The sequence below is a fragment of the Eleutherodactylus coqui genome, chromosome 2 (genome assembly GCF_035609145.1).
Source record: "Eleutherodactylus coqui strain aEleCoq1 chromosome 2, aEleCoq1.hap1, whole genome shotgun sequence".
In the NCBI taxonomy this organism is placed as follows: domain Eukaryota; kingdom Metazoa; phylum Chordata; class Amphibia; order Anura; family Eleutherodactylidae; genus Eleutherodactylus; species Eleutherodactylus coqui.
The window spans coordinates 305,274,779-305,509,972 of NC_089838.1; the positions used below are offsets into that span (position 1 = coordinate 305,274,779).

Consider the following 235,194-nt stretch of genomic DNA (forward strand, 5'->3'; position numbering starts at 1 on the left):
TGCTCTCCTGGGGGCAGGCCAAAAGTCCCCTTTTAGTGCAGATAACAGTCCTCGCTTAGTGCTAGTCACCACCTCCCATAGCAATTACAGCATATAATCCCCATAACAGCTACAGTTCTTCTCATAAGGGCCAGTGGTAACCCCCTATTAATGAGAACACCCAAGATCCTTTGTTAATATCATTTAAGGGGTAAATACCCAGATGTCGTCCTGCTGTTACAAGTGCTAGGCATCAGTTGAAAATACAGTGCAGTAGTTCCTGCAATTACTTGACTTATTACAAGTTTTGGCATTTCTCTTGTGCCCAATGACCCAAGCTTGTCCATATTTCTGGCAGCTTATGTTCTCTAACCTCAACTTGTAACTTTGCTTGCCACTGACTTTTATCCCAACTTTTCCCTTATTCTTTTTGTTCCTCGCTCTGTTCTTGTTCCTCTCTCCACATCTACTATAGGGACTACATCAAGTGCCACAACCTATGAGGCCTATGTAGCAGATATGATAACTCCATGAAAGGGTTAAAGAAGAAAATCAGATGTTGATTAGGTTGAATTCATATTTGCATTATTTCTATCAGAGGTTTTTAGATTTAGACGTCAAGGTTGGTTTAGTTTCCGGCTGTATTCCAGCTGTGGAAAATTTGGGTTCCCAAAAGAAACCTGATTTAAAAACTGTGAAATCCATCACTCAAGTGTAAAAGGCCCCTGTGCAATTGTGTTTTGCTCTAATTGTACTTTTGCATGGATTATTATCTTTAAATTTTGCTTTGACAAGGCCAGCTGCATATTTGCATATTTTATACCATATGTATCTGGTACAGTTTGCAGCCGTGGTCACCAGCTTACCTATCCTGGCAGTCACTTATTTATATCTGCCCAGCCTCCAGAAGATACCCTGCCCCTGCTACTGTGTCTGCCTGGTCCCTTTCTACAGACATGCCCAGATTCTTCAGCTGTCGCCTCTAGACGTCCACTACTCTTTTTTTTTTTTGCATCCGTTTTTATTGATAATTTTTAATATATGACAGACATGTAATACATGAAAGCAATACAAAACAACTCGGTCAGATGAAAAGGGACTACTAGTTCAACATGTCAGGTCGAAGCCAAGTAGTCCTGCTACTAAACTTAACAGTGAACTTGTTAAACATGGTTGGTGTGACTCACAGACAAGACATACAGGTTGGGGGGAGGAAGAGAGGGGGGAGGGAGGGGGATAGCTAATGGGTTCATACAGTAAGCAAAATCCTATAGGTTAGCGCTTCTGATCAGTGCGCGAGTAACGCCAGGCTGGGGTGCTCGGTCTCCGCCTCGTCCCACCTCCAAGCACAGACTGGGCGTAACCACCTCGTGCGTCTCTCCCGGACAAGACAATGATAGGACTACAGCTCAAGGCGCAATCTACACCAAGGGCCCTATAGTTCCAGGAATTTGTCATGGTTACCTTTGGACCAGCTAGAGAGTTCCTCCAAGTTGCAGGACAAATCCCTTCTATCTCTCCATTGAGATATTGAGGGAGGTAGTTTTTGCATCCATAAAGAGGGGATAAGTGCCTTTGCTGCGTCAATTGCCTGTGCCAATAGTTTCTGCTTTAAAGGGTGAAAGCACTCAGATGGTCTCCATAGAAAGATAATCTCCGGGGTCAGTGTAAAATTACGTGCTAGCTTCCTAAGATTTCTCTCCACTTCGTGCCAGAAGGGCATCAAGATCTGGCATTCCCACCAAATGTGTAAGTAAGAGCCTGTGCCCGTCCCACATCTCCAGCATTTATTGCATGCAGTTAGTTTGTGGTCAGAGAGCCACTGAGGTGTCCTGTACCATCTAACAAGTAGTTTGTAATGGGCCTACTGTGAAAGAATGCATTGAGACAGGCCATATGCCAACTTCAAGATTAATTGGATGTCAGAGGGAGATAAAGTGATATGTAGTTCCTTCTCTCAAGAGGAGAGGAATGCGGGCTTTGAAGTTAGAGAGGGTGAAATAAAGTGCTTCCAAAGGAAAGCTATTTTCCTGTGGTTAGGTCTGTTCTCATCCACTGTTTTCTCAAAAGCAGTGAGAGGTCTTATGGAAGGATGTGTCTTAAGAAAGTCCCCAATTATTCCTCTTACGTACGCTAAATGTAAGAATGACATAGGCTGGTCGGGCAGAAGGGAACGCACAGTTTCACTCGGGCCCAGGTGAGCCATAGCCTGTAACTCCCTAATGGGTCTGTTCTTGAATTTAGCCCAAATCTTACTGATGCATGGGTCTGAAGGCGTCCCCATAAGGCTAGGCAGCATGCGCAGGGGAACGATCGGGGAGGGCGTTGCAGCCAACGTCTCCCTTCGTAGATCCCAAGTCTCGCACGGCCCCCGCAGGAGGGGGTTGAATTTCTTATTTCTGTAGAGATTTTTCCTAGGGAACCACAGATCCTCTGCCAGGGAAGCTCTCGCCGACTAAGTGCTGCAGTAGTGGGTCTCTTGTAGGAGTGGTCAACTCCAGCCAGTAGCTGAGGTGAGATGCTAAGTAGAAATCGTGGATGCAAGGCAGGCCAACCCCTCCTTCTTCTCTTCTCTTCTCCGTATCATAAGGCTATACGCTAACCTTGGTCTTTTCAATCTCCATATGAAATTAGTGAATAATGAGCGAAGAATATGGAAGAAAATGGGGGGAAGATAGATAGACGTCCACTAATCTGTCCAAGCATTATAGATTTTTCTAGCGACTTTGTTCGCATTACAGGCCAAAATCCATGAGTCTGAGTCCGGCCATCTTACCCTCCAGTGATATATCAGCTCTTATACGATTCAGGACTTTTTTGTTTGTTACTCTCACCATCCAGGTCATATGCAGCAGCTTTCGCCAGCACCATTGCTCAAACACATCAATCCTCCTTCTATCAGCTTTTTCGCAGTCCATCTTTCACATCCATACATGGCTATAGGGCAAACGGTGGTTTCCACTATCCTGCATTTAGTTGCTGTATTGATATCCCTACTTTTCCGGATTTTGTCCATGTTTAGGATTGTGTTTCACCCCAATGCTATCCTACATTTTATCTCTGGCATAGATTCTCCAGCCTGGTCAATTTTTGAGCCAAGGAAGATGAAGTCTTGCACCCATTCCATGACCTCATAGTCGATTTTGATTTGAATTTGGTAATTTTTTTGCAGTTGTCATCATTTTAGTCTTCTTTAAATTCAGGTAGAGGCCCATTTTTTCACTTTCAGTTGGGGGGTCGTCTTATACGCCCCGTCGCCTTATACGCCGGTATATACGGTATATATTTTTATTGTAACACATTTCTGGATGAATTGCAGGGAAGGGCTTATATATTTAAGCCCTTCCCGACAATTCATCCCGCGATCGCCGGCAGCCTATTGCTTTCAGTGGAACCTGCTGTATTGCCGGCTCCATAGAATTCAATGGGCAAACATCGTTCTTCTCTGCCACAGCTGTTACAGCTGTGGCAGAGAAGAATGATTTGTCTTCTATATGTTCTCAATGGGGTTGGCGCTGCTGCTGCCGGCCCCATTGAGCGCATATAGAGAAGAGAACAGGAATCGCAGATCGCACATAGGTGCGATCTGCGATTTCTATGGCCTAAGAAGGACCGTTGGGGTTCTTGAAGCCTAAAATCACTCCTAACGCTCTCCCTATAGCAGCTCCAGCATCAACAGCACTTTCCCTGAACTATGTCAGAATGCATCTGTGGCGAGCCGCGGGCGGGCAGATTTTAATACTCGGGTGACACCTAATCTCGCCAGCCACTCACTGCAGGGGGGTGATATAGGGCTTGAACGTCGCAGGGGGAAGTTGTAATGCCTTCCCTGTCTTTCTATTGGCCAGAAAAGCGCGCAAATTTCTCAGGGAAGAAAATGAAAGTGACTCGAACATCGCGTAGTGCTCGTCTCGAGTAACGAGCATCTCGAACACCCTAATACTCGAACAAGTATCAAGCTCGGACGAGTATGCTCACTCATCTCTAGTAAGCACCAATTTTCAGCACAGGATATTGCTAACTTTTTTTGTTTTAGCTAGAGTTTTCCTCAAAGCCATCATAGTCTATAATAAAATACATATTGTACAATTAAATAATACGCAAAGCCTGAACCTCTAGAGTATTATTAGCAGGTTTCTCAATCTGAGCCTTTAATATTCCCAAGGATCCCCCTATACCCAACAGCAATATCATTAAATGCTGTATCTAACGACGAAATAAAAGGCAGATATTCGCTCTTAAAATCTTTGTGCTGCAAGTCTGTCATCATATTGTGCTTGTCTGTCTGCAAACCATAAGCATATCTGTGCGGTCCATACAAAAGTCCATCTCTCATATACAGGAGAAATGAAAGGTTTATGTTTTTTATTTCTTGGCTTTTCTATTAACTTTTCTTTCTTCTTCTTTTTTGTGTTACATTTTCACAGTAGATGTTGCTACTAGTAGTGTGTACTTTGTGAAATATGAAGAAGACAAAGACTTGACTGTTCTGTACATTGTTAATCAGCGGGCGTGCTCCTTGGAGTTATGCTAGTACACAGACTGAAATGGAAATACCAGGTTTAGGAAAATCATTAGATGGCAAAGTTCGGTTTTTGAACTCTGATAGAGATGATAGAGACAATGGGTAGACAATCACTGGTGTTTTGTAGTAGTGTATGGGGTAATGTATTGGGAAGAAGTTTATCTTTGAGAATCACCAGCATAGAGATGATACTGAAAGTCAATCCTGCAGTCAGTTTTTTTCAAGAGAGACGGTATAGATAGAAAAGAGTAGAGAACTAAGGACTGAAGCCTAAAGAATCCCAACAGCAGGAAGAAGAGGAGAAGAAACTGAGCCAACAAATGGTACACTGAATAAGCAGTCAAATAGGTGGAAAAGCAGGAGAGAGCAGTGTCTTGAAGGCCAAAATAATGCAGGGGTTGATGGACAATGGTGTTAAGCATTGCAGAGAGATACAGAAGAACCAATAGAGAGTAGATTACATTTGAGTTAGCCATTAGACTATAATAAGCAAGGTAACATGACTTTATGACTGTATCACATAATGTATAAGGTTGTGGTCCAAGATTTTAGCATCCTAAGATAATGATAGTTGATACATGTCTTTGTTATTTCTATAGAAGCACCCTGACTAAAACCATACAGTTTGATCATTGGGTCAAATTTATGTCCCTCATCTGTCCGGTAAATCATGACAACACATCCAAACAGTTCAGTGGAGTTCTTCATTGTTGGATTTTTGGATGCTCCTAATGCACATGTTCCTCTGTTCTTCTTCTTCCTCTTGGTGTACATGCTAACAATCGTTGGAAATCTGATCCTCATCCTGCTGATAATTTCTAATTCGAAACTAAAAACACCAATGTACTTCTTCTTATGTAACCTCTCTGCTCTTGACATTGTCTATACCTCCGTCACATGTCCGAAGTTAATTAACATATTTGTCACAAACAATGGGAGAATTTCCTATGTGGGGTGTATAATTCAGCTCTTCTTTTTTATGGCTTTTTGGAACACTGAGTATTTTTTACTAACAGTGATGTCTTATGACCGCTACGTGGCTATTTGTAAACCCTTACATTATACTGTCATTATGAACTGGAAAGTGTGTATCAGTACTGCTGCAGGGACCTGGATCGGAGGGATGTTGGGGTCCATCTCAGGAACCACTGTCACTGCTTTGGCAACTTTTCATCTCTCCAATAAACTCAATCACTTTTATTGTGATATTAAAGCATTGGAAAAGCTTGCTATGGGTGATTCTACAAGTATACGGAATGCAATATTTGCTCATGGTCTAATCTTTGTAATGTCTTCTTTCATCTTCATCTTAATAACATATATTTATATTATATCCTCAATTTTAAAGATCCGTTCTCGGAAAGGGAAGTCTAAGGCTTTCTCCACCTGTGCTTCTCATCTGACTGTTGTCAGCTTCTTCTATGTTTTAATATTTGACCTGTACTTTAGACCCAAAGCGAGCATTTCACTAAATGAGGTCAAGGGGTTAACCGTCTTCATAGTGTACATAATTCCTTTACTTAACCCCATCATATATAGTTTCCGGAACAAAGACGTGAAAAATGCACTGAAAAGTGTAATCAAAAAGAAAATGAGTGGATGATGTTCCGTAACAGGGTACCTAAATAGTGAAGGCTCATTAGCTTTCTGAATGAAATGTAAAGCTATGCACAGGGCTATAGCTGGGGTGACGAGGATATTTAGATAATCAGCACCCGATTGATATCTCATGATCCTGTAAACACAGATTGTCTGGCACTTTAGACTCCTCCCTTAGGTAGACGACCCTCGAAGGGGTTGTCCAATATTAGAAAACAGAAATTTCATTATATTTTAGAAACAGTTTTACTCTTGTCCATCAGCTCATTGTCTTTGATAAACGTGTATTTCCCTGTAACACCATTGTTAGGTTAAACTGCGTTCTATTACAGTGTATTGAGGATTGCCTATAGCCATAGTGGTGTTCTCTATGAAACACAAATTAACATTGGTAAATGAGTGAGTTGTCTGGTAACAGTGTTGAATGAGTTCTGTTTAGTTAAAGGGGTTGTCCCGCGGCAGCCAGTGGGTCTATACACTTCTGTATGGCCATAATAATGCACTTTGTAATGTACATTGTGCATTAATTATGAGCCATACAGAAGTTATAAAAAGTTTTATACTTACCTGCTCCGTTGCTGGCATCCTCGTCTCCATGGTGCCGACTAATTTTCACCCTCCGATGGCCAAATTAGCCGCGCTTGCGCAGTCCGGGTCTTCTCCTGTTCTCTATGGGGCTCCGTGTAGCTCCGCCCCGTCACGTGCCGATTCCAGCCAATCAGGAGGCTGGAATCGGCAATGGACCGCACAGAAGCCCTGCGGTCCATGGAGACAGAGGATCCCGGCGGCCATCTTCAGCAGGTAAGTATGAAGACGCCGGACCGCCGGGATTCAGGTAAGCGCTGTGCGGGTTGTTTTTTTAACCCCTGCATCGGGGTTGTCTCGCGCCGAACGGGGGGGGGGTTAAAAAAAAAAAAAACCCGTTTCGGCGCGGGACAACCCCTTTAAATCATTTCAGTTTTAGAAACATTTGTGTGAGCCATTGCTATGTAAACTGATTTGAATCCCTAGAGAAAGACCTTCAATCATACTATCACAGTTCCTGGATTCACTAAGAACGAATACAGCAATTGTTTAGCTTATGCATCGGAAGGACTTGGAAATGTTGTTATAACAGCAGGCCCCTGGGTGACATCAGGGCCTTCCATTAGGTGTGAGGAAAAGCATTTACCTTCACCCTGGTCGACAACATGCTCCACCAACTGTGGAGAGGGACCACTCTCCTTCCAGTGAGTCAACGCAGGTACAATCACTCAAGTCTTACTACCAAGGCCATGATGGTAATAATAAACTATCACATGGCAGGCGTTTCCACTGTTGTAGTACGGAAGGGACCTCTAGGCTAAGATGGGCCTCTTCTTTTTTCCAGGTTTTTCCTGTTGGGCAATGCAAATAATCTCCTAAGACAGTCCCAAGTCTTCACTCTGGACATAACTCCATTCAGCATTTATTTTTCCTAATACTATGTAAGGTCCGCTACGCATGTATGCCGCTCTCATGCGGTTCCGGGCAGCTGGAAACATTGCTCTGCTCTCCGTGTATTGATGGATCCTACATTTTTGTTTTCATCCAGGACTGAGAGTGTTAACAAGTTCTCTGGTTCTCAGCTCACCTGTGGGGTTAAGTAGGCATTACTCCTCTATTTAAGCTGGCCTGTGGCACTTCCACTTTGCCTCAGAATTGGTGTGTGTTAAGTCCGGACACCCAGCTTTCTCAGGTCTCTTACTTCTGTGTGCTCAGTCTGATCTGTACCTTGTAAGTCTCCTTCAGCCTCCCTGTGTAGGCTTCCTGTATTTCTTTCTGTGTGTTTGTTTTCTGTCAGTTCCCATTCCTGTTTATGGTTTGTCCCTGTCCTTTCTTACATCTGTGTGCTCCTCTGTCTGCTGCCAGTTCCTATGTTTACTACCCCATTAGGGATAGTTAGACCCAAGGTTCCAACGTAGGGCTGCTCTTATCGGGGCGATCGGCTTGCTTATAGGTAGGAATCTTCCATTCCCTCTGCAGCCAAGGGTCAGTCACTCCTTTCCTGGCATCAGTTCCCCTATCTGAGAAGTCAACTACCAACCACACCAGGTCCTGTCTAGGCTTGGTTGGTTGGTTCAGTGGATCCACGCTCACACATCCATAACAGTATTCTGAGGCCATGGATCCCGCTGATCTCTTTGGTGAGGCAATTTCAGAATTGCGTCAGGAATTGGCTCAACAGCATGATCGCCAGGAATAGATCCTGTTACATTTACACAATCTGAGTGCCCTCTTGAGCTCCATTTCTATTGATGCAGCAGTATCGCAGTATTCCTCAGCAGATGTAATCCCAGCTCTGTCCTCACAGTCAATCTCTGCAGCTGGTTCAAGACTGTCATTATCTGCCCCTCCCCGCTATGATGGAGTTCCTGGACTAAGCCATAGGTTTCTTAACCAGTGCTCGCCGAACTTTGAGCTGTTATCTCATCTGTTCCCCTCTGAGCTTTAATTATATAGCATCTATCCGGGCAGGCATTGACCTGTTTGAACTCTCTCTGGGATCGAGGTGATCCTGTGGATAATGACCTAAATATATTTGTAGAGTCATTCCGGTGGGTGTTTGATCAGCCTGGTCGTTCTACTTCAGCTGCCTCTTCCCTGCTGTGCCTACGTCAGGGAAATCTCACTGTATGGCAATACGCCATTACGTTTAGAACCCTGGCTTCGCAGTTGGATTGGAATATTGAGGTCATGGTAGCCACATTCTGGGAGGGCCTGAGGGGACGTATCAAAGATGAGCTGGCAGGCAACGATATTTCGATTTCCCTGGATGCCTTGAATTCCCTGTCCAAGAGAAATGATTCTTGGTCCCAGGATTTTGGTCCCTCCCACTACTTTCTCGGTGGATGACCCTGAGCCCATGCAAGTTGATCAGATTAAGCTAACTGAGGAGGAGCGCATGCACAGAAGCTCCCAGGAACTGTGCATGTACTGTGGAGCTCCAGGTCATCGGATCAGTACCTGTCCTTGTAACTTGGGAGAACTCTCGAGCATAGGGTCTGTATTAATAGCTACACTAGGTATAAATCAGTCCTTGCCAATATTGAGTCAGTTACTCCTTCCCTGGCATCAGTTCCTCTATCTGAGGATTCAGCTGCCAACCACACCAAGTCCTGTCTAGGCTTGGTTGGTTGGTTGGTCCAGCGGATCCACACTCCTAAATCCATAACATACTGCCATCAGTGGTTAGGCTTCTTCTCCTGACTTGGCCGCTACTGTAGAAGGGAACTACTGAAAGTTGGATGTCTCTTCATCCTCTAACCGATCATCTTCTAGCGTAACTTGTGACAAGCATCCATATTTATTTTATATGTCTTTGATCGGTATCAGATAATAAAATTGTACTTTGCCAGCCCAGGCTATCCAACTCTGTTTCAGAGCTTCCAGTTAATCTCTGTCCAGATGTGCTAGTGAGTTGTTGTTAATCCAGACTTGTATCTCAGCCTCAGTCAATTACTCTGAGGGACAGATAAGACAATCTGTCACAAAGACTGGGATCATCAAATGTCTTTCTAGCGCTTGAGTTCAACACATCACAGATCAGTTTGACAGATTACTGGTAGGGGCTGGTGAGGATCCAGCAGTCATGGTACACATTGGCAGCAATGACAAAGTAAGAGGTAGGTGGAAGGTCCTTAAATCAATTTCAGGAAACTAGGATGTCGGCTTAGGGCAAGTACCTCCAAAATAATATTTTCTACCTAAATACTACCTATACCACAAGCGACACAAGAAAGGCAGGGGTAGAATAGAGAGGTAAACAAGTGGCTCCAGAGTTGGTGTAGGAAGAAGGGGTTTGGGTTCTTGGAGAATTCAGCTGACTTTGGTTATCTACCATAAGGATATGTTGCATTTCAATAGGGAGGGTGCAGCTGTGATGAGAGGAGAAGATGGCCAGAGTGTTTAAACTAGGGACTGGGGTGGGGGGCATTGCAAGCAGAAAGATATAGGGGAAGATAGTGCAGACAGTGACCTGGTAATAAGTAATGGAAATAGGGATAGAGTGGTGGGAGGGGTTAGTACAGTTAGAACTGACAGAATAGTTAATAGGGATACACTCAGAGATGCCCTTTATATTATCGATTGGGATAATGTCCTTAAAAGTAAACGTGCAGACAATAAATGGGAAATGTTGAAAAAAATCTTAAATACTCACTGCGAGGGGTTAATACCTTACAGGAATAAAAGGATTAGGAGTATGAGAAATCGAATGTGGCTTAATAAAGAGGAAAGGAGGCAATAAACAGAAAAAAAGAAAGTGATTTAACTACAAAAACAAGAAGGCTGCTAGGAAGTACTAGAAACCTATAGGTAAAAAATATATTTTGCAATAAGCAGATAAAAGCAGCAAATATGGAGACAGAGAGACTTATTGTCAAGGGGATGAAAACTAACCCTAAACTGTTCTTCAATTACACAAACAGTAAGAAAAAAAATACTAAAACTGTTGGCCCTATAATAAATATTGTAGGAAAAATTGTAGAGGGTGATAACGAGAAAGCAAATCCATTAAATTGTTTTTCTTCGGTATATTCACATGTCAAATGTGATGCAGAGTGATAGCCTAAACTCTCCACACAATGTGACCAGTCTACCCCTGGAAGAAGTGCAGAGTCGCCTTAAAAAGGTTAAAATAGACAAGTTGTTGGGTCCCGATGGCATGTACATGGGCAAGGGAAATACATGTCACCATTACACACTAAATGGGAAACCACTGGGCAAAACTGACATGGAAAGGGATTAGAGGATTTTAGTTTACTATAAGCTTTGCTGGAGCAACCAAGACAAATATGATCATGGGGTGCATAAAAAGAGGTGTATGGGCACATAACGAGAACATTGCTTTTTCTCTTTACAAGTCACTGGTCAAACCAAACATGGAAGATTATGTAGAGTTTTGGGCAGCAGACGAAGGATGTATCAGAATTTCATCGGGTGCAAAGGTGGGCAACTGAAGTAATAAATTGAATGGGCGGACTGCAATACCCAATAGAGATTATCAATACTGGGGTTATTTAGTTTAGAAAAAAGACTGCTGAAGGGCGACCTAATAACTATGTATAAATATATAACTGGTCAGTACGGAGTTCTCTCCCATCATCTATTTATACCCAGGATGGTAAGAAGGGGCCATCCTTTATGTCTGGAGGAAGAAAGGTTTCTACACTGACTTAGAAGGTAGTTCTTTAATGTAAGAGCAGTGAGACTATGGAACTCTCTGCCTGAGGATGTGATGATGTCAAACTCGATAAAAGAGGTTGGGAGGGGCTATGATACCTTTCTTGAGCATTATAAGATTACATGCTATAATCACTAATTATTTCAAAGGGGTCCGTGTTCCAGGGATTATTCTGATTGCCAGATTGAAGTCATGAAATATTTTTTTTCCCCTTTAATGTAGAAAATTGGCTTCCACCTCATTGGACTTTTCTGGTTTTTCTTTGGATCAACATTAAAGAGGTAATAGGCGAAACTGGATGGACATATGTCTTTTTTAGGCCTAACATACTATGTTACTATGTAAATTTTCAGTCATTGCCTATAATAAGGCAAGCAGTTTCTTATGATGAATAATTAACTGATCAAATTACAAAATATCAATAAATGTAAAGCCAATCAGAGCGATGCTTTAAACCTCCAGGATGGCGGCTGTCTAAAACTTTTGTCATGTCACACCCAAAGAAGGTATCACACCAAAGCGCATTGTCCTAACTGACTTGATTCACTAAATGAGTCCAGTATTCCAGCAATGCCATGAATCCTCTTGTTTCTCCATTTTGAAGAAGCTATTTTTATTTCCAGTGTATCTACAATAAAAAAAATCACTACTTTGTAAATACATTATTCTTTGATAAAGTGCACCTGGTGCAAAATTTGCAGACAGAAGGAGCAGAGCATGGCAAACATGGACAGACAATCACTGGTATTTTCTAGTAGTGAATTGGTGATGTCTTAGAAAGAGCTATTTAAATGGGGGTCATCAGCATGGAGATGGTGCTGATTGCCAAATCGGCTGATATGTTGTACAAAAGTGGCTGTGCAAATAAAAAAAGGACCTACAGTAGGAGCAAATCCTAAAGAACTCCAACTGTAGGGGGGCATCGGAAGCTGTAGAGCCGGTAAATAATACACTGAATAAGCAGTCAAAGAGGTAGGAAGAAAATGAGGAAAGAGCAGTAGGCTTTCAATAGAGTGGAGTATACTGAGTAGGTGTTGGTGATCTACTGTGTCAAAAGCTTCAGCTATTCCCAGAAGAATCAAAAGAAAGTAGTTTGGACATGTAATCGTTCATGTCCCACTTGTATTTGCTCTAGTACTGCCTACTGGCCGTTGACGCTGCTGTTGGTATACAGTAAGACGGGCTGGTTGAAATCAGCATATGCCAGTATAGAAGCGGTGGTCAGAGCTTCTTCCAATGCTCAGAATTCTTTTTCTTGAGATTCACCTTATGAGATGGATAGATTTTTCTGTACACCAGCTGTTCCAATTAATAGATCATTCAGGTGGCTTGCAAATTGTGAAAAGTCTATAAATAGAGATGAGCGAACGTACTCGTCCGAGCTTGATACTCGCTCGAGTATTAGCGTGTTTGAGATGCTCGTTACTAGAGGCGAGCACCACGCGATGTTCGAGTTACTTTCACTTTCATCTCTGAGACGTTAGCGCGCTTTTCTGGCCAATAGAAAGACTGGGAAGGCATTACAACTTCCCCCTGCGACGTTCAAGCCCTATACCACCCCCCTGCAGTGAGTGGCTGGCGAGATCAGGTGTCACCCGAGTATATAAATCGGCCCCTCCCGCGGCTCGCCACAGATGCATTCTGACAGAGATCAGGGACAGTGCTGCTGGTGCCAGAGCTGCTATAGGGAGAGTGTTAGGATTGATTTTAGGCTTCAAGAACCCCAACGGTCCTTCTTAGGGCCACATCTGACCGTGTGCAGTACTGTTGAGGCTGCTTTTTGCAGTGTTGCACTTTTTTTTTTTTTTTGTATATCGGCCGTGCAGAGCATTGCGTCCAGAGCATTGCATCCTGCAGTAATTTTACATAGTCCAGGGCCACTACTGGTGGTGAGGCAGGGACAGTGAAAGACATATACAGTCTATATAGGCAGTGGGCTTTTCCAAAAAAATCTATTTGGGCTGCCTGTGACCGTCCTGACTGTACTGCGTCTCTGCTGGGGGTAGTTGTCCTAATTCATACGCAGCCAGCTAAGTGTTACAGCAGGCTTGCGCGAAATTCTTTCCTGGCTCTGCGTTGCCTCTTACATCACCGCTGTCATCCTGTCCAGAGTGAAACAGTCTGCAGTAATTTTACATAGTCCAGGGCCAGTAGTGGTGGTGAGGCAGGGACAGTGAAAGACATATACAGTCTATATAGGCAGTGGGCTTTTCCCAAAAAATCTGGGAAAAAAAATCTAAACGTGCAGATAGCCAAATTTATCAGCCTGGAGATGCTGCCGTATAGGGTTGTGGAAACGGAGGCTTTCAAAGGTATGATGGTGGCGGCGGCCCCGCGCTACTCAGTTCCCAGTCACCACTACTTTTCCTGATGTGCCGTCCCAGCCCTGCACGACCACATCTCCCGCAACATTGTACGCGCCCTCACCAATGTGGTTACTGCCAAGGTCCACTTAACAACGGACACGTGGACAAGCACAGGCGGGCAGGGCCACTATATCTCCCTGACGGCACATTGGGTGAATTTAGTGGAGGCTGGGACAGAGTCAGAGCCTGGGACCGCTCACGTCCTACCCACCACCAGAATTGCGGGCCCCAGCTCGGTGGTGGTATCTGCGGCGGTGTATGCTTCCTCCACTAAACCACCCTCCTCCTCCTACGCAACCTCTGTCTTGCAATCAAGATGTGTCAGCAGCAGCACGTCGCCAGCAGTCGGTGTCGCGCGGCACGGCAGCACAGCGGTGGGCAAGCGTCAGCAGGCTGTGCTGAAACTACTCAGCTTAGGAGAGGAGGCACACGGCCCACGAACTGCTGCAGGGTCTGACAGAGCAGACCGACCGCTGGCTTGCGCCGCTGAGCCTCCAACCGGGCATGGTCGTGTGTGACAATGGCCGTAACCTGGTGGCGGCCCGTTGCACCCCGGAAAACCCTCGCTCAGCATAAACCCTCGGGATGCCTTCAAAAGCCTCAATAGAGGCACCAGTAAGCTTTTTACAGCGTTGGACGCTACTAAAATGCTTCCCCTCCCTTTTTCTTTTCCAGCTCCCATAGGAGACTATAGGAGCAGCTGCCATATATCGAGCAAAAGATAGTTCAAGAACTATCTTGTTAGCCACCAGACATACATTGGCATGTATTTTGTTCGCATATGTTCTATTTTTTATGGTGCAACATTTTTACGCACTGTATATTCACCCGTGTGAACAAATGCATTGGAAACCAATGTGTCAGATGGTTGCACACATTCCTTTTTTTTTTATCTTCCTCTTGGTCTACATGCTAACAATTATTGGAAATCTCATCCTCTTCCTTCTGATAATTGCTAGTCCAGCACTAAAATCACCAATGTACTTCTTATGTAACCTCTCCACTCTTGACATTGTCTACACCTCCGTCACCTGTCCTAAGTTATTTGTCTCAAACAGTGGGAGCATTTCCTATGTGGGGTGTATGGTTCATCTCTTCTTTTGTGTTGCTTTTTGGAACACTGAGTATTTTTTACTAACTGCGATGTCTTATGACCGCTACGTGGCTATTTGTAAACCCTTACATTATACTATCATTATGAACCGGAGACTGTGTATCATTAGTGTCACAGGGACCTAAGATTGTGAAAGGAAGTCTAAAAAGTCCCTGTGCAATTGTGTTGGTCTAATTATGCTTTTGTGTGGATTAGGTTTTTTATATTTTGACAAGACCAGTTACATATTTTTTACCATATGTATCTGTTACAGATCACAGCCGCAGTCACCACCTTACCTCTCCTGGCTGTCATTTGTGCATTCTTGCCCTATCACAAGAAGATAGTAACATAGTATGTTAGGCTGAATGAAGATAATGTCCATCTAGTTCAGCCTGTTTCAATCCCTTCCTTGTTGGTCCAGAGGAAGGTAATTCCTTCCTGACTCCATAGTGGCAGCCAGAATAATCCCTGGATCAACATTTCAGATCATCAACCTCACTGGTCACCTAAGGTCTATATTCTGTAATATCATAGCGCTCTAGAAAGACATCTAGTCCCCTCTTAAACTCCTCTATGGATTTTGCCATCACCACATTCTCTTGCAGAGAGTTCCACAGTCTCACCGCTCTTACAGTAAAGAACCCTCTTCTGTGTTGGTAATGAAACCTGCTTTCTTCTAGACGTAGAGGATGCCCTCTTGTTACCGACGCAGTCCTGGGTATAAACAGATCCTGGGAGAGATCCTTGTATTGTCCCCTCATGTATTTATACATAGTTATTTGATCACCCCTTAGCCGTATTTTTTTCAAGGATAAATAATTCCAACTTTGATAACCTCTCTGGGTATTCCAGTCCTCTCATTCTGTTTATTAGTTTAGTTGCCCTTCTTTGAAGCCTCTCAAGCGCTGCAACATCTTTCCTGAACATTGGTGTCCAGAACTGTACACAGTATTCCATGTGAGGCCTGACAAGTGCCTTATATAATGGAAAAATAATCTTCTGCAGCAGCTGACTGGCATTGGTTGCTCCAGATAACTCTACAATCCACTAGTACTCCCAGGTCTTTTTCCATCTCACTTTTCCCTAGCAGTACCCCATTTAGTGTATATTGGTGACATCCGTTTTTCCTGCCCATGTGCATAACCTTACATTTATCAACATTGAACTTCATTTGCCATTTTTCTGCCCAAGCCCCCAGTTTATCTAGGTCCATTTATAGCCGTACATTGTGCTCCATTGTATTAATTGTCTTGTTTAATTTTGTATCATCTGCAACTATTGATATTTTACTATGCAGCCCCTCTATCAGGTTAGTGATAAATATATTGAACAGAATGGGGCCTAATACTGAATCCTGTGGCACCCCACTAGCAATAGTGGCCCAATCAGAGTTCGATCCATTTATTACTACCCTCTATTTTCTATCTCTGACCCATTTCTTTACCCAGATACACACATTTTCACCTAGACCGAGCTGTCTCATTTTATATATCAGCCTATTGTGCGGCACGGTGTTAAATTCTTTTGAGAAATCCAGATATACGAGATCAATAGACTCTCCCAGGCCCAGCCTAGAACTTACTTCATCATAGAAGCTGATCAAATTGATCGACCCCTCATGAATCCATGCTGCTGAGGGGTTATATTATTGTTTTCCTTGTGGTATTGTAGGATGGCATCTCTCATAAACCACTCAAATATTTTTCCAATTATTGAAGTGAAACCAGGCTCCCTTTTGGACCCCTGTTTGTATATTGGAACCACATTGGCAATGCGCCAATCCAGTGGTACAACCCCGGTCTCTATAGTGTCCATATATATAAGAAATAGCGGTCTGGCTATCATGACACTTAGTTCCCTTAGAACCCATGGGTGCATTCCATCTGGGTCCAGTGATTTAGCGATTTTATTTCTTTTTAACCAGTTTTGCACTTTCTCCTATGTTAGGCATGCAATATTTAGCGGGGGGGGGGGGGGGGGGGTTGTTTTCTTCCCCTGCATCTCGTGTGACATTTCTTTTTCATTCGAGAATACACTTGATAAGAACCTATTTAATAGATTTGCCTTCCCTCCATCGTCTTTTATGATTTCTCCTGCATTATTTGTTAAAGGGCCAGTGCTATCAGTGCAAATCCGTTTACTGTTTATATAAATGAAGAATAGTTTAGGGTTATTTTTGCTCCCTTTGGCAATCAATCTTTCTGCCTCCTCCTTAGCAATTTTGATCTTTTCTTTACATATTATGTTTTGTTCCCTGTTTGAATTTAATGCTTCTTCGCTACCTTCTGGTTTTAGTAGGTTAAATGCTTTCTTTTTTTAGTTTATTGCCCCTCTTATAGTTTTGTCGAGCCACATTGGTTTTCTTCTACTTGTAGTTCTTTTATTTTTAAGAGTATGAACTGCTGACATGAGACAATTAGGATGTTTTTAAATTTCTCCCATTTGTTGTCTGTGCTTTTATTTTTGAGGACGCTGTCCCAATTAATGTTACCGATAGTAGTTCTAAGCTGATCAAATTTCGCTTTACTAAAGTTTAGTTTTTTTTGTCGCTCCCTGATAGGGCTTTTTATTGAATGACAGCTGTAAATTAATTATATTCTGGTCACCATTTCCCAAGTGTCCCTCAACCTGCACCCCCATGATTCGGTCCGGTTAATACTAAGTCCAGAGTGGCCCTCCCTCTAGTTGGCTCCCACACAAGTTGGGAAAGGTAGTTGTCTTTAATTGTTCTCAAGGATTTATCACCCTTGTGAGATTTGCAGGTTTCGTCTTTCCATATTATATCCAGATAATTAAAGTCCCCCAGAATAATTACTTTGCTGCGGTTTGACACCTCTTCTATCTGCCTTAATAGTAAGGTTTCAGTTTCTTTTGTTGCTTTTGGTGGCCTATAGAAAACCCCTATCAGGATTTTGTTATTTTTTTTCTCCCTGTACTTCTACCCACAGAGATTTCATGCTTTTATCTACTGCAGCTATATCTTCTCGTAGCCTCGACATTAGGTAGGATTTAACATACAGACACACCCCTCCCCCTTTCTGTTCCCCATGGCCTCATCTGAAGAGATTGTAACCTTGTAAATTCAGCACCCAATCACACTTATCATCAAGCCAAGTTTCCGTTATTCCCACTATGTTGTAATTTTCATCAGTCCTTCTCCCTTCAAGCTCACCCACCTTACCAATCAGACTTCTTGCATTCATTGCCATACAATTAATACAGTTGTTGTTGATCTTTATATTCATTTTGCTACTAATGGTACTATTAGCTATTCTAGCAGTTCTAACTGTACTATCCCACGCCCTGCTCTACCTCCATTCCCATTACTTGGTCCCAGGTTGCAATCTACACTGCCTCCTCCCCCCCTGTTTCTCCTTTTTCCCTCTACCCAGTCCCTTGTTTGAACACTCCTCCAGCCTTCTAGCCATCTTCTCCCTCAGCACAGCTGCACCCTCACCATTAAGATGCAACACGGTTCTACGTTAGAGTCTGTAGCCGACAGAAAAATCAGTCCAGTTCTCCAAGAACTTAAACCCCTCCTTCTTACACCAACTCTGGAGCTACTTGTTTACCTCCCTAAGATCTAGCTGCCTTTCTAGTGTGGCACGTGGTGCAGGCTGTATTTCCGCAAAAACTACCTTGGAGTTCCTTGCCCTAAGCTTGGATCCTAGATCCGTGAAATTGTTTTTGAGGGCCCTCTATTGACCTCTAATTCGTTCATTGGTGCCAATGTGCACCATGACCTCTGAATCCTCACCAGCCCCTCCCAGTAATCTGTCAACCCAATCCGCGATGTTTCGAACTCGAGCACCAGGAAGACAACACATTGTTCGAAGATCCCGGTCTTTGTGGCAGATTGCCCTATCTATCCCCCTTATAATTGAGTCCCCCACCACTAGGACCTGTCTAGCCTGCCCTACGCTCCCCGTCTCCTGTAATGCATCCCACTCATCTGCCAACTTTGCAAACTTGTTGGGCTGTGCCAATTGTGCAAAACTAGCTGGTTCTCTTCCCTTTACCCCTTCTAACTGTCACCCAGCTAGCTGCCTGCTCCCCCTGCTCTACCAAACTACTATCTGCCCCCGCCTCTACCTCAGCAAGTGCCTGCTCAGTGAGCAGTAAACTCCTTTCCATGTTGCCAATGGCTCCAGCGTCTGCGTTGTCCCCGTCTGCAGATATGCCCATGCTCTTAAAAGGCCAATGCGCAAACCCTTCTCCTACCAATCACGTGGTACCCCTGGCTCTACATCGTCTCCCTATGAATAGGGCCTGACTTTGCAGTCTTTTGGTCCTGCTCAGGGTGCTATACAAGTGTTTTTTGACCCAGACTTTCTGACTATGCCTCTGTTCACAAGCTCAAGCACTGTACCTTAGTTTATAGTGACATCAGCTGCCAAATTACTGGAACTATTTCCAGCGTTACAGCCTGGCAACTCTACAGAGATGCCCATATCTGAACTGGCATGATTAAAGGGTGAAGACTGGGATTCATTAAGTGTTGCCTCCAGATTTAAGTCAAACGAGCGTGTGGCACAGTCGATCTATATCCACTGTTTCGTCACATTATTATGTCACATGCATCTCAGGAAATGCTGTGCTTTCACCAGTTTGGAACTGGGGGGTTATTGGTTGGGAACTCAATGATGTGGAGTGAGCTATACATGAGAGCACAGGGTTGTAACCATGCCACATGCACTCATATAAGCAACAATGCACCATAAAAGGGGTGGTTTCCCACCAGTAATATTCCAAATTAAAAAGTAGAATTCAGCAGTGCAGAACTCTTAAAACAAGCTATTTATTTCATATGGTTAAAATCGGGAGCCCAGTACATCCACGAAAGACACTTATGAAAACTTGATTATTGGAAACATTAGCCCCATTTTGGGCCAGACACTATAAACTTTTTAGTTTTACTAATTAACCCATTTACGCTTCATTTAATACATACCGTATATTGTGTATATACGGTAAAAACATAACAATTGAAGCAATTATGAATCACATATGGTAATCAAGTAGAGATGGGAATTCTAGCCCTTTATGATAAGAAGTGAACAGAATAGCAAAAAAGGCAACCCCTCCTCTCCTGTCTGCTGCTCTGCCCTCCACAAAGTCAGATTACAGTGCAGAGATGGGAAGAAGGCAGAACAGCTCGCGCAACCTGCTGTTCAACCCCCATATAAATACATTAAAAGAACTACTTCCGATTCAGTAACAGGATTCAACTAGCATCATTCTATCATTCAGATAAAGGAGCTGGCTCATAGAGTCTGCTTATACATGAACAACCCATCACTATTCTGAAGAGCAAGAGTGTATAGATCTGGTTACCAGCACTGGTGTGACAAAGTTGGCCTCTGGTCGAAACTGAAACCACTGCAACCTCTATAGCTACACTAGTGGCATAGCAAGATCAGATGGTACGAGGTGCAAAAAAAAATTTTTAGTCACAGCCGGGGACATACCTAAAGGCTCAGGGGGCCAGGTGCAAAAGTTCAGGTCGCCCACCCACCCCCCACCCCCTACCATTGCTTCCACCCCCCTTCCCCCCCGTACCTATACCTAGATCATGCTGCATGTGTGATCTGCCCCTTGGTGTAATATTTCCAAACATGATGCATTTCCTGCACTACATGAAAATTTGTTTGTAGCCCGGCAGGCCATTCTCAGGCACACACCGCTTTTTACCACTAATAGCACGGTGTCCCAAGTGCCGTACTAACCGTGGTACAACACTCCCATTGATTTTAATGCGGTTACTCAAACCTGCGCTCCAAACGTGTCCCTAACACCGCAATTTTTGAGAGCTGTCTGTTCTATTTTTGCATTTTCATGGTTTTTAACACACGTCATCATCGTAACGATGGGGCGCATTAAAAAGCACTGTCAAATGCTGTAACCTGAGTTAAAAACGCTGCTCAAAATTCTGTTAAAAATCCCACGATTTCAAGCTGCGTTTTCTGAACACGTGTGTGAGAGCGGCCTTAGGGGGGTTCATGTTTTTGTTGTACTTTAAAACCACAAATAGGAAAAACCCATAAAAAACCTAAAACACGTATGTTATTAAGAAGCTGCAAACACAATTAAAAACTGCATGTGGTTTTGATGCGTTTTTTAATTGTGTGTAAAGGGTGACATTATATGCAGTAAATCCAGGGAGATGTATAACTTATATCAGCCCATATGACTGCCTCCCTCCTCCTCCCCCCTGCTCTTCTCTTCTTCCTGTCAGGCTGGCCACTCTGGCTGCCACATGATCGGTGCAGAGCTGCAGACAGAGCGGCCAGCCTTTAATGCATTGAATGTGCATATGTGTATGGTGTGGGGCAGCCTCAGGGCCCCTTAAGTGCAGGGGCTAGGTCGCCACTACGACCTCAGCAAGCCCTGACGGTATGCCTATGGTCACAGCCTTGGCCTGATATTGTGCTCACCCAATGTAGCCTTAAATTGTTGCAAATCCTCTCATAAAACAATTTGCCACTAAGGAGCCTAGGAGAGGTAAGTGACAACTCTAATGGAAGCTGTAGTGGCCGCCATTACAGTAGTCAACTAGCTTTATTGGCATTTTTAGGATGTCAGGGTAACATATATTGGATGGACCTCTCCCTCAGAAGACAGGCCGTTATATATTCGCCTGCACTAAACTGCTCTCACTGCACACTGCTCATCTCCACAGCTCTGCACTATGTATGACAGTGCTGTCACTGGTCACCATGGAGACACTGCATCCTGACCTTGCTGCTCCGAGTCTCTAGGGTGATGGGACCATGTGATGCTGCAAGGCTGCTTCCTGATTAGTCAGAGCACTTAGTATAATGAAGAGTGCACTTGAAGCACTACCATATCACCCCCCCCCCCCCCCTGCCCCCGGGTTGGGCAGTTAGCTATTCAGAGCCAGGCAAGAGGATCCAAAGCCAAGTCCTCAGAAGTAGAAGGAGAAAGCCAGGCAGCATATATTGGTGCAAAGCAGAAGAGCTTTATATTCTCCCATAACATACAGAAAGCTACGTTTCAACCTCCATGGTCTTTTTCAAGCTTGAGCATTTTTTGCAAAAAGTATTATAAACGTGAAAAATAAATAAAATATTATTTTTTTCCCTAAATGTCACTATCATGATAGTTTTCTTTGTTTCAAGCAGGCAAAATTTGGAAGACACCTCAAGTTTTATAGCATTAGTTCTGTTTTATCAATAAGCCCCTTTGTAGCCCCAATTTTTGGCATTCCTAAATCTTAGATAAAAGTAATAATGTAAAACTGTGTGGTATGTCCGAAGACAGGGGTGATTACGGAGGCTGGTTGGGATGGGCACATGAGGCAATAAAACCGGGCATCCCTCCTCCTCCCATGCTTGCTGCAAACTCAACACTTTTGGGGGGGGGGGTATTTCTTGACCTCAGTGGAACGGATGGGGAGTAGAAAGTGACACTCTGTGAACCTTTGCACTTCCTCAAACTCTTAAGCTTGCTGAGGTATGGCGGTCTCATACAGAAGGCACTCAACAAGCTGCTCCTGGAACTGCAGGAAGGTGAGCGTTCTCATGAATTACATGTAGCGATCTGAATAATGCCGGGCTCACGCGGCCGTATGTGGAATCCGCTTGCGGAGGCCGCAGCGGATCCCAGCTGTAAACCCAGCCGTGGCCCTGCATACGGCCGCATAATGTACTGTGCAGAACTGCGTACTCACGCACACGTCATGTGCAGTACACAGTTCTTTGCTTCTTTGCTTATATTTCCTGCACTGTCACTTAGCGATGATGCCAGTACCTGCACTCCATATGCACAATGAGCTCTATGTTGCGGATATTCGCAGTAAAATAGAACATGCTGCGTTCTGTTTTCTGTAATTGTATTACATAATTCTGACCTGCTAGTGTGACCAGAATTGTGTACTCAAATGCACGTATTACCGTGGATCAAACGCATGCAGAATCCACAATTTCTACCTCGTTGTCTGAGACTGACCGAAGGTAGATCGCTACCTTTTTATATAATTGGATAATGGTTATTATGTGGCTGGGCTCCAAGTCCTCCTGTGACCGCTCCAGGCTCTCGGCTACCAGAGGTAGCCAAGAACAAGAAGATTTTAACTTTCCCAGGACCTCCCCGTTTTCTCCACATGTGTCTGCCATTTTTCCTGTGGACACATGCGCAGAAGTTGGGGAAGGTCCATGGAGTAGGATCGCATCGGGGGACAAATGAAGTGGCCTTGGAAAAGAAGTTTCATCTCCCCTCACAGATTGCATCCGTGAGGGGAAATTTAACCTCAACTTTTAAAAAAACTTTTACATGATCTCCATTATTTGATAACGGTGATCACATGCCCAGGGAACGCTCATCGTCATCACTTGATCACTGCTCCAAGCTCTCAGCTACTTTTAGTAGCCAGGAGCAAGGTTTTTTTGAATTTTCCAGGCCCTACCCAGCTTCTGCGTTTGCATCCACCATTTTGCCAATGAGCACATGCGCAGAAGCCGGATAAAGATCCTGTCAGGGACATCGCCGGAGGCCTTAGGTAAGTACAGTTATAGGAAAAATCAATGGTTTTCCTCTAGACTCCACTGTCTGCTCTAAATTAATTATAATGAGAAGTAGCATGCATGTAAGGTCACTGAGTCTGACGCCATGTTGGTCAACCATCAGTACACTTCAGGTTCATTATTAACATCAAGATACAGATAGAGCGGAAATGACACAGTAATACAAATACATGCCCCCAACATCATAACAGCTCATGATTGGCTTAGTATGTAATGATTAAACATATGTTAACACCTTAAGGTGTATGTTGCTAATGAGCACGTGATTTCTAATAAACAGAACTAGAATAGCCCTGTTAATATCCATGCCTGGACCAAGGAATCCAACGGAGGAGGTAAGGAGCAGCCCCCCCTTATGAGAGGTGGGCATCCCAGGTCTTTCTTGTGAGAAACACATCTGGAGAGCAGTGCTAAGTCCTGGAAACCGTGGGGGGAGATACCGCACAAGAATCCAACACACACCAGTGTACAATTTAACTGCTACCATTTAATTGCTAGCTAATTACTAGGAAGGTAGATATATTAGTATATAAGGTGAAACTTTAACTTTTTCTTTTCTTTTACATGGATGATGGCAATCACATGACCAGGGACCGCATACCGTGGCCCCACGTAAAATTTCCAGGCTCTCAACTGCCTTTGGTACCCAGAAGCAGGGACATTTTAAATTCCCTGGGCAATTCTCGGCTTCTGCGCATGTGTCTGCGATTTTGCCAACGGGTGCATGCGCAGAAGACAGGGAAGGGTCCATGGATAAAGATCCCATCGAGGGACTAATCCACAGGCCTTAGGTAAGTAATTAAATTTCCCCTCATGGATACGATCCATGAAGGGAGATGAAACTAACTTTTTTTTTACTTTACATGATCGCTGTTAAGCTTAGCTCCCCATGCAGTACCTTTACTCACTTACAGTTCCTGCAGTCTCTTCTGTTGTGCAGCAGGAAATTGTCCTTCTATATTGCTGACATCAACTCACTAGAAAGTTCCCATGGAGCATGCTCCATTCAGTTTAAAACAATTATCTGGGTGCTCCATTGTAAAGCTTAGTACACCTTATAGAGGAGCCTCTTGCACAATATTGGAATCCACTTGCTTGGTGTTCCACATAATTCTCAAAAGTCTTTAAAAAACACAAAATTCAAAGAATGCATTCAAATGTGTTGCATGCAAATTTAATTGTGAGTTATGCATTGCAAATGGTGAAATCCCCTGCAAAAATAAGAGCATTTCCGCAAAAATCAAGCAATTTCTTGTTTTTTATTGTACAATATCTAAAAACAGGGACTGAAAATACCATAACTCTGACATTTATTCTTATGGATGCAGTAATATTGAAGACCATTTCTGGCTTTCATCCTTAATCTACATTGTATTTCCTGCCTCTGCATTACTACTAGTCTCAGTAGAACACTAGGTGGTGAATATCTAGTATCCACAATTGCTGTTCGTGTTCAAAGATTTTACTGTATACCTCTACAGTATACTCCGAGTGGTCCTTTTATTACAGACACCGGGTCTTTCACGATTGAAGCTTTCATGTGGGTGCTACGAGTGACACTGGACAACCTAAAACGAGAAATCTCCACCGCAGTGGAATCAATAATAGAGGATGTTCCTAGACAGAACAGAACTACTGACTCAACATCTGCCATGTCACCCATAGCACCCACATGGCAGATGTACATAAAAAAAGGTGCATAAAAAACCTGTAGAGTTCTATCTTTACATGTCATTCTGGCTGCTGTATGTCAATTTATGTATGAATAAATCAGGATTTTTGAACCATGTTTTTGAAGTACCTTGTAAGTCAAATAGTGAAGATTTTTCCTAAATCAAAGAAAAACATGTGGGATTAATTCCCTGAATGAGGGCTAATTGGGCAATAGCACATAAGAGATGTTTACTCTATAGGAAGTCACTGAAGACACATATCCCAAAAGCCACATAAATGAGGGGACCTAATTAGTAGTGAGTGTTCTATTGGGAGATGTATCTTATTATTCTTTAGGTGAGTAACTATATAAATGTGTAATGGAACCCTACATTTTTAAAAGACAATGGGAATTTCTCTTGTAAATGTATCAGGACATTCACACAGGAACTTCATAAAAGGGTAAGAGGATCTGGTGAGAACTCCCAACAACTTCAGATGAACTTGAGTGCAAATTCGAAACTGATAGAGAGCAAATGATATGATTGTAGACTTGCAGCTTTCAACCCATGAAGACATGCTTAATAGTGGCTTCATATTGTCATCATAGAGTCTGGTTATTGTAGTTCCAGAAGTATATATGAGTAAGTCAGGATAATATTAGGAACATGAACATAACAGTAGTGCCAACCTTATAATCTATGTGGTTAAATTTATTATCCCTTCCTCCCGCATGTTGAATCCAAGGGAGGCAAAAAAAAACTCCAATGATGTAAGAAGGGAATTTTCCTCATTTAAGAGAAAAATAATATTTTTTGGTATTGGGTTGTATAATGGTATAATGCCTTTGCATCACCGCTTATTGAAAAGTAGATTCCCTATAAGTCAACATACAACTTTTTAACAGGCTGTAATCAAAACCAAAGTCTTCTCCAGACACCTATCTGTAGATAGCTGTTTCAGTATTCTTACCCCTCAATAGTGCAAACTAGGGTGGTGATTATCTGAATGAGAGTCTTGCAGTAAGGCTCAAGAGGAGTATTGTTTCTCCTTGTGGAGAACACCAAGTTGGCATGAGGAGAATGGCAAATACAGTAAGTCTCTTCATGGCAACTTTGTGCTCTCCATAAGGACAAATGCAAACACAGTATTAAGCAAAATGATGAGTCCTTGGGTTGTTGATGTTGATATAAGGAAGAAACAGGGGAAACAAACAAGATGTCCTGGATGTTAGTGTATAGGGAATGTAGTAGAGAGAATCATGGGCAGAGTAAAAATGGAACTAGGAGTCTTCAAGTCTCTCCATATTAAGTTTAGGATTTGCATCCATCTCACTGTTGAGGTATTCTTTTTACAGCTCTTTTGGTGAGAACTGCCTCTTCACACAGTCTGGATCTTCCTGTACTTGATCAAATTAACAGTTTTAGCCTGGCTATCTGTGCTTACTTTGGCCAAGGGCCAATTGCCTTGGCTTTCACAGTTTTTTGGGGATTCTTCATGTCCTCCAGGCACCTATCTTCTCTCTACTTCTCTACTGTCCAACTTCCTCTTTCAGGAACATCACAATAAGATCCTGTATATCACCTTGATATTGTATATTTTCTGTGTCTTTCTATATCCAGATATCTTGCATCTTGATGTTACAGAATAGAACCAACACAGTCAAATTTTTCATCGTTGGGTTCTCTGATGTCCCAGATTTACAAATTCCACTCTTTTTGTTTTTTCTATTGGTCTACTTGATGACAATAATGGGGAACATGATCCTGATTCTTCTGATATCTTGCAGTCCTACACTAAACACCCCAATGTACTTCTTCTTATGTAACCTCTCAGCTCTGGACATTGTGTACACAACAGTCACCTCTCCCAAATTGATCTATATATGTGCAACCAACGATGGAAGCATTACCTTTACAGGGTGTGTCATACAACTCTTCTTTTTTGTTGCCTTTTGGAATACTGAATATTTCCTGTTGACTGCGATGTCTTATGACCGGTATGTGGCCGTCTGTAAACCACTACATTATACAATGATTATGAACCAGAGATTGTGTACAATCACTGCCGTAGGAACTTGGGTAGGTGGAATGCTGGGTGCAATCGCATCAACCATTGTCGTATCCATAGCAACTTATAGTCCATCCAATGAACTTAATCATTTCTATTGTGATATTAAAGCACTGGAAAAAGCAGCAATCAGTGATACTACAAGTATACAGACCGTGATTCTAGTTCAAGGAACTCTACTGGTAATGACTGCTTTTGTGCTCACACTGATTTCGTATATCTACATCATTTCCACAATTTTGAAGATTCAGTCTAAAATGGGGAAATACAAGGCCTTCTCTACCTGTGCTTCTCACTTATCGGTTGTCAGCTGTTTCTATATTTTAATATTTGACCTGTATTTTAGACCCAAATCAGCCATATCTCTAAATCAGGGCAAAGTGCTGACTGTCCTGTATGCATACATCATTCCTTTGTTGAACCCTGTAGTATATAGTTTCAGGAATAAAGATGTGAAGGAAGCGTTTAAGAAATTATATAAAAATAATGAGGGCCGTGTATAGGAAGTGTTACTTTCATTTCTCAAAACTAGATTGACCCGATATTTGCTTCGTGAACATAAAATGTTTGGAAAAATGGTTGTTGGGAACACCTAAATCTGCTTGGTGAGGGGATTATTCAGAGGGTCACTTAGTATTTGGAGCAGATAGCTAATATAAAGAAGCTTACAGGTGTCACTCTGTCTGTGTCTGTCTCTATATCTGTCTGTCTGTCTCTGTATCTGACTGTCTGAGCAACACTTCACTCTCTCTAGGGGCACTGTTGCCTGAAGCACAGCAGCACCAACAGAGAGAGAGAGAGTTTATTTCTCTCTATCTCTATCTCTGTGTGTCTCTATCGATCAATCTCTGTGTCTCTCTCTATTTATCTCTGTGTCTCTCTTTCTCTCTATATCTCTCTGTGTCTCTCTCTATCTATCTCTCTACCACTCTCTCGATGGAAGAGGAGCCATCACAATAAAGACCAGTGAGTGTCGGCAGTGTAGTATATACACCTCCCTCCGCTCCGGCTGCGCTCTGGCCCGGAGGTTAGACAGGGGCTTCCCAGGCACCCCGAACAGCCCCCATACACTGGCTGTGTAGCCGGAGCTCCTCGTTCCCACGCCATAGGTCAGACGGGGGCCACACACACAGGGTGCAATGCTGACAAAGGAGATGTTCTAGCCGCCCAAGCACTGCCGCTGCCTGCACACTGACGGGTGCATTAGATAGGTGGGCGGCACACAAACCCAGACAGCTGAGCCTCCACTTCGACTGATCCCCGACAGCCGAGCCTCTGCTTCAACTGTTCCCCAACAGCTGAGGCTCCGCTACTAATGTTCCTTGTCCATTGCTGCCTTAGCAATGCTTCACTTTCTCTAGCAGTGAAGCACAGCAGCATGCCCATAGACTTAACATTATAATTTTCAACGCTCCTGACAACTCAATAAATCAATCTCAAGTTTTATGATTTTATGGCAATGATGAGGATGTCATAAATCTAATGACACCAAAATCACCCACCAAAGGTCGCGCAAAGGGGTCAAAGTGTGGTGCAAGAAAAAGCCTGTAGGCTTTTTTTTATATTAGATTCTATATAGATTCATGCATTTTAGCCTAGTTTTTGCTAAATAAAGGGTGTTGTTACCTAATTTTAAGACCTTCTAAGGACCAGTTGTTTTTTTATGTCCTGATATGTAAAATCATTGAATTCACAGAGAATATATTTAGTTTTTCTCATGGCTGTATATCACCAGCAGGGGCATAGCTAATGGTTCATATGCCCTGGTGCAAAGGTTCAACTTGTATTTGGGCCATCCGCCTGACTTGTCCAAGCCTCAATGCACAGGTTTCCTATCCAAATAAATATATACATATACAGTATATACATCAGTGTAAGACAACTTTTATAACATGATGGCTCAGGTACTATGGCTCAGCTCTAGTATACCTCTAAATCAGGGATATCAAACTCATTTTTCCCAAATAATGTCCATATACCAGCTCTAAATAGTGATTGCAGTGCAGTTACCTCCTGTGATTATAGGTGATGTTTCATGGGCTCAGATCATAGGAGGAATTCTTACAACCATGACTTGTCTCCATACACTTTCCTTCATCCTTCCACTACCTCCAATGCTCCTCTCAGTGTCACCTACACAGCACTAGTGTCCCATTTGCTCCCCAGGGGCAGACTGGTCATACAACCTGCTGGGAAAATTCCTGGTGGGCCAGTTGGATCATGGTGCATGTGGAGGGTAAGAATTTTCATTTAGCTTCTGGTGAAATGTAAAAAAAAAAAAGTTATACTCATCTGTTGTGTAGCTCCTCCTGCTCCCGCCAGCCTCTGTGGTCTGCACTGTTCACATGCTGAATTCTGGGTACAGCAATCATATGACACATCCCATGATCACTCTACCAGAACTTAGTGGGTGAATAGTCTGAAGCCCGGGAGAGGGAGGAGCAACACAGCAGGTGAATATAACTTTTTTTCTTAGTATATATAACAGTACTGAGTTAATGGGGACTATGAATGGCAACACTGAGGGGCACCATTACTGAGTAGGGACCTATATGGGCATTACTAGTGGAGACCCATAAGGGTCAATATTAGTGAGCGTGAGCCTATATGGGGCATTATTACTGATTTGAGACAGTGAGACTTGTGAGACAGATGATTAGTGAGTGCAGATCTATATGGAGCATCAATACTGAGTGGCAGCCTATGAGGGGGATTATCATTTAGCAAGGGGTTATGTGGGGCACTATTACTGATTGGAACCTATCATATAAAATTAACTAGGTTGTTAATGCAAATAAATCTATTTGCTATACTATATATTTCTGGGGTCCAATTTGGTTAGAAGTATATACGTGCGTGGAAATAATTTATCAAACCACACACAACTTGATGTGATCAAAGTTATCCATTTATTCATTGACAGGCAGCAGTTTTTATAGGGGCACATGCTTCGATTACAATAATTAAAATCTATTATAATTAATTTACTACCATTGGTCAATAAAACATAAACATAATATGCAAAATAAGAAATTGAACATCTAAAAGTCATCTTTCATCCCCCCCCCCCCCCCCCAGCAACCTGAGTACTCATTTTACCAATGGAAGACTGAGTTAACCTAGGGCCATTTTCTGCCCTACCACTCTGCACTACACGAGGCTCTCCGAGAAGATCTGTGTGGACTTGTAAGAAGACAACGAAACACTGCTTCAGCATTCTAGATAGGTTTACCCAATGATTCAACAAAAAACAGCAAAAATTTCCACTATGCTACAAAACGTATAAAACTGAATGTGATTCTAAAAGTGTACCTCAGGTCAGTGCTTACCTTCAAGCCAGTCCGCCCATTGCAGCAAGTGCCATCATCTCCAGCCTCCTTGGATATGTCCCAGGAAAAGGAGTGGTTTTTTTTCCTGATTACCAATATTGGTCATCAATGCATAACCTGTTCTGCTCGCTTATTTCCATGACATTCTGAACAAACAAAAACTCAAACCTTGCATTAGCAATTGGTTTATTACCAGATGCAATTTAGTTCTGTGGGATCTAGTGATTAAAAATACAGAGTATATTCAGGCTGCTCAGTGGTTACTGTTCCCATTTCCTCCCCCCTTTGAATTCTTACAAAAAAATATAGCATGATTCAACATAGCTACTTTTATGGTCCTGACCTGTAGTAAAGCATGAATTATTAAGGGTCTTTTCTCAACCAATTAAATACAATTCGCCCATGTGATACTCATCCACAGAGTCCACTCCCAAAGTTCAGGGAAATCACCTTTCTCTCAGGCCTTTTAAGTAGTTGAATCCAAACTGTTTCAGCAGCATATGGAGGCCTATTCTAATGAAGACAATGTCTTCCACCCATTTCCAAAACATTTAGGGGGCACGCAAAGGAAAATAAATGGGCAGTTGAGCCATAGCTGCAAGTAGGTGTTATCATCCTGTAATTGTTAAAATGGCTGCCTCTTGTGCGGGACTCGGGTTGTATCTAGGTGTGCAAGGAAGAACAGCTCCTCTTTTTTGTAATCAAGACTGGTGGGATTGAAATCTTTCCAATTCCTGTCTTGATGGTTGCCCATATCATTTATGGGACCTGAGTACCAGACCCATTGGACACAAAGCTGGCCCTTTCCAACAGAAGTGATCCAACACTTATTAGCGAATATTGCTTACTGCTCCCCACTGCCACGTTCTCCCCATTTCCAGGCACTACTGCACACAGAGTTGTGCGAGGATCCCATATATGACCAGCAGTCCCAATGGTCGAGAAGAACTGTGAACAAGGAGTACCAAGGAAGTTGTTCAGTTATGGGCCACTGATGGCTCACCCTCAGGATAGGCCAACAGTGGCTGTTCACTGGGCCGCTTCACTCTTTAATTCTGCCAGATTGCAATGGCCCAGTATGGGACTGCAAGCCAAATTCTTATTAACAGAAATGAAAGAAACTAAAATTATGCTATATGGCTCATCAGTTCTTAATTGTGTCCCTACCATTGAGTAACATTATATTACTGGTATCAATTGATGAAAATAGCTAGCTCTGACATTTGAACGTATACTGCAATGTTTATTAAGAAAAAACTATCGGAATGATCTCTACTCTTATAAATCTATAAAAAAATAATTTTATGTGTCATTCCAGACATGTCTGATAATCCAGCATTTACAGACCACACCAGCAAACCTTCCAATGGTCTGTGTAAGTGGATCACAACCTCCATAGGCACCGCAATGGCTACTATTAAACTTGTCACATACTTGTATTACCCCTGAGATCAAGACAACCTGGAAAATAGAAAATCAGCAGATAACTTTGTAGACATTTTCTTTTATCATGCTACTTCTAACAAACAAAATAACTGTTCACCATCCACCTTAGAATCAGGTCTACAATACTTTCAGGTGAGAATAGAAAAATATGTAGCACATCTGCAGTGCTGCTGACTAGGAATTGCGTTAGAATCTTAGGCATGAAGGAGACAATTCTGCAATCATAATTGATATCTGCCTTAGATATGAGAGTTTCCAAAAATTCCCCGCTAGTTTCACTGCCCTTATTATAATTGCATCTAAAATTTGTTGTGTGAACATAGTTTTACTATACAGGTACATTAAAATTAAAAATTAAGATAGAACATTTGTTGCTTGGTATGAACAGATTATAGCTGGTAGCAGGGCTGACAGCAGTTGGGCAACCCATAGGCAGCTTATTGTCTGGGGGAGCTTTCTAACTAAAAGGAATTTTTCAAGTGAACTATATTCAATACTGTAAAATGAAAAATGCTGAAAATTAAAGGAGATGTCCCGCGCCGAAACGGGTTTTTTTTTTTTTAAACCCCCCCCCCGTTCGGCGCGAGACAACCCCGATGCAGGGGTTAAAAAACCCACCCGCACAGCGCTTACCTGAATCCCGGCGGTCCGGCGTCTTCATACTCACCTGCTGAAGATGGCCGCCGGGATCCTCTGCCTTCGTGGACCGCAGCTCTTCTGTGCGGTCCACTGCCGATTCCAGCCTCCTGATTGGCTGGAATCGGCACGTGACGGGGCGGAGCTACACGGAGCCCCATAGAGAAGAGGAGAAGACCCGGACTGCGCAAGCGCGGCTAATTTGGCCATCGGAGGCCGAAAATTAGTCGGCACCATGGAGACGAGGACGCTAGCAACGGAGCAGGTAAGTATAAAACTTTTTATAACTTCTGTATGGCTCATAATTAATGCACAATGTACATTACAAAGTGCATTATTATGGCCATACAGAAGTGTATAACCCCACTTGCTGCCTCGGGACATCTCCTTTAAATACATATACTTCATTTATCAATTTAGAGTGTTGAAAATTCTATTGTGTCATTAACCAAAATCTGATTCCCCATGAATACATCAGAAAATAACATTACCATATCCAAACCAACACTGTATCAGGGATAGAGAAATAGAAGCAATGCTTCCAGGAGAGAGATACTGTACCATATGACAGCACACGGAGTGCATAGCTGCAAGGGCTCATTAATAAGCTTAATTAGCACACATTCCCCCCCCCCCCTTTCCAAATTTTAGCAGAAAGAATGTAGCTGAATTTGGAACTAGGGAAATATTTGAATTGGGAGGGTTTCCTTCACTTAAAGGTGGATAAGCTATAAAAGGGTAATACAATCCACAAACATCTATCCAAATTGTAAATGTGATATCCTTTAAGCAATATCATTATTAATCTGATTCTGCTTGCAATGGCCTCATCAGATGTGTCAAGTGCAAGAATTTCCACCCAGCTTTTCCTGAGATACTGTTAATTAAACCCAGCTTTTCCTGCCAGCCCAAGATTTGGTTTTCAGCATTCAGTATCTCAGAGCCTTTGATTCTCACCCCCTCCTTTGCTGAGGAGAGGGCTGAACCACTGTGTACCCATACCTTCTCTAGCTCCACCTCTTTGAACTTGGCCAATTGCCTGATTCTCTCATTTGAAATTTGCCATCTCCACATTCACATCACAGACAAGTCTTTTATCACGTTCTTGTATCTTTCCTATTCAACTTTCTTTTTGCCTTTTACACACACTTTCTTGCTTAAACCATTTAATTCACATTCTCCATTTTCTTTCCTTTCTCCCGACCAGCTGTCCACCATTTCATTTTCACAAAATCATCCATAGAATGTGCTTTTTTCTTCAACTACTGCAATATCTCCCCCTATGCTGATGCCTCAGTAAATGACATCCTTTATATGGAAAAGACAGTCTAACCATGTGTATCAAGCACCTGTCAGCTCCATCAGTGTGCACACAACCAAAACACCGCACAGCTCCAAAACCACAATTAATTTTAAAAAAAGCCCTGCAATTCACCCAATTCACACTGCACAATCTTTCATTCTCTGCAAGCAAACAGTTCTTAGTTTTCACAGAGACGCAAGTTACATGCTTCTCACCCCTCCTCTTCTGCGACCTTCAGCACATAACATGCCTCCCTTATCTCTCTTTCTAACGTTTTACACATAATTGCTATTTCAGCACTGCTACATACTTCAAATATTGCAAAAGATATTAGAGAGCAGACAATCTTTAAACAATTTCAATATTAGTTATTAGCAATAAAAAAGGTATATCCCTAAGTGCCTAAGTAGCAATATGAATGGGATATGAGAAAACACACATTATACAAAAAGTTATTAATAGTTATTAACAGCATAATTGCATGGAATTGTTAATACATTCCATGACTCAACAGGTCCTTCTAATATGCATCTCTACTCCGCAATTGTAACAAATCAAAGTGCTACTGCTCTTCTCTATGCATTTTTGCTTTCCTCTTTTAGCCATTTCAGTAAAAATGGTTGTCATTCAACCATCCTGTATGTTCAACAATACATTTTTCCAGAGTTTCTGATTGCATTTTTGCTCTTCTTCACTCCCCTACTGTAGGTTTGATGGTCTTTGGCCATGTTCAAGGCTATTACATAGTATACCACCAATAGCGTACCTAAGGTTTATCTCTCATATGATACAGGTCCTGGCTTGAAACCACTTGACACACCAACACAAGCACTTACAGTTTCATCTCCTGCTCACAATTTTAGAGAAACCCCTGGAGCTGGCTTATTTCCACCACTCATGGCACAGATCTGTATTATAGAAAGGACCCCTCTCCTAAAAGTCTGTAGAGCTCTCCATAAGTTGGCAAAATTGCTCAATGCACAACTTATGCTATTGTCTGTAGTATCATAACAATAGAGATGAGCGAGCACCAAAATGCTCGGGTGCTCGTTACTCGGGACGAAATTTTCGCAATGCTCGAGGGTTCGTTTCGAATAACGAACCCCATTGAAGTCAATGGGCGACCCGAGCATTTTTGTATTTTGCCGATGCTCGCTAAGGTTTCCATGTGTGAAAATCTGGGCAATTCAAGAAAGTGATGGGAACGACACAGCAACGGATAGGGCAGGCGAGGGGCTACATGTTGGGCTGCATCTCAAGTTCACAGGTCCCACTATTAAGCCACAATACCGGCAAGAGTGCCCCCCCCCTCCCAACAACTTTTACTTCTGAAAAGCCCTCATTAGCATGGCATACCTTAGCTAAGCACCACACTACCTACAACAAAGCACAATCACTGCCTGCATGACACTCTGCTGCCACTTCTCCTGGGTTACATGCTGCCCAACCCCCCTCCCCCCTGCACGACGCAGTGTCCACAGCGCACACCAAACTGTCCCTGCGCAGCCTTCAGCTGCCCTCATGCCACACCACCCTCATGTCTATTTATAAGTGCGTCTGCCATGAGGAGGAACTGCAGGCACACACTGCAGAGGGTTGGCACGGCTAGGCAGCGACCCTCTTTAAAAGTGGTGGGGCGATAGCCCACAATGCTGTACAGAAGCAATGAGAAATATAATCCTGTGCCACCGCCATCAGGAGCTGCACACGTGGGCATAGCAATGGGGAACCTATGTGCCACACACTATTCATTCTGTCAAGGTGTCTGCATGCCCCAGTCAGACTGGTAATATGTACCTTAACAGTAACCGCGTTGGTGGTAATGTGGTGGTGACTGTGGACCTAGTAGCGCGGTTTTATTTAGTTGGTTTTCAGAATGTGGCCAGGATTAAGTGGGCCGTGGCGGGGGATGTTTTTGAGGCACTACGTGTCCTCTCCACGTGTCCGTGGTTATATGCACCTTAACAGTAACCGCGTTGGTGGGAAATGGCCTCGCCGCCATCATGTCTTTGGGAAGCCTCTGTTTCCACACCCCAGAGACATACCATTAGCAGCGGTATAGGCAGAGCCCATAATTCGTAACATTTCAGCCGTAGCATTAGGACAGGCCCCACTAACATATCACTAGCAGCATTATAGGGGGAGCACAGTATTAGTTCCATTTCAGTAATAGTAGCACTCAAGACAGGCCCCAGTAACAATTCCGAAGCAGTAGTATAGTGGGAACGCAGTCTTCGTTCCATTTCAGTACTAGTAGCACTCAAGACAGGCACCAGTAACAATTACGAAGCAGCAGTATAGTGGGAGCGCAGTCTTCGTTCCATTTCAGTAATAGTAGCACTCAAGACAGGCCCCAGTAACAATTCCGAAGCAGCAGTATAGGAGGAGCATAGTCTAAGTTCCATTTAAGTAATAGTAGCAGCCTACACAGGCCCCAGGAACAATTCCGAAGCAGCAGTATAGTGGGAGCGCAGTCTTAGTTCCATTTCAGTAGCTGCAGTATAGCCAAGACCCAAGTTACATTTATGTAGCTAAAGTGTAGGCCAACCCCACACACCTTTCTGTACCATGAGTGCAGGTGAAGAACATAGAAATTGCTATGATTACACTGTAGGTGAGGGCCCAAAAAAATTGGTGTACCAACAGTACTAATGTACCTCAGTAAAAATTGGCCATGCCCAACCAAGATGGCAGGTGAAACCCATTAATCGCTTTGGTTAATGTGGCTTAAGTGGTAACTAGGCCTGGAGGCAGCCCAGTTTAACAAAAAATTGTTTCAAGTTAAAGTTCCAACGCTTTTAAGAGCATTGAAACGTATAAAAAATTTTTAGAAAAATTATATGAGTGAGCCTTGTGGCCCTAAGAAAAATTGCCCGTTCAGCGTGATTACGTGAGGTTTCAGGAGGAGGAGCAAGAGGAGGAGGAGGAATATTATACACAGATTGATGAAGCAGAAATGTCCCCGTTTTGGATGGTGAGAGAGAACGTAGCTTCCATCCGCGGGTGCAGCCTACGTATTGCTTAGGTATCGCTGCTGTCCGCTGGTGGAGAAGAGAAGTCTGGGGAAATCCAGGCTTTGTTCATCTTGATGAGTGTTAGCCTGTCGGCACTGTCGGTTGACAGGCGGGTACGCTTATCTGTGATGATTCCCCCAGCCGCACTAAACACCCTCTCCGACAAGACGCTAGCCGCAAGACAAGCAAGCACCTCCAGGGCATACAGCGCTAGTTCAGGACACGTGTCCAGCTTCGACACCCAGTAGTTGTAGGTGGCAGAGGCGTCACGGAGGACGGTCGTGCGATCGGCTACGTACTCCCTCACCATCCTTTTACAGTGCTCCCGCCGACTCAGCCTTGACTGGGGAGCGGTGACACAGTCTTGCTGGGGAGCCATAAAGCTGTCCAGGCCCTTAAAGACTGTTGCACTGCCTGGGCTGTACATGCTGCTCGATCTCCGCACCTCCCCTGCTACCTGGCCCTCGGAACTGCGCCTTCTGCCACTAGCGCTGTCGGATGGGAATTTTACCATCAGCTTGTCCGCCAGGGTCCTGTGGTATAGCAACACTCTCGAACCTCTTTCCTCTTCGGGAATGAGAGTGGGAAGGTTCTCCTTATACCGTGGGTCGAGCAGTGTGTACACCCAGTAATCCGTTGTGGCCAGAATGCGTGTAACGCGAGGGTCACGAGAAAGGCATCCTAACATGAAGTCAGCCATGTGTGCCAGGGTACCTGTACGCAACACATGGCTGTCTTCACTAGGAAGATCACTTTCAGGATCCTCCTCCTCCTCCTCCTCCTCAGGCCATACACGCTGAAAGGATGACAGGCAAGCAGCAGGGGCACCGTCAGCAGTGGGCCAAGCTGTCTCTTCCCCCTCCTCCTCATCCTCCTCATGCTCCTCCTCCTCCTCCTGAATGCGCTGAGATATAGACAGGAGGGTGCTCTGACTATCCAGCGACATACTGTCTTCCCCCGCCTCCGTTTCCGAACGCAAAGCATCTGCCTTTATGCTTTGCAGGGAACTTCTCAAGATGCATAGCAGAGGAATGGTGACGCTAATGATTGCAGCATCGCCGCTCACCACCTGGGTAGACTGCTCAAAGTTTCCAAGGACCTGGTAGATGTCTGCCAACCAGGCCCACTCTTCAGAAAATATTTGAGGAGGCTGACTCCAACTGCGCCGCCCATGTTGGAGTTGGTATTCCACTATAGCTCTACGCTGCTCATAGAGCCTGGCCAACATGTGGAGCGTAGAGTTCCACCGTGTGGGCACGTCGCACAGCAGTCAGTGCACTGGCAGATTAAAGCGATTTTGCAGGGTGCGCAGGGTGGCAGCGTGCTGCTGCTGCTGACACATCTTGATTGCGAGACAGAGGTTGCGGAGGAGGAGGAGGGTGGTTTAGTGGAGGAAGCATACACCGCCGCAGATACCAGCACCGAGCTGGGGCCCGCAATTCTGGGGGTGGGTAGGACGTGAGCGGTCCCAGGCTCTGACTCGGTCCCAGCCTCCACTAAATTCACCCAATGTGCCGTCAGGGAGATGTAGTGGCCCTGGCCGCCTGTGCTTGTTCACGTGTCCGTTGTTAAGTGGACCTTGGCAGTAACCGCGTTGGTGAGGGCGCGTACAATGTTGCGGGAGACGTGGTCGTGCAGGGCTGGGACGGCACATCGGGAAAAGTAGTGGCGACTGGGAACTGAGTAGCGCGGGGCCGCCGCCTCCATCATACTTTTGAAGGACTCCGTTTCCACAACCCTATACGGCAGCATCTCAAGGCTGATAAATTTGGCTATGTGGACGGTTAACGCTTGAGCGTGCGGGTGCGTGGCGGCGTACTTGCGCTTGCGCTCCAACAGTTCTGCTAGCGACGGCTGGACGGTGCGCTGACAGACACTGGTGGATGGGGCCGAGGACAGCGGAGGTGAGGGTGTGGGTGCAGGCCATGAGACAGTAGTGCCTGTGTCCTGAGAGGGGGGTTGTATCTCAGTGGCAGGTTGGGGCACAGGGGGAGAGGCAGCGGTGCAAACCGGAGGCGGTGAACGGCCTTCGTCCCACCTTGTGGGGTACTTGGCCATCATATGTCTGCGCATGCTGGTGGTGGTGAGGCTGTTGGTGGTGGCTCCCCGGCTGATCTTGGCGCGACAAAGGTTGCACACCACTGTTCATCGGTCGTCAGGCGTCTCTGTGAAAAACTGCCAGACCTTAGAGCACCTCGGCCTCTGCAGGGTGGCATGGCGCGAGGGTGCGCTTTGGGAAACAGTTGGTGGATTATTCGGTCTGGCCCTGCCTCTACCCCTGGCCACCGCACTGCCTCTTGCAACCTGCCCTGCTGCTGCCCTTGCCTCCCCCTCTGAAGACCTGTCCTGAGTAGGCGTTGCAAACCAGGTGGGGTCAGTCACCTCATCGTCCTGCTGCTCTTCCTCCGAATCCTCTGTGCGCTCCTCCCTCGGACTTACTGCCCTCACTACTACCTGACTGCAAGACAACTGTGTCTCATCGTCATCGTCCTCCTCACCCACAGAAAGTTCTTGAGACAGTTGGCGGAAGTCCCCAGCCTCATCCCCCGGACCCCGGGCACCTTGCAATGGTTGTGCATCAGTGACGATAAACTCCTCTGGTGGGAGAGGAACCACTGCTGCCCAATCTGAGCAGGGGCCCGAGAACAGTTCCTGGGAGTCTTCCCGCTGCTGAGCATGTGTCTTTGGAGTGGAGTGAGGAGGCTGGGAGGAAGGAGGAGCAGCAGACAGAGGATTCGGATTTGCAGCAGTGGACGGCGCAGAACTGTGGGTGGACGATAGGTTGCTCGAAGCACTTTCTGCCATCCATGAAAGGACCTGCTCACACTGCTCATTTTCTAATAAAGGTCTCCCGCGTGGACCCATGAATTGTGCGATGAATGTGGGGACGCCAGAAACGTGCCTCTCTCCTAATCGCGCAGCAGTCGGCTGCAATACACCTGGATCAGGAGCTCGGCCTGTGCCCACACCCTGACTTGGGCCTCCGCGTCCTCGGCCGCGTCCACGTCCTCTAGGCCTAGCCCTACCCCTCAGCATGCTGTATTACCAGTGATTTGATTTCCCAGGCAGGAAATAAATTGGCGCAAGCCTGCAGGCCAAATATACTTTTTTCCCTTTTTTTAAAAAGGAAAGGCCCACTGCGTCTATTCAATGAATAATAAGTTTAATAACTGTGTTGTGCCCCTGCAAATGTGTCACAGAACTTTAGTGTTGCAGAGTTATTAACTATGGCAGAGCAAGGAATTTCACAGGCAGGAAAGAAAGTGGCGCAAGCCTGCTGTAAAACGTAGCTGGCTGCATCTGATTTTTTTACGTTCTCCACGCAGCACACGCGTACCCAGAGCCCTTAGGAGTGTCAGAGGCAGGCCAAATATACTTTTTTCCCTTTTTTTAAAAAGGAAAGGCCCACTGCGTCTATTCAATGAATAATAAGTTTAATAACTGTGTTGTGCCCCTGCAAATGTGTCACAGAACTTTAGTGTTGCAGAGTTATTAACTATGGCAGAGCAAGGAATTTCACAGGCAGGAAAGAAAGTGGCGCAAGCCTGCTGTAAAACGTAGCTGGCTGCATCTGATTTTTTTATGTTCTCCACGCAGCACACGCGTACCCAGAGCCCTTAGGAGTGTCAGAGGCAGGCCAAATATACTTTTTTCCCTTTTTTTAAAAAGGAAAGGCCCACTGCGTCTATTCAATGAATAATAACTGTGTTGTGCCCCTGCAAATGTGTCACAGAACTTTAGTGTTGCAGAGTTATTAACTATGGCAGAGCAGGTATTTCCCAGGCAGGAAAGAAATTGGCGCAAGCCTGCAGTCAACCATAGCTGGCTGCGTCTGATTATTTTTACGTACTCCACGCAGCACACACGTACCCAGAGCCCTTAGGACTGACAGAGGCAGGCCAAATATAATTTTTTCACTTTTTTTTAAAAGGAAAGGCCCACTGCGTCTATTCAATGAATAATAACTGTGTTGTGCCCCTGCAAATGTGTCACAGAACTGCAGTGTTGCAGAGTTATTAACTATGGCAGAGCAGGTATTTCCCAGGCAGGAAAGAAATTGGCGCAAGCCTGCAGGCCAAATATACTTTTTTCCCTTTTTTTAAAAAGGAAAGGCCCACTGCGTCTATTCAATGAATAATAAGTTTAATAACTGTGTTGTGCCCCTGCAAATGTGTCACAGAACTTTAGTGTTGCAGAGTTATTAACTATGGCAGAGCAAGGAATTTCACAGGCAGGAAAGAAAGTGGCGCAAGCCTGCTGTAAAACGTAGCTGGCTGCATCTGATTTTTTTACGTTCTCCACGCAGCACACACGTACCCAGAGCCCTTAGGAGTGTCAGAGGCAGGCCAAATATACTTTTTTCCCTTTTTTTAAAAAGGAAAGGCCCACTGCGTCTATTCAATGAATAATAACTGTGTTGTGCCCCTGCAAATGTGTCACAGAACTTTAGTGTTGCAGAGTTATTAACTAGAGCAGAGCAAGGGATTTCACAGGCAGGAAAGAAAGTGGCGCAAGCCTGCTGTAAAACGTAGCTGGCTGCGTCTGATTTTTTTACGTTCTCCACGCAGCACACACGTACCCAGAGCCCTGAGGAGTGTCAGAGGCAGGCCAAATATACTTTTTTCCCTTTTTTTTAAAAGGAAAGGCCCACTGCGTCTATTCAATGAATAATAACTGTGTTGTGGCCCTGCCTACACAATTCTGTCCCTGTAGTATCAATGCAGGGTGCAATGCTCTGCACAGCCGATTTTGAGAAAAAAAAAATGCAACACAGCTAACAGCAGCCTGCACAGTACTCCACACGGTTAAATGTGGCCCTAGAAAGGACCGTTGGGGTTCTTGAAGCCTACACTCACTCCTAACACTCTCCCTGCCTAACCACCACTTCTGTCCCTAATGCAGGGTGCAATGCTCTGCACAGCCGATTTTGAAAAAAAAAAATATATATCCACTGCTAACAGCAGCCTGCACACAGGTAGATGTGGCCCTAAGAAGGACCGTTGGGGTTCTTGAAGCCTACACTCACTACAAACACTCTCCCTACAGCAACTCCAATACAACTGGACTTTCCCTCAGCTAACTCACAAGGCATCTGAGGCGAGCCGCGGGAGGGGCCGATTTTTATACTCGGGTGACATCTGATCTCCCCAGCCACTCACAGCAGGGGGGTGGTATAGGGCTGGAACAACACAGGAGGAAGTTGTAATGCCTTCCTTGTCTTTCAATTGGCCAGAAAAGCGCGCTAACGTCTCAGAGATGAAAGTGAAAGTAACCCGAACACCGCGTGGTGCTCGTTACGAGTAACGAGCATCCCGAACACGCTAATATTCGCCCGAGCATCAAGCTCGGACGAGTACGTTCGCTCATCTCTACATAACAACAAGGTACCTTATCATGGGTGAAATACTCAAACAACATTGCTAAGTGCTTCTATTGTTCTGCTTAAATCTCAGATTCTATGGTCAATACCGAAGGATACACACTTGGTAGAGCAGAGGAAAACAATCTGAACACTTCACTTTAAAAACTATGCCAAATTAAGATATTCTCTGTCTATATCAACAAGAGTGTGAAGAAACCCTTTCTTTGGATAGATACAATATTTAAAATATTTAAATTTGCCAAATTTAATTATCATCTATAGTGTTAAATCTTAACAATTGTCCTTAAATTTATAACATAGTAACTATGCATTAGACATCCACTGCCTTCTCAGGAATGTCAGTCAGAGGTTGAAGAAGAGGAGTGGAGTGAAGACCCACGCATTCCAAAGACACCAGTGTAAGACATAGTGTATAAGATAGCTTCAGTACTTTCACTTTAGATTCACTCACTTTGCTACTGTAGCACAATCACAATCTAATCTCAGGGCAATAAAATCATGCACATTTATTGTACTCACGTCACAATTGTCTGGACAGAATCCACATACAGATTCCAAACTTACCCAAAAGCATATCAATCTTTGCATGGATCAAGCATGACAGGTGCCCTGCATCTTCCAGCTCAGATGGTCAATCACAACCTCAGGGAAAAATAGACACTTTGTAAGAAATCATACTTTTTGTAGAGCCTGCTCTGTCTGCATATTCCTGGGAGAGTGACAGTTAATGAATTCTTCAATGGGGTCTAAAGTAAATCCAAAGCCATGCCATTGTTGGGCACCAAAATGTTAGTGCAAATAAATCTATTTGCTATACAATATATATTGGGCCCAGATATAACTTTGTCAAACCACACACGACTTGATGTGATCAAAGTTATCTATTTATTGATTGACGGGTAGCAGTTTTTATAGGGGCACAGGCTTCGATTACAATAATTCAAATCCATTATAACTCATTTATCACCATTCGTCAAAGAAATATAAACACAATATGAGTATGTATGATAAGGAATTTAACATCTAAAATGCCAAACAAATGCAGAACAGATGCAGAAGAATCATACGTGATTAACTCCTTAGAACACAAAAGTACAGTAATTCTAAACAATACGTTGTTTACAGAGAATATTATATAACATATGTGAACAGCTAGGAAGATGTCATCTCGACCTGCTGACCAGTTTGAATGCTACAGCCATCTGCTGTAGCTCTGGTCTCGGTTCTTCACTTGTTGAGTAACTATTTAATATTTAAAAATCCTCAAGAAAGGGTGCAAATGAATATGATGAAAAGAAGCATATAAGATGGCTACCTGTTCATGAAATAGCTACGCATAGGATAGAACATGGAGTCATATTTATTTGACTAACTATGCAGTTGGTAGTGTGTGTATTTTCAATTATTCTTTCTTGTCTGGACTTTGCCTTAAGCTGCTTTTGCCATGAAAATCACACAAATATGAACCCTTATTGTTTTGAATAGGATCGTATACATAAGGGATTCTCAACTGCATTGCATCGCATTGCAGGAAAAAATTGTGTCATGTCCTATCTTTGGGCGTTCCCTTGGAAAACATCAACCATTTTCTTCAAAGGGATAGGAAAACATATCACATGGCATGTGGTGTGCATGCAAGTGCAATGGAGGATGGCATCCGCAGGTAGATTGCACATGTATGAACGTGATATCAGGCCGAGTTTCACAGCTCAATATCGTGATCAACCGTGTGTAGGAAGCCTTAGTCTAACAGTGGGCCCTACTATCTTAAGGACCCAGTCACAAGTGGGATCACTGCAACCCCAATAGCTATGACACTGATCACCAGAGCTAGATTGGCCACATGGAAATTCTAGCAAATGCCAAATGGGCTAGTGGCCATAGTGGGTCACCTACTCTTCTCTTATGCTGTGACTTCTGCCCTGTATCTCCACCTCTTCTCTAAGCTAGCACTTAGTCACTGTAATATATTTCCTCCTGAGCAGCGCCCAGAGCGTTCCCTGACTTGCAGCCATTGCACAAAACACAACAGATTGTAACTATGGCTATGACCATGATGTTGCTGGCTGCAGTGCTAGGATGACATCAATCTGCGTGTACTAGGTTCAGTAGCGACAAGCTACTTACAAGTTCCAGACCTACCTCCACACCTTCTTCCTATCATGTTGCAATTTCTTACTGCTCCCTGCTGTATTTGAGGATGACTTCAAAAGTGACCACTAACACTCTTCACCCTCAATAACAGTATAGTGAAGGAATTATGTCTCATAGCTGCTCAGAAACTACAACTTCCTGCATTCTCTTAACCCAACAAGCTGGACGAGGCCTGCACCCTCTGAGTGTTTTATAAGGGGTGGCTGAGGAGCCATATCATGGTGGCGATGAGTGCACCACTCTCTATGTAATCTTGCACACAAATGAAGGAACACAACAGGATATGGATGACTAATGGAATTAGGTGAACGTGACACCAGTGCCTGACTTAAGCACACCATTTACTGTTGAATGTGACAGTCTGCAAGAATATTAAAACAGTAGAACTTGTATATACACAGTTTAAACCTTTAGACATGGATAAAAAAAGCCCTGGGGAGGCAGAATCTGAGATAAGGGAAAGCTATAAAGAGACTGACAAGGACTGAAAACCACTATCAACCCAACTAACAGTGAACTGCCAGCCTGAAACACAAGCTAAAATTCTCCATTACTCACTCATGGGACCATCTGCAGGATGTCTAGTCTCAGCAGGCTGCAATGCTCTGCCTGTTTTGGCTGTTTGGTGGAAGCAGGGATGGAAGGCATGGCTTGGAAGGATTTTAGGTCTTGAAGACAAGCCCAGGCTTCTCTCAGCATAGTGGGTGATTGATCAGCTGCACACAGGGTTTCTTGAAATTGGAAGTAAGTTTCTCTAGTTACAAGACAGGGGAATAAGAGACAGTAACATGGCTTCACCAGGTTGCCAACATTCCTCCCCCCCCTTCGCCCCCGCGTTTCTCCCTCTCTGCCTTGAGGTCTCTCCACTTCCTTGTTTCTCAACACTTTTATAATTAGCTAGTGCAACACAGATCTGGGGAGAGAAAAAAACTTTACTCCACTCAGGGCTCTTGTTTCAGCTGGGCTGTGGTTAGCTCTGCCACTCAACTAATCAGGAAACTCCACCCCTCGACTAATCAGGGAGCTTCTTTCTTCTGCTGTGTCACATGATCCACAGGTCCTTCAGCTACATACAGAGAATCTCCCAGATCCTAGTTAAATTAACTATTTGGTTCCCTATTCTGGCCCCATCTTCTTATTAAACAAAATCAATCATCACTATCCTTTGCTAAATGAGCTGTAGTTAAGATAGTTTCTCTTGACTTGAGTTAAGTACTTTTATACTGCAGTGCCACACTTCGGGTCACTACATGTTTACACCACAGGGAAGAAGACATTAACATGAACTGACATTTACAGCATGGTGATGGAGCAAATGGGTCAGTGTGCTTTCAAACGCCAGGGCTGAATTTCAGTTCCAGTCTGGCCCTGCATTTCACAGATGAGAGCACTTTTTTAAATGTGTTAATGCTTTAAAAAGAATGTGTCAGCAGAAAAATGAAATATTTAAATTTTTTTTATTGTAAACATCTTTTTTTAAGTTTTTTTTATTATTGTATCCAGAATAAAAAATAGAAATATCCCAGTTTTAACACAAACCACAATAAGTCAACATTTCCTATAGATAACCTTTCAGCTTTTCTTTGCAGACTGATTGAGGTTCATCTGAGTCATCCCATTATCAGATAGTTAGATGTAGATGTAGCAAATACCCCTAGTTAAAGGGGTATTCCTATCTTGGCAAATTATCACCCATCTAAAGGATAAGGTATAGCTTGCAAATTGGTAGGGGTTCAATCACTGGGATCATCACCAATCCAGAAAAATCTTTCCTGGTGAGTCCCAAAATTTTGGCAGTGGTGGTCATGCATATTCATTCCATGTGGACCACCAGACATAGTCAAGTTCAAGTGCTCAGCAATCTCTAGCAGTCCCATTGAAGTAAATAGGACTGATTGCCGAGCGTGTGAATGTGGCTATTTCTAGCAAGTCCCATTGAAGTGAATGGCATGGTGACATGCATTCACTGCCACCGCTGTCAATATTCAGGAGTACAGTGAGGTAATTTCTCTAGATTTGTGGTGGTTTTAGTGGTTAGACCCCCACTTGTTAAGTTGTTCCCTATACTCCTTAACTTGACTGCCACATTCTGATAACTTGATTTTAGTGCTGTAGTATATTGTAGTTGAATTTTTATAATGCATTAAATATCAAGTTACCTTTGCTGCATCTCTAGGTATGTAGTATGATATTGAATATCAAATGGGTACTGTTAGAGGCCTAGGTTTTGGCAAGATGGCAGCACTATGCACAAAGATAAGGTTTCTCTTGTAGCTCCCTGCCACCTCTAGTCTTCTTAGAGATTGTTTTACATGAATTTGCATCACTCCTATTGATAATTTTTGGTACCTCCCTTTAAGAGGACCTGTTATGTCCTCATAATAGTAAGGCCATCTGCATAACCTTGCAGCCACAGCCACACTGACACCAATAATGTTTTCTCTTTGTTTATACTCACTTCCTTTCCCCTATTTACTACTTTCTTAGATTTAAATCTTGGCTCAATGAATGTGTCAAGTGGATGGTTCTAGCTACTAATTGTCAATGGGTAATGTCAGACTTGAATGCCAGTGAACAATGAGGACCACCCCATTCTTGCAGCCCCAACCTGACTCAGCTATAGCCCTTTCCATGATTAAAGTATCAAACAACTCAACCAAATTTGGCTTCACACAAAGCTGCTTTCGATGACAGTCAATGCAGACTCAGAGAGCTAACCTTTCACTCACTCCAGCCTCCATTCCACTGATAATATCACAATGGACAAGCGCCTTTGTCTGCCAGTTCACCACCACACTGACGTTGGACAATCTGAGGGTAAACTGTTGCATACAGTAGTTGATCTACATTGCATTTCCAGATTTTGTATGACTACAAGTTTCAGTAACAGGGTAAGCTGTGCAAAATCAGTGTCCAACACCTGCCCAATGTGCTTGGCAGGATTGAAATGTCCCAAATGGGACCCCTCCTCTCTGCGATAAGATCTTGGGATACTGTTCAGGTGTCATAGCAGCCAGTGCCCTTCTGAAGGCCCCCAAGACTGCCATAAATGTTTGTCTATTAAGACATGCCATATGCCTGTAAAAGTACAGTATAATGCAATACTATAGTAAATCAGAATACTGTATAAGCAATCAAATGATCGCAAGTTCAAGTCCCCTATAGGGACTAAAAATAACTTGAATAAAGATTTTAAATACTATTAAAATATCAAAAGTTTTTTTTTTTTTTTTAAAAACCATCATAGCAGCAAAAAATAAGGAATTTAAAATATGCCAGCAAAAGTCCAATTCGTTAAAATAACACATTAATCTTACAAGGTGAATGCTGTCAGAAAACAAATACACAATTTCAAAATTTAGCTTTTTTTTGGCCATCCCATCTAAAAGTAAAAAATTTATAAAAAGTTGTATTCTCCCAAAAAATGTACCAATAAAAACTTCAGGTCACCTGGCACAAAAGTTATGGCGACAGAAAGCATATTTATATATTTAAAGTATTTAAATTTGGTATCAGCGTAATTGTGCCGACCCGCAGAATAAATATAACAGCATTTTTACGATGAAAACAAAACCTCAAATAAGGGCTCAATTTCTGGGGGTGTGGGGGAGGGTTTATTTCACCCCATTTAGAAAATGTTGAAAAGTTTTCCAATATATTAAAATGATTTTTTGAGAGTAGTGAGGAAAAATTAAAACGCAAAAAACTATTAGGGCTGCAGAGAGAAGGGGTTAAAGGTTTTACTATATATCTAGAGTATATATTAATTTCTCTTTGCTGAGCTAGCAAGAAAAGAAGCAAGAGTGTTTTGTCTGCTTTGGTCATTCAAAGCAGCATCAACATTAAATGGAGAGGAAACTTTTACCAATTGTTTCAGATGTTTCCCGCAAATCATAAATGTGTCACATACCCAGGATATTTTCCTGTGTCAATGAAGAACATCTCATGGGAATAAATCCCTCTTCATACCGCAATGAAAATATACAGATCATTAATTAAATGAGGGCTAACTGGGCAGTACACAGAAGAAACATATCCCAGAAGCCCTATAAATGAGGGGAGCTAATTAGTAATGATTACTCTATTGGGAAGGCATGTGTTACTATACTGCAGCCAAGAAATTGTATAAATATGTTTAATGAAGCTCTATCTATAAGACAGGTTTGTCTTTTTTGAAGGTCATGAACATCTATCTTGTAGACTTGTAGCATTCATACTATGATGGCATATTGATGGTGACTTCACAGTTTTGACATGATTGCTTTAGTTTTAGAAGGATATCTAGGTAAGCCACATAAATGCAGAATACAATGCCTAGTGTAATAGGACAAATGCAAACACAGAACAAACTAGATCTATCAGAACTCAGAGTCCAGTTAAGTGCAATATACAATATATGAAGAAAGGCTCATGGATGACTTTAGGCCAAGCTATAAGCTTTTATGAAGAGATCGGTCTTCCCCTCACAAAAGTCGCCCATCTTCTATGTATTCTGAATGCAGCAGTCAGGCTCATCTTTCTGTCCAGCTGCAACAACGATGCTTCCACCTTGTACCAGTCACTACACTGATGGCTCCACCCTGTACCAGTCACTACACTGATGGCCCCACCCTGTACCGATCACTACACTGATGGCCCCACCCTGTACCAGTCACTACACTGATGGCCCCACCCTGTACCAGTCACTACACTGATGGCCCCACCCTGTACCGATCACTACACTGATGGCCCCACCCTGTACCATTCACTACACTGATGGTCCCACCCTGTACCAGTCACTACACTGATGGCTCCACCCTGTACCAGTCACTACACTGATGGCTCCACCCTGTACCAGTCACTACACTGATGGCTCCACCCTGTACCAGTCACTACACTGATGGCTCCACCCTGTACCAGTCACTGTTCTAATTGCTTGTCCACTATAGAATACAATTTAAACATTATTCTCACCCATAAGGCTCTCCACAGTGCTGCACCACCTTCCATCTCCTTCTTTCTCCAGCTGCACCAGTTCTCTGGTATACACTACCCCAGACAATAAGGCACATTTTCAAAATACACAAATATCGGCTGGCTCATGCAACTTTATGTATAGTATCCTATTTAATATAAAAAAAAGGCCGGGCCATTGCAAAGAACGAGAACTTTTATCTCTTGCATCACCCTATTTCCTTATCAATACTAAACTCTTACTCCTATAGTTTGAATTGTTGATCAGTTTCTATGTAGTAAGTGGCTTTGTCTGAACATGTACCCTCTGAAATGTCAAAGGGAACCTTTCATCACCTTTGAGCCTCATAAACAATGTTATAGGGTTCAAATGTGAAGGAATGGGAAGTCCATGGAGCTGTGTTTCATACTCACCAAGTGCACTGTTCCTGCACTGTGTCCTAGCGAGGTTGGCACGTGCACACAGTGTGACTTTTTCAAACAGCTCTCCCGTTCATCTATACTACAGTGTAAGAAGCAAAGTAGAGAAGATCACCAGCAGAGGAGAGGTTGCACGTGGAATCGGAGGTTACTGTGAAAATAGAAGTAGGAGATACATTGGACATTGTCTTGTTTGCTGAGGTAAGGCATTATTTACAGTTGTATGAATTTGTTCTGTGATACAGTGCACAAAGCAGAACTATATTGTTCATCATATATGTTCAGCATGGCTCAGTACAGATGCTGTATAACACTCCTTATTTCCTCATTTAAAACAGAAATTCTATAGGGATACTCTGTGTAAATCACCTGTTGGCACCTAGTAGACAATGTGTGTAGCCAAACCAAGAGTTCTTCTCCTTGCCTGCTTCCCTGTTGTGAACTTGCATTTACTGCCTTTACACTGAGCTATTACAGATGTCTGCATGACAGAGCCAAGGGATGATGGAGAAGATCAGAAGGACAGAGAGCAAAGTAAGCTACTATTAAAGAGGACTGTAATTCACTTCTGCTGAATTTTTTTACTCTTATCAGCAGTGAAGAAGAATGGACCAGCAGCTACTCAAAGAAAGAATGGAGAGATAGCTGTGCAGTATTGAGTGGGTGTAGTTATGCTACACAGCCTCTGAAAGAGGAGAGGGGAAGAGAAGCTGAGCTTATGCATGTTCATGAAATAGGCTAACTGGTCAGTGGTGAGAACTTCCCGAACCAGAAATCTGAAAGTAGGAGAGCCTGCAAAACATGTATTAGGCTTTCTAAATGCATGAGAAGAAAAACTCAATTCAAAAAACAGATAAGTGCATAATTGTATTCTGCAGAGACTTAATAAGATATAAGTGTGTAGATGTTTCATGCACAAAGTTTTCCATAGCTTTAATTTTGGCCAAAATTACACTTCCCTTGCCTTTCACATCATTTTTGGGTGCCTCCATCGCCAACAGGAACCAACTCTCTTCTATCCTACTTCTCTATTGCCCAACTTTCACATCTACAAAAGATTCATAGAAGATACTTTGATATCACCTTCATATGATATATTTTCAGCATTTTTCTATCTCCAGTTACCTTATATCCCGATGTTACAGAACAAAACCAACACTGTCGAATTTTTCATAATTGGGTTCTCTGATGTCCCAGATTTACAAATTCCACTCTTCTTGTTTTTTCTATTGGTCTACTTGATGACAATAATGGGGAACGTGATCCTGATTCTTCTGATATCTTGCAGTCCTACACTAAACACCCCAATGTATTTCTTCTTATGTAACCTCTCAGCTCTGGACATTGTGTACACAACAGTCACCTCTCCCAAATTGATCTATATATGTGCAACCAACGATGGAAGGATTACCTTTACAGGGTGTGTCATACAACTCTTCTTTTTTGTTGCTTTTTGGAATACTGAATATTTCCTGTTGACTGTCATGTCTTATGACCGGTATGTGGCCATCTGTAAACCACTACATTATACAATGATTATGAATCGGAGACTGTGTGCAATTGCTGCCATAGGAACTTGGATAAGTGGAATGGTGGGTGCAATCTCACCAACCACTGTCGCATCTATGGCAACTTATAGTCCATCCAATGACCTTAATCATTTCTTTTGTGATATCAAGGTATTAGAAAAAGTAGCTATCAGTGATACTACAAGTATACAGAGTGTGATTCTAGTCCAAGGAACTCTACTGGTAATGACTGCTTTCATACTCACACTAATTTCATATATCTACATTATTTCCACCATTTTGAAGATTCGGTCTAGAATGGGAAAATACAAAGCCTTCTCTACCTGTGCTTCTCACTTAACAGTTGTTAGTTGTTTCTATATTTTGATATTTGACCTGTATTTTAAACCAAAATCATCCGTTTCTCTAAATCAGGGCAAAGTACTAACTATCCTGTATGCATATATCATTCCTTTGTTGAATCCTATAATATATAGTTTCAGAAATAAAGATGTGAAGGAGGCATGTAAAAAAATGTATAAAACCAATGAAGGCCGCATGTAGAAAGTGTTACTTTGATTTATACAAATGAATGTAAACTGAATTGCCACTATATATGGGTATCCGTGTACTGTAGTAGCACTTTGAGCTTCCACTGGCCCTCAACACTGCAGCAATTCATCATGGCAACCATATACAAGTATCAGAGAAATTGTCTATAGCCAGGTCATCAGATACACCCGAATATGCTCTAACCCAGCAGACAGAAATAAACATTTACAGTATCTGAAAAGGACATTTTTAAATCAAGTCTACCATCCCACCTCAATTGATGACCAAATCACCAGAGCCACCAGGATGTCCAAAAATCAACTACTCCAATACTGAGAAGGAAGAAAATGGTTGTGTACCTCTAGTAGAAACTCCATCATATTCTATACAAGGATGACTGTCTGAAAATCATATTCCCGGACCCTCCCCTTCTATTTTACAAGCAACCTCCAAGTTTGAGTGTATTGCCCTCTGAAACACAAATAGGAACTTATCCCTGCAAGGTAAGGAGCTGTAAGATCTGCTGATATGTATGGATTGCGGACAGAATATAAATCCCCAACACACAATGGGATTATAAAATACCAGGGACATTCACATGTTTCACGTCCGATGTTGTGTACCTGTGCAGTGAATGTCCTGTTGGGGGGCTTTATGTTGGAGAAACAGAACAAAAACTGAAAGTGAGGATGAAATCTCACTGCCACACAATTAAGAAATGAAAGACTGAATTACCTGTGGCAGAGCATTTCTCTAGTCACAGACACAACATAGAACATATGAAATTCACTATATTAAAAGACAATTTCAAATCTCAACGTCATAAAAGAATTTGGGAGTACAAGTTTATAACCATTTTTGACACTCTCAAGACCGGAATCAACATTGGAAGTGGCTTCATGCATCACTGGAATTATGAGAAATCTATAGCACAAATAACACACAGGCTTGGTGACCCCCTAACATCAATTTAGGGACCATAAAATTTTCACATCCCTTATCAGTGGACTAATTAAGTATTTACTCCTCTACTCATCCTTTTCTGGTATTGTTTTAAATGCAAATTAATCACACCATGTCTGTGCCTTGTCATATGAATGTGTATATACATGCCTCTTCGGACCTTGAGTAGGTTCATCATCTCGCTATAACATCATGTATTTTTTTAGCCATTAAAAGGTATCATATCTACAAGATTACTTGGTTTGTCTTGCTGAGAACAATCACACAAAAAAACTTTTTCCACACCATTTATTGCCCCTCCACCAGCCTAAACTGTTGACACCTGACAGGAAAGGTTCATTGATTCATGCTGATGGCGCCAAATTCTGACCCTCCCATCAGCATGGTGCAACACAAATCTGGATTCATCTGACCAGCAAATGTTTATTCGCTGCTCAGTGATACAATTTTTGCACTCGTATGCCCACTGGGGTTTTGCATTTCTGTTTCTCTTAGACAGCAATAGTATTGGAACTGTTCATCTTCTATTTTAGCCCATTCATACATTTAGACACGTTAGTTGGAGTGCTAGTGTTGTGCTAAGCTGCAACTTACTTGCTTGTGCACCTCCTGTTCAATAGAATGATTTTTGACATTCTGATTTTTTTCGTTAATGAGTTGTTCGCTGAATGTTTTTCCTTGATCCCACCATTCTCTGTATACTCTCCACACCATTACATGAAAAAAACCCCACCAGATTGGCAGTGAAATCCCGGCCCCGGCTAGTCCAGCCCCGATGGTTAGGCCTCATTGGAAGTCACTCAGATCGCTAGATTAACCTATCTAATGTGGATTCACACTGAAATAGATCTGTGGAAAACTTGTCCCATGATTTCATGCTGCACTCCGGGGTCACGGCCCTAATTTCCATGCACGGAAGATCCATTGGTGAAAGGGAAGTTGTCGCTAATAATGTAGCCATTCAGCGTACAACACAGTTGAGAGCACTTATGTCTTCTAAATGTTTTAATGCTTTAAAGCAGTGGTTCTCAAACTTTTTCAGCCATGAAGCCCTTTTTGAAGCAAAGGTTTCTAGTGGAGCCCCAAAGCGGGACAGAGGGTGCAATCAGGGGAGGGGTTAGGGATCTTGCTTATCACAACATATGATGTTTACCTCCGTCCTTATAAAAAAAAGTCGAAGGGCCATTTAAAAAAAAAAACAGGGAGTAACGCTGTAGCACTGGTTGGGCTATTAATATATATTACTAGCTTACCCGTCGCGCGTTGCTGCGAAGACAGACATACATACATTCATTCGTTTTTATATATCTAGATAACAACCAATCACAGCGCAGCTTTCATGTTACCTCAGCTTTATAATATATAGCACCCAATCACAGCGCAGCTTTCATATTACCTCAGCAGTATAATATATAACAACCAATCACAGCGCAGATTTCATGTTACCTCAGCAGAAAGAGAAATAACAACCAATCACAGCGCAACTTTTATTCTGCCTCAGCAATATAAAAAATAGCAACCAATCACAGCGCAGCATTCATTTTACCTCAGCGGTATAATATATAGCAACTAATCACAGCGCAGCTTTCATGTTACCTCAGTAGTATAAGAAGTAGCAACCAATCACAGCACAGCTTTCATGTTACCTCAGCAGTATAAGAAATAGCAACCAATCACAGCACAGCTTTCATTTTACCTCAGCATTCCCAATATCCAGCGATTGTCTTGCGAAACGTTTGGCGGAAGCATCATTTTGTAGTTGAACACGCTTGCTCATAATGCCTTTTGCTTTCGTGCTTGAAATGGAAATCAAACAATCTTTGTCTGGGGGGCATAACTGTCGACAATGCTCGCACGCACGCTACCTATCGTAGGATAGTTGTACTATGCCAGTAATCTTCCCAGGAGTGTACTCAACAACTTCTCAAAGTTTCATGGCGATCGGATGAATGGTGTAGTAATGCATAAAGGACAGACAGATAGACATACATTCATTTATATGTATATAGATGACATCAGGAAGTGAGAGAATTAGATTCTGTACATAAAATTTGGACGCTAATTCTTTGGGGCTTAGAATTGAATGATCGGGTTGGGACCCATTAACTTTTCCTATTTATGATATAATCAATGCTCGTGCCAAATTACACCGGAAAGTGAGAGAATTAGATTCCGTACGTAAAATTTGGACGCTAATTCTTTTGCGCTTAGAATTGAATAATCAAGTTGGGACCCATTAACTTTTCCTATTTATGATATAATCAATGCTTGTGCCAAATTTCAAGTTTTTATGACATTGGGAAGTGAGAGAATTAGATTCTGTACGTAAAATTTGGACGCTAATTCTCTGGCGCTTAGAATTGAATAATCGGGTTGGGACTCATTAACGTTTCCTATTTATGATATAATCAATTCTCGTGCCAAATTACACCGGAAAGTGAGAGAATTAGATTCCGTACGTAAAATTTGGACGCTAATTCTTTTGCGCTTAGAATTGAATAATCAAGTTGGGACCCAGTAACTTTTCCTATTTATGACATAATCAATGCTCGTGCCAAATTTCAAGTTTCTATGACATTGCGAAGTGAGAAAATTAGATTCCGTACGTAAAATTTGGACGCTTATTCTTTTGTGCTTAGAATTGAATAATCGAGTAGGGACCCATTTGCTTTTCCCATTTATGACATAATCAATGCTCATGCCAAATTTCAAGTTTCTATGACATCGGGAAGTCGGAGAATTAGTGGCAATGATGGAAATCGAACGATCTACATGGGGGGGGCGTAACTGTCTACGACGCTCGCACGCACACCATGTATCATACGATAGATGTACTATGCCAGTAATCTTCCCAGGAGTGTACTCAACAACTTCCCAAAGTTTCATGGCGATCGGATGAATGGTGTAGTAGCGCATAAAGGACAAACAGACATACAGACACGCACGCATACATTCAATTTTATATATATAGATATTTAAAATTAACATGGTGCGGAATTAAATCCCGCTCCACATGTCAATATCTGCACGGTTTTGTGCGGATTTTTTTCAGTGTGTGGATGAGATTTGCTAGTAATTGGGTGCCCAATTGCCACTCCAACAGTGAAAGGGTTTCCCCATTGCGTCCCCAGTAGTAATAGGGTCAGTCATTGCTGCCCCAGTAGTATTAGTGTTCCCTATTGCTGCTCCAGTAGTCCTCTTCAGATGCAGGGAGAGGAAGGGGTTAAATTACTTACTACACACAGCCTTCCCTATTTCTGCTGCACCAGAGTGAGATTGCAGGCAACAGAGTTGGAAGACTGTGAGAACAGGAAGTTGCTTAACCCCTTCCTCTACCTGAAGCAGGAGGTTTAGCAGTGTGGATCACAATAGGAGCAATTGGGATGGCTGTGGGCCCCCTTGCAGTTTTGGGCCCAGAGTCGTAGCCCCAATTAAAATCGGCCATTGGTCCCTGCTCTACTCACCGCTGTAGCGATGTCCCAACAGGCTGTACTAAGGAAATGAGCGTCAAGGATCTGTGGTCGGAATCCTGGATGTTTATTTCCTCAGTAGAGCCTGTCAGGATACCGCTACAGTGATGAGTAGAATGGGGGACCTAGATCCTTTATAGGAGCCCCTTATAAATCACTCACTTTGCAGTGAAAAGAAAAAAAGGAAAAAATCTCAGCGCTCAAGAATAGGTTACCAATTAACTGTGAGGTTAAATGTAGCAATAGACTTACTTCACGGAGGCGTCCGTGGGTAGACGCCTCCGATCCCAGAAAGCATATAACAACATCCTGCGGCAAAGAGCGGTCCGTTTCACTGGTTTATTAACTTACAATGATGGTAGACGCGTTTCGGCCAGTCAAGGGTCTGGCCTTCATCAAGTACAAGATAAAATATGGCAGATATGCAATATATATAACAAAGTTATATATAAAGTTAAATTGTTTCGGACGGGAGGGAGCTAAAATATTGCCTAGAGTGCGACTTTTTCTAAATAATATTTGGGGTTGAGGAGACAAATCTGGTAATAATAGGGGGTCTGATCGAAGGATGTGCCAATGCTGTTTAATGATCAGTTTAAGTTCTTTATGGAGAGAGTTGTAACGTGTGATGAAGTTACAGTTGTAGTTCAGTAAGGAACTGCTATCCTTCGGATTATCCGATATGGGGTTAGGTAGATTAATACCCCTGCCTCCTTGTTGGGCCCTATACCTAGAGTTGGAGATGAGGGTCTCTGGATAGTGTTTATCTCTAAATCTTTGTGAGAGAATATCTGATTGTTTATTATACTCATCCAGTGAGGAGCAGTTCCGTCTGATCCTTTTAAACTGACCATATGGAACATTAAGTTTCCACTGCTTGGCATGACTGCTATGAAAATCAAGAAAAGAGTTGGCATCCACTGCTTTGAAATGAGTTTTGGTTTGAATGGTATTGTCTTTAATATATATATCAAGATCTAAAAAAGAGATATGTGTTGAGCTAAAGGAACCCGTGAATTTGAGGTTCCAAGTATTACAGTTGAGTTGATGAATGAAATTAGTAACCTCTTCAGTGGTCCCGTCCCAGATAAGGATGATGTCGTCAATGTACCTTTTATAGAAGTGAATATGGAGATCTGATATTTGGACGCCTCCGTGAAGTAAGTCTATTGCTACATTTAACCTCACAGTTAATTGGTACCCTATTCTTGAGCGCTGAGATTTTTTCCTTTTTTTTCTTTTCACTGCATACTTTTCCCCCATCAATTAATTGTTTGGGGGCCATCTCAAGTCGCTCTGCAGCTTTCATCTACCTGCATGAACTGGGACCTCAGGATTTACCTGTCTAGCCACAACTCATCAACTATGGTCATCTGAATAGTGAGCGCTCCCTTCCTATAACACTGAAATCACTCACTTTGGGAAACCTTGCTTTAAAGGGAATGTATCATTTGAAAATGAAGTATTACTTCAATTGTTTTTTAATATAAAGAGTTTTTCTGACTATCCATAGAGAGAATAGTGAAATATTCCAGTTTTAACTTAAACCACTAGAGGACACACAATAAGTTGACATTTCTTGCTTTCCACAGATACTTTTTCAGTTTTGCTGTGTAGACTGGTTCGGAGCTATCAGAGCCATCTCACTATTATTAAACATTAGCAGAGGTCCTCAACCTTTTATGTAAGCCACATTCAACTTTATGAGATGGTCAGGAGCCACATTCAACTCAAAAATGGAGAAAACATTTTTAGGCTAGGCTAACACAGCATCTTTTGGTGCAACACTTGCATTAAACTATTGCACCATGGACCTGCAACACTGCAACCCAGTGTAAGTGAATGTGATCATGTAATAACTAGCAAATTGTCACAACCAGACAATTGTGGGATGTCCAAATCTAATGAATGCATTCATTTGCATTCAGATGCAATGTAGCAGGGCTATAGCGCAATCTTTGGCCACGTGACGTGTTGCATCAAAAGCTGCCATGTAGGCCAAGTGTACAAGTGGAAATAGTATCACTTCAAGTATTATGCCATCCAAATTGGCATTGATTGGTGGTTAGAATTTGTCCACAATAATATCAATTGCAGTATATAGTGTTACACTTAGGGACTCCCATGCAAGCCACCCAGCAAGGGGTTGTGAGCCACATGTGGCTCCAAAGCCAATGGTTGGGGACCTCATTTTGGAAGGATGGCAACACTATACACATAGTGCATGTTTTTTGTTTTTAAAACACAATTAACCACTTAGTGACCATAAGGTTTTGCATATCCAAGGGATTCTGACATTGTTTTTTCGCCACATGTTGTACTTCATTTAGGTGCTAAAAAAAGACCGATAGAATTTGGGTATATTTATTAAAATCACCAAAATTGGGAACATTTTGAAAAAATTGTCATTTCACATTTTCAATTGCAATATCTCAAATATGTGCAAACATACCGTACAAATTCTTGATAAGATATATATTTTCATCTGTTTACTTTATTCTGGATGCACGTTTTTTTAACGATTTAGGAAACGTACAAATTTAACACTAATTAGCATTTTGAGAAAAATTTTCTTTTCCTGCACCAAGCCAAGATTGCAAAGGTTCATAGGTGTCAAAATGATAGATACCCCCACAAATGACAACATTTTTAAAAAACTACGCCCATTAATGTATTCACTGAGGGGTGTCAGGAGTATTTTGACCCCACAGTTTCTTTTCAAGAGGTAATTCATTTAGAGGAGAAAAAATAAAATGTATATTTTTGAAAATATGTCATTTTAAAGACATTTTTTTCTAAAGTGGAAATGAAAATGAGGATTTGCACCCCAAAATGGATCCCCCTGTTTGTCCTGTGTTCAGAAACATACCCATTGTGGCCTTAATATTATGTCCGTATGCACAACAGGACCTAAACCGAAAAGAGCAGCTGGTGGCTTTCAGAACAGTGATTTTGCTTGAAGGTGGTTTAGGCCCCTATTGCACACTGGTAGAGCCCTTGAGCGGCCAAAACTATGGCGAACCCCCACAAATTACCCCATTTTGAAACATAGACCCCTTAAAACACTCATATAGGGGTGTACTGCATATTTTGAGCCCATAAATGTTAGCAAAGCAGGAGGAAAAAATTACGATTTCTGTTTTTTTGGCAAATTTTGGTGTAAATTTAAAAACAGGTTTTTTTGTATAGCACACATATGAATGAAGGCTTTCACCCCAAAATGGATCTCCCCCATTTGTCCTGTATTCAGAGACATACCCATTGTGGCCCTAATCTTATGTCCGTATGCACAACGGGGCCCAAGCCGATCAGAGCGTAAAACTTCAACTGTCTTTTAAATTTTACATGATCACCGTTATCCAATGGATAATGGCGATCACATGACTGGAGACCACTCACCGCAGCCCTTGGTCACTGCTCCAGGCTCTTGGCTACCTTTAGTAGCCAGGAACAAGGGGATTTTAAATTTCCCAGGCCTTCCCCAGCTTCTGCGCTTGCATCCACCATTTTGGCGACAGGTGCATGCAGCGAAGATGCGGAACGGTCTGCCGATAAAGATCCCATCGTGGGACATCGCCGGAGGCCTTAGATAAGTAATTTTCCCTCCCCTCATGGATTAAATCTGTGACGGGAGGTGAAACTTTAACCTTTTATTACCTTTACATGATTGCCGTTATCCATTGGATAGTTGCAATAACGTGACCAGGAAACGCGTACCATAGGCCCCATGAAATTTCCCGGCTCTCAGCAACGTTTGGTAGCTAAGAACTGAGAGATTTTATATTATCCCGGCAATCCGCGGCTTTTGTGCATGAGACTGCCATTTTGGCAATGGGTGCGTGTTTAGAAGACGGGGTGAAGTCTTAGGGACATAATTTAATGTTCCTTCACAAATATGATCCATGAGGGGAGATGAAACAAACTTTTTTTTTCTTTTTTTACACTTCTTTTAACTTTTACATGATCGCTGTTATCTAGAGATGAGCGAACGTACTCGTCCGAGCTTGATACTCGTTCGAGTATTAGCGTGTTCGAGATGCTCATTACTCGTGACGAGTACCACGCGATGTTCGGGTTACTTTCACTTTCATCTCTGAGACGTTAGCGCGCTTTTCTGGCCAATAGAAAGACAGGGAAGGCATTACAACTTCCCCCTGTGACGTTCAAGTCCTATACCACCCCCCTGCAGTGAGTGGCTGGCGAGATCAGGTGTCACCCGAGTATATAAGTCGGCCCCTTCCGCGGCTCGCCACAGATGCATTCTGACAGAGATCAGGGACAGTGCAGCTGGTGCCGGAGCTGCTATAGGGAGAGCGTTAGGAGTTATTTTAGGCTTCAAGAACCCCAACGGTCCTTCTTAGGGCCACAACTAACCGTGTGCAGTACTGTGGAGGCTGCTTTTTGCAGTGTTGCACTTTTTTTTTTTTTTTGTATATCGGCCGTGCAGAGCATTGCGTCCTGCAGTAATTTTACATTGTCCAGGGCCAGTAGTGGTGAAGCAGGGACAGAAGACATATTTAGTGTATATAGGCAGTGGGCCTTTCCAAAAACATTTGGGAAAAAAAATCTATTTGGGCTGCCTGTGACCGTCCTCAGTGTACTGGGTCTCTGCTGGGGGTAGTTGTCCTAATTCATACGCAGCCAGCAAAGTGTTACAGCAGGCTTGCGCAAAATTCTTTCCTGCCTCTGTGTTGCCTCTTACATCACCGCTGTATTCCTGTCCACAAGTGTACTGGGTCTCTGCTGTGGGTAGTTGTCCTAATTCATACGCAGCCAGCTAAGTGTTACAGCAGGCTTGCGCAAAATTCTTTCCTGCCTCTGTGTTGCCTCTTACATCACCACTATATTCCTGTCCACAAGTGTACTGGGTCTCTGCTGGGGGTAGTTGTCCTAATTCATACGCAGCCAGCAAAGTGTTACAGCAGGCTTGCGCAAAATTCTTTCCTGCCTCTGCTGTGCGTTCCGTAAGCGAAGTCAGCCTCCAACCACAGGCCAATAAGCGGCACATTTAATTACAGAGTTCTGTTTCTGCACTACTGGTAATACAGCATGCTGAGGGGTAGGGGTAGGCCTAGAGGACGTGGACGCGGTGAGGACGTGGAGGCCCAAGTCAGGGTGTGGGCACAGGCCGAACCAGTGCGGTGGCCAGGGGTAGAGGCAGGGCCAGACCAAATAATCCACTAACTGTTTCCCAAAGCGCCTACTCGCTCTAAGGTGTGGCAGTTTTTCACAGAGACGCCTGACGACCGACGAACAGTGGTGTGCAACCTTTGTCGCGCCAAGATCAGCTGGGGAGCCACCACCACCAGCATGCGCAGGCATATGATGGCCAAGCACCCCACAAGGTGGGACGAAGGCCGTTCACCGCCTCCGGTTTGCACCACTGCCTCTCCCCCTGTGCCCCAACCTGCCACTGAGATCCAACCCCCCTTTGAGGACACAGGCAAGAGTGCCTACCGGCTTGCACCCACAACCTCACCTCCGCTGTCCTTGGCCCCATCCAGCAATGTCTCTCAGCGCAGCGTCCAGACGTCGCTAGCGCAACTGTTTGAGCGCAAGCGCAAGTACTGCTACGCGCCCGCACGCTCAAGCGTTAAACGTGCACATAGCCAAATTGATCAGCCTGGAGATGCTGCCGTATAGGCTTGTGGAAACGGAGGCTTTCAAAAGCATGATGGCGGCGACGGCCCCGCGCTACTCGGTTCCCAGTTGCCACTACTTTTCCCGATGTGCCGTCCCAGCCCTGCACGACCACGTCTCCCGCAACATTGTACGCGCCCTCACCAATGCGGTTACTGCCAAGGTCCACTTATCAACGGACACGTGGACAAGCACAGGCGGGCAGGGCCACTATATCTCCCTGACAGCACATTGGGTCAATTTAGTGGAGGCTGGGACAGAGTCAGAGCCTGGGACCGCTCATGTCCTACCCACCCCCAGAATTGCGGGCCCCAGCTCGGTGCTGGTATCTGCGGCGGTGTATGCTTCCTCCACTAAACCACCCTCCTCCTCCTCCTCCTCCAACGCAACCTCTGTCTCGCAATCAAGATGTGTCAGCAGCAGCAGCACGTCGCCAGCAGTCGGTGTCGCGCGGCGTGGCAGCACAGCGGTGGGCAAGCGTCAGCAGGCCGTGCTGAAACTACTCAGCTTAGGAAAAAAGAGGCACACGGCCCACGAACTGCTGCAGGGTCTGACAGAGCAGACCGACCGCTGGCTTTCGCCGCTGAGCCTCCAACCGGGCATGGTCGTGTGTGACAACGGCCGTAACCTGGTGGCGGCTCTGCAGCTCGGTAGCCTCACGCACATGCCATGCCTGGCCCATGTCTTTAATTTGGTGGTTCAGGGCTCTCTGAAAAGCTACCCACACTTGTCATACCTGCTCGGAAAGGTGCGCCGGGTCAGTGCACATTTCCGCAAGTCAAAGACGGACGCTGCCACCCTGCGCACCCTGCAACATCGGTTTAATCTGCCAGTGCACCGACTGCTGTGCGACGTGCCCACACGGTGGAACTCTACGCTCCACATGTTGGCCAGACCCTATGAGCAGCGTAGAGCTATAGTGAAATACCAACTCCAACATGGGCGGCGTAGTGGGAGTCAGCCTCCTCAATTCTTTACAGAAGAGTGGGCCTGGTTGGCAGACATCTGCCAGGTCCTTGGAAACTTTGAGGAGTCTACCCAGATGGTGAGCGGGGATGCTGCAATCATTAGCGTCACCATTCCTCTGCTATGCCTCTTGAGAAGTTCCCTGCAAAGCATAAAGGCAGATGCTTTGCGCTTGGAAACGGAGGCGGGGGAAGACAGTATGTCACTGGATAGTCAGAGCACCCTCATGTCTATATCTCAGCGCGTTGAGGAGGAGGGGGAGGGGCATGAGGAGGAGGGGGAAGAGACAGCTTGGCCCACTGCTGAGGGTACCCATGCTGCTTGCCTGTCATCCTTTCAGCATGTATGGCCGGAGGAGGAGGAGGATCCTGAAAGTATTCTTCCTAGTGAGGACAGCCATGTGTTGTGTACAGGTACCCTGGCACACATGGCTGACTTCATGTTAGGATGCCTTTCTCGAGACCCTCGCGTTACACGCATTCTGGCCACTACGGATTACTGGGTGTACACACTGCTCGACCCACGGTATAAGGAGAACCTTTCCACTCTCATACCCGAAGAGGAAAGGGATTCGAGAGTGATGCTATACCACAGGACCCTGGCGGACAAACTGATGGTAACATTCCCATCCGACAGTGCTAGTGGCAAACGGTGCAGTTCCGAGGGCCAGGAAGCAGGGGAGGCGCAGAGATCAGGCAGCATGTACAGTGCAGGCAGGGGAACATTCTCCAAGGCCTTTGCCAGCTTTATGGCTCCCCAGCAAGACTGTGTCACCGCTCCCCAGTCAAGGCTGAGTTGGCGGGAGCACTGTAAAAGGATGGTGAGGGAGTACGTAGCCGATCGCACGACCGTCCTCGGTGACGCCTCTGCCCCCTACAACTACTGGGTGTCGAAGCTGGACACGTGGCCTGAACTCGCGCTGTATGCCCTGGAGGTGCTTGCTTGTCCTCCGGCTAGCGTCTTGTCAGAGAGGGTGTTTAGTGCGGCTGGGGGAATCATCACGGATAAGCGTACCCGTCTGTCAACCAACAGTGCCGACAGGCTTACACTCATCAAGATGAACAAAGCCTGGATTTCCCCAGACTTCTCTTCTCCTCCAGCGGACAGCAGCGATACCTAAGCAATACGTAGGCTGCACCCGCGGATGGAAGCATCGTTCTCTATCACCATCAAAAACGGGGACCTTTTTGCTTCATCAATCTGTGTATTCTATTCATCCTCCTCCTCCTGCTCCTCCTCCTGAAACCTCACGTAATCACGCCGAACGGGCAATTTTTCTTAGGCCCACAAGGCTCAGTCATATAATTTTTGTAAACAATTTTTATACATTTCAATGCTCATTAAAGCGTTGAAACTTTCACCTAAACCAATTTTTATTTTAACTGGGCTGCCTCCAGGCCTAGTTACCAATTAAGCCACATTAACCAAAGCGATTAATGGGTTTCACCTGCCCTCTTGGTTGGGCATGGGCAATTTTTCTGAGGTACATTAGTACTGTTGGTACACCAATTTTTTGGGGCCCTCGCCTACAGTGTAATCAAATTAATTTTTTGCCCACCTGCATTAAAGCTGACGTTACATCAGCTGTGATGGCCAATGCAATGGGATATATTTATGTACCGCCGGTGGCTTCCTGGCACCCACCCATGCTGTGGGTCCACAGGGAGTTGTAACTGCATGTGTCCACTTCTAAAGAACCCCAGTCTGACTGGGGCATGCAGTGTGGGCCAAAGCCCACCTGCATTTAATCGGATGATACCTCAGCTGTGATGGGCACTGCAATGGGATACATTTATGTACAGCCGGTGGGTTCCAGGGAGCCACCCATGCTGTGGGTGCACACGGAATTCCCATTGCGGAGTTGTACCTGCCTGTGACTATTTACATTAAACCGCGGTCTGAGTGGGGCATGCAGACACCTTGACAGAATGAATAGTGTGTGGCACATAGATTCCCCATTGCTATGCCCACGTGTGCAGCTCCTGATAGCGGTGGCAGAGGATTATATTTCTCATTGCTTCTGTACAGCATTGTGGGCTATCGCCCCGCCCCTTTTAAAGAGGGTCGCTGCCTAGCCGTGCTAACCCTCTGCAGTGTGTGCCTGTGGTTCCTCCTCATGGCAGACGCACTTCTAAATAGACATGAGGGTGGTGTGGCATGAGTGCAGCCGAAGGCTGCGCAGGGACACTTTGGTGTGCGCTGTGGACACTGGGTTGTGCCGGGGGGTTGGGCAGCATGTAACCCAGGAGAAGTGGCAGCGGAGTGTCATGCAGGCAGTGATTGTGCTTTGTTGGAGGTAGTGTGGTGCTTAGCTAAGGTATGCATTGCTAATGAGGGCTTTTCAGAAGTAAAAGTTGTTGTGAGGGGGGGGCCCACTCTTGCCGCTGTTGTGGCTTAATAGTGGGACCTGGGAACTTGAGATGCAGGCAACATGTAGCCCCTCGCCTGCCCTATCCGTTGCTGTGTCGTTCCCATCACTTTCTTGAATTGCCCAGATTTTCACAAATGAAAACCTTAGCGAGCATCGGCGATATACAAAAATGCTCGGGTCGCCCATTGACTTCAATGGGGTTCGTTACTCGAAACGAACCTTTGAGCATCGCGATAATTTCGTCCCGAGTAACGAGCACCCAAGCATTTTGGTGCTAGCTCATCTCTACTGTTATCCATAACAGCGATCATATGAGCGGGAACCACATACAGCGGCGCCTGGTGACAGCTCCCTGATCTTGGCTGCTCATTATGGCCGGGAGCAGGGAGTTTAAAAATTTCCTGGGCCTCCAGGCCCCCTGCGCATGCGCATAACGTAATTCCGTCTGGCGCGCATGAGCAGAATGCCGGCGTCAAGTCTTGGAGGACGAGAATGCTGCGGGACATCGTGGAGGACGTGGGTGAGTATCCATGAGGAGTATCTGATCCATAAGGGGATCTGAAATTTTAACTTTTTTTAACTTTGCATTGACTTTAAAGCGATTTTCGATATTCGTTGGAAATGTGTAACATATACCAGCTGTATATACATAATTATATACAGGAGTTACCCAGGTTAAACCGGCATGGTCCATATCAATATATACAGGGAGAAGTATAACATACTTGCTGTACAAATATAATTATATACAGGGGATTCCCAGGTTACACCAGCATGGTCCATATTACTATATACAGGGAAATGTATAACATATACCAGCTGTATATATATAATTGTATACAGGAGACACCCAGGTTATACCAGCATGGTCCATCAAACTACTAGCGACCACTTGTCAGTTAGTATGTGAGTGCTTCTCATGCTCCCCCCTCTGTTGACATCATCGAAGGTCCTACAACATGTATAAAACACAGAGCCTGCCCGACAGAAGAACAACACAATTAGAGCTTTTGAAAAGGGCAGGTCAAAAATAACAAAATGAGAATACAACTAAGTCTATATTTTCTCAGGCACACTTCAGTGGTCCTCGCAGAAGACACTGACCTACTGCCATTGCCCATCACAGCTGAGGTAATGTCAAGTTTATTGCAGGTGGGCTTCGGCCCACACTGCATGCCCCAGTCAGACTGGGGTTCTTTAGAAGTGGACACATGCAGTTACAACTCTGTGTGGACCGACAGCATGGGTGGGTCCCAGGAAGCCACCGGCGGTACATAAATATATCCCATTGCAGTGCCCAGCACAGCTGAGGTAATGTCAGGTTTAATGCAGGTGGGCTAAAAATTAATTTGATTACACTATAGGCGAGGGCCCCAAAAAATTGGTGTACCAACAGTACTAATGTACCTCAGAAGAATTGCCCATGCCCAACCAAGAGGGCAGGTGAAACCCATTAATCGCTTTGGTTAATGTGGCTTAATTTGTAACTAGGCCTGTAGGCAGCCCAGTTAAAATAAAAATTGGTTCAGGTGCATGTTTCAACGCTTTAATGAGCATTGAAACGTATATACATTGTTTACAAGAGTTATATGACTGAGCCTTGTGGGCCTAAGAAAAATTGCCCATTCGGCATGATTACGTGAGGTTTCAGGAGGAGGAGCAGGAGGATGAATATAATACACAGATTGATGAAGCTAAAAGGTCCCCGTTTTTGATGGTGATAGAGAACGATGCTTCCATCCGCGGGTGCAGCCTACGTATTGTTTAGGTATCGCTGCTGTCCGCTGGTGGAGAAGAGAAGTCTGGGGAAATCCAGGCTTTGTTCATCTTTATGAGTGTAAGCCTGTCGGCACTGTCGGTTGACAGGCGGGTACGCTTATCCGTGATGATTCCCCCAGCCGCACTAAACACCCTCTCTGACAAGACGCTAGCCGGAGGACAAGCAAGCACCTCCAGGGCATACAGCGCGAGTTCAGGCCACGTGTCCAGCTTCGACACCCAGTAGTTGTAGGGGGCAGAGGCGTCACCGAGGACGGTCGTGCGATCGGCTACGTACTCCCTCACCATCCTTTTACAGTGCTCCCGCCGACTCAGCCTTGACTGGGGAGCGGTGACACAGTCTTGCTGGGGAGCCATAAAGCTGGCAAAGGCCTTGGAGAGTGTTCGCCTGCCTGCGCTGTACATGCTGATTGATCTCCACGCCTCCCCTGCTACCTGGCCCTCGGAACTGCGCCTTCTGCCACTAGCGCTGTCGGATGGGAATGTTACCATCAGTTTGTCCGCCAGGGTCCTGTGGTATAGCATCACTCTCGACCCCCTTTCCTCTTCGGGTATGAGAGTGGAAAGGTTCTCCTTATACCGTGGGTCGAGCAGTGTGTACACCCAGTAATCCGTAGTGGCCAGAATGCGTGTAACGCGAGGGTCACAAGAAAGGCATCCTAACATGAAGTCAGCCATGTGTGCCAGGGTACCTGTATGCAACACATGGCTGTCCTCACTAGGAAGATCACTTTCAGGATCCTCCTCCTCCTCCTCCGCCTCCTCAGGCCATACACGCTGAAAGGATGACAGGCAAGCAGCATGGGTACCCTCAGCAGTGGGCCAAGCTGTCTCTTCCCCCTCCTCCTCATGCTCCTCCTCCTCCTCAACGCGCTGAGATATAGACATGAGGGTGCTCTGACTATCCAGCGACATACTGTCTTCACCCGCCTCTGTTTCCGAGCGCAAAGCGTCTGCCTTCATGCTTTGCAGGGAACTTCTCAAGAGGCATAGCAGAGGAATGGTGCCGCTAATGATTGCAGCATCCCCGCTCACCATCTGGGTAGACTCCTCAAAGTTTCCAAGGACCTGGTAGATGTCTGCCAACCAGGCCCACTCTTCTGTAAAGAATTGAGGAGGCTGACTCCCACTACGCCGCCCATGTTGGAGTTGGTATTTCATTATAGCTCTACGCTGCTCATAGAGTCTGGCCAACATGTGGAGCGTAGAGTTCCACCGTGTGGGCACGTCGCACAGCAGTCGGTGCACTGGCAGATTAAACCGATGTTGCAGGGTGCGCAGGGTGGCAGCGTCCGTGTTGGACTTGCGGAAATGTGCGCTGAGCCGGCGCACCTTTCCGAGCAGGTCTGACAAGTGTGGGTAGCTTTTCAGAAAGCGCTGAACCACCAAATTAAAGACATGGGCCAGGCATGGCACGTGCGTGAGGCTGCCGAGCTGCAGAGCCACCACCAGGTTACGGCCGTTGTCACACACGACCATGCCCGGTTGGAGGCTCAGCGGCGAAAGCCAGCAGACGGTCTGCTCTGTCAGACCCTGCAGCAGTTCGTGGGCCGTGTGCCTCTTCTTTCCTAAGCTAGGCAGTTTCAGCACGGCCTGCTGACGCTTGCCCACCGCTGTGCTGCCACGGCGCGCGACACCGACTGCTGGCGACGTGCTGCTGACACATCTTGATTGCGAGACAGAGGTTGCGTTGGAGGAGGAGGAGGGTGGTTTAGTGGAGGAAGCATACACCGCCGCAGATACCACCACCGAGCTGGGGCCCGCAATTCTGGGGGTGGGTAGGACGTGAGCAGTCCCAGGCTCTGACTCGGTCCCAGCCTCCACTAAATTCACCCAATGTGCCGTCAGGGAGATATAGTGGCCCTGCCTGCCTGTGCTTGTCCACGTGTCCGTTGTTAAGTGGACCTTGGCAGTAACCGCGTTGGTGAGGGCGCGTACAATGTTGCGGGAGACGTGGTCGTGCAGGGCTGGGACGGCACATCGGGAAAAGTAGTGGCAACTGGGAACTGAGTAGCGCGGGGCCGCCGCCGCCATCATACCTTTGAAAGCCTCCGTTTCCACAACCCTATATGGCAGCATCTCCAGGCTGATAAATTTGGCTATGTGCACGTTTAACGCTTGAGCGTGCGGGTGCGTGGCGGCGTACTTGCGCTTGCGCTCCAACACTTGCGCTAGCGACGGCTGGACGGTGCGCTGAGAGACATTGGTGGATGGGGCCGAGGACAGCGGAGGTGAGGGTGTGGGTGCAGGCCAGGAGACGGTAGTGCCTGTGTTCTGAGAGGGGGGTTGGATCTCAGTGGCAGGTTGGGGCACAGGGGGATAGGCAGCGGTGCAAACCGGAGGCGGTGAACGTCCTTCGTCCCACCTTGTGGGGTGCTTGGCTATCATATGTCTGCGCATGCTGGTGGTGGTGGCTCCCCGGCTGATCTTGGCGCGTCAAAGGTTGCACACCACTGTTCGTCGGTCGTCTGCACTCTCAGTGAAAAACTGCCAGACCTTTGAGCACCTCGGCCTCTGCAGGGTGGATGGCGCGAGGGGGCGCTTTGGGAAACAGTTAGTGGATTATTCGTTCTGGCCCTGCTTCTACCCCTGGACACTGCACTGCCTCTTCCAACCTGCCCTGCTGCTGCACTTGCCTCCCCCTCAGAAGACCTGTCCTCAGTAGGCGTAGCAAACCAGGTGGGGTCAGTCACCTCATCGTCCTGCTGCTCTTCCTCCGAATCCTCTGTGCGCTCCTCTCTCGGACTTACTCCAATTACTACTACCTGAGTGATAGACAACTGTGTCTCATCGTCATTGTCCTCCTCACCCACTGAAAGCTCTTGAGACAGTTGCCGGAAGTCCCCAGCCTCATCCCCCGGACCCCGGGAACTTTCCAAAGGTTGGGCATCGGTCACGACAAACTCCTCCAGTGGGAGAGGATTCGGAACCCTTGCTGCCCATTCTGGGCAGGGGCCCGAGAACAGTTCCTGGGAGTCTGCCTGCTCCTCAGAATGTGTCATTGTAATGGAGTGAGGACGCTGGGAGGAAGGAGGAGCAGCAGCCAGAGGATTCAGAGTTGCAGCAGTGGACGGCGTAGAACTCTGGGTGGTCGATAGATTGCTGGATGCACTTTCTGCCATCCACGACAGGACCTGCTCACACTGCTCATTTTCTAATAAAGATCTACCGCGTGGACCCATTAATTGTGAGATGAATGTGGGGACGCCAGAAACGTGCCTCTCTCCTAATCCCGCAGCAGTCGGCTGCGATACACCTGGATCAGGAGCTCGGCCTGTGCCCACACCCTGACTTGGGCCTCCGCGTCCTCACCCGCGTCCACGTCCACATCCTCTAGGCCTACCCCTACCCCTCAGCATGGTGTATTACCAGTAGTGCAGAAACAGAATGCTGTAATTAAATGTGCCGCTTATTGGCATGTGGTTGGAGGCTGACTTCGCTTACGGAACGCACAGCAGAGCCAGGAAACAATTATGCGCACGCCTGCTGTAACACTTAGCTGGCTGCGTATTACTTAGGACTATTATCCCCAGCACAGACGCAGTACACTGAGGACGGTCACAGGCAGCCCAAATAGAAAGTTTTTTCCCAAATTTTTTTGGAAAAGCCCACTGCCTATATAGACAGTATATCTCTTTCACTGTCCCTGCCTCACCACTACTGGCCCTGGACTATGTAAAATTACTGCAGATGGTTTCCCTCTGGACAGGATGACAGCGGTGATGTAACGGGCAACGCAGAGCCAGGAAAGAATTTTGCGCAAGCCTGCTGTAACACTTAGCTGGCTGCGTATTAATTAGAACTACTACCCCCAGCACAGACGCAGTACACTGAGGACGGTCACAGGCAGCCCAAATAGAATGTTTTTTCCCAAATTTTTTTGGAAAAGCCCACTGCCTATATAGACAGTATACGTCTTTCACCTTTTTCACTGTCCCTGCCTCAGCACTACTGGCCCTATACTATGTAAATTTACTGCAGACTGTTTTCCTCTGGACAGGATGACAGCGGTGATGTAATGGGCAACGCAGAGCCAGGAAAGAATTTTGCGCAAGCCTGCTGTAACACTCAGCTGGCTGCGTATTAATTAGGACTACTACCCCCAGCAGAGACGCAGTACACTCAGGACGGTCACAGGCAGCCCAAATAGAATGTTTTTTCCCAAATTTTTTTGGAAAAGCCCACTGCCTATATAGACAGTATACGTTTTTCACCTTTTTCACTGTCCCTGCCTCAGCACTACTGGCCCAATACTATGTAAAATTACTGCAGACTGTTTCCCTCTGGACAGGATGACAGCGGTGATGTAATGGGCAACGCAGAGCCAGGAAAGAATTTTGCGCAAGCCTGCTGTAACACTTAGCTGGCTGCGTATTAATTAGGACTACTTCCCCCAGCAGAGACGCAGTACACTCAGGACGGTCACAATATATACACAGTATACTATGTAAAATTACTGCAGACTGAGGACGCAATGCTCTGCACGGCCGATATACCAAAAAAAAAAAAAAAAGTGCAACACTGCAAAAAGCAGCCTCAACAGTACTGCACACGGTCAGATGTGGCCCTAAGAAGGACCGTTGGGGTTCTTAAAGCCTAAAATAACTCCTAACACTCTCCCTATAGCAACTCCAGCAAGACAGCACTTTCCCTGAACTATGTCAGAATGCATCAGTGGCGAGCCGCGGGAGGGGCCGATTTATATACTCGGGTGACACCTGATCTCCCCAGCCACTCACTGCAGGGGGGTGGTATAGGGCTTGAACATCACAGGAGGAAGTTGTAATGCCTTCCCTGTCTTTCTATTGGCCAGAAAAGCGCGCTAACGTCTCAAAGATGAAAGTGAAAGTAACTTGAACATCGCGTGGTGCTCGTCTCTAGTAACGAGCATCTCGAACACGTTAATACTCGAACGAGTATCAAGCTCGGACGAGTATGTTCGCTCATCTCTAATAGTGAGGGAATGATGCAGCAATCCAAACCAAAACCAGAACATTTTCACTACCTGCTTTATAGTAGGTATCAAGGTTCTCTAGTGTCTAGTGTCCCTAGTAAATAGAGCAATGGTGTACATGCATGACCACTGTTGGTTACAATCGTTCGCTAAGGAGATAGCAAGGCGCATCACTTGGCTATTTCCCTGACTCCTATAGAAGCGAATGGAGGGATGGCCTCACATATGCACCACCGTGATATTCACTAGGGGGACTCAGGGTGTGCCGTTCAGAGGGCGGACCTCCAGCAATCATACATTTATGATAGGCTAGTGTCTATGAATAGAAAAAGAGGTTGGTGGCTCCCCAGATGGTGAAGGCCCATTGAACGGACCAATATTTTGGTCCTATGGACAGTAAAGTTTGTCATTGCAGGTCAGCTCCATCATAGTGAATGAAGCTAAGCCGCAATACTGCACACAAGTTGTGCAATTAGAACAAGGGCAGCGCTCCAAGATCCAAAATGTCGAAAATAAGTCTACTAACAGGAGGTAAGTCACTTGTGTGATCAATCTGTCCTGGGTGGGCAGACCGTCACACCTAAATCCAAGATGGCCTTGTCAAATTAATCCCGTCTGATGGGGACCCCTTGTCTTCTCAAGACATCCACCAAGGCAGAGCATCTGTAGGATCTCCAAAGTGTAAAACACCTCGGTCGTATACGAATAAAACCAAATTAAGAAATAAGTCCCAGCACTCTAGAGGTTAAAAGTAATAAAACCAGTGTGTGCTAAAATTGGATGAAAGATGTTAAAATTGAACTTACTCTGTAGGAGGCGCCAAAATAGAGAGCCCCTCTAAAAATCCAAGTGTGCATTGACCATACTGTCAACGTTGTGTCTTAAAATCCAAATTCACAGTAATGGATTAACGTCATTTTATTTCGGATGAATAGGGAACAGGAAAAGAGGAATGCATGTGACGCATTTCAAAGGATCAAACCTCCTTTATAAAGCATAAATTGGCAACATACATGAGCAACATTTATATTCAATTATTACACAACCTCCTTTCCCTCACATCTCTATTAGTGGCTATAGGGAAGGTGTTGTCTAAATCATGGTATTTGTATAGCACCAACTTCTTCCACAGCACTTTCAGGTAATTATTACATATTACCCCCCACCAAGCTGGGTTCTCATTTTACCGACCTCAGAAGGATGGAAGGCTGAGTCAACCTTGAGCCGGTCACCTGACGCACACGGGGATTGAACTTGCAACCTTCAGGTCATAGGTGAGAGCTTACACTCTGCGCCACACGAGGCTCTATAGTTGGGTGTTCCTGCCAATGGTCTAAGTGCTCCAATGACCACAACTCAAGGGCGCACACTTTAGCATTCCAACTGGTGAACGAATGTGTTCCAACGACCGGAAGTGTGGTCGCGCCGATGTCAAAATAATAATAAATTTGCATTAATTAAAAGGAAGAAAAGAAATATAATAAAAATATAAAAACGATATGTGATATAGAGATACTAATAAGGTGCCAACCAAATATCCATATAAATTTGCCATTCAGCACCCTGGAAAAGCTGAGTGGACTCAATATTAATTTCCCCCTTACTCCTTTTCAACTGCCAGGCCTTTGATGTACATGTGGCCATAGGAAGTCCTTTGTTCGGGTGCCAATAAAGTTAAGGCCATTACAGGTAGATGCTAATTGAACCCCTGTAATGAAGCTTAACACCTCCGGTAGTTCCCGCAGACTCCCTGTCACTAAAAGTTAGATCAATGGGAGTCTTTTAATAAAGGATCGTTGGTCATGTGTAGACCCTAACCTAATATGAAATATGTTTTCAGAATCAAGCGACGCAGCTAAATAAAATGCATCCACACATGTTTCAGTAGGGACCCCGGAAAACCCTCAAACTGCGTATTCCTGTACATAGTTATAATTTCCAGGACATGTTTGATATCAATGAATAGATAAAATCATGACTAGAAGTATGCCAGGCCTATATTCCCGATTAAAGGGCCTCCCGCCGGCAGAAATTATGAATTATTATTTTCCAGAGCTTGTACGAATCCAAATCACCTCTCTCCAGATGACCTCAGAGGGGGTAGGGAGAAGGTGTGTTCGGAGGAACCCTTTATAAATTGGGGCTCCACATATCCAAACAGAGAATATACACAAAGAGGTGAGGTAAAGTCTCATCAGTAAAGGCACACAGGGGTCAGTTAGATTCTTCTTAGTACATACACATAGAGGTGAGGTAGAGTCTCTTCAGTAAAGGCACACAGGGGTCAGTTAGATTCTTCTTAGTACATACACATAGAGGTGAGGTAGAGTCTCATCAGTAAAGGCACACAGGGGTCAGTTAGATTCTTCTTAGTACATACACATAGAGGTGAGGTAGAGTCTCTTCAGTAAAGGCACACAGGGGTCAGTTAGATTCTTCTTAGTACATACACATAGAGGTGAGGTAGATTCTCCTCAGTATACAAATCATTTCCCTAGACTTTTCCTATTTCGGACAAAAAGAATGGTCTTGGGAAATTTCATGGTTCAGATGTGTGTTATTAGTTACATATAGAGATGAGCGAGCACCAAAATGTTCGGGTGCTCATTAATCGAGTCGACTTTTTCATAATGCTCGAGAGCTCGTTTCGAGTAACGAACCCCATTGACTTGAGCATTTTTCAAGCTGACCGATGCTCCGCATGGGGGAGGTTTTGGGAAACACCTGAAAACATGAGAAAGTCATGGAAACTCCACAGAAACGGATAGGGAATGACAGGGGCAGCATGCATAGCTGCATCTGAGGCTCCTAGGTCCCTCTATTAAGCCAAATTGGGGGCAAGAGCCTGGCGGTCACCCCCTAACAGTTTACTTGGGACAGACCATAAGCAACATGGCACACGCGCTGGCACATCTAGCTGCAACCAAGGACAATCACCGCCTGTGGGTGACACCACTGCCTCTTCTCCTGGGTTACATGCTGGCATTGCTGTCCAACCCCCACATGAGCCTGCGTCCACAGCGCACACAAAATTTTCCCTGCGCAGTGTTCAGCTGCCCTCATGCCACACACTGGCTTGATAGCCACACCACCCTCATGTCTATTTATAAGTGCGTACTGGATGAGCAGGAACCAGAGACACACACTGCAGAGGGTTGGCAGGGCCTGGCAGTGACCCTCTTTGAAAGTCTGGGCGATAGCTCAAAATCCTGAAGAGAATTGATGATAAATTGATGTACAATCATAATTCCAATCCCGTGCCAACTCCGTCACAAAATTGTCAGGAGCCACAAACGTGGGCATAAAAGGGACTCAGGTGCCAGTACTTCTACACATCTCCACAATGCAGCAGCGCATACTAACACCAAAGATGGTTTAAAGCAGGAGGTGTTGAAAAAGTAGCCACCACAGGTATACAGTGACCCTGTGAACGTCTCATTCAATCAGTTACGCTTACTGTGAACGCTCCAATCCAGTATCTCGGATAACTGTGGTAAAACAAGAGATAATACATGGAGACTAGCGCTGTTCCCCAGACCCCAAGGAGGAGGAGGATGTGGCATAATAAGCCCAAGAAACTGTGACTGAGGTAGGACCTGCAATACTCTGTGTGGGAAGTACGTGAGCGGGCCCAGGGTCAGACTCGGTCCCAGCCTTCACCTTGTGTGACCCAAGGTGCGTTGAGTTACATAGCTATGGGAAACCCATGTGTATCCACACAATTCATTCAGTGTATTTGTGCCAGATAGCTAAACACTGCGCTGGGAAACCTTTGTGCACCCACAGCATAGGCGAGCCCATGAAACCCAAACACAGTATTACACATGAAGAAATGAGGGTGCCCAAATATGGCAGAGTTTCACCCTGCCCAGGACCTCAGCCTCGGCCCACACTTCTGCCAAAGTCATTCAGTGTATTTGTGCCAGATAGCTGAACACTGCTATGGGAAACCTTTGTGCACCCACAGCATAGGCGAGCCCATGAAACCCAAAGAAAGTATTACACATGAAGAAATGAGAGTGTCCAAACATGGCAGAGTTTCACCCCGCCCAGGACCTCGGCTTCAGCCCACACGTCTGCCCACGTCATTCAGTGTATTTGTGCCAGGCAGCTGAACACCGCTATGGGAAACCTTTGTGCACCCACAGTATGAGCGGACCCCTGAAACATTTCTGTAGCAAGTGTATAGGCGGACCCCTGAAACAGTTCTGTAGCAAGAGTGTAGGCAAACCTCTCAAACCTTTCATTAGCAAGTGTATTGGCGGACACCTCAAACCTTCCTGTAGCAAGAGTGTAGGTGAACCCCTCAAATCTTTCAGTAGCAAGTGTATAGGTGGACCCCTGAAACATTTCTGTGGCAAGAGTATAGGCGAACCCCTCAAACCTTTCAGTAGCAAGTGTATAGGCGGACCCCTTAAACCTTCCTGTAGCAAGAGTGTAGGCGAACCCCTCAAACCTTTCAGTAACAAGTGTATGGGCGGACCCCTCAAACCTTCCTGTAGCAAGAGTGTAGGTGAACCCCTCAAACCTTTCAGTAGCAAGTGTATAGGCGGACCCCTGAAACATTTCTGTAGCAAGAGTATAGGCGGACCCCTGAAACATTTCTGTAGCAAGACTATAGGCGAACCCCTCAAACCTTTCAGTAACAAGTGTATAGGCGGACCCTGAAACATTTCCGTAGCAAGAGTATAGGTGGACCCCTGAAACAGTTCTGTAGCAAGAGTATAGGCGAACCCCTGAAACATTGGTGTACCAAGAGTATAGGCGAACACGTGAAAAAATGTGTTTACCAAGAGTATAGGCGACGCCCGGAAAAATTAGTTGCCTAAGAGTGTAGGTGAAGGCCTGAAAATTGGTGTATCAAGAGTACAAGTGTACCCCTGAAACATTGCTTAACCCTGAGGGCAGATGAAACCCATAAACATTTTTTAAAGATACAGCTCATTGTTGCTTAATTTGTAACAGAGCCTGAAGACAGCCCTTAGAAAACATTGGTTTTAACAGAGCTTTTTGGGCCGCAGAAAAATTGGCAGTTCAGCGTGATGACATGCTGTTTGAGGAAGAGGAGGAAGAGTAATGTCCGAGAGGGATAGACCAAGCTACTTTTCCCTTTTTTGGGATGATAGAGGATGTATATTTCTCCTGTTGCAGCTAAAATAATCTTTAGGATCCACTGCTTTCCATGAGTGGAGAAGAGAAGTCTGGGGAAATCCACCCTTTGTTCATCTTTATGAGTGTAAGCATGTCGGCGCTGGCAGTTGACAGGCGGGAACGTTTATCCGTGATGATTCCCACAGCTGCACTAAACACCCTCTCTGACAAGACGCTAGCAGCAGGGCAGGCCAGCACCTCCAGGCCGTAGAGCGCAAGTTCGTGCCACATGTCCAGCTTTGAAACCCAATAGTTGTATGGAGCAGAGGCATCACGGAGAACGGTGGTATGATCGGCTATGTACTCCCTCACCATCTTTTTACAGTGCCCCCTCCGACTCAGCCTTGACTGGGGAGTGGGGACACCGTCTTACTGGGGAGCCATAAAACTGGCAAAGGCCTTGGTGGCATAATATGTAGCAGAAACTAGCACTGAGGTAAGACTCGCTATCGTCGGTGTGGGTAGCAAGTGAGCAGTCCCAGGCTCTGACTCGGTCCCAGCCTCCACCAAGTTCACCCAATGTACCATGAGGGAGATATAGTGTCCCTGCCCGCCAGTACTTGTCCACGTGTCCGTCGTTAAGTGGACCTTCCCAGTAACCATGTTGGTGAGGGCACGGTTTATGTTGCAGGAGAAGTGCTGGTGTAGGGCGGGGATGGCACACTGAGAAAAATAGTGGCGACAGGGGACCGAGCTGCGCGGGACCACCACCGCCATCATGTTTTTTAAAAAGCCTCTGTTTCCACAAGCCTGTACGGCAGCATCTCTAGGCTGATTAATTTGGCAATGTGCACATTTAAAGCATGTGCATGCGGGTGGGTGGCTGCGTATTTCCGCTTTCGCTCCAATGCTTGTGTTAGCGACAACTGAACGCTGTGCAAGGAGACATTGCTAGAGGCCATGGAGGACAGTGGAGGTGAGGGTGTGGATGCTCGTGCCTGCGTCCTGGGAGGGGGATTGGATCTGTGTGCCAGGTTGTGGCACAGGGGAAGAGGCAGTGGTGTGACCCGGAGGCGGTGAATGGCCTTCGTCCCACCTCGTGGGGTGCTTGGCCATCATATTCCTGTGCATGCTGGTAGTGGTGAGGCTGGTAGTGGTGGCTCCCCGGCTGATCTTGGTGCGGCACAGGTTGCACACCACTGTTCGTCGGTTGTCTGCGCTCTCAATAAAAAAACATCCACACCTTGCAACACCTGACCATCTGCACGGAGGCTTGACGCGAGAGGGTGCTTTGGGAAACAATTGGGGGATTCTCTCTGGCCCTCCCTCTACCCCTGGCCACCCCACTGCCTCTTCCAGCCTGTCCTGCTGCTGCACTTGCCTCCCCCTCTGAAGCCCTGTCCTCAGTAAGCTTAGCAAGCCAGGTGGGGTCAGTCACCTCATCGTCCAGCAGCAATCCTCTGTGCGCTCCTCCCTCGGACTTACTGCCCTTACTACTATCTCAGTGACAGACAACTGTGTCTCGTCATCCTCATCTGCAAAAAGCTTTTGAGACAGTTGCCAGAAGTCCCCAGCCTCATCACCTGGACTCTGGGAAATTTCCAACTGCTAGGCATCGGTCACGACAAACTCCTCAGTTGGGTGAGGAACTGTTTTTTCCCACTCAGGCAGGGACATGAGAACAGTTCCTGGGAGTCTGCCTGCTCAGAATCTGTCATTTTCCTGCAGTGAGGAGGCTGGGAGGAAGGAGGATTCAGAGGTACAGTCCCTAGCTCGGTAGTAGTGGACTGCGTGGAAGACTGGGGGCTCAATACATTGCTTGACGTGTTATCCGCGATCCACGACAGGACCTGCTCACACTGCTCTGTTTGTAATAAAGGTCTGCCATGCGGACCCGCAAATTGTGATATGAAGCTGGGGAGCGGAGAGACGCAGCGCTTTCCTAATTCCTCTGCAGCCGGCTGTGATTTACCCCGCCCAGGACCTCGGCCTGTGCCCACATCCTCACTTGGACACCCGCGTCCACGTCCTCGACCCTTAACCCTACTCCTCATCATGTCGGATAAAGGATAGAGCAGGACCCAAATAAATTAACCCACTGTATAGTGCTGAGAACTGGGGATAATTCACCACGTATAGAGACTTGTAGATACCGGAGGCTCTATGCTATGACAAAAAAAATTTAACCGCTGTCTTGCACTGATAGCTAGGGCTAATTTACCGCTCACAGAGACTTGTAAATCAGAGAGGCTGTATGGAGTGGCAGAAAAAAGTAACCCAGTGGATAGTGCTGATAACTGCGGCTACTGCACCGCACACAAGGAAAATGTATTGTGAGATGCTATGCACAGGGGCAGAAAACTATTAACCCAGTGGATAGTGGTGATAACTCTGGCTAATTCAGTGCACACAGTGATTGGGAGACGTGAGATGCTCTGCACTGGCTCAGACAAAATTAAGGCACTGTTTAGCGATGGGAACTAGCTTCGGCTAATTCAGCGCACACAGCAAACGGGAGACTTGAGATGCTCTGCACTGGCCCAGCAAAAATTAAGGCACTCTTTAGCGATGGGAACGAGCTTCGACTAATTCAGCGCAGACAGCGAATGGGAGACGTGAGATGCTCTGCACTGGCCAAGCCAAAATTAAGGCACTTTTTAGCGATGGGAACTAGCTTGGGCTAATTCAGCGCACACAGCAAATGGGAGACTTGAGATGCTCTGCACTGGCCCAGCAAAAATTAAGGCACTTTTTAGCGATGGGAACGAGCTTCGGCTAATTCAGCGCAGACAGCGAATGGGAGACGTGAGATGCTCTGCACTGGCCAACCCAAAATTAAGGCACTGTTTAGTGATGAGAACTCTGCCTAATGCACTGCATACAGAGAACGGTATAGAGTTGTGACCCTGTTACTTCTCCCATTTAGTACCTAAAGAATGGTCATGCCAAATTTCAAGTTTGTACAACACCGGGGAGTTACATACATGGGGGGTAACTTACTTTTGCACTTAGAATTGGATAATCAAGTTGTGACCCATTACTTTTCCTATTTAGGACCTAAAGAATGGTCGTGCCAAATTTCATGTCTGTAGGATACCGGAAAATTAGAGGATAGTGGCGAGTTAGTCAGTCAGTCAGTGAGGGCTTTCGCCTTTATGTGTATTTACGTTTCTTGCCTGTAGATAACCAACCTCAATGTCAGGGAAATGGCGCACCTCACATGTAATCAGGTTCAGGAAACTTGGAGATGTCTTTGAAATCTGGCGCCTGACAGTTTTTATTGCACACAGCAAACCACGTGTACAGCATACAACACAGACCAAATAACGTCCTGGGTTCCCAAACCCACAGGGTCACTATTACTAGCCCCACCTGGAGGCATCTGGAGGGCATTCTCCTCTGTCAGACTAGCGATGATCCCCAAACAGGTTCACACAGGACCTCACTGCTCCAACTTGGACCTCCGGCTAGGAGCCCTTCAGCTCCACTGAGCTGGTACTCTCTCCCCTGAGTGTTGCAGGAAATGACATTTTTTAAACTCGTTTTATTAAGCAGCATATTTTTTTGTACATTACATGAATAAACAATTGTTAAAACAGTGTGCATTACATACACTAACGATTAAAAGTAACTTTACATACATCAGAGAGTTCCTTGGTATCGGTGTTCGGTACACAAGTACGTTACATTTCTTCTATGTTTATTCAGCATATCTCAGTACATACATCTGTAGTGTTCGTATCGGCATTGCTCATTTTACCTGCCAAGCCTGGGTGTGCTCTGTCTCAATAAATTTTGGAACATTTCTTGCGTGAAGTTTGTGTTTGTTGTCCCGCACCAAATCCCCCATACTCTGTCGAACTTTTCAGGGTATTTCCTGTTTTTATACACTATTTTTTCGTACGGTAGGATGGTATTGATAATACTCTGCCATTTTGTAACAGTCGGAGGACGCCTGTCCATCCATCTTAGCGCTATGACTTTGCGGGCATAGAATAATACTTTAGTAAGGAATATTTTGTCATAATGTTGCCATTGTTCCTCATCCATAATCCCCAGCAGACACATCGCCGGATCCAGCGGCACTGGTATTCCCATCAGTTGGGTCAGGAATTCTGTGACCTCCTCCCAATATTTGTATACTATCGGGCACCCCCATATTAGATGGTTAAAGTTTGCGTTTGCTGCGCGACATCGGTGACACTGACTAGTCACTGATCTGTTCATTTTATGTAGTCTAGTGGGTGTTAGGTAACATTGGTGCAGGATATACAACTGGGTCAGTTTGTTGTTCGCGGCTGGTGAGACCCTGGTATAGATGGCCATTGCGGTCTCCCAGTCCTCGTTAGTCAGTGTTGGAATGAGTTCCCTCCATTTCTCCAGTACCACCATTTGTGCACTGGGGATCTTGGAGTATAACAGGTGGGTATATAACTTTGAAATTAGGCCCTTAGGGCCCTGTGTGCGCAGTATACCTATTAATGGGTATGTGGAGAAGGGTCTCCTGGGTTCTGGGAATTGTGCTGTCAGTGCGTGCCTGAGTTGCAGGTATCTAAAAAATCCTGTTCTAGGTACCTGGTATATTTGCTGCAATTGCTCAAAGGAGATTAGTACCCCGTCAATGTATAGGTGTTCCAGTGTGGTGATTCCCACATTTAGCCAAAATTGTCTGTCTGGGAGGTTCAATAGATGCGGCAATGCTCTGTTGTTCCATAGGGGGGTCTCCAGGGGGTATCCTCCTGCCCCGCCAGTTTCCTACATGCTCTCCAAACGCTTATCGCGAGCCTGTGTATAGGGAGCATTGGTTTCGTCAACAGCCCTGGTTTTTCCAGGATGATCCAGAGGGATGCCTCCGAGAGGAAGTACATCAGGTGGTGCTCGGAGTTCGGGAGAGGGGCGCCCGACAGCCAGTAGCGTATATATCTGACCTGCCCTGCCAGGTAGTATATTTTGAAGTCCGGCAGCGCCATCCCCGCCAGCTCCTTGGGCTTTTGTAGGGTTTCCATACGGAGTTTGGCTCTGGCCTTCCCCCAAACAAACGAAGTTATCAATGAGTTAGTTGTCTTAAAGAATTTTTGTGTGACAGTTATTTCTGCATGTTCTAGTCGGTATAGATATTTGGGAAGAATTATCATTTTAATAAGATTTATTCTTCCTGCCACAGAAAGTGGCAGGGAGCTCCAGGCTTTTAGTTTTTGTTGTAGGGTTGTTGTTAGGGGCGCAATGTTTAGATTAAAGCTTTGAGTATGGTCCCGGGTGATGTGGACCCCCAAGTATTTAAATTGGGGGACAATTTGCAGATTGTGGTACATCTCTCCCACTCTCCACTCCTCTTCTCTCAGTGGCATGAGGGTGGATTTCTGCCAGTTAATACGTAGGCCTGAAAAATTCCCGAATTCGTCTATCTGGGAGACGGCCAGGGGCAGGGTACTATGGGGTTCCGACATGTAGAGTATTATATCGTCCGCATACAATCCTATCTTGTCTTCTCTGGGGCCAATCCGGATCCCCCTATATTGTGTGTGTTGCCTAATTTTTAGTGCTAGGGGTTCTATAGCAATGGCGAATAAAAGGGGGGAAAGTGGGCAGCCTTGTCGGGTCCCCCTGCGAAGTGGGAGGGAGGCGGAGATCATGCCGTTCGCCACCACTCTCGCCGTCGGCGCAGTATACAGTATAGAGACCCACCTGATGAATGGCTCCCCGAATCCAAATTTTCGCAGGACCTCCATCAAATATGGCCACTCCACTGAGTCAAAGGCTTTGGCAGCATCCAATGAGGCCAGGGCCCAACTTTCTCTCCATCTCCGTCCCACCTGCGTGATCACCTGCGCCCTTCTAATGTTGTCTGACGTGGACATGCCTGGGATAAATCCGGATTGGTCTGGGTGTATGATATCTTTAATTGCTTGATTCAGCCTGAAAGCTAGTATTTTGGCGAGGATTTTATAGTCTGTATTTAAGAGGGAGATAGGTCTATACGACCCACACTCCTCCGGATTCTTTTCAGGCTTTAGTATAAGGACTATATTAGCCTCCAGCATCGACTCTGGGAGGCGTCCTTTCTCAAGTATATCCTCATACAGTGAGAGCAATTGTGGTGTTATTTCCTCTCTGTACTGTAGGTAGACTTCCACTGGTATACCGTCCGTGCCCGGGGTCTTATTCTTTGCCATGCCCTCCATTGCCTCCCCTATTTCTTCTATTGTGATAGGGCCGTCTAATAGAACTTTGTGTGTTTGCTGTATTACTGGGAATGTTATGTTAGTTAGGTAGTTCTCTAGCTCTGCTGGTGTGTAATTAATCTGGGACTGATATAGGTCTTGGTAGAATTGTTGAAATCTTTCCAGTATTTCTTGGGGATCTGTGAGTATTGTGCCCTCGACTGATTTAATCCTCAATATAGCCGGGGAAGTGGTCTCTTGTCGGGCCATATATGCCAGCAATTTACTGGACTGATTACCTAGCTCAAAAAAGGACTGGCGGGTGAAGAATAGCCTCCTCTGAGCCTTCTCTTTCAAGTGTAACAAATACTCCCTACCCACTTGTAGCCATTTATCTCTTTTATCGTTTGAGGGATGGGCTATAAATTCTTTTTCTAGTTGTTGGCATTGTTGCGCCAACTGTTCCTCCTCTTTAGCTGCGGTTTTTTTAATAAAGGAGATTGAGGATTTAAAGCAGCCTCTGAGGTATGGCTTAAAGGCTTCCCACACCAGCGTCCTATCTCGGCTCTCCTCATGTGCTTCGTAGTATATCTGAATTTGGTCTATTATTCGGTCATTTGGGCCGAGCAGTGAAAGCCAGAACGGGTGTATCCGTTGCCTCCTAACTGCAGGGGGGCCTGGTTTTTTAAGAACCATGCAGATCGGTGAGTGGTCTGAGACCCCTCTTGGGAGGAATTCTATGGACTCTATTTTTGTAAACAAGGGGGATCCAAATATATAATCTATTCGGCTCAGTGCATGATTATGCGCTGCCTGACAAGAAAACTCCTGTTGGTGGGGGTGGAATGTTCACCATAGGTCTAGCCATCCCGCCACCGAGATCATGGAGGCCAGACGGGTCAGGCCCCCGTCCCCCGCTCCCCGAGCACCACCCCCAAACCTGTCCAGGTGTGGGTCCATGACCATATTCATGTCTCCCATACAAATAGTCGTTACATCTGGTGTAAATGAGGCAAATTGTATGCCCTCTGCCAGAAGGGCTGTTGACGTTGTTGGTGGGTTATAGTAGCATAGGAGTACATATGGATCGTTGTTTATTTTGGCTCTTACGAAGATGTATCTACCCTCTGGGTCTTTTTTTAGCTGTCCTACCTCCCATCTGATGGATCTTTCTATCAATAGGGACACCCCCCTGGAGTATGACGTGTGATGTGAATGTGCTGACCACTGAACCCATGGCTTTAGCAGGCATTTAAAAGTTTCGGGCGTGAGGTGGGTCTCCTGGAGGCACAACACATGCGGTCGCCAGGAGCGTATTAAAGAATTTATCATGACTCGCTTCCTGGGGGATCCCATGCCTCTGACGTTCCAGGACACAAAAGTTATCTCAGCCATCAGTAAGGATGGTGTAATTGGGTCCGGATGAATTGTTTATGTCATTCCGCCCACCAGGAAACCCCCCATCACGCTCCACTACATCTTCATTACCTGTCATGCAATCGCACTTTAGTACATTTATAGAAACCACATTGAACATCCGATGTATGCATTCTAGAAACATTATGGTAGCGTACTACCAACTTATAACTCTTACAACAACTTGTAGCTAAACAGGTTTTGAATACTGACTATAACCTCGTTGCGTTAGTATTCGTGGCTAACTTTAACTCGGGGTAACCAACTTAGCATAGCTCCATCGTCGCTATGCTTGTGGTTTTGCTTGGTTTTTGGTACAGTGGTGTAAACCGACCATGTCATATTGCGTTTTGGTTAGGTGGACTCCGTTCCGGAGAGGCGGAAGGGGGGAAGTAAGTCTGGGGGGGGGGGGGGGGAAGGGGGGGGAAGAGAGGTGAACACTGGGCGGTTATTGCCAGGGGTACCCTGGAGGGGGTTGTTCCCCCCCAGGCTAACAGCCTGTAGCACAATTAAGCGGCCTTGATGGGACCTTTATATTTGGCATGAGAGTCCCGTCACCTAAAGGGGAGGCAGAGATAATGGTTAGGTTTTGTATACATTACAGTCTTTCTGGCCGTCGTCTGGCGATCAACCATTCTTCTGCCTCGGATGGTAATGAGAAGAAGCGGGTGCGATCTCCGTCGATCACTCGTAGTCGCGCTGGGTACATCATAGAGTACGGGAGCTGCAATTCTCTAAGTTGCCTTTTGATGTTGAAGAACGAGGCTCTTTGCTTTTGGAGGTCTGCCGAGAAGTCCGGAAAGATGGACACTGTGGCATTATCATGGCGTAAGGGTCCTCCTTTTCTGGCGGCTTTCAGAATATTATCCCTATCACGGGAATTAAGTAACTTTGCCAGTAGCGGTCTGGGTGGGGCACCGGGTATGGGTGGCTTCATTGGTACTCGGTGAGCCCGTTCAATAACGAAGACCTGTGATAGTTCTGCATTGGGAAGAAGTTCGCGGAGCCATTTCTCTAAGAATTCTTCCGGTCTCTGTCCCTCGGTTCTTTCTGGGAGGCCAACTATGCGCAAATTATTTCGTCGTGAACGATTTTCAAGGTCGTCCGCTTTCTGTCTCCAGAAGTCAGCTTTCTGCGTAAGATCTCTTATTGCGGCTGACATTGGGGGGACGGTGTCGTCTAATGTAGATATTCTATCTTCTGTAGCTGTAACTCTTTCTCTCAAATTTTGAAGGTCTTGTCTAAGGAGACTGACATCCATTTTAACTTCATCAATTTTACTGGTGAGAGTAGTCGTGGATGTCTGGATTGCTGTCAGTAGCTGTTCGGATAATTGCTGTAGGGTTTGAACTGTCCCTTCTGTTAGGTTTGGATTGGTGTTCTTTGTCGGAGGGGATGAGCCCCCCGGAGCCGACGACGCAGAGTCAAAGCCTGCATCTCTACGGTTTTCGCTCCTGACAAATGCCTTTAATTTATCTGCTGCAGCATTCTGTCTAGTAGGCCCCATGTTGTTCTGTCGGAGGTATTTAGGGACGTATTAGGTTGTTTACCTATGTTTTATAGTGTTGAATTCACCAATGTACTCAGTGCAGGGCTTCTGTATGTGGCGTCTGCCCTGTTCTTTGTGGCCAGTAATGGTGGTCTCTTGCAGGCCTTACGCACCTCTTCCTCCTTTATTTAGGGGGGTGCTCTGGGGTTGCTTCTCTGGCCTTTTCCCTTAGTTATTGCGGGGGGAGGGGGGGTCCCACTCTCCAGCGTCCTGTTTATATAGGGTATAGCAGTTACTGTTCCCTTATTCCCCTTCCCCCTCAGTGCACTTATCTGATTGCTGCCGCTGGCGTCACTTTTTTCCTCCAGGCAGGGGGTCTCTGATCCCTCACCGTCAGGTCCAATTGACCAGGTGGTAGTTGTAGTGTGGGTCTGCCACCTGTATTGCTGTAGCTGCCGGTGTTCCAGCTGCTTTGCCTGGCGTCCGGTCCCCTCTTTATGTGGAGAGAGGCGCCCCAGGCCCAAGTTATTGCCGGGTGGCTGGCTCCGTCCCGCAAGATGGCGGCGGCAGCCGCGGCACCGCGTACTCGTCCCCGATGTCTCTCCTGTCAGGGGGGGTGCTTTACGGATGCCTCAGTGCTCCGCGGCGCCGCCGACCGCTCCGGCCCTCCGCCTCCCTCTGTGCGGCCTCTTTATGTGGTCTTTTGCCACCGGGCCGCCTGCCCCGTGCTCGAAGTAGCGGCCGTGTCAGCCGCGGCACCGCAGGTCTGTCGCCGGCGTTGCGATGGCTGCCGGCGCCACAGACGTCTCGCCCAGCACTCAGTCCTCCCCCTCTCTGCGTCGGTAAGGGGGGCAACAGGCCCGGACAGCCGCCCGCTGGCCGGGAGTCCTCTCCTCAAGATGGCGGCCGCGGCTTCCCGCGCTCTCTCAGGGGTTTCTTGCTGTGGTTCCGGGCAGGTGCCGCAGCGCTTCACGAACTCACCAGCGGTCTAGGCTACTCTCTCCTCGCTCCCCGCTGTGTATATCGCTGGGTCCGGAGCCCGCCAGTCGGCTGATGGCACAGGCTCTGTAATGGCGGCGCTCCCAGTTTCACAGGCCTCCCCTCTAGCTCCGGTCCTCCTGCTCCTCTCCTCTCAGGGGTAAGTGTCTTGAGGTCCAGTCTCTCTCCCCTCCTCTCCGGTGGTGTTATGTCGGGTTTGGGAGTCCTCAGGATTAATGCAGGATCATTAGTTGGTCGGTTTGAGCAGGAGCCCTCCTTACATGCGGCCGGTCAGAACGGCTGCTTGGCCACGCCCCCTCGGAAATGACATTTTTAACTATAGCTTCTGCCACACCCATAGCTGTTAACCCTTTCTGCAGTACCAGAATGCCTGTCTGTGGCCCTCTGTAGGCCATTCTGGCCATATATATTTGAGGGGTCAACAGACAGAGATGGATTTCCCAGGTACATACTTAGGAATATAAAATATCAATGAAACATATTTGTGATAAAACAAGGGATTATCCTAAAAGACTGGATATGTATGGATACCCCCTACCATCTTTTCCAATAGTTTATTTAGGCCATTGGGTGTAAGTGTATTCAACCAGAAGATCCCAAACATCTCTTCTGCTTTCAGCCTAGAGAATTGGGGGATCTTCATTAAGGAAGCTGGAGGCATTCCAGAGGGATCCTTGTTATGATAGCTTAAAAAGTGCCTAGAGAGGCTATGCTGTGTGAATCCCTTCTGGATGTTCATTAGCCCGTACTCTGGAAGCATTAATGGTCACACCTATGTATTTCAAACCACATGGGCTTTCCAATGAGTAGATGATATAATTAGACCCACAATTTAGAAAGTCCCTCAGGGAAATCGAGATGTTTTCTTGTGGATTTACTTCCATTTGTGACAAATGTTGGAGTAACCCTTACACCCTCGTGCTCCACATCTAATAGAGCCTTTCAGTGGCTTCCCCATGATCCCTTGAAAGGGGGGCAGGGTACTCTGTCTACGGGGAGGGGCCAAGGAAATTTGACAGGGTGCGATTTTTCCCTAAAAACTACTAAGGGGCATTCAGGAAGTTCCGCAATGAAAAAGGGATCCCCCCACAGGATCCCCCAATGTTTAGTAATGATGTTTCTCAACTGAGAGTGTTGGGAATTGAAGAGGGTGATGGACAGGGGATTATGGTTCTCCCCTTCGCCTCCACCTGTCTGAACGTGGTTGTTTCCTAATTTTTTTAAAAATTGATTTCTGCAAGGCGCCTGCACACGAACGTTCGGATTCTGCATGTGGGACCCCGCGGGGGAATCCGACCCTGTGCCCTGCCGGCGACCCTGCATACCGGTCTTTTTCTGTACTGTGGATGGACACAGCGAGCCGCTGTTGGACATGTGCAGTACAGATTTTTTTTGTAATGTTTATTTCTCCTGCGCTGTTGCTAGGCGATGACGTGGAATCGGCGGCCTGTCCGCAATGTCAATTGCAGACGGGCCACAGGTCAGGCAGCTGTCATTGACTTCAACGGTAGCCGTCCGTGCAGACACCGCACAAAAATACAGCATGCTGCGAATTTTCCTCCGCTTGTGGAAACCGCAATTCATTTTCGCAAGTGTGCAGCAAGAAGCGATTTTCCATAGCATGCTATGAGCGGTATTTGCTGCAGATCTGTGGTGCGGATGCAACTTAGGCCACAACAGCAGTACTAAAAGTGCAACATTGTGAAAATTTTTCCTGAGCCTTTTTCAGGTGTTGTATTTTAATGCGGCCACTAGATGTCACTATAACCACAGACAGCAGTTCTGTGTAATTCCGTAGAATGCTGTATAAAGAACATCACCGCTTCTCATAAGTCTGGCCACAGTTTGGTTTGTTCCCATCCTGTACAAAAAGAAACGCCCGGCATGAGCGGAGCAGCGCTGAAACTGGGTGCCTGGTCAGTGGAATTTTATAATATGGAGTGACGAGTTAAACACAAATGAGTAATCCGAATTATTAGGAGGCGTTTCACCCAGACTGACAAACTCAGACAGTGATATTTCCAGCTTCTGTAATGGTGTGAGGGTGCATGGCAGCTTAAGGCGTTGGCAGTTTCCACTTCACAGTCAATACTATCAACGCCCTACGTACATTTTGGTGGAACATCTTTTGCCCTTTATTCCGAAGCTTCCAAATAATGAGGGAGGAATCATTTTCCAACAAGATGGAACATCCTGTCAAAGCCATGTCAACTAAAGTCTGGTTGACTCAAAATAGGATCCCCACTAATCCCTGGCTTAAAGACAATCGCCAGCTGTGTACTAATGGGGAAAGAGTAAGCGAGAGCTGCACGAAAATCCATGCCGCACCAAGAACACCCCTGAGGAGTGCCAAGCACTTGTTAACTCTGTGCCCTCTCCACTAGAAGAAGCCATTCCACATGAAGGGGATGCAACAAAGTTTTAAACAAACTTTTTGCTGGGCTAGTTGGACTGTTGTGATAGATGTCCACTTTCAATCGGGCTGTGCTTTAACCCAATAAGGACCCAAAGGGAGAAGGCAGAAGCCGTTTTGACCGCTTCTGCCTTCTCGCTTGTAGTCTACATAGCGCTCAATGAGTGCTATGTACTGAAGACAGAAAGTGGAAGTGTCACTTGTTATTCGACCCAGCAATTACATAACGGCCGGGTGTCCCCTACCATGGCAGAGCTGCTCGGACCCCCACCGATCCAGAGAATGGAGTCAGGTCTGCCCCCAAATATCTGTAGCACAGTTTGGGCAGGCACACTGAAGCTCCATTCATTTCAATGAGAGCACCAGAAATTGCTGATTTCAAGCACTCTGCAATTTTGAAATGAATGGAGCTGCAGTGCGCCCGTCTCACCTGCACGCCGTTCTTTTGGGGACAGACCAAACCCCTGTTCTCGGAATCGGTGGAGAACCCAGTGGTTGGACCCCCACTGATCGATTAGCTAGTTATCAACTAAACCATGGATAACTTGTTGAAATTGGCTACCCCTTAAAGGGGTTGTCCAGTTGTAAGACAGCTTTTTAAAAATGGAGCCAAATCTGTTAAAGGGGTTATCCCAAAATCTAACGTTACTTCTTTTCTACAGGATAGGTGATAACCTGCAGATCGGTGGAGGGCTCACCGCTGAGATTCCCACCGATCCCAATAATAAGAGTCCTATATCCCCTGTCCTTTGCACCATCCGCAATGAGGCTAGTAAATGGAACGCCAGTCACGCAAGCCCAAGAGAGCTGAGTAGCAAGCGCTCGAGTATTTCCGTCAGTCCCATTGAAATGAATGGAGTGGAGGCTGCGCATGCTTGTCCAGCGCTCCATTCACAGTGACGTCGCTGCAGGAGGATATAGTGACGCCACAATGACAGGTAGAGTGGGACACAAGACCACTGTTTTCAGGATCAGTAGGGGTCTCAGCAGTGAGACTCCCACCAATCAACAAGTTATCTCTATCCTGGGGATAGGAGATACCGCAACTTGCAATCCTGGTGCAACCCTTTAACCAATAAAATCCAGCGCTGCGGCCCTCTGGGTAATTGTTTACTACCATCTGATTGCTGCAGCCAATCAGAGGATGCAGTGGTCACACGCCGGCTTCCTGGTATCAACGCTCAGAAGCATGATGCCAGGAGAACGGCACTGGGTTGCAGTGGGCAGATGGTGGCTGTTCTGAGAGGACCATGGGGCTGCAGCACTGACTCAGTGGGGGAGAGGACAGGTTAGTATTTTTAAAAAATGGTATAACTCTTGTACAACCCCCCTTCCATACTTAATATGCCCTATTTTTCTGTGTATTTATGCACCAAATGTCCCCATAGAAGTCAATGGTCAGTGTACACATACTCTTTCCCCATTGATACGCACGCAGCAGAAAGAACTCATTAAGACTAATTAGCCATTTTAATCGGTGTGTCTGTCTGCCACACGCACATGTCCATGGCTTGCGGGAGCAAAAAGTACAGTAGAATACGCCGATGCGCGCACTAAATCATTGTTCATTCTACAAAAAAGCATCGCTCTGGCGTACGCCGTGTGAAGCCACCTTCGAATATCTAGTTTGCAGACTTGTGCGCTCCATCCGGAATACATGTCCACTTACAAACTCCATTATTTTATTGATTTATTTTATTTTTATTTTTTTTAACACGTCCAAAATTGCGCACTAATTCCCTCCATAGATGGAAGCGTAGAGCAAGAGTTGCCAATGTGTATTTCTATGAAGCAGGGGCGACAAAATTACAGCTCCGAGACTTCTGAAATCTGAGAGCCGACGTAACCTACACGTCTTAGTTCCATCTATAAGGAGGAAAATAGGTCTGAAGCACAAGTGGCTTTCTGTCCACCACCAGGGGGCGCACCTGTAGTTATGTGGCTCTTATATATACACTATCCTACCAAAAGTAATTGGACACCTGAGCAAGAATCAAACGTAGTATTTACTTCCATATCTTAATACTTAGTGGGGCTCCTTAAGCCCTAATGGCATTGAAAGCTCTCTGTGGCATAATTTTGATACTTCCCTCCATCCATCCTGCAAATGTCTGTCAAGTTCTCTCAGAGAAGATGGACACTGTTCATATTTCCTGACCCAACTTGCCAGTTCATCCCAAAGATGTTCAGCTGAGTTCCACTCTTGGCACCCCTACCCCCTGCAAACAGTTGATTTTGCTGGGAAAAGCCACAAACAGCGTGACATTTCCTATGAAGCAGGAGAAACACATTAGGGTCTGTTCACATGGGGCAGATTTGCAACAGAATTTCTGTGGATTTTCCTCACGGAAAATCTGGAGTATTTGCTGTGGTAAAACATCCACAGCAACTAATGCGGCTTTGTGAGGAGTTTAGCTGCAGTTTATCTGCATATTTTCCTATGAGGAAAATCTGCTGTGGATTTCCTGCAAAATTTGGTGTGGATTTCATCCTCTCCATTAAATTCTATGGTGGAAATCTGCAGGTTTTCTGCCCCAAATTTGCTGCTAAACTTAATGCGGATACAAATTTGCGCTGCCGGTCAAGTTAGTGTAAATGTTTCCGCCTTTCATCCGCACGGCTGCTATTGCAAATGTTGGAGATTTTTTTTGTGGAAAATCCGCAGAGGATCCACAATCCGACTCGAGTAATTACAGTCTAAGGCAAAAAACATAGATTGGCTTGATAAAGACTGGATTTCCGCCAGTCGAAACGTTGTATTTTACTATGCAAGATGAATTAAAGATGGAGTTTTAATATCCACGAAGACTATCTACTTATCTTATTGACACCCCTGATGCTGCAGGGCTACCATTTATCTGACATGTAATTACAGTCTCGGTCCGTTTTGCTGTGAACTTTCTGCAGCTGAAAAAATCTACAGCAAATCTGCAGCGTTTGGTGTGGATTTGGGGGCAGATCAGCAGCGGATTTCACCCCTTCAATTTAAATTCAATTAAAGGGGTGAAATTGGTGCAAATTTACACCAAAATCTGCAATCTTATGGAACGGCAGGAAGTCTACCAAGATGAAGCGGATCCTACTGAGTGACTCTCTGTTCAGGGGCATGGAGAGTCCTGAGTAGGGGACCCCACTCTGTTCATGTGCACAAGGATGGGTTCCCATGGGACGGAAATCTTGCAGAATGTCCACAACGGGACCGCACAAAAGAATTCCTCAGCGGAAAGGCGGCTTCAAAACCCATGCCATGTGGCCCGGAGTTTCAAGCGGCTTTTCAGCCTGTATTCTGTTGCGGAAATCTCTTCCTATATAGAGAAGCGAGACCGCAGCAGAAACAGCGCCAAAATTGGTATGTCGCAGTTTTGAATTCCCCGCCGCATGTCCGTTTCCGCGTGGCTTGTCTGCAGTATGTGAACGAGATTTTTGCAAATGTGGTTCACTTAGCTGCTTAGTCTCTTTTTTTCAAAAATGCATGCGGAATTTCCATGCGGAGGCTCCACACGGAAATTCCGCAGCATTTCCGCCCCCAGCCTTAGGGCATAAGAGCAGGGGATGGCATCTTGAAGCAGTGGTTTCCAATCATGTACGTGTTTAATACCACAGGTCAGGAGTAACATGCCGGAAGCATTGATGAAAGCACAACATTTTATTAGTGGATCCTGTGATAAGAAATAAGAACACAGTGTTTACAGGGAAAAAGACACAAGACTTATCTCTTTGCTATTTAAGACATCGGAGAGAGCACATTTTCATTCTAGACACATTTATTAGCATAAGCACAACATCTCCTGCACTCGGAAACACAACCACAAATCCCACAATGGGTTAAAAACTGGTTGAATGGAACATCTACCCTGCAATGTCAGCACCGGGGATCCCCCTCAACACCCTACACCCACATGAATGGCAACATTTGGCGTTCTCGGCAGGAGGTCTTTGATGTCATTGATCCTTAGTCTTGCGTTAAGGTCTTTAGTCTTGATAAGTAAAGGATGAAGTAATGGAAGTACCTTGACTACATTCCTGATCAAGTCAATTTAAAAAATAATTGAGCTACCGTAAGCGAATTGTATTTACGTGATTGTTTAGTAGATCATGTAAAGGAACAGAACGTCTTCTTTGTAAGCACTGATATAGTTTCTCATAGAGATGTATAATCCTAAATCCATAACTTGAATGTAGCAAGACCTAGATGTTTTCTATAAGGCGACCTTTCACTTAAGTACAAAAGAACGACCGGAAAGGGTGTCGAGTTAGAGAGGGGGGGTGAATGGTCACTAGGAAGGACAGGTCTTGTGGGGCTCTCTAATTCAACCCAATTATGCCCACACACATGCAAACATACCAACTGACACCTGCAATGAACACACTGCCGGCATCATTTACATACGAGTATATGTACGGAGGCACATATACATACATATATATATAGGTGTGTATGAGCCATGTTACACTCTGTGTCTCCTAGACTGTTGGTATCTGCTCCTAGAAAAGTCACTGCCCCCAAGATTTACAACAAAAAAAAAAAGCCAGGAATCAGTAAATCTTTTGGAAATAATTCATCTTGGAAAAAGGAACGGAATCCTGGGGCAGGAGAATTAGTTTGGGTCTAGCCTAGGCTGGTAATGTTGGCACGGCCACCGGGAGGCGCCACAATGCGCTGAGTAGTGCGACGGGGAACGTTGTCATCAACCTGGGCTCCTGCAAGAAGAGAAGAAGATGAGATATTAGACACTAATTGTGCTTCCTATTTGCAGATGAGGAAAAAGTCTGCCTCATTCATCCTCAATCCATCTGGAGGAAAGCATCAGCTCACTGAGGAATCAAGTTACATGTTTCCCATAGAAGTCTATGGGGTAGGGAGAAGAAGGGAGCAGTGCTGCGAGAGAAAAATTGCAGCATATACTCTCAATGGGAGCAGAAAAAATAAAAAAATTGCACCCCACTCACGTGTAAATGTGAGCTTCACGCGAGTGCAAAGTGATTTTTTTGTGTTCATAATGGGCAAATAAAGTTTTTCCACTTGCGTGAAAATAGCAAATGCAGCGATGCGAGTGCAATGCGATTTTCTCTCAAAACGCATCACACTCACATATAAATCGCAGGTTTGCAAGTGTGTTATCAGTTCTAGTTTCTCGGACCGAACTCGCCCATGTAATTGCACCCTGCTGTTATAAACTGAAGAGCAAGATCTTCTCTTCTCCATGTGCTATGTATGGGAGACATCACAGCAGCTTGTCTACACCCACCAGCTCAAGGAAAACTGACAACTCAGAGATAGAGTCTGCAAAAAACAGCCCGCTGCGCTCCAGACACAGCTCTGTAATTCTCCAGTGGCTGGGGCTGGTATAACAGCTCACTGCAACTCTGTCCCATTCAAGTGAAAGAGACTTAGATGCAATACCAGGCACAGGCACTATGTAAAATACGGAGTTGTGTCTGGAACTATGTGGCCCCTTCCATCAGCTGATCAGCAAAAATGCTCAGCCATGGACCCGCCACCAATCGGATATTGTTAACCTGTTCTAGAGATTGGCCATCAATATTGTAGACCTAGAGAACAAATGTCAAGGAAGATCAAGAAAGACGTCCCAGAGAAAGTAGAAAATTTTCAATCCTTTCGATTCCCAGTTGCTCCATTCCCAATAGACTCTACAAGGTCTCAGTGTCTAGGTCGTTCAGCAGCATATCATTGATGGAAGTAGTTTTGTAGAGTTGGGTATTGATTTCAGTGCTTTGGGATATGGGATGGTCAGTACGAGGTGCCTGTTTGTCTAATGGTGCAGTCTAGGGGCTTCCATGAGACCAGATAGAAACAAGAACTTCTACACATCCTGGTTAGGAATGCCCCAAACTGCATTTTTATGCCTCCTGATATGCATTTTTCACCCTGCTCCTAAGTATCAGACTCTTCTCATGTGGATGTGTCCTCCCCAGTAATATGTGATTGTTTTCTCCTTCTACAGCTGTTAAAGGACCTACTCTTTAAAGTGCTGACAGACATTCATATTAAGGAGTGTATGATGTCCTCCTCCCTTCCCCTGCAGAGTCTGCTGTGTGTATGCTTTCTTCCATATATTCTCTCAGATACAGAAGTAGGATCTGTGTGATCTGCCCTGCCTGAAGACTCGGATGCCTCCCTCCCTCTTCATTATCTGTTGTCCTTCCTTTCTTGCTGCTTTCTCTAAGGCCTCATGTCCACAAGCACACACAGATTTCGTATGGGGAATCCCGCACGGAATCCCCCCGGGCCCGCGGCTGGCGACCCTGTGTACCGGTCTGTGTCTTCTTTTTTCTGTACTGCGGATGTGTGCGGTAGTGCCGGACAGCGCGCTGGCGCACACGCGCAGTACAGTTGTTTTTTTAAACTCCTGCTTTTCTGTGTACAGCTTACATTGAAGATAGCGTGCTGCGATTTTTCATCTGCGAGCGGAAACCGCAATTGGTTTCCGCTCGTGTGCATAAAAAAATCATTTTTCCATAGCGTGCTATGGAGGGTCATTGCTGTGGAACCCGGAGCAGAATGCCCACTCTTGATGCTGCAGCAAAAATCCGCCAGTGGACATGAGGCCTAACACAGAGAAGGGAAAGAGGAAAAGCATAGAGAACTGACAAAGTCAGAAGCAGTGTGCTATTGGATCTGTGTCGGAAGCAGCGGGACAGCCGGGCACATATAGGAGTTGCACAGACTCTACAACAGGAAAATGGCAGGACATTTTTAATGAAGACTACTTGAAAAGTTGCTTTAGTTTGAGGCAAATGAACGACAAAAGAAATGCATTGCAAAGGTTTCCATACCCTTTAAGAGCTCACCTGACAGGCTGAACCCAGACTGGTGTAGGTTCCTTATGGGCTGCGCTGGTTGTTTGGCAGGTGATGTCTTGGCAGACGAGGCAGGTGTTACAGCTTTTGGAGTCACAGAGACTTCACAGACAGGTCCATCATACAGTCCACGAGGAACTCCTCGCAGCTCAGCAAGCTGGAGAGACATCATGACAACATTTAATGCAAGATATAGCTGTCTAAACACATTTCCCAGCTCATCCTACAAGCTATCCACCTTGTCCTCCGGGTGGCCTTCCTAGACCTTCTATAGAAGAGTTGACTCTAGAACCTCATAAAGCTAGACCTGTGATTTTACTCTGCCAGGAAGTCATCCTAGAAGTTACCAAAATGTCATCTATTAATGGAGACCAATCTAATGCTGGTCATCACCGAATGCCAAACACTATTCAGTGCTAGCCTCGACCGTTAGAAAGATACAAAAAGAACCCGCCATCCTGCCCACCGCGCCTACTTTATTCTTCAGGGACAAAGATGAAAATCCGGTCACCTCAATTAGTCAATCAGAGACCTCTCCTGCCCCTTCTGACTCTATATGGACCTTCTTCTGTTCTCATTTCTTATTCTATGCTAGTTAAAGTGTTTTTTCAGGAATTTTAATTAATTGCCAAATGCTACACCATTGATGTTTGATTGATGGGGATGTTAATCCTGGGAATCCCTGTCAAAACAGGTCTTACACTGCAGCTCTACCCTTTCAAGGGAATTATCTGAGCTGCTTCAGGACATTTAAATGATCAGAGGGACATTTAAATGCTGCTGAGCCTGGTTGTTGCAGGCGGGTGTCAGCTGTCAAAGATAGCCGACACCCACCGTGTACAGAGTGCGCTCGGCTCCCAAGCCCGCTCCATGCAAAACCCATGCACATACAACATACATTTATATGAGCTGTTGCCAAGGGGTTAATTATTAAACCCTTCATGTTGCAGCCCTTTTTCATTTCTTTTTTTCCCCTCTCCACTTCCAAAATACCATAAAACTTTTTAATGTTCCCAGTTAGCTGCATAAGGGATCGTTTATTGCGGGACGAGTTGTATTTTCAAATGGTACCATTCAACGTACCATATAATGCACTGGAAAATGTAAAAAAAATTCCCAAGTGCAAAATGCAACTGCGCAACTTTGGTCAGGCTTTCGCTTTTATGACATTCAAGATGTAGTAAAAATGATGCTATCTTTATTCTGTGGGTTAAAACGATTCTGGTGATTTTAAATTTATATAGTTTTGGTTTTTAATGTAAAACTCCAAAAACATAAAATACCATTAAAAGGAATTTGCTTTCTGTCAACATCTTTTGCCTCCCTTATTTTTTGCTGATTGGGTTGTATGAGGGCTCATTTGCGCAGTAAGGGTGCATTCAGACAACCGTATATTGGCTGGGTTTTCACGCCGGCCAATGTATAGCATCCCTCTCTGCAGGGGGAGGAGGCTGGAAGATCCGGGAGCAGTGCTCTGAGCTCCTGCCCCCTCTCTGCCTCCTCTCCACCCCCCTGAACTATTTTCAATGCGGAGAGGCGGGGGGGGGGCTAATTCCTGGAACTTAGCCCCGCCCCCACCCCACCTCCTCTCATTGCAAATAGTGCAGAGAGGGGGTGGAGAGGAGGCAGAGGGGGGGGGCGGGAGCTCAGAGCACTGCTCCCGCCCCATATATCGGCCGGTGTGAATACCCATTTTTCAACTTTCATTACCTTTTTATTTTCTTTAGATTTAATGATTTTTTTTAACTTGTTTTTATATATATATTTTTTGCAGCCCCCATAGAGGACTTGAACGTGTGATAATTTGATTGCTCATGGAGTATACTGCACTCTGACAGGCAATCATTCATGGCAGACCTGGGGACCATGACAACCGAGCAGAACATCCCCTGATCACATTGCAGAAGGGCTGTTTAGGAGCTCTGAACATTTAAATACTGTTGTCTGAATTGACAGCGGCATTTAAAATGTTAACAGCCATGATCAGCGTGAATGCTGATTGCAGCTGTTGCCTGCGGATGTCAGCTGTCACTTATGGCCGACACCCGTAGTGTATGTAGCAGGTTTGGCTCCCAAACCTGCTCCATACACAGATACCCAACATGTGCCGTACATGGGAAAGGGTTAAAAGGCTCACCCTGCTTCGGGCCTTGATCCTCTTGTAGACATAGTCTGGGAATGGCTTTCTGGGAATGTACCGTCCAGATCCCTCAGTGGCATGGAGAGTGCCGTCTTCGAGAACAATCTTTCCTTGGCTGATCACCACTAGAGGACTTCCACGGCACTCCATTCCTTCAAAGATATTGTACTCTACAGACTGCAATTAGACGTGGTGGAAGTCAAAGGTGGGGAACACTACAAGCGCTCACATCCACTGACCAGAAACCAGAAAAACTTACACTGTTGTGAGTTTTGGCTGAGATTGTCTTTACGCTATCTGGGTCCCAGATCACCAAATCAGCATCAGATCCAACTGCGATGCGGCCTTTTCTAGGGTACAAGTTGAAGATTTTGGCAGCATTGGTACTGGTGACAGCAACAAACTGGTTTTCATCCATTTTCCCAGAGACCTAGAATGAGATCAAGCCCACCCAATAGCACTTTAGCTTAGTAACATACTAATAACACACACCCCAGCAAGACCCAACTGCAACCTCACTCCAGACTTACAAGAAAAAAAATTATAAACAAAAACCCCTTAGAGCACATAATAGGTGAAAACGGATTTTTAATACCTTACTTCTATCCAGAGATACACTTGCTTAAAGTTACAGGCCCAAAACCGAGGCTGCACTACTGAGAGTCTGTCAAGTCACGTGTTATGGAAACCTGGTGTGAATCCAAAACAAATCTAACAAAACCTATGTATTATAATACTCAGTGATGAGTTACACCTACACAAGGTCTTCAGGACAACTCTGCACATAACAGAAGTCAGAAGGAATTCTGTGGTCATAACTTCTCAGTAGTGCAGCCTCAGGCTTTGGGCCTGCAAATTTAAGTGATCATATCTCAGCATGGAAACAAGATATTAAAAAACTGTTTTCATATTTTTAACTTACATCTCTTTAAGTAAACATTTTTAGGGCATTAAGACAAATGATTTTTAAAGGGGTATTCCCATCTCCCTTATTTAACAGTTTTCCTAGGGTTTGCAATAACTTCAGGCTTCCACTCTCCTCACTCTGTGGGCAGAACTACAGGCATGATTGACATTTCAGGGCAGCGCCGCTATATTAATCTCATCGTACCGCTGGCCTGAACATGCATACTGCGGATGCCTTCAGCGATATTGAGATCTACAGAGCTCCAGAGCGGACTGCACATGTTGTGAAGTTGTCGTATAGACCTTAACAGAACTCGAGAAAACGTGGGATGAAACTGAACGGGAGGAAACACAGATTAGATATTATAAAAAACTTTCTGACAGTGAGGGTGATGAATGAGTGGAACAGGTTACCACGGGAGGTGGTGAGTTCTCCTTCAATGGAAGGTGTTCAAACAAAGGCTGGACAGACATCTGTCTGGGATGATTTAGTGATCCTGCACTGAGCAGGGGGTTGGACCCGATGACCCTGGAGGTCCCTTCCAACTCTACCATTCTAGGATTCTATGAGAGATAACTGAGTAGGAAGCTACTGTGCTTGCTCTAGCATTTGCGTTCTAGAGGATGAACGGCACAAGCGCGCCCATCCCTGCTGGATGGCAGTGGTGGCCATAACCCTTAACTTGAGTTACTTCCTCAGATATGAGTCATCAGGTGGGAATACCCCTTTAAGTTTTATTTTGGTTGAGTCTTTGTGCCAATGCCCACTTTTACTGGAGCGATATCTTGTTATATCTCCTGTTCTATACCTTCTGCTTTTATCTGTTACACTATTTTGACAGCATGCAACCCATCAAACTCTCCGACTCTATACTCACCACAGCTCGGTCCCACACGATGCTCATCCTCTCCTCTGTTCCATTGGTCCCCTCTGGAATTAGTGTAAAATTGTCTTTTCCGACAGCTTTCTGAGCAGTGTTAAAAGTGCAGTGTGCGCTCCCACAAACCTGCAGGTCACCACTGGAAAATGCAGAACATACATTAGCTACCCAAAGTCAATGACCCATTTTATCGATACCCCTTAATGATAAAGAGTAGATGTACGTCTGAGTAGTAGGACCCCCATTAACATCAGTCACACTATGCGAGACAGATTGTAAGGAATGGAGGCAGCCATAGGGTATACCTAAACAAACAATTACCAAGAACATTACCAGAGGCAATAGAACAGCCTAATGGTTACACCCTCCCAAACACAAAATAATAAATGGTATACTTTATTACCATATATGCGCTCAAAAAAGGACAAAGACACCTTAACATAAAGGAGTAGGTGGCTGAACTAGAGCTAGAGTATGTCCATAGAGGAACTAAGTACATGTTAGCTAGGAAAGCTAAAAGGGTATGATGCAAAAGTGTGAGTTAATAGAGGTGCTCTGCAAGCAGCCCGATTATAAGTTTCCTAGGGAAGCTGAAAGGGCCGTCATTTATATCCATTATCATATTCACACAGAATGCTGTCCTCAAGCAAACGATATAACTGCAAACAGCCAATACTGGGACGCACAGGGTGTTAGTTGATAGAGGTGCTATAAGAAGCAGACAAAATTTAAGATACAGTACATTGGTATGCTAATTATGTCTTAATCACAGTTGTGACATAAGCTGGAAATATCAGAGAGATCTCTGCATATCCATATAGCATATGAGCTGCTGTGCTAGTATGCTGCGCTGCTGTGTTATCCAGTGCACTACTATACTGATTGTGCATTGAACACAGTTGTGATAGAGATTAGCAATGTCAGAGCGGTCTCTAGTATACACACAGCATGCAGTGTTTTGGGAAACGGTGTGAATTTTGGCAGTCAGAGAAGTCTCTATTAAACCACAAAGGGACTGCCTAAATGTCTAGCTATTAGAGATGAGCGAACCTGCTCGGCCACGCCCCTTTTTCGCCCGAGCGCCGCAATTTTCGAGTACTTCCGTACTCGGGCGAAAAGATTCGGGGGGCGCCGTGGGTGAGTGGGGGGGGGGAGAGGGAGAGAGAGAGGGCTCTCCCCTGTTCCCCGCTGCTAACCCCCGCTCCGCCACACCTCCCCCCCCCCCCCCGAATCTTTTCACCCGAGTATGGAAGTACTCGAAAATCACGGTGCTCGATCGAGTAATTACTCGAAACGAATATATTCGCTCATCTCTACTATCTATCTATAAACATATATTGAATAGTGGAGCCATCCCTAAACCAAATCTAAAATACATATAACACATGCCCTCCCAACTAGGACTATGGGAGACCACTGTGGATAACTCATTCAATATCACATCAATGTCTACCAAACAAAGCACACTGTTATCGCAGCGCTTACCAGGCGAGCAGAGAGTTGAGAAAATCAGGAGTACTAGGGTCGGGGCTCAGAGGAGGAGATGTGACAAAAGCTGCGGCTTTTGCCCAGTTTTTGCTCCAGTAGTGAGATCCGTCAGTGCCCAAACTTGCAGTAATAGGTTCTCCATAGACCACAGCACCTGCCAGCAAAGAAAAGAAAAATGTTACTTCTTTAGCCAAATCTCAGACTCATGTACCTGGCTTTGTCATGTCATGTGATCTTGTGACATAAGTGATGGTCCATGACCTCAAACCTCTCATGCTTCCAAAATGTATGAAAATTAGCTCTCATCCAAAAGGAAGACAACTGTCTCTCTAGTGCCACCTATAGGTAACTGCCCTGTAGAGAGACAGTTTTCTTCTGTCTGGAGGAAAGTTCATTTGCATATTTTTCCCATGGAGCATTACCTGTAAGACTCCATGCACCCACCTGATTTCTTCAATGAGAACCAGCTCTACCACCTTCAGTAATGTCTGTCCATCTCAGCAAAGCTCCAGAGAAGTCAGAGGAAATCTATAAACTATGGGGCATATGTATATCTCTTAATACGTTTGTCTCCCTTACACTAACACGTACTGTACTTAGGCTAGCATATAAAACACTGGTGTAAGTAAATATGCCCCAATGTACTTAGCAATGACTGATATTGAATAAAGCTGGTGCTTTGCCTCAATTGGCCCTCTAAGGTTCAGGTAGGGCATGGCAAGCCCACACCTAAAAATCCAAACCGGTTAGATGTTTATGGAATGGCATTGAGTGTTATAATTAATCTGGCAATTGCTGTGCAATCGATCGAAAAGGGATGAACATGATGGACCTGTGTCTATGTAACTACACTGATCAGCCATAACATCAAAACCACCTGTCTAATACTGTGCTCATCCTCCTATATAGCCAAACAGCTCTAGTCCATTGAGCCCAGGACTCTACAAGACCTCTGAAGGAGTCCAATGATACCTGGAACCAAGACAGATGGAACCAGCACATCATTAAAGTCATGTTGTGAGTTGCCTCCATGGATCGGACTTGTTAGCCAGCACATCCCACAGATGATCGATCAGACTGAGATCTGGGGAATTTGGAGGACAAATCATGACATTGTTTCTAATCCATTCCTGAGTGATGTCTGCAGTGCGGCCGGGGGCATTATCCTGCTGAAAGAGGGCACTGCCATTAGGAAACACTGCTGCCATGAGACCTGTCTGCACTAGGTGGTACAGGACACTTCCACATGATGCCAGGACGCAAGTGCCCAGCAGAGCATTGTCCAGAGCATTACACTGCCTATGCCGACTTCTTTCCATAGTGCAACCTGGTGCCCACTTTTCCCCGGGTAAGAGATGGCACCAGGTTGATCACATGGTGTAAAAGATGTGTTTCTTCAGACCAGTTCTGATGCTCGTGTGTTCATAGTAGGAACTTTCAACAGTGGAAGGGGTTGTATATGGGCACTCTGGTCTGCGACCCCACAGGTCCATACACAGCAATGCCCGGACTCATTTTACGATCGGACACATTTTTACCATCAACTTGGATAAGACCAGACGGACAAGCCTTTACTCCCCATGTGCATCAATGACCATGATCCTGTGACTGCATGTCCTTCCTTGCATCGCCTTTGGTAAGTCCTAGCCACGTCCTACCAAGAGCACCCCAGAAGACCAGACATTTTAGAGAAACTCTGACCTAGTCATCCTGTTTTGGTCCTTGTCAGAGTCGCTCAGATCCTTGCAATTGCCCAATTTTTCCTGCTTCCAACACAACAATTTCAAGAACTGAGGGATCACTTCTTGCCTAAGATATCCCCTCCATCAGGCGCCATCGTCACCAAATAATCAGTGGCACTCACTTCATCCGTTATGGTTTCAGTGTTCCGGCTGATTGGCGTGTATGACTCCAAGTAACGCATCCCTTTCCTTATATACACACTCTTAGACATATATGGCGAACGCACCTTTTTTCCTGGACTGTGCGATGACCTCAGCGGAGCTTTTGCTCATCACTTTGGTGACGTAGAGGGGACAGTTGGTCTGGTTTGCGATGGTGATGGAACGATTGACGGCTTCTGCTTCCACCTATATGGGGATGAGAGAGATCAGATAGACAACCGGTACTTAGAGAATCAATATGCCATAGTCACTCAACCATCATTTCTGGACATTGCTGCTCATGGATTAACCTCCCAACACCACAGGGCGTACGGTTACATCTTGGGTGTGCAGGTTTATGTGCAGCAGGATAGCTGGGCAATCCCCCTCCATGCAAAGTGGGTGTAAGCGGTATGTCATAGCAGACAGTCGCCCAAAACAAATGCGATCAGTGCTGACTGATTGCAGCTGTTGCCCCAATCCTTGTTTGGGGGTCCCAAACAGCACCCCTGCAATGAGATCATATGAATAAATGTCTATGAAGGCTTGCCTGTGGCACACCTTCATAGACTGTCAAAACGTGGTGTAATGTAAGGGTGCGTTCACACGAGCATAGGCGTATTTACGTTCGCACGTGTGCAGCGTATAATCGCCGGAAAGAACGTTTTTTGGCGATCATGACCAGAGCTAGAAAGCGTATTATTGTTTGTTCCTACTTTGCAAACTATCTTTTCGGCCATCGAATATGCGTTGGCGCGTATTTCAGTCGCGTATGTTCCGGTTTTTTTTCGGGTTGCCGTTTTTACGCCCGTGCGAACGAATACATTCAAAACCAACGCCTCAGATGGTCACGTATATACGATTGGGCGCAAAAACGCGCCGTTTATGCGCTCGTGTGAACGCACCCTAATACTGTGGTATTACATTACACTGCAGGAGTGATCAAACCATCTCAAGTTCAACTACCCTATCGGGACTAAAAAAAGTAAAGATAAGTAAGAAAACGTTTTATTAATTATTGGAAAAATAAAAGGGGGTAGAAGCTTAAAAAAACCTTTTCCCGAACTAATAATAATAGTAAAGAAAGAAACATTATTTATCACACAGTGAAAAAAAGCACATCATCAGAATTGCGCTTTTTTGGTCACTCCATCTCCAAGAAAAAATAAGAAGCGATCAAAAAGTCACATTAACTCCAAATAGGAACTACAGGACGTCTCACAAAAAATGAGCCCTCACACAACTAGGTTGACGGAGAGATAAAAAGTTATGGCGTCAGACGATGGCGGCAGAAAATAATGTTATTTTCTTCCAAAAAATTTTATATTTTAAGACAGCAAAAGTAAAACTATATAAATTTGGCAGCGCTGTAATCGTACCGCCCCACAGAAAAAGTTATGTTTATGTAATATGTATGCTGTGAAGAGAAGACCCCCTCAGATGGCAGAATTGCATTTTTTTTCCATTTCACTACATTTAAGATATTTTTAAAAAGTTTTTCAGTACTTAAAGGGGTTGTCCCGCGCCGAAACGGTTTTTTTTTTTTTTCAACCCCCCCCCCCCCCCCCCCCGTTCGGCGCGAGACAACCCCGATGCAGGGACCTAAAGAAAGCTTACCGGAGCGCTTACCTTAATCCCCGCGCTCCGGTGACTTCTATACTTACCGGTGAAGATGGCCGCCGGGATCCTCTTCCTCCGTGGACCGCAGCTCTTCTGTGCGGTCCATTGCCGATTCCAGCCTCCTGATTGGCTGGAATCGGCACGTGACGGGGCGGAGCTACACGGAGCTACACGGAGCCCCATAGAGAACAGGAGAAGACCTGGACTGCGCAAGCGCGGCTAATTTGGCCATCGGAGGGCGAAAATTAGTCGGCTCCATGGGAACGAGGACGCTAGCAACGGAGCAGGTAAGTATAAAACTTTTTATAACTTCTGTATGGCTCATAATTAATGCACAATGTACATTACAAAGTGCATTAATATGGCCATACAGAAGTGTATAGACCCACTTGCTGCCGCGGGACAACCCCTTTAATAAGGTAGATTAAATAGTACTACGGGAAAATACAAGTCGTCCCACAAAAAACAAGCCCTCGGACAGTAAGGCCGCCTGCACACGACTGGATTTGCATTGTGCACTGTGGATCTGCAACAAATACCAATCGTAACATGCTATGAAAGGCGCTTCTTCCTGCACACGAGCGGAAATTAATTGCCGTTTCCGCGAGTGGAGGAAAAAAAAAATCACAGCATGCTCTATTCTTGTGCGGTGTGCGCAAGGACGGCTTCCTTTAAAGGCAATGGAAGTCGTTCCACCCATGGCCCATCCACAATTGACATTGCAGATAGGTCGCAGGTACCTGTGTCATTGCCTAGCGATGGCGTAGGAAAGAGAAACATATGAAAATAAAATCTGTACTGCGCTTGTCTGATGGCGGCTTACTGCAGTCATCCGCACTACAGAAAAAGAAGATAAATGACAGATACGCAGGGTACGCTGCCGCATCCTGGTTAAGGGGTTCAAAAATACCATCTCCAGGAAGCACATGGCTCTGATTGGTTCTTGAGTTCATCCAATCAGGGCAGCGCTCAATAAACCAATCACAGCCATTCAATGCAATGGCCAGCGCTTTCTGGAGGCAGGATTTATGAAACCCTGGACCAGGAAGCAGCAGCTGAAGACTGCAAGCAAGTGTGCCAGTGCTTCGGGAGAAGAAGTGCAGCGGAGCGGACAGCGTTTGTTAGATAATCTATTGTTTTGGGGCTTTTCCCCTTATTTTATGGGAAACAGTAGGATTTCCTACTGTTAGGGCTCAGTCACACGGTTGCACTTCAGGACGGATGTCTCTCTGCAGCGCCGGAAGAAAGAACATGTGACCAGCTTCATTGCAGGTCATATGTTCTTTCTTCTGCGCTGTGGGGAGTCATCCGTCCTGAACTGCGATTTCATGCGATGTGATGCAACACAAAGGAATGCTCCATAGGCAGACATGGGCTAAAAAACATCGCAAATCACGTCAATATTCAGCATGCCAAGATTTTTTTTCTCACAATGTAGCAGCCTACAAAACATCGCTAATGTGAAGGAACCCATTGGAAAACATGTATCAAGACACCCCGTGATCCGCTTATAGTCTGGGTGCCACTTGACAACCACTTGAAGAGGTATTGCACAGGCAAAGAGATACGAACTTGGGAGGTTTGTGTAACTGCATTGATATAAGAAATCTATTAACGTCTTAAAAAAAGCTAAAAATCAACGTACTTCTTCTGGCCGGCTCAAGACGTGTCCCTCCGGGCCGGTGATTCCTTGTTCTAAGATCCGCAGTTGTTCCTGGAAGAAGAATAAAATGAGTTTAGACCTACACAGACTTACACAGCAGACCTACACAGACTTACACAGCAGACCTACACAGACTTACACAGCAAGATGAATGGATGTAGCAGAGGCGAGTCTGCCAACGCCAAGTCATTATCAGTCCTACGGAAAACTACATATAATAATACCACTGCTGCTGAGGTGACAAACTCAGCTCTGCTACATTTGTATCTTCAGACACCCATGGCTTCCCAAAACTTCACTGCAAATGAAAGCAGTAGCGTCACCAATCAAACACCGTATAATGTATTTACATACGTATGAAATAGGGAAAGGCTTCCCTGTTACGATATCACTATATGTTATTAAAAAGAAGACGAGGTTGAGAAAAGACGACTCGAGTATCACATCGTGGTGATGTGCGCGTCCCGGGCAAAGTAAGGCATTTCTGCTCTCTTTATTCACAAGTACACCGCTCAAAAAAAAATAGGTTGAACGGCATTAAAGCCTGTGAGTGGCTGAGCGGTTACGTGACTGCCCACTGCTCTTCCGGGTTCCACAGGGCGGGCATTGGGGCTGTAGCGCTGGACAGGGGAGTATTTAATTTGTCTTTATTTTATGGCCATTTAACCTTTTTTATTGAAAGTTCCAGGAAGTCCCTTTAAATCAAACATCAGATCTCGATCGTCTCCAGCCTTTTTCACATCCGTCACACATGCGCACTGTGAACTTGCTTTAATCTGTGAAGAGAACTGAGCGCCAATGGCGGACCTGCCAATTCTGGTGGTTTCTGGTGAACGTCAACCGAGCTGCGTGATGCTGGGCTGTGAGCAGAGGACCCGCTACAGGACGTCGGGCCTCATGCCACTGCATGGAGTGTGTGAAGGACGGTTTGGTCAGAAACATGTAGCTCGCTGGAAGTCAATTGTTAAACATCATGTATGCAAGTACTTGGATGAGAATGGAGTAATTAACCAGAGCCAGCATGGGCTTGTAACAAACAAGTCATGCCAGATGAATCTAATTTCCTTCTATGACAGAATCACCGACTGGGTTGATCAGGGAATTGCGGTGGATATAGTTTATCTTGACTTTAGTAAAGTATTCGACAAAAGTATCTCATTCCATACTTATTGAAAAAATGACCAAATATAGGATTGACAAGGCAACTGTTAGGTGGATTCAGTACTGGCTGAGTGATCGTACTCAAAGAGTGGTTATAAATGGCTGCACATCCAAGGGGGAGAATGTATCAAGTGGGGTACCACAAGGCTCTGTCCAGGGCCCAGTGTTGTTTTTATAAATGATCTGGAGGAGGAAATTGAGGGAAACTGATCAAATTTGTCAATGACGCAAAGCTAGAAGGGATAATTAACAGTAGCGAAGAGAGAGAGTATTCAATCTAGAAAAGCTTGCACAGTGGGCAGCGACTAACAGAATGGTATGTAGCAAAGAGAAATGCAAAGTCTTACATCTGGGCAAGAAAAAAAAAAAAAGCACATACAGAATGGGAGGAATTGGGCTAAGCAGCAGCACATGTGAAAAAGACTTGGGTATACTAATAGATCATAGACTGAACATGAGTCAACAATGTGATGCAGCAGTCAAAAGGCAAACACAATTCTGCAATGTATTAAGAGAAGCATAGAGTCTAGATCACGTGAGGTCATTATCCCCCTCTACTCTTCCTTAGTCTGACCTCATCTGGAATACTGTGTCCAGTTCTGGGCACCCCACTTTAAAAAAAGACATTGAACTTGCTCCATTTTGTCAGAGAAGAGTTACCAAGATGGTGAGCGGTCTGCAAATCATGTCCTATGAGGAACGGTTAAAGGATCTGAGAATGTTTAGCTTGCAGAAGAGAAGGCTGAGAGGAGACTTAATAGCGGTCTACAAATATCTGAAGGGTTGTCACAGTGCAGAGGGATCAGCCCTATTCTCATTTGCACAAGGAAAGACCAGAAGCAATGGGATGAAACTGAAAGGGAGGAGACACAGATTAGATATTAGACAGTGAGGGTGATGAATGAATGGAACAGGTTGCCACGGGAGGTGGTGAGTTCTCCTTCAATGGAAGTGTTCAAACAAAGGCTGGACAGAGATTTGTCTGGGATGATTTAGTGAATCCTGCTCTGAGCAGGGGGTTGGACCCGATGACCCTGGAGGTCCCTTCCAACTACCCAGTCCAACTTTCCTTATGTAACGGCCCATATCCTGCTATCTCCTCCATGCTCCTGAGACTGTTGTGGGAGACAGAGTAAACCTCAGGATAGGTCATTAGTGTCTGATCGGTGTGGGGTCTGCCCCTTATCATCCCCAGCAATCAGCTGATTTTACAACGTGTGCAGCCTTCTCTCAGACCTGTAGTGTCACGTTCATCGCTCACATGGCTTGAGCGCAGCACAGTGTTATTCCAATGAATTGGTCTGAACAGCAATACCAGGCACAGCCACTATTAAATGTACAGCGCTGTGGCTGTTATACAGTGAAGTGATAGTGGCGCTCACACAAACCAATGCCACGTCAGATAGCTGACCGATTAGGGTCAAGAGCAGCACGTCCCCACCAATCAGATATTGATGACTTATTCTGAGATAGGTCATTAATATAGCAGTCCTAGAAAACCTCCTTATGTCCACGAAAATACTATTGATGACCTATCGTCATGACAGATCATCAAAAGTTGGTCAGGTGCACGCTGCCAGCGCTGCAATACACAGGAGTCAGAGAGGAGGCAGCTATTGTGACCCATGTAGTAGCCAGCGCTTGTAACTGAAATCAGTGGGAGCGGCACCTGCAATGTGTGCTGCAGTTATAAGTGGCAGCCACAACACAGGGGTTGGAGCTGCGGCTTCTGCTCTGATCCAAGTGTTTACCGGCGCTGTCAGTGAGCCCCCAATCAGCTGATCAGCCGGGGTCCCGACCAGCAGGCCTTGGCTAATTAACTAGGATGACCTATCCTGAGGACAGGTCCTCAATAGTATTTTTCGTGAAAAAAAAAACCTTTAAGAAAATGGTAGTAGGGAATTTTATATACTGTGGTTCATCTAATGTCATAAATAGGACGTCTGTATTTTCCAGCTTCCAGTCATCTACTCCCTGGTATCTTACAGAAGAATCATAACTGATGACAGTAGCTTTCCTATAAATATTAACGAGCAGTACCTCATTTCAACCACTAGATGTCACTGTTGATACTGCTTTCCGATAGAAGTGATGCTGGCCAGAACAATACTAGAGCAAAAATGCCCATAGAAAGAAGTGCAGGGCCGTGAATACCCACAGAAAAAATGCCCACATGGGCACAAAATGCATTACCACATGGACAAAGTAACAATCGTTGAACAGATGAAGAAATACAATTCTCTACTGCATATTACTTAAGTACCTAAATTTATGTTCAGCTTGCAGATAGTCCTGTCCAGAAGTGGCGACCATGTACAAGCACATTGGCCGCTGTTCTGCTCCTTTTACACATACGGAGACATGCCCAATTCTCATATGACGCCATCACCAGCTCGTCTGCGCCTGTGCAGCATTGTTGAGAATCACCGAATGATCAGTGCTTAAGCCGCACGGCGAGGATTTCAATGCTGGTTGAAACTGAATGACAGATGAGAGCCGCACGATTCAATCATTGGCGCGCTTTTATATTGAACGCTTATAATCGTCCAGTCCTGCTAGTTTGAAGCTCGTTCATTTCTGAATGATAATCTTTCCGTCTAAACGCAGCATTAATTTATGACAAGCCCGGGCCCTCTGCACTCCATCAGAGAGAAACCGCCTGCCGGGAGGACCGCAATGAAATAGGGAATTAGGGCCGCCTGCACACGGGTGGATTAACATTGCTGACCGCCCCAGAGTTCTGCAGCAAATACCGTCCATAGCACCCTATGGAAAAGTGATTCTTACTGCACACCAATTGCGGTTTCCGCTTGCGGAGGAAAAATCATGCTCCATTTTTGAGCGGATTCCGTGCGGACGGCTTCCATTGACTTCAATAGAAGCCGTCCGGCCCGCGGCCCTTCTGCAATGGACATTCCAAACAACGAAGAAATCCATGAGGCTCACAGCTTGTGTGAAGATACCCACGGTCAGGCTGGGATACCCATCCATATTACAGATGCATAAATATGGCCTTAATACGTTTAGGTGTCACCAGCCTGACAAAAAAAAACAAAAAAAACATACATTTGGAATGAGCTGCAATACCAGATACAGCCATAAACAATTGTGGCGCTTTTTCAATCATGAAATGTTACTGTAACTGTTCTCAAAGTTACCTTACCTCAGCTATGACATCACCGTTCTCAGCATGTACTTGCCCGATCGCGCCAATATCCCGGATCACGCTGAACACCTCGTAGATCTGAGGAGAATGCAAAATAACAATCAGGTAGATATAAAATAACTAGAGGAAAAATATCTGTAAGGGCCAATGCCCACGGATGGATTTATGCCGTGTTTCCCGCAACCGAATAACGCAGCTACGGTATTAGGTTTTATTGAACATGCAGGATTCTGGCGCGCATTTACGCCACAGGAAAAAAAACATGGCATGTTCCATTTTATCGCGTTTTTCTGCAGCATGAGGTCTCCAATAATATAGTAATGGAGAGCGCAGAAAAACACAGTAAAAAGCGCATTTTTCCGCAATCGCCAGCAGGGACTTTTTTGTTTGTCCTCGCGGGGATTCCCACGGCGTAAAACCCGCTCCGTCCATGGGAATGAAGTGTAAGATCTCACAACATCATAGATTTATATTACAGATATTTAGTGCTGAACAACGAAAAACAAGATACTGCATATACTCGAGTATTAGCCGACCCGAGTATAAGCCGAGTCAATAAGTTTTACAATAAAAAAAACTGGTAAAACTTGAGCTGCGAATTGCCCGTCGCGAACGGAGAATCGCAATGATTCTCCGCTCGTGGACAGGGGCCGGCGCTTTCCATAGCAATGCTATAGAAACGTCGGCCGGCGTGATTCGCCAGTGGTTTACCGCCTGCGAAATCACTGCCGTGGACAGGGGGCCTAAGGACTACCAGCTGGGGTGCCGCAGCTCCCCAGACGCTAATCACACACTCTGACATCAGTGTGTGCACCTGGGATCCTCCTCCCCTGACCTCTTCTCCTTAGTTACACAGGAGAGGAGAAGGGAGGAAACGGTCTGGGCTCTCACACTGCCGTCATTGTACAGCCGGGATCAGCACTGAGAAGAGGAGGAGTGGCGCTGGCTACAAGAAGGAGGTAAGTATATGGGTTGGGGGGGGGGGGGGGGGGGGCTATTATTACTGGGGCTACTGTGGGGTTAATATTACTACTGGGGTTAATATGACTACTGGGATTACTGTGGGGTTAATAATACTGAGGGGGTTAATATTACTACTCAGGCTACTGTGGGGCTATTATTCCTTAAAGGGGTTGTCCCGAGGCAGCAAGTGGGTCTATACACTTCTGTATGGCCATAATAATGCACTTTGTAATATACATTGTGCATTAATTATGAGCCATACAGAAGTTATAAAAAGTTTTTTACTTACCTGCTCCGTTGCTAGCGTCCTCGTCTCCATGGTGCCGACTAATTTTTGGCCTCCGATGGCCAAATTAGCCGCGCTTGCGCAGTCCGGGTCTTCAGCAGTCTTCTATGGAGCCGCTCGTGCCAGAGAGCGGCTCCGTGTAGCTCCGCCCCGTCACGTGCCGATTCCAGCCAATCAGGAGGCTGGAATCGGCAGTGGACCGCACAGAAGAGCTGCGGTCCACGAAGACAGAGGATCCCGGCGGCCATCTTCAGCGGTAAGTATTGAAGTCACCGGAGCGCGGGGATTAAGGTAAGCGCTCCGGTAAACTTTCTTTACTTCCCTGCATCGGGGTTGTCTCGCGCCGAACGGGGGGGGGGGGGGGGGGAGTTGAAAAAAAAAAACCCCGTTTCGGCGCGGGACAACCCCTTTAAGGGTTAATATTATTACTGAGGCTACTGTGGGGCTAATATTACTACTGAGAGCTACTGCTGGGTTATTGAAGCCACTGAATACTGAAGCCACTGTGGGGGGAGGCACTATTACTACTGAGGCCACTGTGGGGGACACTATTACTACTGGGGCCATTGTGGGGGGTGGGGGGGGGGCACTGTGGGTGTCACTATTACTACTGAGGCCACTGTGGGGGGGTCGCTATTACTACTGAGGCCACTGTGGGGGACACTATTACTAATGAGGCCACTGTGGGGGACAATATTACTAATGAGGCCACTGTGGGGGTCACTGTTACTATTGAGGCCACACAGGGCGTAAATGCCTTTTGATTGGTCGCAAAATTATTCTCTTTAATGGCCTATTGCGGTGTGTGATATAGGTTATGTAGCATATTTTGTCATGCAAACGCATAGCGTTGAAATCAACAGGTTCTATTCACTGCGTGTTAAGCGTGCAAAAATTGCGTGCCTAATACGCCGCACTTACATGTTCATGTGAACGAGGCCCCACTGTACAGTCTTGCAATCGGCCCTTTAAAGGCTGATGTGGCTCTCCGTGAAATAGGGCTTGACACCGCCGTCCTAGGCAGTTTTGATAAATGCGGATCACTACTTTAATTTTCCTGCACTTGAAAAAATAATCCGCCCGACTGGTTACTAATAAGAGGAAGAACATTAGTAGTGGAGATGAGCAGATGATTCCTCTGATGCGCCAATCTGTAGATTCGGCGGTTCATGGAGTGTTTTATTTTCTTCACTTTGCCGTAACTCGAATCAGAATCCCCTTCTCTCCGCTAATGGGTATGTGAATTTCCCCAGCACATTACTATCGTCTCGTTACCATCTCCAGCTATGTTCGCCTCTGCGTTCAGGGGTTACGGTTTCCTGCTTCATTATAGGAGCAAGAAAGGGAAATCCCGCGGCCAAACTGATCTGTCCGAGCGGCGCCAAACGCACCGCATTGACTTTAATGGTTTCCATTTGATCTCCATTCAGCCATCACAGGATAAAACAGTCTTGCTCTCGGCATTTTGTGCCGAATCTGCGACGGAACCTCCGAACGGATTTAAACATGGCCTAACGGGTAAGGACAGAAGGAACAGTGAGGCAGACAAGTACAAAAAGCACCTGCCAGACTCAGCGCCCACAGTCCTATGAGCCCATGGTGAATGTGAATTAATAGAGAAGTGAATGTGGCTGAGCTGCAGTACCACGCACAATCCACGAGGGGCACTGTTTCTGGAACAAGGTGCAAGACGTATTTTTCTAAGATGTCAAGACAAACAGCAGTGGAAAGAATCAGTAAACAAGTTAGAGAAGAGGCCGCCAGAGGTCGGCGTGCAGGCGGTGTCATAGGAATGCCTGCTATGTGAGGTGGCCTGGACTCTTGGCAGGAGCCAGCTCATTCTTATTCCACACCCAGGCGTGGAGAGCTGACAGCGCATGGAGCAAGAACCAGGACTGCTGCGACTACATAACACGGGCACCACGTTACCTGGGAGTCTGTGAGCTGGTACTGATCCTTGTACGCCATGTACACCAGGAAGGAGTTCACACCTGCAGAAAGTGAACCGGGATTAATATACAGTCATATGGAAGATGCTAATATCCTGCAAGAAGCGGGTAACAGACCGCTGACGCGAGAATTCGTAAGGCACTCGACAAATGTACCCCAGGTCTGGATGCCAGCGGAGAGGGGTATTCCCAAGATTGACTATTATCACCTATAAGTGATAAAAAGACTGATGAGCGGTGGTGTCACTGCTGAGACCCCCACCGATCCTGAGAACGGGAGTCTCGTATCCCCCTCTTCGCCTCACTGCTGCATCCACTTACAGCGATGCGGAGCGGCGGTCGCACATGCGTGGCACGTCTCCATGTATTTCAATAGGGCTGATGGAATTAGCAGAGTACAAGCATTGGAATAGATTGAATGCTCCATTGAGTCTCCTTGGGGGGGGGGGGGGGGGGTCTGTGAGCCCACAGTGAGGAGTAGAGGGGGACCGGAGACCCCCTGTTCACAAAATCGTTGGAGATCTCAGTGATGAGACCCTCACCGGTCAAACGTATCACCAATCCTATGGATAGGTGATAAGCGTCAATCTTAGGATGACCCCTTTTAAGTGCCAGCGATCATACGGTCTGAGAATGCAAACCGCGTCACACAAAAGGTCGGCAGCATCGTATACTAACACCCTACTGTGTGTCTTACACAGGGTGGGCCAAAGAAAAGCAGGCTGGCACTGCACTCGTCAGTCTAAATAAAAATCTGTTGCTGTTGCCCATAGCAACCAATCACAGAGCAGCTTTCATTTTACCTCAGCAGTTTCAGAAATGAAAGCTAAACTCTGATTGGTTGCTATGGGCAACCAACAGTTTTACTGTTAGATGGCTTTAAAAAAATGCGACCCTAGGCACGACTACTAGGTGAAAAATGCAAAGCCTGCATGTCCACGGGTGAGATTCCTTCAGCGATAAATCGCTGTCGAATCACGCTGTCGGAAGCTTTCCATAGTGTTGCTATGAAAAGCGCCGCCGCGGCGTCCACGAGCGGAGGATCATAGCGGTTCTCCGCTTGCAGGATTCAAATTGTAGCATGCTGCGATTTGCCGATGTAAGCCTATCTGTCAGAAAGGCTCAGTGCGGAGAACCGTCAAATGTCTCCTGCTCCTAGGCGGCGGCTTCCCCGGTGGAGATCTGCCGCAGGAGATCGCTACGCCCGTGTACAGGCATCCTAACTGAATTGGCACTGGGGTTGGCACACACTTTTTCTAATCCTGTATACCACCCTGTACAAAGATGGCCACGGAAAAGTAGGCCAGCAACGCACTTTTAGGAGAGCTGCCTTTGTTGCCCATAGCAACCAATCACAGCGCGGCTTTCATTTTACCTCAGCAGTATAAGGCTGTGTGCACACATGGCAGCTCTTATAAAAGTGTGGTGCTGGCCTACTTTTCCGTGGCAGTGTGCAGCACTGAGAGGCCTATAGATGCGGGTCAGAAAGGGTATCGTCTGTCCTTAGGCCACTCTTAGGCCTAATGTCCATGGGCGGGGTTTGAATTCCGGGATCCGCGTGCGCCCACAGAACCCGACCCGCCCGTAGACATGAGGCCTTTCACAGGATGTTTTTTTTCCGCGACTAGCGTGGCATCCCGAATGCTGCGCTAACTGTGGTACAACGCCCCCACTAATTTCAATGGGTCCTCACAGACCAAATGTCGCGATTTCGAGCGCTGTCAAACACTGTAACCTACGTTCGAAAACGACGATCAAAATGGCTGTAAAATGCGGTATTTGAAGAGTGGTGTTTTACCAACGCTGTCTGTGAGAGTGACCTTAGGGAGGTGTGAGGAGGCTTATAGGGCCATCCATGCTCAAACTCCCAGAGGAGAATGGATGGCCCTATTAGTCTCCCCACACCTTTACATGCTCTCCATAAGAAGTCTGGTCAGTAATCTGCAGACCAGGAGCCGCTGGAGGTCATCTTGTAGGGCTCTGGCAGCGCTCCTCCGGGTCTTCATGTTGGGCTGATGCCCTTCTACGGCCCGTCCAGCTCATGTAACAGCCCGTATCCGGGTATGTCCTCCATGGTCCTATGACTGCACTGGCAGACACAGTAAACCCTCTTGTTCTGGCATGTATGTATGTGCCATCCTGGGAGGAGCAGGACTACCGGTACAACCTGACTGCGCTGCAGGTAGCACCTCATGTACCGGTAGTGACAAAGACACCAGTATAACTTGGAGTTATACAGTGATGCTTAAAGGGCTATCCCAGAAACCGGGCAAAATTTTCAAAATCTCCCTAATGTTTCCACTTATGGGCATTATTCCAAAAGTCCATCTAATTCATTAAACTGAACTCCATCTCCTGCCGACCTCTGCCACCGCTGTGTCACAGCCGGCATTAGATTTCCACATTGTTATTTTAAATGGCTGCCAGGGAGGCATATATCTATATTACACTCAAGTTCGGCACAACCAATCAGGTTGAATCAGACAAGCCAAGCAACCAATGAGGTTGCTGGAAGGGGAAATAATATCTCTGCAGCTCATGTTATATGATTCTATCATACAATGATATGTTATCGCTAGTGATGAGCGAGTATACTCGCTAAAGACAATTGCTCGAGTGAGCATTGCCCTTAGCGAGTACCGGGTGCCGGCGGCGGGCAGGGAGCTGCGGGGGAGAGCGGGGCGGAACGGAGGGGAGATCTCTCTCTCCCTCTCCCCCCCCCCCCCCCCCCCGCTTCCTCCTGCTGACTGCCACTACTCACCGCTCCCCCGCACCGGCACCCGAACCTTTCGTCTCGAGCAGGCAGGTACTCGCTAAGGGCAATGCTCGCTCGAGCAATTGCCTTTAGCGAGTATACTCGCTCATCTCTAGTTATCACCTTTTGAAGCAGATAACTTTCAATTTAAATCGCTGGAATACCCCCTTAAGTGTTCCCTTCATGTTTTTGAGCAGTGCAGTAGTTCTACTATTCTCCATGGTGTACCCCTAGCCCCAGCAGTGCCCACAAGGTAGCCCAACCACCAGTACCGGTAGTACTCATAAAATAGACCCAGCAGCAACAATGTCCATATAGTACTCCCATCATCCATGGTGCCCATAATATAGTCCTATTCCCAGCAGTGCCCTTTTAGCAGAGCCATCTTCTGTTGTGCCCAATAACACACAGTGTGCCCATATTACACCCTCCCCATTGTATTTGCAATTACTTTATACTAGCCCCAGCTTTGGCAGTGCCAACACAGTAACCATATCAAAAAGTACTGAATCAGTGCTCTTATGGTAGTAGCATCTCCAATACTGCTTTTATACTGGTCCCCATCTGCCAGCAGTGCCCATCCGCAGAAATACTCATCACCAACAGGATGCATATAGTAGCCCTACTCTTAGTAGTCGCATCACCAGCAGTGCCCATAGCAGATGAACTATATTGCGAATGAAAAAGTTGGCCACTATGGTGACCTGGTGATAAACTTGCAATTATAGGTCACGGCACCACGTTGGGTGGCACCCATCTCGCCCGTGGCTCTTCCGATGAAGGCACTGAGGTGTACATACTACAACGTACCGTGATCTTTCACCAGAGCTTCCATTTCCTCCTGAACGCCCTTGTGCCACTCCGTGATGTCCATGTGCAAGGAGTAGTCACAACAGGTCTTGCTGTCCGCCCACTCTCGCCACTGGTCAAAAGCACTAAGCAGGCTGGTGCCCGGCTCCGGCACCACGTGGTCAACTGAAAGAGAAACGGGGAAGGAGGTGAGACGCAGATCCTGCAGAACCTCATCTTGGAGAGCCGAGTCACAGCATCTCCGGCCAGCAAATCGGTCACTGCCACCTGCAGAAGAAGCGGCCAAGATGGCGGACGATCTGGTTTGTAGTTCCTCTTGCGGTCACAGTTATGGGGGTCTTGTGGTCAGCACCGTTATGGGGGTCCTGTGGTCAGCACTGTTACGGGGGGTCTTGTGGTCAGCACTGTTATGGGGGTCCTGTGGTCAGCACTGTTATGGGGGGGGGTCTTGTGGTCAGCACTGTTATGGGGGTCCTGTGGTCAGCACGGTTATGGGGGGGGGGGGGTCCTATGGCTGTCACTATATTTAGGAGTCACTCTTGCAGTCATTGTTATGGGGTACTTGAGGATGTCAATGTCATGAGGGAGGGTCCTTTGGTGTTACTGTTAAGGGGGTCTTGGGGAGGTCACTGTTTTGAGGATCCCCTGGCTGTCAGTATATTTAAGAGTTTTCTTGCAGTCATTTTTATGGGGGTCCTGGGGGTGTCACTGTACGATCCTGCGGCACTCACTGTTATGGGTGACCTGTGGCTGTCACTAGCCAGGGGTCCTCTTAACAGACATTGTAAAGGGGGTCTTGAGTATGTCAAAGTTATTGGGGTCCTTTGGATTTAATTGTATTTAGGGGGTCTCTTGAAGTTACTGTTATTGGAGTCTTTTGGATTAGCCTGTAGTGTCAGAGACCTTTTTTGTCTGAATGAAAGGCACATTTCATGTACTCGAGTACGCTGATTTAAAAAATGAAGATGAAAAAATTCTCAGAAAACCGGAACACCTCGCTATTTACACTTGAAAAACCGAAAAATCACTGTTATGTGTGTTCTGTGGAGGTCGCTGCTATAAGAAGCCGTCGCCTGTTGGGTTGCATTCACACTTCGCTAATTTGCTGCAGATTTTGGTGCAGATTTATAAGCCCTATCCCAAAAATAAGCCCTAGCTGGATTTAAAAAAAAATAAAAAAACCAATACATTGCCTAACAGGTGCTGTCTGCTCCGCCGTACTTCTCCTGCCGAAGCTCCGGAACACTTGTCTGCAGTCTTCAGCCGCCACTTCCTGGTCAGGGGGTTCATTAATCCCGCCTCCAGGAAGCGCTGATTCTGATTGGTTCTTGAGCGCAACGGCTCAGCCAGTCACTGCAGTGCTCGATGAACCAATCACAGACATTTAATTTTTTCCTTGCAATGTAGCAGACTACAAAACATCACTAATGTGAAGGAACCCATAGGAAACCATGGTCTTCACACACATACAACTTATACCACTGTCACATTGCGAGAAAATTTCGCAATTTTGTCGCCAATGTGAAAGCGGCGTGTGGGTGATTCTGTTATGGCGATTATTTTGCTGCATATTTTATCCAGGTCCCCTTGTGGTCTCTGTTATCGAGGTCCTCTTGTGGTCTCTGTTATCGAGGTCCCCTTGTGGTCTCTGTTATCGAGGTCCCCTTGTGGTCTCTGTTATCGAGGTCCCCTTGTGGTCTCTGTTATCGAGGTCCCCTTGTGGTCTCTGTTATCGAGGTCCCCTTGTGGTCTCTGTTATCGAGGTCCCCTTGTGGTCTCTGTTATGGAGGTCCTCTTGTGGTCTCTGTTATGGAGGTCCTCTTGTGGTCTCTGTTATGGAGGTCCTCTTGTGGTCTCTGTTATGGAGGTCCTCTTGTGGTCTCTGTTATGGAGGTCCTCTTGTGGTCTCTGTTATCGGGGTCCTCTTGTGGCCTCTGTTATGGGGGTCCTCTTGTGGCCTCTGTTATGGGGGTCCTCTTGTGGTCTCTGTTATGGAGGTCCTCTTGTGGTCTCTGTTATGGAGGTCCTCTTGTGGTCTCTGTTATCGGGGTCCTCTTGTGGCCTCTGTTATGGGGGTCCTCTTGTGGCCTCTGTTATGGGGGTCCTCTTGTGGCCTCTGTTATGGGGGTCCTCTTGTGGCCTCTGTTATGGGGGTCCTCTTGTAGTCTCTGTTATGGGGGTCCTCTTGTGGTCCCTGTTATGGGGGTCCTCTTGTGGTCTCTGTTATGGGGGTCCTCTTGTGGTCTCTGTTATGGAGGTCCTCTTGTGGTCTCTGTTATCGAGGTCCCCTTGTGGTCTCTGTTATGGGGGTCCCCTTGTGGTCTCTGTTATGGGGGTCCTCTTGTGGTCTCTGTTATGGGGGTCCTCTTGTGGCCTCTGTTATGGGGGTCCTCTTGTGGCCTCTGTTATGGGGGTCCTCTTGTGGTCTCTGTTATGGAGGTCCCCTTGTGGTCTCTGTTATGGGGGTCCCCTTGTGGTCTCTGTTATGGGGGTCCCCTTGTGGTCTCTGTTATGGGGGTCCCCTTGTGGTCTCTGTTATGGGGGTCCCCTTGTGGTCTCTGTTATGGGGGTCCCCTTGTGGTCTCTGTTATGGGGGTCCCCTTGTGGTCTCTGTTATGGGGGTCCTCTTGTGGTCTCTGTTATGGGGGTCCTCTTGTGGTCTCTGTTATGGGGGTCCTCTTGTGGTCTCTGTTATGGGGGTCCTCTTGTGGTCTCTGTTATGGAGGTCCTCTTGTGGTCTCTGTTATGGAGGTCCTCTTGTGGTCTCTGTTATGGAGGTCCTCTTGTGGTCTCTGTTATGGAGGTCCTCTTGTGGTCTCTGTTATGGGGATCTTGTGGATGTCAACGTTATTGGGTTTTCTGTGATTAACACTGTTATGGAGATTCTCTTGATATCAATGTTATGGGGTTCTTCTGTCAGTTTTATGGGGATCATTTTGAGGTCATTGCTACGGGGGTCCTGTGAATGCGATTGCTATAGGGGTACTCTTGCTGTCACTGTAATGGTGGTCTTGTAGATGTCAATGTTATGGGGTTACTGTGAATGTCACTGTTAGGGCTCCTGCACGCTTGCGCTTTTCTTGCGTGTTTTTTGCACGCGATATCAATGTGGTTTTTTCACGCGATTGTCAATGGGACTTTCTAATGTTAAAAACGCATCGCAAGTTGGTGCTTTGCAAATTTTGTGCGATGTGTTTTTAACATTAGAAAGTCCCATTGACAATCGTGTGAAAAAACGCAGCGATATCACGTGAAAAAAAACGCAGGTGTGGAGGAGCCCTAATGGAGATCTTTTGGATGTCACGGTTATGAGGGTCTTGTGGATGTCACGGTTATGGGTATCTTTTGGATGTCACGGTTAAGAGGGTCTTGTGGATGTCTCTTATGGGGGTCCTGTGACAGTCACCGTCATAGTGTTGGAGGACACTGCTATGGGGTCCCCTTGCTGTCACAGTATGGCAGGCACTTCATATTACCATTGTGTATTCACATTTCGGCTGAGTCTATGCTGGGACAGAAGACATTACGTCTTGATGCAAAATTGCATGAAGGTGCCCGAAAGTGTACAGCGCTAAGTGGAGATCTAACAGTGTGCCAGCTGTCTGCACTCCGCACAGAGATATATTAGGTTATGACTCGGGTTACATTTTGTTTATGTCAAAAGTGTGAAAATTGTCTCCAAAGGGTTAAGGGGTCAGACAAGCCACAAATGCCCACTCACTGATCATGGTGGTGCCACCAGCCAACGAGGCTTTGGTTCCCTGGAAGAAGTCATCAGCAGACACCATCCCATTGCACGGTTTCTGGAAGCAGGTGTGGACATCAATGCCCCCGGGTAGTACCATCCTGCCATGAGCCTCGATGGTCTTCACACCCCCCGGCACAATGAGATTCTCACCGATTTGCCTGTAAGCGAGTCATAAGAAAAGCTCAGAATCAGTGAGACTACGGCCATATCTACACCATGATACACGAATTTGTGTGAAGCATGGACAGCGCTGTTGCCTCTGTTGTGATCCACATATTAAAGGGGTTGTCAAGTTGTAAAATTATTGATGACCTATCCTTAGCCTAGCAGTAATAGATCAGCAGGGGTCTGCTGCCCAGGAACCATGCCGATTAGCTGCTTGCTGCACCAGTGTGCTTGTGCACTGAGCTACTTTCTGCAGGAAGCAAACAGCGCCGTTCCCACAGTAGTGGCAATGCTTGGTATTACAGGCAAAGTTCCTATTGAAGTGAATGGCCTGCAATACCAAGCCTGGCCACTACAGTGGGAACGGAGCTGTCTGCTTCCTGCACAGATTAGCTCAGTGCATGAGTGCGCACACCTGGCGAACAGTTGTTTAGTGGAGATCACATCACAATGGGTGGACTTCCACAGATCTACTATTATAAAAGGATAGGCCAGAAATAGTTTAGTACTGGACAACCCCTTTAATGGCGTATCCTAAAGACAGAGCATCAATATAAAATCCTAAAAAGAGAAGGAAGTCTATAGAGATGCAAACTATCCTGGGTGTCCACAGAAATACCTATCCAGGGGCAAAAGAGACATGCGGGTGTGTGCGCCAACGCTAAAATAACTGATGAGGACCAAGATAAGACAAATCAGCTAACAAACAAATCATTTCTGACTGTATCAAGACAAAACAAGAAGTTAAAAAGTGAGCTTTAGGGCCCATTTACACGGAGGTATTTTTTGCGGATTTAATACGGACAGAATAGACCCCAATGATTTACATTGGAGCATTCGGATGAGCGTTTCTTTCATGTACTGACCAATCGCATGAAAACAAAACACATCATGTCCTATGTTGGTCCTTATCAGGATCCATATCACGGACCAAAATCACTCATTAAAGTCTATGGGACCGCATAAAAATGCAGCAAATATGCAGTTAAATGTGTATTCACTGCAATTTTACACATGATGCCAGAAGACAGCAGGTAAAAAGACAGCGGCCTTGAACACAAAAGCACAAAAGACAGACTAAATACACACACACTCAGTCAAAATGAATTGTGGGGGTATGTCAAAAGCAAAAAAAAAAAAGGCAAAGATGCTATTGTATGCTTACAAGATGAAAATGGTGAATTGGTTAAGAATGATGTTGAGAAGGCCGAACTTAAAAATTCCTATTTTGTATCTGTTTTCTTTGAGAAAGTAAATGGAACATCAACTGATCTTCCCTGTGCTATTGGGGGAATAAAAGAATGCAGGCTATCTGTAAGCAGAGAGGTGGTGAGGGAACACTTAGCTAACTTAAATGAATTTAAGTCTCAAGGTCCAGGTGAATTACATCCTAGGATACTAAAGGAAGTAGCGGAGGTAATTGCTGAGCCACTCGCTCTAATATTTGAAAATTCCTGGAGAACTGGAGAAGACCCAGCAGATTGGAAAAGGGCAAATGTTGTCCCTAGCTTCAAAAAAGGGAAGAAGGTAGATCCAGGAAACTATAGGCCTGTGAGCCTGACTTCTATACTGGGAAAGATCTTTGAACAAATTATTAAACAGCATGTATGCAAGTACTTGGATGAAAATGGAGTAATTAACCAGAGCCAGCATGGGTTTGTAACAAACAAGTCATGTCAGACTAATCTAATTTTCTTCTGTGACAGAATCACCGACTGGGTAGATCAGAGAAATGTGATGGATATAGTATATATAGTATTTAACAAGAAATACAAAGTCCTACATCTGTGCACGAAAAATGAAAAAAAGCACATACAGAATGTTAAGAATTCGGCTAAGCAGCACATGTGAAAAAGAACTGGGTATACTAATAGATCATAGACTGAACATGAGTCAACAATGTGATGCAGCAGCCAAAAAGGCAAACACAATTCTGGGATGTATTAGGAGAAGCATAGAGTCTAGATCACATGAGGTAATTATCCCCCTCTACTCTTCCTTAGTCAGACCTCATCTGGAAAACTTTGTCCAGTTCTGTCTACAAATATCTGAAGGTTTGTCACAGTGCAGAGGGATCAGCCCTATTCTCATTTGTACAAGGAAAGACTAGAAGCAATGGGATGAAACTGAAAGGGAGGAGTCACAGATTAGATATTAGAAAAAAACTTTCAAACAGTGAGGGTGATTAATGAGTGGAACAGGTTGCCATGAGAGGTGGGGAGTTCTCCTTCAATGGAAGGCTGGACAAATATCTATCTGGGATGACTTAGTGAATCCTGCAATGAGCAGGGGGTTGGACCCGATGACACAAATGTCGCATGGATATAACCCCATTCTTTTAAATAGGGTAATACTCATAAGCGTTTCTTTTTTCGCACTGCGGCATGTCCTATCTTCGGGAGTGCCCTCGCATCGCCCATTGTTTTCAACCACGTGCTCGGTGCATTCTGTGCGATTCTACCCCGTAGTTATGGGACAAAACTCCTCGCATTCGCGGGGAAAATCGCAGTGGCGAGCGCAATATCGGGCCATGATTTACAGACCGATGTCGCACTTGCCCGTGTTACGTTAGCTTTAGGCTGGATTCACATGAGCGAACGATTCCCTGCAAAATTTTTCGGACCAAAATGGCATATAAATTAAACTGATTTGATCGGGGATATTTCACACCGGAGGTTTTTTACGAGGGTAAGTAAAAATGAAGCATGTCCTATTTTTATCTGATTTTCTAACAAAAAATCTCCCATTGAAGTCAATGGGTGCGTAAAATAAATATGAGGTGAATTCGCAACCAGCATGTAACCAAGGGACCATAAAAACCAGAGAACCTGCAGCGCCCGGACATTTACACGGGGTTTCCTTTGATGTGCGTGAAAAATTAATGTAAAACAGATGAAAATTGAGCGTGAAAATTGCAAAAAAAGTATGAAAATTGCAAAAACAGTCACACGAATAATCAGCCATTTTGTTACGGCTCACAAATGTCCGTGTGAGTTCGCCCTTATTATGTTCGGCCGGGCTCACACACGAGAGTAATTGAATTGCGTATTTTGCGCGGTAAATTGCTGCAATTCAAATACATTGATATTCGCTGTTCCACTCCCACTTGCGTATATTCACTGCGCACAACACGCGTAAAAAACAACGTAGCGTCTTCTATTGTTCTCTATGGGTACATAGTTTGTGCATGACAGCGTGCGTGAGATTCACTGTCACGGCAGGCGAAAAACGCAACAATACGCCGGTAGAATGCTGCGCTGGATAAGCAGTGTTTTACCATACGAACAGCCTTACAGAAAACATCCAAAATGGCCGCCGTCGGCTGCTACACAAAGATGTACATGATTGAACGGCATGTGGTATTTTGGGGGTCACCATGTCACAGGCACTTCAGATTTATCCCTCGGGTTCACCCACTTCAGGAGGAGCTGCTGCCTAATGGTAACCCCAAATCTAGAGGGGTCAAGTCCCGGGAACATGGAGACTAAGTAACAGGGCAACCAATCCATCCGTTCCAAACCGAGCTGCGAGCCTCGGACACACTCCTCTCGGGGAACAACATTACTAAACCCGCTGATGTTGCGCCAAAGGTAAGTCATTGAGCCATCCGTCCGCTGTCGTGTTTAGAATGCTCAGAGGTCGGTCACTATTTATGGGTCCGAGGAGCGGCTCACCCCAAATTTCAGCTTGCTTTTTTGTTTCAATTTATCCTTATCCTTGAGGCTAGACGCACACGATCCCAAAACGCGCACGAATATGATCTGCATTCTTTTGAACGGAGTCATATACATGAGCAATGCAGCGATGCTGCGCGGTAAAATAAAATAAAAAAATTTGCTGGATGTCCTATTTTTTTGCGTTACCCTCAGCCCATTGTTTACAATGGGACCTGAAAGACGTTGCATAATGTGTGATGCGCATGCAAGTGCAATTTCAATCCTATTGAAATCAATGGGAAGCATGGGCCGGTCCTCTGACGTGCGTGGAACCTGCGCATGAGGATCAGAATTTCATAGAAACGTTGAAAACCGCCTTGCATCCGTGGGTAAGATGCTAGTTGACAAGCACGATATCGCGCAGCCTGTGTGAATGTAGCCTTACAGTCAGAAATTATTTGCTTCTTGTGCTAAATAGTTTTAAACCAAATTCCGTTGCGGTATTTTAGCGCTGGAGCAACCAGCTCCACACACACGGCCTCCTGCGAAGCTGGACAGATCTCTTTCTCATCCACATCATTGGGGGACAGTCGAAAACCGTAGGTATAGCTACTGCCACTAGGAGGCAGACCAAGCCAAAAACGTGTTACTCCTCCTACTAACTATACCCCCTGCTGGCACCAAGCTAACCAGTTTTGCTTAGTAGGAGGCAGACCTCTTCATTGCCGGTCTTCAAGTAGTGTTTGGATTCGGGAATGCAGGGAGGAAGGACTCTCCCAGTTACCCCGCCGAGGAGAGCGAATAGATCCGAGTAAACCAGTCTGTTGTCAGCCCCAACCTCAAAAGAAAAGGAGGCACGTCCGAGCATTAACTTGATTGTGGCCCGCCAGCTATAGTGTCTCTCCCTTTCTTCCCACCAGAGCACTCCCTTCTTCACTAAAGGCAGGCGCTCTGGGGCGGTAGATCACTGCTGGAGTCGTGGAGCATGCTGCCGGTGGACGCCTGGGTTCGTCGCGTTAGGCATTTTCGCTCATGCATCACTAGGGTTAGTGTCCCAAATCCGATGGGCATACGACCACAGTCTACTGTGCTGCACCTGTTTGGGATGCCAGCCATGCCTAATTAAGTCCCCAGCTACTGGCCTGTTAAGGCCGCTCTCGTGGGGCACGCCACAAGGATGGTTTTTATCTCTCCTCCCATCATTCAGCTCACCTGTATTGGGCAATCAGGTGTGGTGGCTCTGTTGTTGGAGTTGCAGGTTCAAGTCTGACCAAAGCCAAACCCTGGATGGTCAGCGCTCCTACTGGTCTGGGCTTCCTATTTCACCGAAGGCTTGCCCCTCACAGCCAGCTTCATCAGCGGGGTGTGCTGGGACTTGTGGTACTATGCTGCAAGCGTTGGGATCCACTTAAAAGTCCAGCAACTTGTGTCGCTCCACAGAACAGCTCCGGTTTGAGTGAGCTCTGGCTGGCAGCTCGCTCCCCGGCTTGTTACCCTCCTGCGGTACCATCATGCATCATGACAAGGTGGTACTACGTCCCATTTCCTACTTTCTACCTTACGTGGTGTCGGCTTTACACAGTAATAGGTTTGTCATGCTTCCTTCCGCCTGGCGCAGTTCATCCGAGAGAACGTGTCGGTCACTCAGTGAATCTAGTGCCAGCCTTGCGGACCTATCTATCGCACATGGCCCCTTTCAGACACTGAACTGTTCATAACCCTGGATGGCCCGAGGCGTCACCTTGTGGCTTCCAAAGCTGTCAACTCTCACTGGATACAATCCGCAGTGGTAGAGGCGTATCGCACCAAGGGCAGGTCACCTCCATTTCACGGTATGGTGCATTCTACTAGGGCATTAGATGCTTCGTGGGCGGTTAGTAATGGGGCCTCAGCTACGCAGGTGTGTAAGGTCGCTACTTGGACTTCATTGCACACCTTTTCATGTTCTTCGAGGTGCGTACGGTTGCATCTGCGGACGCCTCCCTCGGTTGGGGAGTTTTGCAGATGGCTATAGGTTTATCCGCATGATATACCTTCCCTTCCCCGAGGGCCGACTCTGGAACATCCTACGGTCAAAGCAGTTTCCCCCACTGATACGGACGAGAAAACAACATTTTTGTACTTACTGTCTCGTTCATTGGGGGGACAGCACCCACCCAGTCGGGTGTTAATATCCCTCTTTGTTGGAGCGCTCCCTCTGTTGTGGCACATAGTGCTATCCTGACCTATAGTTTTGTGTACTGTACCTGGCTGCTCCTACTAGTTTACTGGTTAGCTTGGTGCCTACAGGAAGGATATAGCTAGTGGGAGGAGCTAACACTGCTTAGTGTCCGCCTCCTAGAGGCAGCAGCTATACCTACGGTCAAAGTTGTGTCCACCAATGAACGATCACTCACATGAAAAAAAAAATCTTGTATTTGCCCCTGGATAGGTAGTTTCTGTGGAGCCCTTGTATACTGATGGACGGCTATAGACGGCTTCTGAAAGTCCCTTGGGTGTCCTCCTGTATATTCAGATCCCTTAAAGGGGTATTCCATCTTATAAACCGCCACTATATCCTGTTGATACTGTATTGTAACACTCTATAACCGGTGGGGGTCCGGCCTCTGGAAACAAAGGGGCCGACAGTTATCCTTTCTATGTTCTAGAATTGGACTGATGAATTGTATATAACAACGATGACATGATGGCCGACAGTAATGTTCTACTTACTTAATCAGCCCATCCTCCATGTAAATGTCAGCGTGGAACGACTGGTCATCGTTAACGATTTTACCGCCTTTTATAAGAAGTCGGTCACTCTGAAAAAGGAGACAAAGATGGGTGAGAATTCTTCTCCTTACAGCATTAGTATACAACTAGCTCATGAACATTTCCATAGCTTAACCCGATGAGGACTAAGCGCCATAAATGTATACAGCTTGGTCCCGGACTTTAATTCCATGCCATAGTAAGGTAAAGTCCCCTGGTGCCAGCAGCGAGTCATGACTGAATGTTTTTGCAGGGTGGTTTGCCATTGCCTTCCCCAGTCATCTATATTACCTGTACTTGTTCTTATCTGCAATCCCTCCATTCCACCAGTTCTGGGTCCCATTTTCAGCAGTCGAAAATAGCCACCGCAATCTTCAGACTACCTAATCCACACAGTGCATTGGTAGTGTTAGACTGCACATGTGATCAGAACTGACCAATCAGAGAGTAGTGCATTAGGTAGCAAGAAAACGGCAGCTGCCTTTTTGGGTGATTGGAAAAATAGGGTCTGAAACTGGCAGATTGGAGGGCGGCAAAGAACAACTGTAGGTAAGATACTCTTCACCCCTTCCAGATCCTGAACAAGATTTTGTCCCCAAACCATAGTGTTGCTTTAAGGCCCTTTTCATACCGGTCGATGATGATGTCCGAACTCTCATTTCCCGCTCACTGCCCTGTATACACGGCGTCCATGAAGTGTCCAACAAGCATACGTTCATTTATTGGCTGATCAGATCATTCATGCTGGTACAAAAATATCTGGGATGATTTAGTGATCCTGCACTGAGCAGGGGTTGGACCCGATGACCCCGGAGCAGGGAGTTGGACCCGATGACCCCGGAGGCAGGGAGTTGGACCCGATGACCCCGGAGGCAGGGAGTTGGACCCGATGACCCCGGAGGCAGGGAGTTGGACCCGATGACCCCGGAGTCAGGGAGTTGGACCCGATGACCCCGGAGGCAGGGAGTTGGACCCGATGACCCCGGAGGCAGGGAGTTGGACCCGATGACCCCGGAGGCAGGGAGTTGGACCCGATGACCCCGGAGGCAGGGAGTTGGACCCGATGACCCCGGAGGCAGGGAGTTGGACCCGATGACCCCGGAGGCAGGGAGTTGGACCCGATGACTCCGGAGCAGGGAGTTGGACCCGATGACCCCGGAGGCAGGGAGTTGGACCCGATGACCCCGGAGGCAGGGAGTTGGACCCGATGACCCCGGAGGTCCCTTCCAACTCTACCATTCTATGGTTCTATGAAAAAAATCACCATAATCAGCAGCACACTCAGCGTATATGGGGGGGTGCTGCCAACAACAAATGCATGAATGACCACGCGGAAATACCGCGAGATTTCCGCTGAAAAAATGCAGCTTCAAAACACGCTGCCTTTCACCGAAGATTTTGGAGCGGCTTCGACGCCTGTATTCTGCTGCGGCCCTCTCTGCCCATAGAGAGGAGAGAGGCCACAGTGGAAACGGGGAAATAACGGACATGCCGCAGCTTTGAATTCCCCGCGGCATGTCAATTTCAGTACGGCTTGGCCGCAGCATGTAGATGAGATTTTTTGCAAATCTCGTCCACTTTGCTGGCTAATCCCGTGATAAAAAGCCGCGGGCGGAATTTCCGTGCGGAAAGTCTGCACGGAAATTCCGCGACCATTACGACCCGTGTGAACCCAGTCTTTACATGCTGCAGTCAATTCTAGTAACGTCATGTAAATGCCCTGATTGGAGTTTGGGGATCACAAACACCCCCTTACCACGAGTTTGCAGGGTGCCTTTGTTTGCGGAGTCGGATTGCAGTATGATGTAATACTCTGGTATTGCATCATACGGCAGGAGCGATCAAAGCACAGGAAGTTCAAGTCCCCCTTGGAGGACAAAAAAGTTTAATTCATCTCAAAAAATTATTTTGAAAAATGTAATTTAAAAAAAAACCTCATATTTATATAAAGAAAAAAAAACATTTTGTATCCCTGTGCCCCATAACATATTTGCTATCGCCACATCTATACAAAACCAATCCGTCAAAGTAACTCATCATTTTTTTCCAACACAGTGAACGTCATCAGAAAAAAAAAAAACACCAGAATTGCACGTATTTTGTCACGTGATCTCAAAGAAAAATGTAATAAAAAGTTTAAGGTTCCACAAAAAAATGAGGCCTCCCATAGCCATCACAATGTAAAATAAAAAAGTTCTGACTGCCAACAGATGGTGGAAGGATAGATTTTTTTTTTTTAGTAGTACAGCAAAAGTAAAACTATAAAAATATGGTATTAAGACACAGAATAAAGTTATCATGCCATTTTCGCCGCAATATGTAGAATTAAGACCCCACCCCAAAAAAAAGAAAAAAAATCGTGGCATTGCATTCCCCCCCCCCCCCCCCTCCCCCATTTCACTCCACTTAGAACTTCTTAAAAGTTTTCCAGTAAATTATGCGGTATAGCGATTGGTACCATTGAAAACTAGAGCTTTTCCTACAAAGAACCAGCCCTCATGTAGCCATGGAAACGGAAAAATAAAAGTTTTTTGCTAAGGATTTTTTGAAAGCAAACAGGAAAAACTGAAAATGATAGAAAAAAAATGGGGGCGGCGTCATTAAGGGGTTAAAAGATTTGTCTAATTGGGAAGCATGCCCTACATTTGCAGTACGGCGATGACGGCTCCCCTCAGGGCTACAGCAGCTGGTTTAATGATGATCAGATGCCATCGGGGACGGGGCTGCAGTTAGAAACAGGGTTGTCGAAAGATGGACAGACGGACGGACAGGCAGACGGGCGGGCGATGAACATTTTGCTGTCAGGATGGTTCGGTGTTCAGGTTTTCCTCACTGCCCAAAGTGCAATAGAAAATGAATGAGCGGCGAGCGTGGAGCCAGCAGTGACAGTGCCCCCCGTCTAGGGTGACACATTGTACCACCCAGTGTAACCACAGCGGGCAGCGCCAGGGCTGCAGGGTGTGGGCTTCCTGCAGACACGCAGAAGAGGCCGCTGTGAGCCAGCTCTTCAGTGTGAGTCACATGTGGGACACAAACCCCATGTCTGGTAACCAGCAGAGACCGACATACAAATACAGGAATCCTCAGCCTGCCGCTCCGCAAGGCGGATGTGCTGCGGTCTGCCGGCCGTGCCTGCCATGTAAATGAGGCTGGCACTGCCAGGCTACACTACACACACCACAATGACATCTTGGGCCAAAATACAAGACTCTATGTCTGCTTATGTCAGATGTGCCCTCTATCAGACAGACCCCCGCTGTATGTTATTATTAACCGGGGGGCTTCGGAGTAGTAAGAGGGATTGCAGCATTAAAACGCTGCTTACTCTGACCCATCAAAAACAGAGGATGAAATACTACACCCCCCCGAGCGCCAGCGCTATGTGACCAAAGACGACAGAATGATGGTAATACCGCAGTTACTACCGAGCGATTGGACAGAGTTTGAATTATACCGCAGTTACTACTGAGCGACTGGACAGAGTGAGAATTATACCGCAGTTACTACCGAGCGATTGGACAGAGTGAGAATTATACCGCAGTTACTACCGAGCGATTGGACAGAGTGAGAATTATACCGCAGTTACTACTGAGCGACTGGACAGAGTAAGAATTATACCGCAGTTACTACCGAGCGATTGGACAGAGTGAGAATTATACCGCAGTTACTACTGAGCGATTGGACAGAGTGAGAATTATACCGCAGTTACTACCGAGCGATTGGACAGAGTGAGAATTATACCGCAGTTACTACTGAGCGATTGGACAGAGTGAGAATTATACCGCAGTTACTACTGAGCGATTGGACAGAGTGAGAATTATACCGCAGTTACTACCGAGCGATTGGACAGAGTGAGAATTATACCGCAGTTACTACCGAGCGATTGGACAGAGTGAGAATTATACCGCAGTTACTACTGAGCGATTGGACAGAGTGAGAATTATACCGCAGTTACTACCGAGCGATTGGACAGAGTGAGAATTATACCGCAGTTACTACCGAGCGATTGGACAGAGTGAGAATTATACCGCAGTTACTACCGAGCGATTGGACAGAGTGAGAATTATACCGCAGTTACTACCGAGCGATTGGACAGAGTGAGAATTATACCGCAGTTACTACCGAGCGATTGGACAGAGTGAGAATTATACCGCAGTTACTACCGAGCGATTGGACAGAGTGAGAATTATACCGCAGTTACTACCGAGCGATTGGACAGAGTGAGAATTATACCGCAGTTACTACCGAGCGATTGGACAGAGTGAGAATTATACCGCAGTTACTACCGAGCGATTGGACAGAGTGAGAATTATACCGCAGTTACTACCGAGCGATTGGACAGAGTGAGAATTATACCGCAGTTACTACCAGCTGATTGGACAGAATGAGGATTATACCGCAGTTACTACCAGATGATTGGACAGAATGAGGATTATACCGCAGTTACTACCAGATGATTGGACAGAATGAGGATTATACCGCAGTTACTACCAGATGATTGGACAGAATGAGGATTATACCGCAGTTACTACCAGATGATTGGACAGAATGAGGGTTATACCGCAGTTACTACCAGATGATTGGACAGCATGAGGATTATACCGCAGTTACTACCAGATGATTGGACAGAATGAGGATTATACCGCAGTTACTACCAGATGATTGGACAGAATGAGGATTATACCGCAGTTACTGCCAGATGATTGGACAGAATGAGGGTTATACCGCAGTTACTGCCAGATGATTGAGCAGAGTGAGGATTATACCGCAGTTACTACCAGATGATTGGACAGCATGAGGATTATACCGCAGTTACTGCCAGATGATTGGACAGAATGAGGGTTATACCGCAGTTACTGCCAGATGATTGAGCAGAGTGAGGATTATACCGCAGTTACTACCAGATGATTGGACAGCATGAGGATTATACCGCAGTTACTGCCAGATGATTGGACAGAATGAGGATTATACCTCAGCTACTACCAGATGATTGGACAGAATAAGGATTATACCGCAGTTACTACCAGATGATTGGACAGAATGAGGGTTATACCGCAGTTACTACCAGATGATTGGACAGAATGAGGATTATACCGCAGTTACTACCAGATGATTGGACAGAATGAGGATTATACAGCAGTTACTACCAGATGATTGGACAGAATGAGGATTATACCGCAGTTACTACCAGATGATTGGACAGAATGAGGATTATACAGCAGTTACTACCAGATGATTGGACAGAATGAGGATTATACCGCTGTTACTACCAGATGATTGGACAGAATGAGGATTATACCGCAGTTACTACCAGATGATGGGACAGAATGAGGATTATACCGCAGTTACTACCAGATGATTGGACAGAATGAGGATTATACCGCAGTTACTACCAGATGATGGGACAGAATGAGGATTATACCGCAGTTACTACCAGATGATTGGACAGCATGAGGATTATACCGCAGTTACTGCCAGATGATTGGACAGAATGAGGATTATACCTCAGTTACTACCAGATGATTGGACAGAATGAGGGTTATACCGCAGTTACTACCAGATGATTGGACAGAATGAGGATTATACAGCAGTTACTACCAGATGATTGGACAGAATGAGGATTATACCGCTGTTACTACCAGATGATTGGACAGAATGAGGATTATACCGCAGTTACTACCAGATGATGGGACAGAATGAGGATTATACCGCAGTTACTACCAGATGATTGGACAGAATGAGGATTATACCGCAGTTACTACCAGATGATGGGACAGAATGAGGATTATACCGCAGTTACTACCAGATGATTGGACAGAATGAGGATTATACCGCAGTTACTACCAGATGATTGGACAGAATGAGGATTATACCGCAGTTACTACCAGATGATTGGACAGAATGAGGATTATACCGCAGTTACTACCAGATGATTGGACAGAATGAGGATTATACCGCAGTTACTACCAGATGATTGGACAGAATGAGGATTATACCGCAGTTACTACCAGATGATTGGACAGAATGAGGATTATACCGCAGTTACTACCAGATGATTGGACAGAATGAGGATTATACCGCAGTTACTACCAGATGATTGGACAGAATGAGGGTTATACCACAGTTACTACCAGATGATTGGACAGCATGAGGATTATACCGCAGTTACTACCAGATGATTGGACAGAATGAGGATTATACCGCAGTTACTGCCAGACGATTGGACAGAATGAGGGTTATACCGCAGTTACTACCAGATGATTGGACAGAATGAGGGTTATACCGCAGTTACTACCAGATGATTGGACAGAATGAGGATTATACCGCAGTTACTACCAGATGATGGGACAGAATGAGGATTATACCGCAGTTACTACCAGATGATTGGACAGAATGAGGATTATACCGCAGTTACTACCAGATGATTGGACAGAATGAGGATTATACCGCAGTTACTACCAGATGATTGGACAGAATGAGGGTTATACCGCAGTTACTACCAGATGATTGGACAGAATGAGGATTATACCGCAGTTACTACCAGATGATGGGACAGAATGAGGATTATACCGCAGTTACTACCAGATGATTGGACAGAATGAGGATTATACCGCAGTTACTACCAGATGATTGGACAGAATGAGGATTATACCGCAGTTACTACTGAGCGATTGTAACAGTCGCCGTCTGGTTCAAATGAGATTAAAATGAGCATTTAAGTAATGATTCGTGCAAATATCACCCTGGATGTAGCGAGCAAAGCCTTTCTTGCAAGAAATGTTTGTGGGAACTTTACAGTCTGATGGTTGATGGCCGACAGCGGTATCCTGGCACTACTTGTGCAATCACCATAACGCAGAAGTACGGTACATCAAGGATGTTCCTCAGGATATTCATCAACAGCTGATTGGAAGGGGATCCACCACTTGGAATCCCCACAGATCAACTGACTGAAGTGAGAGAAGTGTTCAGGTTAGCACCGCTGTTATTTCATTTCATACCAGACACAACACCGTACAATATATAGTGGTCGTATCTGGTATTGCAGCTCAATGCCACATACCCTCAGGCCATGTGACCGGTCACCTGACCACCCCGTCCTCTTTAATCAGCTGATCATTGGGGATCCCGAGTGGCAGACCAACGCTGATCTACCATTGATGACCTTTTCCTGAGGGTATATAGAATAATCCCAGTAAAACCCTCTGGGGACCATTTGCACGGGACTGATTTAGTCCACGAGGACTTTTTCTGCGTCACATTGTTATCCCTATGGGGCCTGGATTCCGCACCTGTTAAAATCAGCACGTCTTTTATTTTTTTTTCAAAACCGCAAGATTAAATTCTGCGTTGGAAAAGCTTTCTGCTGTGGAATTAAAGGACGTCTTGTGGAATTATTGCTGCGGGACATATAACGTACAGGACATATAATTCTGCAATTAAAGTTTGGGAAAAAAACAAACATACAAAAAAAAAAAAAAAGTAATAAATTTCCAAGACATTCCGCAGAACGCATTCTGCAGTTAAAAGCGGCATATATCATTATCACTGCATCGGCAGACGGTAGCCCAATCTTTTTCATTACTGACCCCCCTCATTCCTCATTATCGGTGTTGCGCCCATTTCCGTGTCTAATATGCAAATGTGGGCTGAGTGTGTCAAGTGTGCGGACGCAGGAGCTCCAATAGAAGCGAGGCGGTACCGCCCAGTTCCATCCAATCAGCGTGGACCTACTGGAGCGTGTGCCGTGTGACCATGCTCTTACAGCTCACTCACGCGTATGATCGCTGCATATTATGCGCACATTTTCTCTCCGCATGTAATAGGGGAGTGAAGCCTTATTGATTGGCATTGGGGTATTCAAACATACGCTTTTGTAAGCGCGTAAAAAAAAAAACAGTATTATGGCCCTCACTGAAATCAATGGGATTGCGCAAATATGCCGCGAATAGACATGACGCAAGCATACTCACTGCGTATTCCTGCATGAAATCAATTTGGCCTACGTGCGTTGTTTTGTGAACGGAAATAGGCAGTGATCAAAAAAGTAAGAAGGTGAAAATACGCACAATTCAGTGGTGTAAACATGCAGCGCATCTCCACGACCGAACATGTGAGTCAGCCCTAAAATACGGATAAGTCGGGGTCCAGGAAGGAGTTAAAAAGCACCCGTCACTACCCCTGACACATCCAGTTTTAGTAAATAATTGTATTTCCAAGGAAACAACAATTCTGGAGTATCTTTTCCTATAACTTTGTTGCACCGTTCCTCTGTTATCCCTCTTGGAAATTATGTTACCAATTGCAGAGGGGTGTACATTCTGACATTGTCCAATCAGTGCTGACTCTGTAGGGACGCACCTCTTTGACAAGGAAATGGTAACGCCCAATTCTCAATTTAGTCATACATTTCCAGGAGGAATAACAGAGGAACACCACAACACAGAAATTTAAGAAGAAGATATTCCAGAATTGTTATATCATAGTGAATACAAGTATTTACTAAAACAGCCCTCTATGGAGAGGTGAAGGCCATAACAGGTGGTGGTGCCCTCGCATACCCACTGAGCACCCGTCAGGGGGGCATATTCTCCAACACTGAATGCAATGAAGCGGAGACTATTTCTTTGCGGCTGGAATGATATACAAACCTGCAGCCAGCCATCACCAACATAACGTACATATACAAGATACAGCAGTACCCATATAGAAGGTGTAGTAAGCTGCCGCTGACTAGCCTAGGTTTCCGGATACGTGTATGATGCGTACAGATCACTAACAGACCCATAATCAGTACATGCACGGCTCTCAATCGATATTTAGGATGTTCTCCGAGTACTGTAATAATCCCACCACACTTCCCTATGGGTACAGGGGTCCGGGAAGGAACAGCCCTCTCCCGAGATAGTGCTGGCGTCACAGTCATCTCATGGCCATATTCATTACCGAGCCTTTTCCAATATGGCGATCATGTGTCCCAACAGCAGCTGTGTATATAAATTACCACGGAACGGTCACATGATCCACAAGATGCTGACTAGGGAGCTCGATTGGGCATGATGGCCCCCAGAATGTGATTGGTTGAGCAATGATATACAATCTTTGTCAAAAAAAGTAAATAAATTGCGCCCCTATAAGAAGTTGTGGTTTTTCTGCAGAACCCGTCATGCAGTTCCATCTCAGACAGATATGTAAATGATGAGAGTTGTGGTGATTAGATGGACAGTCTTGTCACCTGAGACCCTAAAAGTGGTTCCCCCCTTGGCCTATAAGAGGCTCTCGGAGGCCCCTTGTGTGTAGTGACCTCTTCTTCCGCTTGTGTAGAGCTTGTTGGCCACTAGACGCCTCTACGACGCAGAGAAGAGATTTCACCCCGCTACCAGAGTCTGAGAGGGGCGCATTATTGGGATGTGAGAAGCTGGATGGTCGTAGCGTTGAATTGTCCCCCACCGGCCGTTCTGCCCAGACTGTTAGGAGGTGTTAGGACCAGTGGATGTGTGAGGGAACACAAGGTGAAAGGGCTCAGGACGCCCCCTACAGACCACCAGGAGAGAGAAGCATCTGACCAGACTGTTAGGAGGTGTTGGGACCAGTGGATGTGTGAGGGCACACAAGGTGATCGGGCTCAGGAAGACCCCTACAGAACACCAGTAGAGAGGAGCGTCTGACCAGATTGTTAGGGAGTGTTGGGACCAGTGGATGTGTGAAGGCATACAAGGTGACCGGGCTCAGGACGCCCCCTACAGACCACCAGTAGAGAGGAGCGTCTGACCAGATTGTTAGGGAGTGTTGGGACCAGTGGATGTGTGAGGGCACACAAGGTGACCGGGCTCAGGACGCCCCCTACAGACCACCAGTAGAGAGGAGCGTCTGACCAGATTGTTAGGGAGTGTTGGGACCAGTGGATGTGTGAGGGCACACAAGGTGGCTGGGCTCACAACGCCCCCTACAAAACACCAGTAGAGAGGAGCGTCTGATCATCCGACAAGCAACAGCAGCTCCAACTGTTTCATTGCCTGCCATACAGAGACAGGGGGCGCCATTGTTACACGCCTGTGTCTGTCAGAACCATTTCCAGGCACTTGGCTGAAGGTCACTCACTGCCTCGTTCTTGTTTGCAGTGGTGTTGTTAATGACAAAACTGGACGCTACAGAGCGGAACCGGGTTGTCTTCAGCAATAAACCAAGGTTTAGTTTGGGCGCTGACGACGGCCGTGTTCATGTCTGGAGACCTCGGGATGAGCACCTCAATCCTGCCTTTGCTGTGGACCGGCACACTGCCCCCTGCTGGTGTGATGGTCTGGGGGCCATCTCATACCACACTCGGTCCCCCCTAGTAGTGGTACGAGGGACAATGACAGCTCAGCGATATCTTCAGGACATCCTGCAGCCACATGTGTTCCTCTCATGGCGGCTTCCAGCAGGATAATGCCCAGCCGCACACACAAGGGGGTCACAGGAATGTCCCCACAACATTGTCACACTTCCATGGCTGCCCGGTCACCAGATTTATCACCAATAGAACATGTATGGGACCATCTGGGACGCCAACTTCAATCACCTACGAGTTTACAGGACGTAGAGCCTCAGTTACAGCAAATGTGGACCGATATGCCTCAGGATACCATACAGAACCCATATGCTTCCATGCCTGCCCATATCACATCTTGTATCTAAGCTAGAGGCGGTACAACAGGGTACTAGATCCTGTATGCCCACCTGTATCACATCTTGTATCCAAGCTAAAGGCGGTACAACAGGGCACTAAATCCTGTATGCCCACCTGTATCACATCTTGTATCCAAGCTAGAGGAGGTACATATCTTTTAATGTCCAGCAGACATGCCGCCCCCCAACAGTCATCACTGCCCCCTCCTGTAATGTCTAGTAGTCATCACTGCCCCCTCCTGTAATGTCTAGCAGTCATCACAGCCCCCTCCCACCAGTCATCACTGCCCCCTCCTACCAGTCATCACTGCCCCCAGCAGTTATCACTGCCCCCTCCTGTAATGTCTAGTAGACATGCCGCCCACCTCACTAGTAATCACTGCCCCCTCCTGTAATGTCTTGCAGACATGCTGCCCCCTACCAGTCATCACTGCCCCCTCCAGTAATATCTAGCAGACATGCTTCCCCTCTACCAGTCATCACTGCCCCCCACCAGTCATCACTGCCCCCCACCAGTCATCACTGCCCCCCACCAGTCATCACTGCCCCCCACTATTCATCACTGCCCCCTCCTGTAATGTCTAGCAGACATGCTGCCCCACACCAGTCATCACTGCCCCCCACTAGTCATCACTGCCCCCTCTTGCAATGTCTAGCAGTCATCACTGCCCCCTCCTGTAATGTCTAGCAGTCATTACTGCCCCCTCCTGTAATGTCTAGCAGTCATCACTGCCCCCTCCTGTAATGTCTAGCAGTCATCACTGCCCCCTCCTGTAATGTCTAGCAGTCATCACTGCCCCCTCCTGCAATGTCTTGCAGTCATCACGGCCCCCTCCTACCAGTCATCACTGCCCCCTCCTTTAATGTCTAGCAGTCATCACAGCCCCCTCCCACTAGTCATCACTGCCCCCGCCTGCAGTGTCTAGCAGTCATCACTGCCCCCTCCTGTAATGTCTAGCAGTCATCACAGCCCCCTCCCACCAGTCATCCCAGCCCCCTCCCACCAGTCATCCCAGCCCCCTCCCACCAGTCATCACTGCCCCCTCCCACCAGTCATCACAGCCCCCTCCCACCAGTCATCACAGCCCCCTCCTGTAATGTCTAGCAGTGATCACAGCCCCCTTCTACCAGTCATCACAGCCCCCTCCTACCAATCATCACAGCCCCCTCCTGTAGTGTCTAGCAGTCATCACAGCCCCCTCGCACGAGTTATCACAGCCCCGTCCTACCAATCATCACAGCCCCCTCCTGTAGTGTCTAGCAGTCATCACAGCCCCCTCCCACCAGTCATCACAGCCCCCTCCCAACAGTCATCACAGCCCCCTCCCACCATTCACCACAGCTCCCTCCTATAGTGTCTAGCAGTCATCACAGCCCCCTCCTACCAGTCATCACAGCCCCCTCCTGCAATGTCTAGCAGTCATCACAGCCCCCTCCTGTAATGTCTAGCAGTCATCACTGCCCCCTCCTGCAATGTCTAGCAGTCATCACTGCCCCCTCCTGCAATGTCTAGCAGTCATCACTGCCCCCTCCCACCAGTCATCACTGCCCCCTCCTGCAATGTCTAGCAGTCATCACAGCCCCCTCCTGCAATGTCTAGCAGTCATCACTGCCCCCTCCTGCAATGTCTAGCAGTCATCACTGCCCCCTCCCACCAGTCATCACTGCCCCCTCCCACCAGTCATCACTGCCCCCTCCTGCAATGTCTAGCAGTCATCACAGCCCCCTCCTGCAATGTCTAGCAGTCATCACTGCCCCCTCCTGTAATGTCTAGCAGTCATCACTGCCCCCTCCTGCAATGTCTAGCAGTCCTCACTGCCCCCTCCCACCAGTCATCAGTGCCCCCTCCTGCAATGTCCTCCCCATTAGAGCTTATTCACATGCATCCAGCAGCAGTTTAGCTACTTTCAGTATAAGACAATTGCTGGAGCAGGTGTGGCGGGCGGGTGCTTACGAATCACCGGTATTAGGTGAACCGAGTGACTCCCAGTAATTACCCCTCTTTTAGGCCTCGTTCACACAACGTGGTTTTCATGCAGAATAGACGCATGAAAATATTGCATCTATTAGAAGCAATGGTTTCCTATAGAAGCGTTCAGATGAAGGAATTCCAGATGCGCAAAAAACTGGCACCTTCCAAAGATAGGACATGATTGGCTACAATGCGCGCATCTACGGTCTGTGCTGCACGACAAGATAGGACCTGACCTACCTTTGGTGCGTGATGTGCAGGAGTCTCCATAGACTCCTATGGGAGCAGCAGTTTATGGAAGCGCCTGCGCAGGAAAGAAGATTACAACTCATTTTAGGAGAATTTCTGCAGACTGAGGGAATTCCCAACGGCAGCAGCGCCGCTACACCCAGAAGCACAATTTAAATGTCCCGCTGTAAACTCCTCTTAGCCTATAGGGGCTATGGGGGATTACCCCCAGCAGGGAGAGAGAGAGAGCGGGGCTATGGGGGATTAACCCACAGCAGGGAGAGAGAGAGAGAGCGGGGCTATGGGGGATTAACCCATAACAGGGTTCTGGGTTCACACTGGCGAGAGCGAAATCGGGCCATGAGGGGATAACTTCATAACTTGGCACAGCCCCTTTAATTTATGGACTCCATCAATCAATGAGTTTTAGCACATACAGGTGGACAAAAATATGGAAACACTACAAAATGCATGAGATTTTAATCATTAGCACTGATCTGCCCTTTTAACCCGAGAGCTTTTCTGCCAAAATTGTGTTTACTTCACCTCTTGCCCTGCTCTGGGTCGTTTTGGGAGCCGGCTGGTAACAGCAGCTGATTTGCTCAAGCCCCTGACCAATGGGACCTTGTTGTTCAGGCAGATATTCACTTGTTGCTCGGGCAGCATCTGCGTCATATCACCTCCACTTAATATCGGTCTCTACATGTCTTACTGAAATTTCTCATTGATTCATAATCCTATGTAACTTAAGGCATGCATTCCGTACAACGTTTCCATATTTTTGTCTAGCCCCTGTATATATTACTAAAATAACGTAAAAGCTTTAAAATCAGCTGTAAGGGCGAATAAGTGAAAATAAAGGTATTTAGAAAGCCGCTCTAGTGAAGTCTCACTACTGATGAATTACATGGAGCGTTCGTCTTCCTCTCTGGATTTCACCGCTGTTTCTAGAAGCTTCTCTTCGGATGTGAGGAGGGTAACCTTAACAACTAGCGCTGTAAAGCTTCTCTGTGGATCTAAGACGTCTCGGGCCCCCTGGGAACACATTAATGTACCAGGCAACGGCTGAAGATAAAAGGCTCATACATGCAGCACACGTAGATGGGGGCTACCGCCTGCAGACACGACTGCGGGACGTAGAAGGGGGGCTCTTCATTATTTAGCAGAGGTTGGCAGCATTTATACACCCCTGGCGGTAAAAAGTGGGGCACAAGTAACGCTATGAAACCAGCAATAGCGAGGATCTGGCGGAGGCTGGGGGGCACTTACTTTTGCACATGCTATAGTAAGATGTCGACTTACTTATTAACTATAGCTTAGATTGAGTGCACTTTAGATAAGGGCTCATTAGGCGCGCCAATTTTGCACACGTCATACGCAGTGAATTGAACCATTGATTTCAATGGGTTAATTCATATAAGAGTATTTTACCTCCGTGTTTCAAGCCCTAAGATCCCTATAAGGGGTTTAACTAAGGGCGCATTCACACGACCGTATCCGTAAAACTGGAGTTTCGCAGTGTTCTGTATGAGCCGGCAGAGACCACGTATGGCAGCGAGTGCACTGAGCGTCACCGCGTATCTCGGTCATGCTCAGTGCGTCTTTTTTGTTAATTCCCCACTCTTTCATTGGGTTGCGTATGAATCGCCGACCATTCGCGATGTATTGCGTATGGACATTGTTTCATACATTGCCCATGGAAAAGTATAGGGCTCACACTGCGTGGTACACCGAGAAATAGATCATGCCACGGGTTCGACACGCGGTGTTTACGTGTTATGTGAATGGCTCACAGTTTACTCTCATTGACTCCATTCACCACCGTTCGTCAAGCGGAAGAAATCACAGTCATGAGAATGAGCCCTAACATGGAAAATCAACTTAAAGGGGTTGTCTGTCCTCTTTTGCACAGATGGTAGTCATCAGTAGTTGATGGGCGGGGGACACCAGACCGCTATCAATGCAGTAAGCCAGACATTGTCATTAGCCGTCGGCACAGGAAGTGTGTGCGCCAGCTTCACCCCCACCAACGTCAATGGGAGCGCCGCATTGCTTCAGCACTTCGGCGCTCCCATTGACGGCAGTGCGAGTGAAGCTGGTGCACTTTCTGTGCTGATGGCTAATAACGTACGGTTCGCTGCACCGACAGTAGGCCGGATGATTGCTGATGGGCAGAGTTCCCAAGTGGCGGACCCCCGTCCATCAACTACTCACGACCTATCCAGGAGATTGGTCATCGGTAGAAAAAAAGGGCAGAAAACCCCTTTAAAGGGAACCTGTCACCAGAATAAACACACTTTAAAATTTGACTTGGGAATGGAGCTACGAGTGATGGAGGTGGGCAGCGCCAGCCTCTCCCCGCCGGCAGCACGTAGACTGACAGCTCTCTACATACACAAGCAGGAAGAGCACTGTTAGTCTATAAGCTGCCAGCGGGGAGAAGCCAATGACATTCACCGCTTTGACTCGGCGCTACGTTCCAAGTCAAACTGTGGCCATGCCCCCTAATGCCAGGGCATGCCCACTTTTTAAAAGGGTGGCGGGGAGCAGTGTTCAAGTTACAAGTATGTCATGTGCTCCAAAACGGCGATTGTTTTGGACAGCAGAACTCTGGCGCAGTTGTTCTTCCAGCCTATAAATCACGTCGGACCACACGTGGGATATAGAGGCAGATCTACCAATGTTGCCAAGTAGTTAGACTTGGACTAGGCAGTCTTGAGATGTTCCTATAACCCAAACCACATGGTAGAATGAAGCATTATGTAACTTGCTCATGTAATCTGTTTCAGATTAATCTTATTTTCAAGATCACTGCTTGCTGTCTATAAATGGTAACATGCTTTTCATTCAGATGCTGTAAATTAACATCCTTTATACACCATCAAGGTAGGTATGACGGTGTGGCTGGCGGATGGTTGTGGGTCCGGGGTAGCATCACAGCGTCAGCCCAGGCCCACATATTGTGCCATTTTGCCGTGTGTTCATTTTCTGTTGGCAGGGTGTTAAATACCCCTTGCTGTTAAGTGGGAAGTTAACGGGCTGAGGTAGTTGGCTGCTCTTCTGAACAGAGGGTGCTGGTTATACTGTCTGTTTGGATGGGTTTCTGGTCTTGTCTGCGGCTCCCGGCTTGGAACTGCATCTCTGTTAAAGGAGTTGTCCAGTTGTAAATATTGATGGTCTATCCTCAGGATGGGTCATCACAGCGGGGGCCGCAGATCAACTGGGTATTAGTGTATCTTGACGCCACCAGGAAGTCCTGGAGGAGTCAAGATAGACAGGGGGTAACGCCCCCTGAATTTGATTGGCTGCAGATGTGCTAATGGTCTAGGTTCTGGAAGCCAGTAACTGTAGTGTAGCTGCGGAGGCCCGATGCCTTAGGAGCGGTGATCGCTCATTAGCACCGAGCCGCTGACCAGAAGAAAGGTCAGGGCAGCTGCGGAGTGCTGGTGCCTTAGGAGCGGTGAGCGCTCCGAGTCACAGGCCGGAACAAATCAGAGAGCCGCGAGACAGCTGATACTAGCGCCGGCTGTCCGACTCTGACAGCGGCAGACCTAATTGCGGAAGCTGAGCGGGGGGAGCGGCCATGAGGGAACATACAGGCGCTGGGAGGTAGGCTGCCCCAACGGAGCCTGACGACACATGTGGGCACAGCGACAACATCAGGGTGAACAGGGGAGCAGCCGTCAGGCAGCACAGACGCAGCTACACGCTGCCAGCTTATGCTGCAGTTTGGCGGGGGCTGGCCGGGAGCGGCCAGTACGAGTTCAGTTATCGCTGCACACTGCATATTGCTTTATGGCTGCTCCGCAGCCTCATGCTTAATTCACTTCTTAGCCTTACATTATAACATGTTAATGCTGCCATGTAACTGCGGTTACATGGCAGCACTGACAGCGCATAATGTACGGCTAACAACAGAAGTAACCGTAAGGCTTAGAATGCCGGCCAGCCATTAAGCAATGCACAGTATGCAGCTAGGATCTTTGTATCTTCGTGTTCCTCCTGTCAAAGCCCTAGCTTTTGGTGGCATTAAGATACACTAATATCGATCAACTGTTCTACCGACCAGTGAGCTTGTGCACTGAGCTGATTTCTGCATAAAGCAGATAGCTACGTTCTCACTGTAGTGGCCAGGCTTGGTATTGCAGGCAAATTCCTATTGGAGTGAATGAGAACTTGGCTTGCAATACTGAATCTGGCCACTACAGTGAGAACGGAGCTGTCTGCTTCCTGCAGAAATCAGCTCAGTGCAGGATAGCACTGACCTAGAGAACAACTGTTTGGGTGGGGATCCCTAGGGATGGACTATTGATGACCTATACAGAGGTTACGACATCATTTGTTTACAACTAGACAACCCCTTTAAGATAAGTCTGCTTTTGCTCTACTTATTTATCTGGGGTGTTTGTATATCTTTTTACCTGCAGTGATTGTATATATTTTGAATGCCACCATACTTTTGATCCTATTCCCTGTCACCATCTAGGGAAAATCAAGCTCACCCCAGGTTCCTGACGTGGGGCCGCCCTCATCAGGGTGATCACCCTGCTTATAGGTAGGATCCTCTCGTATTTAGGGTTAGATTCCTAGTTTTCCTTTTTGGTGTTTCCTTACGACATGTGTGTGTTATCTGTATTTATATTGTTTTTGTATGCGTCCAGTTTGGATGTAATCTATACGTCCGAGTCGGATATAACAGTAGGTTTTCAGACCCCATTTGTCACCAGGGTCAAAAGTCAGTGATGCGTATGCATCACTGGTGCCATCTGTAGAATTGCTGGCATAAATCACACTATGTCAAATTAAAAAGGAAACTTGCCACCAGGTTCATGATGTCCGAACTACGGGCAGCATGGGCGCGTTTCATTTAGAAATGCCACAGCATTTAAAAATCTGTAGGGACTCAAAGTCACAGAGGTGGGTCCTACTGGCCTCTATCTGCTCCATCACCCAGACTGACCGACCCCACCCTGTTTGTGCATAGGAAAAGATCTGTTAGTCTAGCTGATCCGGTAGTAGAGAGTCCAGCAAGACCCCGCTACCATGACACCACGCATTAAGACCATTGATTTATATGCCAGCCTTAATATCATCTACATCGGCGCACACCTCTTCAAATATTAGGCGCACCTACACAGGACTCTATGCCAGCTAGGAGCTGGTGAAGACTTCTGGTATAATTTATCCCGGTTTCTGGCATAAATAATATATAAATGTGTCCGTCCACGGAGGCCATGCCCCCTCCAGACAAATCACGCCCTTTTAGGGAGAATGGCGTAGACAGGCATACTTGTCAAAAAGATGCTAAATTTTTGCACAAGCGGGGTTTTAGCCAAATCTGGCATAAACTAACTTTAAAAATACCCAGCCACAACTTTTTTCAGAAACGTTTCAGTATGAGACATACACGGCGGCATTGCGGTTGCCTACACTACTCACGCTGCACGCGGTTCCCACAGGTTCTCTTTTAACAGCTTTCTGCAATTTTACTACAGCGCACGCCTAGGAATATCCTGTCCTACGCATGCAGCATATCAGCACTTCTGTGCTACCTAAGAAATTTCAAGTATCTGTTGCTCTAAATTAATTACTCGTATCTGTAAATCGAACCAGAATATCCCACTATCCCCCCACCCCCACCCACCCACCCTGGTGAAAAAGTAGATTCGGGAATAGCCCCATTTATTATTTGGAGACACAGATAGCACACGGGCATGAAACATGCGCATGTGAATAAGCCCTTATAGGGGTTGTACCAAGATTTCAAGTTATCTACCATCCACAGGACAAGGAATAACTTGCTGATCGGGGGGGGGGCTCACCACTGAGACCCCAACCATTTTCGAGAACGGGGGTCACGTGTCCCCTAGCCTCCTCATTGCAGGGTTACTACATCCCCTGCAGTGAGGAGACGGAATAAAGCGCTGGTCGCGTTAGCGTACAAGCGCTGCATTCACTTTCAATGGGTACCTCAGAGTACCCCAGTGGCACCCACTCGGGTATTTCCATTAGGCCCATTGAAACTAATGGAGCCCTGACCGCGGCTGTGCAGCCAGCACTCCATTCAGAGTGACGTCACTGCGTGAGGAGAAGCGACTCCCATAGTGAGGAGGACGGGGGACACAGGACCCCCGTTCTTGAGATCAGTCGGAAAGTCTCAGCTATGAGACCCCCCCGATCAACACATTATCCCCTCTCCCACGGATAGGAGTATAACTCGAATGGATATGCATTGCGGAATCCGCAGTCAGCGTCCATTCGGTGGATCTGCAGCAAATACCGTTCGGAACATGCTACTGAAAATCGATTCGCATTGCAATTTCCGCAAGTGGAGGAAAAAAAATTAAAAAATCGCAGCATGTTCTATTTTAGTGGGGATTCCGCGAGGAAGGCTTCCATTGCAGTCCATGGAAGCCATCCGACCTGCGTCCATTCTGCAATTGTCATTGCGCAAAGGTTGCGGATTCTGTGTAATCGCCTAGCGACATCGCAGAAAAAATAAACATAAAAAAAATAACTGTACTTTGCATGTCTGACGGCGGCTTGCGGCAGCCATCCGCAGTACAGATAAAGAAGGCAGAAGACAGGTACGCGCGGACGTTGGCTGCGGTCGGTGCCGGATTCCGCTGCGGGCTCCCGCATGCGTAATCTGACCCGTTTGTGTGCAGCCGGCCTAGCTTGAAATTCTGGTACAAGCCCTTTTAATGTCATGACATATGTCACGATACTGTAATCCCGTAGCCACACCCTTTTTTACATTGGGGTACACACGCGGCGTCCATATTCTAGGCCACACCAACATGGTGACTTTAGGTCATGTAATGGTCGTGGAAAAATGACGAGATCCCGTGACCGCCGCGTATAAACGTGGTCTGATCTCTTAAGGTCATGGCAAACCGCGTGATTATGGTAACCAGCACGTTTACTCTATCCCCAAGTCGCCAGACGTCCGGCGCCATTTCCTTGCATTGATTATACTTGGCGACCAAATAAACCAGCGGCGAGAGACGCAGGAGATCAGCAGCGGCCCTCCAAGGCCGCCGGATCCGTCTTTCTTCTTCCCCCTCATCTTGGGAATCGTGGCGTATTTATAGTACAAGAGATAATGTATGGATCACATTAGTCTCGTCGGGCGTACGCAGCACAGCTGCATATTTTAATCATCCAGACACATGTATCTCCGATCCTCCTGTCAGATAAAAGCCCCCGCAGCTCGGAGCAGCCATCGCAGGGCTTTTATTTCCATCTCTCGGCCTGATAATGGCGTTAACCGGCCGGCGCTGGGCGTTTCTACATAAATTACATGCTCCAGATTGCTCCAGTGAAGGAGAGGAGCGCACATTAATGCACGGCGTCTCCCATCAGATGGCAGTGGTTGCCATGGAAACAAGACCCCACCAATGTATTGTGCCAACAGGCTCCGTCCCCAACCTGGGATGTCACCGGGGGTCTGTCCTCCCCCTCCTGCTAATCCACATACACAAGTACACAATGAGATAGCAGGGTGGTAGACGGGTGACACCCAGGATGGGGGCTCTGGTGCCAGAGCTGGTGCCACTCATGCAGTATACGGATGGTTCCAGACACATATTTTCACATGTCCGTAATACGGAAGTGTTATGGATGATATCACAGCCGTATCTGATGTCATCAGGTAAATACAGATCCATAAGCTGCGCCACAGAAAATAATAGCAAATACGGAGGCGAAAACGGACAAAATCTGAGCAGGTTACGGCCGTGGATGGATAGCGCAGATTTATGAGGTCGTCTGAAAGAGAAACTGTTTTTATTGCCCATAGCAACCAATCACTGCGCAGCTCTCACTTCTAATGCTGCTGAGGTAAAATGAAAGCTGCGCTGTGATTGGTTGCTAGGGGCAACAGATGCATTTTCTTTTAGACAGTTTCATGAATCTGCGCCTTAGATTTACACTGTCTCTGTAATACAGGGCATAAAACATGGAACAAGTGCAGAGTAACATGCGGTCGCTGGAGAGCGGCCTAACGGCGGGCAGATAGATGGCATCTCCGTGGGCAGTAGAGACAGATATGAAAGGATGGAGGGTTGAGTTGGAAACGGGAGGGATAAATCATTTGGGGGGACGAGCAAGAAAAAAAAAAGAAAGTGCACTGGCAACCTAGATAGACAGAGGTAAGTGATAGACAGGTGACACCCAGGACGGGGCTCTGGTGCCAGTCTAGGGCGTGTCTAAGGGTATAGGAAATGTGGATGGTGCCACTCATGTAGTATAAAAGTGGACAGATGGAGCAGGGTGGTATATGGGTGACACCTAAGATGGGGGCACTGGGCCAGGGTGAAAGGATATGTGACCGAGGGTGCATGGAAGGATATAGGAGGCGTCGGGAGAGGAAGGGTGAGGTACCATTCCTACTGTAGAAAGCTGGATAGACAGATATGAGATGGACAGAGGGATATGAAAAAGAGATATGAGATCGACAGAGGGCTATAAGAGGACAGAGAGAAATGAGAACGCTGAGATGAGATGAACAGGGGGATGAGAGAGAAAAGAGATATGAGATGGACTGAAGGATATGAGAGAAATAGAAGATGGACAGAGGGATATGAGAATGAGAGATATACGTATGAGATAGACTTAAAGGGGTTGTCCCGCGCCGAAACGGGTTTTTTTTTTTTTCAACCCCCCCCCCGTTCGGCGCGAGACAACCCCGATGCAGGGAGGTAAAGAAAGCTCACCGGAGCGCTTACCTGAATCCCCGCGCTCCGGTGACTTCTCTACTCACCGCTGAAGATGGCCTCTTCCTCCGTGGACCGCAGCTCTTCTGTGCGGTCCACTGCCGATTCCAGCCTCCTGATTGGCTGGAATCGGCACGTGACGGGGCGGAGCTACACGGAGCTACACGGAGCCCCATAGAAGACTGCAGAAGACCCGGACTGCGCAAGCGCGGCTAATTTGGCCATCGGAGGCCAAAAATTAGTCGGCTCCATGGAGACGAGGACGCCAGCAACGGAACAGGTAAGTGAATAACTTTTTATAACTTCTGCATGGCTCATAATTAATGCACAATGTACATTACAAAGTGCATTATTATGGCCATGCAGAAGTGTACAGACCCACTTGCTGCCTCGGGACAACCCCTTTAAGGATATGAGAGATATGATGTATGAGACAGATGACATGGGCAGAATGGTAAAAGAGAATGGTATAAGATGGACTTAAGTATATAAGATGGACTGAAGGACATGGGATGCAGAGGGATATTAGATGGGTAGATATCACATAGGCAGAGGGATATTAGATGGGTAGATATCACGTAGGCAGAGGGATATTAGGTGGGTAGATATCACGTAGGCAGAGGGATACTAGATGGGTAGATATCACGTAGGCAGAGGGATACTAGATGGGTAGATATCACGTAGGCAGAGGGATACTAGATGGGTAGATATCACGTAGGCAGAGGGATACTAGATGGGTAGATATCACGTAGGCAGAGGGATACTAGATGGGTAGATATCACGTAGGCAGAGGGATACTAGATGGGTAGATATCACATACACAGAGGGATATTAGATGGGTAGATATCACATACACAGAGGGATATTAGATGGGTAGATATCACATACACAGAGGGATATTAGATGGGTAGATATCACATACACAGAGGGATATTAGATGGGTAGATATCACATACACAGAGGGATATTAGATGGGTAGATCTCTGAGGGCTATTGGATTGGTAGATATCACATGGACAGAGGAATATGAGATAGATACATAGAAAAAAAGACCTTTCATTAAAGGAAGAAAAATGGAGACAAACAGGACGGTGTGTAATACTGCTGCTAAATGTAAAGTGACTGAGGATATATCTGAGGATACGGGAGGCCTGGGAGAGTATAGATATATATATATATATATATATGTGTGTGTGTGTGGAGGGCGGCATACAAATACGGCACCATTTATCCATCCCACATCCTGTAATATATCGCCCGGCTGGCGGTAAGCTTCGGATTTGCTTTCTGATTCTTTTGGCCCCGTGAACCTCCAACCTTCAGCGAATATCACTAGAATTGCAGCAAAAACGTACCAGGAATCTCCTAAGTGGGTCAATGCGAAAATGTCATCATTACGGTATCCGTCCTATGGTGCCCGCCATCATACGTAGCGCTACGGAATATTACGGGGATATCAGTGCACTATGGCTGCCACAGTGACGGCCGCGCCGTACATACAGTATCATACACCTCCCACACTGGGTATATATGTGACTACGTGCTTCCGCACGTCACGTACTGGTGACAGGCACCGGCTGAGCGGTGCCCCCATTATACTGAGGCTGCTGGGGAACCTCCTCTTTTGTCAGGATGCTGCCCCCTCCTCCTATGTGTGTCACAGTAGCCCCATCTGTTCGCCACTAGCCAGACCCTCCGCCACTACTACGTGGGACTGGCATTATTAGTAACGTCCTAGAAAAAAAAAAGAATGCAAATCAATCTTGGACCAAGTGCCACCCGCCCTGGAAAATACCCTGGATGCAGCTGGCATGGTACCCGCAGCATGTTATGTAACCTCATCAGTGATGGGCTATAGACAAAGGCAGCAGGAGCCTGTCTGTATCTATGGAGCCGACGCTGCAGTGCACTGGATGGGACTAGTATATGTATATAGGGGACGCATGCTGTCTGGTCCCCTATAGAACGCACCGCTGGCACCATGATGCACACACCACCATACACAATGCATTATACACAGATGGCACCTGATGCAATCCATGGCACTGCCCATCACAGCTGCACACCACCATCCCTCTCGTCCACTGCCAGGGCACCGAGCATTCCTGCAGTCTGCCCACATAACAAAGCTGCCGCCTGGCATCCCCGGCAGACGTGTCTGTGCTGCATCCCCGGTGCCAATCAGCGCCCCCCACTCACCGTGATGCGAGGAATGTTCTTCTTGCCCTGGTAGGACATGCTGGCGGCTCTCCCCTCGGAGCAGGGCGGGGGGCAGTGGACAAGGACTGGGCTGCGGACGGAGGAGGAGGATGAGGATGCCCCCGATCTCCCTGTACCCGGGCTGCAATAAAGGACTTGCAGCAGGCGGCAGTGCGCATGCGCCGCGCCACTCCCTGTCCTCATCCGAGGCAACAGCTCCCGGAGCCGCTGATTGGCCGAGGCGGCTGCCGCTATGCAAATGAGAGGCTTGGAGAATGGGCGGGGCCCCCGCGAAGGATGCAACCACTGCAATGCAGTGGGGCCGAGATTGATGCGCTGCAATCCAGTGCCAGACTGTGATTATACAGTGAGCAAAGCGCCGGGCCTTGATATTACAGTGCTACTGAGCCATGATATTGCAGTGTGAAGCACTGCTTCCGATCTGTGATACTGCAGTGTAATCCAGTGCTGCTTCAATCATGAAGTTACAATCTGATACAATGCTTGATTCTGATATTACACTGCAGATCAGTGCTGGTCTGTGCTATTACAGTGTAATTCAGCAGCACTGAACTATGCAGTTGCAGAATGGTCCAGTGCTGGGTATGATACTGCAGTGCAATTCAATGCTGGACTATGATATATTTCAGTGCAATTTAATGCTGGGCTGTGATATATAACAGTGCGATTCAATGCCGCATTATGATATAACAGTGCGCTCCAGTGCTGGATTATGATATTACAGTGTGATCCTGTGCTGTGCTATGATATATTACAGTGCGATCCAGTGCTGTGCTATGATATATTACAGTGCGATCCAGTGCTGTGCTATGATATATTACAGTGCGATCCAGTGCTGTGCTATGATATATTACAGTGCGATCCAGTGCTGTGCTATGATATATTACAGTGTGATGCAGTGCTGTGCTATGATATATTACAGTGCGATCCAGTGCTGTGCTATGATATATTACAGTGCGATCCAGTGCTGTGCTATGATATATTACAGTGTGATGCAGTGCTGGATTGTGATATATTGATGTGTGCTAATGCTTGGCTGCAAACTATAATAGTGCAATTCAGTGCTGGATTATGATATTACAGTGCGATTCAAGGCTGGACGCTGATATATCGCAGTACGATCCAGTTCTGGGCAGTGACATTACAGCTTGATTCGGTGCTGCTGAGCTGTGATACTACAGTGTGAACCAGTTCTGAGCTGCTGGGCCCGGATCAGAGTCCAGCAGCCTTGGTTTACTCAATGTCCGAGTCCTACACTGGATCACACTGTAATATCATAGCCTTTGCAGCATTGGATCAGACTTGTGGAAGTATTAGGCTGGGTTCACACAGGGCGGATTGGAATTTGGCCGCGGCAAATCCGCCCACGGCCGCTAATCTCAGGATTAGCCAGCCACGTGGACGAGATTTCTCAGAAATCTCGTCCACACGGGACGGCCAATCCACTGCGGTAAGTCCGGCTGGAACCGCGCATCATGTCTATTTACTTTTCTTTTTTGTTTATTTTCGTCGCGGCCGTGCTCTCCTCTATGGGAGCGCCGTCCGCAACGGAAAAGCGAGCAGCCGGGCCGCTTCAAAGCCACCGTGGCGGTTCTCCCGGCGGAAATCTCGCGGTTTTTGCTGCGGCCACACCGCGAGATTTCTGACGGGAATACGCCACGTGTGAACCCAGCCTTAAGATGACCCGTCTTAGGCCACCTGCACACGGGCGCATTTGCATTGCAGAATGTGGGGCTGGCGTCCGCCTCTGGATTCCGCAGCAAATACCGCCCACAGCATGCTATGAAAAAATGCTTTTTCCTGCAGACGAGCCGAAATCAATTGGATTTTCTGCTCGTGGAGGAAAGATCGTAGCATGCTCTATTTCTGTGCGGATTCCGCACGGACAGCTTCAATGGAATCCGTTCGACCCACGGCCCTTTCGCAATGACAGTGCGGAAAGGTCACGGATTGCGTGTCATCGCCTAGCAACGACGCGGAAAAGCATGGATTTTTTTAAAAAAACTATACTGCGCATGTCCGACGGCTCGCCGTGCAGACCATCCGTGGGACAGGAAAAATAATAAAATTACAGGTAGGCATGGTCGCCGGCTGGGCAGACGGTCGCATTCCGCTGCCGGCTCACATATGCGGAATCCGACCCAGCCGCGTACAGCCGGCCTTACATTTGTTATTAAGGGGTTAATACAGTTTAGTAAGCTCGTAAAAGCAGCGAGTTCTTGATGCTGGAAGCTTGAACGTTTCCTGGAGACAGCATTAACCCTTTCCAATCCACTGTCTGACGTCTAAAGACATTCTGATTGAAGTCTGTACAGCTCCCATGTCGGAAGACGTCCGGCAGGGTATACTTACTGCATATTACTGGCCGCTTTGTTGTTGGGGAGCCTTTCCAGTATGTCCTATACCGCAGTACTGGCTCTAGCCAGCAGATGGCGCCGTTGTATAACGGCAGAAAGAGAAAGCCCCCTAGGAAAACCCTGAATCCAAAATTGGATTGCAAAGGGTTAAATAATATTCCTGACTCTTATCCATGTACGTAATGTATGCACACGTCACGTTATCTATTCATTCGTCAATACTAAAATTTGGTAAGGATTTGCTACTTTTCTATTGCAATAAGCTGTAACTTACGGAGTCGTCTCCTGTGATTGGACCACTACACTTTGCTTTGTTCTACTTTGCACTATTAATAAACTTAACACTGAATTAGCTCATGATGATCATCGCTATTGCTGATTCTTAATTTAAAGTGTAGCGGCCTGAAACATCTAAATCTGGCCCCTCCATAATTGTCATACGTGTTATGTCTTCTATGTGGATGCTCTGTGCAAAGTGTCCAGTCTTCTGTTATGTGTATTGTACAGCTGCAGCATGCAAGAGGTTAATGTCTGAAAGTGGCTGGGATATGTCTGGAAAAGCATCGATATCGGTCTAGTCACGTGATGTCTCCCTTCTGTAAATGTGAGTGATTGAGACAAGCCCAGGGTCTTTCATCATTTTCAACGGTTGGGAGTGTAGTAGGAGTGCCGGTCACATCTTCTCCCTGGCACTGTTCCTCATCATCTTTTCTGGCCAGAGACCTCTGATTGGCTGAGCACTGCTCGCCAATCAGAGCCAGCACTCAATGAACCAATCACAGCGATTTTTTTGGCTGTCATTGATTTATTGAGCGCTGGCTCTGATTGGCTGAGCCACAGCCCTCAGCCAATCAGAGGCAGCACTTTCAGGAGGCAGGGATTTTCTAGTACCCGGCCAGAAGAGATGAAGAAGAACAGTGCCGGGGATCGGGGAGAAGATGCAGCCGAGCTGACAGTGCTTCTTAGGTGATGTATTCTAGTTTTTCCTGCAGCTAGGACTTAGTTTAGGGCTTTGATAGTAGGATTTCCTACTGTCAAAGTTGCATCACACCGCACAAAAACCGTGTTTTCGTGCAATGCAACAGAGAAGAAGGCTCCATATGGAAACATGGGCTACAAAACATTGCAGGTCGCATGCATATCGTGAAGCCCACAAGGTTTGTGACTCGCAATGTCACATGCTACAAAACATCTCTAATGTGACGGGACCCATAGGAAAGCATAGGCTTCACATAGATGCAATTTGTAGCATTGTCGCAACGTGAGAATAGCGCACGATTTTGTCGCCCGTGTGAAGGAGGCCTTAAGGGAAGGGTTATCCACAGCCTTAGCCCTGAGTTTAGGGAAGAAGCAAGGTGCCAGATCCAACGTTGCAATAGTCTTCCCGGGTCCCAGTGAGAAATCTGGAGGAGCAGTACAGAAACAACAGTGTCTCCAGTCGCCATCTCCTGAGTGGGTCATAAGGATCATGGGACTGTGTTCAATGTCATCCTGTCTACCACCTGAAGAAACCAATAATAGAGATGAGCGAACGTACTCGATAAGGCCGATTTCGCAATCGAGCACCAGGATTTTCGAGTACTTCGCTACTCGGGTGAAAAGTACTCGGGGGCGCTGTGGGTGAGCGGGGGGTTGCAGAGGGGAGTGGGGGGGAGAGGGAGAGAGAGAGGGCTCCCCCCTGTTCCACACTGCTACCCCCCGCTCCGCCACGCCTCCCTCCGCCCCCCGCCCCCCGCCCCCCCCCCCGCATCTTTTCACCCGAGTAGTGAAGTACTCGAAAATCGCGGTGCTCGATTGCAAAATCGGCCTTACCGAGTACGTTCGCTCATCTCTAACCAATAATCATGAGTTTTGTTGAAAACTATTTTCCAGACTCTTGGAGCACCGGCACCACGCTATACCACAACATCAGTTCCCAGGAATAGAGGCCAGCACACTTAACACCATCACCTTTATGCGTAGCATGACCAGGTGAAAGTCATACTGCAAAGCTATCCCTCACTCTGGCATGCTGCAAATTGATTGGAGTCAGAGTACATAGTCATCGTCAACCCAAGCTAACTTCCCAAACTCAAGCACATTACACTTCTGAACCCACTATAGCTACAGCCTGGGCCAAAAATATATCTTAGTAACAAATGCTACAGTCTTCTGGAGAAACTGCCAGTATGGTCTGGGCTGAATGTAGAAGAAAAGTAAAGTGAGTCTCCAGATTAAATATTTATACTGCCTACACCTGTTGCTTTTAAAATGTGTTCAAATCACTTTCATTAGAGAAGTAGGGTGGTTTTCAGTTTATTCGTGTTTTGTAATCCAGTGCTAGGCAGTGAAATTACAGTGCAATCCAGTGCCTTGCTCTGCATTATATTGTGATTTAATAATGTGCTAAAATACTATGGTGGGATTCAATGCCAAACGGCATAACACCTTCCAGTGCTGGAGGCTGATACTACAGTGTGATTCCGGGCCGTGGAATCGGATGCTACGGATGCTACAGTATCACACTGTATCCAGTTCCAGCCTTTGCTGCATCAGTGCAGTCCAGCATTGACCTCTGAGGTTGCAGTGTGGTCTAGGTTCCACGGCTCACTGTGATACCGTGCCAGGGGTTTGCATTAGTGTCATTCAGCGCCTTCTCTATGGTTTAGTGACAGAATCTAATGTTGCAGTGTAATCCAGTGTCAGTGCCAGCTATTACTATGATATGTCTATGTGACAGCCAGTGTAGCCCAGATGATGCCAGCGCAGTGCTGCTCGGTGACAATACATTGCTGTTCATTGTGATGACTATGACAAGTGAAGATTTGTCTGAGGAAGAGCAAATCTGCAAGTTTCTTCCTCTGCAAACCATTTACTGCAGACGCATCATTCACTTATTCCCAACAGAGACAGAAATGACGGCAGGACCAGAGAGCTCTCTTTAAACAAATCCAATATATTCTGCAGCAATTCCAATAGATTTCTATCTATACGGAATGATGGGGACTCCTCATTTATTCTTCTGTCTGCTAATGGTTGGACTGGTCAAGACGATTGAGCCGTGATCTCCCTCATCGGACGTATGACGAAACACAGTAATATACCGTAGTCTGTAGGGCTGAAGAAAGGAAGACTTTTGGTAGGATAGTGTATTTGGACCCCTATGAGTAGACTGGATCGTGTCTTATTAGCAGGTCACATGACCTAAACCATGCCTTGTAAGATGTGGACCCTTTGAGGTTCAGCCATAGTTTGTGATGGGAACTACACATTATTGGATATACGATTATTTCGCTGCACACAAGCCGTCCAACATGAAGCACAATACATCGTTCCATCTACAGGGGTGCGAGGAGCGTCGTCATTGGACAGTTGGGCAATGGAAGAACGTTCTATGGAGTGATGAATCACAGTGCTCCATCTTCACATCAGATGGATGTACCTGGGTGTGGAAGACACCTGAGGGTCTTGTATGACAGAGGTTCTGTTATGGTCTGGGGATGTTTTATGGTGTCGTGACAAGAACCATGAACACGGAGGTGTACCTGGACATTCTAGACAGTCATGTGCTGCCAACAATGTCACAATACTCTGGGAATGATCGGCCATACGTACAACAAGACAACCCTTCTTGTAACAAACCCAACACTGTTTTATGTTGGTTTGAGGATATAGATGCTCCATGATTGGACTGGCTGCACAGAGTCCCAACCTGAACCTACTGAACATCTTTGGGATGAACTAGAACGTCGGGTCAGGAAATATGAACAGGGTCCATCTTCTTTGGGAGAGCTTACCAGATGTTTACAGGATGAATTGAGGGAAATGCCAGCTGAAGTGGATCAAATGTTAGTAGAGTATGCCATGGAGAGTATCCGATGTCATCACGCCCAAAGAAGCCCCACTAAGTGTTAACATATGGAAATATCTACAGGGTTATTCCAAATGAGTTTCTGATGTGAGACCCTCATAACTCCATTTGCTGACACTCAGATACAAACATCTGATATCAATGGAAACAGAAAGTCAAACATTTTCATTTCGCAACACTGTCTAACACTAAGATGTCCTTGTTGCCCATAGCAACCAATCACAATGAAGCTTTCCTTTCTGAAGCTGCTGGGGTACCATGAATGCTGTACTGTGATTGGTCGTTATGGGCAACAAGGACCATCTTATGGTAGACCATTTTGCTGAATGAGGCCCAATAAGTATTTTACGTCGCTAGGGGAATATGAGGCAAAATGGCTGCCAACGAAGACAGAAGAGCATTTCATGTCCGTGATTGTCATGTCTCCCAGTCTGTGATTAGTGCGCAATGTCATTTTTGAATAAAGTTTGTCCTCTTCCCAGACTTTACACCTGTTGATGTTTTCCTCTGGGGGGTGTTAGAGTCTACATGCCCCCCTTACCATTCAGCATGATCTGCGGCATCCCAGTCCATAAGTCATGATCTGCTATAATGTGTACGGCAGGAACATGATTACGGGCTACATGTGTGTCCAATGACAAAGGGGCCACAATCAGGGGCGTAACTAAAGGCTCAGGGGCCCTGATGCAAAAGGTGAGCTGCCCCCCCCCCCCCCCCCCCATCTGTATCTGTACCCGTACCTAAACCATGCCAATGATCACCTCTGATGGGGAAAATATTCTTAATGTTTTTACATCAGAAAGTTCATTTGTAATAACCCTGTACTTTTCATTCTTACTCAAGTGTCCAGTTACATTTGGTAGGATAATATATGTGCAAGTAGGTCAGCCTGTTATCCTGCAATGTTGATCCAGAGGAAGGTCCAAAAAAAAAGAATAACCAGGTAGAAGCCTTTCCCGACTCCAAGTCTGGAGAATAATCCCCGGATCACTGACCCTTGTGAAGTAATCAGTGACTAGAACATGTAATATTGTAACACTCCAGGCCCCGAATCTGCTATCACCTCATCCTCAGGCAGAGAGTTCCACAGTCTCACTGCTCTTACAGTAAAGAACCACCTTCTGTGTCCAGAAACCTTCTTTCCTCTAGATGTAGAGAGCGCCCCCTTGTTACAGACACAGTCCTGGTATAAATAGATGATGGGAGAGATCTCTGTATTGTCCCCTAATATATTTATAAATAGTTATTAGGTCGCTCCGCTGCCGTCTTTTTTTCTAAACTAAATATCCCCCATTTTGATGACATCCGCCCATTCCATTTATTACTTTAGTTTAGCTCTGATATGTCCTTCTTGAGTACCGGTGCCCAAAACTGTCCACAATATTCCATGTGTGATCTGAACAGTGTGCCCCTAGACCTCTTCTGTTGCACGTCATGATCCTATTTGCCTTGGCAGCAGCTGCCTGACACTGGTTGCTCCAGTTAAGCTTACAGTTAACTAAATCCCCCAAGTCCTTCTCTATGTCGGTGTTCCCCAGTGGCTTCTCATTTAGTGTGTAATGCTGACATGTATTTTCCCTGCCCGTGTGCAGAACCACACATTTATCAGTGTTAGGCCAACTGCAGACGGGCGGGTCGGATTCCGCATGCGGAATCCCACTGCAGAATCCGCCCCCGGCAGCAGCGGCGTCCACATGTACCTGCTTCCTTTTCTTTTCATCTGTATTGCGGATGGTCCGCACCGCTCACCGTCTGACATGCGCAGTACAGATTATTTTTGAACTCCTCCTAGCGATGACACAGAAACCGCGACCTTTTTGCATTGTTAATTGCAAAAGAGCCGTGGATCGGATGGCTTCCCTTGGCCTCAGTGGAAGCCGTCCACGCGGAATCTGCGCAAAAATGGAGCACGCTGCGATTTTTCCTCCACGAGCAGAAACCGCAATTGGTATCCACTGAAGTGCAGGGAGGATCACTTTTCCATAGTATGCTATAGCTGGTATTTGCGGTGGAACCCAAACACGGACACCCACTCCGGATTCTGCAATGCACATCTGCCCATATGCAGCCGGCCTTATGCCTCATTTGCCACTTTTCTGGCACCAGCTTATCCAGATCCATTTGTAACTGCGTATAGATCTACACGTAACCGCATTCTGTCCTCTCCTGTGGTAATTACTTTACAGAGTTTTGTATCATCTGCAGAAATTGATTTTTCACTATATAATCCCTCTACAAGCTCGTTTATAAAAACTAATGCATGTGGTTACCTCACCAGTAATGATGACCCAAGAGCCTCCGCCACATGATACAGAATGTGCCCATCGCAGTCTGTGGGTGCTGAAATAGGATCCATAACATTATACAGAATGTGCCCATCGCAGTCCGTGGGTGCTGAAATAGGATCCATAACATTATACAGAATGTGCCCATCGCAGTCTGTGGGTGCTGAAATAGGATCCATAACATGGACACTTAGATCAGCCCTTAATAAGTAGAATTTCTTTCCTTCTCATGCTCCGTCCGCTCACACTGGCGCTTGGCATATGTCATCCTTTCCTCTGTAGGATCGCAGTAGTGGTTGTTAGCTAAGATCCCGGCGGCAGTCATGGCAACCGATATCAACGTCATCATTTTAGACTATCGCTTCCTTTCTGTAGCAGATTGGGGAAGTGGTAACTGTGCTGAAACCTATAATAAGAGCTCAGCGCAGCAGAAGTGAATGAAGTGGGTGGGCACGGCGGGTGGGCACAGCGGGTGACGGCTTCATTTACCAGCATTTACCTGCCTGTTCATGTCACAAGAGGAGCAACCAAAATATTCCTGGACTGGGTAGTCACTTGATCCAGGCACACAGGGTTAATATGATGCCGGCTCACAAACCAAGCCTACTCCAGACAAGGTTGGTGTTGGCTGTCGTTGACAGCAGCCACCCAGCCACAACAGTCGCAATCTGATTGCAGCTATTAACCCTTTTAATGCTCTAAATAGTTTTCGGGGGTCCTGAATGGCCTTGCCACGATGAGATCAAGAAATGCCGTTCAGTAGTCATGGTAGTCCAGGGCCTTCTGAAGGCCTCAGGGCTGCCATGTACAGTATTTTTGCCTATTAATACAGGGCTGTGGCATATCTTACTAGAATGTCTGCAGAAATAGCACACACTGCAATACTGAAGTATTGCAGTATATTGTATAAGCAATCAACCAATCATAAGTTCAAATCCCATACGAGAAACATTTAAAAGCAAACAAAAAGTCATATGTACTCCACAATGGTACCAATAGAAACTACACGACATCCTGCAAAAAACAAGCCCTCACACAGCTATATTGCCGAAAAGATTGTAAAACGTTATGGCGGCCAGATAATGGCAGCAGAATGTTTTATTTTTTTAAGATATTTTATTTTTTAAAAGTAGTTCAGCAAAAAAAACCTAAATTAGCTCTCACCATAATCATACTGACCCACAGAATAAAGTCATCAAGTTATTTCTGCCACAGGTTGTACACTGTAAAAACAATACCGCTTACCCCCCCCCCCGTCCCCCCGTCCCCCCCGTCCCCCAAAGAGGATGAAATTGTATTCTTTTTACATTTCACTCCACTTTGGAATTTTTAAAAGCTTTTTATTACATTATATAGTCACCGCACAAAAAACAAGCCCTCAGACAGCTACGCTGATGGGGAAAAAAGTTAGGATTTTTTGAAAGAGTGAAGAGGAGAAACCAAAAGTAGGGGGGGGGGGGGAGGAGTTACCTTAAGGGGTTAAACTCCTTCTCATTGCAGACGAGTTGTTCTCTCAATATCATAGACTACTATTGATCTTCTTCTTCCAAATAGTTCTATATGAAACCCCCCTAACCTGCAATATCGACTGATCGGCATTAAAGCAACCTTCTAGTTCCAGGATAACATTCTGTTATGGGGCTGGAGGTTGGAGGGGGTATATACCAGTAGTTGATTTTGTCAGTCGTTGGTCGGTTCCGCTGGTTCAAGATAACCGCTACCATCTTCTAACTACACTATGCACTGCAAGGTTATTGGCCTGAGCTGATCACGTGAGCAGCACTGGCCAATCACAGAGCAGGTATGGTGCATTGGTAGTCCTAACACTAATGCACTATGGGCAATTAGGCAGTGAAAAGACTGGAAACAGAGGCCTGAATTGGAGGAAACGAACAGCGGCTGACAAAATCAACTACACATATATACCCCTTCCATCGATGGGTCCTGTAGTTGCCCAGTACATGCTTTTCTGGCCCCCTCCATAATGTCATACATGTAATGTCTTATCTTGATGCACTGTGCAAGATGTCTTGTCATTCTGGTATGTGTATTGCACAGCTGCAGCATGTGATGGGTTAATGTCTGTAAAATATGAGCTGTCTGCCTGTGAATATATCAATTCTATCCTGTCATATGGTATTAGAGAAGGGATAAATGTAAGTGCTTGAGAGCAGGAAAGGGTTCCATCTTATAGAGCTGCTAGAGACTACAGAGGCACATGGGGGCACCTTCAGCCCTCATGTGTTGAAGATGGAAGAAGAAGAGAGGTTTTCCCAGAATGTGTGTCTTCAATTCCAATTGTAAGTGAGCCCCAAAGAGAGAGAGTGAGCAGAGAGCAAGTCTAGTCTGTCAAGGTCCAGTGCAGAGGTACACAATTGTTTGCCTTACACACCTGCATGTTCTGAAGTCTGGGATCCCCTGTGGAGGTAGTGTTTTGTGGTATTAGTGTATCTTGACGCCACCAGGAATTCCTGGTGAATTCAAGACTGACAGAGGGGTGACGCCTCCTGATGCTGATGTGCTGCAAAGAGGTGTTCATCATCAGGTCCTGCAAGGCCACTAAACCTTCATGCAAAAGGTATACAGTGGCCGCTGGCGCGCAGACCCACTACAAAGTCCCTTTACTGGCGGCGGTCCACAAGCAGCATCCGCTGCCGTGCCGCCCCAGGACACACTCCCTTCATCGGCAGCGGCAGCAGCACACAAGCACCAACCCTGAAAACTTTGGCAGCAGGGAGCTCATCACCAAAGTGACACTGGAGCAGCAGTGACGGAGCTGTGTTGCCGGCGGCGCAACGTCAGTGACAGCGGAGGTCCGGGACGGAGCCCTGAGGTGGGGTCAGAGAAGGCGGGCGGAAGGGAGAGGTGTGCGACTGCGCACCTCTCACTCTTGGTTGAAATGCCGGGCGGCACGGAGAACATACGCTGCAGCGTGTGTATATATGTTTCCCAGCGCTGCAGCCTTACAGTTAGCCTTACATTATGACATGTAAATGCTGTAAAGTTACACCCCTAACATGACACCATTTACATGTCAAAATGTAAGGCTAACTACTATAGCAACCCCGAGGATAAGCTGCAGTGCTAAGAAACATCTATGCACACTGCGCTGCTAGGACCTTTCTACCGTCACCTTATCAGGAGCTGGGGGTGTGAGAAGGGCATTACTCCTATCATACCCCTAGCTTCTGGTGGCGTCAAGGTACACTAATACCGTGTTTTGTCACAGTGTCTGCGGAGTGACCCTACCCCCTATCCTCCTCTGGAGTGTTCCCCTTCAAGGAGCGGTACCTGACAGATAACGTGGACTGCAGGACTGGTGTCATCCTGAGTTTCCTCCCTGACCTCGAATCCTCTGTCTTAGGCTGCCTGTGCACGGGCGTTGCGATATCCTGCGGCAGATCTCCGCCACGGGAGCTGCCGCCTGGGAGCAGGAGCCTGCTCAAGGATCTCCGTGGCGAGCCTATCTGGCAGGTAGGCTCACCGCTGAGAATCTCGGCAATTTGCAGCATGCTGCGATTTGCCACCCACGAGTGAAGAATCACTGATTCTCTGCTTGTGGACAGGCAGCCTTACCTGCACTAGTGTATCATTTGAATTTATGCGTTGTATTACCAAAGTGAAGCTTACCCTTAATTCCAAGTCCTGACCGTTCCTGTACTTAAATTGTCTGTGGCTCATTTATTTACCCCGCCGATGGTCATGCCGGGGGGTGGCATCACACATGACAAATTCCTCTACACCTGTTACCCTGTTTATTGGGCATCCCCATGCGGGCTTTGGTTACGTGTGTCCCTTCGGGAGGGAGCGTGGCAAGTGCCGCCATGACAAGCCAACTCTTTACCCTCCCAGCTCCTGAGCGTATGTCTTGTGTCCGGGGTCACCCTGCAGTCAGCTCTGATGAGCCCCATAAACTAAAGTAACAAGGCTCACAGATCTGGGATGTTGAGTCCAGGGATGTCACTCTCCTTTCTCCTCACTTCCCCACTGTCGGCCAAAGCTGCCATGTGGATACAGTAGACTACTTCTGTGCACTCATCCAAGTCCTACTCATTAAAAGCATGCACATGTCGCGGGGTGATGGTGCGACGCAGGTTCAGGATGGTGCAGCGATGACAGACGGAGGCAACACGCTTTATAAACATGTATTTTACTGAACGGGCTGTTTAGTTGCTTTCGCTACACAGGAGGGCACGGGCAGAGGTGTAACCTGAAGTTTCTGGGCCCCAATGCCAAATATGTAATATAGCACTTTATTTATAGTACTGGGCTCCCTATATGGAGATGAGCAGCCTTATGGACCCCTAAGGCTCCTGGGCCCAGGTGCAACTGCACCCCCTATAGTTACACGCCTGGGTACGGTACTTTAAATGTTCTGTAAACATAAACCGGAAGTCTCCGTCCTACTATTCCACGGCATGCGGATTAAATGCACCTACGGTGCAGGGGTACATATCTCTCCTTCTTTGGGGCGATAGGGCACTCCATACTATCCAGTGACTCATATCTTATTAGTAATTTGCCATCCTAAAAAGTCGTTCTCCATGCCATTTCTGCAAGGTCCGCGGCATCACTACCTCACGGGCTAATGCACTGTAGGTGCTGTAGTACATCCTAAATTTCGGAGCTTTGCCTCACTGCAGACACAGTGAGAACAGACATCTCCCGGAAATTTCCATCTCACATCTCTCAATGGTGCCTACCGTTGTTAACCCCAAAGTGCCTTGTCCTCCATCACAGTCTTTGGATATCACGTCAGTGATCCTCCCATCTCTCATCGTGTGGACCTCCCATCAGGACAGTCCCAGCATAGTTATAACCCCGAGTCCGTAATCGTCCATCATAGTCTCTGTAGTAGGCGCACACTAACTGTCGTCTTAGACTGCTCTTACGCCATTCCTGGAGTTTTAGCCGTTGCCAGGACTACAATGTGGCTTCCAGGAACCGAGTCCCCGAGCTAATACTCTCTTTAAAGGGGTTTCCACTATATACATTGATCACTGCAACCACCGGACAGGTGATAAATGTTTGATCACTGGGACCCCCACCGATCCCTAAAACACTAAGGGTAGAGGGATCTGAATCACATGACCAGAGTGAAGAGGCATTTCAGTCCTGGTTCGGCATGCATACTGGTGCTCCATTCAAACTCCATGGGACTGATGGAAATGGCCAAGCACAATGGTGCAGTATGAGAGGAGGAACCTTGCTCCAATGATCATGAGGGTCCCAGCGCTGTGAGTCATAAACCAAAAAACTGCAGCAGCAACAAAAAGCATAAAGGCCTACCATGTCTCCCCAAAAATAGGACCTACCCCGAAAATAGGCACTACCCCTTTTCAGCATTTTCAGGGAGACTTGAAATATAAGCTCTAGCTATATTACATTAAAAAAGCAATACATTACCCAGCCGGCGCAGTCTGGGTCCCTCACACTGCTAGCCTCACACGACCCTCACGTGACGGCTGTTGATTGGTTCTTTGAGCGCTGCTCAGCCAATCAATGCATCGGTCGATGCACCAATGAGATGGCTGTGACTGGTTCAGCGAGCACTACATTCATTGGCTGAGCAGTGGTCGAAGAACCAATCACATCCTGAAGGCGGGATTTATGAATCCCAAAACCAAGAAGTGATGTTGTGTGAGTGGCTGGGGACTCCGGAGTGCTGCAGAACAGCGCAAGGGACCTGGACCGCGCCTGCTACGTAAGTATAAGACATTCCCCAAAAATAAGACACTGTGCCTCGTTTCGGGCAAAAATCAATATAATACAGTGTCTTATTTTCTGGGAAACATGATATAATGAAATATATGAATCGTTGAGAGTCACAAAAGATGTACATTAGAATCGACAACTTCAAGACTGGAGGAAAAGCATCCCAGGTGATGGAGACTAAAGATATTATCAGGGCACAGGATGGCGCAGACAGACTCAGCTGATGAATGACCATGTCGGCAGACAGCAGTACGCGGCTGCAAAAAATGGATTATTCCCAGGCCTTGCTACTGTCATCATTGCACTACTCAGGAGCTCTGGATGCTTTGAATATTGAACATACATGGCACTGTGCTCTGATTTTTGGCATCTGCTGGATGAAGGCTGCTAGAAGAGAATCTGATACAGGGGGGAAACGCCATATAGAAATCTGCATCCCTGATACATGGGAACACCAAGTCTCATTGGGAATATTGGAGTCAGTCTCCAGATATAATCCACTTTTGACTCCCTGGTATGCAAAAAACTGATTCTGTAGGGAATTGTCTTTTGGTATGTTGCACAATAGTGTACCAAAAGACCATTACATACAGGGAATAGACAAAAATATGGAAACACCATACGAAATGCATAGGATTTTCACTATTAGCACTGTGCTGCCCTTTTGACCCCTGCTTGGCTGAGAGCTTTCCTGCCAAATTTGTGTTTACTGCACCTATTGCCCTGCTCCGGGTGGTTTTGGCATTCAGCTGGTAACAGCAGCTGAGTGGCTCAAACCCCTGACCAATGGAACCTTGTTGCTCAGGCAGATGTTCACTTCACCTCCACTTAAAATTGGTCTCTATGTGTCTAATTGAAATATGATTTATAATCCCATGTCATTTAAGGCATCCATTCCATTTGCTGTTTCCATATTTTTGTCCACCCCCTGTAAGTGACAAAAGGGGCCAGATTCCTGCATACACTACTTGGTGCTAAAGGATCACTCTTGGTGGCTCATTTCCCAACATTTAGGCAATTACCTTAATTCTCTATACCCAGGAGAGAAATTTCTGCGCACACGTAGTTGCAGTAGATTTCCAACACAAGTAGTTGCAGCTTTTTATCTGAACTCCTTTGCTACTACAGTTTTCGCCAAAAGTTTTGAGACTGAAACAAATTTTGGTTTTCACAAAGTGTTCTGCTTCAGTGTCTTTAGATCTTCTACCTGCGGTTTCTACAGATCGATTCATTGCACTTATTTTTTGGATCACAATGATGCTTACAACATGTATATAAAAGAAAGAATAGTGCACGCTATCTACAGTATATTTGGGCTTACGTTGGATGGTGCCCTGTGTGCTACCTACTGTTAGTGCCCGCCTATACCTTCTTATAATGTATAAATAACTATGCAAGCACCAGACAATACACAATGCAATACTCTCCCCAAACTGAGCAGCAAAATGGAACCCCCAAGGGCAGATGGGAAAACAGCCTATCAATGTCGTACTGTTGCCTAAATAACAATACTATACAGTACACCACCAAAATTATATACTGTACAGTGTACTAAGTAGCAGTGCCACACAATACCACAAACTACTCTCAAATAATACCACCGTACTGTAGACTGCTCAATTTCACCATGCAGTGCTTGATAAAACCACTGTACTTTAGATTGCTCAATACCACCATATAGTGCTCAAATAATACCACCGTACTGTACAGTGCTCAATACCACCATAAAGTACCCAAATAATACTACATACCATATAGTGATGAAGTATATAGCACCGTACTGTACAGTGCACAATACCACCATGCAGTGCTCAATAATACCACCATTCTGTACAGTGCTCAATACCACCATACAATGCTCAAATAATACCACCGTACTGTACAGTGCTGTATACCACCATAAAGTACTCAAGCAATACTACATACATAAAGGTGCTCAATACTACTATAAAGTGATCAACTATATAGCACCGTACTGTACAGTGCTCAATACCACCATATAGTGCTCAAATAATACCACCATACTGTACAGTGCTCAATACCACCATAAAGTACTCAAATAATACTACATACCATATAGTGATCAACTATATAGCACCGTACTGTACAGTGCACAATACCACCATACAGTGCTCAATAATACCACCGTAAGGTACAGTGCTCAATACCACCATATAATGCTCAAATAATACCACCATTCTGTACAGTGCTCAATACCACCATACAATGTTCAAATAATACCACCGTACTGTACAGTGCTCAATACCACCATAAAGTACTCAAACAATACTACATACATAAAGGTGCTCAATACTACTATAAAGTGATCAACTATATAGCACCGTACTGTACAGTGCTCAATACCACCATATAATGTTCGATGATACCACCGTGCGCCTTTTTGGATTTTTTTTTTTTAAAGAGACTGGGCAAAAAAGTTTTATTTTAATCACTATTTTTAAAATATTTTTATTCTTTTCACACATTTTTTTATGCCCCTGTAGGTGACTTGAATCCACAATCATACGATCGCTATGATAATACATTGCAGTACCTTTGTATTACAATGCATTACATGCCATCACATGCGACAAATGATGCCATAGAGAAAGCACGCTCCCTCTGTGAACCCTGTACATGCTGCTGGAGTGTCCCAGAACATTATTCTGGCCCTTCCATTATTGTCATACATGTTTGTCTTATGTGGATGTACTGTGCAAAGCGGTCATGTCTGTTTTCTGTATGTGTGTTGCACAGTTGCAGCGTCTGAAGGGTTAACTCCATTAATATCCTTACCTGTGAGCTCTGCTGCATGTTGAGTGTATCTACTTTACAATGGTCAGAAACGCTCTTTTCTACTTAGGGAGAGCAACTATATACTATAAACTAAGTGAGGAGACTCAAATGGCCACGCACGCTCCTCTGGGTAATATGCAAATAAGGGAGATGGAATAAATCCTCCACAGCGCCACCTATTGAAAGGCAGCATTCCTCCGAGTCAAAGTGGGACTTTTTATACAAGTCTTGTTACAATGACTGGGAATCAAAAGCAAAGCCAGACTCCATGTACAGCATATTACCCAGAGGAGCGTGCGTGGCCATTTGAGTCTCCTCACTTAGCGAGAGCAACTATATACTATAAACTAAGTGAGGAGACTCAAATGGCTATGCACGCTCCTCTGGGTAATATGCAAATAAGGGAGATGGAATAAATCCTCCACAGCGCCACCTATTGAAAGGCAGCATTCCTCCGAGTCAAAGTGGGACTTTTTATACAAGTCTTGTTACAATGACTGGGAATCAAAAGCAAAGCCAGACTCCATGTACAGCATATTACCCAGAGGAGCGTGCGTGGCCATTTGAGTCTCCTCACTTAGTTTATAGTATATAGTTGCTCTCGCTAAGTGAGGAGACTCAAATGGCCACGCACGCTCCTCTGGGTAATATGCTGTACATGGAGTCTGGCTTTGCTTTTGATTCCCAGTCATTGTAACAAGACTTGTATAAAAAGTCCCACTTTGACTCGAAGGAATGCTGCCTTTCAATAGGTGGTACTGTGGAGGATTTATTCCATCTCCCTTATTTACTTTACAGTGTCATGTGACGTGTTGTTGATGAATGTATAAATACAGATAGTCCCCGACTTGCGAACATTCGACTTACGAATTTCGCGAGATACGAACAATCTGTTCTGCACAGTATGATGTAATACTATGGCATTACATCATGTTGTGCAGGGAGCGGAGAGGCTTCTATCAAGCCTGATAGAAGCCTGTCCGGTCACATCGCGGTTGCTGGGCAGCCGGGGGCCTTCTGAAAGGCCCCAGGGCTGTCTATGCAGAGCGCCTAGCAAGCCGTGCGCTTGATGGGCACTCTGCATAGGCAGCCCTGGGGCCTTTCAGGAGGTCCCCGGCTGCCTAGCAACCACACAGCGTCCCGCGATCTCATCGTGGGACGCTGTACGGGCCCCCGGAACGTCGGGTGCAAGCTGTTTCTTACAGTGTGCACCCGGCAGCAGCAGTTCCGACGAGCCGCGCCGCTCGTCAGAACTGTTAACACTTTAAATACCGCTGTCAGAGCGGTATTTAAAGTGTTAACAGTTCCGACAAGCGGCGCGGCTCGTCGGAACTGCTGCCGCCGGGTGCCCGCTGTAAGAACAGCCGGCACCCGACGTTGTATGGAGCAGGATCCACCCGCGATCCCGCTCCATACTACTACTTGTTTGACTTGCGAACAAAACGGACTTGCGAACGGGCTCCCGGAACGGAACCTGTTCGCAAGTTGGGGAGTAACTGTATGTGTGATTGGGTTCCAGGAGGAGCTAGAGTTGGAGTTCGGTCTAGAGCAGTGATGGCGAACCTGTTAGAGACCAAGTGCCCAAGCTGCAACCCAAAACCCACTTATTTACTGCAAAGTGCCAGCACGTAAGGGGGCGGGGCTTATCACAACATACTATTTTTTTCCCCCGTCGTTCTAAAAAGGACAGGGCTGCTTCGAAAGCAGATTTTGACTGCTTTTTTGGCACGGAAATACTTCAAAATATCCTCAGCGGAAAATTCTGCAGCATTTCTGGATCCAAAAAGCAATCAAATTCTGCACACTGTCTGTCCGCCACATGTAAACATACCCAAGCGACAATAGTGACCCCCCAGCGATAACAGTGACCCCCCCCCAGAGGCGCCAGCGATAATAGTGACCCCCACACAGCGGCCCCTAGTATCACAGTGACCCCCCCCCCACAGCGGCCCACCGTAATAATAGTGACACCCCACAGCGGCCCCCAGTAATAATAGCGACACCTCACAGCAGCCCCCAGTAATAATAGCGACACCCCACAGCGGGCCCCCAGTGTAATAGTGACACCCCACAGCGGGCCCCCAGTGTAATAGTGACACCCCACAGCGGGCCCCCAGTGTAATAGTGACACCCCACAGCGGGCCCCCAGTGTAATAGTGACACCCCACAGCGGGCCCCCAGTGTAATAGTGACACCCCACAGCGGGCCCCCAGTGTAATAGTGACACCCCACAGCGGGCCCCCAGTGTAATAGTGACACCCCACAGCGGGCCCCCAGTGTAATAGTGACACCCCACAGCGGGCCCCCAGTGTAATAGTGACACCCCACAGCGGGCCCCCAGTGTAATACTGACACCCCACAGCGGCCCCCAGTAATAATAGTGACACCTGATAGTGGGCCCCAGTAATAATAGCGACACCTCACAGCAGCCCCCAGTAATAATAGTGACATCCCACAGTGGCCCCCAGTGTAATAGTGACACCCCACAGTGGGCCCCCAGTGTAATAGTGACACCCCACAGCGGGCCCCCAGTGTAATAGTGACACCCCACAGCGGGCCCCCAGTGTAATAGTGACACCCCACAGCGGGCCCCCAATGTAATAGTGACACCCCACAGCGGGCCCCCAATGTAATAGTGACACCCCACAGCGGGCCCCCAGTGTAATAGTGACACCCCACAGCGGGCCCCCAGTGTAATAGTGACACCCCACAGCGGGCCCCCAGTGTAATAGTGACACCCCACAGCGGGCCCCCAATGTAATAGTGACACCCCACAGCGGGCCCCCAGTGTAATAGTGACATCCCACAGCGGCCCCCCATTGCCCCCTGAGACCCACATACTTACCACCTCCTCCTTGTGGAAGTGCCGCTCCTCCTCTGCCCAATGCACCCTCCAGCAGCGCTGATTACAGGTGCACTCTGACATCAGTGTGCTGCCAGACACCTCCTTCCCCTGCTCTCATGGAACCAAGTAGGAGACGTCAGGAGAGGGGGCAGGTGGCGGCCGACGGCGATGCATGCCAGCAGGGAGGGCTCTGCGTGCAACCTCTGGCACGTGTGCCATAGGTTCGCCACCACTGCCATAGAGGAAGCACGCTCCCTCTGTGAGCCCTTTACATGCTGTGATCGTGAGAGGAGTTAACGTCAGAGATCGATGTTCTCACCGATCCTCGCTGTTGCAACAAGGGTTTGGCTGTCACTCACAGCCGGCTCCCATTGTGGATTGGGTGGGCTCAGCTTCTGAGTTTGGGCCATTCACAGAACGTAACTTTACAAGTACAGCTGCCCAGGATGTAAACGTACGTCCTGTAGCGCTAAGGGGTTAAGAGGCAACTTCAAATCTCAAAATCATAGAATAATTTGGGAGTACAAGTTTATGACCATCTTTGACACTATTAACACAGGTATAAATAATTCAAATGGTTTTAGGGCGGGGTGTACTAGCTGAGAAATCTGGTGCAGTAATAACACACAGGCCTGGTGACCCCCTAACACCAATATAGAGACCATACAACTCTTACAACCGTATCAGTGCACTGATTAAGTATTTACTCCTCTGTTCATCCTGTTCTGTTATTGTTTTAAACTCAAATTAATCACACCGTGTCTGTGCCCATTTAGGTGTATACAGAGGCGTAACTTGAAGCTCCTGGGCCCCATGGCAAAAACTCTAACAGGGCCCCCAACTATAATGCTTTATTCATAGAATTGGGCTCCCTATATGAAGAAGAGAGGACTTATGGGCCCCCTGAGCCCGGGTGCAACAGCATCCCCTGCATCCTCTATAGTTACGCCAGTGGGTGTATATAAATAAATAAATAATATATATATATATATATACATATACATATATATATATATATATATACATACACACACTTCTTTAGATTTATCCTATTATGGCCCCCTGCACGCGGGCGTAAATTCTGCGGTGGGATGTCCCGCAGAATTTCCACCCGAGCCCGCTGCCATAGGATTGCATTAAATAATGCAATCCTATGCAGACAGCCGCGATTTGTCCGAGTGAAAACACGCACTAGTGACGGGCCGGCTCTGCCCTGCGCATGTGCCAGCTGGGCGGCAGCCGGCACATTGCAGGGCACAGCAAACGCCAGGAGCGAGTGAGCCACAGGTCTCTGCAGGGGCACGGGTCCGCAACCGTCTGTAGGCGACCTATGAAGAATCCTAAGCAGATTCCAGAACTCGCTGTATCATCATCTTTTACAGGCATTTTGCATGCGCAAGTCGTGTGCAATTGCGCACGTAAAAAAAACTCCCCCATGCTCTCAGCCATTGAAATGGCCATTTAGCTTAAGGAGTTCAATATGTGTACTTTCCCTGCACAAATCTCCAGAAACAAAGCACGATGCGTCTTTTTTTGCGCAAATGAAATGTGCACGGAAATTACGTGTATGGGAGCGAACCCATTTAAATCAATGGATTTTATTTTCTGCATGTTGCGCGCACAAAGTTTTGCAAATACGTCTGCGTGACACAGGTCTAAAAATATATCTACGAGATTAGAGTTTTTCTCATTCATCAGACACACACACCTTTTCCAGTATGGTACCCGGGTATAGAAAACTTCAATATGGCTACCGTGTTTGGGAAATAGACCACTCGCTCATTGTCTGCAGGGGCCACAACAGAGACTGTTACAACACATAAGCTATGCACAGTATTCCTCAGCAATAACCCAATATCCATCAATACCACAGCAAGAAACAGCATCCTATATCGCAGCTCTAAGCACACTAACTTAAAGGGATATTCCAGTGTGCGAAATGCAGATTCAAGCTGCATGTCAGCAGGGATGCGGTGGGCAAATCTTGGAAAATAGCGATGTGGGGGCAGCATTAGACCTGGAGGGCAGGATAAAAAGGTGTGATATATATCTATAAACATGGCGCAAACACCATTCAGATCCGGAATTTTTGAAAACTTGCTTCACAACCGGAAAGCTCCTGTAACGTTTTCATGCCCCATACAAACCTTCAGTGGTTGCAGTCGTCATTGACCGAGGCATCTAAGAGGTTACACCACCAGGATCTTAGTTATCTCCAATCCTGAGCATCACCGCTGGCTATTAGTTACAGCCGCACTCGCAGGTGATGTAGAAAGGTTTACACTACACAGTTTACCCTTATAGAAACCATTTACACGGGACTGTATGGATGTGCTCTGGATGAAGGGTGTGGAATGGCGCAGCGAGTCACACGGCGTACAGTGTATATGGAATCGAGAAATGTAATGCGGGGGAGAAGCTGTTAGCTGGTGGTGATGCTGGATTTATGTGTTTGATACGTTTGTGAAAGATAATGCTGCTCCTATAGAGCCTTGAGGTCGGGGCCTACAGCCATATTGATGGTGGTATATGTAGCAGCCACGCCGCAGATAAGGGTCATGTGACGCTGCAAGTTAGAGCCATGTGCCTTGCTGCTGCCAGGAGGAGTTACAGAGAATATATCTGGATGGCGAGAGATGCCCAGTGATATTAGCAGCAGGGGCATAACTATAGGGGATGCAGGGGATGCGGTTGCACCCGGGCCCAGGAGCCTTAGGGGGCCCATAAGGCCTCTCTTCTCCATATAGGGAACCCAGTACTATGAATAAAGCATTATAGTTGGGGGCCCTATTACAGGTTTTGCATTGGGGCCCAGAAGCTTCAAGTTATGCCTCTGTGCAGCATGGTTTAGGTATGGGTACAGGTACAGATACAGGGGGGGGGGGGGCCCAGCTCACCTTTTGCATCAGGGCCCCTAAGCCTTTAGTTACGCCCCTGATTAGCAGTACTGTCGCTTTAAGAGTTTATGTTACCAGTTTATTACGTATTGTTGAAAATACACAACCCTTCTACGGAGCGAGACATTCATTTGCTTAATCTTACAAAGTTTTTTTTTCTAAAAAAGTGCCGCCTTTGCCCCCATTTGTCACCATCCTGATGTGCCTTGCACCACCAACTGCAGCCGGTTATACATGATTTACATATTAATACCCGCTCTTTGGTGTGTATAGATTCTCCCTGCAGCAGACACCCTTCCCTGGAAGGGTCACAGGCCTACAGTCTCTACGGGCAAATACGGCCTTGAGAATCGCTGTCAGAGAGGGAGACCCAAAGGCCTTTAACATGACCTCAGGATCGGGTACAAGCCTTCATTTTCCTGGCCATCAGCACCGTGTAAACAATTCAGCAACCAGCCGACAAATGAGCAAACACTAATTTGTCACCTAATTGCATCCTTTATATGGGCGAAGAAATAATCGTTCTCCGGCAGCACTTCTCCCTGTGTAAATAGGGAATGTGCTGCTGACATATGTAAACTGTATGGGGGTGAACCATTAGCGATGTTCCTTCCCCATACTAGGGATCACCCATCAGGTTGCGTTCGCACACAGTGTTTTTGTTGCGTTTTTTTTATTGCGGTTATTCAGCTATTAAAAAAACGCATCAACAACTCCATGTGTGAACGCAGCCTAACATGTAAACGGTAGTAATGAGCCTCAGTCCATTGATGTTCGGTAATAGCCAGAAAGGCTTCCTGTGTAAAAGGGCTTGTAGGCCCTTAATGCTACAGGACATACAGTTATGGGGTTTAGGGTTTGTAGGGTTGGACTCGATGACCTTGGAGGTCCCTTCCAGCTCTACCATTCGATGAGTGGGATCCTAAGTTTATCCGGCTCCATACAAAGTGGGTGCTGGCAGTCTTTGACAGCTGACACCCGCCCACAACAGCTGCGATCAGCGTGAATGCTGATCGCCACTGTTAACACTTTAAATGTCCCAATCGGTATTCCGGACTCCCGAACGTACCCCCCACGATGAGATCACAAGGTGCTGCTTACTTGCCATGGCAGCCTGGAGCCTTCTGTAGGCCTACAGAGCTGCTATGGCTAATTCCCTATCAAGCAATGTCTGTGGCAAGACTTTATAGACTGGCTGCCAGAACGCAGGATAATGCAATACTATAATATCGCATTATACTCTTTGAGCGATCACAGTCCAGGTCCTCTATGGGGACTAAAAAAAAAAAATGTAAAAATTAGTTTAAAAAAGTTTTACTAATTAGTAGACAAAATAAAAGGTAATAAAAATTAAAACAAAAACCTATTTGGTATCGCTGCATCCATAAAAGTCCAGTTTATGAAAGTAATGCATTATTTATCCTGCAAGGAGAACATCGGCAGAAAAATAACAAAACACAAATTCACAATTGCACTTTTTTTTGGTTACCACTAGAGTTGAGCGAACGTACTCTGTCGAGCTTGATGCTCGTTCGAGTATTCGCATACTCGATGGTGCTCGTTACTCGAATGAGCATCAAGCCGTGTTCGACTCCGCCCCAGTTTTGGCTCCTCCCCGCTGTGACGTGCCTGTTTTAGCCCCTCCCCGTCACGACACAGCGCGCGTCAATGGCAAATTTTTTGTCTGGCAGGCAGGGGGGGGGAGAGGGGAAGTGGGGGAGAGGGGGAGACACATGAAAATCACATGCTACGTTCATGTGGGCAAACAAACACCGTACCCACACAAATGTGACCCAGAAGGGGTTAGGGAGCACCAGGAACAGAGTCAGGAAACGGACTCAGAATATACATACTGGCAGAAGGCACAAACAGGAACTGAATGACGATACACACTCACCATGCATACTTGTACACATAAGCAGATCTTATACCTATAAAAAAATATGAGGTATTCGCCAAAATACTTAAGCCTGCAAGACGCAATCAAGGCTCTTCGTTGTCTTGCGGGTCCCTACACTAGCAAGACAACTGACCCCAAGCTGCAGGGAGAATGGCAGGACCCTACCTAATAAGCAAGATGATCATCTCGATATACGCGGCCCTGCACTGGAACCTTGATCCTGACTATCCCTCAAGGGTTAAAACACAGAACCAGAACAGACCGGCATACAGAACACAAATCACAACAACACACTAGGATTAGCATGCCAGACACACAACCACATAGAACAGGACAGTTTACTCCTCATGTCTAGCCACCTGCACAGACATACAGAACATCACACTGTTCACACCTAATGTCTGGAGAGAAGAAAAAAAAAGCTCGGGACCCGGCGTCCCACATACAAAAATGCTCGAGTCTCCCCTTGTAGTCAATGGGGTTCGTTACTAGAGTAGAGCTCTCGAATTTTACGAATAACGCGGACCCGAGCATTTGGGTGCTCGCTCATCTCTAGTTACCACGTCTCCAAGAAAGGATTTAATAAAAAGTGATCAAAAAGTCGTTTGTACTCCAAAATGGTACCGATTGAAAATACAGGACGTCCCACAAAAAATTAACCCTCATACAACAATGTTGACGGAAAATAAAAAAGTTATAGTGGTCAGAAGATGGCGGCAGAAAATAATTTTATGCTTTTCCACAGAGATTTTATTTTTTCATAGTACAGCAAAAAAAGAACTATAGACGTTTTGTGTCTTTCTAATCGTACCGACCCCCAGAATAAAGATGATGGAATTTAGTTTTTTTTCCATTTCTCTCCACTTAGAAATGGTTAAAAGCTTTACAGTACATTATACGGCCCATTACATTGTACCATTGAAATATACAACTCGTCCGGTAAAAAACAAGCCCTCAGACATCTATGTCAATGGATAAACACAATAGTAATGGTTGTGTATGTGTCAGCAGCAAAGTATGGCCTATATTCTGCCTATAGTTGCAAGGGGATGAAAAGGTTGGCTCTGTGTAGTCGGGAAATGTTTATGGCGTGCTGTAACGGGCACTGTCCTGGCCCTTGTGGACAGTGTATCACTGGTCTTGTTTCCAGCCCGGTGGCCATTCTAAAGTTCCATAACTTGGCGGGGCTTGTGAGTCTGGCTGACAAATGGTAGGGCATGTCTCGCCTTGTAGGGTGGTGCCTGTATATGGTACAAATGGCAGGGTGTGGCATGCAATATATGGTGGTTGTTCTAGGGGTTAAGTGTGCAAGAGGGTGGTGTGGCCTGGAGTCTTGTGTCATGGAAGGGTCCTAGAGCTAGCTGAAAGGTTGAGTACAGCTGAAATCACATGCTACGTTCATGTGGGCAAACAAACACCGTACCCACACAAATGTGACCCAGAAGGGGTTAGGGAGCACCAGGAACAGAGTCAGGAAACAGACTCAGAATAGACATACTGGCAGAAGGCACAAACAGGAACTGAATGACGATACACACTCACCATGCATACTTGTACACATAAGCAGATCTTATACCTATAAAAAAATATGAGGTATTCGCGAAAATACTTAAGCCTGCAAGACGCAATCAAGGCTCTTCGTTGTCTTGCGGGTCCCTACACTAGCAAGACAACTGACCCCAAGCTGCAGGGAGAATGGCAGGACCCTACCTAATAAGCAAGATGATCATCTCGATATACGCGGCCCTGCACTGGAACCTCGATCCTGACTATCCCTCAAGGGTTAAAAAACACAGAACCAGAACAGACCGGCATACAGAACACAAATCACAACAACACATTAGGATTAGCATGCCAGACACACAACCACATAGAACAGGACAGTTTACTCCTCATGTCTAGCCACCTGCACAGACATACAGAACATCACACTGTTCACACCTAATGTCTGGCCACATGCACAAACACTGGACACAACACTGCTCACCCACGTAACACATGTACAGGCATGCAAAACCAACAAACCCTAAAGTGAAGGGAAACCAGCCTCCTTTTGCAGAGGGAGGATATTTAACTGTAACCGGACCGGTGGTGATTGGCTAGCAGGACAACACCACACCCAGCCAGCTCAATCATTCCACACCTGTGGGGCTGTGCTGCTAGAAACCTATGTGGTACAACAGATCCCAACCAGCACAACCTTTACATCACAGTGCTGTAAGCCCTGGAACCTTCTGATCAGTCTGGACGGTTGGGAACTGCTTTATTGCTGAGAGTGGATTTCTTACACCATAGAGACTGCTAACCACTGTTACCTGTCGAGCGTCTCCGGAGCCATGCCTAGTCTACTGTGTATTTAACCCCTTAGTGACGAAGCCTGTTTGTGCCTTAGTGACCGAGCCAAAGTTTGGAAATCTGACATGTGTCGTTCAACATAGCATATGATCCCAGTGATTCTGACATTGTCTTTTCGCCACACGTTGTACTTCATTCAGGTGGTAAAAATAGACCGATAGAATTTGTGTATATTTATTAAAAGTACAAAAAATTGGAAACATTTTGAAAAAATTGTCATTTTTTTCACATTTTCAACTGTAATATCTCAAATATGTCCAAACATACTGTACAAATTTTTGATAAGATATATATTTCCATCTGTTTACTTTATTCTGAATGCACATTTGAAAAACTTTTGTGTTTTTTTTTTAACCATTTAGATGACGTACAAATTTAACATTACTTTTCAGCATTTTGAGGAGCACTTTGTTTTCCTGCACCAAGCCAAGTTTGCAAAGGCTCATGAGTGTCAGAATAATAGATACCCCCACAAATGACCCCATTTTAAAAACTACACCCCTTTAATGTATTCACTGATGGGGGTAACGAGTATTTTGACCCCACAGTTTTTTTTCAGGAATTCATTCAATTTAGAGGAGAAAAAATAAAATTTCATATTTTTGCAAATATGTCATTTTAAAGACATATTTTTTCCCTATAGTGCACATAAAAATGAGGATTGCCACCCCAAAATGGATACCCCTGTTTCTCCCGTGTTCAGAAATATACCCATTGTGGCCCTAATCTTATGTCTGGATGCACAACGGGGCCTAAAATGAAAGGTGTAGTCAGTGTCTTTCATAACATAAATTTTGCTTGAAGGCGTTTTAGGCCCCATAGCACTTTTGTAGAGCTCTTGAGCAGCCAAAACTAAAGAGAACCCCACAAATGACCCGATTTCGAAAACTAGACCCCTTAACGAATTTATCTAGGGGTGTACTGTGTATTTTGACCCCACAGTTTGCTGAATAAATTCAAGCAAAGCAAAAGAAAAAAATTGTGATTTTCGTTTTTTTTGCAATTCTGTCATTTTAAAAACAGCTTTTTTTGTACAGCACACACATGAATGAAGACTTGCACCCCAAAATGGATACCCCTGTTTGTCCCGTGTTCAGAGACATACCCATTGTGGTCCTCCTAATCTTATGTCTGGATGCACAACAGGGCCCAAAATGAAAGAAGTAGTCAGTGGCTTTCAGAACAGAAATTTAGCATGAAGGTGATTTAGGCCCCATAGTACTCTTGTAAAGCTTTTAAACGCCCAAAACGACAGAGAACCCCCACAAATGATCCCATTTTGAAAGCTTGACCCCTTAACGAATTTACCTAGGGGTGTACTGTGTATTTTTACCCTACAATTTTTGAATAAATCTAAGCAAAGCAGTAGGAAAAAATTACAATTTTCATTTTTTTGGCAGTTGTATCAAATTAAAAACAGTTTTTTTTTGTACAGCACACAAATGAATGAAGACGTTCACCCCAAAATGGATACCACTGTTTCTCCCATGTTCAGAACCATACCCCTTGTGGCCCTAATCTACTTAAAGGACACATGGCTAGGCCTATAATAGAAGGAGCACCCGTTGGATTTCAGGGTACAACGGAATAAATTCCAGGCCCCATTGCCCACTTATAGAGCCATTGAGCGTCCAAGCTGTATATCCGCCAGCATGGAGCACAATGGGCTCTGTGTTGCGGATATCCGCAGTAATATAGAACCTGCTGCGTTCTCTTTTCTGCGAGTGGATTACGCAATTCCAACCCACTAATGTGAGTGGAATTGTGTAATCCAATGCGATTGATCTGCGTATTATCATGGATCAGATGCATGCGGAATCCATAATTCCTATCCAGTCATGTGAGACCGGCCAAAGGTAGATCGCTACCTTTTTATCATGTGACCGGAGACCGCTCACAAGGTCACTGCTTCAGGCTCTCGGCGACCATTGGTCGCTGGGAGTAAGGAGATTTTAAGTTTCCTGGGCTCCTCGACTTCTGCGCATGTGTTCGGTGTTTTGCCGGCGGTCGCATGTGCAGAATTGGGAAAAGTTCACTGAGGAAGATCGCGTCGGGGTTCAAATACGGAGGCCTCTGGCAAAAAGTTTTATCTCCTCTCACCGATCGCATCGTGAGGGGAGATGAGGCTTCACCTTTTTTTTACTTTTACAGGATCGCCATTATCCATTGGATAACGGCGAACACGTGATCAGGAACCGCTCACCGCGGCTCTCCATGAAATCTCGAGGCTCTCGGCTAAGGGTTGTAGCCAGGAGCAGGGAGAATTTTAAATTACTCGAGACTTTGTGCGGCCAAATCGCAGCCGTCTGCATAGGATTGCATTTGTTAACGCAATCCTATGGCAGCTTCCAGGGACGGAAATTCAGCGGGAAATCCCGCCGCGGAATTTCCGCCCGTCTGCAGGCTGCCTTAGGTACGTCATTTTATCCTCCCTCTCGGATATGATCCGTGGGGGGAGATGAAATGCTAGCTTTTTTAAAACTTTTTTTTCTTTTTTAATAATTTCTTTTTCTAATTTTTAAAACTTTTTTTTTTTACTTTTTACACTCTTTTTTTTTACTTTAAATGGTCACTGTTATCCATTGGATGACAGTGATCATGTCCCTGGTGACATCCCTCTGCTCCTGGCTACACATGGCAGCCAGGAGCAGAGGGATTTTGAATTTCCCGGGGCTCGAGTCCCTCTGTGCACACGCCCCATGATTGACATCGGGCGCGCATGCGCAGTAGGGTACCTCGGGTCCCGGGAGCAGGACATTGCGGAGGACCTGAGGTGAGTATTTTCACCTCTCCTCATAGATCCGATCCATGAGGGGAGGTGAAACGGACACTTTTTAAAACTTTTTTGCAATCGCCACTATCCACTGGATAGCGGCGATCGCAGGCCCGGGGACCGCTCGCCGCGGTCCCCAGTGACTTCTCCTGGTTCCCAGCTACCTTCAGGAGCTAGGAGATTTTGAATCTGCCGGGGGCTCCTGGGCTTCTGCGCATGCGCGTGACGTCATCCGTCTGGCGCGCATGCGCAGAAGAGCGGCGGCGGGTCCGGGAGGACCAGATCTTCGGGGGACAACGCGGAGAAGGTGGGTGAGTAATTTCAGCTGCCCTGATGGATCCGATCCATCAGGGCAGCTGAATCTTTAACTTCTTTTTGTACTTTTTTGCACTTTAATGCGATCGGCGCCGATCGCATTGCAGGGGAGGACTGGCCGCAGCACAGGATGACAGCTCCATGCTGTCGGCTACCTGCGGGCACCGACAGCAAGGAGCTGTCACGTCCTCAGCCAAGTTGGCATTAATCCTAAACGGATGCATATTTCTACGTCCTTTAGGATTAAAGCCCACTTAGTGAGGACGTAGAATCCCGATGGGACCGTCACTAAGGGGTTAAAACAACCGTGACTTGACCCCACATGGGCTGAGTAACTGAGTGTGTTACAAAGTACTGAAACTGCACTATAAAGTTCTGGAACTCTGTGCTATGTTCTAAAGACTCTACGACTAATTCAGCTGCCAAGACTATTATTGTGTACCGCAACATGTGCTCCATCTCCAGTCTGAGGGACCCTCATGTAATACTGCACACAGGCTGCGCTATAACATTGTCCTCTGAGTCTTCTCACAGCTGGCTATGGATCAGAAGGCTCCTTGATAGAGGTGTATTAGGAGTTTGCTGTATATACAATAATCTGATGCAGTATACACCCCTCCCAATTACATTACCGTATACTGTGAGCTAGAAGCCAGAGACTGCACCTCACTCAGTAATGATTACAAGAAAGTACAAATAGGATTAGGTTAGTCATCATAAGCTATTATATGCCAATTACATCCAATTTACTGCTATGCCTGTGTGTAAGCACTGGGGAGGTCCTGGGATGGATCATCGTAATGTTCAGGAAATACATAATGTGGGACCATGGCCAATCGTAGCTCCATGTAACCCGTCTGGTCGCAGAGGGCACTGGCCACCACTTTGCAAGCTTGAGGCAATCTCCTTCCTTAGGTCCACCCAGCCAGATAATCATCTTCCTTTATGCAGCAACGTCTTGTGGAGCTACATGCATCATCCTGCTCCCGCCACTGTCTCCTCCCCTCTAATGTTCAGAGATGCCACTGTTAGTCCACCAGTGCCTCCATAACACAATTGCTTAGTTCTGTGATTGTACTTATGTCATGAAGCTGGTTCTGGTATTGTACCTATGTACCGAGCTTAGTTTTGGTGCTCTATTTAGGTTATGAGCTTGGTCCTGCTGCTATCTGTTGTTTTGGTGAAGTTTTGAGCTTGATTCTGGAACAGTATTTATGTTTTGAGCTTGGTTCTGGTACAGTATTTATGTACTGAGCTTGGTTTTGGCACAGTATTTATGTTTTGAGCTTGGTTTTGGGACTGAATTTATGTACTGAGCTAGGTTTTGGTGCTGTATTTATGTTATGAGTTTGGTTCTGGGCTCTATTTATGTACTGACCTTGGTTCTGGTGCTGTATTTTATGAGTTTGGTTCTGGTACACTATTTATTCACTGAACTGTTCTGGTATGGGTATACTGCTATATTGCTGCTTTCTGCACAAACAAAATACTGGCAGACTGCCTATCAGTGCAATATAAATCGTTTTTTTCCCTATGATGAGGGGGCGCCAAAAATATTCTGCACGAGATGCCATATAACCTAAGGCTGACACTGTGTGGGACATGCTAGCTATATGGGTAGGGACATACATAATTTACATACATGGTTGGTATATATGAGCTTATCAGTCTGCCATGTAGTCTCACCACACTGGGGGCCACCATCGCTCGGCTTGATCCCCTTTTGCTTTACTTCTTTTCACCTACACAACTCAGTTCAATTGAGTTCCGGTCATTCAATGGATAATAATAAACTTTATTTGTATAACACCAACTTATTCCGCAGGGCTTACAGAATACAGGGGAGCATATACAATACAACAGTTACACATAGTGTTCAGGTTTGTAGGGGACAATAGGGGTGGGGGGGAATGAACCAATAAACTTACATACAACGAGGGGGTGGTGCATGAGATACGGGGAAAGGAGGTATACATGGTAGGCAAAGGGGAGAGTGTGGGGTAGACAATAGTCCAGGCGTGTGATGGAAAGGGGGGGGGGGGAGATGTATGGGTGAGGGGGGATTTGTTCAGGAGATTTGATATGCTTCTTTGAAGAGGTGCATTTTTAAGGCGCGTCTGAAGTTCCGTGTGTCGGGGATTATCCGGATGTTTTACGGTAGAGCATTCCAGAGGACAGATGCAGCCCTAGAGAAGTCCTGGAGGCGGGCATGAGAGGTTCGTATTAGGGGGTAGTTTAGCCTGAGTGTGTTAGCAGAACGTACCATGCAGGCTGGGTGATGTATGGACAGGAGGGAAGCAATGTATGGTCACGCGGTGCCATGGAGAGCTTTGTGGGTGAGGAGTTTGAATTGAGTTCTGTGGTGGATGGGCAGCCAATGCAGCGACTGATCTATCACCTATAGAATTTTCATATAATTCTTCTAAATTGTATGTCTTCTGATTAAAGTGATCGTTAAGGCACATTCCCTTCTTAATAGGCTGCATTCAGGCGAACGTATATCGGCTCGGTTTTCACGCCGAGCTGATATACATTGTCCTCATCTGCAGGGGGGGAGGATGGAAGAGCCAGGAGCAGGAACTGAGCTCCCGCCCCCTCTCTGCCTCCTCTCCGCCCCTCTGCACTATTTGCAATGGGGAGAGGCGGACCGGGGGCGGGGCTAAGTGACGAGAATTAGCCCCGCTTCTCCCCATTGCAAATAGTGCAGAGGGGCGGAGAGGGGGCGGGAGTTCAGTTCCTGCTCCTGGCTCTTCCATCCTCCCCCCGCTGCACATGAGGGCGACGTATATCGGCTCGGCGTGAAAACCGAGCCGATATACGTTCATGGGAATGCAGCCCACGATAGTGAGGCCCACTGTGCCCAGTTAATGCCTCCTCATGGGGACAGGGCCCACACATTACATGGTGACCGTTGCACCACTTGTGGCTAAGTGGGGTCACACAGCTTCCACCAAGGTGCATTAAGGGCCTTTATATCCTTGCAGATTGACTGCCCGTTAATGAGTACCAATAAACAATATACATGCAGCAAAAGATCCCAAGTATGGGGATGATCATTAATACGATTGATTGCTCCCATACTGATTGCATTTGTCAGCAGCGCGTCCCGTTTATATGGAGAGATGTGCTGCCAATAAGCTATTTAATCAAACGACAAACACGCATTTCCTCATTTGTCGGCTGATCGCTGGCATGTTTACATGGCCAAACGAACCTTCATACGAATGTTTAACGCTGATCATTTAGTTCTACCAAAATAGACTTTTATCACCTATCCACACAGGATAGGTGGTAAAAGTCTGACTGATGGTGGTCTCATTACTGAGACCCCCACTAATTCCAAGAACAGGGCACCCGTGTCCCCTTTTCCTCCCCACTACGGGCTTGTTGGAAATCGAATGGCGCAGTGGCCACACGTGTGCAGTGTTGTTCCATTCATCTTCAATGGGACCACCAGAGATAGTCAAGTACTTGTACTTGGCTATTTCTATCAGCCCCATAGAAATGAATGGAGTGGCACCACAAATGTGTGACTGCCCTGATGTGTGCAACCCTGACTCACCCTAGATGGCAACAGTCAAATATTAAGCTAATATAAAGACCACAATTATCCAGGAGATAAGATGTAACAAATGCCCCAGATATAATAAGTTAAGAGCAGACTTAATGGGAGCCAATGACAGAGAAGAGGGGTGGCAGGGAGTTTAGTAACGTGACTGCTAACCTCCCTCTTCTCTCCTCCCTTCTGGCTGTTTGCAATGGGAGGGGGTGGGACAGGGGGAGCTAAGCCCCACCTCCTCCCATTGCTGGCTGCAGAGAAGGGTGGAAGGGGTGGGTGCTTAGCTCCGCCCCTGCCATGCGCACTCCCATTGCAAACAGCCGGAGGGAAGGAGAGAGGTGGTGAGCCGGCGAGGGGGAGGAAAGGGGAGGCAATGGCATTGCGGTCTTGGTGTATATACGCCGGGCCCGTGTTGTCTGAACAGGTGCACAAACACTACATTTGTGCGCCTGTTCACATGTTTTTATGGCGGACGCACCTAAAAACACCTACGACCATATGAGAGAGGCCTCAGAATGAGAATCAGACAGGAATCAACCTGACAGGCAGTCACAGACCAGATGTTTAATAGTGTGATCAAACAGGAAGTCAGACCAGACCAAGTGAATAATCAAACCAGACTGAATGAATAACCAGCACCCTCTGTGAGGAGGAGCCAGAATAAATGTACACAAACTAATGCTGGTTGGCTACCCAGTTTTTCCCAACTCTCAGCCAGCCAGTCTGCCCACACACAGCAGGTGAAGTATCTCTGCGGGCGTGCAAAGCAGAAATGACAGTGAGCATAAGCCGGCATGAGGATTCCATGGGCTGCAACTAACATAGTGACATCACCCCGGTCCCCATCCTCACTTGTGGCCTGCGCACCGTGACACTCTACCTTAACGGGAGTCCTGGGGAGGTCACTGCATGTAGTGGCACCTACACACCCTCAACAGGTAACACCCACTTGTCAATTTATTCATACATTTCCAGGAGGCACAACACACATTTGTAAGAGAAGATGCTCCAGAATTGTTATAGAGCTGACAAAATCTCTTTAAAGGGTGCTTCCTATCTACATACGGCCGGGTTGGGAACCGTACTGATTACGAGGTGGCCAGGCTGGTGGGAATAGCTGTTTTTGTAACTCCGATACAAGTCAATGGGAGTTACGCAAAGTGAGCTATACTGTCTCTGCAGCCCCCCCAAGGTATGAAAATAGTGTACTGCTGCTTAACACCCATTGACTTCATAGTGCAGGGCCGCTTGGCTATTTCTGAGCACTACTTTCAGGGTCACTAGGGGTAGTGGGGGTCAGAAGGCAAGAGGTAAGGCCTGTACCTATCAGACTTTTATGGCATATTCTGGGATGGGAATATCTCTTTAAGGAAGTCTGTCTCCATGACATATTCTCTTCCAACAGCACAATAAAATAAAACCCAACACACTGCAGCTCTGAAACCAAAAGACACCAAAGACCCTCTGTGGGGTCCTGCTGCAACCCCTGTGCTCTACCAGGTAATATCCATTTTATGGCCAATCCTGTATGCTAATGACAAAGCATATGCCTGGAGGGCTTCTCACAATGAAAGGATTCCCCGCAGACATGTACAGATGTAGTAAAGTTTAACTTGACTCTTAACACATTGAGGTAACTTTCTATGCTGCAGTTTATTTCCCTATCGATCACCTTACAATGGGGTTTGCTGTGTTAAGATAACAACAGCTTATCCATAGCTTAAAAATGTACTCATTGTAAAGAAAACAACAATCCCTGCCCCCCACCCCGTGAAGAAGTTGTCAGAATGGAAGGAAACCTTCTCTGTGTAATTGTAACCCTGTTATAGAGAAGTGATTACAATATCAGAGCAAAAGGATCATATACAAGATGTGATACAGGAGAGCATGGAGGCTCTAGTACCTTGGTGTACCACCTCTAGCTTGGATACAAGATGTTATACAGCCAGGAATGGGGGCTCTAGTACCCTGTTATACCGCCTCCAGCTTGGATACAAGATGTGATATATGGGTGGGCATGGAGGCTCCAGTACCCTGTTGTACCGCCTCTAGCTTGGATACAGGATGTGATATGGGCAGGCATGGAGGCTCTAGTACCTTGGTGTACCACCACTAGCTTGGATACAAGATGTTATACAGCCAGGAATGGGGGCTCTAGTACCCTGTTGTACTGCCACTAGCTTTACAAGATGTGATACTTGGAGGCATTGTACTGCCTCTAACTTGGATACAAGATGTGATATGGGCAGGCATGGAGGCTCTAGTACCCTGTTGTACTGCCACTAGCTTGGGTACAAGATGTGATATGGGTGGGCATGGAGGCTCCAGTACCCTGTTGTACCACCTCTAGCTTGGATACAGGATGTGATATGGGCAGGCATGGAGGCTCTAGTACCTTGGTGTACCACCACTAGCTTGGATACCAGATGGTATACAGCCAGGAATGGGGGCTCTAGTACCCTGTTGTACTGCCACTAGCTTGGGTACAAGATGTGATACAGGCAGGCTTGTAGGCTCTAGTACCCTGTTGTACTGACCCTAGCTTGGATACAAGATGTGATACAGACAGGCATGGAGACTCTTGTACCCTGTTGTACTGCCTCTAGCTTAGATACAAGATGTGATACAGGTGGACATGGAGGCATGCAGGTTCTGTATGGTATCCTTTGGTATTTTACTCCACATTTGCTGTAACGGAGCCTCTAGATTGTGCAAACTCATAGGCTGTCGAAGTTGGCGTCCCAGATGGTCCCATACATGTTCTATTGGTGATAAATGTGGCACCGGGCAACCACGGAAGTGTGACAATGTTGTGGGGGCTTCTGTGACCCCCTTGTGTGCGGCCGAGCATTATTGAGCTGGAAAGTGATGACATCAATGAATGGCTGTGATTGGTTAATCAAGCGCCGGCTCTGAGTGGCTGACGCGGTGCTCTATTAACCAATCACAGAGCATTAGCTTGCTGGAGGCGGGGTATTCAAACCCCACTTCCAGGAAGAAATGCTTTGTTGGCATTCAGGAGAACATGGCAACCTGCAGCAGCGCCACAACCCAGCGCGAAGGACCCGAATGCCGGCTGCTAGGAGAGAATTGCTTTTTTTTATTCATGTAGTCTAGCTAGGGCTTATTTTGGGGGAGGGACTTAATACAGACCTGGACTCTAATACTTTTAAGGTGTCTGGCTTGGGGATGTTTATTACTTTAGGAGGTCTGAGGTCTGTATTACTTGACAGTTGGGTCTGGTAGTCTGTAATCCTATAACCCCTTAAAGCGGTTGTCCAGGGTCACAAAAACATGGCTGCTTTCTTCCAAACACAGCGCCACCCTTGTCCAATAGGGTTGTGTGTGGTATTGCAGCTCAGCTCCATTGCAGTGAATGGGAGCTGAGCAGTAATACCAGACACAACCAACGGACAAGGGTGGTGCTGTGTTCGGAAGACACCTGGACAACCCCTTTAAAGGGGCTGTACTTAGATATACTTTTATCATCTATGCACAGAATAAGGGATAACTTTATGATCAGAGGGGGTCCTGAATTGTCATGCGTTTTGTAAGTAAACTACATCGCATCGCTGCATATCCGATTTTCATGCACATAAAAATTGCATGTTGTTTCAATAGTAAATACAGAAAAATCGCAGGAAACTCGCATCTACGTGTTTTTTTGGCTCCCAATCACCCAAAAAGAGGACATGCTGCGAGTTTTGGATCTCGTAGTATCACTGGCCTATAGTGAGTACAGCACTGATGGTCGGGTGATGCCACTTCCGTATCACCTGACCAGCAGCGCTGCGCTTTCTACAGGCCCCCAAGTGCTGGGAAGCCCTGATGGAGGGAGCGCTGTATCCTCTGAAGTCAGCCACACATGCGATATTTACGTGCATAAAAGATAGACAATCACTTCGCACTCGCAGAAAAAGCTTCATTACATTCTTGAACAGAATCACCCAAAACAGGACATTCTGCAATGTTTCCATCTTGCACTATTGGTGCGAGCAAAAAAACGCTCATGTTAATTAACTAGAGATGAGCGAACGTACTTGTTTAGGGCGATTTCGCAATTGAGCACCGCTTTTTTCGAGTAACTGCCTACTCGGGCGAAAAGATTCGGGGGGCGCCAGGGGGCGGCATGGTGGAGCGGGGGTAGCAGTGGGGAACAGGGGGGAGCTCTCTCTCTTTCTCCCCCCCCCCCCACTCCCCTCTGCAACCCCCAGCTCACCCACGGCACCCCCCGAATCTTTTCGCCCGATTAGGCAGTAACTTGAAAAAAGCGATGCTCGATCGAGTAATTGCCCTAAACGAGTACGTTCGTTCATCTCTAAAATTAACCCATTGAAGTTACTGGGTTATTTTTAGGGATGAGCGAGCATACTCGATAGGGCAAACTACTCGAGCGAGTAGTGCCTTATGCGAGCACCTGCCTGCTCATCTCTAAAGATTCGGGTGCCGACGCGGGTGACAGGTGAGTTGTGGCGGAGAGCAGAGAGGGAGAGAGAGATCTCCCCTCCGTTCCTCCCCGCTCACCCGCGCCGGCCCCTGAATCTTTAGAGACGAGCGGGCAGGTACTCGCATAAGGCACTACTCGCTCATCTCTAGTTATTTTCCAATATTTTCCTATTTTTGGGTGATATCACCAATTATTTCTTATGGGAGACATAAATTTCTATGTGCAATGCACTTTTCACCATTAAGACTGCTGCAGCAACAAGCAGTTCTTTCATGCGCCTGTGAAACGCGCATGTACAGCCATGTGATGCGTTTTTTCATCACTAAACGGATGGCATTGGCAGAAAAATTGCATCTTTGCAAGTGTAACACTGGTCGCAATTTCTCGGACCGATATATCGTTAGCCTGTCCAAATTGATTAGCATGGGTTGATTTTCACAAGTGATTGTTCGCTTGCACCAATAGTGCGAGTTCGAAACATCGCTGCTTTTCAATTTTGGGGTGATTCTGTTCTAGAATTGACCATTATTCCCTATTGGAGCAAAAACTATAAAACGGTATCGCAGTCGCATGTAAATGCGAGTTTCATGCAAGTGTGATGCGATTTTCTACTATCGGAACAACGCTGCGGTTTTCAGGTGTGTGAAAGTCGCAAGTGCGGTAATGCATTTTCCTCTCGCGCACATTGTGATCACAGGCAAAAATCACAGGTTTTAAGAGTGTTTGATTGGTCAAAGTTTCTCAGACCCATATCGCATTCGCTCCCTTATTTACCCGTACGAGTTCCGTACATAGCGCAATTGGACGGAACTCGCGCTGGATAATCGCCCTCGTGAATGCTTCCTCACTCAGCCGCCTGCTGCCTACAATGCTGATTTCTCCATAGGGGCATCTGAAACATCTTCATACTTCTTCAGTACTTGCACCAATCAGAAACTTTTCTTGCACATCTCTGCACAGTGGGGTATAGATGAGACCCCCCAATGGATGCATTGCATATATATGAGACACTATAGGTCCTGGTGACTATATATATAGTGGCATTGACTGACATATGTTGCCACCACCAGATCTGCAGTAAATCTGAATGCTGGGTGGAGTCCACATGGAGAATGAATTCAGCATTGCTGTAGGGATGCATTGATCATACCTCCCTATATAGAAGGCCTTATAGGAGGTGCCACAACACAAAGGGCAATGACCCTTAGGAGGTGCCACAAAGGGCAATGCCCCTCCTGCCCCTATAGGCAATCCATCAACTTGCTGCATCAAGAGAAGGGTTAATGCCCTGCCCAAGCTGCACTATTATAAGTCATCACCCACCTTGTCATTGAGGTATTGAAGAGCTTCCTTGCCATAAGAACACTTGATCTCAAGCTTCCTTCCCTTGTCTGAAGGGGTCACATCCTTCTGCTGTTCAATGACTCTCCCAGACCCCCGGCAAGCAGATAGAGAGTCAAAATTAATGGTCTTGTTCTCAGAAGACCCTTCCACAGGGCAGAACATCCCACAGAATTTCTGCCTTGGCTTGGGACTTCCAGATCCCATGTTCTTGAAGAAGGCTGGCACCTCCTCCCCATCTTGTTGCCTCTTGTCAGCCATCCTGAAGACCCCCAGAGAAAAAAAAGATTATAAAAAAATGGGGAAAAAATCCAGAGTGTGCAGGGGGAGGACTGAGAGGAGGTGGGAGGAGAAGGCACTGCAGGTTAGGAGCAGACAAAAGAAAGGACTCCTCACACCATGCTGAGTGCACTGGAGACTTCCCTGAAGAATCAGCTGGGTCCTCCTCAGCTCTCAAGTGCACAGCCTGCTCCTCAACTTAGCAGAATTAAGGAGCAGGGAGGGAAGGAAGAGAGGGAGTGGGAGGGTGCGGGGTTCTGCAGCAGAAGCTACAGAGATCCGGAAGTGATGAGAACAGGCGAATGGAATAACGGGCATGTAATCTGCAAGGTGCTGGAGAAGAAGCTACTTCTAGCTGCAGGGTTGGTATATGAAAGGGGGTCAGTGCTGGGTGTGAGATATATATATATGTATATATCTACTATCATATAATGATCAGACGGCTTGCAGGGCTGAGGAACAATAGAAGGGGGCTGTACAGGAGCAAGGGAGTCAACCGCATGGCCTGCACAGAGTGCTCTCACCTCCCGGCGCTGTCCCTTCAGCACCACCCAGAAGACATGAGTAACCTGCAACCAGCGCCCAGTGCAGAAGCAAGATACCAACTCATCCTCAGTATGTGTCATCATTGTGTATTTCTTTATTCATGCAGTGTTCTTAGGCAAAACTGTGAGTGACCCCACTCCCTTGGATGAGAAGTCACCCCATACATGAATGGCCTCAGGATGCTTTACTGTTGGCATGACTCAGGACTCATGTAGCGCTCACCTTTTCATCTCCAGACAATCATTGTTCCAAACAGTCTGAAGAGGGCTTCATCAGAGAAAATAACTTTTCCCCAGTCCTCTGCTATCCAATCTCCGCACAGTATTTTCTCTGATGAAGATCCCTTCAGATTGTTTGGAGTGTCTGGAAGAACTAAATGAGTCTTGTATCATGCCAACAGTAAAGCATCCCAAGACCATACATGTGCGGGGTGGCTTCTCATCCATGGGAATGGGCTCACTCACATTTTTACTGAAGAACACTGCCATGAATGAAGAATGACATCTAAATGTCCTACAAGAAATTCTCCTGACCATCCAAGAGCAGTTTGTGATGAACAATGCTATATATCCAGCATGATGAAGCTCTGTATCATAAGGCAAAAGTGATAACTAAGTGGTTCCATGAACCAAATATTGACATTTTGGGTCCGTGGCCAGGAAACTCCCCAGATCTCTATCCCATTAAGAACCTGTGGTTAATCCTCCAACAGCAGGTGGACAAACAAAAACACAAAAATGTTGATTAACTCCAAGCAATAATGAGGGAGAATGGGTCATCATCAGTCTGGATTTGGCCCAGAAGCTGATATCCAGCCTGTCAGGGAGAATGGCAGAAGTCTTGAAAAAACAGGGTCAACACTGTAAATATTTGCCCAAATTTGATGTATTTGTCAATAAAAGTATAAAAAAGTAGGAAATGCTTATAATTGTTCTTCAGGAACCATAGAAATATATGCCTGGGGGCTGAAACACAAGGCCAGGATTTTGTCATGTTTTACGGATGTAGGGTATGAGCACACACCAGGGAATAAATCCACACCAAAATCTGGACACAGCTTTCCTCAGTATTGCACAGGTGATGTCATTATTGTCGGTGCCTCAGACATTGCTACAGGTGTTCTTACTATAGGATATCCTGAAAACATGACCTGTTGGACTGCCTCGAGGCCTGGAGTCTGGGAAACACTGATTTAGGCCACATAAGCACTGCCTGCTTTTGGATGCAAGGCCTATCTCTGCCCCAGACCAACCAAGTCAAGGAGTAGGATATTTGCTGGAAAAAGGCACTGGCATAGGCACTGTCTGGAATAGGTAGAGGAACTGCGGTGAGATAACCATTGGTCCTCCTGAACCCAGACAAAAAATTCCACTGATCCCCCCCCCCCCCCCCATTAGGTCACCCAGAGTTTCATGGTTGAGGGTGGAGAAGTTCATAAAGAGATTAAAGCTCTGTAGGGCTCTGGACTCCTAAATATATTTGTAATGCAAGGAGAACTATTGGAAGGATAGAGGACTCCTCTTTTATGCAGTGAAGTTAAGAGCGCTGGAAACCACATCCTCACCGAAAAGTGTTAGAAATGAAAAAAAAGCTGTAAAAAGCTCTCATCACATATAAATAAGTCTGTGCCACATCAAAAGCAAGAACCAATTCAACAAACAGCATATTTTAGCATCCACATTACAAGCACAAGAAAGACCCAGACCATCCCACCCCGCACAATGCAAGCCACTCCTACTTAGATTACCAGAGGTTTCAAAAGTGATCGAAGTTCAGTTCACATGAACTGGAGGAGGTCCGTATCATGTGGCCATAATACACTGCAGTCTGGGTCTTGCAGCTGTAAAATACAACTACATAATGACTATCTGAATGTGGGCTAAAATAGTTGGAGCTATTGTTTTAGAGGGAGTATCCAGGGATGCAAAAGTTTTTAAAAACAAGTCAGAGTGTTGTAAAGACTTGTTCACGTAACCGGATTCCCCACCACTCCTGTTCCACCGCTGCTCGATCCTTGCTGCTTCTACTTCCGGCTGTCGCAAGCCAGTGATGACATTTCGACACTGGAGCATGTGACCACTGCAGCAGAAGCAAGTCAGTGATTGGCTGCTGCAGTCTTATGTCTCTGGTGCAAGTGATTTGATCTCTGGCTCCCTGCAGCCGAACGTAGGGAGCAGCAGGGGACCAGGCACTGGCAGAACGAGAGTGGCACAAGAGCAGATAAGGGGAGTATGGCATTTTTAATGTTTTTATAGCACTCTGACCTGCTTTCAAAAAAAATGTTGCTTCCCTGGAGAGCCCCTTTAAGAGTACGTCTTTGGTCTCTCTATCTGACATTATCGGTGTCAGTCTGCAGTGGGTTTGCTATGGCTGATCCTCGCAGTTGCCATGGTAAGCTGAGTTTCGTATTGTTCGCAGGAAGGTAATACAGTCAAGGTTTAGTCTGTTTTCCATTATTCTTTTTTTTTTCCCCCATGAATTGAGCTCCTCACCATAGAAAAGATGATTAATGACTAGAGATGAGCGAGCGTACTCACTAAGGCAAATTACTTGAGCGAGTATTGCCTTATGCGAGTACCTGCCCGCTCGTCTCAAAAGATTCGGGTGCCGGCGGGGGAGAGCGGTGAGTTGCGGGAGTGAGCAGGAGGGAGCGGGTGGGAGAGAGTGAGAGAGAGATCTCTCCCCCCCCCCCCCACCCTGTGCCTCCCCGCTCTCCCCCTCCCCCTGCCGGCTCCCGAATCTTTTGAGATGAGCGGGCAGGTACTCGCAGAACCGCAGCAATTTGTTGTGGCATGGATTCCACTAGGTGATTAAATTGTTCTGCAGTAATATCGGCCCCTGCGGACAGGATGCTTCTTGTAGTTCCTGCAAATTGGGAGGAGGTGCTGATATATTCTGAACACCTGACAGGAAGGGGTCATCGATTAATGCTGCTTGTGCCAAATTCTGACCCTCTCATCAGCAAGATGCAGCCAAAATCTGTATTCATCTGACCAGACAATGTTTTTCCGCTGCTCAGTGATACAATGTAACGCTCTTTTGCCCAACAGCAGGGGTGCAGGAACTGGTCATCTACTGTTATAGCCCATCCATGCTCAGGAACCATGAGTCATGTGTTCAGACACTTTAGTTAGTTAGAATTTGGCTGCAAATTCTTTGACTGCCAGCACCTGTTCATCAGTATGATTCCTGACATCCTCCTGTGACCCCTTTCATGGATGCGTTCTCTACATCGATCCTTCGCTGGATATTTCTTCTTGATCACGCCATTTTCTACATACTCTTTACATTATTGTACAAGAAAACCCCACAAGGTTGGCAGTGACATCCTGGCCTCAGATAGTCTAGCACTGATGACCAGGCCTTATTGGAAGTCCCTCAGATCATTGGATTTTGCCGTAATAACATGGATTTACACTGAAACCGGTGTAGTCCGGGATCACAGCTCTAATTACAGGGATGCTCCAATCATGAAAGGGCCGGTGTCTCTAATAAAGCGGCTGTTCAGTGTATATTGGGAGGTGCAGTAAATACCCTTATTCTGCTGCCATGTTCCAATGGTCCATAGGGAAATTTCAAGTGCAGGAAGTGGCCGTGGGTGTCTTTTTGCTTCTGTGGAAACAAGTACAGAAAACCATGAACTTTCAATTAAATGACTTTTGTGACATAAATGACTAAAGTGATCAGTAGGAAAAACCATATTTGCAGCTACTGGATATTGAGTGATGGTGATTACTGCTAAAGGTGGATCTTCAGGTTACTAAATGCGATGTTCACTTACTTTTTCTCCCTGCATTGTAGATGATTATCCAATCTGCTCAATAAATGGTACAACTGCCTCCCTGCTATTGGGTTTCTTTATAATTGTGACTTAGGTAACAAACAGACTACAATGTATCAGTAATCTATACAGAAACCGAGAGGATTCCAAAAGGTTCACTTACTTTTTTTGCAGCTGTTGTGAGGCAGCACTGGGTATAGACTGGGGTTCTCTGCTACCCTTCGGAGGGACATGTCTGACTGGCTGGGCACCTCCAGTAGCAAGAGACCCATTTCCTGCAGGGTCACCATAGTTTTGCAGTCAACAGAAGTAGGGGGTGACACCAGCAGGGCCTCAAAGCTCGGTTATAGTTAAACCGGTTCGGTGGGTGCCCTTTCCTTGTAATAGGCCTTAAGTGTGGCGGTACTGCATAGACTCCTGGGGAGGTAACAAATAGGAACCAGACATTTGGGCTGGAAACATGTTTTAATAATGAAACTAAGCAACTTCAACAAGAACAATATGGCATAACCCATCTGATAGTCCTCCTTTTAGCAGGAAAAAACAGATACTGGCCCTGTATTACAAGTCCTAGTGCCTACCCGCGACCAAGTTGTAAATGTCTCAGGTAGCTCTGACACGGGAGGAGAACAGGAGAGCTCTGAGGGATGGCTGGCTCCAGTCAACTTTTGAAGCAGCAGTGTACCGATTCTGCGATTGATGCCGGTAGGGCAGCTTTATCTCTCTGCATCCACACTGGCTTGGAGATTCTCTTCCCAACACTCCACATGCTTTGCCCATCTTCCCGTTTCCAGTTGGTGATTACCCATCTGCAGCCCCCCTCTCCTTGTGACTTCCCCTTCTTAAAAAGACAGCCTACATTGGACAATCTGCAAAAAAAGGGAACATACGCCCTTAGAATATCACATACTGCACTCCTATAGGGCAACATGTGAGTCCATAGAAATGCACTTTAATAACTGACTGTGTGCAAAGCTGCAGGTTGTAGTCATTACTAGACACTAGCATCTGAGAGCCACAGGACAGCACTGGAAGTAGTGATGAGCAATTAATGGAATAATCAGTTTGTGTGAGAATCAGGGACGATCACACGAAAATTATCAGGGTCGATTCCGACTCCCATTGAAGTCAATCTGTTTTGCCATTTTGCCCTCTAGATGGTCTCTAATAGAGCCAAAGCCTCCCCCCAAAAATTGCATGAGGAAACAGCCCCATATCTGGAGAACACTGTGCTCCTCTCAAAAAAAATTGTTCAAAATAGTGTACAGTGATGTGGGGGTCACTTGTAGCACTGGGGTGCCACTGAAAACAAAAGAAGGCCCACATAGGGTCTCCTAGATTAAAAATGGTGCCAAGGAAGACAGCAGATGGGCTGCTTGTTCTAAAAGCAATGTCATAAATTTTACAAGGACAAATTCTGCTAAGTGAAGACAACATTCAAGCACGGACCTTCTACTCCTCCTTCTTGTCCTCCAATGAAAAGCAGGTGTTAGCAAATATGGTGCCAAGGGAGACAGCAGGTGGGCTGCTTGTTTTAAAAACAATGCCATCATGTTTGCAAAGGACAAATTCTACCAGGTGAACAGAATAGCCAAGCACGGGCCTTCTCCAAGGAACAGCGGTGGATCTACAGCTGTTTCTTGTGCTTTAGAAAATTTTCATTTTGGGAGAAGGAAGTGGAGGAAACATGGCGGAGGCAGGAGAAGAGCAGCAGCAGTACCATCAACACCAGTTGCAGCAACAGCACTTTGAGAGCAGAGAATGCTCTTCATGGAAACAAACTGTAGCTCCATATTTCCATATTTTAATTTCAAGGGGATGTAGGAGGAGGAAACATGGTGGAAGTAGGAGAAGGAGAGCAGCACCAGCACCACCATTACCAGCAACAGCACCTTGGTGATACATTGTAGTCTTTAATACAAATCTAAGCTCAGTCATATGTGAGTACAAATTGCCGGCGTGCTAGCTAATCAGTGGAATATGTCAAGGAGGTGCAATTCCTGGGAGGCATGATATGTGAAAACAGAAGGTCACATAGTACAGCTTGTATCTTTGTGTGCTGTCCCTGTTTGCTGTAATTCCCCTCACCCCACTGCTAGCTGCATAAGACCTGCAAATAATTAATAGTGGCCAGACTGCTGACTCTGAGCAATGTCCACAGAGAACTGCAATATTTCCAACACCCAAAGCATATTTTGTTGGTCTGCTTTGCTGCTATATATGGTGAAAGCATCATAAATATCCCCTCTGACAATATACATATCACGTTTCCTATAGGCACATAAATGTGATGCAGCTTCTTTCTCTGCTCCCTCCTATAGAACTCTGTTTATGTTTTCTGCTGGTATACAAGCTTTTACACCCAGCAACAATACGAGGGGCTGCTGATAAGTCTTTGGCTTTACCCTGAAAGAAACGAGATAGGGAGATCAAACGTTACATTTATTCCACATACTCTCCATGATGCCAACACACTTCTTACATCGGTATTCCAAGTTCTGTAAGTCTTCAAAAAGAAGGATTTCGGTTGTGCCTCAAACCAGTCATCCGTAGCAGCCGTGGCATCAGAAATGGTGTGAAATTTGGTACCCTTGAGGTGTTTCTTCAGGTTTGGAAACAGATGGTAGTCGGAGGGAGCTAGATCTGGTGAATATGGTGGGTGGTCAACCAGCCGGAAGCCTAGCTCCACTAGTTTTGCCGTGGTCGCTTGTGCAGTGTGAGCGGAGGAGTTGTGTTGCAGGAACAAGATTCCTTTGGACAGCTTGCCGCACCTTTTGGCCTTCAGAGCTGCCTTCAATTGGTCCAAAAGTTCAATGCAATACCTTGCATTGATGGTGGAACCATTTTGAAGGTAGTCCACTAGCAGCACACTCTCCTTATCCCAGAACACAGACGCCATCACCTTAGTGGCTGATTTTTGCACCCTGAACTTCTTTGGGCAAGGAAAACCACTGTGCCTCCACTGTTTTGACTGCTCCTTGGTTTCAGGGTCATACAAATAAATCCAGGTCTCATTCATAGTGACCAGTCGATCCAGGAAGTTCTTATCAGTCCGGAAACGCTGACAAATGGACCGGGAAGTTTTCACTCGCACGCTTTTCTGATCTGTTGTCAAACATTTGGGGACCCACTTTGCAGATCGCTTCTTCATGTTCAAATGTTCATGAATGACACAAACACGTTCATGAGAAATCCCCATGATGTCTGCTATTCCTTTAGCTGAAATTGGCCGATTCTCCAGTATGAGGTTGTGTACAGCATTAACTATCTCCGGAACAACAACCTCTCGGTCGTCCAGGACGTTCCTCATCATTGGTGCTGAAGTGGCCCGTTTTAAATTTGGCAACCCAGTTCTTAACTGTACAATATGAAGGGCATTGACCCCCCAATGTCTGCGACATATCACCATGAATATCCTTCGTGGACTTTCCTTGCAGAAACAAGAATTTTATCACTCCTCTGCTCTCATTTGCTGTGAATATCGCCTTAGACTCCGCCATTTTGTTTTCCCGCGTGCCTAGATCACTCTTGCCATAACCTACAAACCCAACATTTTGAAAACATATATTAGACACATAAGGCTTTCATGTGATGTAACATTCGTTACCAAAGAAACAAAAAAAGAACACAAAGCCAAAGACTTATCAGCAGCCCCTCGTATATCCTCTGCAGAATATCTGTCCCTAGCAACAGATTGCATGTTATATAGGCATATAAACTTGTTACAGCTTCTTTCTCTGTTCCTTTCAATATAACCCCGGTATACAAGCTTTCACACCAGCAGCAATATATCCTCTGCAGAATATCTGTCCCTAACAACAGACCATGTGTTATATAGGCATATAAATGTGATGCAGCTTCTCTGTCCTGTGCTCCACTGTAAAATGTCCACTGGTTACACAGTGCCTATGTTATATATGGCTAGGTCATGTGATGCAGGCATCCAATGTAACTGCTGTCCATATGCAAGATCGAGGACACATTTGATGACATCATCAAGGTGTCCTGGCTGCGGATTGGCTGCATGCTGACCTCTGTAGCAAGCATTATGGGAAATTCAATTTTCAACAAAAACAGGGTTGGATTTACCCGATTTTGATTTGGCAAACGTTGGGTCGATTTTATCACCCGGCCGATCAAGACAAGCAACACTACCTATAAGTGGCACATTTGGGGGAGCTCTACTACAAATTTTGCATGGTTCCCCCAAGTTTCAAGTTGTGCTTTTGCCCGCCTATTGCCCTCCAAGCCTGGCAAACATACAGGATATTTTTTTCATGTCTTTAAAAAAGGGCTGAACAAGGAGACTACAGAGAAGAACGAGCAGCTGAAACATGTGAACTCCGGGTCATTCATCGCTCTGAAAACTAATTTCATTTGACACTGGATGATTTTTTTTGTCTTTTCCTACTGAGAGAAGTGGCCGAATTCTAAGACCCAGCAAAGGAAAGGTGGGGGCCTGAGTGCAGTACGCAGCCTTGTTACCCACCATCCTCTCTAACGTGCCAGCCAACCCTGGCACCTTCCTTTACCAGCAGCCAATCTGCTGCACATATCTTAGGTCACCGGGCAACACAGTCTAGACATGTACAAGAATGGCAGTGCCCCAAGGCCACCACTGAATGGGCTTTTGATAAACAAGACAGTTTCAGCTATTCTGTAGCAGGCATCACTCCATGCCACTGACAACAACAGAAACTGTGTGCTAAGAACTGGCATGTGCAATAAATCTATCACATAAGAAAAGATCATGAAAGATGTTTGCATGGGGGCTCTAGATATTATGGTCTGTCCCACAATAGATAATCATCAACAGTTATCACCTAGCCACGATCTGTGATAATTGTCTGATCACTAAGACCCCCACGATCACTAGAAGGGTGGTCCTAAGCCCCCCTCACTTCCTGTTCCACTTTAAAATCCGCACAACTTCAGTGAAAAGGAGTTTGAATGGAGCCGTGGTCAACCATGATTCCTGCTGCTCCATTCAATATCTATGGGACCAACGGAAGCAGCCGAGCGCTCTACTCCGCTATCTCCATCAGTCCTATAGACTTTGAATGGAGTTGCACTGCACATGCATAAACATAGCTCCACTCAAACTACTATTCAATGAGGCCTTGCAGTGGAGAGCAATAAGGTGCTCAGGACCCCTGTTCTGGTAATTGGTGCAGGTCCCAATGATCATATATTTATCACCTGGCCTGTGGATAGGTGATAAATGTACTTTGTAAGACAACCCCTTCAGCCCTTAGCACCTTGCCCAAGGTAGTAAACTGAGCAGGCTGATGAGTTGCATTACACAGCTGACACATGCTTGCAATGGCTGGGAGATATCTTAGATGTAGGTCATGTAACCACTAAGATGCTGTGGTCAATAACCACCACAGCATCTAAGCAATTAGATAGACAGGGAAAGTGTGGAGGGATTGTCATGGTAGCCGAGGCCCTAATGAAGGCCACGTTAGTACTCCTATTACACTCTATAAAATAAAGAAAAACATAATTTATATTGCTACATTCATAAACATTCAAACCCTTTTAAGTTAATTAATGGATGTAATAAATTAATCGAAGGTTACATTCACACATAGCTGAATGAGTGCGGATTTTCTTTAGTGGGAACATCTGCTCCAAATTTCACATTTTATTCCACTTGTGCAGATTTGGATGGAGAGTTTGACCCAGATTTGCAGAAGACTTCAGTCCTTCAATTGAAAGGGTGAAATCAGCTACATCAAAAAACGTCAAAATCTCCACCAAAACCTACTATGTGTGAACATACCTTCATAAGTGTTATTTATTTCTAGATACGTTTTTGAAAAATGACCCCTTCACTATACAATTACCTGTACTAAGGAGTTGGTATAGGTGAGTGTAATAGAAGGGGTTCATTTGGGGTTATTACTTTCTGTGTTCTTCTCAATCAATTGCACGCTGGCGAGAGAGCGGGCAGAGAGGCTTTTACTTTAACAGACTTTCTCAGCCTACAAGTGTCTGTCACTCTGATGATGTCATTAGGACCTGAACCAATCATGTGCTGATGACAACACCCAAACCATAGGCTGTTATAACAACTTGTTTTGGGTGTATCAGCCGCTGTGGAGGATATGATCGCCAGTGAAGTGGAAACCATAAATTTACATCACTGCTGCACAGCACAGAGCCCAGCAAGTAGCGATGTAAACTTACCGTCAGCAGTTGCCATTTACAATGTAAATGTCAGGAAAAAAACACGACACAGAATGTTTTTTCATTTTATCTCAGTCCAATTTCAAATGAGCTTTGGCCCAGAGAAGACGCCGCGTTTATGGATTGTGTTCACCCATTGTTTCTTCTTTTCACGATATAGCTCTAACTTGCATTTGCGGACTGTACGGCAAACTGTGGTCACAGACAATGACAAGTTTTCCTGAGCCCATGCAGTGATTTGTATTACAGAATCATGCCTGTTTTCAATGCAGTAACGCCTGAGGGCCTGTAGATCTCGAGCATCTAATATTACCGCCGGCGTTGTCCCTTGTACACATGAATTTCTCCAAATTCTCTAAATCTTTTGATGATATTATGTACTGTAGATGGTGAGGTATTCAAGGTCTTCGCAAATTTACCTTGAAGAAGATTTGTCTGAAACAATTCCACAAATTTTAGATGCAGTTTTTCCCAGATTGGTGAACCTCTGACCATCTTTACTTCATGGTGGAGAAACGTGTTGACTTATCCACAATGCATTCTTCCAAAAACAGCGCCTTATCTGTTCACTGTTGTGTGTGCTGCTGTTGCTCAGCTCTGTTCCCTTCAATGAAGTCTAGCTGCAATACCAGACACAAGCCATGGACCAGTGTGGAGCTGTTTCTAGAACAGAGCAGCCATAATATTTCTGGTCAGGAACAACCTATTTAAGAATTCTCCGCCGCTACTTAGGCAATGCCAGTCCTCCACTGGCACTCAATTGCGTACAGTACACTATCCTACAAAAACTAATCAGACACCTGAGCAAGACTCCAAAATGGTATTTATTTCTGTATGTTAATATTTAGTGGGGCTTCTGTGCCCCTAATGACATCTGATACACTTTAGCTGGTATTTCTCTCCATTCATCCTGCAAACGCCTGATGAGTTCTCTCAGAGAAGATGGATGCTGTTTATTTTTCCTGACCCGACGCTCTAGTTCATCCCAAAGATGTTCAGTAGGGTTCTGTGTAGCCGGTCCAATCGTGGAACATCTATATCCTCAAACCAACGTAAACCAGCGTTGGATGTGTGACCAGGCGCGTTGTCTTGTAGGAGTATTGCTGACCATTCCCAGAGTATTACCACATTGTCAGCAGGACATTATTATCTACAATGTCAGGGTACGCCTCCATGTTCATGGTTCTTTTCACTACAACCAATGGACCAAAACAATGCCACATAACACATCCCCAGACCATAACAGAATCTCCATCGTGCTTAAAGGGGTTGTCCCGCGGCAGCAAGTGGGTCTATACACTTCTGTATGGCCATAATAATGCACTTTGTAATGTACATTGTGCATTAATTATGAGCCATATAGAAGTTATCAAAAGTTTTATACTTACCTGCTCCGTTGCTGGCGTCCTCGTCTCCATGGTGCCGACTAATTTTCGGCCTCCGATGGCCAAATTAGCCGCGCTTGCGCAGTCCGGGTCTTCTTCTTTTATGAATGGGATCGCTCGTGCAGGATGCCGGCTCCGTGTAGCTCCGCCCCGTCACGTGCCGATTCCAGCCAATCAGGAGGCTGGAATCGGCAATGGACCGCACAGAAGAGCTGCGGTCCACGGAGGGAGCAGACCCCGGCGGCCATCTTCAGCAGGTAAGTATGAAGACGCCGGACCGCCGGGATTCAGGTAAGCACTCTCCGGTTTGTTTTTTTAACCCCTGCATCGGGGTTGTCTCGCGCCGAACGGGGGGGGGGGGGGGGGGTTAAAAAAAAACAAAACCCGTTTCGGCGCGGGACAACCCCTTTAAAACTGTTGATACAACACATTTAGGCAGAAGGCGTTCCCTGGGCGCTTCCACACCCAGGTACATCCATAGAATATTCTTCCATTGCTTAACTGTCCAATGACAACACTGCACAATTGTAGATAGGCTAATGCATCTTCTTTGAGAGAGCTCGCCAGACGTTTGCAGGATGAATGGAGGAAAATACCAGCTGAAGTGTATCAGACGTTAGTAGAAAGTATACCACGGAGACTATCCAATGTCATCATGGCCAAAGGAATCCCACTAAGTATTACCAGATGGAAATAAATACTACTTCTGATGTTAGCTCAGGCGTCCCATTACTTTAGGTTGGATAATGTAGACTAAGGACAAGAGGAATTTAACTGATGCTCTCAACTTCCATGGAGCCTGGTCTATGTCATAACCATAACCTTGTTCCTAGCACATGGATCAGATTGTATACTATCTCATGCTTCTGAAGCAGGGTGATGGAGGCATTATGGCGCCATACTTATGAATGCAGCGATTAAGTGCTCTTACCGAATGGGAGGGCACAGGTACTTTAAACATTATGTAAATTGCAACCAAAATTCACTGTCGTAACATCTGCATATATGTAGTGGCCTGAAGTTAATGGAAATATCCAGAATGAGCTTGACTGATCTATGTTTGTTCTGTGCCTTTGTAATGTCCTTGTTTTGCTTGTAACATGAATCAGCATTTTGTGTATTGCATGTCTGCAGCACCACGAGGGTTAACTGTCTGGGTATGTCTGAAAGTTGTATCAGTTTGTGTGTATCGTTTGTTGGTCATGTTATCATGCTTTATATATGTGATTGAAAGGTGGGAGTGAGGAGGAGTGAAGTGTAGTGGAGAGTATTGTGGTCGGCCTGTGAGTGTTAGTGTGAGAGGGAGTCGGCCTGCACTCAGACACCATCGGTCTGTGTGTGGTGAAAATGGAGGAGGCCGAGAGATGGTTGGATGTGCGGCCTATGCTGTTCATTCCAAGTGCCCATAGGATAAATGTTGGGTATTGAGAGGAAGAGGAGCCGCTCTTATGCAAGTTTTCAAGGGGTAAGTGTGAGCTAGCTGGTGCTAAGAGAATTTACCTGCACCTGAGAAATCTTGCTAAAATACGGCTGTTCCTCACCACGGACACGCTAAAGACACTCGTGGTCGCCCTCATCCACTCCCGGCTTGACTACTGCAACTGGTTATTCATCGGCCTCCCACGCACTAGACTCGCTCCTCTCCAATCCATACTAAATGCGGCAACTAGGCTTATTTTTCAATCCAGCCGTTACTCAGACACACTATGCCAGTCGCTGCATTAGCTGCCCATCCACTGCAGAACGAAATTTAAACTTATCTACCCCACCCACAAAGCTCTGCATGGCACCATGCCAGCATACAGTACACCACCTAGCCCGCTCACTCCGATCGGCTAACACACTCAGACTAAACACCCCTGTAATACGAACCGCACATGCTCGCCTACAGGACTTTACCAGAGCAGCACCCATCCTCTGGAACGTTCTACCCCAAGGCATCCAGACAATCCCCGATGCACAAAATTTCAGACATGCCTTAAAAACGCACCTCTTCAGGGAAGCATACCAAATCTCCTGACCTCCCTATGGCGCCCCACCCCGTTTGCCTTCTAATAACTGATTTCCACATGAAATCCCCCATTGCCTGTGTTCCCCATGCCTCGCTCCCCCCCTTGCACCTCTTGTACCACCCCCAACCCATTTGTTTCAAACCCAATGTACCTCACATTGTAATTGTTGTATTGTTTTGCATTTATCCATGCCTGAAAGTGCTGTGGAATAAGTTGGCGCTATACAAATAAAGATTATTATTATTATTTATGCTGGGAGAGAAAGAAGACACAGATAACTGGGACTGTGGCCTTTGTGTGAATGTCCCGTGAACTTCCACCACTATTACACAAAATCTATTGTAAGACTGTTAATCGTATTTGCTATGTTCAGTAAAGCGGACATCATCGACCGTTCCCTGTGTATACAGAAAAGTTCTTATTCTGCGTGGACTCTATTTATTCTACTTGGGCGTCGCATCAGAAGAAAGGAATGGTGGCGTCACGCGTGACAACCTTGGACTTACAGGTAACTTTGCCGGTAACTATTTCTTTTTCTGTCAACTCCCCCTGTGGCGACATGGATGTGTTACCTGTATCTGGGGAGGGGATGGTAGAGTGACCGTGACAAGTGACCATCTCTAACCCCTGCTGTCTCCTCAGCTGTGGGCCTGCTCTGTGGACGCTCCACATACACATATCCATATTAGGGGTTCACCTTGGCTGGGAGACAAGGCACTTTGACTCTCTGTCAGCTAACCACTAGTCTTGTTTAATTCCATACTCACAATCGTGCTCCGTATTACATTCTCATACTTCATACTATATCTCAAAGGACCACGACATGACTAACCTCACTGCTGGTGCTCCAGGGCACTCCTGAATCAGCAGTAACGCTGGTCTCACCAGGCACCCGGATGGCCTCTTGCCTTCCCCACTCCTCTTCCCGGGCCGCGTTCCTGAGCCAAGGGGGTAGCCTCAGCAGCGGCTCCAAGCTGCTACCATGTAAGGGGAAGTGCTGCAGCTTCTTCTTACACTTCAAGAGAAGAATACCTCTATAAGATGGCATCTAGACCTGGCACAATGTTATTTCCATATGACCCATACAGTAGACTTCTATGGGTGCTTGTACAAGGATGAAGGGGCCTGGAGTTTATTTACCTCTCTATACAGTTTCCATGACCCTTAGGACAATTTTCCTACCCCTTGTCTTAATAATGTCATTGCTCTGGAGAGAAGATCCTGCTTAGCTTCCTGTCCCAGGGATCGGCCCGCTCTCTCCAAGGGACCCATATCAGCCGCATGGGCTGCCTCTATGGTACATACATTCTTGTACACATTGTATCATTTCTACATTCATACAGCCATAAGTGAGGCTCTGCTAGAGTCATCATTGCTCAGCATTTAGGCACTCGTGGATGCCATTCTCTCCTCCTCTGATGGCTAATGGTCTATAAGCTCCCCTGAGTACATAATCAGACATCTGCTCAGCTGTACTTGGAAGCTCACACGGTTTCCTGAAATCAGTCCATTACTTTACTTATTGCTTGTTGGACAGTAAAAAGCATCCTAATGGGATAACACTTAAAGGTGCAAAGAATTTCAACTGTAACATAGTGCCCGTATACTAGTGCCTGCCGCAGTTGTGCCATCTTGTGGTGCTGGTTCTAGTAATGCAAATACAGTTATTTTGGCCATAAATACACCCATAAAGACCCTCATCTAGTAGCATGTTAGACCTCCTTTGGCCTTCAGAATTGCAGCAATTCAGTGAAGCGCCATCCACAGGTATCAGAGAAGCCAGGGTGTGCCAACAAGACATGCCCCACACAATTACTCCACCAGCCTGAACTGTTGACACCTGACAGATAAGGTTCATCAATTCATGCTGCTAGCCCCAAATTCTGACCTCCCATCAGTATGGAGCAACAGAAGTCTGGATCCATCTGACCAGGTGATGTTTTTCCACTGCTCAGCGATACAATCTTTGCCCGCTAAACTCTGGTCTTTCTGTTTCTCTTAGCAATGACGCAGGAACTGGTCAACCGCTGTAATAGTCCATCCGTGGTAGGGAACAGGGGGTTGTGCATTCAGACATGTTGGTTGGAGCACCAGCATTGTAGTCGGCTGCAATTCCCTTTACTGTGCGCCACTTATTTATCAAAATGATTCTTGGCATCCTCCTCTGACCCCTTTTGTTGATAAGCTGTTTATATTGACTGGTCCCCTTTCACTGGTTGCTTCCATCACACCATTCGTGGTGTACTCTCCACACCACTGCATGGGAAACTCCAAAAGTTTGGCAGCAGGGGCATAGCTTAAACCCATGGGCCCAGGTGCAAAAAGGTGAGCTTGGGCCCCATGCCTAATGCTCTTCATGGCTGCTGGTGGTGGCCTGCCAAAAAATTCTGCTGCTTCACTGGATCTCTTAAGCTTTTAATGATATGGCCTATTTTGGCCGATCCTGCTCCATGCACAGCTGGTGGCAACCGCCTGTGACAGCTGACACCCACAATCACCACTTACAATCAGCACCTACGTGGTGGCTGTTAAACTTCCCAATGCCCCAGTCAGCATGCCACCACATCCTACTAGTGGCCCCCTCTGTGCCCTCACGCCGTAATAGTGGCTTGGCCAATATTAGAATGCGAAGGCGCAGAATAGACCACAGATATGAAGTGAGGGCACAAAAGGAATTACCATTAGGGTCTGAAGGCAAAGAGGGGCGAGTAGTACCACCATTATTTCCACTGTGGCCCCCTCTGTGCCCCCTGCAGGACACACCTTCGCCTTACTTTCTCCTCATGCTGCCCCCCATTCCTGATCTCTCTCGTAGCGAGGTTACTTTCAATTCTACGCATACCGGCAGGACGCAGCATACACAGCGCTCTTCACTGATAACAGCGCTCAGCTTCTGTCCCGTCTCAGTACAGGAAGTGCGAGAGTTGGGGAGGGGAGTGGGCTCAGTGCTGTGTATGCGGAGCCCTGCCTGCATGAGTAAAATTGAAAGTAACCTTGCAGTTTCGAGGGCGGGGAATGGTGTGCACCGATAGCTCTTACTGTGGCATGGGGGGCCTTTGAGCCCCCCCAGGCTTAGGGGCCTTATCACAATTACAACCCCTACGGCCCCTATAGCTATGCCACTAGTTGGCAGTGCAATCCTAGCTTCAGCTATTTATCACCGATGACCAGGCTTCCTTGGAAATTCACTGGATTTTCCCATTTAATGCGGATTTAAGGAAAACTTGTCCTATGATTTTAGGCTGCATTCCGAAACATGCCCCAAAGTCCCCTCTGCCACACAAGGAGAGACGAGTACTGTAAAACGTACATGGTAGTTGAGGGCCCTGTAACAGATTGGGGCCCAGGAGCATCCAGTAGCTCCCCTTATCCTCAGTGTCAGTGTGCAGCTGCACAGGTGGTATATTTTCCCGGGCACTAGGTATTGCATTGTATTATTGGCTTCAGCTCAGCATTATTGAGCATTATTGATGTGAGGAAAGAGAAGGATCTGGAGACTATACTATAAAGCAGATAAGCACATGGCATAATGGGCTGCGAGCTCACAGAGCTGTCACTGCCTCCTTCTATTGTCACCTAATGCCATAGGAGCTTTCCCAGGCACGGAGACAGGAGATCTATAGCAGATGCGCTCCCCGCCAGCACACAGGCATTAGCATACGGAGGAAAGTGGGAGAACACTTTAATGGCCCAGACCTAGTGACATCTGCTGTCAGGCCATGAACAGGCAGCCAATCCGCGGGCCTGGCCCTCATGCACAATGCATAGCCGGGTATACAGCGTAGTGCTCAGGCCCTATATTTTATGCAATCATGGATGATCAGGCTGCATTATACTAGGAGGGCCCCAAGGCCAAAAGGAGAAACTATTCCACAGTTACCTTTATCATTAAAGGGGCATTCCAGGCTTTTACTATTGATGACCTAGCTTCATGTTCATCAACGGGGGTCAATGCTCGGGATCCTTGACGATCAGTTGATACTCCAGCCTGCTGTCAGTGCAGCGGGGCAAAATGACGTCATCAGTGCTCAGGGCCAGAAAGTGTAATAAAAGCTTCATTGCCAATGAAATCAATGGAAGTGATGCCTCTTATTGCACCTCTAGCTCTGACTGCAATGAGGAGATGGAAGTGTAATAGCAGGCATTGCTCCTATTGATTTCAGTGGGAGTGAAGCTGTTTATTATACTTTGGCCCTGACCACTGATGACGATGTCTGGCCCCACTGCACATACAGAGGGCTGGACAATCAACTAATCTGTGCGGATCCCAAGCGGCAGACCCCCACTAATCAACTATTGGTGACCTAGCCTGAGGATGGGTAATCAATAGTAAAAGCTCAAAATACTCCTTTAATAAAGCCAAAAGGGCCTTAAAGGGGGTTGTCTTCTGCTGAATTTTTGGAAACATTACTATTAGAGATGAGCGAACGTAATTGGTAAGGCCGATTTCGCAATCGAGCACTTCACTACTCGGGTGAAAAGATTCGGGGGTCGCCGGGGGCGGGGCGTGGCGTGGTGGAGCGGGGGGGTAGCAGCACGGAACAGGTGGGAGCTCTCCCTCTCTCCCTCTCCCCCCCCCACTCCCCTCTGCAACCCCCCGCTCACCCACAGCGCCCCCGAGTACTTTTCACCCGAGTAGTGAAGTACTCGAAAATCGCGGTGCTCGATTGCGAAATCGGCCTTACCGAGTACGTTCGCTCATCTTTAATTACTATGCCAGAACTAGTCAGAACCATAGGAGGGTCTTCTTGTACTTTGGTGAGCCCGGCTAGATTGGAAAAAGAAGAGGTTTGGGGTTTTTTAAGGACCAGTGCCACATGCGCCCGCAGGCTGTGTCTGGTATTGCAGCTCAGCCACATGTGTAAAAGGTATCATGTCTTCAAGATTACTTGGTTTCTCTGAGAACAATCACATTTAGCTACAATGGCAGACACACTTTTTCTAATTCTAGACAACCTCTTCTACGTCTTAAGGTCCCTTCAGGCGCAAAAGCCCCGACAGGCGTCTCACGGACTGCTGCTCAACTATCGAGCCTGTGCTTACACAAGAACAATAGACGTTCAAGTGAATTGTGGTGGAGTTGGCCATGATTGCTGTGTGCCTCCATTCACAGTAAACAGGAGGTGCTCAAACATTGATCGGGTCCTGTTTGAAGGGATATTACCATATTGGCCATTTATCGCATATCCACAGAGTATACCATAAATGCACTGTCCTATCAAAATTATATGGACAACCCCACGAGTAGACTGGATCGTGTCTTATTAGCGGGTCACATGCCCTAAACCATGCTACGTAAGATGCAGACTCTTGGACATGTCAGCCATAATTTGTGCCCAAGAACTACACATTATTCGATATATGGGTTATGCCGCTGCACACAAGCCATCCAACATGAAGCGCAACATATCGGCCCATCTACAATGGTGCAAGGAGCGTCGTCATTACAGGTAGGCAATGGAAGAACGTTCTATGGAGTGATGAATCACACTACTCTATATTCACATCAGATGGAGGTACCTGGGTGTGGAGAAGCCTGTAGAACGCCTTTGACCTGAGTCTGTTGTGCCAATTGGTAAGTCCAGTGGTCTGGGAATGGTTTACATGGCATGGTCCCACTCCGTTGGTTGTGGTGACAAGAACCATGAACACGGAGGTGTACCCGGACATTGTAGACTACATGTGTCAAACTCAAGGCTCGCGGTCCGAATCCGGCCTGTCATGACATTTTATGTGGTTTGCGGCGAGGTTCAGACACAGAAGGACCGGTTCTCCACTTTTCTCCTAAGGATGCAGCCAGCGCTTGGCAGAGGGTGGCACCAGTACAGGGAGCGGGTACCATCTAGGATTCTGAACGCCTTCACATCGCCCTGTTTAGCATCTCACAGGTGGTGGCACAGCTCTGACCCCTAGCCCCCCGCCAAGGTAGAAAGCGCAGGGTTAAAAAGGTGGAAGGGGAAAAACACCATCAGGCCATCAGCACACAAGCATAAGCGATTGTACACTCGCGAGGGGAGGATGTGATGCTCTCGCAAGTGTAACCATGCTCCTTTACTGGCAACTGTGCCGTGTTGGGACACAGGGTTATCAATTAACATCACGAAATTGCACCATTCAGTGCGCATTTTTATTCCGGACAAGTGCGCCCCCTATAGACTCACATTGAGCCTTGGGTGTGGAAATGGGCACAAAAATAAAGCATGTCGCGTATTTTTTCACCCTACGGAAATGCTGGCGCAAAAACGCTCCATGTCAGGGAGCCCACAGAGACCAATGGGTTGTTTTGGATGCAGTTTGTGTGAGTGATTTTGCACGTGCACCAAATCATCTGCGTGCAGAAACCCTCATAGCGCACCACAGCCATGTTGAGTAGGGCTTACATTCGGGGCTCATTCACACGGGTGTATGCAGTTGTGGTCCGTGAAATACGCAGCGTTTTCGCGGAATGAAACTGAACGCATTCGCTGCTTATTTGGAGCTTCTTGTGTTTTTTGTGTGTGTATTCACTGCATTTTTCACGTGTGCAAAACAAAAAGCAAGGGGGGGGGGGCGCTAGATTCCTCCGGCCTTCATGCATGAATACGCAGTGAATACTCATGTATCGTGCATATATACTTTTCACAGAGGCAGACAAGTCCAAAATATTATTGAATTAGAATGCCCTTCACACTTAGGACTTGTTAAAAACTTCACTCTGTATTAGAACAAGTATTAAAATACAAAACAATCGGGCAACAAACGAAGAAAACGAATTCCCAATGGCTGTATAAGCCTATGCTGGGAAATGAATCTGCTGTTATGATTAACCCTTTCCAATCCACTGTCTGACGTCTAAAGACATTCCAATTGAAGGCTGTACAGCTCTGATGTCGGAAGACGTCCGGCAGGGTATTCTTACTGTAGATTACTGTCCGCTCTGTTATTGGGGGCCTCTCCAGCATGTCACATACTGCACTACTGGCTCTAGCCAGCAGATGGTGTCATTGTATAATGGCAGAAAGAGAAAGCCCCCTAGGAAACCCTGAATCCAAAATTGGATTGCAAAGGGTTAACCCAGGACAACACTTCTGTGCATAATGTATACAGACCAGACTGTGCAATATATTTCAATTATGTTGGGTGCTCAGTGACTCAGTTCACAATCATATGGTCGTGTTGTCATCTGCACATTGATGTCATGTTCTCAGAAGACTATACTGAGTTGCAAATATCCAAGAAAGGACTTAATGGTCTCAAAATATAAACAGTTGTTGGTTTTGTTGGACTTTAATCTCAGTTGTCGGTGTTGTTATACTATATACTCATGTTATTAAACTTGATACTCTATACTTTATACCCGACGCGTTTCCCCGCTAATACACAGCGGTTCATCAGTATATAATACGCAACTTATGATGATCAAACAGAGATCTTTTATTTGTTAGGGTTTGACCCCTCATAGGACTATTAGGCTTATATTCCCTGCTAGTACTCAGCAGTTACATAGTAACATAGTAACATAGTTCGTAAGGCTGAATGAAGACAATGTCCATCTTGTCCAGCCTGTTTATCCTCCTGTGTTGTTGATCCAGAGGAAGGCAAAAAAAACCCAAGAGCAGAAGCCAAATAGCCGTTTTGGGGGGAAAAATTCCTTCCCGACTCCCTAATGGCAATCAGACTGTTCTCTCGATCAACCCCTAATATTTCCTACCTGCCTGTAAACCCGGATTAATAATTAACCTAAGATTTATAACCTATAATATCCTTCCTCTCCAGAAAGGCATCAAGTCCCCTTTTAAACTCCGCTATGGATTTTGCCATCACCACGTCCTCAGGCAGAGAGTTCCACAGTCTAACTGCTCTTACAGTAAAGAACCCTTTTCTATGTTGGTGATGAAACCTGCTTTCTTCTAGACGTAGCGGATGTCCTCTTGTTACCGTTGTAGTCCTGGGTGTAAACAGATCATGGGAGAGATCCTTGTATCGTCCCCTCATGTATTTATACATGGTTATTTGGTCGCCCCTTAGCCGTCTTTTTTCCAGGGTAAATAATCCCAATTTTTATACCCTCTTTGGGTATTCCAGTCCTTTCATTCCGTTTATTAATTTAGTTGCCCTTCCTTGAACCCCCTCCAGTACTGTAACATCTTTCCTGAGCACCGGTGACCAGAACTGTGCGCAGTATTCCATGTGAGACCTAACAAGTGCCTTATATAATGGAAGGATGATGTTCTCGTCCTTCGCCCCTATACCTCTTTTAATGCACCCCAAGACTTTATTAGCCTTTGCAGCAGCTGACTGGCATTGGTTACTCCAGTTTAGTCTACAATCCACTAGTACCCCCAGGTCTTTTTCCATTTCGCTTTTCCCTAGCGGTACCCCATTAAGTGTATATAATGTTCAACTTCTGATAGTCAGAGAGAGAGCTTTTATTCTCAGCTTATGGTAATCAGAGAAGGATCTTTTATTTGTTAGGGTTAGTCCCCTCATAAGACTATTTGGCTTATTTTGATTTTAATAAATTCTTTTTGAGCCAAACTGCTTGTCCAGCAACTTGTTACAATCTTGGATTACCCCTTTTTTGGATCAATGACATAGGCACCGTGATCTCTATCGAGGTTTAATCAAGAAGTATTGTGATGACTGAGGAGTCCCACACAAACAAGTCTAATGGATTGCAATTAGAGATGAGCGAACGTACTCGTCCGAGCTTGATATTCGTGCGAATATTAGGGTGTTCGGGATGCTCGTTACTCGTAACGAGCACCACGCGGTGTTCCGGTTACTTTCACTTTCATCTCTGAGACGTTAGCGCGCTTTTCTGGCCAATTGAAAGACAGGGAAGGCATTACAACTTCCCCCTGTGACGTTCAAGCCCTATACCACCCCCCTGCTGTGAGTGGCTGGGGAGATCAGGTGTCACCCGAGTATAAAAGTCGGCCCCTCCCGCGGCTCGCCTCAGATGCCTTGTGAGTTAGTGAGGGAAAGTGCTGCTGCTGGTGCTGCTGTAGGGAGAGTGTTAGGAGTCAGTGTAGGCTTCAAGAACCCCAACGGTCCTTCTCAGGGCCACATCTAATAGTGTGCAGTACTGTGTTAGCACTGTATTTTTTTTTTTTTTTTCAAAATTGGATCTGCAGAGCATTGCGCCCTGCAATAGGGACAGAAGTGGTGGTTAGGCAGGGAGAGTGTTAGCAGTGAGTGTAGGCTTCAAGAACCCCAACGGTCCTTTCTAGGGCCACATCTATCCGTGTGCAGTACTGTCCAGGCTGCTGTTAGCAGTGTTGCATTTTTTTTTTTTTTTCTAAAAACCGGCTGTGCAGACCATTGCACCCGGCATTAATACTACAGGGATAGAATTGTGTAGGCAGGGCCAGAAGACATACATTATTCATTGAATAGACGCAGTGTGGCTTTTTCTTTGAAAAACAAGGGAAAAAATTCTATTTCGCCTGCCTCTGACAGTCCTCAGGGCTCTGGGTACGTGTGTGCTGCGTGCAGAACATTAAAAAAAATCAGACGCAGCCAGCTACGTTTTACTGCAGGCTTGCGCCAATTTTTTTCCTGCATGGGAAATCCCTGATCTGCTGTAGCGAATAACTTTGCATCACTGCAGTTCTCTGACACATTTGCAGGGCCACAACACAGTTATTAAACTTAGTAGTATTCATTGAATACACGCAGTGTGGCTTGTCCTTTGAAAAACAAGGGAAAAAATTCTATTTTGGCTGCAGGCTTGCGCCAATTTTTTTCCTGCCTGGGAAATCAAATCACTGGTAATACACCATGCTGAGGGGTAGGGGTAGGCCTATAGGACGTGGACGCGGGCGAGGACGCGGAGGCCCAAGTCAGGGTGTGGGCACAGGCCGAGCCAGTGCGGTGGCCAGGGGTAGAGGCAGGGCCAGACCGAATAATCCACCAACTGTTTCCCAAAGCGCCCCCTCGTGCCATGCCACCCTGCACAGGTCAAGGTGCTCTACGGTGTGGCAGTTTTTCACAGAGACGCCTGAGGACCGACGAACAGTGGTGTGCAACCTTTGTCGCGCCAAGATCAGCTGGGGAGGCACCACCAACAGCATGCGCAGGCATATGATGGCCAAGCACCCCACAAGGTGGGACGATGCCCGTTCACCGCCTCCGGTTTGCACCACTGCCTCTCCCCCTGTGCCCCAACCTGCCACTGAGATCCAACCCCCCTCTGAGGACACAGGCACTACCGTCTCCTGGCCTGCACCCACACCCTCACCTCCGCTGTCCTCGGCCCCATCCAGCAATGTCTCTCAGCATAGCGTCCAGACGTCGCTAGCGCCACAGTTTGAGCGCAAGCGCAAGTACGACGCCACGCACCCACACGCTCAAGCGTTAAACATGCACATTGCAAAATTGATCAGCCTAGAGATGCTGCCGTATAGGCTTGTGGAAACGGAGGCTTTCAAAAGCATGATGGCGGCGGCGGCCCCGCGCTACTCGGTTCCCAGTCGCCACTACTTTTCCCGATGTGCCGTCCCAGGCCTGCACGACCACGTCTCCCGCAACATTGTACGCGCCCTCACCAACGCGGTTACTGCCAAGGTCCACTTAACAACAGACACGTGGACAAGCACAGGCGGGCAGGGCCACTATATCTCCCTGACGGCACATTGGGTGAATTTAGTGGAGGCTGGGACAGAGTCAGAGCCTGGGACCGCTCACGTCCTACCCACCCCCCGAATTGCGTGCCCCAGCTCGGTGGTGGTATCTGCGGGGGTGTATGCTTCCTCCACTAAACCACCCTCCTCCTCCTCCTACGCAACCTCTGTCTCGCAATCAAGATGTGTCAGCAGCAGCACGTCGCCAGCAGTCGGTGTCACGCGGCGTGGCAGCACAGCAGGCCGTGCTGAAACTACTCAGCTTAGGAGAGAAGAGGCACACGGCCCACGAACTGCTGCAGGGTCTGACAGAGCAGACCGACCGCTGGCTTGCGCCGCTGAGCCTCCAACCGGGCATGGTCGTGTGTGACAACGGCCGTAAGCTGGTGGCGGCTCTGCAGCTCGGCAGCCTCACGCAAGTGCCATGCCTGGCCCATGTGTTTAATTTGGTGGTTCAGCGCTTTCTGAAAAGCTACCCCCACTTGTCATACCTGCTCGGAAAGGTGCGCCGGATCTGCGCACATTTCCGCAAATCCCACACGCACGCTGCCACCCTGCGGACCCTGCAACATCGGTTTAATCTGCCAGTGCACCGACTGCTGTGCGACGTGCCCACACAGTGGAACTCTACGCTCCACATGTTGGCTAGGCTCTATGAGCAGCGTAGAGCTTTAGTGGAATACCAACTCCATCATGGGCGGCGTAGTGGGAGTCAGCCTCCTCAATTATTTACAGAAGAGTGGGCCTGGTTGGCAGCCATCTGCCAGGTCCTTGGAAAATTTGAGGAGTCTACCCAGGTGGTGAGCGGCGATGCTGCAATCATTAGCGCCACCATTCCTCTGCTATGCATCTTGAGAAGTTCCCTGCAAAGCATAAAGGCAGACGCTTTGCGCTCGGAAACAGAGCCGGGGGAAGACAGTATGTCGCTGGATAGTCAGAGCACCCTCCTGTCTATATCTCAGCGCGTTCAGGAGGAGGAGGAGGAGGAGGGGGAAGAGACAGCTTGGCCCACTGCTGACGGTACCCATGCTGCTTGTCTGTCATCCTTTCAGCGTGTATGGCCTGAGGAGGAGGAAGAGGAGGAGGAGGAGGAGGAGGATCCTGAAAGTGATCTTCCTAGTGAAGACAGCCATGTGTTGCGTACAGGTACCCTGGCACACATGGCTGACTTCATGTTAGGATGCCTTTCTCGTGACCCTCGCGTTACACGCATTCTGGCCACTACGGATTACTGGGTGTACACACTGCTCGATCCACGGTATAAGGAGAGCCTTTGCACTCTCATTCCCAAAGAGGAAAGGGGTTCGAGAATGATGCTATACCACAGGGCGCTGGTGGACAAACTGATGGTAAACTTCCCATCCGACAGCGCTAGTGGCAGAAAGTGCAGTTCCGAGGGCCAGGTAGCAGGGGAGGCGCAGAGATCAGGCAGCATGTACAGCGCAGGCAGGGGAACATTCTCCAAGGCCTTTGCCAGCTTTATGGCTCCCCAGCAAGACTGTGTCACCGCTCCACAGTCAAGGCTGAGTCGGCGGGAGCACTGTAAAAGGATGGTGAGGGAGTACGTAGCCGATCGCACGACCGTCCTCCGTGACGCCTCTGCCACCTACAACTACTGGGTGTCGAAGCTGGACACGTGGCCTGAACTCGCGCTGTATGCCCTGGAGGTGCTTGCTTGTCCTGCGGCTAGCGTCTTGTCGGAGAGGGTGTTTAGTGCGGCTGGGGGAATCATCACAGATAAGCGTACCCGCCTGTCAACCGACAGTGCCGACAGGCTTACACTCATCAAGATGAACAAAGCTTGGATTTCCCCAGACTTCTCTTCTCCACCAGCGGACAGCAGCGATACGTAAGCAATACGTATTATGCACCCGCGGATGGAAGCATCGTTCTGTATCCCCATCAAAAACGGGGACATTTCTGCTTCATCAATCTGTGTATAATATTCCTCCTCCTCCTCCTCCTCCTGCTCCTCCTCCTGAAACCTCACGTAATCACGCCGAACGGGCAATTTTTCTTAGGGCCACAAGGCTCACTCATATAATTTTTCTAAACAATTTTTATATGTTTCAATGCTCTTAAAAGCGTTGAAACTTTAACTTGAACCAATTTTTCGTTAAACTGGGCTGCCTCCCGGCCTAGTTACCACTTAAGCCACATTAACCAAAGCGATTAATGGGTTTCACCTGCCCTCTTGGTTGGCCATGGCCAATTTTTTGGATGTACATTAGTACTGTTGATACAGCAATTTTTGGGGGCCCTCGCCTACAGTGTAATCAAATGAATTTTTAGCCCACCTGCATTACAGCTGACGTTACATCCGCTGTGTTGGGCAATGCAATGGGATATATTTATGTACCGCCGGTGGCTTCCTGGCACCCACCCATGCTGTGGGTCCACAGGGAATTATAAATGCATCTGTTTCCACATCTAAAGAACCCCAGTCAGACTGGGGCATGCAGTGTGGGCCGAAGCCCACCTGCATTAAGCACGACATTACTACCTCAGCTGTGTTGGGCAATGCAATGGGATATTTTTATGTACCGCCGGTGGGTTCTCTTTTCCACAGGGCCCTGGGATGACTCCTACAATGTCATATCTGACACCACGTTCCTTCCACAGACCCAGATTTAAGGCTGTAGGTGATGCACTCCTCACCAGCTGGCTACACCTCATGTGTTCTCCTTTCTGAAGATTCTGGGGTCCTCCAGCAGCATAGAGCTGAGGGGCTGGTAATACTGAGTAATTGAGTCTTTTCTATCCCTCTGGGCGCCCACCCACTGGCGATTTTTTTTCCCTGCGAAATTCGCAGCATTTTTTTTTCTGCAGGGGTCTATGGGACTTGTAATGTTAAAATCGCGATCGCGCAAAATCGCGATTTCGCGGTAAATTGCGAAAAAAATCGCCAGTGGGTGGGCGCCCTTAATGTTATTTCATTCTGAATCTACAGTCACCAACTTCAATATAGACATCAATTAAGCCCATATAAATACGATATAAAACTATCAGAACATGTAAAAACAATTAAAACACATATTTGTCCTATCCTACCAATTAGCGACAACACTGGTTTGCTACTTTACCCCCAACTGTTGTGATTCACAATGAAAAGGAGAAAAAAAAAAGTCTAGAAAAAAAACAGGACTGGGACTAGGTATCAGTCCCGAAAACCTATTCTTAGCCCTTTCTAAATAAAGGTGGAGCGATCGCCCTGATAAGGGCTGCCACACAATGATCCTGATATAAAAACTCTATGACATCTGCTGTTATAGCCTGTCCATGCTAAGGAATGATGGAATGTGCATTTAGACATGTTAGCTGAAGCTGCAGCATTGTATTCGTTTGCAATTTGTTTGACTGTGCAACACCTGTTCATCTGAACGATTCTTGACATCCTCTTCTGACCCCTTTTGGTAATGATTTACTTCAACCCACAGGATCTCCTTTGCTTGATTTTTTCCTTGATCGCGCCATTCCCAGTATACTCTCCACATCATTACATGAGAAAACCCCACAAGATTGGCATTGAAATCCCAGCCCCGGCTAAATAGAACCAATGACCAGGTCTTGTTTGAAGTCGCTCAGAGGATTTTCCCATCTAATGTGGATTCCCCCTGAAACTGATCCACCAAAAACTAGTCACATGATTTTATGCTGCACTCCGGCGTTACAAGTCTAATCAGGTGCAGCCGCTGTGCCGTCCTCTGACCTCAGACCTCACTCTCTCCATTATATGTGGGATATAAGCTGGAGCTGTGATCTAATGCCGTTTCCTGAGACTCAAGAAGCCTTGGATCCCAGGAGTCTAGAGTTTCCAGGAAACTAATTGATTCCGGATACAGTCCATCAGCGCGGGGTGGGATGCGGTTGCAGGCTGCGCTGTTGGGGAAATATTTGGTTGAGTTTTAATTGTAGAGTGGAGACATGTGAGGGATATTACTGTCTTATTCCATGCCAGGAGCACTAAATTGTAGATCCTCTGCAAATGGGAGGGTAGAGAATGAAGTCTAGCTGTATTCTGTCATTGGATGTACATGGAACAGTGACATAATGGGTCAGCAACTCAGCTTTTGCAAAACAAGACCTGCACCGTATGACCGAGGCGTGGAGTCAGACAAGCCCACCAGAGGATCTAACACAGTAACGGACCCCAAGGCTCCAGCAGGAGACAACCCCAATTGGAGGCGCCTCTAGAGCCAATGACTTGTTACCACAGCCAGATGATCCCTTAGTAGGCATTGGCAATATGTACTAGCTGGGGCACAGAGATCTCTCTCCCTCTGCACTCACTTTACACTCACCCCGCCTGCAGCTTTGGTCTGGTGGTGGTGGCAGCTACTGCAGAGTCTATGACTGTTGGCATCTCATATCGGCGCAGACGTAAGCAGTCAGGAGAGGGCAGTTGTCACAGACTCTGTAGTGCGCCACTGGACTAAAGCTGCAAGTGGGGTGAGAAGAATTCCTTCAAAGGGGTTATCCAGGCCGAGACCAGTGCCTAATTGCAGGCTGGGGTCCCATTGATTTCAAAGATTACAAGCGCCGGCCACTACACGGAAATTGGAGCAGCGGCTTCAACTCCGACCTGGCGCTGCCTGGATAGTCCCTTTATGGTTTAATGCACAGCCGGCGGGCCACATAAAATGAGGCTGGGGGCTGGACTCGGCCCGTAGGCCTTATGTTTGACATGTGTGCCTTGCAAAGTTTGCTGTAACACAATTATAATTTATTTTTATTAGCCATTAAAAGGTATCATATCTACAAGAGTATCCTGTTTTTCTTATGAGAACAGTAATATGAGTGTAGTAACAGTAACACTATCACTTCAGTCTGCACCAGGCACAGCGCCGTACATTGTATAGTGGATGTGCCTGGTATTGCAGCTCACTCCCATTCACTTGAATGGGACTGGGCTTCTTTCAGGCCATACTGCCTATGAACGTGACATCACAGGCAGGGGATTTTCTGTGGGGATTCTGGGCAACAGAACCCAGTCAATCAACTATTGGTGACCTACTGAGGATTCGTCATCAGTAGTCCCAGAACACCGCTTTAATATTAATTGTATAGTACTATTATTAAAGCATAGTGTAACGCTGTAAGTACTCTATATATGCAATTATTTGATCACTGTATGGTGGTGTTAATTGAGCACTATATGGTTGTATAACATGAGCTCTAATTCATGGTATTATTTGAGCTCAGTTTGGTAGTATTATTTAAGCTTTATGTGGTAGTATATGAGCATTGTATGTTGGTATTATCTGAGCTTTACATGTTGGTATACGAGCGCTGTATGGTGGTATTATCTGAGCTTTACATGTTGGTATATGAGCACTGTATGTTGGTATTATCTGAGCTTTACATGTTGGTATATAAGCACTGTATGGTGGTATTATCTGAGCTTTACATGTTGGTATATGAGCACTGTATGGTGGTATTATCTGAGCTTTACATGTTGGTATATGAGCGCTGTATGGTGGTATTATCTGAGCTTTACATGTTGGTATACGAGCGCTGTATGTTGGTATTATCTGAGCTTTACATGTTGGTATACGAGCGCTGTATGTTGGTATTATTTGAGCTTTATATGTTGGTATATGAGCACTGTAGGGTGGTATTATCTGAGCTTTACATGTTGGTATATGAGCACTGTATGGTGGTATTATTTGAGCTTTATATGTTGGTATATGAGCGCTGTATGGTGGTATTATCTGAGCTTTACATGTTGGTATATGAGCACTGTATGGTGGTATTATCTGAGCTTTACATGTTGGTATACGAGCGCTGTATGGTGGTATTATCTGAGCTTTACATGTTGGTATATGAGCGCTGTATGGTGGTATTATCTGAGCTTTACATGTTGGTATACGAGCGCTGTATGTTGGTATTATCTGAGCTTTACATGTTGGTATATGAGCACTGTAGGGTGGTATTATCTGAGCTTTACATGTTGGTATACGAGCGCTGTATGGTGGTATTATCTGAGCTTTACATGTTGGTATATGAGCACTGTATGGTGGTATTATCTGAGCTTTATTCGGTGCTGTTATTTGGTGGTATAATTAGATATCTGTTTCATAGTATTATGTAAGCACAGTAGGTTGGTATTTAAGCACTGTACGGCGGTAGGTACCTGCGTTTTGTGTGGCCATACAGTATATTATATTTGTGCTTGTTGTTGGCAGCCCTGGATAGCATTGTTATTTGGACAACTGTATGGAACTATTACTGGGACAGCATATTACATGGCGCTTATACTTATGCAATGCACATATAAGCCTGCCTAGCAGCACACTATAGGGCAGTACCACTACATCTCTGTGCATTGTATGTAATATACGGATATATGTAAATGGTCTCATCCAGATTACCAAATGCGTATTTCACAGCACATATTAGAAAAATCAATCACCTGCCGTTAATTGTCCCTGCAGCCTCCCGTAGTCTCACCTGTGGGTAGAACTGTATAAACCGCTGCAGAATTAGATGTGCATTTTCTAAGAATTCCCAAGTCCTACGGCAAGAAATCTGGAAGTATGTAGGAGCGTCTCACAAGTGATTTTACAGTTGTCATGGAAACTAGATATCTTCTGGGAGCGGCATAGTCTAATGTGGATAGAAATCTAGAAATTCAGCTTCAGGTGGACTTTTATGCACAAGAAAATATGGCGTCTGTCAACTGCAACATTGTATCTGTGCCTGAAGCTTATGGCAACCGCCACAGGGTTACCTGTAAATGGGCAGAACGCTGTCATCTGCGCCATTTTTCCAAGATATATGCAGATAAGTCCATTGTTTAAAAAAAAATATGGGCTCAATTTTCACTAAAAACCTAAACTTCTTCTACTGTACTACTCTCAAAATAAGATACTAGCATGTCCTACATGGCAATGCTTCAAGGAGTCATCTAATATAGAAAACCACATTTTCAAATACCTTATTACTGAATTCATAGCTAGATAGGAGTCCAGCATTCATGGCCCTCAGCTATCAGCTGGAGCATTTACAAAGAGTGTCCATCACCTTGGAGAACCAAGCATGTCCCTGTTCTACATGGAAAGCCCATAGATTTATAGCGAAAATGTGTAATGCTCACTTTCTCCAGTGGTGGCATTGTAAAGAAATTAAGCACTCGCTGCTTGGTTCTATTACAGATTGCAGCTGATTGCTGAAGGTCTCTGGCATGGGCAGCTGTAGCTATTTGCGACCCATGCGGTCACACTGTGTTGGCCACCAGCTGGTGGGGAATGGGGGGGGGGGGCATCGGGTAATGTAGGCTGGGTAAAATCAACTCCCTTAAGTCAGTCTAGTTAGCAACAGCATCTTGTGGAGTGAGATGAATCATCCTCCTCCTGGCTCTGTCCCCTCCCCTCTGATGTTCCGAAGCACAACTGTTAGCCCATAGGCACCCCTGCAACACAAGCACTTAGTTCTGCTACTGTATTTAAGTTATGAGCTTAGTTCTGGTGCTGTATTTATGTTCTAGGTTTGGTTCTGGGGCTGTATCTATGTTACGAGCTTGGTTGTGGTGCTGTATTTATGTACTGAACTTAGTTCTGGTGCTGTATGTATGTTATGAATCATAGAATGGGAGAGTTGGAAGGGACCTCCAGGGTCATCTGGTCCAACCCCCTGCTCAATGCAGGATTCACTAAATCATCCCAGACAGATGCCTGTCCAGCCTTTGTTTGAACACTTCCATTGAAAGAGAAGTCACCACCTCCTGTGGAAACCTGTTCCATTCATTGATCACCCTCATTACCTAATCTGTGTCTCCTCCCTTTCAGTTTCATCCCATTGCCTCTAGTCTTTTCTTGTACAGATGAGAATAGGGCTGATCCCTCTGCACTAAGGCCCCTGTCCAAGGCAAGGCAGAATACTGGGAGAGAACTAACAGTTCTCTGCGGTAAGCCTATCTGAAAGACAGGCCCACTGTGGAGAATCGCAGCTATGATTCTCTGCTCATGGACAGGGGGCTGCGCTGTCCATAGCAATGCTATGGAAGGCGCGCACTGCGTTACTGACAAGCGGATTATCGCCGTGAGTAACGCAATGCACTCTAGTCTGTGGACAGCCCTTACTCTTCTCTGAACTTGCTCCAGTTTGTCTATGACCTTTTTAAAGTGGGGTGCCCAGAACTGGACACAGTATTCCAGATGAGGTCTGACTAAGGAGGAGTAGAAGGGGATAATTAACTCACATGATCTAGACTCTATGATTCTATTAATACTGTGTTTCCTCAAAAATAAGACCTATCCCTATAATAAGCCCTAACCTGTGTGGGGGGAGCTTGAAATATAAGCCCTTTCCCAAAAATAAACCCTAGCTCTATTACATGAAAAAACTACAATACTCACCTAGCAGGCTTGCATCATTGAATGAATTGCTGTGACTGGTTCATCGAGCCGTCTCTGATTGGCTGAGGCAGTGTTCTTTAACCAATTACAGCAATCTCTTGCTGGAGGGGGGATATTCAAGCCCTATTACAAGGAAGAGAATGCTTTCTCCGCGCTGAGGACTACACGCAAGACTGCTGGAGTGCCGCAGCCCAGCGTGAGGGACCCGGAGGCTGCCTGCTAAGTGAGTATTAAGACACTCCGCAAAAATAAGACACTTTGCCACTTTTGCGACAAAAATTGATATAAGACAGTGTCTTATTTTGGGGGAAACATGGTGCATTTTATATGTGCTTTTTTTCCTTTTTCTTGGCCAGATGTAGGACTTTGCTTTTCTCCCTATTGAATACTGTTCTGTAAGTCGCTGCCCACTGTGCAAGCTTGTCTAGATCTTTTTGAATCCTCTTTTCTCTAGTGTTAGCTATCCCTCCTAGCTTTGTGTTGTCGGCAAATTTGATCAGTTTCCCCTCAATTCCCTCCTCCAGATCATTATACAAATGTTGATCAACACTGGGCCTAGGACAGAGCCTTGTGGTACCCCACTTGACACATTCTTCCACTTGGATGTGCAGCCATTTATGACCACTCTTTGAGTACGATCACTCAGCCAGTTGTGAATCCACCTAACAGTTGCCTTGTCAATCCCATATTTGGTCATTTTTTCAATAAGTATGGTATGAGGTACTTTGTCAAATGCTTTACTGAAGTCAAGATATACTATATCCACCGCATTTCCCCGATCAACCCAGTCGGTGATTCTGTCCTAGGTGGAAATTAGATTCATCTGGCATGACTTGTTTGTTACAAGCCCATGCTGGCTCTGGTTAATTACTCCATTCTCATCCAAGTACTTGCATACATGCTGTTTAATAATTTGTTCAAAGATCTTTCCCGGTATAGAAGTCAGGCTCACAGGCTTGTAGTTTTCTGAATTCACTTTATTCCCTTTTTTGAAGATAGGTACAACATTTGCCCTTTTCATAGATTACAGTGGGTGGTTCAACAATTACCGCTGCTGCCTCCTACAGTACCCTAGGATATAATGCATCTAGACCTTGAAACTTGAATTCATGTATGTTAGCTAAGTGTTACCTCATCAACTCTCTGCTGATAGATAGCCTACACTCTTTTATTCCTTTAGTTGCACAGGGAAGATCAGTTGAGGTTACATCTAGTATCTGAAAGAAAACAGATACAATATAGGAATTTAAAAGTTCGGCCTTCTCTACATCATTTTTAACCAATTCACCATTTTCATCCTGCAAACATCCAATAGCTTCATTGACATTTCCTTTACTTTTGACATATCCCCCAAAATCCTTTTTTATTGCTTTTGGCCCCTGTTGCAAGCTTCAATTCATTATTAGCTGTAGCTTTTCTGACACTTGCCCTAAGCTTTCTGCAGACAGCATTACATTCTTATTTAGATATTCCCGCTATTTCCATTTGATAAACATATTTTTCTTTGTCTTTAACATGTGTGCAAGTTCTGTGTTCATCCATCCTGGTCTCTTTAAATGCTTCCCATTCTTCCTTCTTTTATGAATTGTTAAGGATTGTGCTTTGAGAATCATTTCGCAATATTCCCCAACCTTCTTGGGCATTTCTGTCCTTAAGAACATCCAGCCATTGGATTCTTCCTACCCGCTTTCTGAGTTCATTAAAATCTGCCTTTCTAAAATCCAACCTTGAGGTCTGAGTCTTCTCAGGTCTTCCTCGCCATGTTATCCAAAATTCAATGATAGCATGATCACTGCCTCCTAAGGACCCAGCCAACCTTACTTCCTCAACCATTTCCTCCCTGTTGGTAAGAATTAGGTCCAAGATAGCAGATCCCCTTGTTTTCTCTTCGACCTTTTGGAAGATAAAGTTGTCAGCAAGAGCGGATAAGAATTCGTTGGATCCATTACTTTTACCTTAGAGAGATTCCCAACAAATGTCTGGATCGGTAAAATCTCCCATGATCACTATGTCATGCTTTTTGGAGAGTTTGGCCATCTGATGTAGAAACAGTTCATCCATATCTTCTGCTTGTCCAGGTGGCCTATAGTAAATGCCTACAATGGTGTCCTTTCTGTTCTCTCTTTGTATTCTTACCCAAACAGTTTCTACAGAACTCCCAGCTCGGAAGCTTGAATCTCTCTGGAGATTAATGTTTTCCTAACATACAACACAACACCTCCTCCCCTTTTTTTAATCTGTTTTTTTATAAATAAGTTGTGTCCTTCCAGCCTTGTATTCCAATCATGTGTATCATTCCACCAAGTTTCCAGGATGCCTATGACATCATATTTCTCTTCCTGTGTTAGGAGCTCCAATTCTCCTTGCTTGTTTCCCATGCTCTGTGCATTTGTGTAGAAACATGTTAGTTTGTGATCGGTGTCTCTTGCTCCTCTACGTTCCTTCAGAATTTTTTGTCTTTGTTCTTTCTTTCCACTTCTAATAGCGAGGTTCTCAAACGCATTAATTAGCTGTATATTTTTGCTTTTCACTTCCCTTCCTATATTGTTCTAGTTTAAAGCTCTCCTAATGAGTGAAGCAAGGCGCCCACCAAATATATGCTTACCTGTTTTTGTGAGGTGCAACCCGTCTCTAGTAAGTACTCCATCATATAGGTAATTCACTCTATGGTCTAGAAATCCAAATCTTCGCTGATGGCACCATCGACATAGCTAGTAGTTTACCTCTAGAATAGTATTCCATCTTCTTATTCCATGGCCATCCACTGGGAGAATGGATGAGAAGACCACCTCTGCTCCTAGTTCCTTCACCTTCTTTACGAGGTCTTCAGTCTCTGCAGATAGTTGCAATGTCCTTTTCTACAGTGTCATTTGTCTCTACATGTATTAGTAGGAATGGGTGGTGTTCTGTAGGACTGAAGAGTCTTGACGGCCTATCAGACACATCTTTGATTTGTGCACCTGGAAGACAGCACACCTCTCGTGAGGTGTCAGGTCTGCAGACAGCGGCCTCTGTACTCTCAATAGGGAATCCCCCACAACCAATACTTTGCTCTTCTTCTTCATAACAGCACTTCTCATTCTCTATCCAAGAGGATTCCTAATGCTTAGTTGACTGTTCTTTGTTTCTTGCTGTACCTCTTTGTTGTCCTCCTGCATGGTAGCCTGGTACTGGTACCGGAGCAGTATGGGTGCTGGCTGATTCCTGATCCTGCGGCTTCTTTGGGTCACATGCTTCCATTCTGCTGCTTCAGCAAGTAGACTGACAATTTATTTTCCTTCAATACTCTGAAGAGCTACTTCTGCTGTCAAGGAAATCCTCATCTTCCCTAAGGAGTTCCAATGTAGCTATTCTCTCCTGAAGACTCTGCACCTTTTCCTCCAGTATAGACACAAGCTTACATTTCTAGCCAGTGAAGTTTGGCTTTTCCTCTGGTTAGTCTGTAAACATATAGCATATATTACAGCTCACCATATGGCTCCTCTCCCTTCCACGTTGCACACAGCCAGTTGATGTCCACTTCCAAACTTCTAAAAGTCAAAAATTTGTGATATTTAACCTATAAGACATTACAAAGTGTTAAGATCAGTGTGTTAATGGGGTTGCTGCTATGTTAGAAGCTTGGTTCTGGTATTGTATCTATGTACTGATCAAATGTATTACGTTTTAGACATTTTTTGCGCTTCACTGGACAGTTTTGCAAAGTATCTAAATTAAGGGCGTGGCTAGGAGTCGTAAAATACACCAATTAATCAATAGCATGCTCCATTATTATGACTCAAGATTGCTGTAAAGAAAGCCAAACAAGAAGTGGCCTAAGCAAGAAGACACGTCTATGAGGTCTAGCAAGATGCACCAATTTATGACATAGTGTGCGCCATTGTCATGAATTTGGCGCTGCTTCCACCTTATGAATAGGTTTTATGTTATCTAAATGTAATCTACAATTAATAACTCTCCCCGACATTGTGGGACTCTTCTCCTCCTGGGTACTTTATTTCTACAGCTGATGGTCACTAGTGTATCCTAGTCATGGATGGTTGTTATATTGTCTCTCACTGTGAAACATTATTAATCTGCCCTCTTGTGGCCAGTTGTGGAAGTAATCCCAGGTACATTGGGAGATATTTACTTATATCATTTCATTCACTGGTAGTGAACTATGAATTGGGGTCAGTGAAATAAATTCAAAATAAAGGTGCAAGAGGGGTTGTACCAAGATCCTAACTGATCCCCTATGCACAGGATAGGGGATACTTTACGATTGGTGGGTGTCCAACCACTGGGACCTCCACCAATCCTGAGAACGGGGGTCCTGACGGCCTCTGCATGAATGGAGCAGAGGACATGCCCCCTCATATTTCAGTGACAGCACCGGATATTACTGAGCACTCCATTCATGTAGGGATTATCAGGACCCCCATTCTCTCAATCAGTTGAGGTCCCAGGGGTCGGACCCCCTGAATCATGACGTTATTCCCTATCCTGTGGATTGGGGTTAACTTTAGATCTTACCCCTTTACTATGTTTGTGGCATGTGGCAACACATCCATGTGCCACACTAAAGCCTATGCTGACTATGAGCTGGTGTGGCCTTTTTCTGGCTAACATTCTAGTATATGTGACAGACCCTGCGAGGTCTTGTTCCGGTACTCTAAGCCATGCCCACTTTTTTAAAAAGTGCCAGAGCCCGGCATAAAACTTCGAAAAAGTAACAATTTTGGCACTTGGCCAGAATTCTGCTGCAGGAGGTTTGCCCTCTTGTGGTCAGTTCTGGAAGTAATCTCAAATACAGGAACATATGAGTTCTTCCCTTCTATCTGACCAATGTGGCAGCAAGTATTGGACCCCGCTGAATGTTTGGTGAAGTTTTCTCACCTACAGCCCTAAAGTTTCTGACACCTGTGCTCACATATCAGGAGCTCCTGTCCAATAATCTTCACAGATTGCTCTACTATTGGTCATACCTGGCTACATCCTGGTTCTAATCCCCTTACTGACTAAGTTTTTTGCGAGACAAGTTGTATATTTTAATGGCATCATTTTTGGGCACTTATAATGTTCTGTAGAACTTTTATTTTTTAGGGGGACTAGGGAAAAAAAGAAATTCCACCATTTGTATTTGGATACCATTTTTACAGCGTTCAGTGTGCAAAATAAATACTATGATACTATTATTCTCTGCATCGGCACGATTCTGGTGATACCAAGTTTACACTGGTTTTTTTAGGTTTTACTATTTTTGTACACAAAAAATAATCTTTTTTATAAAAGATTTGTCTTTGTGTTGCCGCATTCCCAGAGTCAGAGCATTTTCATTCCTCCATCGATGGAGCTCTGTGAGGTCTGGGTTTTTGTGAGTTGAGGTTTAATCGTCTTCATTCATCCAATTTTTGGGAACGTATAACATTTTGATTGATTTTCTTCTCATTTTTTTCTAGAGACAATATGAATAAAATCTGCAATTCTGATATGTTTTTTATTTTAATTTTTAATGGCGTTCATAATAATACGTCACATTAATTCTGAAGGCCGATACGATTATGTTGATATCTAATAGGCTAGTTTTTGCAACTTTCTCACACTTAAAAAAAATGTATTTTTTGGTTATCGCTGCATTTAAAGACCCCTAACATTCGCTTTTTTTTGTCAGCGATGCTGTGGTTTTTGAGGAGTTTTTTTCAGTAAGAGTTGTACTTTTTAATGGTACTATTTGTTGCTCTATGCAACATTTTGATCACTTTGTAGTCTGTTTTTTCCAAGGCGAGATAGGCAAATTAGTTATTTTCAACATACTTTTTGTACTTTTTTTCATGGCATGCAAATAAAGGGTTACATATTTCACTCATTTTCTTCCTTGGGTCATTGTGAACACAGTAATAACACGTGTGATTTTTTTTTTTTTAATGGTAAAGGGGAAAAGGTTAGGGTTTTGACTACAGATGAGCGAGCATACTCGCTAAGGCAAACTACTCGAGCGAGTAATGCCTTATGCGAGTACCTGCCCGCTCGTTTCTAAAGATTCGGGGGCCGGCGCGGGTGACAGGTGAGTTGCGACGATGAGCAGGGGGGAGAGAGGGAGAGAGAGATCTCCCCTTCGTTCCTCCCCACCCCCTGCCGGCACCCGAATCTTTAGAGACGAGTGGGCAGGTACTCGAATAAGGCACTACTTGCTCGAGTAGTTTGCCTTAGCGAGTACGCTCGCTCATCTCTAGTTTTGACGTATTTATTTTTATTTTATCTTTTCATTTTTTTTTAAATTTTTTATTTTTGTCCCACTAGGGGACTTGATTATCAGTATCTTGTATCATTCATCTACTATACTTCAGTATAGCAGTGTATTAGAAAGACTATGAAGCTCAGCCAGAAGCTGAGCCTCATGGGCCACCATAGCTGGCAGGCCATATTTAAGCCTCCAGGTGCTATAAAAAAATGTATCGGGACCCTGCGATTACATTGCAGGGGTCTGATGGATGTCAGAGGGAGAACCCTCCCTCTGTCAGCCTTTTACATGCCACGGTCACACTAACCGTGGCGTGTAAAGGGTTAAATAACGGGAATCAAATGCTTCTTCGATTCCCACTGTTAGAGCAAGTGCCCGCTCTTCCTGGAACAGGAGACCCACGCCGGGTTTATAATGCAGCACCGTCAAAAGACATATGGGCAGTCGTTAAGGGGTTAAAATAGGCACCCGCAGACACTTTCTCACACCAGTGCGCACAATTATCCCCTAGACACTGGAAGTCTACGTTTACCCTATCAATTGGAGAGTGGGCGACTGAGGTCAAAATCCTGACGTGGATGGAGAATGTGATCATTTATGACCATGCGTGGATAGTCCCTACAGTTTCTGCTTCACGTGGATCTCCTTCTGGGACAGCACAGATTTATTTCCAATTGGCTTAGGGTTGACCTGATGGGAAAGTCCTGTCCAGAGTAGGTTCTATACCTCACAGCTTGGGACCTACTTATCATAGAGCAGCCCTTCAGTTCCAGGACAACATTTTATCCAGGGACTGGAGGGCGGTGTGATATTGCCTGTTGTTGTCCCACCAACCCGCTGGTTCTGGTCCTCATTTTCTATGAATCGCTAGTCCAAGGCACTTTGTGCTGCTCTGTAATTGGCCAGCACTTATCACATGAGCAGCACTAGAAACTCTGAAAGCAAGTGTAGTCTAACCCTACCAATACACACTATGAACAAGGTAGTCTTGCAGTGGCCATCTCAGACGAGTGAAAACAGGTCCTGGGACCAGCGGATCCGTGGGACAAAAGGTTATATAACTCCCACCTCCGGTCCCTAGTCAAAATTGTAACCCGGAATCGGAGGGTAACTTGAACCCTTTCGTGACCAGCCTATTTTGTGCCTTGAGGACCAATGATTTTCATTGTTGCACTGTAAAAGCCATAACTTGTTGACATATCTGTTTTTTTGGGGATGATTTGTAAATTTTAATGGGGTCCATATAATGTGTTGTATAACTTTTTTTTTTTACACTTTTTGGGGAGAGTTGGAAAAAAAACCAAGAAATTCCACCATTTTTGGGGGGTTTTGTGTAATAGCGTTCAATATTCAGTAAAAAAAATAATCTGATGACTTTCTTATCTGAGCAGCACGATTACTGCGATACCAAATTTATAGAGATTTCTTTATTTTTTACTACTTTTGCACAATAAACACGCGTTAATAAAGTAAAACAATTGAATCTGCATCGCCGCATTCTAAGTCACATGACATTTTTATGTTTCCAGCAACAGAGCGGTGAGGGCTTGTTTGTTGCAGGAAGAGTTGTAGTTTTTCTTGGTATCAGTTAGAGGTACAGGTGACTTTCGGATTGCTTTTTATTATGTTTTCGGGAAGTAAGCAAAATAGCAACTCTGGCACAGGTTTTAAAATTATTTTTACGCCGCTCACCATGTGAGATAAATACATTATTTTCAATGTCTGAGTCGCTATGAATGCAGTAATAACTGTCTTGCTTTTTAACTTGTTTTGGGTAAGTTACTCATTTATAATGGCCTTTTGTGGGGAAAAATGCTTTTTTTTTTTTAAACTGTATTTTTAAAAAAATTAATCTTTATTGAACTTTTTTTACACTATTTTTTTTCGTCCCTGATGCGATTGTTCGATTGCTAGGATAGTACACTGCATTACTTATGTAGTGCATTCCACTAAGGCTTTGGAAGCAGCCTAATAGATTCTGACAGTGGCAGGATCTAATAGGCTGAGTTACACGGTAGACATGGAGGCCTTTGTCAGGCTTCCGGCTGCCATGGGAACCCATTGGTACCTTGTGATCGCATGGCGGGGTGCCGATTGGTGATAGAAAGAGACCATTTTTCCTGTAATCGGCTTACATGCCTCACTTGCTATTAATTTGGCATGTAAGGGGTTAAGCTGCCAGGATCTGAGGTTTCTCTGGTCATGGCTGTTAGAGCAGGAGCCTGGCTGTCAGTAGTCAGTCAAGCCACTGCCTTAAAAAGATGTATGTGCAGGTTAAAAGGCCATAAGTGAGGTCAGTAAAAAGGCGCATTATGGTCACGAAGGGGTTAATTCCTATCCCATACCTCCTTTTCCCCCTCCGTATTCTTTATCAGGTTTGTCTTTCCCTATATTCTCCTGCTCTCCCTTGCTCACGCTGCATCAAAGAGACTCGATCATCTATTCTTAGCCCTAAAGCGAAGCTTATGAGCTCAAATAGCTGACGATCCAAGTTTGGGGATGTACGTTATATACTTCTCATTGTATGCCAGAAGAGTTCAGGAAGGGGTTGACAGCCGACACCGAGGGAACAGCGTGGAAGGTAAGCTTGGCTTATAGGACTCAAAGAAGCTGACAGATTCCATTGAGGGGCCACTCTGGCGAAAACACATTTTTCCATCCCTGCCTCCTCACCTCATTGCCTGACACACTCTGGAGGTCTCCTCTGTGTACTGTAGCCACTTCTCTACAGCAGGCCCCTGTCTGATGCTTATCAGGCACTATCTTGAGTCTGAGATTTTTTTACTTTCACATCTATCCCATGATGCATTAAAGACTGTACCATTTTTGCCTGCTGGGGGGACAGTATAATTACAATTAGTCAAGAGGATGAGCTGTGATCTCCTCTACTATACCTGTGTGAGAGGAGCTGTATAATTATTATCAGTAACTGATAGGAGTGTCTGTGTCCCCCTCTAGTCAGTTTCTGTGGTAGGACTCATGCAACAGCACCACACAGACTGAGATATTGACTAGAAACTCAATACATAACCCCAAGTAGATCTGAGGAGATCAGAAAGGAGATCCCATGACCATCTGAGGAATAAGAGGCCAGGAGTTTCAGACAGAAAGGAATAAGTAACCAAGGTAACTTGGCTAACTGGACAAAAAAAATAATAAATCACCAAAGTGGCCCTTTAAAATCAATGGCAATTACCAGCCCTGGCCACTATACGGGTTGGAGCTATCTGCTTCCACTCAATAACTGTATGTTTTGCTGCTGACACAGTGTTGCAACAGCTGATTGGCTGGGGTCCTAAGCGGCTGACCCAAGCTGATGAACTGAGGACAGGCCATTGTTAGCAATTGCCTGGAAAACCCCTTTAAGTAGTATTTCTGCTATGCTGTGCAGTAAGCATCCGCCAATCCTCATACACACATGGTGGCTACTTATATGACTGCCCACCATTGTAGGACAAATGTGGTATTACATGGTGGTTACACATATGGCCATCCACCACTGCAGGACAAACGTGGCATTATAGGTTGGTCCCTCGTATAGCTGCCCACCACTACACGAGAAGCGTAATATTACATTGTGGTTACTTGAATGGCCGACCACCACTGAAGGACAAATGTGGTAATACATGGTGGTCCCTCATAGGTCCACCCACTACTACACGACAAATATGATATTACATGGTGGTCCCTCATAGGTCCACCCACCACTACACAACAAACATGATATTATATTGTGGTCCCTCATATGTCCACCCACCACTGCAGGACAAACGTGGTATTACATGGTGGTTACATATATGACTGCCAACCACTGCAAAACAAATGTGGGACTACATGGTGGTCCCTCGTATAGCCACCCACCACTGTAGGATAAAAGTGGTATTACATGGTGGGTACATATATGCCATCCACCACTGAAGGTACTACACGGTTTTCCCTCATATGGCTTTACATGGCACATAACTTTTTCTTCCCTTTTCGATGGTTTTTGTTGTGTTGTTGGAGCAAGCTATCAGCATTGGGTTAAACTTTGTTGCATCTGTAATACATTGTCAGTTGGCATTGAGCCCTCCAGAGCAGAAGCCAACAGTGCTGCAGCTTTATGCACTGGCTCACAAGGGTAGGTCCTGAAAAAGGGTCTCCCTTAAAGGGGTTGTCCCGAGAAAGCAAGTGGGGGTATACACTTCTGTATGGCCATATTAATGCACTTTGTAATATACATCGTGCATTAATTATGAGCCATACAGAAGTTATTCACTTACCTGTTCCGTTGCTGGCGTCCCCGTCTCCATGGTGCCGTCTAATTTCAGCGTCTAAT

The 235,194-nt window shown here is 46.2% G+C and overlaps 1 protein-coding gene across 3 annotated transcripts; it reads right to left on the reverse strand.

Moving 5' to 3' along the window:
- Window positions 1-93,075: 93,075 nt before the first annotated feature.
- On the reverse strand, window positions 93,076-191,773 carry DPYSL2 (dihydropyrimidinase like 2). 3 transcript variants are annotated; one of them, XM_066593506.1, is made up of 14 exons: window positions 191,480-191,773; window positions 128,219-128,307; window positions 121,659-121,843; window positions 117,938-118,102; window positions 114,353-114,414; window positions 111,172-111,252; window positions 106,830-106,898; window positions 103,651-103,771; window positions 101,679-101,835; window positions 100,191-100,332; window positions 98,666-98,836; window positions 98,404-98,583; window positions 96,258-96,423; window positions 93,076-94,145 (listed from the first exon to the last, which is right to left on the reverse strand). In XM_066593506.1, the coding sequence occupies exons 1-14, from the start codon at window positions 191,756-191,758 to the stop codon at window positions 94,054-94,056; spliced, it is 1,959 nt and encodes a 652-aa protein (XP_066449603.1). In that variant the 5' UTR covers window positions 191,759-191,773; the 3' UTR covers window positions 93,076-94,053. The 3 variants fall into 3 exon arrangements, with proteins under 3 accessions (XP_066449603.1, XP_066449604.1, XP_066449605.1); XM_066593507.1 differs by lacking the exon at window positions 191,480-191,773 and adding an exon at window positions 160,545-160,563; XM_066593508.1 differs by lacking the exon at window positions 191,480-191,773 and adding an exon at window positions 152,042-152,207.
- Window positions 191,774-235,194: the final 43,421 nt, after the last annotated feature.

Excerpts from the sequence above, each read along its gene's own strand:
- DPYSL2 (XM_066593506.1), bottom strand. The coding sequence starts at position 191,758 with ATGGCTGACAAGAGGCAACAAGATGGGGAGGAGGTGCCAGCCTTCTTC. Across the intron at positions 100,333-101,678 it reads CTCAACTCTCTGCTCGCCTG|TGGTGACCTGCAGGTTTGTG; the intron begins GTAAGCGCTGCG and ends TGCATTTTCCAG. Across the intron at positions 98,837-100,190 it reads TCGTGTGGGACCGAGCTGTG|GTCTCTGGGAAAATGGATGA; the intron begins GTGAGTATAGAG and ends ATCTCATTCTAG.